The sequence below is a fragment of the Drosophila sechellia genome, chromosome 2L (genome assembly GCF_004382195.2).
Source record: "Drosophila sechellia strain sech25 chromosome 2L, ASM438219v1, whole genome shotgun sequence".
Taxonomy (NCBI): Eukaryota; Metazoa; Arthropoda; class Insecta; order Diptera; family Drosophilidae; genus Drosophila; species Drosophila sechellia.
This window is the reverse complement of record NC_045949.1, coordinates 9,119,456-9,398,118: the sequence shown is the minus strand read 5'-3', so window position 1 is coordinate 9,398,118 and position 278,663 is coordinate 9,119,456. Positions and strand designations below refer to the sequence as shown.

Genomic DNA, 278,663 nt, shown 5'->3' with positions numbered 1-278,663 from the left:
ATTCGAGATCCCCCTTCCGAAATCCAACATCCAAAATACGAGGCACACCCCGCGGCTCTTTGGAGCGGATTGGACTGGAGCGGAGTGCCATTAACTAAGCTGTGGAACGCGCTCAGCGTGATAATAAAGCGTTTGAAATCATTTACATTTTTCCTGACCTCCCCCGCTGCCTCTCTAGCGTTTGATTTGTGGCCCATTCTTCATCCCAGATTGAACTGAGTTGTTTGGAAGCTCAACACTTACGCAGATGTTTGGAATTAACGAGTGTCGGAACAGTTCAGATTAGCAATAATTTGTAACATTTGTACTGAGAGCTTTTTAATTCTTCGGTAGCTCTATGCTTTGCGTAATGTAAGCAAATTAATTTTTAATCGTTTCGATCCATGCAGGACATTTTAGAAACTCAGTGAAACCTATTTAAACATATTTCAATAATAACCATTATATTTGGTAAAAGGTTCAAGACTTATATTCTTCCTAAATTTGTGCTAGTTTTAAATTCTACGCCTCTTAGAATTTAAACAAACTTATGGCAACGTACATATATGATTTTTACGGTACTACTTAAGGTACTATTTCGAACTTACATAACAACCATATTCCAATTGAAGCAGCTTCTTTAATCCAAGTATTAGATGGTATAATTAAAAATATCCAATAAAACCTCAAATGCTCTTAAATGAGTTTTCCGCGATTCGAAAGCCCTGCGAACAGGCAATACTTGATCATTGTAATCCAATTAGGCGACACTTGTATCCACTGGGCACTTGTATATCGCGGATAGCCGTCGCTAGTTGAAGCTCCTCGGAACGGATTGGATTGAACTGAATTGCGCACGCGACGCCGACGATGGGAAACAACCGTGAGAATGACGACCTTTTCGCTGGACCTCGAATACAACCTGCAGGGCGGGATGTGCGCGCGTATCTGGCAGATACGAAAAACAAAAGAGCAGCAGCGGCAGCAGCAGACAAAAACAAACTTCAGCGAGCGAGTAGTAGTGCCAAGTTTTGTCAACAAAGGAATGGTATTATGGCTCTGGCTCCACCTACAAAAACCAACAAAATACCCAAAAGTGGGCGAAGGAGCGGGAAAGCGGGGAAAGCGACGATACAGCGACGAGCCACCCGCATAATTTGCCAAAAAACTCCACGCAGCTGGCAGAGTGGTAAAACGTATCCGTCAGATACATTGCCTTCCAGGCAGTCTCAGTTGCTTCCAGTTCCAGTCGTCTGTTCTCGCCTCCGATTGGTCGGATAAACACGCACACATAGGCTTTCTCTCTTTCGTGAGAGAGATTTTGAAGTTCCGGCGATGGAGATGGAGGAATTTCTGTGGCGGGGGCTACATACTCGATAAGCATCACAGAAATTTAATTACTTATTATGCCGCTTATCAGTCCCCATTGTTCTGTTTAAGGATATGCCAACAAAAAGCAGTGGAAACCTTTGGCAGAGCATAGATATTCAGGGTTTATCGTTTGGAATGTTCGCCAGATTAGGGGGATGATTAATGGACTGGGTAATGCCGATCTATGCCGCTTAATACGTATTGTACATTAAACATTCCGATAACTGAGCATGATTGCTTTTTATTTTTAGTCACTTAATGTATAAATATTTGTACGCCTTAGAAAGGAACTGCAATACATTTGAAATGGGAATCAATATTAACTATGAAATAAATATAGTTTTGAATTTGCTTTCATTACTAAACATTTACTAAAACATTTCTAATGATAACCAACTATGTTCTTCCCCCAAAAACACCAACTTTCCTCTAGTTATTGGCCTAAAATAAATTAAAAATAAATTATTTTTCTTAAAGCCACAACATGAGAATACACAAGTGGCAACAATATCAGGGCCAGATCAGCCAGAGGGTGAACTTTTTGAGGAGGCGGGGGCATGGCTGGGCCTAATGCTTGCTGCGTCTTTTGTTTTCACCTGATCAGCCCGCATCGCCATTTGGGCCAAAGTTACAGGGCACAAAAAATAAAATACAATTTATGCGTCCACTTGGTAGCACACACTCACAATTAACAGACCAAGAAGAGCAATTTAACAGGGAGAGGAAAAGAAATGGAGGAGCAAATAGGCGTTAAAGTGAAAATTGAAAATGCCGTTGACAGGAAATGTAAATGGTAACAAAAGTGGCAGCGACCGACCAGTGGCAACTGTTGCTGCCCCTGCTCATCCACTGTGACCCGTAATTAAAAAGGGGCAGGAGGGGATTGGGCCCTCTCTGTACTCTGGCCAGATATATACGGGATTGGGCCTGGAGACGCGTAACTACGCGGATGGCCTGGAAATGGCTGCTGCTGCCGCTGCTGCTGTTGTCGCTTTAACGCTCCACAGCAAATGATACGGGTGACAAATACATTTACCATATACGAACCAACCAGAAAGTGGTAGAAAATGCACAATTTCACAACTAGCTAAACAGTTTACCCCAGTATCTATCTCGATCCGGCTTATCGTTCGGTTTTCTGTCTTGCAGCTGCTTGTGGTTTTCGCAATTAATTGCTTAACATTACTTTATAAGCATGGATAGTTTAATGTAGGCACACACACACCCGGTGTGGTCCCACCTCGAAGTCATAGATCCAGAGTCACGCTGGGATCGGACCGATCTCTAATGAGCGCGTGCTCCGAGAGCGCCAAGCTCCAGCTGTTCCAAGAAGGGCCTGTCATTGGGGCATCCACGCCATTGTGTTCCAAAATATTTCCATAATTTCGTTTTTGGCGCATCAAATTAATCATCGATCTGTTAAAATAAATAAAAACTGGTGTAATGGATTTTCAAGCTTTCGACCCAAAAATATTAATAATTATTTTGCTGTACTGCACCAAGAAAAATGTTTGATGTTTATGTTAACATTTTTTTCTATATTTTTTGAAATGTATTTGATAGGAAACAGCTCTGGGAAAAGCTTTGGTGAGGCTATCCTAATTAAGAAAAATCTTCTAGACATCCGTAGATATTGATGACCCCTATGGCGGACTGCACAGATACTTGATTGTTGACACATTCCACCAAATTGTTTCTTCGACTGTAGCCGAATCTCGGACCACAGTGAAGTGTGACTTTGTGGCACCCAGCAAAGACAAAGACCGAAGGCAATTTTTCCATTTACGCAATTAATTGGCCGTCACGCTGGGCGGTCCGCTAATAGACGAAGTCAGAGACCCAGAGCCTAGAGCAAAGCTCATCGGATTAATGTTTTGCCTATTGACTGATTGATATCCACTCACATCACCCACAAAAACCAGAACAACAGCAACAATAACGTAAACAAGAGGAATTGATTTTTAAAGTTTCTCGGAAATTTTGACAAATGTCTGTGGAGCCCTCGACGTGTTAGGCCAATGCTAATGGCCCTCTTGGAGGAGTCGTGGTCTCATAAATGAGCTCGATTAGAACCCAATTACAAGGGTGGATTGCTTCGATGGCCCCAAGACAGGCCATCTTCCCGGGCGAATTACTTTTGATCGTAAAATTATGACCCATAAATTTAATTTTATGACTTCTTTCGCCTAACAGAACAATCAAAAAGCCACAAAAACCCATGGTTCGGGCAAAAAACAGAACAAGATATCAAAAGTAGCGAGTACAGATAGTGGTCCAATATATGGCAGGTAAGGTGGCAATATTACGCAGATCGCGAACTGTAATTTTCGCACCGGAGGTGCTTAAAGACCCTGCCATTTCCTCATCGCCCAAATTACCGAAATCGCATCGCTGCCGCAGTTGCGCTGTCCTACACTTTAATCAGCTAAATGGACTGTTGAAAATTCGGCACATTCGGGGCGTAATCAACCCGGCGCACTTGGCTCCCGACATCGTCGTCCACCGACTCCCTCCAACTTATTGTTTGCATAATGAGCTTGGGGCGGGATCCCATTCCGGGCCTAATGTGCTTTGCTCATGAGCAGCTTGATGGGGGGACGGCCCATACAGTACCGTAGTGGTATGTCAAGGAACTCGACCCTCATAATGGGGAATCGAAGATGGAATTCGTGGATACACAATTGGGGTGTTTCCATTTGCAGTTAGATGCCTCGGGCCTCTTGGCGGTTCTTCTGTTCCAAAAGTATGTGTTGATATTGTTGATTTATAAATTAATCCTTATAAAATGTAGAAGGAAATCTTGAAATTGAATAAAGCAATTGCAATAGTAAAATTCACACTGTTTGAAATTAGTTTTTATATCTTCAAAGACATTAAAAGGTGCAATTACTCTTTTTTATAAGATGATTCATAGATAGTAAACATACTATCTTTGTTAATCGGCTCCTTTTTCAATGAAATTTATCAGATATTCGAATGACCGGCTATTTGCCCTTCCTTTAGTCTTGACCAAACTTCTTATCTAAAGCGCATTAATTAAAAGCCAGTGCTTCTGTGTCGCTGATAACGCGATAAGATAAGCCCAGACTAACTGGGTGGTGATGCTTCTGGCTAGATGGCCAAGCCAGCTTAACTGGATTGCTGATTTCGCTTTCGTTTAGCAAGCTAGAACGTGGAAGCAGCAGATGGCCTACAATTGCGATGTGAAAAATCTCTGACCAACATCCCGCATGTGGCTGTAATCAAGTCATCCCAAACGAATGCCAACCCATCCCGTCTAGATCCCAGATTCCCGATCCCAGACCCAAAAACCAGACGACAGCGGCACGCACGACTTGACCTGCCTCAAGAGCAGCTGGACGGGATTGAGGATCGGAGATCGGCAAACGGGGATCGGAGACGCCACAAAGTGAACGGTGCGCATAACCGTTTAAGTTAATTACGATTATGATTACGATTATGATTATGATTATGACATGGACTTGAGCTTGCGTTTGAGCTTCAGATTGAGCCTAACTTATCAGGCCATCAATGGGGGATTATAGAAATGAAAAGTGCTGCGTGCAGTCGGCGGAATCAGAATATTGATATTCAATTAGTGTAACTGGATAACAGGTGGTACGGCTAACAGAACGAAGCGGCCCAGAACGAACCAAAGTAAATAATAACAACAATTAATTTGGTTTCGGAAATTATGGGCGTGTGGATGCAGGGCACGTAGATGGAATGAGAATGGGAATCGGAATAAGGATGAGGATGGCGATGACGATGGCGATGGCACGGGTTAACTTCAGTTGGCCCCACTCCACACTCGGCACTTTTCAAGCAGACCACGAAGAGGAAGTGGCTAAGACTGCGGCAAGCCGCCAGTCCAACAGCTGCACTTCTTGTGGCCCCGAGTTATGCTGGTCCTTCGCTCCTTTACTTCATCATTTTCCCCGTTTTCCTCTGCCGCTTCAGTTGCTCCGACTAGACGACACTTGGAGATTTAAATGCCTTGCGGGCACTGGGTCTCCGACGCCAGCACGTGCTCAGCATTCTTTTTTGGAGTTCAGCGCGAGCCTCGAAAGGTGCAAACTAGAAGATACAACAAAACGAGAAACTCCCACGATCATTTGGCCATCCACGCCGGCCCACTCGACGAGATTGATGCATTGATCCCTCCCCGTGATGATCGATCATTCTAGCGGCTGGCATTTGCCCCTAAAGTCCAAACAAAGCCACTGACAATTGCCTTTGACAGTTTTTACCGTTTCCCTCGATTGCTGTTTATGTCGCGCCGATTATTTCCATGCGCCTCTTTTTGCATATGCGGATTTTGGGATTCGGCATTCAGGGGAGTGATTGATATCGGAACGCCAGTCAGTCAGACAGTCAATCAGTTCATCAGTCGGGGCAGCTGTTTTGGCAGGCAGTGCTGCCTAATGGTTATTTAAATTGCATTGTTCGGGGATTTTGTTATAGGTGTGCAAACAAGATAGTGTGGGAAAAACCATAAATATTTCAAATTAAATATTACATTTTATCATGCCTAATAATAATATAAAAAATAATATATAAAATAATATAAATATGTGTATATTATCTTGCCTATAAATGAGATTTGTAACATATTTAAATTAAATTAGTCCTATTACTAACATGAAAAAGAAAAGTATCTACAGACTTTATATATAACCTACAACTTTTTTGAATAATAAAATCGCATATACATATTTTTTTTTTGTCTCTTTGGCCAAACCATTACTAACACACGATTTGATGCACTTTATTCCTTTTCCCTTCCCGCATTTGCTATTTCAACTTTGTCGCGTGCCTGAAGCGGAGGCTCCATCGGAATCATAAAAACCACCTAAACAAATCCCACTAATTAACAACAGAATCGCGGGCGTATTATCGCATTCAAATTAGCGGCGGACACACCAGGCAAATAATAATAATAGTCGAATAGGACACCCAAAATGCATGGCGAAATATTTGGAAATTTTTATGTGGAATTTGTAGGCCCAAAAACGGTAGGTAAACAACCAAAACAACAAAACAATGAAGGGAGCAGCAACCACCGCGATTTTGTGGCCCATAAATAACTCGAATCATTTGGCCCAGAACGACCTCGTCAGCAGGACACTCGAAAAATGCAACTGCAACCATGGCAAACGTTTCATTAGTCAAAGGACATTTTCCGGAGGGGAGGTGAGGGTTGGGCCGATGAATAGAACCACTCCCCAAAACAGAATTCGATGCTAATTTCGGGCTAATAAATTATACCTTTTGACAGTCATGCTTGCCAATATCATCTATCGAATTCCTGGCTGATTGCCATCGCAGTTTTCCATATTGATTGCTATCTCGGCTCTCTAGTTTTCTCTAGTTTTCCAGGTACCATAAACTAAAGCCCACACACAACTCACTTCGCTAAATGTCTGGTAATTAAATCAGAGTGGAAATTAAGATTCTAACATTTTTATAAGGAAAATCCCACAAAATCACCACGGGTCGTCTGAAGAACTCCGCAGGAGATGCAAGGCCCGTGGGCAATTGCACACTTCACACCTCGAAACGCCACATCTCACACATCTCCGCCCGAGGAAGCCCTCGAACCTGGTCCATGGCCAGACGCATCCTGTGGCGCATGGCAAGACATCATCGTCGTCGGTGTTTGGTGTCATTAGCGTCAGGCCGTCGGAGGCGTCCGTCTTGGCTGCCACCTGCCGGGCCCGTGCCTTGGCTGACGTTACAATTACCAGGTAATGCGAGGCACGATGACGACGACCACAGAATCACCAAACAACACCCAAGGAGCCGAGGAGATGTCACCTTTACGCCAGCCAGAGCTCTTTAGCAGAGCCAGAGGAAATCCTCTTCAGCTGCAAATTGGTAGAGCCATCAATTTTCAGTTTCCAACCTGAGTAACTTGTGGTCTTTGAGAGTGTTGAGCCCCTGCGGTCAAAATAATATTTTATTAAAATATATAGTAGTGCACAGAAAGAGAATTTAAGTAAAGGACAAAGTGAGATGCACTTCTATGTGATAATTATATTTTAAGAAATCTCTTTCATTATACCAATATACCCAATATAGAAGAGAATATCTAAAAAATATATATAAAATTGAAGTACACTGTTCTTTTATATCTATCTTGTTTAAAAGTACCTTTTGAGATACCATACTTATAGATATTCATTGTTAAATATCATAAACTCTGATGAGCTGAAAGTATACTTGATAGAAACCCTTAAAAGTTTTCTTTAATCAAATTGTAATAGCTTCCCTCTGAAGTATTCGGTTCCCATTGAAGATCGTAGCATATTTATTGGATTACTTCGTCAAAGAGTGGAAAACAAAGCATTTTCACACTGCCCCGGGGCAGATACCCTTGGCCAGAAGCAGCTACCAGTTCCCTTTCCCTTCAAGAGACCAATATAAATCCAATTAGCACGCCTTTGTCCGATCTAGAAAACACACAGTACAAAAAGGAGAGTGAATGATCGGAAGAAAGGAAGCGAGCGGATCGAAAGGAAGACGGGCACAATGGATCTCTTCACACACTTCATCAGTTTCGGGCTCTCGGCGATATCTCAGGGGTTTCTTTTCCTGGCCGAGGGATGTGCCCTCGCCAAAGTTTATGACTTGCGCACCTTTTGTGCTCACCATTAAACGCCATTAGCGGGCATTTAAGGATCGCTTTTCGGCTCTAATTTTTTGGGATAGGTCGCCGAGGTTAAGTCGGGGTTAGCAGGGTGTTCCGGCGCACACCTAATCTAATAAGTCGCAAGCACGCAAACAAGTTCACGTGGGAAAATTGGAGCGGGCCAATAACCGATCCAGGAGATACTGGCGTGGGCCGTCGGGATTATGCTGAGATGGGTGTGTGTGGGAAGTGGTCGGCGGTGGGTAATTTATGGATTGCCGCTAGCCACAAACCCAGTTGGCGATTGGATATGGGAAGAGATCGCGAACAACCGACGCCCAATGTCAATGGCGCAGTGGAATCGCATCAATTTCTGCACTTTATGTGACATAATCCCAGTCAGAACGGCGGCTATAAAAGCCTGGATCTGATGCTCCAGCCTCCACAGTATCGCGTGGAGCTTGCCAGAATGTGGCGTCTTTGCGGATTCGTTCTGCTTTGCGGTCTTGCTTCTGGCCAAAACAGCGATGAAGATCTCAGCAAGGCTATTCCGGATGAGGATGATCCCATTGGAAGCAACAAGGAGCTGTCGGATCTGGTCATCACCACAGCGTTGGGCAAGATTCGTGGAACTATTCTTCCCTCTCAATCAGGTCGCAATTTCTATGCCTTTCGTGGAATTCCATATGCAAAACCACCAGTGGATCGGCTTCGTTTCCAGCCACCAGAACCAGTGGAGCAGTGGTTTGATACACTGGATGCCACCTTCGATGGCCCCAAGTGTCCACAGCTGGGACTTGTTAGTGGAGATGTGAGCGAGGATTGCCTCCGCGTTAATATATACACCAAGGAGCTGCCCAGCGAGGCGCAACCGAATGTTAGAAGACCCGTGATCGTATTCATCCATCCTGGTGGCTTTTACTCTCTTTCCGGTCAGAGTAAGAACTTCGCCGGTCCTCAGTACTTCATGAATCGTCGACTGGTGCTGGTCACCTTTAATTATCGCCTGGGATCGCTAGGATTTCTGGCCACAGGAACAAGGGAAGCACCGGGCAACATGGGACTCAAGGACCAGGTGCAGCTGCTTCGGTGGGTCAAGCTGCACATCTCTCGCTTCGGAGGAGATCCTAGCTCTATCACCCTTTTGGGTTACGGAGCTGGAGCGATGGCAGTGACTCTGCACATGGTTTCACCCATGTCAAGGGGTCTCTTTCATAAAGCCATCGTAATGAGCGGAGCAGTAACAGGTCAGTGGTCACTACCGGATCACCAAATGGATGTGGCCACCAAGCAGGCCACCTTGCTCCACTGCCACACGGAGAACGTTACCGAAATGATGGATTGTCTTAAAGGGGTTAGAAAAGGTGAAAGGAGTTATCCTAACCATTTGTAAATACTTTTAATTTATAGAAACACTACCTGGAATTCGCGAACACCTTGCCGAAAATGTTTGAGTTTGACAGAAACAATCCCTTGATATTGTGGAAGCCTGTTATTGAGCCAGACTTTGGACAGGAACGCTTCCTGGTTGAGGAACCTATAAGAAGTTACCAAAACGATGATTTCATGAAGGTACCCATCATCACGGGAATGACAAAGGATGAGTTTGTGGGTCCAGCTTTATGTAAGTGTTAAAGGCTTCAAATAAAAGTAATAACTTACAAATATCCTCAGCCATCCTCCAAAGTCCAACTCTGCTGTGTGCTCTTAATGAGAACTTTGAGTCCTTGGCCCCCGTGTTCTTCATGTACAACACTAGTGATTCCCGAGCATGTAACATAAGTCAGGAGCTGAGGAACCACTACTTCCCGGAGAAACTCATCGATGCGAATCGTTCGCTGGAGGCTTTATCTAATCTCTACTCGGATGCCTTGACCGGTTTCGGAATCCATCGTTTTGTCCATCTGGCTGCCAGGTCTACGAAGGTCTACTACTATCGATTCTCGTATCAGGGTGCAAGGAGTCACATCTATTACCCAGAAGATGCACCCTATGGCGTTGTCCACCACGATGATCTGATGTATCTGTTTGTGGAACCCTCGATAAGTCGCATGTTTACGGAAGATGATGATGAATTTCGCATGGTTGATATTATGGTCCGCATGTTTTCAGCCTTCGCTTACAAGGGGTAATACCGAAATATTTGTTGTTAAATAATAAACTTAATAGGTATTATTTTTTTTAGCGATCCCAATAAACCCACCGATTTGGCTCTGAGGGATATTCGCTGGCGACCTTTTAGCTTCAAAAAGCGCTACTTTCTGGACATTGGAAAGCACATAACTCTGGAGGAGAATCTGAACGCCGAGAACTACGAGATCTGGAAACGACTATTTCCCCTCAACTGGCGACGTCAGACGAAGGAGGTTTAAAGGACGATGCTTTGAGCACAACTTTACTTATCAAATACAGGCCACTAGGCATATTTATTTAAATTGCTTCACTTTGTTTTTTTTTTTTTTGCTGTTGCACAGTTGCCAAGTGACACGCCAATTGGCATATTTTCAACTCTCCAATTTGATGGTCTTCCCCTCCTGAAATTTGTTTTGGGTCTTCGTGTCATCGCTGTGTGGGTGCATATATTATACGACAGTCGGCACCCGATAACAGCTCTACGTGTCGTGCATTATGGGTTGTCGGCGATCGCGTGCTTTGCTGCGACACTGAGAGAAATTTCAGGCAGAAAAAAGTTTATTATATGTTCATGCTGTCAGGCAGCCTTAAAAACTATAAATGTTTATTCCTTAAAGAGATGGGTTCCTTATTAACATATGATATTCTATATGATATATGACATTTGGCTCGATCTTTTCTCCCAGTGCAGACCACCGCCGCAGTAGCCCGACGTGCTGCCACCGCACATCTGTGATGTTGTAGCCTCATCCACTTTGCTGTTAGTGGGTCGCTCACCAATGTATTTTCGTTTTTATTGCTCTTATCGGAGTTTGGTTACGCTCCAGAGCATGACAATGTCAAAAACCGGAGTCGTCCAATTCGAGTGGCTCGTGTCCTGCCCTCCGCTCATTAGCATAGTGGCCAACACATGACGCTCCCGATCCAACCACCCATCCATCCATACATCTATCCAACCATCCATCCATCTATCCACTCATCCTTCCAATTGGCAATTGAAAAGTCCATCATGAGTCACGCCACCCGAAAAGGTCCTGCGGGGGTGCCACCAGTTGGAAAATTGTAATATATTAATTTATGCAAATTGCAAGGCAACCGAATGCGGTGCGGTATCACCAGCTATAGATCAATGCATGTCGGGGTTGCTCATTTTGATCGTTTCCACTTTAGTTTTAATTGTTTCGCTTGTCAGCGGAGCCAGAAAGAGATCAGCAATCGAGATCGGCAATGGGAGCATATGCTGTCTGTGTGCCATAATTTGTTAGATGCAAAAAAAAAAAAACAAAATGTAAAAAATAAAACAGAAAGAATAAGAGAGGAGGAAAGTTTCGGGCGGAGTGGGCTTCTGATGGACTATGGCATTCCAATTTCCAGCGAAATATTTTGGACAAGAGGCCAAGCGTCGCCGAAGATTTCGATTTCCGCGAACTGCCAAAGCGCAAATAAAGTTGTGAGAGCGCTGCATTGGCAATCCCAAAGCCCCGCAGGGTCCAAATCATATCAGATGGTTCCAGGTCCCATGAGGTGTCTGCGTTTCCTGCTGCGACTCCACCATCCTCTCGAGGAATTGTTGGCCTGGTGTTTGGCGGCCAGGTTTTATTGACTGATGGAAATCGCTCAGCGAGCAGTTGAGTTTTGCGCTGCGCTTGCTTGCTTGCCCACAAAATGTAATTAGATTGCCAGGCAAAGCGGCGGACTCCCATGGAACCGCAAGAGCTAACACCTTCCTTGTGGTTATTCCCCACATCCCAATGCCCAAGAAAATGCCCAAGACGCGTGCTTGGAACTCCTGCTGTCAACATCAGTGCGCAGGAATCTCGCCGAGCTGCGGCCAAAGTTGGCAATGAAGTTGTCTGGCAATTGACGCGCGATAAGCCAGAGACACAGTTCGAAACGGCGCGAGTTGGCCAAAACAAAGGCGATTCGGTCGCAAGGCTCCAGCGCTGTCCTTTCTTACATAGAAAAATTTGCACAAACATCACAAAACTCATAAATAACAACAACAACGACAGCATCAGCAGCAGCTGAAGTTGCAACTGCAACAGCCACAACTGCAAGTACAACTATTGCAGCCGGAAAGTGTCCACCTATGTGCAACTGACTCCTTGGCCCTCCACTTTTTTAGTTTTGTTTTTTATCCAGCAATGGATAATGTGCCTTGCACTCCACAATTTATGACTCACTTGGCAGCCTGTGCTGGACCGAAAACTATGCCAGGCATTTATTGGGTTAAGTTCAGCCGATGGAGTTGGAGATGGAGGCATTGACATATTTTCATGGTCCAGTGGCTGTGTGGATATCCATGGGAAGTGGAGAAGGTAGAAAAGGGATAAGAACTATCAATATATTTAACTTATTTTCTTTTATAAGAAATACCCGATGACTTACTACCAAAATCTGCATTGGCATGTGCCCGAAAACACTCACCACTTGAAATCACCCACATGGGTAATTACCACCAGGAGCTTCTGATAAGAAGACTCGGGTCATGTGGCGTGTGCTGGAATTATCCGAGTTTATGGGCCATGGCAGTCTCTACCGCATTCACCGACTTTCCCTCGAATTATTAGCATAGCCGTAGGGAAATGGAAAATGGAAAATATGACGAGTGAAAAACATTTAACAGACAATTGCGTGCGGCGTGTGGGCGATCCATCAGTCGCTGATGAAAATATGCTGATAAGCTGGCGAGAAAGCCATTAGCAACTGGAGGTGGGCTAGATTGGAGTATCCTGCCTGGGTTTTTTTTTAATAACAGCCTTGGTCCTGCGGCGCTGCTTATTGGAAACCATTTGAAGTGGCAGCTTGGAAAAGTCGCGTGCCGATCGCAAGCTGCGTCTGCCATTTCATGATCCCATGCTGAGGGCTAGTACCGATGATCTGTCAGTCAGTCAGTCAGTTAGTCTCCCCCATCAGCATCGCATCTTTCGGATGTCAAATATCTGCGAGCATAAACATACATATATGTATATCTGTTGTCATCGCGGCATCGGGTTTCAATAATAGTTTTGTGCAGCTTTCGACTTGCGATGATGGATCGTGTTGCACGGTGTCTCGCTTATTGACTAACTGACAGAGGGGTGGATTGCTTAATGGAAGGTCTTCAGCCAGACTCTGCCTCAAGTACCTTTACGTGGAGATCTGAAGTTTTATGAGCCTTGGAAGCCCTCTCATTCCTCGGCCCTCGAGTTATTTGTTTTATTCTTCTCTACTCGGCTGCTTTTCCAGAAAACACTCCGATAAACTTTAATGAGCATGTCAGAAATTCTACTGGTGGGTAGAACCAACAAATCGATGACAAATTGTAAAAGTTGCAGCTCTGATTGATGTTAAGGAATCCCAGCTGACTGTCAACGATTTAGTGGATCGTTTAACTAATTGCTCAATAACATACCTGTCCAGTGGAGCTCATTAGAACAAGTGCATCAAGATGAGCCGGGGGCCCATTGGGGCATTTCCATTTCCATTTCCCAGACTCCAAGCTCAAACGCCGGACTATTAATCACACGAAATTGTGGCATAGAATACAATTTCATCAATTGTGGCCAAAACACACTCGCAGAAGGAAAACCACACCCGCATGCCACTCGAGAGAGTTTCCCACGAGTTCGGTACCGGTTACTTCGACTCCAGCTCCCAGTTCGGATACAGTTGCTCTGCTTGACCCCTGAGACTGGCGCTCTGTTTATAAATGTATATTTAGTAGTCCACACCCCCAGGTGGCTACCGATGAGGAGCATTAGCCAGTGCGATCACGTAGCTCTTTGTTTTATATTCCACTAGTTTAAGGTGCCACAAGGTGATGAAGAGTTGAGTGTCCCATCGCCTCGACTGCAGTTCACGTGAAGACAGCTGCTGCAGAAGCAGCCAGAGGAAAAGTAGGATGCAGCCGCATTCCGTGCCCTCATATTGTAGTTCAGTGTCAACGTCAACCACGTAATCAACTTACAGGAACCCATTGCCAGGACAAACAGTCGGTACTCTACACTGAGAGCAAAACTGATGGCATTTAAGGATGTTTATTTACATGCATGCAACAAAATAAATATGTACTAAATTTTTATATTATTAGCTTTTTGTTATGCCTGTCTTATGGTTTATTGATATTTTGTTTTAAAATACAAAAATTATTTCAATTTAGTGAATTAAATATTTTTCTTCAGTGCACACTCTCGCAACATCCCTTTCATGGACAGCAAAAAAATTGCAACAATCCGCAGAGGCAACCCCCGAGTTCAGGACCAAGTCCTCCGAGCTATCTTTCCCTGGTGAACGGGAGGGGGGAGATTAGAGGAAGGGGCGTTTGTCCTGGGCTCGCTAATGTTTGGTTTCATTAGTCCTGAGCGACAAATCAAACAGTTTGTGGCAGTTTGTTTGCTGTATTTTTTCCGGCATCCATCCGTTGTTTACACTCATTAGTTGGTCCTTCTGGCACTCGAGTCCTGCGCTTAGAGTCCTGGAAAGCGTCGCACCCTTGTGACAACTAGCATACGTTGGAGGGCGCACTGATTTCGTTCGGTTGTTGAGGGTGCCACTCGGATGTTGTTTCGTTTTCATTATTTAAAGCACATTAATAATCACATCTGACAACGAAGGCACGGGAAATAGGAATAGGATTAGGGGCAGGAACGACAGGAGTCGCGTATCGGAAAACTGCAAACAAATATTTGCAAAGGGCGAGAGTCGGGGGAAAATGGCACTTAACGCGCTTGTAATGAGTATTGCGACTATTTGGGTGGTTTCGCCCACTTGTGGGTGGTTGCGCTTTTTATGGCCCTCGAATTGGGTGCAAAAGATTGCAATCTCAATCGAATGTGGGTGTGTTGCAGTCGATTGATTTGCGGGTAGTTATGCGCTACACATATCAAAGAGCAAAGGGGGCGATTATTGACTTTGATTATCATTAATCGAGCTCGGTGGTCCTCCGAGCCGTCCGTAAACATGTCTATTAACCACAAAGGTCCAAAACATGCATAATTATGATAGCTCGCTCCTTTTAGCCAATGTCGTTTTGGTCGCCGGGCCTTCAAACAAAAGCGACAACGATATATCCGAGAGAACAACAAAAGACACTCAACCGGCGACCACACACAAGGCAGCTTGGAACTTGGAGTAGCCTGAGATAGACAGCGGCACAATGGGGCACTCGTTGTATAGCCGGTTCATATGTGACCCCGGCACTTTGGTTATCGAATAATCAAGTTGTGAATCACGGACCCCACAAACGAAACTAAAACGTGGAAAAGGGGAAGACAATTAATTTTAAGGTCGTTTGATGTGAACACTTTCACCAAAAACAAACAGAACAGATACGAGTGTCCTTTTTTCCCAGTCGCTTTGATGTCGGTTGTTCGAGCCTGGCATTTACGGCAAGTGCGGGAAGGATCCAATCATTAATCACGGCGATTTGGATTTGTATAAATATGTAATTAACCGCAGTGCAGGGAAATTGTATTTCAAATGGAAAGATTGTAGGCGCCAGCGAGGTGGGGATGGAAATTAATGGAGTTGTTGGGAAAGTGAAAACCCATTTCCAAGAGATCGTCCTTTTGTGATCAAAGCTCTGTCCGAGCAGATCCTTCCACGAATATCAATCAATTGGGCTGCCTTTCTTCGATTGCAACCCATCCCCATGGAATAAAACCGAACTCACTTGAAAGGGACAGCCAAAATAAAATACTTTCGTGCGTGTTGTCCAACAACCAAGTGGCCTGGGTCTTCCCAGAAATTACGCATAACAAAGCGCTGCTCTGGCCGAAATCTCCCTATATACCGATTCCCAAGCCGATGGAATCGAATCCTTCCCCACTTCTCTGCCACCACTCTCTCAATTTGTATTGTCATTAGCGATTATGGGTCGGGGGGGCGTAATCCGATATGTTGACAGAACGCATAAACGGGGATCGAGTATTTTCAAACAGCAGACCAGGACCAGGACCAGACCAGACAGGACCGCTGACAAGCCTATAAAGCATTCGATCCTTGGCGCTACTTCAAAACTGTTTACTCCTTTTGTGAGCTCAATAAAAACGTAATCAAACCCACAACGCGAGCTGGTTGAGGGGGATGATGATGATGATGCGTCACAAAAAGAGCAAGGGCTCGGGATCGGGATCGGGATCTGGCCAGGTTTTCCATCGAAAAACCATGGCGCAGGCGTAGCGAAAGTGAAATCGAGACGCAGCCACAATCGAATCGGCAGCTGGAACACCTTCGCATCATCATCCATCCCATCATCATGATCATACCCTCACCTTCGAGAGCATCGAGGATGTTTCTGTTTTGTTAGAGGCCCACAAAGGGCCAAAGTCAAAAGGGGCACGCGCTCAGTTCTCGATTTTGTTCCTAGACAGGAGACATTGTGACTGATCGGGGTCGTATCCTCGGTCCACGATCCTCAGACGATCGGTTTGTTGTCTAGACAGGCCGCAGACATAAGTTTAATAGACTTATTGTAATTGAGCCACAAAAGCCACTCTACGCACAACTCTTTTCGTATTTTCCAGCTGCCAGATGGAAAAGGTGTTACCCTTTAATCTCCATCAATCTCGGCTGAGAAGCGCAACTTTATGTGTTAATGTTGAGGGAAATTTAATTAAAATTTGCAAATGTTTTGCCCATTTTCATTGTCATTCCCGTCATGTCACCAAATGCCAGGTCATGTCGTGGTCCTTGTCAAGTTGACTTGCCCACCTTTTTGTGGGATATACATATATCTGTCCCAAAAGGGAATAAGGCACAATGCGTATACTTAGTCGACTGTGTTTGCCTTTGCCCCTCATATTTCTATGGGCCAAGTTAACAAGTTAATTTTCCATATTTTCTTTGGCCCAACTTGTCACAGGTCCTTGTGTGCGTCCTTTGTGGTTGGTAGAGGGTTAAACGTGGATCCTAACCCAAATGAAAGTGCGTGCTAATGAGTGTAAAGCGTAAAAAAGACTTGGCTTAAAATTTCAATATTTTAAAGACCTATCTCTTGTTTATTTTCAACTTCGGAAATAATTATTGACTCCCCATCACGAAAAGTCTGCCATTTCACATCCAGTCACCCCAAAAAGGGGGCTGGGCAGGCGATAATCCTTTTGTAGCCCATCGCATTGTTTGGCATTTTCACGCAAGAGCAAATCGTAAATGTCAATAGCAGCGCATCTGTGTAATGGGATATAACCCCTCGGATTTTCACGCAGGGGCAGTGTGGTATCACAGCAGTTTTGTTTTTACACATGCCAACCTGACAAATACAATTATTCAAAGCTCAAAGAGGTCAGAGTTTGAAGGTACCGACCCCAAAAACAAAGTGTAAAGCCGAAAACATTTAAAGACAAATTAATGTGTATTTAAGCTGAGCCAATCCGCTGTAGGCCAATAACTAATTGCCCCAAAGAAAAGCTAAGCTCGTTGTGGAAACAGGGAATATCTCACGCCTTTCTTGATTAATTAATCAAAGTAAATAGCTGCATTGCTCCAGCGAAGAACAGGCCAAGAACAAAGGTCGAAGGTCATTAGCGTAATCTAAACGGCCTATTGATAAGCTTTTTCCACACCTAATTGCTACATTAATTTCCCGATGAGCCGGGAGGCCACACCAGTGGCGACGGCCACGGCGAAACTGAGTTTCCAGGCAGCGCCTCCGCCCCGGGCGTGCGTGGGAAACAGTTCGTCCCAGACGGCGTATCGATTCGAATAGCCGGGCGAACCCACCTGGGTCACCACCCCGTTGTAGAGCATCTTCAAGACCGTCGAGTTGCAGGGTGGCCAAATATCCGTGCTGTTCACGGGTGTCCTGGAACGGAAGAAGAATTCAATTGGTTTTTTTGTTCACCATCAAAAGCCATATGTTCTTCTATTTCACGGTTAACAAAGTTTCTTTTTAAGTTTCTTGTTCTTTAGTATACTTACCCTGTTTTGGCAAAGTGGCTAAACCAGCTGGTTAAACGCTCCATCATAAAAACATCCGAATCATTTGCCGACATCAAGGCGCCATACCAATAACCCGGCATCACATAGTGCAGATCATCCGCGTGACCCACTCCCACGGGCTTGTTTTCGCCGTTCAAAGGAGCTGAGAGACTTTGATCACCCACGTAATCCATTCGCATATAATAAACTGGGGTAAAGTGACTGGCTAGTTGGACCAGACGATGGACACCGTGCCCAATATATGCATCGGAGAAGATCTGTCCAAAGTTTTGTATGTTTTCCGAATTGATTTCGGTAGTATTGTCACCGAGATAGAAATCCTTCAGTTTTTCTCCAATTTGTGCATCCTGGCGATAGAGAAACAACTCTGGGGCGTAATCCACAAAGTTTGAGCCAAAATCGTGTAACAAGTGCTGGTTTTCCAAGTGCACTACGAAAAAACAAATGATATACTAAATATTAAAATATGAGCAACTGAACCTCACCATTTGCATTGTAGTCGAATTCATTGGCGGTGTAACTGATTAGCAGGGGAACCTTGTTGAAATTTCCCTCCTTGATCAGCTCTGTAGGATGGTTGGGTAGAAAGTGCCCATCGATCTCGTAGTTCCACTTCATATTAACAAGCTGATAGGTTTCCCATGCCTTGCAGACTTCCACAATGCGTGCCCAAGTTTCGTTTCGGAGACACTTCACCACATCCGTGGGATCATACATCGGACAACCCAGCTCACGAGCCAGTTTTCGTGTCCAAAAAATGTTATCTATATCAAAGTGATTGGTGGCCGATCCACTCATGAGGATTGCCCGATGGAAGAGACCTGCGGAGAGGGGCGAGGCCAAGTGTAGACTGACTGCCATCGAGCCAGCACTCATTCCGAAAATAGTCACCAACTCTGGATCACCACCAAAGTGTGATATGTGATCCCTTACCCATTCCAGAGCCATCACCTGATCGAGGAAACCAAAGTTTCCCTTCGTCTCACTGCTGTTTGTGCTCAGAAATCCCAGAGCTCCAAGGCGGTAGTTAAAAGCCACAAAAACTACGTCCTGATCTAGCAGATATTGAGGTCCTGCTTCATAGCTGCTGTGTCCACTTCCCAGGACATTGGCTCCGCCATGAATATACACCATCACTGGAAATTTCTCCTCGAAGCTCTTCGTGAAAACGTTGATTTTTAGGCAATCCTCACTCATAAAAGAAACTACTCCTGGTTGTGGACAAACGAGAGAGTCGGATGTGGCCTTGAACACCTCGTCACCCCAACTAGTTTCCTGAACTGGATTGGCGAACCTGAGCTGTCCCACTGGAGATTGTGCGTATCGTATTCCTCTGAATGCGTAGATGGTCTTGTTCCTAAAGCTCTGCATGGTATCTCCTTGGATTCTGCCCAAGGAGAGCTCCACCACAGGATCATCTCCGATGAAAGTAACAGCAGCGGTGAAACCTATTAAAATCAAAAGAAGAGCCCACGTCAACTGAAAAAATCGAGGCATTCTGAGTGATCTAAAAAAAAATAATATATTTAATGATGAGTGAGTAGTGAGTATGTAGTAGTCTGATTTTTGTTCTTACCAAATGAAAATTCTCTGTGGGAATTGTTCGAGATCTTGTGCGGTTCTCAGAGTTTTCGCAATAGTTTTATTAGTTTTTCCCCTTTTGGTGGTGCGCACCCGCATGTTACGAGTATTTCAGCGGAACCGTGACTGCAGGTTTCGCACGGTTTCTATTTCCTCGGGTGGTACTATCTCGAAAACAACTTCAAGATAACTTAATCGATTAGTTGCCAACGATTAGATTCGTGTTGACCAAAAGGAAGCAAAGTAAACACAAGATTAGGCCAACAGTTCTATGCTCTCTCGTTCTGGTAACTCAAACCCATTACCTTGCACTTTAATGACCGAAATCCAATTCAATTGAGACATTGCTTCATTGAGAGATTTCGAGTTCTGTTTCGGATTTGGGTTCGCCATTGGCACACGTTAGACACATCACCCTGATTTGCACCACCGATGGGTTGTGGGTCCGTTGGTTTCCATGGGTCGTGGATCGGATCCTACGCCCGCAGATTTTTAGTGTTTCGAGTTTAGTTTTTCTCATGCCAGCCGACTGAGATTTAAATTGATTTCCTTATTAATGCACATCCCTCTTGTAATATTCAATTAAAACTACCCACGAAATAGCAGCTCTCTTGATTGACACAACCCGAGTGGTAATTACTCGAGCTCTGCGACAGTCGGAGTTCTCCTTTTCAGCCAGATTGAAAACTGAATATGATGGCGGCGAAGGAAATCCCACAATGACCTTTTTGAAATAAATTCCCTTAATTGCGACGGCTTTTAATTGTGCCAGGAAGTAGATGATCTTCAAATTCAATCAACAATGAATATTAATATTCCCTCACAGATCACAACTCCCATAAAGAAAAATAACAATTTTCACACATCGCCGAGTAGCAAAACTCGAAAATGAAACAATTTGCGCTCCCCAAAACGAATTTGCGACAATCTGCCGCTGCTCCTGAGGAGCTCAACTCAATATTCCGGACACTTGAGTGCGCATGTGCACACCGCAGCACCACGGGAGGATCGGATCGGAGGCCGGAGGAAACCACCCTGCCTGTCCAAGCTCGATCTGGACGGAGCCACTCGAGTTGTAGCAAATATATGAGTGGCCTCTTGACAGACATCGCCATCGTCGTCATCATCATCATCATCACCATGCCGCCGTAGTCGTGGAAGCCCAAACTGTGCCACTTGAGCGCTCTTTGTGTACCCTTTGTGGCAGGCTGCTGCAGCTTCCTGTGGCTTGATGACGTCGCCACGAAGCTCAGACATGCAAAAATTTCTCACGCATCGCTAGAAGATGTTATTGTTGTGGGGTTAAGTGGGAGAATCCATAGTATTAGCATGTCATAATCTAATATATGCATTTATCAAAATAAAATTCTTAAGAGACGCATGTGTAGGTTTCTATGGTAATATTGTAATACTCATTACTTTTCTTGCACATTTTCTTCATTAACCTTTCGAGCTACTTAGTCGAGGTCACGCCCTTGGAGGTCTAGAGTCGCACCCCCAAAAGGAAAATTAAAGGATCGATTTCATTAATTCCACAATTGCGAAATTTTCTTGCAGCTGCCTCAGAGAGCACTAGAAAAACCAGCCAGCTCAGCCATGCAAATTTGCAGATATTTCAATAACTGGCTCGGCTATTAGATGACAAACTGAATGGAAACAGTCGCAACTCTCAAGTGACCAACATGCAGGCCTCCTTGTGGGTTTACTTCCTTCAGGAGAATGAAAGAAATGCCACGCCCCTCGCTGAGTTCAATCCATATCCCAATCCCATTCAGAATCCGCAGAACAAAGACGATGGAAATCCAAGAAAAGCAACAATTGCCGCACACGATAACCACTTGAGTAATCAATCAAAGCGATAGGCAAACCCAGACGTCGACGTTTTGTAATGAATATTTAAAGATGGAAATTATCGCAATCCGACAAAGGCGAGGGGAGGGACAAAGGGGCAAGGTCTCCGGCATTTTGCATAACTGATAGCGAAACAATAGACCAATATCAAAGTATGCTTTGCATTCAGCACTCTCGGGCATAAGCGCATACGCGATTCGAGCATAATGCGATAATTTGGGCACAAAAGTGCCGGCCAAGGGTTCAGTTTGGTTATTAACATCTTGCTTGGTCCTAATCGGCCGCATATTCCCGCAATTAATATGAAAAGGATAAGGGAAAAGTTCTGAGACATCGTCGTACTCGCTCAAGTGAGCAAATGTCCCGAATGCGAAACAAAAATAACAAAAAGCCCTGAAGGACTCGCAGGATACAAGTGGAGTTATACTTGTAGGGTTGCTCTCCTCTCCAGACCTTTGTGGTATTGTAATGAGTGTGACGTCTTATTTGCGCCACGACGAGGGTTAAGAAACGGGTAAAGATCCTCAGGAAAGGGTTTCTTACCTTCCACCAGCCCTGCAAATGTTTTCACACCATTGCTCAGCGATTGTTTGGTAAATAGGACCTAATTTCTAATTATTGAAGTGATCCAATCATCTTTTTATGCCAGTAAATACTTGATCATTTAATTTTTAATCATTTAATGTTAACATTCTAGTGTATCACATGATATATTTAATAAACTAACAAATTATTTATAGTAAATGTTGATAAGTTTTTTATGATGCACGAGTTTTTCCTGATATTTTATACACACTGCCCCTTAATATTTTTTTGTCAATTATTCCCTTCGAATTTAAGCCACATACTTCAAAAAAATTAACAATGTTTTTTATAGCACTAACACGCTAATAAACTGGTAACTGCAAAACAAAGAAGCCCTCCTACTTAAACTTTAGAGGTTTTACAATAGGAATTGATGTGCCCAAGGCCTAGGGCAAACCATCAATTGGATTCGGAGGCAGTGGCTCTACCCCCAATCTCAATAAACAAAACTTCAAAAAGGGCTGAAACGAAAATTTCAACGAACATGAGATCGTAGTATTTGCCACTTAATTGAGATTAATTGAAGTTATGTGCCCGATATGAATAAACAACTTTGCAGCCATTTTGTTTATGGCTGCGTTTTATGTGCACACAACGCATCGGTCCAAAAATATTATTAATAATTACAAGAGCGCGGCAATGGCACCCTGAAAATAGTTATAGAGTCGAACCCTCGGCAGACGAAAATTTGATTAAATTAAATTGAGTGCGACGGAGTTTATGGAGCAGCGGATGCATGTGTGTATCTTTCGGATACAGATGCAAATCAAATGCTATTGAGCCAGCCAGTTGGTCTACGCTCTACCCCCGAAATTCAAAGGTCTTTGGCGACTCCGAGGTGAATGCACTCACTCGCATTCTAATAGTGCTCATCTTAATGGCGATTCTGCACTGACAAAAATAAAGTAATAAAGATTTAGAATATTTTAGTTTTAATTGGACTATTTTCATTTTGAAATTATATGTTTATTTATGTTTTATATATAAAAAATATTCTATTCTTGTATGGTCTTAAATGTAAACTTTTGAATGCAATATGCATATATCTATATAATAAGTAATTATATTTATATATAAGTGTACTGTTACGGATTTTCAGAAACCCCATAATTGGTGGATTGCTCTGGATGCGGCGTGCGTTTTAATAGCCATAGCGTTTGTTGTAAGTCACAACTAGCAATTTAAGCTAATTGACATTCAAATGCAGTTGAATAAACTTTTTGGGCAGTGACTACTGCACTGCTAATGACCAGGTCGTTGGCTTCTCCACTGTAAATTGTGTAAAATTTTCATTTAGTTATTTACAGCACCGCAGGATCATCCATCGTTCATCATCAACCCCATCGACAGATCGCGCCCATCATTTATAAATTGCCGCATCAAATAAAGGCAAACGCTTGAGTTAATCCACTTAATTGCCGACTGCCTGCGCGAATCACGGGTCCTTGATGTCCGTGAAATACTCCTGGCTGCCCGGCCTCCGCAATCAGCGAATGCGAATAGCGAAAGGATGCAGTTACTCCATGGTCCGGATGTGTTCGCACTCGTGTAAACATGCGTTTGTCATTAGACACACCGGAAATATTGACAGCATTCGACACGCGGCGCACGACCAGCCGAGCATCCTGCGAAAGGAACTTGCCACTTTATTTGCCATTTGATTTTTTAAAATTGTAAAAATTTTCAATTCAACTGCTCCGCGATTGTTTCCCCAAGTTTCGCTTTTGCGCTTGAGTAAACAGCGTTAGATCTTCGAGGCTACCCTGGCCGAAAGGATCGGGTGGTTTTGTTTCCTGTGAAGAGGGGTGTCCTTGTCCCATGCCCCTCGTCCCTGTCGATATATCCCTGTACGTGTGTCCTTTGTCTGGGCATCTTTGTTTGGCCTGAAGTGTCGTCGCCATGTCGAATTATCGTGTTTTTTAACTGAAGTACCTGAAATTTTACAGTTTCGGCTTCGGTTTTTTTTTAATTCCACAGAGAGAGAAGTTTACTAATTACATTTTATTGCGTGGCGCAAATCGCTTTGTCGCCGCTGGCAAGTGTGAAAAATCTTCTCCTTTTTATGGTTTTAATTTTGCTTTTTTTCAGAAGCCGTCGATCTTTTTTCTTGGCCAAAATTTATAAGGACTTTGATTGCGTATTAGAAAAATATCTGGCCTGAGTTCTGGGAAATTGGTTTAGTCTAGCACCGCAAAATGCCACGCGCTTTCGAACAATCGAAAGAATCCTGGGCCATTGGAATGTTTTCTAAGGACATGTAATGCGGGTATCTCTCCATGGATTGTGGGAGAATATTTGTAAACTTGATGTAATCCAACGCCTTAATTTCCACAAAACACACAAAGAAAATGCAAATAATATGCACGAGAAAGTATTTGGACAAAATTTCGAGCATGGATTCCGAAAAACAAATTAAACGTGGGAAAATATGAAAATATATTTTTTCGCTTGTAATCCTTCTCATAACCATTGAATTAGTGGACAATGAGCCGGAGACAATGGATCGGTGTGAACATAAATATTCACCAGGTGTAAGCCCATTAACAGCACAGCAAAACACACACATCACTGACCTCAACTCAAAACTAAACTCAAATCTCAACTCATGTTGACCCGACCTCGGTTTGTTTGGACAGATTAGAGAGCCAAGCTACTTAGCCAGCAATGGGAATCGGGTTAGGATCACTTGTCCGAGCGATCGGTCAATCTATTTAGTCCCGAATTTTTGGTGTTTTCATCTAGGCTTACATTTCAATTTTCCATTTTCCGATGTCCAATGTCCGCTATCGAGGGCCTGCGATCTCCCCTGTTTTTCTTGTTTTTTTTTTTTTTTTGCCCCATGCGGAGTGTGAAAGGTATTATCGGTTTGACTCGATCTCCCATCGAAAATGTTGTTGTCGTTTATGTTTTCAGTTCCATTTATCAGTTTGTGGAAATGCCAGTTGAACAATGAGAAATTATGAGACTTGCTTTAAATCATTTACCATTTAACATTGCCATGATCCCACAGGGTTGGTCTAAGTTGCTCATTGGCCATCTTATCGTGTTGCCGGGATCTGGCATTAGGATTTTCTCGTCGTTATTTGCCAATTGAATGGTTTTCTATGTGCGGTTTTAATTGCGGCAGTTCCGACTTGACTTCGAGCTATCCTATCCAACTTTCCAAGGGAAGTTCCACTTAATTAGCTGCAAATTGTTGTTCGACTGCACGGCCGAGATCTCCGCTGGTTGATAAGCTTCCGGGCGAAAGGAAAGCGGAAAACTTTCCCTGCTTCCGGCGCGAGGGGGTTGTACGGAGAAAAACGGCGTAATGATCAGACCGATCGATGACTACCAGTCTTTATAATGGATATTCGAAAGTAACATAACTTATGAACATAATATATTTATAGAAAATAAGAAATGAATGGAATATGTAAAAGTTTGTACAATATATGTAAAATCCCTAAATGTAATCTTTTTCATTATTGAGAAGTCATAAAGTCTTAGCATTTAACGAACACATTATCCTACACTCGGTCAACAAATCTTTTGAGCACTCACATATTGTGAATATCCATGGCCATATGTTTGGCAATCGTTATAATCCCTGGCCAAATCCCTTCCGACCAGAACAGACTATCTATCTGCCCAGGGGCGTAACTTCCCACGACACCGCAAACGGATGGGGTAGATGCCGAATTTACGATGACATTTATGCTTAATTATTGGTCGAATTTTATAGCCGCAATTGGACTGAGTTGCGTTGGAAAAGAAAAGAGTTCTGTTTTCCACTGGCCCCCGCAGAGAAAGTGTCAAATAAATTTGATTGCCAAGTGATGTCTCGTAATTGAAACGGAACAGTTAATTCCGGGCATCATTAAGGCGACACACCCACCTTGAGTGCGGGAATCTGGGACCAGGTAGGAAGGATGTGCTTCCCCAGCACAGCCTCATAATATGCCACGTCATGACTTTCTTCCGTGTCAACGCCCCTCGATACCCGGTCGGAGCACCCTTTCCCATTGTCCGCCGTAATCCTTTGAGATCCTATCGCGTGCTACGATCCTGATCTTTGGGCGACTCCTTGGCAGAAAGGCGCCGCGGGTTGCTCGCTCAGTTCGTGTCATAATTGCATGGCATTTGGTCCGTCGTGGAAGTGTGAAAATTATGGAGTTTCCTCACCCTTTCGTCATCTTAATGATTATGTTTGTTTCGTTTATCTCTGACTTGAGATCGCCAAGGGGCCCAAGGAATTTGTTTGGCAACTTTGCTTCATTCATATGCGTGAGTTATGGTATTTGCCTTTGGGTTTCTAGGGGTAGGTTTTCCAATATGGGATTTCTTCTTTTTGATTTCCGTTTTTTGCGTGCTAAATTGTGTTTTACGATTATGAGATCCCTGATTTCATCTAGGAGATATCGGCAGGAGCTCGACATTTCGGTTTCTTTTTTTGCAAACGTTTATATCTTTATCGAGTTTGAGATCGTGAGAAGTAGTTCCGTTGCCTTAAAAAATTTTAGATTCAGCAGCTTCAATGTCTGCATTAAAAAGGTCTTAACGCCTTTAACTAATTTACTTTCCATGCTTCGTTGGAACCATCTCCATTTTGTTCGGAACTCTGCTTGCCCTCCAACCATTTCACTTTGTTCCCCATTTCGACATCCAACTCCAGTTCGAAAGTAAATAGGCCCGACCACTGGCATCTGCCAGTGACTGTCGCCAGGTGTACCCATCAGAACCCATGCCATACAGCAGATCCCCATCCATCCACATCCACAGCCCCATCCCCATCTCCATCTCCATCACTGATGTTGTAAACTTTTTTTCTGAACTTAATTAGCTTTGACTGGGGTTGGGGCCGTGTTCTTTGCCATCGAGTGCCTCAAACCCCTGGTTTCCATATCGTACAATTACCCAGTGGAGCGCGTGCTGCAACCGCAGGTGCTAGAGCAGCACAGCACTCGTCTCCCTGCCCAGTTGCCAGTTCCCAGTTCCCAGCTCCCTGTGCTCAGTTCTCGCAGCTCCCAGTTCTCTATTTCGTTCTCCATCTCCAGCTGCTGCTACCACTACTACCAATCAAACCTGCTCGGGAACTCTCCTCGTTTCCCAAGCTGGAGTGCCGGATAAGGCGGATAAGCCGCACACAAGCGCACCCGAACTGGAAGCCAGCGGACCAATGGGCGTGCCGCATTGCGACCGAGCAACCCTCGTGCGATTCGACCGCTGGCAACTTAACTGTGCTGCGCAGAGCGGGCCCAGTTAGTCAGCCTTGCGCAGTCGATGCGAACGGACGCGTCGCTCCAGAGAAAAGTTGAGAAGACGTACACATAGTAATAGACCATTGAGAAGGAAAACTATAGTGACCGCGTGTGAACTCGAAACTTAACGATTACATAGACACATCAAAAATGGTCTTGAACGGCATGCCTATTACAATGCCAGTACCGATGCCAGTGCCCATGCCTGTGCCCAGTCCTCCGGCCACCAAGTCCCGGGTGGCGGTCGACTGGGACATCAACGACTCCAAGATGCCGTCGGTGGGGGAGTTCGACGATTTCAACGACTGGTCCAACGGACACTGTCGTCTCATCTACTCCGTGCAGAGTGACGAGGCCAGGAAACATGCCAGCGGTTGGGCCATGCGAAACACCAACAACCACAACGTGAATATCCTGAAGAAGAGCTGCCTGGGAGTGCTCCTCTGCAGTGCCAAGTGCAAGTTGCCCAATGGAGCAAGTGTGCATCTGAGACCCGCCATTTGCGACAAGGCCAGAAGGAAGCAGCAGGGCAAACAGTGTCCCAATAGGTGGGTTTTTGACTAAACACGAAATCCAAGAATTGTCAAAACTAACTCGGTATTTTATTTTTCTTGACAGAAATTGCAATGGTCGCTTGGAAATCCAGGCCTGCCGCGGCCACTGCGGCTATCCAGTGACCCACTTCTGGCGCAGGGACGGAAATGGAATCTACTTCCAGGCCAAGGGCACCCACGATCACCCCAGACCCGAAGCCAAGGGATCCACGGAAGCCAGGCGGCTTTTGGCCGGAGGAAGACGTGTGCGCAGTTTGGCCGTAATGTTGGCCAGGGAATCTGCGCTGAACGACAAGCTGAGTAGCCTGAGACCCACAAAACGGCTGGCCAAGACTCATTCCATCCAAGAGAGCAAGCGCAGAAGGATGGGTGCTTCCGATGTGCTCCAAACCAAGCCGGAGTTAGTAGTGCCACCCACCACCTATCTGCCCACATCGACACCCACACACAGCACCAACTTTAATCAATCTCAGGGATCATATGTCCCAGCAGGATTAGGATCAATGACCAGTCAGTGGAACGGAGAGATTCACTACGAAACGGAAGATCCATCATATGTCAATGGAATGTACTCCTACGATATGCTCCACTCACCACTCTCAGCGCACAGCTCCACGGGCAGTAATAACTATTACCAGGAGAACAAACCGCAGCAACTGCAGCACTCGCAATACCAGCAGCAACTCTCTCCGCAGCAACATGTACCAGTCAGCTATGATCCCAGCCAGCCAATCTCCTCCAGCCTCCAGTGCGGAATGCCTTCGTACGAAATATGCGACGATACGTCCAGTTTGACCAGCAGCTCGGGCTACTGTTCCGAGGATTATGGCTACTACAATGGATATCTACCCAACTCGCTGGACGTGAGCAACGGAAGCCAAAGTCAGAATCCCAGCCAGGACGCAAGTTTCTACACAACCAGCTCGGAGATCTTCAGTGTGTTTGAGTCAACTCTGAATGGCGGAGGCTCCAGTGGCGTGGATCTCATCTACGACGAAGCAACCGCCTACCAGCAACATCAGCAACAGGGCACTTTTCCGCACCTCACCAATTATCAACAGGAGCCGCAGGATCAGATGCAATCCGGCGACTACTACTACAGCAACACGGGAGTGGACAACTCGTGGAACATCCAAATGGACGCGACATATCACCCAGTCAACAGCACGGATCCCATCTACTGCTAGGGGATCGGGATAAGATCTCTAATCGCAACTACTATTACTGAGCCACTCAAGCGTTGTTCTAGTCCCTAGTTGATTGATTTCCATTCATGTTCCCATTGCTTGTTGGTCGTATTATTATATATGATATATTGTATTGAACGTTTCTAGTTTGTACTTTTGTACTTGTTTCCCAGCTATTCCAAAGTTTTAGAGCACGTAAGAGTAATAGTATCCTTAAGCACATAGAGTTTTAAGTCACATTTCCCACCTATTTATGAACTTTTTTGTAGTAATAAACATTTTTGAAAGAAAATCCCAATCGCAGCAGCCTTTCTTGAGAAGTGACACGTGCCAAACATGGGAGATCGTAACCATTGTCAGTATAACATTAGCAGCGGCAGGATACACAACTAGGGTTTTCCTCAACAACAAGTTTAAATTCGTTAGTCAACCAAAATCGTTTAACAATGCGTGCTTGCCGCCCTAGAAAAAGTGCTATCATTAACCGAATTATGTCAATTGTGAGTACTAAATAGAGGTTAACAAATAACAATGAATAAAACCAAATTTTGTATTGAGAAGCGTCGGCGTAGAGCTCTAGTCAACATGCTATTTTTGCGCCGTCATTTGATTGGAGAGGCACTTGGAATTATGAATCGGGAAACTCGACGTCTTAGGATAAATTCTCGGCGTCGTAATCGTAGAAGGAGAGCGCAATTTAGAGTCCGTACACCAAGTGATAGTACAATGCGCTCAGTAAGGCATTACGGTCAGAACCCATTCCGCCAAGGACCACGGCTACAGCGAAATAATTCACTTTGGGGACAAGCGGACATCATAACCACACAGGGAGCGTTAGAAGCTTTGAATGGACTGGCTGCAGGGAACAGCGAACCAAATTCATTGTTAGTAATGGTGCAATATACCAATGGGCGGTGTAAGTTGAGCTGTACTTATTGCTAATACATACTTAATATACTTTTATTAGATTATTTAAGCTTAGAGGCAAGTGGAAATCCGCAAAATGAGAGCTATATCGTTCAAAATCCCATTGGGAATGGTCAGAACCAACAGGTCCAAGATGGCAATGATCCGGCAGCTCAGGCTGCTGAGGACAATAATCCGGAGGTTCCAAATGCCAAAAGCAAATCAGGAGGATCAAGTGAAAGCTTATGATCAGAATCAAGATAATAACGAAGAATACGATACTTACTCACATAGTATCAAGTAATGTATAGCTTGGAAATTTTTCTTCCTACACATATATACAATATTTGTATTACCAAAAGAGGTAAATAAAATTGTAAATTCCATTTTCAACGTCAATTAAATCCGGGGTCGATTAAACGGCTTACCCCCTGTCAGAGGCCACTCAAAAATTTAGTTATTGTTTCTGATCTTTTTTAAACCGATTATAAATAATTAAAAGTATAAAAAAAACGGTCGCCCGAGGGAAGGGGTTGCAAGTAGTTACGGGCAAGGAATGCTCGACCCTAATGGGGGTTTGATATCGACCATAAACAAAACGCCCATTAGTTGTCATGTTCGATGGAAAGTGTGCCGCTGACGCGTGCGACCTTCAAGGATATTCGCACACTCGCCGAGCTGCAGGAGAAATGAGAAACGAGGAATGACTTTGTTTCAAAGGATATTTGCATACATAATTCGAGTGCGGCTGCGCCGAACCCTTGCCCAAAATGAAAACATTTAAAATGTTTTGATTTCATTTATGTTAATTTCCAGCCATAAATCACAACCGACCGTGTGCTTCCTGTCGCATCCTGCAACAATATTTGTCCTTGCTGTTTGATTAGCCCTTAGCCCGAACCCTCTCGCATGCAAATGAGAACACTCTGGAGTCGCTGACTTTGCTGCTCATTTGGTGTTATCCTTGGGTGGCGAGGGGAGGAATCCGAGATCGCAAAGGTATTATGCAAATTTACTGATGCTGATCCCATTGTTGCCGGTGTAATTCAATATTCGCGTGAATAAGTGCGCGAATATAGAATATCTAATCTGAGGTTTCGCGAATTCACATTTGCAATTCCAGAGACTAATTTCGAATGCAAATGCGATTCGGTGGCAATTTGTTAATGCAGATTTTCGCAAACTAATGAAGCTCAAATAGAGGTCTCAATTAAGGGTTAAATTAGGATTAGATATGGTTATATCCTAAATATAATATAGTATAACATTATTTTATTTAAAATCAGTTTAAAATATAAAAAATTTCTAAATATACATTGTTGTGGATCTTTGATAATGTTTCCTGTGCCAATTGTTATCCATTTGATATGCCCGCTGGTTGGAAAAGGTCAGGTCACTTATTCAGCCATCTACCAGCATTTGACTGACGGATATTTGCAGTTGACATAAACCGACGAACTCGAGTGTGACTTTTTTGACTCTTCACACATGATAGACGGATCAGTGGAGAAATCAAGACCGCAGCTGCAGCTTCGGGGAAAAACGATTAACTATTTACTTTATAGTACACGCCACATGAAACGCCTGCGTCAAAGGCCACAAAGGCGTGTTGCCACAATAAAGCGCCTGCCGATGTGGCGAAATCTCATCCGAACCTATTTAGGAGTGGCCACTTGAAAGGACAATGGCATCGCAGCAAATGAGGCGCGCTTAATGCGGCTTCAATGGCTCCTGGACTCGAACTCGGAGATCCGAGGAAGCGACCTGAAAAATGCGAGTGACATGCGTGTCCCGCAAATTGTGCGGCCTGTTAATGGTTCGACCTCGAGTTGTGGGGTGGGTCAGCGTGACAGATTCCCAAAAACAATGTCGGTTAAATATGGTACAAATCGGGTCCGAGTTATTGTAAGACTCCTGGTATTATATTTGTTTTAAAATTTAGTTTTCTCATAAAAAAGTGAAAGATAGAATAAAAAGGTGATCTACAGAAATCGCTTAAACTAAAAAGTACTTGCAGTCTAAAACAAGTACGTAATTTGGTTTTATGCGTAAATAATAATAAAATGCGCACAAAATGAAAGAAATATCATATTTTCTTTAAATATATTTATCTCCCATTTTAATTATTTTGTAATTTTAAAATTAATAGTTACTACGATAGTAATGCTAGTTATGATCACCTGCGCCACCTAGTTTTAAAAAACACGCCACCAGCGACACCTGGTGAATGAGTTTGCGCTCTGTGCGGTATTTAGGCTAGAGCTGAAATTTAGAAAATACTTATGATGGTATATTTTATTGGTATGAGCGCGGTCACACTGGGGATGTGCAACAAGTAGAAATTGCCGCATAGTTTTTTATAACGAATCGCGAACACATAACTAACGGTGCAGGAACAAAGTTCGTTAAAAATTAAAACAAATAGTTATCGTAAGCAAAAAGTGACTAACTTATAAGATCGAACTGAGAGCAATGTCGGCAGCGAGGTTTCTGAGTGCCGTTGGCCAAATTTCGCGACAGCAATTGCTGCAGAATAAGTGCACAAGAGGTGGGTTAATTGGAAGTTCTGCTATGAAAAGGGAAAGTGCAAATTGCAAGCCATAATTCCACATTGGAATTTGGCCCCTTGGAAATGGGCAGCACTCTAGCGGTATCTCTGTCTCTCTCCCGTTCCCGTGTTCGCTGAGTCTCCCCCGATGCCGCATAACTGGACTTTGCACTTTGTACTCTCTCTTGACGTATAGCTTCTGTCTCTCGCTTTCTGATTTCCGTGAGATAATGTGCACTAATCGCAAACAACGATCTCTTAACCCCACGCAGCCCTGCCTATTTCGGCCCAGCTCCTCCAGAGCCGCCGCCTAATGTCCACGAATCCCGCACCGGTTGCCAACAAACATCTCCACACCAAGGTGGTCAATGGAGTGCTTGTGATCAAGATCGACTCACCCAATGCCAAGGTGAATTCCCTGGGCTCCGAGGTAAGCGATGAGTTCGAGCGAGTGATCAAGGACCTGGAGACGAATCCTGCCGTCAATTCCGCCGTTCTGATTTCGGGCAAACCGGGCTGCTTTGTGGCCGGAGCCGACATCGGGATGCTGGAAGCGTGCCAGACGGCGGAGGAGGCCACGCTGATCTCCCACGGCGCCCAGGTGATGTTCGATCGCATGGAGCGCAGCAAGAAGCCCATTGTGGCCGCCATCAGTGGAGTCTGTCTGGGTGGTGGTCTGGAACTCGCCCTTGCCTGCCATTACCGCATCGCCACCAAGGACAGCAAGACCAAACTGGGTCTGCCCGAGGTCATGCTGGGTCTCCTGCCCGGCGGCGGTGGCACAGTCCGCCTGCCCAAGCTTACCTCCGTGCCCACGGCTCTGGATATGGAGCTGACCGGCAAACAGGTGCGCGCCGATCGCGCCAAGCGACTGGGCATCGTGGATCTGTTGGTGGATCCCCTAGGTCCTGGACTCCAGCCTGCTGAGCAGAACACCATCGAGTACCTAGAGAAGACCGCCGTGCAGGTCGCCAACGATCTGGCCAGTGGCAAACTTCGCGTAAGAAATACTACTTAATCCCTTAAAGTCTTTATCCTTAACTTGTTTGCCGCCGTATTCATACAGGTTAATCGCGAGAAAAGCGGTCTGGTCAGCAAGATCCAGTCCTTCGTCATGGACACCGACTTTGTGAAGAACAAAATCTTCGACACTGCCAGGAAGCAGGTGCTCAAGGCCTCGAACGGTCTCTATCCCGCTCCTCTGAAGGTGAGATATTGAACAATCTATTCCCATATTTGTAAGTAACCTATAATTTCATACAGATTCTCGATGTGATCCGTGCTGGCGTGGATAAGGGAACCGATGCCGGTTACGAGGCGGAGCGCAAGGGCTTCGGTGAGCTGTCGGCCACGCCCGAGTCCAAGGGCTTGATTGCCCTGTTCCGTGGACAAACGGAGTGCAAGAAGAACCGATTTGGCAAGCCAGAGCGTCCGGTTAAGACTGTTGGTGTGCTGGGAGCTGGTCTGATGGGCGCCGGAATCGTACAGGTCTCCGTCGATAAGGGATATCAGGTGGTGATGAAGGATGCCACCGAAGCCGGCCTGGCTCGTGGTATTGGACAAGTGCAGAAGGGTTTGGAGACGGCTGTGAAGCGCAAGCGCATCTCTGGACTGGAGCGCGATCAGACTCTTGCCAGTCTGCGGCCCACTCTTGATTACAGCGACTTCAAGAACGCGGACATCATCATCGAAGCTGTGTTCGAGGACATCAAGGTTAAGCACCGTGTGATCAAGGAGTTGGAAGCAGTGGTTCCAGAGCACTGTGTCATTGCCACCAACACCAGCGCCATTCCCATCACCAAGATCGCTGCAGGAAGCTCGCGTCCCGAGAAGGTTGTTGGCATGCACTACTTCTCGCCCGTGGACAAGATGCAGCTGCTGGAAATCATCACCCACCCAGGCACCTCCAAGGACACCATCGCCCAGGCCGTGGCCGTCGGACTCAAGCAAGGCAAGGTCGTTATCACTGTTGGTGACGGACCTGGCTTCTATACCACCCGCATCCTCTCCACCATGCTGTCGGAAGCCATCAGGTATGTTTGCATTTGAAGAAGACTAAAGTGAAATTGCTTATTCTACTCCCATATTTTATATCAGACTGCTGCAGGAAGGCGTGGACCCAAAGGATCTGGACCAATACACGAAGAAGTTTGGTTTCCCCGTGGGTGCTGCGACCCTTGCGGATGAGGTTGGCATTGACGTGGGCTCCCACATTGCCGTCGACTTGGCAAAGGCTTTCGGCGAACGCTTCAGCGGTGGAAACTTGGAAGTGATGAACGATCTGGTCCTGGCTGGTTTCCTCGGACGCAAGTCCGGCAAGGGTATCTTCCTGTACGATGGCCAGAAGAGAGGCACTCGTCCAGTGAACAACGATGCCCTCGAAATCGTGAAACAGAAGTACGCTTTAGTCTCAAAGGGAGCCAATGCCCCCGAGGATCTGACGCTGCGTATGGTGTCCCGCTTCATCAACGAGGCCGTGCTCTGTCTGGAGGAGAAAATTCTGGACAGTCCGCTGGAGGGCGATGTCGGAGCCGTTTTTGGCCTGGGCTTCCCGCCATTCTCCGGTGGCCCCTTCCGCTGGGTCGATCAGTATGGAGCAGGCAAACTGGTCAGCAAGATGCAATCCTATGCTGAGCTGTACGGAGCTCCCTTCAAGCCCGCACAGACCCTGCTCGACATGGCTAAGGACCCGGCGAAGAAGTTCTACCCCAAGACTGGCTCCTCGAAGTTGTAGATCCGATCCAATCCGATCCCAGCCTCCGTAAAGCCGCCAACGAAATTTAGCTTTTAGTGCGAAGACAGGGACAAGGCGTGTCCTTGTGCATTTCTCTCAGAAAGGAAACCTTTTGTGGTCCATCGCTGCCTAAAAAATGGAGCAAGGCCCAATAAAAAGCCCTCTGTTGAAGTTGTCGACATTTAAATTAAAGTTTACCGAGTAATTTTCCATACTTTCACTTGTTTATTATTACACACAGCAGTTTGATATCGATTTATATCTTTATCCCTCTTTGTTTACCTAAGCGGAAATTCATTTGTACACAGATTCTATAGTTTAGGCTTCAATAGCAGCATACATATATACAGCGTCCTTAAACTAACATATTTTCGAAGCAGCCATTTTCTAAAATCTTGAAATCTATTTTCACAATTCCTTAACTGCTTCGTAAGAACTAAATGGCTTATAAGGAGAGGAGGCCTCGTTACTTCTTGTTCATTGAAATGTGTTCGATTTCGGAATAGCCCGTAAAATTTGTAGTTTGGAATAGCTTAAAATGTATCTATTAGTTGTTCAAATATACATATATTTTTTTAAATTGTCATGAAAGTATTTGTAGCTCTTTGTAAATGGACCATTCTTAAAGGTTGGTCAAAATCGAAACAATTCGTAGACATGAAAGAATTTAAGGCCTTTAAAAACATACCCATCTTATCGAGTAGACACAACACATTAACAGTGAGCGGACTGAAGTAACTCTGGTTCGAATTAGTACCCATTCCAGCTTCAGATCCCCCTTAAGCTTCTAACTAAACTTATCCTATCCCTAGTTAAGGATTAGTGACTTTCCGCTAAATTTTCTATTCCTTTATTGTTTCCTCCAATCGCGTCCAGAGCTGCGCCTTTGATGCTTTACAGATCCCCCATTGCTGCTACCGCCACTTCCGTTGAGTACGCCAGATACTCCTCCTCCGTTGCTGTGATCCTGGGCGGGATATCGGGTTACAACGTCGTCAATCAGCTCCAGAATGCCAATCTTGAACTTGCGACGCTGCTGTGGAGTGAGATTCGCCAGATCTGGGAGAATGCTGCGGAAGAACTCCATGTCCGCTACTTCCGACGAACTCAGTCCGCCGTAAATACTTCCTGCATTCGTCATCGTGCTGGTGGCCTCGCATTCCGTCTTGATTCTTTTCGTGCTGCCCGGTTCGTATGATGCTGGGTGGTGTTCCATGGACAATGTCAAAGGATGTGGATGCGAGTGCGGGTGATAGTGCAGGGGCGGTGGTGTGCCATGTCCCCCATCGCTGTAGATGAGTTGCGAACCCGTCTCGGCCAGCTGCACATCCGGAATGAAGTTCTTCATGCTATCCGCACTAGCGGTATCGCTTCTGGCCGGTGAGTTGCCTCCGCCTCCTTGAAGGGCGGAAAGGCGTGTGGGCGTGGACGAAGTACGATTCATACCCAGGGTGTTGGTGACCGCGGGATCAAAGGCGTCGATGGTCTCCTCATCGTCCTTCTCCGAAATCGAGTACTTCATCTCCAAGACCTCCATACTCTCGCCATTATTGGAGATGTTGTTATTATTATTATTGATGCTAGTGTTGGCGCAGTACTTGTGCTCATCGGTCTCATGGAGTGCTGGGTGCAGGAGAAATGGTTGATGCTGCAGGTGCTGCTGGGACATCTGGTACAGAGTGGCCAGACTGTTGTTCCCCTCCAAGGAGTTACGGCTGGACTTCAGGAAGGGCAGTAGGAACGCCATGTGCTCGGTCAGGTAGTATGGCTTGTGCTGCGGCTCCGAACCGGATTGCTGCTTTATGTAGCGGGAGAGGCAGGCGCGAAGGTTTCGCCATCGCTCCTTGCAATGGATCACTGAAAATTAGGAAAATTCTGATTAGCTAAAGGGATTAATGTTATTACCATTATTGCTTACCGCTTTCTCTTGTCTCCTTTGATATAAGCACCCAAGCCTTTTCCTGGTTATCCCTGTAAAAAGTAATTCAAATCAGTTAAGACCCATTTGAACGGAACGATCTGGATCGTATCTTCTGGAATCCTATGGACTCGCCACTCACCTGTTGCGGTACTCGGGCACCTTCTTGTCGTAGAGACACTTGTGGGTGCGCACCAGGTTGACGAATCGGATGTTGAAGTCCTCGTCCGCCTGCATCACTCGGTTGGTGGATCCAATGGAGGCGCCTGCTGTTCCGGATCCCGATCCCGAACCCGTCGGACTGTGGTGGTTGTAGGCGTTGGTGCCGTTGGCGGTTCGCTCCTCGTGCTCGCTGCTGTGGTTGTTGCTGCTATTTGTGTTGCTGCTGCTGCGCGTTGAGGTGGTCATATTCGTTGGCGGTATCGTACCTCACAGAGCCACTAAAGGATACGTTTTCAATTTGAAGTTTAGAGAAATGTTAAAATACACCCCGATTACCAGTGGTTTGAACGGATTACTGTCATGTTGCAAGACATGGCAACTTGAAGTTACGTTAGCCACTCCAATATTTGATTTTTAGACTTTCCTATCTATGTGCGTACATATTTATATACAATCCTATTTATTTTTGAGCTGGCAAACAAACAGCATTCTCAACGACTCTTTTTCAGCTTTTTTGCCTTTTCTGCTGGGGTTTTGTGTTCGGTTTCTTTTCGTTTTGCCCGTGCTATTTGTTTGTGTTGGTTTCTGTTCAGTTCGTTTCAGTTCTGTTCTGTTCAGTTCTGTTCCGCTGTCTGTTGCTGCTGTCTCAGCAAACGAGGCACAGAGCTTTTCGCTCATATATATTTCGTGAAACTTAATAAAACATTGTTGTAGCCGTAGCCGTTGTTGCCGTTGTAGTTGTAGCTGTAGTTGCCATTATTTTCAGTACAGTTTGGCTAGCTGAATAGGATAGGAAAGCATTGCGCTGCGTTGATGTTGACAACTCGGCGACGAAACGACGACAGCCAGCAACTTTGTTTACTTTTCATATTATTATAGCCACAGCAGCGACAATGGCAGCGGCCATAAAAACAACAGGCAATCTGGCTGTTTGTGCTGCTTGTTTGTGTTTTTGTTTCTGTTGCTGTTGCTGCTGGCGTCGAAAGCTGAGAGCTTTTGCCTGCTTCACTGATAACAGCAACAACAGCACAACTTAAGCAGCAGCAACAACAGTAACAACAGCAACACACTGCTTCAGCAACAACAGCAACACTCTGCTGCAGCAGCAGCAATTCAGTGCAGCAAGCAATGTTGTGTTGCAATATCCGAAAACATGTTGGCCAAAACCAAATCCGCTGAATAGTCACGAATATGTGTGCGCGTACCCACCGCACTCACTGCTCGCTACTCGCAAACGATTCGCTCTCGCACCTGCGACTACCTGTTTCGATTCTAATCAGCCCACTCCACCTGTCCACTCACTCGACTGCCTACCCTTTTGGCCGCCAGCCCCTTTCTATCGCGGCGACACTTGGGCCGCTCTTAAATCTGCGACAGTTTTCCCGCCACTTTCAGCACCTTTGGGCCCACCAGTTTTGCAAAGCGAAAAACGTGCGCACAGTGGGATAGAAGTAATCGAAAATGGGAATTGCGCAAAACTACAAGAAAAATGTTATAAAAATTTCCATCTGTAAGTAAAACTCTGGAAAATTGTAGGTTATAATTCCCTTTAACTATTAATCTTAATATTAGGTTCAGAGTCTAATAACTTTTCTATTTTTCGCACATAAAAAAGATGCAAGAGAAAACTCTAGCGCATTAAGGTGAGCCAAGCAAAAAATAAATATTACTTTCCATTTTCGTAACACCTTGGCCCCACTGTGCGCTGGCAGCATTGTTGTGTTCTTTGGCCAGTCATCATTATTATCAGCGAACATCATTATCAAGGCGAACGTTGCTCGCGTGTTTTGGTTCTGCCCGTTGTTGTTTTTGTTAATGTTATTGTTGGATTGCTGTGTGCGGTGTGGGCGGGAGGGGAAATGGAATGGAATGGGAATGGCGACTGGAAGGGGCAGAAAAACAACTAACCTGGGCTATATGGCAATATTTATTGTATTACGTCTATTTAACATAAACATATCAGCATGAGCGCGTACTAATTCTTTGAGAAATGTTCATGTTTATCTATTAACAACGGGGCACAGCAAAAAGTACAGCAACGTACAAATCGAAAAACACAGAATCAGCAACAGCCAAACACAAAACCCAACGGAAAACAAAAACAACAAAATGAAAAAAAATAATTTATTTCTAAAGCTAACAAAACACAGAAAACTTGCAGAAATCCCCGGCCCGCTCTTTGTTTGCCTCCACCAACAAAAATACATACAGTATATTGTATATTCCGTGGCCCAATGACAGCAACAACAACAATCGCAATAACTTTGTTAGATAGACCAACAACAACAACAATGCACACAATACACACACACACACACAGGCAATCGCACACAAGGAAACAATATGGCATATAGAATTTTTCTTTCTGCTGCTTATCAGGCTGTTATTGTTGCTGTTGTTCCTAACTTGTGATGTTGTTCGAAGCAAAGAATTCATTACCTTTTGGTTGGTATTCGTTGAAATTGGCAGCTCGTTGGATTACAAAAAAAAACTCCTGTTGAAGAGGCGATTTCAAAACTCGACAACTCCTTGCTCGCAGCGATTTCAAAACGACACGATACACGGCACACAAATAAAACGGCGCCAAAAATATTTTTGTTGCTGCTGCTGCAGCGACCGACGACGACTGACGTAACGTTCAAAAATGTTGAATTCGAAAACTCGCGGTCGAGTCGACGGTGCACGGCGCTCGGGAATCGGCGGCGGACTGTTGGATTGTTGGCAATGTCGTATGTTTCGCGTTCCAAGCGACCAAGGCGACTAAGCACACAGAGAAAAACGCACAGACACAGCCACAAAAGCGACAGCTGCCCTGCGAGAGCGAGCGGTGCACTGAGAGAAATATTCTGAGTGAGTGGCAAAAATAAAATCTAATATAAAATGTTTTAAAATGGTAAAGTCAACATAAGCATTCAAGCTTCTTTCCAGTATGTTTTTTTTTTTACCCACACTTAATCAAAGGGAAAATATTAAACTATTTTCAAACTTTTTAATGATCAATGCAAGTGGCATTAATTTAATTTAATAGTTAAGCGGTTCAAATAAAGACCAATCAAATACGTATTCTCTCAGTGTATCAACCAGTATCTATCGGCTAGGTAGAACACTGAAGCAACAGCAACAACATGACTCGAGTGGACGGCGAGCAAACAGAGAACAACGCATACTCTCCGCCGCACACACACAGATATTCACACGGAAACACACCAGTACGGCAATACAAACACACACAGCTGGCTGCTCAACAGCAGGCAACTTTTTATTGTTGTTGCTGGCAACGAACAACAAATAAGACAAACAATGCACACGCACACGAATGACGAGTGTTTTCGAGTCGGAGAAACGGCAACTGCGCGGTACGAAATGCAAAGATACAGATACAATGGGTTGGTTGTCGGAAGAGGAGGGTAGGGGAGGGATACGACACAGGGCAACAAAAATTGTTGCACTGCATCACTAGTGTTGTCTGTCGTTAGAGGCTAAGTTACCCACCCCGAAAGGATCTCTCAAAGGATCAGCGTACTGCTAGGTAATCCTGATCGTAACCCTTGATTCAAATGGATTTTCAAAAGAAATATCATGTGCAAGATCTTTTTCTATGTATTTAATGGTTTTTGTTCCGCAATAAAATTTTTACAAAACATTACATTTATATATGTTGATTTTTGAATATAAGTTCAGGCTTATTATTATTTATTTCCATGTCCATTAACAGGTATAATTTGTTTTCCCCAAAAATATATTTTGAACAGGTGACAGTCGCAAAAGTAAATACACATAAGTACACATTTTGCACGCTGTAACTCTGACAAAAAAATAAAACACACGAACCCAAATAGTTTACCTGCGAATTTCCAGTGATCATAATGCGCTTCTTCTTCTTCTTCTTTGCTCTAACTCTCAGGAAACATTGAAACAACAACAGTTGCTTACTCAGCACCGTACACAAACATACACTGCTGCGCTCTCACGGACACTACAACAGCTGTCGCTCTCAGAACCAACAACAAAGCGAGCAAACAAAAATTTTTTTGTTGTTGTTCACAAAGCTTTGCAATTTCTCTGCCGCTGCTAACATCGCTGCTTTTGTGTAGTTGTTGCTGCCGCCCGAGTTGCAAACAAGCTTTCCAACAACATTTGTTTACATTTCAAATTTATTAGGCGAGCTTTTCGGACATTTGAACAAGCTTCGTGGACTACTCGCTAGGTGGCGCATTCTACTTCCGGTACACATTTAAAGATATATTTTTCAGTTTACTAAACAATAAAATATGCATACATCCATATTAATATATAAATAAATTTTCAGACCTGTTTCAGGTTCGTTAGAATGCACAACCTACTCTTGACTAAGTGACTTCTGAACAAACAAAATATTTATACTTAAACATATTGTTAATAAAAAATAAAAAATGTTTATTTGACTTTTGATTATACATAACTCTTCCGTTTCCCGCCAACTGTCATTTGATATTTTATTATTCAAAAACTCATATTGTGATTCACACGCGAAAAGCTCGACAAAGCTCAAAAGGACTCACTCCTTAGGCCAAAACTGTCAGTTGGTCGTGCATGGTTTATGTGTTCCGCCTGACAGCAGACCACCAACCCAGTTATTTCCAGTACTTTAACGATTTGTTTACAACTTTGTTGCCCTGCAATTTACCGCTAGCATACGGACCTGCCAGCCAGCCCAGCTTTTCACCCCTTTCCGACCGCCTGGAAAAGCTTTTCTCGGCGGGCAGGATGTCTTGTCCTGCGTGTGCTCAAAAATTCAATAAAAAGGAGGCTCGTTTCTGTTGTGGCCTACATGCCACAGCAAGGACGAGCAATCGGTTCGCGAGCCGAACGCGGGCCGAGGAAAACTTGGTCACCGGGTGGGAAATGGGAAATGGAAAAGGGCCGAAATCGGGAGCGGGTGGCGAAGCAAGGAGAGAGCTTCCAAGTGCAGCGGAGCTCAGTTGCCACAGGACATTCGAGGCGAGTGCTCGTCCTTGGTCGCAACGGGCTCCCGGAAAAGCGGTCCATCGGCTCTCGAGTGTCAGGATTGTTTTGGTTACGCGATTGCCCCGCTAGTGTTGGTGACCATCTGTGTGCGCTTAAAAATATATTCGCCATGAATTATTTACCCAAAACGAGTGCTGGAAAGTTTTGAAAAGTGCGGAGAACGACGAAGTTGAGTAAGCGGAAAGTTTTGACTCGAAGAAGACTTTGTCTGACAATTTGCAGCGGCATCAAGGATGCAGTGTCCTCTTCACTGGGATGAAGAATGCATTTTTCGAAGCGCAGTATGTGACTCTTTCTCTTTTCAGTGAAAAACCCCCCTCCATTTCCACGCTCTGTCGCTCTCTCTCTCTCCCGCTCGCTCCCTATTGTTTTTCTCAGAGTGTAGAGTTTCGATTTCGTTAGAAAATCGAAACAAAAGCGGGCCAGGCTCTCGAGGAATGGTGGGTGTCGTTGCTGCGGCTACCTGTAGATGCCATATAAACACACACAGATACGAGGGCAAGGATGCGAGTGTGTGCGAGTCCTTGAACGAGGCTTTCGGTTGCCCACCCACATGCCACATCCGTATCCGTATCCATGTCCATGGCTGCCTTTCACTGCCCGCTTCCGACTCTAATTAACTTATAATTCAAGGTCCAATACGCTGCCACTGAAGGTTAAACAAGACGACCTAGCGATTTTCGGTGGGGGTTTTTCGCAGAAAACTTTTATACAGCTCGCTGGCAGCTGTAATTGAGCGATTTCCGCGGAAGCTGCACCAAACTTTTACCAAGAATCGGCAGGAGTCAAGTTTTTGCCGCTACGTAACTCGAAAGTCGTGTAATGCGATAAAGTGGAAACTTAACCAGGGATCATCTAGTAGTTAAGCGCACACAAGTCGTAATTTTATTTGGCTGCCAAGGCCCCAGAGACTCGTCGGCAATTAAGGCTGGCCAAACAATAAGCCACTGGGCGAAAACCCAAAAGGAAAAAAACAATTAACGTTCTAGAGTGGAAAACCCGCATTACGCATACGCCACGTCGGCAGTCTGGCAACTTTGAGGTGCGACCTCCGCGGGCTGTGGAAAATTAGAGGGGGCGCCGGCAAAGCTCTTTCCCGCTGACCGCCGGCGGTGCCATCATGCTCTCTCACCTCCCCGAGAAATGCAGCAGAGAGCGGTTTCTTGCCGTTTTTTTTTATTTTTTGGCTGCTCCGCCGAAAAACATTTTCATTTCTCGCCTGAGCAGAAATTTCAATGATTTCCCTAGCTCAGTGTGAAACGAACCAACAACTCAAACGAAACGAACGCGAACGCGCGCGCGAGAAAAACAAACTAGAATAGAATAGAAGAAATTAACCTCTCCCCCGAAAAGGGAAAACCCCCGAAAATATATAAAATATCACACGAAACGCTGAGGTCGGGGGCCCTAACCCAATGCTAACTGTAAACAATAATCGAACCAACGAAATTTAAATTAACAGCGAATGAGTAATACCTGAGCGATTTATTAACCAGAAGCCGTGCGAGCAACAAAGAATCCACAAGTAGCTGGTCCACGGATAGATAAATAACTGCACAGATAATTGCTGGTACTCGGTACTGGGCTCTATAAATAGCCACCAAATAATCGCGGAGACAATTGCAGGGCACTGGTGCAAAGTGAATGTGGCTGAGCGCCGCCGGGCGGAACCCCGAGGATCTGTGAGTAGATAGAATAATATCCCCCAACCGCCGCATCCCGATCGCCTGGCTGCGGAATCGAAATAACAAACTTCAGTCACCTTGCGGTCTGCGTCACACACTCGGTTGGATACTTTGGGGCGGCGCGGAATGGGAGTCGTGTGGCACGGGTGTTTTGACTTCTCCATCCTCGCAATTACAGTAGAGATTCCATGGCGTCAACCTATTTATATTTTCTTTTAATTTAGCTACACATTGAGCAATTATTAATTCAAATCTTTAAAGAGGTCACCAAAGGCACTTTATTGATGGGATATTATTTAACATAAATAGCTTTAAAGTCCTAGTGTAATGGCTCAATGCGAAGCTCCACTGTATTTGCCATTTGCCGTGTTGTTACTGCTGGTACTGGTACCACACGGCGTATGGGTGATGGCGAGCGGGCCAGCGGTTGGATGAGTGGTGCACACTTTTTATAGCCAGCAACAGTCACACAAGCCGCACAATCAAGCGCTCGTCTCGGTGTTTATGTCAATTTGAATTTTGCATGCGGCCACCAAACTTGAATGTGTCCTTTGTGTTGGTTTTGTTGCTCGCGTCCTGTACTGTATGGGAAGGAAAAGGAGGTGGAGATGGGTGGAGGGTCGGTTTGGGGATACCGGAAGCTAACTGGAACTGCGCTTCATTGCAACTTTGTGGAATGTTTTGGAATGTGTGGGCAGTGGGCGGGGCACTTGTCGGGCGGAAACGGATATCCCGTGTGCTCTTTGCCTAGTTTGCGCGTCTCCTGTTTGTCATTTCATAAACCTTCTGATGTCCTTGCACATTTGCTGCGCAGGAAATTTTAAATCGAGTATGTGCCCACGGGTTGTCTGGTTGCATTTTGCTGTTTCTGCGGCTTTTTTGTTTGCTCTGCTTTCTGGGCGAGTTCTGCTTATTTCTCCGATTTCCCATCCTTTTGGCCACTGGGTCAGATTTTTTAGTTCACAGACGCAATAAAAGAAAGTTTAAAGGCACATTGAGATGGAACTGAAGCTGAAAACTTTAAAGATTTTTCAAAAATTGTTTAACAATATAATTTTCCCGCATTTTTAATACACGATATTTTTTGAAGTGTGCCGCGTTGGTTCGAAATGTATCTTCTACACGGCAGCAGAAAGAAGCCAATGCAAATAGCCTGTCGGGGGAACAGGTCTACAATGTAGCAAAGGGGCGGACTGGGCGAATTGTTTCTCCGGTGGCTGGACTGCTCCTGTTGCATATCCTGTCTCCTGGACTCGACTTGCCACTCGTTGGCTCGTGTGTCCTCCCCCGCTGGGTCTAGTTGCTCATTCTGGGCGGCACAACTTGCATATTTGCCAAGATTTATGTCTGCTGTCAGCCACACGCACACTCATCCACACATACGGACCTTATGTAACAGCTCCCAGGAGCAACCTAATTTCCGTTGCCGCTGCTGGTTAAACAAGTTTCAGCCTCTCATTGCACATACTGTGGCCCCTTGTGAACTTACCAATCGGTGTCGCCACGCAGCAGGACGCCGAAGCTACCCGGATTTCGGATTTTAAATTCCAGATTCTCGACTAGAGGAAAAATCTGTGAGTGCGCGTATCTGTGCCAAATTGCTGGCCTAACTGGCAGCATACACTAGTGCGGTCCTTGCCTTCGAGTTTTAGTGTTATTGTTATGCCTAGTTGCTGTTGTAATCCTTCGGGCTTCACTCCCACCCACAGGCATAAATACATGCCGGTATTAGGGGGTGCTACATCCCATAAACACCTAACGTCGATGCTGATGTCGATTGCTGTTGTCTCTCCCCCAACTTTCTGGCTTATCGCGGACGTCCAGAAGCACCGGGGTTTAGGATGGCCACAGCCCCATCCGCACTTGAGGATAATAAAATAGGAACGGTGGCAAGTCTAATAGGATTATATGCTATTCAAAGTTTTCGTAACTAACTCTAAAGAACTCGGAATCAATTAAGTATAATAATCATAACAAGGTGTGATCTAACGTTAGCTTTTACCGCCGATCGCTATAATTCATATTTAAATTTTCCAAGACAATAGTGGTGGGCACTATTGTTTCAACCGATGGTGTAGATGTCTCTCAGTGTGAGTGCGTCGGGCAATTTCCCTGCATAAGAGTGTTGGTTGACTTCAAGCAGCCTCAAGTTGCTGTCGCTCGTTGTTCTCGTTATTCTTATTATGTCAACCACCCAACCACTCCCCCTCCCCCTCATAACTGCCATTTGCGTAAGTGTAAGTGCATAGTCGTGTATGAGTGTGTAAGGTGCATGTGTGTTGCTTCTCAATCCTTTTGTATTTGCCACAACAATGAAAGTTGAACACACACACACACGCGCAAAGGGTGGGGCAATGGCAATGTGAGTAAGGCAGACTCGCCACATGTGTATGAATATTTCATTATATATATCGGATTTCTAGGAGCCCCATGCCTCTTTCGATCCAATTTCGCCATCACCCAGCTGTGAGAACCCGTCAAGTCCTTCCCAAGTGCCTGTCGTTCGGCCTGATTTGAAGTGGAACTGCTTCTGAAACACATCAGTTCGTTTTCTCTAATTATTCAAGTGGAATTAAAATGTAATACAAGCTAAGAAGAGATAATCCGATTTAAACATAAGAGTTTTCTGCAAATAATAAGTTTAAAAATGTAGAGAAAATACTTAAAATCCCATTAAATTCCTCTTTCCATAAAATGAAATAAGTAGTGAATATATTTTGGACATTCGTTCTTGTCCTTAAGGAATATGTCAAAAGGTCAAGCTTTGGGAAAATCTCTAATACGATTTTCATTTGCCTTCCCATCAATGTATTGTTCTTAAGTTTCCCATTAGCATGCCAGTATCCGGCTTCTTTGATGGGGGAAATATCATCAATCAAATCCGCTCGTGATGTGCATCATTTGCCTATCAGTTTTCAAGTTCCACAGCAATTTGCCACCATCTCCTCCGACCACAAGATTCCAGCTCGGACTTGGACTGCCTGTGGATTGTTTTCGGCACGGAAAAATGTTTTCATGTTTCGATTTCCGTCATTCGTCAAACTTCCAGCGGAGGTCAAGGAAAGTGGGTGACTCAGACAAGTATTTCTGATGCTGATTTCCGCCAATATACCATCTCCGATCTCTGACCAGAACGGAGGAGCAATGCCTGCCCGTAAAACACGAAAGATAAAAACAAATTAAATGTCTACGAAATTGAACAGATATCGTAAATAATGGAATTCAAAAACAAGAAGCACAAATATGCTTGGCAATCAAAAACAAATTAAAAAGAACATTTTAAATTCATAATCTGCCAGCCAGGAAATTGAGATTTCTTTGCATCAGACAGCTGTTGTTATGGGGCTATGAAATTGATTTTCTTTTAGTTGGGAATTTCGCTAAGGTTCAATGGCAACCGTTTAAGACACTATAATCAGAATTCCAATTGTTCTTTAAAAAAATGTACCTGTTTTTTTCCTAAAGGGGTATTTTCTAATTAAAATTTGTAGGATGTTTTCTATGTTGTTTAGAGTATGCTAACTTCTGTTTGCGGGTGACATGATGTTCCATTCTCTTGTTTGTCTTTTAATTTAGAAATTGTATAACCTGTTTACTTTGGAGCAGAACCATCATCCACTCCCCTCGAAGGCGAGTGCGTGTCTGTATACTCCAGTTAATGGCCTGTGACGTGTACAGCAAACAGGCGAGTTGAGTGGGTGGTGGCCCCGCAAAAGGAGGTACTTCGCGACTGCGTTTCCCACATGCCCGAGCCAGGGGAGGATTTCCCTAAGCTCCTTGCCAAGGGGGAACATGGCCAGATGTGGGGTAATTGCATTTACAGGAAAGTGGGGCACATGTGACGGTCGACTGCATATTAAGTGGCCACTGGCCAGGGCACTTCAGTCGGGCCATAAAGTGCATGCCCTGCTATTAGCTCTGTTCGGGAACAACCATGACCGATATTATCCGCAAACCATTTTCAATTATCACCTATTAATACCAGGTCCCGGCCCCCCGGAGAGATCTTTGTGACGGAGGTCGTGAGTCAGCCGCACATTAAACGCCTGTCATTCAGCCAATTACCTGACCCAAGGCAAACAAAGCAGCGCGAATAGAGTATACAGCATTGCGATCTATAGCTGCATGGATGGATGGATGGATGCATGGCAACGATCACGATTTGCGCGTTCATTCATATTTCTTTATGCCCAAATATTGCTCATGCTGGTCTATAAGTATCCGGTATGTAACAGCTGTTTCGGGAAAAGAGAGAGAGAGAAGATGCAGAAGCGACAGATTCTAATTCAGTTGCTGTGGTCCGCTCTCTTCGCTGCTTGTCGCTTTCCAGTCTCTCGGATGAATTCAGCGAGGGATCCCTGAAATGAATTCCCGATGAAACACGGAGAGAATATGCCGTGGACAGTGGCGGGCATTTCTTTTCGCTTTGCAAGCGTTTGGCGTTTGGACGTGTCGCTCGAATGTCGCGTCGGAACCGCACAAGAAAGTTAGTTTAACTGGGCGTATACGCAACGGGGAGCCATCCCATGCGCAGAGGTTTCGCATACGCCCTGTGGTGCGAGGAGGCCTTGTGGGGTACTCGCTTCTCCCGTCGTCGCCGTCGTGTGGTTGTCTTTACTACGCGATCCCCATACCGATACCGATCTCGAACGGCTGCCAGTCGCTGCCCGCCGCTCGTGCGTTTCGTTCCGCTCGCTCTAGATATCCGCAAATCCGCATCCGGAGCGGAATCCGCTTCGTCTAAAAAACAGCTGACCGGATGAGCGTTCTTTTGGAATTGGCTGCGTTTTCGAGGCACGGAACTGTTCTTAACTCAAAATCAAACCGAACTCAACGAACCTCAGTATTTTCAACTTTCTGCTATTTTTAACGTGTGTGTGCGTGTGCGGCTAAAACACACACACACACATACACACGTCTTTCCCATTTCACATATTTTTTTACCCAAAAAAATTGCCCGAGTTTCTCTGCTTTTGTGCGTGTGTGAGTGGAAAATTTCGTTGCGTTAAATAAGTTATAAAACAATATGGATTAACGAACGTCACGAGCTGGTTGCAGAAGTCAATTAAAAATATAAATTAATTGCAGCAGTTATGTCTAAAATTCGCAATCGGTTCACTTCATTTTCTTTGAACAAATCAGTCATTTAATGTGTTTAAGTTTGAGAAAAAAAAAAAACTTCCACCCAAGCAATCGAATGTAAAAATCCATTACGATCAATAGGTCAAAGAGTTTCCAGGATGTCACTGGCCATTTTTCGCCTGCCACTTGCCATTTTGGAGGAAATGCAGTCAGACCCAAAAAATAAAAATAAAGTAAAATAAAATCGTGTCAAGAGAAAACCCACAAAGTGCAAGGGGTGGACTAACTACAGTAGTCGGTCCTGTTGGGTGTTAATACTTAATTTATGTGAACCTATAAATAATTTCAATTTAGAGAATGTGCTGCTGTTGACTGGCTCGGCCATCTTCTATATAATATAGTGCGAGTTGTACGAAAAATATGCTAAAAATACCGAAAACTGAACGCTGCGTGTTCGCTGACGTGTGTGTGAGTGCGCCTCTGTGTGTGTGTGTGCGTGTGTGTGTAGGCCTGCAATTGTCTGTGTGAGCGAGTGCAGTGCGAATTGATTAAAGTGCAGGCTGTCTAAACTAAACTGAGACGAAAAATGCCGAAATAAAGCGCACAATGCAAGATGCTAAACGCATCCAACAAACATCATCATCAACAACATCGACGTCAGTCAGTGGACTATTATTTAATTTTCTATCCATCTAGCCCAAGGCAGAAATAAGGAAAATAGAAAAAGAAAAGAATATATTCGAAAGGAAAACGCGGGCGGGGACAGTTTTGCCAACCGAAAATGAAATGAAAAGGCAAAAAAAAAAAAAAGAAAAAAAAACAGGCAGCAGGCAGAGTGAAAATGAAATAGACTTTGGCGAGCACTAAAATACAGTTGAACAATATTACGAATATTTTCGTTGCTCGAATTCGGCGAGCATTTCAGTATTTCAGTTCAGTTGTTCTCGGCGCTGCCTTTTGGTTTTGCTTTCGTTTTGGCTTTGGCTTTGTTCGAAAATCTTTTAAAATAACAATGATACATGCCGCACCGTCTTCTACAAATCTGTTTTTTGGCCGCTGGCCTGGGTATAAATAAATGCTCATACGTAAATGTTCTTTATCAAAGAGTGATAATGTGGCCTGGGAAATATTTACTGATGCTCCTCGGGATCGATTGCTCTATTTGTTCTCTAAGCAATAAAGCTGAGATTTATGGTTTAGCAAGCAGCCCACCTCTTTGATTTTCCATTTCCATCTGGTGTGCAAACATCTTGCACCTGACTTTGTGGCTGTGGTGGGGAAAATGAGTATAGTTTCACCTGGAAATGTATTTATTTATTATTTACACTTTCAGTTTGGTTTTCATGTAAAGGGTTTTAAATTCAAATTATTGCTCAGTAAAGTCAAGCAAACATTTTGCGCTGAAAATAGCATCCAAAAAATATTTAATATATTTCTTTTAGGCGGTTTTTTGGACTTGTTACTTTCACAAAACATATTGTAAACTTTATAAAGTTGGTGCCAACAGAAAAAAAGTTGGTTAAATTGTCGTACATGTTAGACAAGAAAATAGCTTCTCCATCACTGCCACATATCAGCAGGTGTGCAAACATAAGTCACTTGGCCATAAACACACTCCGCCTGCTGCTGCAATCCCCTGGCCAAATCTCTCCAGCTCGGTATCGGTTTTGTTTAGAACAATTCCCGGGATGAGGGAGAATGTTGGCCAAGACGGAGAGGAGAACTGGCTCCTGGTTGCGTGTGTTTTCATCATCATAAATGTTTAAACAAAACATTGCCAGACTCCGAGAAGGAGAGAGATATAGAGACACCCTTCTTTGTTCGGCCCCATTCCCCCGCATGTATCTTTCCTTTTCTCGATTCCGCTCAGTGTGTGTACGTTGTCTATTAATAACAAAGCTTCAGAAGAATTCGACTCTCCTGGCGTCTTGTCTCGACCCATCTCGTTTCGAAAAACCCAAATCGTTTTGGCGTCGACCGCAAAAGAACAATAAAACCGAGAAGCAGTCAGAAGCTAATGCCAACACACATAGACTAAAGCCAAAAATGAATCTGAATGTTTGCTGAATACGTCGTGTTGCAAGATGATTAAAGTAAACAAGACCGTAAAGTCCCATATTTCAAACGGCAGCGATGTAGCACTATTCATTCCAATGAATTGCAATTCATCTGAATTCCCAATTGAGTGGAAGGAATTTTCATGTTTTTAACTCTCGAATGAGGAATGCTGCTACATGGCGTATACGCGATTTACCGCGACTCTTGATTCAAATTGAGGAATGCTGCAACATTGCGTATACGCTACTTAAGTTGTAGTCATAGAAAATATTTGTTAAATAATTGTGTTTTCCAGTTAAGAGAATTAAATCCAAATGGGTATTTCTACTCGTTCAGTAATCGCTCGTTAAAGCAGAGGAAAACTACCAAAAATATTTATTAAATCTGTGCTGTGCAAAGACTGAGATTACTCATCGCAAAATTCCACCGGCTCCAGTTGGAAAACACATGGCCCCTGCTTGAAAATGGGAAAAACCCAGAAATCATAATCAAAGTGACAACAAAAACCAAAGACAGAGGCAAAACCATGAAGACACTGAAAGTGCTTTTCGTGGCATTCGCCTGCTACTATGCACTTTTCGTAATTTTCTACTATTGCTATCAGGCATACCTCTAAACATATAAGTACATCTTCGTGTATATACATTTAAATATATATGCCAGCGAAACAGCTGAGTGGAGCAGAGCAAACCACCACCACCCACCCACTCGAGAGGTGGCCTGCCATTGAGAATTTCGGCCTTTGACGTGGCTCGTGCACACACCAAAATCCCCATATTATACGGTCTATATGCGATGATAGAATCGGTTGCTGTCAGTGCCAGGCGATATAAAAACGAAACTCGCTGAGAGAGCGGCTGAATAAACCGCAATCGAATGCAATTACATCGAATCCATAATGCATCGTCACCTCACATCGTCGTCATCCTCTCGCCCTCGTTTTTCTCCGAGGTATTTTCCAACCCTTCACACCCCCCGGAAAAGCCCCCCTGCACTCATCCCACTCATTTCGGATCGTAAAAATCGCGTTTCGCGCGTGGCAAAGATACAGAATGATGGGGAGACTTTCGCAAGATAGAAATCAATTAAAAGCGCCTTATAAATCAAACGGAATATGCACAATTCCCCCAGTCGAATAGTTCCACTTTTCTTATTTATTTAGTAAAATCCAGTAAATGTAGATAGACTTTTATGGCCCCGAAATAAAGTCAATTGCATAATGCGATTAATTACCTGGAAAACCCGCTTACTTACTTACCCAAACCATTCAAATTTAATTTATAAACTATATCGCATTCCCAATTGCAGATCACTCGCAGACTTATTTTTGGTAAATGACCAAGAATGGCCTACGACATTAGCATAGAGAATCATAACCGCAACTGTCAGAGGACATTGACATCGGACGAACGGTTTATGCAACTTTGAAATCGAGCCGGGAAACTCAAAGGAGGGCAACAACAAATTGCAACTTTCGCGTTTCAGTGAAAAACCCAACAATTTAACCACACAACACACACAGACATACACACACATTTTAATAGCCCTAAAGCACCACTAGGTTAAGCAGAGCAAACGAAACCAAGCGAAACGAACTATTAGACACTAGATCACAACCAGGATCAGATGAGGCAACAGCCGGTGCAGCAGTCGAGCGGAAAATCAATGAGCAGCAGGCGGCGGCACAAAAAGCCCAAGGCAACATCAACAGTATCCACAATTTTGAAACGCCCCGAACTTTAGAAACCCCAAGTCCCGAGCATGCAACAGGCTGGCCAACTGACGCCGCAGCAGCAACAGCAACAGCAGCAACAGCAGCAACAGCTACTGCAGCAGCAGCAGCAGAATGGCGGCGACCTTGCCGCATACGCCGCCTCCCAGGCGGCCGGCGGTAGGCGTGGCCCCATAAATGGTGGTCGCTTCGACTTCGAGGACGGCGGCACCTACTGCGGGGGCTGGGATGAAGGCAAGGCCCATGGACATGGCGTCTGCACGGGTCCCAAGCACCAGGGCGCCTACGCCGGAGCCTGGAACTATGGCTTCGAGGTGTCCGGATCGTACATCTGGCCCAGGTGAGTGTGACACACTTATGATAAGCCTGGTCGTAAGGAGAGAGGGTCACAGATCTGTGCTTAACTTGATGGTTCTTGAAAGGGTTGTTGAAAGTAATACGACTGCTGACTGTAACCATTAACCTTTAAACCTTTCCCGCTCTCTTGCAGCGGATCACACTATGAGGGTCAGTGGCAGAATGGACGCCGCCATGGACTGGGCGTGGAGCAGATCGGCCGGCAGATCTACCGTGGCGAGTGGTCAAAGGATGGACACAAGGGTCGCTACGGAGTGCGTGAGAGCACTGTGTCGACGGCCAAGTACGAGGGCACCTGGAACGAGGGCTACCAGGACGGGTCCGGATGCGAGACCTACGCGGATGGCGGTAAGTGATGGACGTGATAGGATGATGGGATGATGGCGTGGGCCCTGGGGCGCCATACGCGGCGTATACGTAATGTGCATGAGATCATTTTGCGTTCGGTTTTTGGCTCACTTTCAAAATGGGCGAATATGAGTTCGTTCCCTCGCCGTTGCTTTACTTTTTGACGCTTTTGTAATCATTTCTGGGAGCGCACACATACCCGTGTGTCCCGCACACATTCTTACACATCCATAGCCACCGACGACCCAGCCTCACGTCATATTTCATTTGCCCGCGCAGTTCAATGATATTTGGCTTTGGCGCTTCGGTTTTCGCTTTTGTAAATTTTTTCTGCATGAGTGCGGCTTTTTCTTGGGAAATTCGCAGTCAGGGTAAAACACATGGCCATATGTCCAAGTGCCGCCTGCAGAGCTGGCCAAGTTCTAACACTGCCGCCATTATGGAATTGTTTTGGCTGTGGCCAAAGTGCAAATGGAAATGTCGACCTTTAGCCAAACAAATTGGCCCATAACTATCAATTAGCATTAACCGAGGCCTAAGAAGCATTTCCTAATCAACTAACGTAACTTCTAATTCCGCAATTAACCTGGTCAGAAGAGACACTGAGAGAAATGGAATGGGAAAACATTAAACAATAAATAATTTATATTTATTTATCTACTAACAATTTAATTTCCATTATTAACATATTTTTGGTAACATTCCAAACAACGACTGAATGTTTTACTTATTCCAGCTTATATAGGAATCCATTTGCATTTTTTTGTTTGCATTTAAATGTGCAGTATTACTTAAGACCCAATTGCTGTTGAGCTGAAAGGAATGGCACGTGGAGCCATTAATAGAAACCGTTGGGAAATGGATAGCATTTCAATTAGGCCAACTCCTGTCCTGTGCGAAGAAAGAAAGGGGAAAGTTGGCACTGCGGTCTGCGGATGGGAGTTTCATTAGCATAACAATTGTTCCAAATGGACTGCAGTCTTTTAATGCACTCTGTCGTATTCCAGGAAAATACCAGGGTCAGTGGCAGGAGGGCAAGCGACATGGATACGGAATTCGCACCTCGGCGCCCTTCGGATTGGCCTCGCATCACCGGCGCAAGAACCTCCACGCCTCGCTCAGTTCACTGCGGAGTGGGGAGAACGGAAATACGGCCAAGATGGTGGAGAAGGCGGAGGAGATCCGCGGTGGATTCGTCCTGACGGCCAAGTCCGATAAGCTGCCGGTCCGGCGCAACAGTTTGACGGACAAGACGGGCAAAAAGGGATTCCTGATGGTGCGTTTTGTAGTGTATTACTTACTATGGTGGCACAACTATTATAATTTATCCATACTCCTTAACAGAACCTCAAGATGCGCAAGCAGCGCAGCACGGGTGATCTGGAAAAGCGGGGTACCATTGCATCTGGCAGCATACGCTCCACCATGTCCTCGGCCTCCTGGATCAGCACTGGATCCGAGCAGTCCAATCTGACCACAAAGTAAGTGTTGCTAAGTGTAAACTCTCTAGTAAAATAGCATTACGAAACGGAATCTCATTCATTTCTTTGCAGATCCAACCACACCGAGTCCAATGCTAGCTTCACCATGGAGGACGAGCAGCTGGATCCCACGGTGGTGGAGACGTACATGGGTGAGTGGAAGAAGGACAAGCGCTGTGGTCACGGCGTGGCGGAGCGCAGCGATGGACTCAAGTGAGTATAGAACTATATCCTGATACCTTAGTGCTTTGATGACAAAGTAAATCGTTACCAGGTACGAGGGCGAGTGGTACAACAACCGGAAGCACGGCTACGGAGTGACTACTTTCCGCGACGGTACCGTCGAGGAGGGCAAGTACAAGAACAACATCCTGATCACCAGCCAGAAGAAGAAGCATTTGTTCCTGGCGCGTTCGCGCAAACTCCGCGACCGAATCGCGGCGGCTTTGAGTTCGGCGCAGCGTGCCCTCAAGATGGCGATGCAGCGCTCCGACATGGCCATTTCCCGCATGGCCACCGCGGCGGCGAAGGCCCAGAATGCGGACGCCGCGGCCGAGCAGGCCCGTATGGATTGCGAGAATGCGGTGCGAATGGCAAGGGAATTCGCGCCCGACTTCAAGCCCTCGGTGCTGGAGCGATTCGAGAAGCTGCGCTTCCGGGAGCGGGAGCGATTCCGTCCGGGACCAGCGGCCGCATCCGATGCATCCGTGAAAATGGGCGTGGGCATGCAGACGCAACAGCAGCAGCAGCAGGGTCAATTCTCCCCTACGAGCAGCAGCGGCTCGGATGCCTATGCCACGCAGGCCCAGCGCCAGCAGCAATATTTTAACATGCAGCAGCAACAGCAGCAGCAGCGTCGCATGTCGCAGCAGAAACATGAGTCGGAATGCCCGGTGCCACCTTCGATGTACTCGCAACAGCTGCCCGTCTCGCCGCAGACGGATCTCTCCGGGATGGTGAGCCAGGCCCAGCCCAGCCACGCCCAGGTGATCAGCGCCATCAATCAGATGTACCACCAGCAGCAGCACCAGCAGCAGCAACAATTGAACCAGCAACAGAGCAACCCGCAAATGAATCCTGCATATCAGTTCCAGCAGCAGCAGCCGCCCGGCCAGGCCAAGGTCAATCCCAATCTCAACTCGAACCTCAAGCAGAACCAGGCACCGAATCAGAACCAGACACAGATACCTTTTGGCGCTGGCACCAATCAAGTGACCGTCTCCCCACAGCAACAGCAACTGCTGCAGCAGCAACAGCAGCAGCAGCAGCAGCAACAGCTCCTGCAGCAACAACAGCAGCAGCAGCAACTCCTGCAGCAACAGCAGCTGCAACAGCAACTGCAGCAGCAACATCAGGGCCTTCAGCAGCAGCCTTCGCTCCACGCCTCGCCCACCCACAATGCCTCGAATTTGCTGCGTCGCGCCTCCCAGATGCAACAGCAGCAGATCCAGGAGACGGCCACCGCCGCAGCAATGGCCGCTAATGCCGCAGCCATGGCCGCTGCCCAGCAGCAACAGCGCAGCGGCAGACCGCCCATGTTGGGCCAAATGGGCCAGCAGTCGTCCATCGATCACTTCGATCACTACAAGCGGCCGCCCAGCCGCGACTCCTCCATCGATCGGTACGCCCGGGCGGCCAGTCGCTTGAGCGGTGCCTTTGCCGGATCGCGGCAAACATCCCTGGACCGATCGGGACTCGCCGATCCGGTGACCAATGGCGGCACCAGCACACCCGATGGACGCCCCCGGGCGGGCTCAGTATTCCGCGGATCCACCCCGCAACCTGGAGCCGGAACATCGACCATGACTGGCAACGGATCGCTGCCCTCGGGCACCGGCGGCGGACGACTGTCGCGAGCCGGAACACCCAGCCTGGGAGCCGGAGGACGGGCGCCAAGTCAGGGCAAAACGGAGCCGCTCTTCTCGTCGCCCAACCAGCCGTTCGAGGACGTGCTGCTGCGCCAGCGGACGCTCGGCCAGGACATCATTCCCTCGCCCTCGCAGCCCAAGCGCACGGAGAGCCTCTATCTGCCGGCCAAACCAGCCACGCCGGTGGGCATGGCCATAGGCGGAAAAGGAGGCGGCGGTGGAGGCGGCAAAAAAATGAAGGTGAGTGATAACAAATTTTGTTTAAACTCCAAGTAGATTTGGTTATTCCCTGCAAAAGCATTTTCACTTAATTTTTCGTAATAGTTTCATATACTAACATCACTTAGGACAAAAACCAATAAATTTGTTAAAGTAATAGGACAGACCCTCCTCCTTTTATTTTCTCATTATCTCTAATCTCTAGAGAGACACTAGAGTAAGTGAGAATCGCAGAATTCCCGGGCCGCCCGCCTGAAATATATTTCATAACACAGTTAATCCGAGCAATTAACTTAATTCGTACGCCATGGGCATTGTGTGCGGGGGAGAAAGTGATGGTGAGAGCCGGATGGGCGATACGGCCGGAGACTTGGTGTTCATTTTGAAACATTTCTCGGCCATGTTGGGGCGAACATGTGCCCATTCTGGACTATTTATAGCCACGGGCACGAATGCACGCCAGCCGGATCAGCCAGGTTGGAATGCATGCGTGCCGCTGAATCTCTCAGATCTCAGATCTCGGGCAGCTCGAAATCTCTGAATTTCTCCCGCTGACTCTCCGGCGGAATGAACACTAAACGCTCTACAAGTGGCCATTGGAAGTCCGGCGACATGGCAATAAATAAATCCTCTCGGGAAGTGTCGCTCGCTTGCTGGTTGTTGGTTTTTTGTGGCCCCAGTGGCGATGATTTTCCGAAATGTGATGGCTAGTAGCAAACGACGCGTCGGCCCCAACGGATTACCAATTGAATTTGTAGAGAAAACGCTAGCCGACGTTGAGTGGCAATATAATTATATATATATATACATATATATGTGCGGCATTCAAAACAAGAAAAAACACATAGGAATTCTGAAAGCAAATTTGTGCGAAGAGTCAGCGACAATATCCGTTGTTGTTTTGGCCCAGTGCCGTCGTGGCGGGTTGTGGGACTATTTTTGGCTCCACAACGGACGCAGTGACTCTCCGTGTCCGTGTATCGACGCTCGGTGTTCAGTAAAGGCGGAACGCCATGTCCAACTCGTTTACAAGTTGGAACCGCCTGTAGAAGAAAGATTACACAAATTGTCCAACGTTATGCAAGCAGCTAATTAGCTGTAGTTTCAGTCATAGCACTTTTCCCCCTGAAAGTAACAAAAGTAGAAAGCCAGAGAGAATGGACTGGTATCCGGAGGAGGATGAGGAGGACCTCATGTTCTCGCCGGCTTTGTTGGCGAGGAGAGCCAGCGAAAGCTGGATCGTTGAGCCCCCCGTTGAGGTGGAGAACCCCGCCGCCCATCACCTTGCCATGCTGAACTAATTCCTGGAATACTTCTATACCACATTTTGCAGTCGGTGCCCATCAATGTGACGCTGCAGCGAAAGAAGTCCATGCCCGATTTCCAGGAACTGCCGCGGGCCACGGAGGCCATGAGCCGGGAGGAGGTGTCCGCCTTGGGTTCCGCCCGCCGGGAGGCAGTGCGTCGCCAGATCGAGGTCAACGAGCGGCTCAAGGCAAATCCCTTGCTGTATTTGGTCAGTCCACAGGTTAAGGTGAGTGACAGAACACCGACGCGGATACGAGTTTAGTATAGTTTTGGTTGTTTGGCCAAATGCCTTTGATGTCGATGTGGTTGAAATTGATTTACAATTGGTGCACTTAACTTGTACCAATCTCTGTAAACACATAGCATCGCTCAGTATTTTGACGCCAATTGTGCATTTATACATAGACTATGAGGTTTTCACTCTTCGCCAATAAAATAGGTTCCTAATAATTCTAAATGCAATTAGTGTGAAATATTTTACTACACGAATCAAGAACAACTAGTATATTTTATGAATTAAAAACATTAAGTTTATTGTGTTGAAAATAAATATCTTTTGAATCTATTTATATTCAATCGAAAACACAAGAGGATTAAAGCAAACTTATTATCTTATAGTTCAAATTTAATTTAGGATATCAATTTAGTATAAATTTCATAGTTATTATAACTATAAATTCTAATTAATTTTGGACTTTATACAAAAAACATTTGGAGTAAAATTGAAATTTAATTTTAAATTAATTCAATGTTGTTTATTATCCAGGACTGGTTTGTGCGTCAGCAGCTGATGCTGCTCGTCCTGATTTTCAACGTGGCGTTGGCGCTTCTATTTGTCTACATGCTCACCTAGCGCCGGAGGATGCACAGGACGACGCGGGACAGGGGCGGATTCGGGTTGGGTGACTCGGGGCAGCGACTGGCTTTGAGCCACAGTGGGTTTGACAGCCACCGATAGTTCGGGATTCGCCGTTGGACCGGGGAATTTGGTGGTCATATTGGGTGGCCCACAACCAGCGTCGGGGTGAGGGCTAATAAGTTTTTAGCATTTGCAGTGATGAGTTCATATGAAGCAGAACTTATATAAGTATCTAAAGTACCATAAATGTATATCATATGTTTAACATGAGGAAACACGCTAGAGATGGGAAAAGGAAATCGAATTACAAGTCTAGACTGCAGCCAAATAATGGATAATTAAATTAACTAAATAGCGCAGAACTGCAATGCACAAATCGTAGCAAACTAAATACATACTTAAACCGCGTGGCTGTGCAGCCAATCATTTAATTTGTCGAGCCAATTAAACTTTGTATTTGTGGCTAACCAGGAGAGCTGGAGAAGGGGAGATCGAATAACTATATGCAAATCAATTTAACGAATTTTTCTACACACTTAATGTAAAGATAAAGGCAAAAAGAAACAAAAAGAGAAACAAACAACAACTTAACCTAATCAATGTTTAATCATGATAAATAAACGCGTAATATATTTAATCTACGGCTACTTAATGTAATACATAATACGAAATCAAAACTAGGCAAATGCAAGGCATCCAAAAACCAAAAACCAAAAAACTTTTCCTATTTGCAATTGAAAATGCATTAGTCAGCAAATTAATCAAAACAAAAGGCAACCGAATAATACAAGTACTCATATTTATATATTTAAAGTGTAACGATGTGACACATATATTTGTATAATTAGCAAAATTTTGTGGGACCGAAAACAGCACCAACAACTAAAGGAGCAACAGCAATGTATCTACAAGATATCACGTATCTTGGGCTCTGTTTTTGGTTTACCAGTTGAACATTTTCGAAACGAAATTGAATTCGGGAAGGTCTAAGGAGATTTATGGAATCCGAAAGTTATATTCTTTAAAGCAACGGATCGAGATTGTTAATGAATGAAGCTGTATATATACATTTTAAAATATCGTATAACTATAACTATATTTTCTTCTCGATAATTTACGTTTAAATTCATAGCTGGGACGACGTCATTATTTCAAAGTGTTGCAATTTATCGTTTTTAGTTTCACTTCATTTACAATGTACGAATATGTTCTAAATATTATGATTTCATTTTTTATTTGTTATTTTATATGCAAACATTATTGAAAAGAAATAAAACCGCACATTCGCATCTTTGCAAGTGTACTCTGCAAACTGTTCTTATTACTCCGTTTGTTGAATATATCCTATCAAGTGCAATTATAGTGAGCTACTTATATAACTTTCTGCTTTCCATGTGTATTTTTGTGTGTGCCTATAGCATATTCCCAATCCGACATTCTTTCTAGATCGTGTCATGCAGAAATGATTGAAATGTTAAGCTCCACAAATGTAGAACCTTACGAAATGAAAGACTTGAGCTGGTGCGTAAAATTTGTGAAAATGCAAATTGGAAATACAAAAACAATTTGGATAAGCGCTGTTTGAAAGCATTCATATTGCATAAACCATATATATTTGCATACGAAAATTAATGAATCTAATTTGTGTATATATCTATGCTTATCAGATTGGCAAGCATAACCCAGAATTAAGCTGGCGAAAAGCGTAAGATAGAATCTTATTCAATGTTATCGACAACAAGAAAGTATATCGAAAATGAATGCAAATGAAGAAAACTTTTTAAATACGAATAATAAAATGCGTCAAGCCGAATTATAAATGATCGTTTTTTCAAAGGTAGCAAACTCGCTAGTTATACCCGTTACTCGTAAATTTAAAGGGTATGCTAGATTCGTTGTAAAGTATGTAACAGACAGGAAGGAAGTGTTTGCGACTATATAAAGTATATATATTCTTGATAAGGATCAATAGCCAAGCCGATCTGGTTATTTCCGTATGATAGTCGAGATCTCAGGAACTAAAAGAGGTGCCGCATACAGATTCCTTATAGCCCAAAGGTATGCAATATTTTCGAAATTTAGTTATTTCAACTTTAATAGTATTGCCATAATATTTTTAAATTTGTTGTTAATAATTTATTCAATCATCATGTAGTCAACAGGAAACGAGGAGTGCATCAATAAATAATGGGATACCTAGAAAGCATTCTAGCCTAGACTAATCCTAAAAACAACGTGTGGGGAACTTCAGTAGTCCGCATATCCCCTTCCTTGGTTGCCATATCCGAAGTCCTTCAGATAATTATCGATGGCCAGGTCGAAAGTGGACGATGGCTTGTCGGGTCCAGAATCGGGACCACCATATGGCTTGACCTCCGGTTGGGGAACGGGATAGGCTTCCGTACGCGGTTGGTAGGACTCAGTTTGGCTGGGATATGACTCTGTGATGCTGGGGTAAGAGTCCTTTTGGCTGGGATAGGATTCCGTGGGACTTGGATATATGGGTGTGTGGCTGGGATACGACTCCGTTTGGCTCTGCACAACGGGATAGATTTCTGTCTGGGGCGCCGAGTATTCCTTGGGTGCTTCAACAATAGGATACGATGTGGACCTCTCATAAATGGGCGACGGGGTGGCCACCACAATCTTCTCCTCGTAGGGAGTCTTTATCTTGGCCACGGACACACCCGATGATGATGAAACCGCTGAGGCGGCATACTTAATGCTGGAGGAGATTTTGGGGGCCGGCGCCACTTTGCTCACGAGTGGAACCACTTGCTTTCCGTAGCTCGGAACCGGGGAATAGAAAACGGAGGGAGCTGGTTGAAGCTGAAGACGTGGTGGAGATGGCACACTAGCTGGGTAGCCCTTCTTGCTGCCATAGGCAGTGCTAAGCAATTGGGCAAACTCCTCCAGCGTGTAATTAGGAGCAGCTATGTTGGCCACCGCTGGGGAGGAAGACACCGAGGGAATGGAAGCCGGTGAAGCAGCAGATGCCGCCTGTTCGTAGACCAACGGATATGGCTTATAGGCCTTGGTTCCGCTTACTGGGCCTACCAATCCCCCATAGGATTCGCCTCCGTACTTGGGAAAGTATTTGCGCTGATGAACATGCGTGTACTCCACCTGGCCACCTGGGGCATACTCCCCGATGGAGGAGATCTGGGTGAGCGTCTGCTTGGGCTCGGAAGAGATCACCTTGCGGCAGAACTCCTTGCAGCCCAGCTTGCACTCGCAGTAGCACTTCTTGTACGCCGATGGCTGGGTGGTGTAATCCGTGGGCGTGGGTGGGGCACTGGTTGTAGTTGGGTAAACAGGTCCCGGGCTGCTGGTGGTGGTCGGTGGCCTCAACGTAGTGCCTCCGGTTGTGGTTGGCGCCACCGTAGTGGACACCTCGCTGCACGGCACCTGTTCCCACACCTCCTGCTCACACTCCGCACAGTATTCCGGGAAATGGGCTTGGGTCAATAGTGCCGATGCCATCAGCACGGCCATAAACAATAAATTGCAGCGTTCGAACATCTGAAGGGGGGAGAATATTGGATTTAGAATGGGTCAGAGAATTGCGCCGGAATCGTTCCCAATCGATTGACCCCGTTACCCTACCTTTCAACTGAATTTCTCCCTCGCTCGCTCGATCACTTTCCCCACAATTGCTGGAATTTCTGTCCCGGATCGCCGACGGATGGCACTTGTTGGCTGTTGCTCGGTCGCGTGCGAAACTCTTTCATGCATTTTGCTGAATAGCTCTTAAATACGCTGCGCTGGCCGAGAGCTTCTTCTTCTCGTTCTTACAACGCCGAGCAAATGGGTCGCGGAAGCGTTGACCGCGTCACGTTCCAAACGCCCCAAACGGCTCGGAATGGGGCGTGGCGGTCCGGAATGGGCCCGGGGGTAAAGACAATCGCCAGATGCCGCCGCTTCCGTAATACACATTCAAGCATTTCTGCCCGCACTCGTCGATAGCATCGAGTGCTCGCGACAAGAGTTGTTTAATCAAAAACATATAGCAAACATATTTATGTATGACCTTTGGCATGACAATAACCTTTAAGAGAAAGACGAACTTCATAATGCATTTTATTTGGGCTGTTCAATTTCTCATAAGCCCGAATTAACAATCCTCTTGAAATCTGTAATTTCATAAATAGCCAAAACCATTCCGACCGCAATGAGCTTTTTTTCGGTTCTGCACAAAATTTCCAGCGGTTTGGGGATTTATAATTTCTGGGTCTCGGCCTAGATCGTCTGGGGTCGATTGACTTATCAATTTTTGGTTGTAATTTTGTGGAACTCAAGGTCTACACGTACACTATGGATAATGCTATTATTGTAAGCGATATTGCTCAATACCTAAATTATCTTCTTACAACTTGAGTACAGAATCTTCACTGATTTGAATAATAGTATCTTGACTATTTAACATTTTTACGTCAATAGTATTAACATAATTACTCATGTCTGGCTAATTTTTTTAAAAAACATTTTGGGGAAAACATGCTAAAAAAAAATGGGGCACAAGCTCTTAATCTTTGGTTTTAACAAAAATAAACAACTTGACTATTTTCATTTTTGTAAGTACAAGGCATTCAAATTAAAATTTTAGCCTTACAAAGTGGAATAGCGAAGAACTCTGATTTATTTAAAGTAGGTTTTAAAAAAAAGTACTTTAAAACAAAATATTTACGATTGTTCAAATAACCGAGTAATATTTATTCATTGTCCGAATCACAAAAGATCACTTAAATGGATGAGTTGACTTATTTATGATTAATTAAGATTGGCTACACGACTTTGGAAGGGTAAACCTGGGTAAACCTGAATCTCCGGGAAGAAACTTTGCTCATCCCGCACATCAGCTTCCATGGTTTCCTTGTGGTCACGTCTTTTTTCGATGGAGCTGCGCTTCCTTAGTTTCTCCCAGCGATTTTGTCTTAGTTGTGACTTCGGTTTAACTGGCACTTGAATTTTAGATGGTTTTTTGGATTGACCCTGATCGGAAGTCTCGCGAACCGTATCCGTGCGACTTGCCACTTCCACATCAATGGTGTCAGCTTTGCTTCGACCACTGGTAAGTCGCCTCAGCATCTCCTGGTAATGCGGTTGATCCGCAGTTATGTATTCCGGTTCGTCTTCGGGATTGAGGATCTGGTAGTTGGGGGTGCCCAGTTCGAAGGTGGTGAATTCACCATGCTCCACTTTGTTCTTCAGATGCTGGGCCGTATAACCATACTGCTTAAGTGGAGCCATCCACTTGGCATCCGCGTCCGAAACTGCATCCTTTGAGCCTCCCAGGCAGAAGCCAAGGGCCAATAGCAATGTGACCAGTAGTTGTCGTGTCTCCGGGCAGCCGACCATTTTCGCACTGATGCTCCATGGATCCATTGGTCAGAGCGTTAGCCAAATCCAATAGAATCGCCATCGACGACGTCGACTGCGCCGGTAATTGGACGCCCCCAAAGTGGCAGCAGCTACGTGAGATTAGAGGCATCTATGGGCCATGTCGCGTCTGGCGGCGATAGCATTAGTTTATGCTTATCACAGTATCGAAGCCACCTGTATCATGACGCATCATTTTATGAGACATCAATTCGCAAATATAATGATACGAATTCACTGAAGAAGCCAAACTCACAATCGACTTGAACTAAGTCAAGCATTTCATTCAACACTTTTTTTTTTGGTTTTAATAATCTTACACTTTTTTGTGTCACTCTTGTGAACTGGCATAATGTGTTTTTGTTCACTTGGCTTATATTTTTCTTAACTGATGTTTACTTATATAAGTATGTTTGCAACACAAACACTACTCATTTGTTTCTTATATAAATTGAATACCCCCCATATTAAAAATCCAAGACTTTTGTGTTCCTCTGCGAACAGATTGAATGGGATGCATCTTTATAGTAGGTTAATGTAAGCTATCTGTATGTACACTCAATTGTCTTAATTGTAACTAAATTATAATGTATGGCAGTGAGTTTTCCCGGGTCGAAACGGGATCCTAATGGGTTTATGCAGCTGAAGTCAGTCACTAGATCCTTTCAGTACTTGTACTGTGCTGTTGGTCCGGATACGGAGACATAGTTCCCGGCGGACAGCTCCTGCTTGATGATGGCCTTGGGGGCGGCGTAGTGGACGAGCGGCGCCACCGGCAGCACGGGAGTCAGGATCTTGGCGGCCAGGAGCTTCTTGGGTGGCTCAGGCAGCGGTATCTTGATGTCCGTGGGCTCACGCTGGACAATCGCCTCGAAACCGTTGTGATCATCCGCCTTGTACTGCACTATGCGGCGATAGCCATCGGAATCGATCAGCTCGTAGACACCCTCGACCTTGTCGTCCTTGCGTGACTCCTTTTGGCTCTTGATGTCGCCGGTGTGGGGATCGTTCACCGACCACTGGAACTCGTAGGCCACTGGTCCGTAGTCCGGCTCCGCCTGCAATTCAATGGCCCAAACGGCGCTGGCCAGGCACAGGCACAACAAATAGGTAGCCTAAAAGGAAGACACCACTCTATGCATTAGAATCCTTTGTATCGCACTCTTTTTTCTCTCCACTCACTTTTCCCATCATTTTTGTGGTATTTGGTCCTTTCAGAACTCTTTGGGTATTGAAATGCACTCGACAAAGATCGAAATCGAAGTAATTAATCTGGGTAGTCCTAGGCTGCTTATATACGAGCTGGCCAACTGATTACCAGGCCAGAGCTACGCTTAGATCCGACTTGGATGTGGCAATCCACCCAAAGTGTTGTGTCGCTTTGCGGCACGCGCCTCCCAAACAAGATTACCGACCAAGTGGAGCGCGCTCATTAAGTGAGCCCCGAAAAATTATAATTAAACAAGAAATATGCAAAATGTGGTTCGCACTAGCCTGAGCCATATGCACTGCCAAAAATTAAGAGGCACGTTAGGCTTTAAGTCGAACGAAATGGTAACCAACTGTAGAGTCCATTATCCCTATATTAAAAAGGACATAAAACGTTTTTAATATTTTTAAGCGATTTCAAAACCAACCAAATGCGAAATAATGAATACCTTTACTTATTTAGTAACACAAAATTAAAAAATATTTTTATTAAAAATTATACTCCTAACCAATATGTTAAATTTATAAAATCTTAAATCGTTTTTTCCCATGGAGCATTTGATTTTTCCTTTTGCGACCCACATTCGATAAGCACCCAAATGAATATGCCGCAAGTGGGAGAGCTTGGTGATCTTAGAGGTGTCGCGCTAGTTTGTCTGGTCCAACCAACAAATGTGGAGATTAATTTACTTTGTCAATAATTTGCAACATTAGGCATTGGGCAACAAGGCCTCCGACTGCATTAAGTCATAAAAATAATTGTCATGTTTTAATGGATGGACGTCGATTGGAGATGGGATGGGGGCAGAAGTCGGGGGCTGGAACCTTCACAGCTCGGAGGCCAGATCCTTTGGCAGGTGATCTGTCCGCAACCCGTTTGATGGCATTAGCAAATATTTTAATTAATCGCCATTAGACGAGTTTCCTCTGCGCCCAGTCCAAGAAACCGGGTTACTCTATCGCAAAAGTTTTGATTTAACGCAGCCGCCGAGCGTGTTTGTCGAACCTTAAAAGCAAACTCTGGTATGTGCACTTGTTAGGCGTAGTTGGCTCGGAATCTGGGTTAGTCCAGCCGTCTAGTTATTGCTCTCTGTGCGTAAACTTAGTGATCAGTTTCATCAGCTTTAGTATGGCTACTTGTCATTATGATCTATTGGTTGGTGGTTTATTTTTGGCTAGGAGCTATTAAATAAGGTTAATCCCGCCACTTATCCTAATCAGCAGCCTCGCTTTCTTTCTCCAACTTGGCTCGTATTGTTCTCTGGCAGCGGGACCTCAACAATTCCCGTCTTAGGGCATTGCTCTCCGTTTCCACAGTTTGTATGAGCTGGAAATAAGTAACCATCACAACCATCATAATTAATGAGAATTATTATTTAAGCTTACACTATGTGTTAAAGCCGCTCTTTCAATGGTTTCTGCATCGGCATCATCATCCTTGGGATCTGATTCACTGCTAGAGGAGCAGCGCCGGGCCTGCATAGCTTTATGATGCTGCCCGGGATAGTCTTCCTCATATTTGGGCGGTGGGTCGTCATCGTTGGGTAGTGAAGCTGGAAGACTGGTCGCTCCTGCTTCTGAGTTTGCCTTAAAAGCGGCTAGTTCGTCCCGTAGGGTTTGGTTTTGCATTTCCAGTAATTCCACCTTTAAACGAATCAGTTTTACTTAAGCTTACGAATACGTTCTAAAGGGTCTTACGCTCTCAAGTTCAAAATCCATTTCGTCAATAATGTCGTATGACTCATCAAGGGCTCTTTGAAGTTTTTCTACTTTGGCCTTCAGTTCGTTCAATTCATTGACATCGCTTTGGGCCGACTGTCTTTTCTCCAACGCCATTCGTTGTTCTAGCAGGATTTAAGAGTATTGATCTAGTTCTAAGCATAAATCCCATATATGAACACACCTGCATTTCTTTGATCCAAAGAGGACTTCATCACTAAGCCTGTAAGCGTCTTCTGCCGTTTAAACATCTCCTCCAAAGCACGACAACGTTTCACCTTCTCCAGATAAGCATCGTGCAGCTTGTTGTACTTCTTCTTGTGCTTCTGCAGTGTTTCCACCAGACGATCTCGTTCCTCCTCCAACTGGAAGGCCATGATCTTGGCCTCCACATTTATTGCCGCATTGGTGCTGTGGCTGGCAGACGCGCGATTTAATCGATGGCGCAGCAAAATGTTCTCCTCCTCCAGCTCAGCACTTCTGGACTTTGCTGCAAAGGAGTTTTAATACATGGCGTATACGCAACGGCATTGCTCATACGCACCGGCTGCCAGTTCTGCATAGAGAACCTGCATGGTAGATGTAGCACGCTTCTCCATTCGATCGATTTGTATTACTTCCACTCGTAATGGTAAAAATTACTCAGCTACTGAAATATCTTTTGTTGCTGAAAACAGTAAAGATAAGCTATCAGCGAGTTGAATTGCGTGGATATCGCTGGCAGAGTTACTTTGTTAAGTTATTCGATTGCTTACGAACATATAAAATAGTTCAAATTTTAAGTTTTAACAATTTAATTACCTAAGAATCTTTTTTTTAACCTATGTGAAACCCAAATAGATTAAAAAGTATTTTTGTATTAATACATCAGAAATGGTCATCAAAAGATAGGCTCGAAAAAAATAATTTATTCTTTCTCGTCTTGTTGCTTAAAAAACAATGACAATTTAAATATTATACGGGTTAATCAAATTTATGAAAAAAATTTTAATAAAAATGTTATCTATATTTAAAGTACGTTAGGTTTGAGTCTTGGCTATAAGATACTTGAAAGCATTATGGTCACACCATTAACGTAGGTTCCTACATCGAGCACCACCTGGTAGGGGCGCCACTGAGCCAAAACTTCAAATAACTAAAAAATTCGTTATTTGAAATAATATTTCTTGTAAGAAAAACAAATTGATTTGTTTATTTCCGGTTTTGTTTATTTTGTTTTTCATTTTAGGAGTCTCATTGTTTTCATTTCATACATGTCCTTATTAGTTTATTTGCAATATTTCTCTAAGTAAAAATATGTATTCCTTAAACACACTTTTTGAGTAAACATATATATGATATATATATGATTTTTTGCACCTAAGACTCACTTTCTGTAGTCTGTTTTAAAATCGCTCTTCAATAATGTATAAGTTATGTTGTACAAACACATATCCCGATACGAATTATTAGCTACGCGTAGGTACTTATTAACGTACAGTTGTATACATATATTTATTTATATGGATGTATCTATATAGTGCTCGAGGAGCTCTCTGCCTCCTTTCCTACTGTATGTGGCTGGTTGGTGTAAACATAGAAATAGTTGCTACTAATTAACCTAGATTGCATCACTTAGGACTACTGGGGTCTTGCACTCGGGCAGTGCGTAGGAAAACAACCGGATGGAGCGGTTGGATTCCCATTTCAGTTGAGATACTGATATTATCCTCGTGTATATTTAATTGATATTTTTAAGGCATTATCGCATTTAAAGTACATCATTCGGTTTTAAAATCTAGGCTAGACTTGATTTTCTCGCTACCATTAAAACAGGGAATTTAGGATTTTTCGTAAAACTATTCCAGACCTATTCTTCATTCGAACCCATCGCTTGTTTGTCCACAAAGATTCTCTAAATGATGTATTGCATAGGAATTACATTCAGCGTATTTTCACTTTCTTTCTATTCAACGTTTTCGTTAATTTTTGTTTTCTATACTCACAAATTGTTTCACAGCACAATTTCCATTGACAATGGTTAAATGTTCGGATTATTAAAACATTGTAATTCGCTATTCGTTTCTCTTTTCATTCGCCAACTGATTCTCAGTCAATCGTTAAACTTTGAAACCGAGATTGCACAAAGTCGAAATAAAGCGAAACGTATGCAGCAGTTCAAACACTTAATCGACTTTTTACGGATCTACACTCCACTAAAATACAATACAAAATATTCCTATCACAACGATCTACTCCTACCCTAAAATATGCTAGTTGCTTTCTAGGATTTCTATTCTAACGCCTGGTTACATAAATATTATCTGCAAGGATTCGTAATCGTATCTGACTCGGATTCGAATTCTGGTTGAATGTTGCATATATCAAAAGATTTCTATTTTTCAGATGCCTTCTATTAGTAGATTTGAACACTCGGTCGTAAGTACAATGAGCAGCTGAGGGATGAGTCACTTCATCAGGAAACGGGCATGAACCACACACACTCAAAGTACGATGAGGCGATTGCCGCCAGGAATGGAGACATTGCTGATGTTGCCACAACTCGAAAATCCTAGCTTATAGGTACACGGCCTAGCACTAAGCACACGCGGAACGCTCCTCCTCTTCGTCGTCATTGTCGTTGATGAGCTCGTTTCGATCGTCATCGATCTGGATCTTGTGGTGCGACGTGTTTCGCGTGTGCTGAGGATGTGCGTGCCCTGACACTGAGCTGGAGGGAACAGACTCCGGCAGCACTTGATAATTTAAGTCCTTTGAATTGGTTCGCCGATGTCGCAGCACACTTAGGCCCGTAGTGCTGGCATCCGTTACTACCTGACCCGAAGCAGGAGTTGCACTAGAAATTTTGGTGTTCAAATCCTTCGAGTTGTTGCGGGAATGTCCACGTGATCCAGCTCCACCAGCATCTATTTCATTTGAGTTCTTTAGCTTTCCCATATCCGAAACCACATTCTTTAAAACATTCACATTCTTCTTGGGATTGTGATGTGAATGGGGATGTCGTAGGAAGTCCGCATCGAAGCGTATGTTATTGGGCATGTAGATTTGGTCGTAGCTGTGGTTTCGGGAGTGCTTTTTAACGAAGTGTCCGCATCCGGTGGTCAGCTCTTCGTCATCATCCTCTTCGGGGCAGTCCTGCGGCCGGAGTTGGTTCTGAATGTATCGGATGGGTTGACTGGGGTCGTGTAGGTCTGTCGAGTGATTGCGCGTGTGCGCCTGGAACTTTTTGAGATTCTTGTATTTTGTGCTGGCACCACCAGCATCCTGACCAGCCGCATCCGCAGGTCCGCTAGATGAGTTGTGATCCCGGGCAAAGCTCTTGATCATCTTCACGTCACAAGAGGCACTTCGGAAGTGTTTCTTAGACTTGGTCTGTGGCTGGTTGCAGGTGTTTGCCGGTGTCACCACATGACCGCATTTGTCGTAGCTGCAGGAAAGGCAATTAGTTAAGACCATAGTCCTTATATATAAATGTGAGATAGGACATACCAATAATCCATTTGCATGGTGCGTGAATCATTGCGGGAATGACGAAGTATATCTGTGGGTATGATCAGCTCTCCTCCACCACCAACAAATGCAGTAGACGGCTCGGCACCCGACAGCTTTTCTTCAAATACTGAAAATGAAAGATATATAAATTTATATAGATATAGATAATTTATAATTTCGGTACTAAACTTACATTTGTCTAAGCTAATGATGGATCCGATTATTGGATCGCTGGCGTTAAGCGGCTTCGTTTTCTCAAGCTGCTTGCGCCTTCGCACCAGCCACCAATCCACAATAAAGATAAACAAGGCAATCAGCTTTACAGATGCACACAGTCCAACATATCTGAAAAAAATAAAAATAGATGTAAATAAAACTTATATATTCATATATTTTATGATATATTCATACTTGTATCGGAACTTTTCAATGTCGTAGATGAGACATCGGCCGCCCTTCTCGCCGCAGGACGACTTCCAGAGAATGCAAGTAGAGTCGATAAGGTTTCCGAACAATATGGGAGCCGGTATGTATCCAAATAGTCGAAAGATTACAAACTGCATGCCAAGGGCAAAGGAACGTTCCTCCTCGGATACCGATCTCAACACGATCATTAGCAGCGGCATCTGCGTAGACGCCACCAAAAAGGTCATGAAGAATAGCAGTATGAGGAACGGGTAGATGGTGCGGCAAGGCGTGGCACATGGACCGGCAGTGGCCACCGGAACCACCGTCACCTCGGCGAAGTTCTCGTTAGCACTGAGAGCCTGGGCTTGGCTGCCACCAGCGCCACGATAAATGCTGCTCGAGATGTTGGCGCGAACACCTATTAAATAAAAATTATATAAATATAATGGGTATACTGTATAGAAGTCACATCAAACTTACAGGCGCAATTGGTGTAGTTGGTGTTGGATGTGGATGAAAAGGCAGTGCAGCCGGCGTGGCAAGGACTAAAATAAGTAAGTCCATTGTTACCGCACACCGGTTCGACCTCACTGGTCAGACACTCACAGCCAAAGTTGCAGGCGGCTGTGAGGTTGACCTGGAAAGGCTGCTCCAAAGTAGATCCATGCTTGTTGCTGGTGTAGTAGGGAATCGTGGTGCCAGCCATCTTAAGATTGTCGCAACCGAGGAAGAATAGCATCGCGTAACAGGCCAAGCAGATGACGTTAGTGATCAGGACAAATTGGACGGCACCCTTGGGCTTGAGTTGGAATCGTTTCAAGATACAGCCACCGAGGAAGATTCCAATACAAGCTCCAGGTACGGCAATCGAGCCAGTAAAGATGTTGGCCTGACTCTTGCCCAGGCTGAACTGCGTCTCTAGGTACTTGGGCAGAAAGACCACAAAACCAGAGACGATCATCAGCTCCATGCAGGCTCCCAGGCAGGTCACGATGTATACTGGATTCTTCACCAGACGCAGCATCGACTGCGGAATATCCTTGATGTCTTTTCCGTAGCCCGTGTCCACCTTGGGTGGCGCCTGCGACTGGTCCTCTTTGCTGGTCACGGCAACAATTTCTAGCTTCTTCACCTTGCCCATCTCATCCGTCGCCACAGTGGCTCTAGAATTGTTTGGCAAAACTGGTTGCACTACGCTGCTCTTCCGTATCTTCTTCTTTTCGCGGGCAAGCACTTTGGGGAAGGAGAAGAAGGGCACGGCCACCACCAGCAGAATGACTCCGCATAGCAGAAAACCGCCCCACCACATTCCCACCCATCGTCTGTCGCCGGGAGCTGCAACAGATCAAGTTTAATAAAGTTTTCAATTTTTTGGCAGTCTTATTAAAAATGGATCCTAACAGGGATCGTACTCACTGATCGATATGGTGGTGGAGGATAGCGAGTCCATGTGGAAAGAAAGCAGATAGGCACCAAGCAGGAATCCCACTACTGGTCCAAAGGCGCCCATGCTGTACATAAATCCGATATACATCGAGGAGCTCTCCGTCCGCACGTGATCGTCCACGTAGGTGGTGCCTAGCGTAAAGAGCGGGCTGCCTCCGCATCCGAGGAGCAACTGGGCGAGCACGAAGAGTAACACCGGCCCCGTGGTGGAGGCCTTGCCCTCCAGGCAGTTATCCTCGCGCAGCGTGTGCGGCGCCAGAGGTTGGTTGGATAGTCCGCTGGACAGGCGACCCAGGTCCATGTCCTGATCTCTAACCAAGGCACTCTTGCAAATGTTGTCGCTGGTTTTGTTGACGATCGCTATTCCCGGATTAGGTTCGCCCGTAAAATGCGGCACCATAAACACCAGCGAGCCGATGCCCATGATTACAGCTCCGATTCCAATCCACACGGGAATGTGTCGTCGGCTGCCCAGGTAGCTAACGAAGATCACGGTGATCACATTGCCGATCTCATAGCTAGAGGCTATTAGCCCCGAGTAGCTGGAGGGGATCTCGAAGCGCTTCTCAATTGTGGTGATTACGGAGTTAATGTAACCCGAACTAAGGGCCTGCTGCATCATCACCAGCAGCGAGAGCAGCACCACAAAGATCTTGATGCGGGCGAATCGCTGGATTCCATAAGGTCTGCAGTTGAGAATGCCGCAATCGCCTGATTGGAACTGCTCCTCGTCGAAGTCCTCCTCCGGATCAGCCGGACATTTGCCCGCCGATGCCTGTCGACTGTGACACTTCACCGTCACGCTGTCGGCCACCATTGGTGGTCCACCTCCTGGGCCGCCAACTGCCGACGGCAATTGATCCCCCGCCAGGTAGGATGTGGCATGGGGCTGGTTGTCCTGATCTAGGGCCGCATCTATACTGCTGTCGTCGCCGCTATTCGTCTCCGAGTAGAGGCCGGTCATCTGGTACATGGATTCCTGCCGCCTGCAAGTGAGATTGTTTCTGTGGTCAGATCAACAAGAGGGATTTGACAATAGCCGCTTATTTTTTGCATTTTTTAGTGGGTTTTTGCCATACCCCACCCCAAAAGTCGTTGAAAACGTTCAATTTTAACCTAATTTCCAAACATTTTATGACAAGCCGCCTATTGGGATATTGTTGGATTAGATTAACCTCTAATGGGTGTGTACTATAATCGTGTAAAGGTTTTTGTGTTTAAAATCAAATGATGAGTTTCTTATGAGGACTTCATTTATTTCTACATAATACATATGCTAATAAATTGAACTAGGTTTGTAAAACTGAAGTGTTTGCTATAAAACAAATTTATTTACCCTAAAACAATTCTAATAACTTTCTTGCAACATGTGATTTAATCATGCGGTTACGTCCTTTCGATGTTATATAAAAATTTGATTTGGCCCGCCTTGGCCCAGGGTATTTAAAGTTTCAACCTTGCTGTTGTATCGTGTGTCTTTTTTGCCAGCCGGCCTAGAACTTGGCGATGGACGGTCCAAGGACGCCCGAGGGCGAGGACGCATGGCCCACTCAATGTCAAGCTCTTTGGGCTGTTGGCCAACACACTGAACTGGCCCATCCCATGGCTCCTACCCACTCTGATTTCTTGGCTTGGCAGCTGCAACCACACAGCGCTGCGAGTCTTCCTCTGGCTATTTCCTGGCACTTCGGGAGTTCAGGACTTCCCGTTCTCGTTCTCCGTTCCGCTTTTCCGGAGTTCCATCGACTGGCAGAGCGCGCGGATGACTGCGGCGAGTCGCTAGTCGAGCCTGCAAGCTCACGTGCTCACCCTGGACTTGTTTGTCACGCTTTCCTTTTCCTTCCTGCTTGGGGGCCTTTGAATATTTCAAACTTGACCGACTCAACGTAATCGACTGTTATCGATTGGTTTTGACGGCACAAAGGCGCTGCAGTCTTATGAATTATTAACCCACCAAACCCGCCCATCCACGTGCTACTAAACGTGCCCTCAGAAGTTCTGTTTCCCCCGCCCCCATTCTGAAGCTAATTATTGATATGGGGCAAAGTATCGGCAAACAATATTTGTGTTTGTTTGCCCAAGGCAAGTGTCAATGGTAAATAGTATTTCCACAAATGTCTCAAAAAATACAAAATAATCATAACGAATACAAAGAAGGAAGCTAGAAAATGTCAGCTGGCAACTGCAGCGATTTCCTCACCTGTGACCTTTGCGATTTGCGGTGCCGGCATCGTTGGCAATGTGGCCATTGCTGCTGCTGCTGGCGGTGCCTGCTCCCACATCTGCCACGCCCCCCAAGGGTGGAGGCGGTGGGTCGGATTCCTGTTCGAAGGAGGGATTTGTATACTGCTCGATGTGCTTGGCCGACATTGTGTAGCATTTAACCAACTGGCAGCGCAATCATTCACTCGGTCAATCGATCAGCTTTGAGGCATATCCTGGAACAGAGAGAAGCGGGATAAATGGCTTAGCATGGGAGTTGACTTTCAGGGTTCAGAGTTTGTTCCACGAAACTGTCATTAGGGACTTTCACACAAACACACGGATGCCTACACCCACACACAATCCCCCATGGAGTACAAGTCCACAGTTGATGACGCCGACAATTACTTCCTGAAATGCTCGCCCCATTGCCACACTAATTGAGCTCAAACAGAAGAGTCGCTGCAACATGCGACCAAGATGGAGTGAAAAAAGTAGGGGGGAGAAAGATAATTACGGAAGGCGGTGACCCAGCCACCACCCACCTAGTACCGCCATTTCTCCTGCCACATTTCCACCCATTTCACTGGCCCAGACTTCCGCAGGACGAGAAGGATGCTCGCTGACGCCGTCTTCTATTAAAAGCAAGCTCTACACTCAGCCACTTGTCCATGTGAGCATGATGGCGATGTATGCCCACATCCTTGGGTTGGCGGAGGATGTCCTTATTCGAGATGCAATCGTGACGCCATACTGATTGTTTTAAAGCTGCAGAAAACTGATTCAAGGGATCAGTGAGAACGCATTCCATTCCATATAATGAATATTAAAAGTAGAAAACATTCTAAAATCGATACCAACATTTAAAGGTAGAATATTGTGCGAGATGTCTCACTTAAAAGAACTGGTTCATAAAAACCTTGAAAAGTTGTAAGTTTAAGATGTTATGCTTCATTTGCTTCGTGACACGACGGAAAAGGAGTGAAGCCTTCCCATTCCTATGCAAATTTATGCCCCCTTCCCATCTCAGATAAATGCGTGACAAGACCGCACAACCGAACCGCTCATGGAAGGGCTAATGAAACTGCTATGTCCTCGTCAAGATGCAAAAAAGATTCCGATGGCGTCGCCATCGTCATCGCAATAACCATCCGGGTGAGAGCAGTAACAGTTGCTCACTTTGTCGGGCGATTTTCCTTTCATTAATATGCGATATTGCCAAGGACCAGCAGCTATGGCTACATCAACAATGGGGGGCGACGCCACTTGAACACGCCTCCTCGCACGCATTCGTTGAAAGGGAAGAAATTTATCGATTTACTAAGCCTTGCAGCTCCGTGGAAATATGAAAATGAAAATAAGCAAAAAGCTAATGCCGGTGATTGTGCTATACACAGCTACTTCTGCTGCTTTGTGGCACCTCTCTATAAGACAGTCCCTCCTCCTCTTGCTGCTCCTCCTCCTCCTAACGAAGCTGGGAACCCATGCAAATGGCGACTAATTGAGGATTTACTTGGTGGCTCACCCTTATGGTTGGATGGATGACCGCTTAAGTGTGATTTAGAGGCTTCCATTTGTAGGAGGCGCTGCATTCTGGCTGGTGTGCACCACTTTACCCACTGGCCAGTTAATCAATTATCCTCATTTCAGTATCGAATCCGTTTCTCCCCCGTTGACCCACAAATGCTGCCGCTTATTGCTGCCATGTTCCACATTTGTTCGTTTTGCTTCCTTTTAGGTTTTCCATTTTTCTACAGGCTTTTGGTGTCACAGATGCAGTAGCATCAGTCCCAGGATAAAAAGAATGACGAAAAAGCCAACTTTTTTGGTTTACTTACTTTGCCACTCTTCTGGCCAATTGCCAAATATAAATTTTACCCTGTTCCCGTTGAGGTAGCCGCGATTGTAGCAGGAAATGTTTACCCCAGAGATCAGCTAACTGAACGAACAAGCTTTAATGATGCCAATGATGCTGAATTACCTCAATAATTGGAGCACAATCGGAAATGTTTTCATTAATCGGATCTATCTCGGGAAATAAAAAAAAAAAAATAACAACGTGCAAAATATTTCCCCTTCGAGCTATAATTTATCGAATGTATGATTGTCACAAACAACTCTCGCATGAATTGCACAACGTGAGTTAATTAAGGGCGACATGGAAGGTGAATCAACTCTTTGGGTATTAAAGGGCATTACATAAATGGAAGTTGTCCCGAAAATTGACATCATTTATAAAATTTTTCATCGGCAAGAGGACAGGATTTCTAGAGTCCGAGCGGTGAAAGCGGTCAGTAAAAACCCATCAAAATGAGTTGAGTTCGCATTTTTCGAATATTAAACATAATGCAGGACAGCCAGTGACAGGTGGAACTTGCATAATGTTCAAAGGGTACCAATAAATTAAAAAGTGACATGGATTATGGAAAAAGCCCTTAACAATTTAATGGAAAAGTTACCTAATTGAATTTTACAGCACTTGAAATGCTCATTTCCGCAAACAAGTTAATTTTTATTCAGGAGCGTAGCTGATTTAATATCACTGTTTTTTATAGTGCACATTGTGGCCTGATCTTGATCAATTGGCATTAGTTTCGTGCTCACGCCCTTTTTGCGGATATTCCACAGACCATGAAGATGCAGATCACGCACGGTTTCCCCAGTACGCTTCTCTCATTCTTTCTCTAAGTAAGCCCAGAATTATTTCTATATATTTCTGTGTCTGGAACAGGACGTTGAACTTCCGAAGGCGGCGTAGAGTGAATGACTAACGTAATTAAAATAAAAAGAAAATAAATAATCTAGACGACACATTCGAGAAAGAGGAAGATACAGCAAGTGCAAAGCTGAAAGCAAGATTTATCTCATGCGTTCCTTGGCCAAAATGGTAAAGGTCAGTCGGTTTGAGTTTGAGCCAGAAAGCCTGTCATAGCCAAATAAAGAAACTTGTTTAAACTGGGGAGATTTGGACTCGGGCTGAGTCATTTACTGCCCCCTCTCTTTTTTCTTTCTGCTGTTCACTTGTTCATTCAATCATTAAGCGGGCCGTCAAATTCATTTTTAGAATCTTAATGGCATTTTTCGAAGAACAATCAAAAGTAAATGGAAAGTGAATACAAGTGCTCGATTCCCAAACTGCATATCTGTGAATTTGTATGCATAAACCAGGTATACAGATACATAAGCGATCTTATGCGATTCGCATACAGGAAGTTAAGTTTACAAAACAAGTTTTTTTCGAGCGCGGTTTCTTTTCTTGTTTTTGTTTTGCTTTGTTTTTACGATTTTCTGCTGATTTTTTTTGCCCAACCGATTTCTGTGCTAGTAGATAAAAAACTACAAAGATACTTTTTGAGCTGGGGTGTAAATTTCCCCATAGAACCGAAGCCACAGAAATGTTTCGATCGTTAGCAACTAATTACGGAAAAATTATTTCTTTGCTGATACAAGTGCTGAGGAGAGATGTGTTGTTCAAAGTTGTTATATATTTTTCCTGATAAGAGCCTCTACACTGCGGAAGATTTCCTTCACAAAAGTGGAGAGAGAAAAACAAGTGACGAAAAAGATACAAATGGGCATTTTGACTTTTTTAGTCTGGAGTAATTATGGCGAAACACTATAATAACAGTGCGATAAAACTGCGGACGTGTATCTCGAAACAAACAATTATATTTCCCATGCACACAGTTACGAACATTTCTTAAGGTTGATAAGTATGGCACAGCCATCCGGGTTATTTACGCAGCTGTTTGTGGTCAAATTTAATGCCGATTACCTTCAAGGCAACTTACTGCGGAATTAGAACAACAATTGGACCTTAAACTAAACAGATAAATATTAATATAACTTGATAAATTTAATTTTTGTTATATTTGAAACAGAGTTGAAAATTATTTAAAATACTCTTTATAGTTCAATAATACACAGAGATAAGGATTCTTCGTATTGAAATATAAAACTTGGAAATTGTTGATACGAGTTTGTTCATTTGCTTGAACCTCTGACCTACATTCATAGACTACGTAATAAGTTACTGATTAATACACCCATATATAGTACCATTAAATGAGATTTTTCTAAAAATAAAAAACAAATTTTAAAAGCATTACATCAACATTGTTTTAATATTTGTTATTCATTGAAGTTACACTTACTTAAAGTTAGCGTTTACTTTTAAAGTTAGCGTTTGTCTTGTATTTTAATAATGTTGATATTTTTGTTGGTGGTTCCTCCAGCGGAGCCTACAGGTTTTTCTCCTGTATTTCCTTTAGCGTTTCCGCCAGAACTACCTGCTGGTTTTCCTACAGGACTTCCAATCGGGTTCTCTCCGGGACGTCCTTTCGAGCCATCGCTATCACCTCCAGGTTTTCCCTCTGGACTTTCTATTGGTTTCTTATCAGGACTTCCTGCAGCAGCTACGACAGAACTACCTCCTGGTTTGCTCTCAGAAATTCCTGCCGGTTTTACTTCAGGATTTCCTTTAGGACTTTCTACAGGCTTATCCTTGGGACTTCCCCCCGAGCCTCCGCCAGAACTATCTTCTGGTTTTCCTGGTGGAATTTCAATAGGATTTTGTCCAGTAGCTCCACCTTTAGCAGCTCCACCAGAACTACCTTCTGGTTTGCTCTCCGGAATACCTGCTCCTGGTTTTGCTCCAGGATTTCCTCCAGAACTTTCTACAGGCTTATCCTTAGGACTTCCACCAGAGCCCCCACCAGCACTACCTCCTGGTTTGTCTTCAGGTCTTCCCCCAGATCCTCCGCCAGAACTATCGCCAGGTTTTGCAACAGGGCGTTGTACAGGCATTCCTCCAAGACTTTGTTTAGTGCCACCGCCAGAACTTACTCCAGGTTTTCTTCCCGGTATTCCCACAGGCGTGTTCCACGGTGACCCAGGTAAGCCAGGAGGATTCGGTTGGTTCAGAACTTCCTTAGGCACATAGTCTTTAACATCCAAGTTTGGGAGACAAATCTTAACCAAAGGGTCCCACTGTAAGTTCGATGGACAAGTCGTAGTCCTAAGGTATCCGGTAAACGAAGGGGGAACTGTAGGAATCGGTTTTATACCCATAATACCACGCGTCTTAATTACGACTGATTCGGATTCCGATTTATCATGGCTTTATATGCCGCATCAAGTGGAATAATACCATTAACTTTGCACTCCGAGCATAATTAAAAGATAATTGCTACAGTTTGAAATGTCACATGGCAAATCGATATATGGATTTTAAAAACTTATATAAATTTGAAATAATTTACCTCAAACTAATTCTAAGTATATATATATTCTATATTTGTAATAAACGACATTGAGTTAAATGTTAATATTCTTCGATTTCGTACAAAAAGGCTTCATTGGGTGTATCGTTTCATTGAAATGTTTCTTTGTTCCCGATACTGCCAAATGGTTTTGTGAGTAGTCAACGGGTTCTTTTGGGCCACTCGAATGCAACTCTCAAGTTTCCAAAGCCCCAAAGGCTTAGCTTCGTGGTTGGTGCAACTCGAATGCGTTTGGTGTAATTATTTGGCTTTTGGAATTCGACAAACTCGTTTTAAGCTTTTTGTTTTAAATTACTTCGCATGGCGTTGGCTCGGATCGGTTTGCTGGTGTTTGGCTCGGTTTGGCCCCAAATGAAAGGGGCTTCCGCGAAGTGTTCGAGCCACCCACCCAGATGTCTTGCCAAGCACAACAAAACACCCAAATCGGTGTGAGTTAGATGGAGTGGATCGGATTACAGGCCAGCACAGAGATTCAACAGCAACGGAGTGCCACATAATCCTCTTAGTCAGCTCAGCTCAGTTCAGTTCAGTTGAGTTAAGTTTTGGCACGAAGAGTGAGTTTCAATGGAACGGAGCTACAATATCTGTAACTGGGGCCGCGACTGCGACACATTTGCCATTGTTGTTGCTGCTCTTAATTGCACAAGTCGCCAAAAGTCACATGTCACCGAATGAGATGCGAGATGTGCCAAGAGTGGCGGGAAACTGTGCATTAATTTATTGCCCAAGATCTCATCCCATCGCGAGTGCCTCATAAGGTGGCCCCCATTTGAATCATCGCATCTCCCACCACTGGAAAGTTCGCTGATCTTGCCCCTTTGTCTCCACTCACAGAGTGCTGACCTCGATTATTGGCCAGGGTACAGCTTTGGCCTCTCTCACGGTAATTGATCGATTCACGATCTGGTCAAGACTCAGACTCAGGCTCCAAGAAAGACCGATTCTTTGTAATAATTACGTTCCGGCCATTAATCACATTGAAAGAAATGTCAGGGAACAATGTCAATCAGTTTTAATTTGGAACTATGAAAGACATTACTTTTACATATTTCTTATCCGCGGTTGAAATGGGACTTAGTAAGATAAATTTAATCATGCTGGTAAATATAAGCCAAGATAATCCAGTTTCTTCAGTTTAAAGTAAATAAATCAGAAGTATTATATCTGTATAATAAGCTAGAGAGAATACAATAAGTTCCATCTATGATATCTTTCCGTGTGCTCATGGACATTGGACATTTCTGCACTGAATGGCAGCTTTTCAAGTGGGTGTGTTTCTGCAAACCGGTATCTGTATCTTTGGGTACATATAGATCGGCATCGGCTGTATCGCATTGGTCATTGGTACTCGTTAGACCGGCTATGAAGGCCGTTTCAAGAAAAGTGCCACCAACTCAAGCGCAGTGACACAGATAAATGCTGAGAATCAACTAAGCCAGATAAGAATGTTATTCAATCGTTTGCTGACATTACATTAGCCAAAATGCCTTAACCTTGTTGCGGAGTAAGCTTCATTGAAAGTTGTTGATCTATCTGGGAATCTTAAATTGAATACCAGTTGTACATACATTTGCTAATTTCCCGCTGCAGTTTGACGTCACAGGCTCTCGTACAATAATTCAAACTCGCAACAAAACTCAATATTCACTGCAAAAAAAAAATGGGTTCGCTTGTTTATTCAACTAAACTTTCTGCAGCTGATAAAACAAAAGACACTTGCCTAGGAAACGGGAAAAGTGCGATGGGGATAGGGGCTTTTGGATAAAGGAAATGAATATATGGCTCTGGGAAGCCAGAAGCAAACAAAAACAGTTATTACGCCAACATTTGGCTGAAATCATTTCACGTACCAGTTCCCAAAGCTTGGCCATATTCCTTTATAGTCATTATATACGTATATATCTGCCAGTGTTTGCATCTCGGGGGCATTTGACGCATGTTTGGGAATTATAAAGAAGCGGAATAATTAAAATAGAAACAATGGAAGCCACAACAGGAGCCATGCGTCAATATATCTGAGATAAACACGCTGCAGTGCCTGTATAAAATATTCCCATCTTTATATGACTATACATATAGTAGACTACTTTTGTTGGAATAAACTGCATGTATTCAATTTTTTGAAACATTTGAGCAGAGACAGCTTATACATTTCGGTCTTAAATGAACATAATACAAATGTGCTAAATAAGAGCTCATTATATTGATTTTCTGTCAAGGAATGAGTAACCACTGCCTTTACTGTCAAAATATGATAAAAGTGTGTTGTATCTATCTTAGTTTATTGGATGTCAAAGGCATTCATAAAATGTGCAAAGCGTCCGATCGAACAAACGAAAATAACTCATACGCCATGTTGGTTTCCGGGGGGTGTAACAGAGTGGTGGGCAGAAAATGCCGTTGGAGGAGCGACTTGGCAACGCGCTGTATGCTCAAAGATTAAAAATAAGTTTTACCACAAAAAAGCAAACACTACAAACAATCACGGCCACGTCGTCTGCTCTATCTTTACCCGAGAATCAGAAGCAAACAGTCAACGAGCTGATAATGAAGACAAATCAACAGAGCACATATGAATGTACATACATATGTACATGTGTGCCACCTCTCCTCAGATCAGAAATGTTTTCAGCTGGAATAGATCTGATTATATTGGGCAGCATCATCACATTTCCGAAAAGAGCTTTACATTCGCTTGTTTGTTTGTTTTTTCTGCCAGTTTTTTCTTCTCGGCGGGACTTAATCTAAAGGGCGGGATTATCTAAAGGCAAACATCGGACCCCAGAAACTATGGGATGAGAGAAGTCTTTAGAAGAGTCTAACGGAGTAATGGGAACAGCATAGCTTTTGGTTCGTGAATATGTATGACTGCACCAAAGCAGCTCATTAAATTCGGATAAGAAGCTACCGAAAAAAAAATCCAGGTTCGAATTTATAAATAAAAAAGAAAGTAAACAGAGACCAGGCCAACATTTAAATTCAAATCGCATAGGTTGGAGCACCAAAAATGCTTAAATCAAAATGGAAACTTTAATTGCCATTGTTTTGAAATGAAAATAAAAAATCGGGAAAAGTGGAAAGGCACATATATATTTGGGCTAAACTTTAATTTGCGTGTGCAGGCAGGGCGAAAAGAAAAACACACACAGATTGGAACCGACCTAAAAACGCCAACATGCGACACAGTGAGACCAATCAAAAAATTACAACAGGAAAAGTTGAAAACTACACACGAAAAATTAAACAAATAGGTGAACGAGTAAACGAGTCGGTGAATGAATGAATGAATGAATGAACGAATGAATGGATGGGTGGCCCTAAATCTCTGTTCAACGCAATTTGTGAGCAGTCGAGGAAGAAAAAACTAACGTAAACAAAAAACACCAGTTTCGTTGTGCTGTGTCTTTTCTCTTACCGACTTTTGGTGAATTTACTAAAATGGTTATCATTGTTGTTATTCTGCTCGACGACGCCATACAACCGAAATTTGTATAATTTCTGATCGCCTTTGTTTTTTGCTGGCACTGTTTAAAAAAAAATCCGCTTTCTCCGCCTGAGAATGAGAAATGAAAACAAGAGTCAATGACGAATTTGAGAAATTTCGTGCGTTTTTTGTCTAGTTACCCTAAAAAAAACTTGATTCAGTTGGCATGACTCCTTCCACCAAATGGGCCAGTTTCCCAAAAAAACTATTATATTATTTAGGTACTTTATTTTATTTAGGTACCAAATCTGTAAACATCTGGACAAATAGCTGAGTTGTATACATTTTTCCAATATTTCTGGGGCACTTTGTGTGTTCGTTTTTTACGACTTTTTAATTGCTACTTAGAAAAGAACATTTAAGTGCCTTCGGTAAACAAAAACGACCATATTGGGGGGCAATTTCCACTTTTCACAGTCTGCCCAAGTAAACATTCCGTCTCAACTTCTTCAAGTTTTCTGCCGACGTTGTGTAAAAAGTTAATTGATATTTTCGTTCCCTTTTAATTGCAGAACTATCCATTCCCTTCATCTGCGCCGTTTCACACAAAATTAATCAATTTCAAGTACGTTAATGATGTAACAACGCCTCGCGTAGCTTTCAGATTATGAAAACTTTTCCAACGATGATTTTTAAATGAAATTATACTCAGTGCTTGCTTAAAGCCGTAATTAGACGATATGTGAAAACTCATTCAACGCTTGCACAAAAGCCAAAGCAATCGGAGCTTAAGACGAAAACATTTCACTGGCGAAGATACAAAGATACATACATGCAACCAAATAGACATAAAACCAAATGCATGGCGAATTGAATGTTGGTATAAACGAATTAAGCGATATAGTCGGGAAATTGGGAAACAATATGAAAAGTTTTAACGACTCTGGAAAAAATACACAGGCAGCAGCTGCTGAATGCATCACATAAATTATTCTTTAAATCGTACTAAAAGAAATACAAAAGGAGGCACATTCAATTAGCAGCTGATAGTCAAGCGAGTCTGATCAATTCTTATTAAATTTGATAAAGTGCTAACTAACTTTTTGGCAAACAACGTACCAACAAGTAACCTTTCACAAAAAAACATACAAATCGTGTCACAAATCGAATCGGAATGGGATCGGAGGTCCTGATTTTCGGCTTAGGTTGAATGCCCTCGTGGTCAAAGTTTTACTGTTAGGAAGCACTTAAGTCCTGCCAATCGCTGACTTTGCCATCGATTTTCCCACCGTCGATTTTTTTACTGTCGCAAAATTTATCCCTTCGCCGCACTCAACATTCCATTACATCGAAATGCAGTTTCAGCTGTTGAAGCTTTGTTTCAGCGACTTTGATTGATATTGTGTGACACACTCGGCGATTCGATTTCAATTTTCGTCACCATGGCAGTTAAGTTTCAGGGGTTTTGGGCGAAAATAAGTCACGTAATAAATATCTGGCCATCTGGCCCATTTGGCCTATTGCAATGCCAAACAACAACAACTTGATTTCATAGGCCATGTGTGTGGGAAGTTGGCAAAACCCGTTGACAAGTTGTCAAAACGAGCGAAACAATCGCAAAATCAAAACAAATACTTTCGTGAGGACTCACCTTCAACTTGCTTTCCTTGCGTTTCCGCCTTGCCTTCAAATTTCCCGGCGACTTTTCATTCAATTTGACTGTTCGTTGAGATTATTTCGCACATTCGTTTGCTGATTTATTTGTAAACACACACAAGAGATTCCTCTAATTATTTCGCATTAAAATTGCACATATTTGTTTTGCTGAAAATTATTGGATAATTTCGTTTACTTATTGAAGAATAACAATCGCGCGATTTATCTGTTTCTCTCTCTCTCTCTCTCTCTCTCTCTCTCAAGAGAGAGCGAGAGTTTAAATGAGACGTTGCTTTAACCGGTTTACGTTTGCTTGATTGAGAGAGTCGAGCTCAAACACCGTTAGATAGAGAGCGTAACGCGATCACCCGATTATGTTTATACCCCAATGTTATTGGTGTTTTACCCGCCTGCTTTTGTTACGTGCTAAGATTTGGCAAGAAACCCCAGCTAATTGGGGCTACCAACAGCAAAAGGAGGCGTGAGAGGGACGATGGGCAGCAGAAAGAGATGAAACGTCAGCGCCAGCCAAGCGCAAGAAATGAAACGAGACACACATACGAATATTGGGATCAGACATCAAGGTGTGTAAGTGCAGGAAAAATCTGATGAAAACAAATCTGAACACCTGTCTGATTGTTATTAAAAACGGACAATGTATGTATTTATTGTATTTTGCAACACGGTGTTTCAGAAATATGACTTATTCTTTAAAATCTTACTTCTTTAGTGCTAGCTAAAATGAAATTAGTACTGATTTATGTTAGTCATACTAAATAAGGTAGATCATAAGGTAGATATATTTAGCAAGTTTTAATTTTGGTGCAAAGTTTGTGATGCTAGCTTAAAACATTTGCGACATTCACTTAAGCAATTCATTTCAAATACCCAATTCCATTGATTTCTTTGTTGGATTGAATATTGATACGAACTTGTCACACTCACACTTCAATTTTAGAAGAGCTGTGAGAAATCCAGCGGGCTGGGATAGGAAAACCTGTTTTTTCGGGTGTTCAACAGTGAATTTCGAGGGTACTGCATCATTCTCGGAGAGTAGAAATACAAAAATCTAAGAATTGGCATCCAATTGGAATATGATTTTGCGATTAGCATGGCTCTGTAAATTACTCGAAAATGCCACAATCTATCTGCGCTTCTATAGTACATATAAATGTAAAAATGTGCGTACTATGTGTGTACTATATATACCTACATTTGTACCTATATCTATACTTGAACACATGTGTCAATTGTACCTAGCGTGCGTTTTTATTTTTTTTCTTGCTTATGAGTTGCTTTGGTCTGGCAATGAACGATTATGCAAAAATAAATCAATTGAAAGGCAACAACGAAGAAAACACGAGAAAACGCCACAAAGGAAAACTCAGTGGGGGAGCAGGAGAGTCAAAAATTGGGGGAGGGGGAAAAGGGAATCTGTAACAAGTGCTTTAAAAGGAAAACAGGTCTCTCCCTGAAAAGAAAACTATTCCATCGTCTTTGTCATTCTCACACTAATTTTTCCTGACATTGAATTGCTCTTCGAACATTGAAAATTTATTTAGTGTTTTTGCAATATTATAAAATTGCATTTGGTCTACAGAAAAAGGATAAGCATACATAAATATGTATGTAAATATAATTTCGATGATATATTTATGTCATCGTCATCTTAAAAAATAATTTTTTATTCTGCGGCACGATTGAATAATTTATTGTTGCATTATGAAAGAACAACAAATCGTTTACCACGCAGAGGGAGATGGAGAAAGAGAGAGAGCAACCCTGTAATCCCCCACACACACACCGTTACCTGGTGGCTATGTAGAGCGAGACGAGACGAGTCTGGTCGAAAAGGGACTGAGGAAGATGGGGAGACAGAGCGACGGACGGCAACATAAGAAGACGAGACAGAACAGATGTCCGCACACACACAAACATACAAACAGGTGAGAGGCACCCACACACACGTATGCAGGGCAAATAGGAGATTTTATTTTATCACTCCTTACACTCGTATCCATCAAGGACCTCTTGCGCTCTTATCACTTCTTTGTTTGGGTTACTGACCCGTGATTGCACGTTATTTATGTTTGATCACACCCACACATGCACTTGCCCGCCGGAGCGATGCTCTCGCGAAAGTATCACAAAATCAATTCAACACTTCTTCGTTTGGCTGCCACGAGAAAGCAACAAAAAAGTTGGCTCAATCACTTCGACGCGAATTCGTTCGGTTCAATCTCAACCGCTCACAATTTTACCATCCGTCGAATTCGGATTTCAAAAGGCGAATGGTGATAAAATGAATGGGGAAAAGACAGAGAGCGATTTTTATAGGGATGACACAACTGTCGATATATCGGTATTTCAAGTCGTCTTTGTAAGTTTTGAGGAATTCTCAATGTATTCAATATAAAGGGAAGACCAAAATTATAACGATATTGGGAATATAAAATGTTACAGCGAAAAACAAGAATTTTATAAAAGGCATCGTAGTGGCTTTCCTATTTATCATCACTGTTCCGGGCTTAGCCTATACTCAAACATTGTTTGTGACATTTAGTGGGTGCACAAACCCACAGAATTCGACACCGTAAAATATGTACATATGTAGATTTAACTGGCACACATGACATGTTTTTTCAAATGCTTGTAGAAAATATAACTTTTAGATGATTTTCTGAAATCACCGAACATATTGTTGATAAATGTAACTCATAAAATAAACACACTTTAGCTGTTTTTTAGGTAAATATACATTTATTTCATTTAATGATTTCTTGCTTTTCAACAATGTAAATATTCAGCTAACAATTTTTGCTCTCTGGAATTCATTCTGTTAACAAACCCAGTTAATTTCGAATTGCATTTAGAGTTTATCTTATTGTATTCTTTTTGAAAAGGACTACAAGTAGGTTAAATTGGTTTAATACAACTAATAGATTACAACAATCGATTATTACAACTTGTCATTGCATGGTCTCAATAAAAAAGTAAAAAATGTTCTTGTTCACCCAACAAACTAAGAAACAGAAGGTGAGAAACAATTCTGTCAATACTTGAATCAATGCAACTAACATCTAAGGTCTATAGGTTTGTGTATGTATATATATCTTATGCTTAGGTATATCCTTCATGAGTGTAGAATCACAGCCTTATCATCGAACTCGCAATGGAGTTCTGTTGTGTTTGAATTGTCAAGTATTTCTGTTAGGGTGATACATCTATTAGTCGCTAGTTTAAATAATCGTCCACATAAATAAGCATTGTGTTTTCGCTTCTATTTAACAATAGTCGGTTAGGTTGGGTTCAATTCTCGAGCACTTCTGGCTCCCTAATTTTATACAAATAAATATGTAAACTATGACATACGTGCAATTGTGCAATTGCTTTCATTCTAGTGTTAAGGCAAACAGTTTAACAAATATTCAGATAGATAACTCGGAAATCTAAGCGCTTGCTCAATCATTCGCTAAACAAATTATTAGAATTGCTTACTAAGTACTTTTAAGATAAGTGGATTAACTAAACTAACGCAATATTATCAGTAATCGGTGTCGAAGGCCACATATTTAGAGCGAAAGCACATGTGTACAAGTTTTGGGGGTTGCTAGTCGTCTTCCTTATTTTAGTTGCCGCTGAGATAGCCGAAGAATTGCATTTTGGCGCTTAATCAGGTAATCGTTGTTATAATCTGATTCTTAGACCCATAATCGGTGATTCTGTAAAACGGCATGAATATTTTCTTGTTTTAGGTACGAATTACGAATTACATTAAAGAATTGCGCAACAATGTAGAAATAAAAAGACACAAAATCAAAATAAACTAATACATGCTCTAAAGGGTGTACTCAAATCGTGCAAATGAAAAAGTTGCAACTTGCTTGCAGATCAAGTATTTTGTGCCTTTTTACCTATAGATTGATGAGGCTGACGTGGAGCGCGACCAAGTAACTAACAAACCCTCACCTCTGCTGCGCTCCCGTTTGCTTTGCAGGATAACTTTGGTGCTGTCGTCGGGACACAACGAAATACGCACTGTTGTTAGGAGCAGGCTGTAGAAATAATAAAATTAATAAAAAGTTTAAAACGGAATTTAAATTGCATACTAACCGTGGCAGAACTGCCACCACTGTGGAGAGCATTATCACTAGCCAGTGAACAACGGAGGCAAAGCACACAAAGATGACCCAGTATGAGGACCGGACTCCGAAGCAATTCATGCACACAGAATCGTAAACGATCGCAAAGAGGTAGAAGGAACCTAGACTAAGCACTATGGATAAGACATGCAGCACAGTCTGAAAAGGGAAATAAGAAAATTTAATAAGCATACAGATAATTTGTTAACCTTGTTGAATAAACTCACCCAGGAACGTATTTCAATGGCACAGTGTACGAGGTTAGCAAAGAGACAGGATGCTGTTATCGTCGTACCGAACTCCCAGATCCCTACATCACTCTCCGCATAGGCGCACAGCGCCACGAAAAATATGACCAGGCTCTGATAGAGGGCATCCAGTAGTATTAGCCAGAAGTCGTGTGGTCTATAAGCTACGCCCAGTCGACCCTGAAATCGAATGAATTCACAATAGTTAATCATATAGATTATGAATACAACATGCTTCCTAACTCACATTTTTGTAGAGATATGGATTTTTTAGCAGGAGATCTTCGGGCACACGCTTGTCGTACACTCCAATGGCCAATGGCGGCAGCGAGGTGAATATTAAATTATACAGCATCAAATACATCTGATCCATCATCACTTGGCCAGAAAATCCACAGTACAACTGGTACCAGAATATCAGAAAGACAAAGGCCTGGAACAAATGTGTATTGTATGATTTAAATTTTCCGTTTTATATAAATAAATAATAAATCTTAAACTTACAGCATTCTTATAGAAAAAGTATAAAATCATGCGGGCCAATCGATCGTAGCACCAATATCCGTGCGCCAAGAGCAGGCGCTCCAAGTAGCGAAAGCGTGGTAGTGTGAAATCGGCGGCCATAACGGCCTGCATGCCTTCTTGACCAGAGATTCCAACGCCCACGTCTGCCATCTGGATCATGGACACATCGTTGGCGCCATCCCCGATGGCCAGGGTTCGCAGGTTGAGCTCCTCCTTAACCACTTTGACTAGGTAGGCCTTCTGCAGCGGAGTGGATCGACAGCAGAGCACCGAAGCGCACCGCTTGGACAGTCGCAGAAAAGGCAGGATTAGTTTGGACCTGTAAATTGGTAATGCAATTAAATAAGAGGATAAAAACATACTTTGTGTCTAACTCACTTTGGATCTAAAATAAATGTTAAGGTCTTTCCATCCACTACCAATGCGCGTTGTTTCTTTCTTAACGACTGGCCATAGCCCAACGAGGATGTTGTCTTGTCATTCTCCATATCAGCCAGATAGAAATTTATGGCTGTTTCAGCAGCATCGCGGGATCGTGCTGTTAACCTAAAACGGCGCACGAATTACAATTAGATACTTCAACGTAAAAATGAAAGGCATTGTGGAAGCACTCTAATTTATAACTTTGCTTGCCTTATGAGCTCCATTTGCTGGGTAAATAGCTTTGCAGAGTAGGCAATATTTATGGCCGTTTCGGGCTTGTCTCCAGTCAGAACCCAAACTGAGATCCCCGCGGAGAGAAGCGAGGCTATCGTCTCCGGCACTCCATCCTGTAGCCGATCTTCGATGCCTGTTGCCCCCAACAGGGTCAGATTGCTTTCCAGCTTCGCGAATGAGTCACGTAATCTTCGTTCGCGGTTCTCCAACGACATCTCGATTTCCTGATGCCGCGCCCACCAATCCGTATAGTCGGCAGAGTTCAGAGTCCGTTTGGCCATTACTAGGATGCGCAGACCTTCGCGGGCATAGCGATCTAGCTGTTGCTGGGTCTGTTCTCGCAATATGCCTAAAATCAATAAAATCGGTCAATAATTATCGGAACAGTCATGTGTAATGCCACTCACCTTCGGGACTGTTATGCGAGCAAGGCACCAAGACGGGCATGATAGAGCTGTCTGCGCCCTTGGTGTACAGCACAATCTCCTGACTGCCAATCTGTCGAACCACAATTGACATGCACTTGCGACTGGAATCAAAGGGCAGAACCTTGAGTATCTCGTACTCCCTTGTGGCTCCCGCCATTGGCATGCTGACCAAAATCTGGTTGGGACTGCGATTCAGTAGGCAGCAATCATAGCTATAGGCAGCATTCACGAGAGCCAACTCATCAGGACTCTCGGCTTCGTAGAGCGGTCGCCCATCGGCGGTTCTGTAAATCGTTCCCGTTTTGGATGAACTGGAAATTATAATGGCAAGCAATTAAGGTTTATCCTTTGTAAAAATCAATAAATGATGAAACTTACGGCAACTTCATTCGCTTTCCCTGAGTTTTTGCATTCAGAAAAGTCGCTATACTCGTAATCTTGGAGTTAATGACTGCCTTGGCCCTACCGGTGGGCGAAATACTGTTGGAAAGGGACTTGTTTTTCATAGGCGGTGATGGTGATTCAGACTCGGAATTCGGTGACGATTCAGCCGAGCTGCTGATGGGCGAAAGAGTTGGCTGATGGCTCTGAGCCGGCAACGCAAAAAGGAGATTGGGAGGTGGAGAGGGAGTCACCGATCGTGATTCAGCCAGCCTGATATAACGATCCGCTGGAATGGACACTACCTGTTGCTGTGTCGCAGGTCCATTTATTATTGTCGTCGTTGTGGTCGTAGTTGTGCTACTGGCCAGCAGCTTCTGTCGCTGCTTGCCGTGCTTAAGGTTTGCCGGGCTGTTTCCTATTTGCTGCACTTCGATAATTCCACTGGCATTCATCATATCTCGATGGGGGGCGGCACCCACGATAACCGTGTTGCAGATGGCCAGTACCACGAGGAATTCTTGAATGCGCTGCGCATGAGGTGTGAGATATGTTCCTTGTGTAAGTTGTGCCATGTCGCTATTCAGATTATCATTCGGAATTAGTGGTGGCGCCGGTGCGCCTGGCTTAGAGTATATCTTTTCAAGCTCCGAAGGCGGATGATTGTAATCCGATCCATTGACAACGCATCGTCGAAAGATCATCTTGTTCTCCGTGAGAGTACCTGTTTTATCTGTAAATATATGCTGGATCTGGCCCAACTCCTCGGTTATGTTCATCGCCCGGCATTCCGTTTGCTTGTTAGTCTCCGCATCGAATAAATCGACATTGTTGTGGATGTGAAAGACCTGCAAGATCTTACACAGCTCGATGGTCACGTAGAGCGACAGTGGAATCATCACCTGCAGTATGACGATGTACGTCCAGAAAATCCACATGCTCTCCATATTGGCAGTCAGTTTATTCGGTGGCAAATAGGGCACCGGGAAATGGGTAAACGAGCTCAACCACATTCTGCATCCAATAGCGCCAACAACGCACAATATCAACAAAATTATCACACACCTGAAAGTTAACACACCATTAATATATATTAAGAGATAATTTGAAATATTTTACGTACCATATCACATCAATATTCATTTGCTGTTCCACCTGGGATCGCTTGTACCTTGGACCACTATTATTCAGCATAGACTTGGTTTCATGTCCCGCATAGACTACAATACCCTCGATATAGTCCGTATTCTGAAGTGAAGAACAAATTCAGATAAAACGAATGTACATTGCACCCGGTAAGAGTTAACCAACCTTCAGTCTGCTCTCTCTCAGCAAAAGGCACTCGGTCGATATGGGCACACGCTCACCAGTTGGATGTATTAAGGCCCCATGGAATCTATATAGCTTCGTGGTCGGCGCATCCGCTTCCACGCGACTAACAAACTTGCTGGGCACAAAAATGTTCTGCATCTCCTCGAAGCCACGTACAACCTGCGAAGAAATGACAAATATCTGTAGAATCACGTAGAGCTACTGGGTTAGCTAATTGCCGGGAACTCACCTCGCGCCGCTTCAGATTAGTTTCACCGTCCAAATCGCAGGTGTCTATGTAGCACACCCCTTGGGGGTCGCTTGTCCGCAATAGCAGGATGTCCGCCGGCACCGTCTCGTTGTTGGACAGGTGGACAATGTCCCCAACACGCAGCTCCTGCCATTTCACCTTCTTGTACCGCTCCGTTTCTCTGTAATAAAAAAAATAATAATACAAATTGTTGTAGAATCGTTTTAAAAGAAAAAATTAATTCAATTATATATAAATAACTATCGAAAAAATCTTCAATAAATCAATACATATATTTTTACATCATTTCTTTTAAAAAAAATGTTTAAAGTAAATATTTGAAAATGCCAAAGAATGACGCTCCAGTTGGCTTTCAAAATGTCAACTTCTGGTCACGAAATGTCGCTCAGGCTGTCATACCTATACAGCTATACATTTCAATGCAATATTCATGAAATGCTCGTCATAACCAAAACTCAGTTATTGTCAAATGAACACATTGATGGTCCGCCACGCAAGACAATTTACATGCGAGTTAAGTTGGACTGTTATGGTTTGGCTGGTTATTTGGTTAGTGGTTTAGGGTAGGCTAAGGTCAGGGATTGGGATAAGTGCTTTGTTAATGGAGAAGATGTGCCAAGTGGGGAGACCAGCTGTGGCTTGGCGGTCAGGGCTCGCATGTGGGTGGGTTATTAAAGTAACTAGTAAATTGCGAAATAATGTGCCACCACTTGGCCTCGACCTTGACAGAAAGAAGATGACGATGAGGAGGCGGCGAGTGGTTGCTGGAGTTTCCCTCCGCGTCACCGAGAAAGTATTCCTCTCTGTGTGGTTCATGGTGTTTTTTTTTGTAAAATTTCGTGGGTCGCATGTCAGCTCGTTTTGGGAATCATGTAGTGGCGTCATCTTTGCCCTGCTTTGATATTTATGAAAGAGTCCGCAAAGAGAGTTTGCCACGGGAATGGGCAGGAGGAAGTGCAAGGACGGGGACAGACCAATTCCATTTCATTCAAGTTCACTCCGTCCGACGCGAAATTGTTATGGTTGGAAAATGTAATTTTTAAAAGTCGCGTGTCCGACCCTCTGCCCTGAACTTTCTGTCATTGTGTGTCCAGTGTCCTTGCAGTGCTAGAATCCAGACTGTGGCACTGGCACTGGCATGTCCTGTCAGCCTGCTGCGGCAACACAGTTACAGGAAAAATAAAATAATAAGGAAAACAGGTCGGCGGTGAAAGCCTTTGCTTTGGCCATCGTTCTAATTGGGTCATTAGCAAGATTGAACATTCTAACGCAATTGCCAACGTCCCCTGTTAGCCCCTTTGTGGCCATATAATTATATTTGTTTTTATTTTTTTTTTATTATTGTGCTGTATTGTGTTACCATTTTCGCCGACCAACTCTTGTTTCTGGCCTGGCAAATGCAATTCCCTAACTGACAGGTGCTGACGTTCTGCAAGCCATCGGTTCGGTTGACAGAATTGCGTTTCCTTATATATCACGTACATGCCATTTTGGCCAGGTTCTTCAAATGTAATCGCATTCTATTAAGCACTTCCTCCGATAAGATATTGATTCGATCACTATGAGTGCTTTATTTTGTATGACGAAAGCGTGTTATAAACTATTACTGTGGGGGGGTTTATTAGATCACCCAATTCCGATTTCTTTAAAATTGCTTTGTTTTCTGAATTTAATTGAATTGAGGTCGTGTTCCAATCCATCAAGGGTGATAAGATTTAATCTATCAATTGCTAATTTTAGTACTTAATGGTAAAAATCAATTTGTTGTAAACATTCACTTTATGCATCGAATTTAGGTTAAAAATAATTTATTGAGCTACTAATACTTTTTTGGTATATCAAAATTGAAATGAACTCCCCATTTTACAACCGGAACTTAATCAAATGTTTATAATTATTTGATGTTCTTTTTATGAGCATATTAATTTGTTTTGATTTTGACTTTGCTTTCCCTCTCACTTTCCTTGCAACTCCAAGTTTGCCATATTTTTATGCGCACACTTTCTCCGGCGATATATTTTATTTAGGTCAAGTGTTACTCACCCGCTGACCGCGGAGTCCGCGTCATCAATCATATTCCTATGGATACAAAACAAAACCTTCAATATCCGGATCGAGCGGAACAACAAGTGCAAGTTGTAGCGCGAAGGGGACAGCTGTTGGTCTTGTAATTATCATCATTATGGGCGTTGTCTTGCGGCGCGTGACCAACTGTTGGCCAAGTGTCAAGTCCATTAACAAGCCACCAAGCAGCCAAGCAGTGCACCCACCGCCAGGCGCGATATTCCGCTTGTATCCCTCGGGGAGGACATGCAGCCCCACCAGCCACGCCAGGAGACACCAGAGGAGCGGATGGCGGTCGCAGTCAGACAAGTTTTTTGTGCCAGCCCTGCTTTATTGCATGTCACCTAATTGGTCCCTCCCCACTTTGGTCGCGGATTCATATTTACCCCGAGGGCGTCTCGGCTATTGAATCTTTAATGCTGTTTTGGCGAAGCGCAATTACCGGGCCTGACTCGATTTATTAGGCGTTTTCCAGAAATGCAAAATTAATGCGAGTTTAACTCGACGATGAGCACGTTGATTGCTGAATTATTCGCCCAGCTAACAACAAAAATAAAAAAGAAGCCACTTGAAATAAAAGTGAAACTCACGCAACTTCGCAACCCAAATTGAAGTTGTGTTTTCGATTTCGATTTCGGTTTGGATTGAAGAGAATGTGGGTCGCATTGGTAACGCCCTCTAGCGGCAATTTATTCATTCTCGCGCCTTTCTCCGCGCTTCTCACACGCCCCTCTTTATGGGGTGAAGTTGGTGTGTTTTCTCCCTTCGGTGTGTCAATTAAAATGGTGATGGTATTGATCTAACTTAAGAGCGAAATTACATGCCTCTCTTCAAATCGAATTTTATGATGTTCATGACGGGACAGGAACTACATTAAGCTGAGTCATGGGGATACATACGAACCCGTATCATTCGTTATTGATCTACGACCCCTTCTGGGTTGCACTTAATTAATGAAGTTTTATATTCTTTATAAGCAGAAGTTTCCTATTTATTTTCAAATCATCGTTTGAAAATCGATCGCATTTCTCAAGAAATGTTTATCATAAATATTTGCACTGGTTTTTACTACTACAGATAAGATAAGTGCAATGCCGGTGGTTTCATGCATGTCCAAAGAATCAGTGCACTCAATTTATGTAGGCCAATTGCGTCATGGGTTTCGATATTACCTAGTCAAGAAGATCGTGGCCACCGGGAAATCGTATTCTCAGTGTATTGGACCGTGCACTCGATTATTTAGTGCTCCCATCTGGCCGAACTGCCTTCCTCCTTGCCATCGTATACATGGAAATTTATGTGGCCAAAGTGGGTCATGCATGTTCGTTTGAGGTAGTTATGGACCTGGGAATGGTAGGGTAATTTCCTAAGGTTCGCATAACATGGCCGGGCAATAGAAGTGGGCAAATGCGCATGCCCCCTTCCGTTAGCGTAGTCAATAAAGTGCTGCAACATAAACAGGAACAGGGAGTGGGATTGGGACTGGGAATGGGCAGACTGCTATCCGCTCATATGTGAGTTCATGTAGCGACAAGGTTGTTATTCAAAAGGCACTTTCCGTAGACCCAAAGTAAACATATGTCCAGGCAGCGAAAAAACGACTAGCAGCAGGTCGAACATAGAGCAAATTAGGCAAAAGCCAACGAAGCGTTAGCCAGGTTGTGTAAACATAACCAGAAGGACTCTGCCGGCGGGATCCTACCCCTCACTGTGATGTCATAAATAATTCAGCATTTAATAAGCCCATATCCACCGGAAAGTTGGTCCGACATCAGACTATGGACTGTGTACTCCACTGATGACGGTGAACTTGGGTCTACGTAAATTAACACATATTTACACGCTTTTGATATGCACAGTATTGCCGTAGGTTTGTTTAATTGGAGCGATAGATGTCGATATTGTTTGTATTACTTTCTATTCGCTAGGGAAAAGATTGCTGACAATTGTATTATATCGAAAGGCACCATAAATAATTATGTTAATATTCTATCCCTGATTTCCTTTGTATTTTATTGGCTGCTAATGATGTTTGGGAATAATGAAATGAGAGGAAGACCATTTCCGGATTTTAAGATCACTTTTGTGGCTACTCTTTAATTGACACCCACTGCGCGCTACATTGTTTTCATTAATGAAAAGTTTGCCCACAATTTCCACTCCCACCGCCCATGCCACCAAGTCGGAACACTCTGAAGGTCGTCCTTGCAATGTCCGTCATGCTGAGTTTGGTTTTCCCGAGCTGTATTGGTCTGAGTTAATGCATTTAAGGCGCACCCAAAAGGCGAAGCGACGTACCCATTTCCTCGACACCGAATGGAAAAATAAAAGCCAAGTAAACAGAGCACGCAAGTGATTTTTATAATACATTTTTAAAGTTGGTCCCCAATTTAAGCGAAGAAAGGGCGGTGGGTGGAAAAGAAACGCCCACGCGCACTGGCACTCAAACAGAAACAGTGGCAGTGCCTCATTAACTTGACTAAGAGCCATAGCGCATGAATCAATCATGTAAACATTATTAAAGCACAAGTTGTGGGTGGTGGGCGGTGGACGATGGGCGGTACGGCAAGCGGTTCAATGGAGCCCGCAATGCCGCTAGACGGGTGTGTACTTAACCCACCATTGGCCCACTCCGTCGCTAAGAAATGAAAAGACAGTTTGGTCATGTAATTAGCTCGTTGCACGCAACAGAGGACTTGGAAATGAGAAGTACACCTCAACCAAACTGGCATGTATGTGTGTGCGTGTATATAGTCTGGTTTCAGCGGCCATCGCTCAATTGCCCGCCTAAATTAATTATTAATAAAGCTCTTTTCCCCTGGCAAAGGAATGTGGACGCAGGCGGCCAGCACTGCAAGTAAGGTCAATTATTGGGAAAGGCCAAACAAAAGTCAGTTTATTTGTCCAGCCATCCGTCCATTCAGCCAACCAACCAAACAAACTGACCGCAAATGAATGCCCAGTATCTCATTCTCATATTTCATCAAGCTATCGGCATTTGTCGGTGAAGCTATTCGAGTTGCCTCCGCTGATGTTTTCCTCCATGTGGACTACTCAAATCGACATTTGATATCTGGGCAGTTGTCATATCTCTGAGATTCCTCTTGTATCTGAACAGCGTTTTGCACTTGGCAATCGCTTGTTGGCGGCAACAAGCGAAACTGGAATTACGGATGGAAATGTTGGGATATGGAACTCAAATGGGGGAAGTATCTAGTTCTGAGTGTAAATATTGTAATGGGCAATCCCCAATCCTTAAGCTGATTGCAAATTGTGTTACAGAGATAGATACAAGGCAAATAAAGTCTTCCGCGTGGCCCAGTCAAATTGGAATCAAACAATCATATTCCCTGTTTACTTGCTTTCGGCTAACAACTAACGCCATTCAAATGATCGGTTGGAGTTTTGGGTAGTGTGTGCTAAGGGCGTGTCCGGAAATTTAGAGCGCTAATATTAGCCAACTATTCAAAGGGATGTGTAGTTACAAATTATTCAAGGGGAAAATACTAATAATTTTCCCGTGGTTCTTGTACGTGCTATTATATAATGAGATCCGAAGAATTCATGATGTTATATCTAGGTATATATGTCATTGAAACTGATCAAATATTATCTCAAGTGTTTTGATAGCTTTGCAAATAACTAGTTTGAAATGCTCCCTCTATGGCAAACAAACGCAATAACTAGAAGATAAACTTATTTAGTTGCTGGAAGAAACTTGTGTATTTGGTTGGTTTTTATTTTTAAGTAAAGTTGAGTCACTAAAAAAATGATCAATTTTTGTTTGTTCTAAAAAGATAACAAATGTTGTTTTGCGAGTGGCGATTTGTCGTCTGGTTGCTGATAAAATAAAACTTGAGAATGTTGCAAAACAAAACCAAACCTTGCCTAAATCATTACTAAATAGCTTCTTTTCCATTTGGCCGAGTCAATTGCATCTATATACTACATATGTATGTCTGAACCCAAAGCCATCACCTGGCTGACCATATTTCCCCCTCAACTTGTCCCTGAGCAAAACTCTAGCCTGAGCTTTGGCTTCAGTTGAACCCAACTGAGTTGGAAACAAGCCACCGGATCAGTGACACTGCAAGAAATCCACCGAAGACAACAAATACGAATAGAAAAACTTGACCAACAGCAAACAGCAAGCTCAACTGACAATTGCAGCACGGTGTTAATGGTCTCTGGGGTTTGTTAACATGGCCATTAGACGGAGAGCCAGCTTTGCAGGGGCATCAGGTTTAGCCAACGCCATCGAGATTGGGAATCCGTCGGAGCTAGAGATACAGAGTCTGTGGTTCTTGCTAGACAAACACCGTGTGTGCGAGTCTCCCAGGCTGGAACTGAGATTCAAGATTGAGTCCGAGTGAGTTTGAGACAGTAAACGATGATGGCCAACCGGTTTGCTTGAATGGGGAATGGAAAACCCGTTTGTCTGTTGCTGTATTTTAGCATTTTCAATGTCATGAGTTCGGGCCTTACATTGTGTTGTGCTCGTGTGTGGCGGGCAAAAATTAAGCCTTTTACCAAACGAGCAAACAATAAGCCATAACCCAATGAAAGCCCAAACCCAAAACCGAAAAAAAAAAACACGGAGGAGATCAACGTAATGGCACAAGAACAGATGCGCCCCAGTAGAGCATAACCATCAGGGGGATGTGATATTCGCATTTCGATCATCAACACCACCATCATCTAAGTGGCTTTAGAACAACATCCGACAGATACATTCGGTCGTACGGTTCTGCGGTCATATCGCGATTGCTTTTCAAGGTTAGCGTTCTCTCTTTTTTTTTTTTTGTTCGAACCCGCAACGTGCCCCACACAAATTCTTCCCACAACCTTGATGGCCGTGTTTTATATTTATATTTAATGCAGAGACCTCAAAACCAGAACCAGAATCATAGAGCTCCGGCTGCGATGGAATATATGCATGGAGTTTCGGTGAAAGTGCACACTTGACACATGAGAGAATCGCCAGCTGATTGCCGCCCATCTCAAACTGACAGTTGAATAAGCTTATTCCGGCATTTCAGCTAGCACACTTTTATTAAGTTTAGCAACAGGAAAATAGACCATTAAATATTTATTGAATTCCCATGTATTTCAAGGTAAGTCAAGTTCAAGATCGTAAAACAAAAGTTGCTTCACATTTGGCTTTAAATTTCTTGAATGCAGATCTATAACATTTCAATTGGCTTAAATCAAGATTTCAGAATGGCATTTAGTGCACTTACTTTATTACTATCATAAAAATTAAAATTTTATGGTACGTGTTTCTCTCTCATTATTAATTTTGAAATTTTCATTGAAGTACCAGTGCTCGAAATGTAATTTCGCAACTATAGGATTTTAGCATTTACAAAATGCAATAAACAATCAAGCAGAAATAAGAAATAAGCAAAAGAAAACGTAAACTTTCATGCATGGCGAGTTGCAGTGAGTGGCAAATGCTGTTTACAGTTTCCGCTTGAATCCAGAAAAAATCTCGTATGATTCAGATTGCCAGATGCGCCAGTGTATTGCATAATGCATTACATAAGGTAAAAGTGCTACGAATGAAGATCTTTTCATTTTTTTTTGTTCTGTAAGCGGTAACCTTTGACCATATAGCAGAAAATGCTATTGGGTGACATCGTCTTCAACGCGATTGGCGTTCAGAAAGTTGCTCTGCTGTCAGTCTTTCGATTGCCCACGAATTCACTTGATTGCACATTTATTGCAAAACTTCAGAGATGACTTTTTGCCGGTCATATCAATAATAACTGCACCACGGAATTTCCCTGGAAGTCAACGAGAGCAAATAAAAAGTGAAGTCCCGATTGAATCATGTCACAAACCGTCTCTGATTAGTTCAATATATATTTGAATTACCCTAGATTCTTACATAATTTTTTACAATTTATTTATTTTATACCAATACATCATTCACATCGGCATACTGGTTGTCACTTGTTTTTAAGTTTAACAATTTAATAACATTGATCGGTGACTAATTTTATTTCTTTGTGTGCATTTAATATCGTTTTAATTAAATTCTCAGACTTTTCTCACTTCAATTTGGGTTTAATCACCCAGTTAGCACTTTTAAAAACGATTCGATTCGGCAGCAATTAACACAACATTTAAAGAGAAATTGTTGCAAAGAAAAACCTAAATCTAGATACTTGCAAAAGTGAAATATTTTCAGTTCACCTTGATCCATTAAATAGTTCATTCGCAATCGCAATGATAGTACAAGATGGAGCGAAGAAACCTCGAGCAGTTCACACAATCATGATTCATGAATCATTCGGCGTTCACTCCACATGGTCTTGAATTCGATTCGTGGACAAAAATCGGACAGGCGTGAGATGGTCAGGGCCGTTAAACTGGAAATGCTGCCCCCATCGAAGAGGTAAATATGCAATCCGGTAGGCCTGTTCCTCAGACACGCTGCCTGCCTGCCCCACTGTGCCGAGTCTTCCAGCCCCAACCGGCTGTTGTGAGTCAGTTGACCAGTTGGTTGGCTGACTCCAACTGCCATATTTGGCTTGGCCCGTATGCGTGCCATTTGCATGTATTGTGGCGATTTTGTGAGCGGAAAATTTGAAGTTTGGTATTGGGTAGTTGGTATATGTATATATGGTATATATACAAACCAACAATAAATATTAAAAAAGAAATTGATATAACAACAGTTCTAACTTTGTTATATGCGGTTCCGAAAGATAAACATTTTGTTTGGGGTAATGAAAATCTTTGAAATTAAATCTTTCTGGGAACTAAATAGATTTAAACATATATATAATAGGTTTATTTATATACGTATTTTTTTAAAGTTGCTAAAACCTTCAAAAGTTCAACAATGAGAATTGCATTGATATGCCAGCCAAATCAATTCGCAATTGTTTTATTACCACTGTGCTGGACAAGTTATGTGAACACAAAAGTGACAAACAACAAAATCGTGGTGGTTTATGACAATTGTGCAAAGAGGAAAATAGGGAAATGCAAATATAATTAGCAACAACAATGTGTAAGTTCATTGGTCAGCACACGGTGCAAAAAAATAGGGGCCTACATAGATTTACGTGGAGATACGAAATTTTCAGTTTTCTTGGCGCCATTGTCTTTTTGTCTTTTGGCGGATTTATGTTTGCCTCATTCAAACGGGAAGCCAACTAAACAATTGAATACCAAGTAGAGTTAAAGTCAGCGAAAAGAAAAAACTATGAATGAAAACAATTATGTTCGAGGCTTTGCACAAAGGCACTCCATGTTTATAGCACAAAAAATAAATTTAAATTTAAAAGTAATAAAGATAAAAACCCTATATGTTATATATATACATATGATTTAAAGGGGTTTATTATCATTATAGAAATTAATTCGAATTTCTTCAAGTGTAGGTACACGTGCACTGCAAGTAAATTGTCACTTGGTTGGAAAGTCTGCCAAAGAAAGGTGGTGGCAGATAAAAAGTATGCGTCAACCACGCGCAAATGTGGGACAAAAGCCCGAACCCAAACCCAAACCCAAACCCCAACAGACCAAGACAGAGAGAGAGAGAGAAGAAAGTGGGGGGACGGTGAAAAAGTTTAGTTCAAACAGCGAGGGAAAGTTTAGCCAGCCAGTTGGCACTGCTGCTTCTGCTCTCCTGGCACTTTATCGATTTCTAGATCACGTTTTAAAACATATATGTGTGTGCCAAACAAATCGCAGACGGGACGCGGGGCAAACAATTTCCATCAGCAACCAGTGGTCGATGGGCTGGAATTGGGCTTGTTGGTTGGTTAAAATCTGTCTGCGCCGGAGGGTTTACTTTGCTTTTCACCCAAACCACTTCTGAAAAGTTTTCCCAACGGGAAATTGACAAATTACCGGCGTAATTGTGAGCATAATGGAAAAGTGTCGCATTATTGACAAAATTTGTTTGTCGGTTTAAACTGATTGAATGAATGAATGATTCAATTATTTAAATTTTCGTTGGTTGAAACTAGTTCTATGATCGAAGACTTCAATAAAAATGCATTGTTAAGCCTGTTAACTTTTATCATGCCAATGGTGTCCTAGTTGATTACGAGTATTAATCAATTTAAAAATATATGTACAATTTAATTTTCTTTTATCAAATTTATGACTGAGACAAGAACTTGGTTATCAAATTTATCTCTCTCACTTATTTTAATATAGTCTAGGATAGTATATAGTATACCATATATAGTATACTAATACAACAATTTTTAATTAGCTTTGTGACTTAGGGATTAATTTGTTATACTGTGTCATAGTCTAAAACTTCGCCCTAATTATAATTATGAATCAGTCTGGCATAATTTAAAAGTTATATTTAAACACAATGATTTACTCACCCATCGTAAACGCGGCAAGTGGTGTTGTTTATCCTCTTGTCGGATGCCCTTCTTCTCCGATCCTCGAAGAGATCCTTTACAGCAGTCACTCCCAGGACGAAGAGGACCGGTATCATGGCCACCTCCTTGCCAAACGCACTTATTTCTGGCACCCAATTCAGCAGGACAATGAAGATGAAGTACAAGTTGGCCACACGATGGAATTGCTCCAGCAGATTCTTCGGTATGAACGAGAGCAGCGTGTACTTCGTCGTCCGTATCTTGTTGCCCACAAACTGACCGTTGGGATGATCTCTCTTTGGGGTCTTCGGTGGCACTGTGTGATTGGGAACCACCGTCCGATAGCTTCGCTCCTCGAACTTGTCGGCGGTGTTGTAATTGCACAGGGTAAGGCGTTTCCACCAGGGCGGTGTTTCCGTCCGCCGGAGTGTGTATATGGACTCGGATCGCGATGCTTGCCGCGAATGGCCACGCCCACCGGTCGCTGATGTGGGCGCCGAGGGTTCCCTCGCCGGTTCCTCCTTGTGACCCGGTGGCAGGATGAAATCCGTCTTGGATCCCACGCGACTGTGACCTCTGCCCGCGGGCGCAGCACTTCCGGGTGGTGAGTCTGTGATTTGTCCCTGCGAAAAGGCTCGCTGGTGGCCCTTCATGGCCGACTTGATGGGTCGCCCATTGGCTCCAACAATGGCTCCTCCGCCATGGCTAATTGAGCGGGCATGACCACGCGATGGAGCTGCCATCGCCACTCCGGGAATGCCTTGTCCTCCGCCAGGTGCGCTACCTACGACCGGATTGCCGCCTGGAAAGACATACGTACGCTCCGGCTCTCCCGCACCCATGGCCACCCCGCCCAGACCCGTAGACGTCGTCATCATCAGGCTGGTGGTGGCGGAGCTGACACTGGCATTCGGAATTCCCGATGACAGTGTGTCCCCGGTCAGATTGGGCGGTGCGGAGCGCTGCTGCTGCACTACTAGAAACTTTCGCCGCAAGTCTTCCGTGTTCGCTGAAGGCATCTTCGCGAGCCACAACCATCAGATTAAATTCTTCGGCCTGGCCACGATCTACGCCGGATATGTGTGGATTCTCTGCGGTTTATCTCAGTTAAAGTTCCAATTCGGTTCCAATTGCAATCTACCAAGTGATCGAAAAGTTTATCCTAGCACCTGGTCACGTATGTTGGGGGTGACCCCTTAGTTGCAGAGGCCATGATCTTCTGAAATGAATTAAAATAAATAAATAAGATATTGTTTTCAAATGCTGAAATAAACGAGATATATGAATGCAGTTGTAATGACAGAGCAATCCGATACAAATTTTATCGGAGCTATGAAAACATAAAAAGTCTGCCTAATTAATGCCACAAAGTTTATCGAACCCATCCGACGCACTCAAGCACCAAAAATGCGAAAACGAAAGACAAAAAATAATAAAAATAAAAACGCTATAGTCGATTGCCTCGACTATCAGATACCCGTTACTCAAATAGTGGGAGTGCTAACAAGAAAGTTCAGCGATCTGTTTTGTATATTGATTGAAAATGGCAAAAATTAATTTAAAAAAATTAAAAAGAAATAAAAAAAAAATCGGAAAAGCTTCTTTTTAAGTGTTACATTCTTTTCAACGAATCTAGCATACCCATTTCCTCTACGACTAACGGGTATAAAAAATCGAGCATTTTAATCTCGGCCTTGATTCAAGACTTGGGGCTTCCGATAAGCCAAAAATCCGAAAAAGAGCAGTGGCGAGCATAAAGAGCCACAAGGTCAAGCGTAACGCGGGTGCCGTGGAAATGGAGGCGTTTGCTACTCCAAAAGCTGCAGGTGGGTGGCCCTGCGTCGTTGTTTTCTTTGGATGGCCTAGCTGCTTTTCAAGATTTCAAGTTCTCGATCGATAGCCGCATTGACAGAAAAAAGTTCAAGCTGTTCGAGGCTAAAAAAAAAAAACAAAAACATTTATCACACTGGGCTTGAACTTTGATTTCTGAGCTGTCAAATGTGTCTGAAACAAGGTCAACTATAATTGGAACCTTCTTTCATATTCATATTCGCAAGTGATTGAAAACCCAGAGTGACTGGTATCTAAATATCCGCGCGTGCGATTTCCTGTTCCTTAAAAAGATTTTAAAGCAATCATTTTATATGCTATAACTATTGCAAATTATAAATCCGACTTCCTCTTGAAACTAAATATTTGTTTGATTTCGAGAACGTTCAGCTTCTTGAAAGGAGACTGCCTATCTACATTCAAATATATAATATAAATACTTGAATAAATTAAAATGTTTAATCGCTTTAACTTCTTTAGCTTTACTTCTTTAAAGAAACCCCAGACTTGGTTTTTTTTTTTTCAATGAAAAACAAAAGAATAACGCCCAATTGGCATTTAATTTAATATCCAATCAGGGAAGAACTAATTTGTGAAGCCATTCCGAATGGCAAACTTGCGGCAATGGCGTAATACAAATTCCAAATATATACATGTGCATATATGTACATCCGATTGCGGTTTCTATATATGTTCGTTATATTTGTGAATACCTACAGAATATTCAGTGGGCACAAGAAAGCTAAAAATGAATTTGGCACACGACCGAGTTTAGCTATACGTTTTCTTTATACGATTTAAATTAGTAAAATCATTTCGGGCAAATCATAAATCACATGGTGAAGTAAAATTTTCTTTATTGCATTTTTTGGGATTAAATTTGCTTCATTTTTTTTTTTGTAGTTCTGCGTGTAGTTTTATTAGTCATTTAGCTTTCATTGAATTTTTGACTTTGTCATGGCTGAGATACATAAAAAGACGCCCCAGACAAGAATATGAAAACAAAAAGGAAGACAAGTATAATAGAGAAAAAGAACGAAACTTTTACCATGTCTGTCTGCGACTTTTAATTTTCCTTTCTTTCCGTTTTACGAGCCACAAGAAAAGACTTTCGAGTGCCAAAACTTGATTTATTTACTAGCCCTCGATGGGTTAAATGACCTCAAGAAGGCGGCCAGACTGATAAGTTCACTCCTGCCCCGGCTAATTAGTGGAAGCCCCCATCTTCAGTGGCCGACTTCAAAGTGCATTTGTATCTGAATGTGGACGTATCCGTACCTGGCTTTTAGCTTTTGCGGCTGTCGATACTTCCATCGGCAGCAGCAATAACAAAATTGAAATTATTTTTAGCCACGCACATGCGAAATAAACCGAGGAGATAAACAATTCCATCAGGCCAAGCCCAAAACCGGGTGCGATTACCACAAGCGGTATCAAAATGAAAAAAAAGCGAAGAGAAACGGGAGCATTACGATACAGATAAAAATAAATGCGACTCTGTTGTAAAGTTCATTGGATTTTCAATAGCAACAAAAAAGACGCCAGATGTCCAAGATGCTCATTTGTCATTGTTATTGAACTCGGGGGAAAAACGATTGAAAGCCCAATTGACGAGGTGAAAAACTCACTTAAGAATATTTCAAATCGCTCGCAAATTTCGCATTTTCATTTCAGTGCTCACTTTAGTTCATTCAATGGTCGACCTTGCATTGAAAACTCATTAATGGCCCGGTCAATTATAAAATAATTACATATATATACATATAAAGTGGGCAGGCAAAATATGTTAAGTAATTATTATAATACGAGGCTTATATCTTTTTTGGAAACAATGATAGGCTTAAGCTTTTGAAATTTTAAGATTGCAATATTAATTCAAAACATTTAAAGTTCGAGACAAAAGAGTTCAAAGGTAAACCATTATTGAAAACTCAATGCGCAATATGGAATTGTTTACCAATTGTTTCACGTTGTACAATTATACAAATCTATCAAAACTTGAACTCAACCATTTGGCGAAAAGGTGAATTCGTACCAATTGTTTACAAATACAATGCGCAGATATTTCAAAAATGTATTTATTTTCAGAATGATTAATGCATTGCAGAACTTGAGGTACGAAAAAAAAACATTCAAATTGAACTATTATTTGTTTAAAATTTTTTTTGTGAATGAAATAAGTTTGCTCTACATGCATATTTATTGCTCGTTCTCGTCATTAAGTTAAAAGCTAAATTAATTATTTATCGGGTCCAAAAGCACTTCGCTGGCAGCTGTTGTGCCATTTTTCCAGTCGAGATATTAATGTTCGTACAACGGGGCGTATAATTGATATAGCAATCCGAGTGATGAATAATTATTTCGAACGATAAGAACACACATACACCTATAGTAACAAATTATAGTAATTGCGCAGCGCAATCGTTTGTTTAAGTTTCTGACTTAAATTTAAAACTGCATCGGATCTCAATAAATTATTTGGCAAGTTTTTAACTGGCTTGTGGTATAAATGTTATGAAGTCAACGAGCACGACAAATTGCCCACAAATCTTCAGCTACATATACTCTCTATAAAATCGTTCGTATGCTAATTCAGTGGGCTGCTTAATTAAGGCATCTTTGTGAGACTGAACAATGGAGTTTAAAATATACGATGCTTCGGCATTTGACATGGGAATCTTCCAACACTCTGAGAATATTCGCGCCAACTGGGCAAATTTCAGGCTAGCAAAAACGAAACACCCATCTCCCCACAAAGGGGCAACAAGTTTCGCAACTAATTAGAAACTGTTGACGGGGGCGCCTCCACAGCTTGCTATTGCTATCTATTCAATTACATCGCCACCAGTTGACTGACAGGGTTAATTTTTTCAGATGGAACAGAGGTCGTGACGTCGAATCGCAGTTGGGTATTAAAAAAATATGTATATACTCAAAACAAAGATATATTTTAGAGCCAAATAATTGAAGAAATAATATTTTACTTCCATCTGCTTATTCATCAGTAAAAAACCATTTATAATCCTTAGAATTTAAGTTACTTTTTTCATTTTGTTAAGTAAATCTTGATGTTTTCTAAGAATCTTTTTTATATAAACTTAAATGTTATGTAATCTATCGAATCCACGCGTCTCAAAACTCACGCACTCATTACTAACTAGACAACAACTGTTCACCTACACTTAATATACGTCTGATTGAAGCTTTGACCTAAGCAAAGCGCCCGAGTCCAAATTAACATACTAATGTATTCAATTATTCGCATTCCCTCCTAATTTACCACGGTGCCAGAGATCGATTGGCTTTCGATACGAACTAAGTAAGTAATAAAACAATAGGCCCCTACCTCTTGCCACTTGCCTCCCCCTTTTACACCTGCTCAATCGCAAGTCATTAAAGTTAATGGCAAAAAGTTGGGTATATAGAGAAGTTGGGTATAACAGAAAACAAGCAAAAGTACTTCGTTTTCTATGAACCAGAAAGTGCAAGGCAGTAAAAACAGCAAATGATCTGAGACAAAACAAGAGTGCTCCCAAAATAGCAATTTCAATAATCTTATTATTATTCTTTAAACTAATAAATCAAGTGTATAGAAATAAGTACTTATGAGTAGCGAAAATCGGAAATTGGATCGTAAAAAACCAAAATATATTGCACAGTATGCGATAAGGCAAACATCATTATCTTAGAAGTTGAAGGAGATCCATTGTATGTGGTCAGCATAAATGCACAGCTCTATAGAGATACACACAGATGTTCTCATTACTTGTTCTTTGATCTTGTTTGATAAACACACATGTGATTTCCCTTTATTATATTTTTAGAATTTGTCGACGTCTGGTGTTTGGCAATAAACAAACCTATTATATGTTTACATAACAAAGTACGGCAACTTATTTGTAAAATTGTACACTTAAGTTTTTCAAAGGGAAGTGGAGACTCGCTGTATTTGTCACAACAAAGCAACAAAGAAACTTGCGAAAGATAAGAAATACCTTATAAATTAAGTGATAACCGATAAGGCACAAATCATAATGACAGGAGGGAGTTTTACGAGCCCTATACATGCGAATCGACTATACCCAAACGCATATTTTATTATCCATTCCATAGCTGAAAACTCAATTCGCAGTCGAACCATGAGAACGCAATGTGTAATCAATTAAGTTAGGCCAGGAATAAATAGAAAAAAAAATTATGCCTGTAGTGCCAGCGATAGCTACAAATAAACCAAACACCACTGGAATGTTCAGTATGTGAATATAGTTCATATAGTATATAGTACTCTGACAGCTGACGTAGTGATAAGGTAGCGTCTAAAAAGCCACGCGATGTGGCCAAGCCACGTACTTTGTGCACCCAGATACAAGTGGCATTTTTGCCGGAATTGGTTTATTAAAACTCACGCGTTTATACGAACGAATTCTGAATTACACGTATTCGATCTGCAGAAATTATACCTTCCTGTAATAAGTAGGTATATACCCCTTAATCGATGTGCGAAAGGTTATACATATTTGTTGAAGAGTATGTTACATGTTCTATTCCAAATTCTTCTTTCAATTAAATGAATGAATAAGATTAAAATATCAGCAGACCAGTAAAAGGGTATCCTACAGTCGAGGGCATCAACTATAACGTTCTTTAAAGTGCCATTCCTCTAAATGGAAGTTTTTTCCCGAAACTTTATGATTTACCCTGGAATTGCAAAATGGATTGAATAAGAACATAAGTATTTCTAAATCAAATGTAATATGATTTAAATCACATAAAACAATCTCAAACAAGAGCTAAGTGTTTGGCTTTGATGATTGCATGCATACATGTTGTGTGACTACTATTTAGGCTAAACAATGATTAATTAGCTGATCGTCGTATTTGATTATAAGGCCGGGATCAGTTGTGGTAACAGTACGCTATGCGATTAAATTAAAATCAAGACTAACTAAGATTTGGTACTAATTTTGTGCTATTTTAATGGCGGTTAGGTGACAACTGTATGAGACACATGGCAAACAGTGGGTATATTTCAGCTATAAACATCGAATGAGCACTAAGCCAACCATAATCGGTGGCGTTAAACTGTAAAAACAGGAGATAAGTCGACTGCTTCCGCTGTTTCGCTTTGTTTCTGTCTCTGATTCGTCTTTTTGCTGTTTTCGCTCCGACTGCATCGCGAATTGCGGATTGTGGACTGCGAATCGGAGTCAATTGCCTCAAGCTCTGTCTTAACGGTACCTGGAGCAAACGAGAGCGATGGAGCGTCATTGTTTGGCGAGAGGTAGGGAGGAGAGTGGGGGCGTGCGAGGGAGAGCGACTAATAGATTGCATGAAGCAGAGACAAACGAGCAAACAACGCATCAACAAACAGTTAAAAGTTGTTGTTTGCTCTCTGTCTTTCTCTCTCCGTCTCTCAACTGCAATTAGCAAACGAGTAACGTCAACTACCGTTGAACTCAATTGAATAGAAGACGAAAGGGAAGGGAGGTTGATGAAGAAATACCCAAAGACATCGCACAGTGGGTAAAAATAAAACCAGAAAAGGTCTTAAAAATTAAATTTACAACACGAAATTAGAGTAACCCCTCTTTGCCCCTTACAACGAATAAAATGCAGAGCAATAAAAAGAATGGCTTGGTGGAATTTTAAACATGTCACAGGTAAGAGAAATTATTTTTTCCCGCCAGGTAAGCAACGGAAATTTTTAACAGCTGCTAGCATCCACCGAATTGCTCATCGGCAACCATGTTTCCAATTTAGTCTTAACATTTCAGTTTAAATCAGCAGGCAAAACATCAGTATTTGTTTTATAATGGCGGCAGATATTTATTCTTATTGATTCTACGTTCTATGTTAAAAAGACACCATTTTGCAATTTAGAAAAGTTGTAAAACATTATTTTAAATTTGAATTCTATTTTACCGTCTTAAGAAAGATGTGCCAAGGAAAACTAATTTTTAGCTCAAAATAGATTTTTACAATGTGGGGGTCGGTTTCACCCCGACCTCGCATTTGACTTGCAGTTTCTAGTCCCACTGTGCACAGTGAGGCCAAGCATCTTTACTGCATTACAGTGCAAACGAATCCAAACCCGCAGAAAAACAAAAAGCAAAGTTAAAACCGCGACTGTTTGAATCTGTTTGCCTTTTATCAAATGCCGGTAAGACAAAGAGAGAGAGAGAGATAGAAGGGGAAAGAGGTGGGAGAAGCCAGAACGATCGGAGGCTGTGTGTGAATGAGTGAGCGAGATGGATGCGAGCAGGTAAAAAACCCGTCGTATTTTTTGGGACGATGGGGGCCGAGGGCGGTGGGCGGGGCAGTTGGTCTGCAACGCTTAACTGGTTCTTGGCAACCAACTTGTTTTTTCTGTAGATTGCCGCCGTCTGTGCTTTATTATGTTTTTTCCCTCCGACTTTATGCCTGTGCAATTTTTAATATGGCAACTTGATTTAAACGAAAAACTTACCCAATAAAATCTCAGACGTGGATTTATGCTTGTTTTTCGATCAATTCAATTGCTTGCGGTTATTTTATCCTTGCCTTCGTGGGGGTTTTGTTTTATATTTTTTGTTTGAAACTATTTTTACACGGGGATGAAAACAACTTTTCAGCATGGCAACAATACAAAAATGTTGCAGCACATTCAAAGCAACAACAAGAACAACAGGGAGGTAACATATGATAACCGAGGTCAGGCGGAAAGTGTGAGCGGGACAGGAGATGATCTTTTTGTTTTCTATTTTATATGTTTCCTCAGTGAAGGAATTACAATAAATAATTATTTCCCAAAGACTTTATTTCACTTGGAGCACAGCATAAAAATCTCTGAGCCGCTCACTTTTTCACTTCCTTCTGTTGGGTTTTTCGTCTTTTAATGAACTTATTTTTTGCCACGAACTCGAGGTTTGGTTTGTTGTTGTTGCTAAGAATTTCAATACAATTATGGCCCAAATAGCATTTTCACTTTTCCACACAAGCACGCAGCCACCGCACGCACACACACTCACACAAGTACACAGTTGTTTGGCTCCGTTTTAAATGGAAATATAATCAAACATTTACATTGCCATGTGTTTTTGCTCCACGAAAATGTATGATTATGTATGATTAGTTTTCCTTGCTCGATGCACGCGCGAAAGTCCGACGAAACAAAGAAACAAGAAACGACGCGAAGAGAACGTAACAACCTAAATAAACCCGATACAAAAATCGCGTCCGAATCGGCTCGTCGTTTCAACCAAAATCACCAGTAAAACTTTGCAGAGGCTTCGGGATGATGTGACCAGACTCGCTAACTGTGCTAACAGCTGTAAGAGGAATGCCCCTAGTTTCGGAATAAATGTCTATCGTGTCCAAGATAATAAATGTACGAACATGTTGGGATTCTTGAAATTATTACATATCTTGTTTATATTGTATTCTGTTAGAAAAGTATTCGTGAAAATGCGAATGCGTGAGAAATGATATAAGTGGAGCTATCGAATAACTTAAAACTCGATAGGTAAGCAGCGTTCAAATACTGTTTACAATATTTGCGGAAAATCTTTTTATATTCTATATGATCGATATGTGAATCCTCCCTTTTGTTGTTTAATAATGTCGCGCTTTTTTTATTTTACCAACATATATATTTAGAATATTCAAATGGCAACTATAACCTTAAGCGCGCAACATGCAGCCCTGAAATGCCAATAACCTAGGAAAGAAACTTTTGGTCGCAAAATCATAATAAATTCAAAAATCTTGCAAGCAACGTCTCAATTCTTTCGTACATTAATGCCCGTGTGCAAATTAAATATCTTGTATGCTTGTTTGGTTTTATTTCCTTATTTCCCTGCACAATTAGCCGCCGATAGCAACTCTTTGCTATGCAGCCCTGGGCATGTACGAAAACGTAACGTAACGTGACCAGCAAACGGCGTGACGGCGAACGGGCAGCGCAAAGCGGACGAGCGAAAGCCGAACGAGTAGAGAAAAATTATTGAGCGCAGAGAAAAGTCCACCAAGTCGAACGTCGCAGCAAGTGAAAAGGGCGAAAACCGGATAAAAAAATATATAAATTACTGTGATTGCAATATATAAATAAGTGCGATCCAAGATGAATGAGGAATACGATGCAATTGTGCTCGGAACGGGCCTTAAGGAGTGCATCCTAAGCGGGATGCTGTCCGTGTCCGGCAAGAAGGTGCTGCATATTGATCGGAACAAGTACTACGGCGGCGAGTCCGCCTCGATAACGCCGCTGGAGGAGCTCTTCCAGCGCTACGGACTGGAGCCGCCTGGCGAACGGTTTGGGCGTGGCCGCGACTGGAACGTGGACCTGATCCCCAAGTTCCTGATGGCCAATGGCCAGCTGGTCAAGCTGCTGATCCACACGGGCGTCACCCGCTATCTGGAGTTCAAGTCCATCGAGGGCAGCTACGTTTACAAGGGTGGCAAGATTGCCAAGGTGCCGGTGGACCAGAAGGAGGCCCTGGCATCCGATCTCATGGGTTCGTTAATAATGCTCTTTTAAGTACCGTTGCCTTTTTGCGTGGTGGTGAGCCCCCCACGAAAAATTGTGCAAATTACCAGCTGTGCTTGTGTGTGTGCGTGTATGTATGTATGTATTTTCGTACTCGACTGTTATCTGCTTCCCCTCTCTCGCCCGCTCCGCTCTCTTTCTCTTTTCTTTGTCTGCTTTTTCACTCGCTGGCAACGCTCTTGTTGTTGTCATTCCCTTTTTTTAATGTGACACGTATGTGTGTGCCGAAAAACAGTTGTTTTCTTCGCTCGCCGAAGAATTTCTACCAAAGTTTCCCCCACACATTTCCATTTCCACACCATGTTTGTTTGCCCAACTATTATCGCCCTATTCCAATTGGAGTCTCAATTTTAATCGCTCTGCGCTGATTCATACACCTGCCGCTAATTGGTCGCCTCCATTTTACACCTGAATTTCGCTTTGTTTGAAATTTAAGTTTTTCCCTCTTCTTCGTGGCAGCAATGCAATTAGCTAAAACACGCTCTATTTATTTATGATTGGCTCTTGAATTTTTCCATTTCAATTTTACTTGGTTTTTGCAACCAGGTTTTTGGCCAGGCGCATTGAACCCCTTCACTTTACAGTGGAGATTGCCTATCAAAGAAAACATTTCATGACTTGAGAAGTACCACATTTTTTAATTTTTGTCTTTAATTATCAATAATTTCAATGAAAATGTTACTATTAGGTAGATTTTATTTCCGTTTGTAAAAATACCTATGAAATGTCTCAATTTGCTAATTGAAAGTTAAACACCTTGCCCATGCTTCACTGTGTCCGCATTACACATATGCTTGGAATGACGTCATGGGGTGGCCAAGTGGTTTCTGATTGTTGGTGGTGTGTCCTCCGCCCCCTAAATTGAAGGTTTCCAACTGTAGTTGCGTGCTGGTGTCCCAATAAGTGTCTGTATGTGAGTGTTTGTGGCATGCAAATGAAATGGAAACGGGAAACTTGAAACCCTCGGGCTCGTGCACTCCCTTATATGCAGATCCTGAACCCCAAACTGACCAATATGGCATTATGGATATACGTATATAAATGTGAGTTTACTTGCAGGTATGTTCGAGAAGCGTCGCTTCCGGAACTTCCTCATCTACGTGCAGGACTTCCGAGAGGATGACCCCAAGACCTGGAAGGACTTTGACCCCACCAAGGCCAACATGCAGGGTCTGTACGACAAGTTCGGACTGGACAAGAACACGCAGGACTTCACCGGCCACGCCCTGGCCCTTTTCCGCGACGATGAGTATCTGAACGAGCCGGCCGTGAACACCATCCGGCGGATCAAGCTCTACTCCGATTCGCTGGCGAGGTACGGCAAGTCGCCCTACCTTTATCCCATGTACGGCCTGGGTGAGCTGCCCCAGGGATTCGCACGCCTGTCGGCCATCTACGGCGGCACCTACATGCTGGACAAGCCCATCGACGAGATCGTCCTCGGCGAGGGCGGCAAGGTGGTGGGAGTGCGCTCCGGCGACGAGGTCGCCAAGTGCAAGCAGGTCTACTGCGATCCCAGCTACGTGCCCGAGAAGGTGAGATTCACGAAAGACTTTTGTAAACTAGCCTTTAGTCTTGTGGAAATAATCATGTATTACTTTTCTTTTATCTGACAGGTGCGCAAGCGTGGCAAGGTGATTCGCTGCATTTGCATTCTAGACCATCCGGTGGCCAGTACCAAGGATGGTCTCTCCACGCAGATTATCATTCCACAAAAGCAGGTCGGCCGCAAGTCGGACATCTATGTGTCGCTTGTGAGCTCCACTCACCAGGTGGCCGCCAAGGGTTGGTTCGTGGGCATGGTCTCGACCACCGTTGAGACCGAGAACCCGGAGGTGGAGATCAAGCCTGGCTTGGACTTGCTGGAGCCGATCGCACAAAAGTTTGTGACCATTTCGGACTACTTGGAGCCGATCGATGATGGATCCGAGTCTCAAATCTTCATTTCGGAGTCTTACGATGCGACCACGCACTTTGAGACTACTTGCCTGGATGTGTTGAACATATTCAAGCGGGGCACTGGCGAGACGTTCGACTTCTCCAAGATCAAGCACGAGTTGGGTGACGAGGAGCAGTAAACGGGAATGAAGGCCTCATCTGGTAATGGTGCATTTGGACAGCTCAACATCAGCCACAAACATCGTAGATCGTCTCAGCGTCGTGGCCAAACCTTAAAGAAATACCCAAGATAAGAAAACCCAAAATAAAAGCCCAAAAAAAATAAAGAAAACCGAAAATCCAGAAATTGTATTACGAAAATGCTTTCCATCGAGAGATGAAGTTTTAGATGTGAAACGAATTGCTTGCTTCGCGCAATATTGAATATGCCTAGAAAATATATATATATACCAATATAACATAAATTATACAACATGCAGTCGCGTATATATGTACGTCTATATAAATGTATAACTAAGTGAGTGTTAGGCAACTAAATCAAATTCGAGCAAAAGCGCTAGACTCGACCAACACTCTCCCATTTCGCCGATTGGCCAGTCAGTCAGACGATTACGCTTGGACTTTAGTTGTACGAGTATATAATAAAGTATATATATATAAAATATGACATCGTATATATATATTATCTATGTATATTGCCCTTCTGCTTGGTTTTTCTTTTTTTTTTGTGATCGACACAATTTGTGTGGCTGCCAAGGCCCCAAACAAAAGCATAACACATACCTATAAACACGACACAAACTCTTACACATGCATAATGCAGCATTATAATTGTAATTGTAATCCCCAGAAGAAATCGATGGTATTGAAAATGTAAAACAGTCGAAAAAGTTCATCGCAGCATACCCAAAAATATTGCAATTGATCGAAGCGCGGCAAACGACATATAAAGAAAAACAGAACCTAAGAAGTTTGTCAATGGTATAGAGAACTATGGTATTCCGCATTTTCAGAATTTACATTTTTAATAAAAATTAAAAAAAATTTTTACATATTTGTTTTAATTATTTTTTGGTCACAAAAGTAATTTCAAGTTGTAATAAGGGATGTTTGTTTTCCTTTGCCAAAAGTCTGTGGGTCTCAAATAATGATTCCTTTTCGGATTAAGGAAGCTTGTCCTGGAGCTTATCCACCGACTCATTTAATTGGACGTTTTCAGTTTCCGGTTCCGTTCAAAATGTCACTGAGTTTTACAGCCATCAGCTTTTGATATGTCCTGCAGCTTTTCACCTTTCACACAGACTCATTTAATTTGAGATTTTCAGTTCTGGTTCCGGCCAAAGTGGCACTGAGTTTTGACGTCTTCAGCTTTTGCAACAGCAAAATGGCGGCAGATTTAAACTACATCACTATGCACTGTAGTCCACGTAGTGACGAAGCGCACCAAGAGAGTGTGCCAAGGCAGCAACTATATACACAGGAAGAAATGAAAATCTTCTGTGTTTTTAAGAGATCTGGGAAGAAAATAAAAGGGAATTGGTAGTATTCTCGGAGGGGACTTAGACGGATTACGGATGATCTATGAGGAATATGGGAGGCATCTGGGAGTGGAATCTGGGAAGGAAATGGAAGGGATCTGGCCAATTGCTGGGAGGGATCAAGGAGGTGTCTGTGTGGTGTCTTGTTGGGAAGGGGGTATATAGAGACTCGGTTGTAAATAAAAATCTTTTCCAGACTCGCCATCCAAAAGTGCCGACAGTCCGGGCGTTTCAGAGTTTGTTAGCTTTTCGTCGGATTTGAATCACGTAGCCATACAGTTATAGTTATGACCAGGACTCCTCGTTGCCTCTTTATGTGACACAATTACGAATTCCGCAGCAAGTGTTTGGGATGCATTTGAAATACTTGCTCCCCCCCTCCCTCCGCAAATCACCCCTTATGGCCGTGGTAAGTGGGAAATTCTTATTGAATTGCATGTGGCATGCCACACGAGTCGGAGGCTAGTTCGCTCACTTCGGGGTCCTCGTTCTCGTCCTGCATCCTGTCGATGGCCCCAGGAATGTGCAAAATGCTGAGAATGCCGCTCTCCATTCCTGTTAGTTTTAATGCTGTCACTGACAGTTTGTGTTTTTTTCTTCCGCACTCCACTTCACTTTGCCCCGCTTTTATTTGCCCAGCCCGCCGACGACGACCTGTCCAACAAAATGCCGCCAGTATTTTTCCAATTTCCGTTTCTTATAAATACTTATAAATAATTCTAAGCTGCATAGTTTGAAGCCAAGTCTGTTGCCTTATGCATTATATCATTTGACCTGAAATATTGGAAAATCTCCTCCGAATTCCTGTCACATTTGCCATCTGCAACTCTCTAGTTGCGGCTGATTTGTCATCGCTCCAAGGAATGGGCCTTAACTACTTTCACCATCCAACCCCATCCATTGTGGCTGTGTTGTCTCTCTGGCGATGATGATGATGGCATGCGGCTGATGTGGCCAAAACACGTCGTCGTCCGATGCTGGTCAAGTCTTTCACCACATTTTTGCTGCTCCTGCTTCCGTCTTGACTGTGGTTTACGTTCGCTCTTTTTTTTTTTTGTTTTTATTTGCAAGACGGGTCGAAGCCACGAAAAAAAGGAAAACAAGAAGAAAAAAAGCGTAGAAAAACCGCCGGAGAAGACCAAAATTTGTAACTGGGCAAATTGAAGTCAAAACTTTGGCGCTCAGCGCCGCATGCAAGTCACATACAACAGCGGGGGGTGGGGGGTGGGCGGTGTGGTCTGGATTGGCTGGATAATGGGCGTGGCTGGGGGATGGGGCTGCAGCAGGGCATTTGGGTGAAGATAAAGCTATGATGTCGACGCAGCACTGGCAGACATGACTAAGCTGCCAGCCCCTGTCCAAGTCTGCATCTATATTCGCGTCCTTGTTGTTACGGCTCCTGTTGGCCATGGTCAGGCTAACGAGCCCAGCTCTTACACTGAGAGAAATCGGAGCTACTTAAGCCTGACTATGAAATTGTGATTGCTTACATATCGAGAATGCAATAATGTTTCTTTCAGCTGCTTCTTTCATTTCAGTAAAACCAAATGATAGTAAAATAGTATGAAAATTGTTTGACAAGCGTGGAAATAAATATATAATTTTTATATTTTTCCTTTAACAAACAAATTAAATAATACGGATTGGTATATATAAAATTTCCACATTTATGTCTCTTGTTATGCTTCGAGTTAACAAACTTTGTATAGGTGTACAAACTGAAGGATAGTAATATTATCAATAAAATTGATCTATAAACTACAACAAATATTTATTTTTTGTGCATGGGATCTTAATGGGTGGCAAAAGTGGCACCGCGTTGGGCTCGTAATAACAGCCAACCGCAAAGGGGCACACACAGATACAAAACACATAAACACACACACGCCCAGAAAACAAAAGCAACAAAAAGATGCCTTTGGGGGTCAGTTGACGCTGTTGGAGCCATGATTTGGCGGCTTAAGGACTATGGACTACGGACTTTGGCCGTGTGCATTGGTCTAAATTGACGCAGTGGACATGGCCGGGATAAATCTCGCACACACAGATACAAGAGCATTAGGTCAAATTGAATATAATTCTTGGGCTTTCCCTTACAGCGTGATGTGATTAATTATACACGTTATGAATATAATGCAGCCGACATGTTGTCTCCTTCGCTGCCATCATCGTCAGCCGTCTCATCATTATCCGCAACGACATCCTACGCTGAAAAGCTTCAGACAAGAGCAGAAAAGGGCGGTAGTGACTACACTGGGAAAAATAGTTTTGATTGCAAGTTAATCGCATTAAATTAACAAATCTTGGAGTTAATGGGTTTGCACATTTTTACGAATTTTTTAAAGTATTATTAATCATTGTTGAAAAGGATTTCAATTTATTCCGAATACTTAAATATACTATAACCACTTTTTTCTTTCAGTGCAATTTTCCTTTTGGCTGCTTTTCAATTACTTGCATTTCCTATTCCCATTGTCACAGCTGCTGTTGCCTTGCATTTTCTTGCCTTTGGCCCACGAGCTTGTCAACAACTTCATTATCGCTTGCGACACTGTGCAACATCAACCCCCAAACCCACTACCACCCCCCAGCCCCACTATCTCTTTACTAGACAAGCAAATTTAAATCAATTAAGTGATCTTATTGCCACTGCTGCAGCTTCTCGTGTTGCTCCGCTGAAGATGCTCTCTGCCCTTTGCCATTTCGCTGCTGCCTGCTTTTAGGCACTACAAAACACTCGAACATACACCGAAAGAAATTGCACTACGCAAGTATATAATTTATCTATTTTAAAGTGTGGAAATTGCATTAAAATTAAATTTTAATCAAATAAAATAAATAATTAAAAAGTCAGTTCAAATTGTATCAGATTTATGTGATACGCTCTAGTTTTTCATTGCAAACCTTGTGCATTAAAATCAGATAACACTTTACATAAATTTCTTTCTGTGCACAGACAAAAACATTAACACACGCCCACACTTTTTATGTGTCAAGCATTATAACTGCGGCCATTTCTTCACATGTGTGAACGTCTGGCTTTATGTGTGTTTATGTGTCTGTCTGCGTTTGTTGGCTGGCAAACTTTTGCTGTGTTGCATATTTTGTGCAGATTAATTAAATTGCTGGCATGAAGCCGGTAACCAAATGGGCGGGTTGTAGGCAAGGGGGGCGGGGCTAAAACTGAGTGCGGGGGTGGGGCGGCAAACTCTTTCGGCAAAGTATGCTCACAGATATTAAAGTGCATTATTAAATGTTTTTCTTAATAATTCATGGATGAGAAAACTAAACAACAACAACACTTTCTCCCTTTCCACCCTTGCTCGCATTTTGAGAAAAGTTCGGTTTTCGCAATTAGTTAAAAAGGGCGGCGTGGCAAAAGTTTACTTTGTTTTAAATGAACTCGGCGAAATGCTTGTAAGTAATTGTGGTTCATTACGTAATAAAATATTTAAAACCTGTTCAATTAAATCCCTTGTTTGTATTTTGAAAATGACAATAAAATACTGTATTAGAAATGGTAGAGAAAGTGGCTTGTTTTAAATAAATGCTGAAAAGATACCAGCTTATGCAAAAGGTCTGCATATTTAGAGACGGTTTTAGTTCAACGAGTTAAGAAATGCATTTCGCAGGCACTTTGCATTGACTTTTGTATTTATTTATTTCCAAAACCAGAATATTTTTTTTTCCAATTTTATAACAATTTCCATGATTTTTTGCAGACCCACATTAAATCGAATGTAATATATATTATGTTAATGTTAACGCCTATCAGAGAAACAAGAGAGTTAAGTCTGTTGTTCCTTTAACATACTTTTTTAGTTATCTTGTTTTAACATGGATGGTTATGCAGGCTTTTATGTGTGGATAGAACGTACATGCATATCTATACAGTTTGTACACTTTTAAGATCCTTTAAGAAAAGCATGAAATAACAAGAAGAGGAATTTAGAACGTGTATTGAATTAATAATGATTACTTAAACTAGTTCGTTGAGCTATCCCTGACCATATATTTTTGATTATTTGACAGTTAATACCATGGCGAATAAATTAATATAAATCACATATGATTAATGGAGAGTAAGCCGATCTTTTGAAACCGTTTGCAGTGGAAAATGTGAAAGTGTTAAATAATGGAGCTGTAATAACGGGAATTTTACCCCTTCAAACAAAAGTAGTGTGAAATCGCTGAGCTTTAGCCCGCTCTGTTAAGCGCCAGCTAACAGCAAAAGAGAATTTAGTGTTAAAGCGTAACATATGTTACGAACAGCAAGGATAACAGCAAACATTTTTACATTTGCTGATTATTTGTTCTTACCACTTTGTGTCCCTTAGACCTTGCTTTTCTATAAATATATCGTATTATCTCTTTCGGTCTTAATTGGAGCCTACAGTTAATTTCTTACCGGATAATCATAGGTTATACTATTTATGAATAAATTGTTGAGGGCACTTCTGCCCACATGTAAACGGAGACCAAGTGGCGCCTGGTGCATGCATCCTTTACGCCCTTTGCCATTTGTTAGCAATTAAATGTATTCACTTGACGAAGCAATTTTCCATTCACAGCTTCCAAAGACGTTTCGCAAAGGTAGCCTTAGACAATAAAAAGTCCTGGCCAACTTTTCATATGACCAACAATGCCTACGAGCAAAACTAAAGGCGGTTGCTATGAGTGAGGTGGTTTGAAATCAAAAGAAAAATAAATGTATAGCCTTGGCATTTTAAAAGTTTATGCACTTGCATTTTCGGAAGTATTGTTCATTGACGTATTTATCGTCCTTGAACGCATTTGCTTAACTTATTTAATTAACTTCAATTTCTACTAACCGCTGCACGAAGTGCTTCTTCGTAAGTCTTCTAACTTGGGGATTCGGCATTTGATTCACGACGACTCACTTCCGATGTCTCCCGAAGTATCCTTCCACGGCAATAGTGTTGTAATCCGTCTTATAAAATACAACGGCAACTAGTCCATATAAATTAGTAGCAAATATACCCAATGGTTTTGGGGCAAGGACTTTAATTTCCTGATTCTTAGCTTAAGACATAGTTCAAAGTGGAAGCAATTTCCCAAGAAATTCTAATTCCGCTTACTATGTATCTTCATTCAGCCGATTTGTGCAGCAACTGACACTTTATGAAGTATTTATCTTACTTTAACCAACGCTCAATGTGTTTGTTCTTATTCATGTTTTCATATTCATGCTTGTTTACACTTTTCTCCTTGCTCAACTGTCACCAAAACCAACAGCACACCGCCGTGTGGACTCGTCTTGCCATTTAAGTGCCATATAAATTCATTTTCCCACACTGAGAATCGTCTTTTCACCCAGTTTTTATACGGTTTCCCTGGCATTTACGCTGTGAATGCATTTTAAAGGGCTTGCACGCATTGCACCCCATTGCCAGCGCCCATAAGTATGCAATAATTTCGCCATGGCTTAGGCAGTCGACTCCTGGCAATTGTTGCTCCTGCCCTGAGTTATGTTGCGACGACAGACGGACTCTGCGACACTCTGTAAATTATCCTGCAAGCGGCACAAGATGCAATGGCCGCTTAATTGCCGTGCCGTGCCGATGCCATTATACCGATAAGACACAAAAATGACCGGAAAAACGATCGATGCCAAGTAGGTTGGCTAAGAGCATGGCCTTTCAGCTCACTATTTACAAAACTTACTTTATTCCAAAGGATAAATAAACTAAGGTGATATGATTTCCTACTGAAGAACCAATCATCATGTTAGGATGGGAAAACCCTTTTTCATGTAGCACAAATCATTTCGATTGATTGATTTGATCAATATTTTTATTTTAATCACAAACTATGGCATATTTTTTTAAGCCACAAAATGCAAATCTCGATTTGAATCGAATTTAAGTAGATAACTTTTTTTTCGCAACGCAGGTAACATTGTTTAGTAAGAGCTCTTCAATCGCCCCGGGCATTCCCCCTTCCTGTTGCCAAACTGCAGCTGTGTTTACCTTGAAATTTTGGTTTTCAATAATATTTGGCTTCGGCTTTCGTGTGTGTGTGTGTGCAGTGTGTGTGTGTTAGTTTGCGTGTGTGTGTGTGTGTTTGCTAGTCTACATGTCTTTTGCAAAAATAGCAAATGCATAAATGTGGTTACGCAGCGGAAAAGGGAAAAGGCAAGCCAGAGAAACGAAAAGAAAAGCGAGGCCCTGCGGAAAAGCGGGCGGCTTCGAGGGGCATGGATGTGAAAGTTCAGCGGTGTTAGCGTTATCTGTGCAGCGACAGCCATATTTACCTGCCAACCTAAAAAAAAAATTATATATGTATATATGTGGGTATGATAGCTACTTGAGTTCAACGGCAAATTTTCTTGCATTTATTTTGTCTGTGTTTAGAGTGCTCGTGTGTGCGGGCTTTCCAGCCAGAAATTCACCTGTATGCCACTTCAAAAGTGCGGGGTAATCGAAAAAAGGGTAGCGTACGGAATACGCTCTAATATGGTAGAAAATTGAAGAAAATGCTGGCTTAGAGCTCGAGTAAATAGAGATACCCCATGCATGTTTGGCTTTAATAACGATATTAATTTAAAAAAATTTAATTTTCAAATAAATTCTTCGATTTAAATAAACACCACAAAGCACTTCACATAGCTAGCCACAAAGAATATTTTGTATGACAACCTCTATTTCAAGTGCCAAAACAATTTATAATCCTTTCCTTTACCGTTTTGGCAGGAAACTTAATGCCTAATGTGCCAAAAGATTCAAAGCAAGGCATCTGGAGAAAGTTAAATAAAATTGGGCGAGCAAGCTTGTATGCTTTCAAAAAAAGAAAACAGTGCTTTAATTGACTTTGACCACAACACCACAACTGGACTTCTTTTCAAATCAGTTTACCTAGTGTAACTAACCCATCTTTGATCTCTCTCTACGGGTTGTTGTTGGTCTGTAAGCCAAATTGAATGGTCTTCCAATTATCGGCTTTTGCTTACAGATTGGTGTTGTTTAACCACCCACATGCGACACCTTTTTCCGTATAGCTACCCATTTTCCTTGGTGGTCCATTAGTTGAGCCTGTTGGCTGTTTGGCTGCATTTGCCGCTTCCTGCCGAGGTGCCACATTAGCTGATTCCTTCGTTGTTGCGATTCGCATCCTTGCTCTGATGCTGCTCCATTTTGGCTACACTGGCGGAAAGCACTTGGTGATCCTTGGAATATAACCTTAAAATAGGGTAAGTAGTTTTCAAACTAAGTAACATACGAAAACCCCTTTCAAAAAATTAGAAATATTAGAGATTTCTGTTGATGGTCCTTAAATTCCTAATATATTGTTGTAAGATTGCCACGTATCATATCTCTTGAGTTTTAACCGTGTTGGTTTAAATAACTTTTTATTTTGTGGTGTACTTTTCCTGACTTTTGCCCCCCTCTGCACTTTTCCAAAGCATTCGGAGTTTTGAGTGTTTGTCTGCGTGTCTGTTTCAGCTATTTTTATACGATTTGCTATTTTTTCCGGACTTTTGTTTGCCATTGTTGCCGACCCCCCAATCCCCTTCCTGCCTTCCTCAACGATCTAACCCAAACCGACCTCAGCGTTCACCTTCTTTTTTGCTCCGCTCTTCGCATAAAACTGACGCCAAATTTCTTTGGCGTCAACCAGTGCACAGGACCTTCCACACCCACACACTGATAGCAGGCAGGATTCCGAAAAAAATAGCGAAAATTGTTGGTTTAGTTGGTGGCTCTGACTTTTCGCGTTGTGTCTCTAACTTTTTTTCATAGTTCGATTTTTCAGGTTTCGTGTGTGTGTGTGTGTGAGTGAGTGTGTTATGGTATGGTAAAAAATATCCAAAAATAATAAATGCGTTGCCCCATATGTGTGTGTGAGCGTGTCTGTGTGTGTGGTGTGCAGTTTGTCAGTTTTACTGGAACTTCTTTGCCTTATATGTGCATGTGCAGTAGCTCCCTTATCCCACCTGCGTGGCAACAAAAGTTTTGCCCTGCATATTGGTAATTTATTAGCATAAAATGCCAGCAACGCGTAAATAATGCACATTTTGTTGTTTTCGTAACATTTAGCTAGCATTTCGCTAGCCTCGGGCTGTCCCCCACATTTGATTGCATCCGTATTCCCAAGCTAGATATTTGTTTATATATATATACTATAGGTTTTATTGGTTTTTCTGGCTCCCGACTGAGCATAAAATTCATTTCCGCCACATTTTCACGTCTCTCACTTGTCACACGACCTGAAGCCGATCCTGTATGGTTTTCTTTGGTTCTCCGATTTTTAACACAACCTCATTACAAGCATAACAGCACACGGCCACGCCCCCCGTCCACCCGCCCATCACTCGCAGTGCTGTGAAGTTCAATATTTCCGGTGAGAGTGCGACATTTTATTCGACTCTCGGTTGAAGACTCTTTCCGGGTCAAGTTTTCGACTCTGGGCTCGGTCGAGTGATTTCCTTTCGCCATTGACATGTGACAAGTTTGTTTTTCTGCAGCAGCAGCAGCACTATGATTTAAAGTTAGTTATGACTTCCCCTTCCATGGCAGTAGGTAAATATTTGTATATTTTTTTTGGGATTTGAATCAGATTCATGAAATTACTCTGTTGAAAGCCTAGTGGGGATTTTTGTGTGCTTTTAAAAAGGACACACAAGAGCTGCAAAATAGTCATATAGTGGTGCATATTTGCTTAGTTGTGTACGAAGAGCCAGAGTTTGAGTGATTGTAATAAATATTAAATTTATTATTAAATGCCTAGTGGCCGAGTTAGGCATAAAAAGTGCTTTATTTAAATATATTTGGCAGGAAAATGGTTACAAATATATAATGCAGTCTCTTTTACGACCTCATAAAGTACAAATGCAGTTTGACTGGCTAGTTGATATAGACATGTCTGTCAAAAACTATTGCATTTTTCAACTTTAAAAGCTACTAAAAAGCAATAATGTTTAATTGAAATTTTAACATATTTTTTTGTACATTCCTAATATTGTAACCATGCTACTGTTTGCTCCCGCGAATGTTTCTCTAATATTTTTAGGTCTATGGACCTCGTGACACCCACACATGAGCAGCATAATGCAATGAAAATGTAAAATGCATGAATATCCTTGGGCAGCTAAAAAGAAAAAATCTTAGAATATGTTTGGCCATAAACTGGGTCATAAGTCATTCAGCTGATGCAGCACTTGCAGTGGTGCTTTTGGCCCAAAGACATTTCGTCGTGATAAGGCATTGCTGCTTAGTTATGCAAGTCGAGACAATGATGATGACGGTGATGATGACTTTGCTGTGGCGATACCAGAAATAAATTTTAACAAATTCAGCGACCTGAATCGGAAAAGGGAGGAATTTGTTGTTAATCAGACAAATGACTGAGAGACAACGGCGCTCACAGCGACGGCCTTAATTTGGCGGCTCGTATATACCTTTTGGCCATAAATAATTAGTCATTTGGCTCTGTGGCACACTTAACAGGCCATTTGCATGCACCGAAAAAAGGGGGAAACACACACACACACACTGACACACTCACACATAGGCACTCAGGATATAGGAGCAAACACGTAGCCTACTTAATGGCGCTAAATGTTCGTTAAATAGTTCGCCGTTTGCGGTATGCGAATTGTTTTAATTGAAATGGAAAACGCGTAAATTTAAGTGAAATGCTTATGTGCTCGTGCCGCATTCGCAACAGTGTTTGTTTTCCTATTTGCATTCAATTTCAGTTAGCAACAAACACACACTCCAAATTGCCATGGACACTGAAAAAGGGACAAAGAGTTCGGGGCCATCAAGAGGCAAAGTGTTTATTAACTTTGGCTGTTTGATCCACTTTGCCTGCCAGTTGCTATTGCTGTTGCCGCTGCCGTCTGTTGGCCGTTGTCTGCTCCAAGGATGCCAGGGTGTCCATGTGGCGGTGGCAGCCATACACAAAAAGGACCCACCCATCCAAATGGTCCGGCACCGAACGCACCAAATGAAAGAGCCAGCGAGTAAATGAATGAATGCATGAGAAGGATCAGGATTCGGGGGGCTGGAACTGAAATGGGGATTACAAAGGGGTCACACAGAGAGCGGATAATTCAAATGTAATTTACAAAAGCACTCGTTTGATTTGTTACTTGTGCCGTTCTCGCCCATCACCATCGCCTTTTCCAGCTGCATCTGCATCCGGCTGGGAATCTAGGGTTCCTCGCCACCCCACTGCCCCTGAGGGTTAGGGGGCTGGAGGAGCAGTTGGCGAAGCTGACGATGCTGGTGAAGCTGGTGGTTCAGTAAATTAGTTGGTCCTGGCTTTTGGCTAGAGGGTGCAGCCAAAGAAATGAGGGAGATCTGGCTAACAAGCACAAAACCCGAATGCCCAAAATAAAAACAAAATGCAATAAAAGCCAAAGGAAATTCTGCCCTCCGGCTGGGCGAAACTTGGATACCCTACAGTCGCCTAAGGCGAATAAACTGATAAACTGGTAATTGTAAGTCAGTCAGAAGATGCTGGGAGTAAAACAATAAGTAAGGGAAATAAACAATTATTCCACCACTTAAATAGATAGTTTAAATACTCACTGACCCTGTAATTAACAAAATTAAGCATATATACTAAAGTAACAGGATTTCAAGAGTATTTTTTAGTGAAAAGCAGCTTTCATTTTTGTTAACCGCACCTCAAATGCGTTGAAAAAAAAAATACAAATAAAACTTGACCCAGGCATTCAATCTTTGTTTGGCATTCTATTATTTGAATTAAATTATCTAACTAATTGGATCGGGTCGGCTAACAGTGGAATTCAACTAATTAGGCTCACACAAATTATAACAACATTTATGCCAGATATATGCCCGCTGATATATTTGTACACGAATCCCCAAAGTCAAAGGCAACCCAGACATGACACGCCCTCCTTTAATTGCTGTCAGATTAAATTAATGCAAAGACAAATGGAGATAGTATATCAATAGACGGTATAACTGGCTGTAGATGGGACATTAGTTGGGCTCCCGGGCCAAGTTCAGCATATTCCCACAATGTGGGATCAAAGTTGGCCCAAACCTTTCGGCCGGTCGACACGTACAGCAAATTAACTAAATTAATGCAATTTGTTATACGCAATAGGAAGCGAAATGAAAGATAACTATGTACACCCAGTCCCAAAATATGGACTGAGATTAATGCGTTTGGAGCCGAAAGGATGCTGCTAAGTGAATAAAAATTTGAATGCAGATTGGCTAACCACATAAACTGTGAACTTACAGACTGATTAAGATGACAAACCATTTTACAGCTTTTGGCCATTTTATAGTTTGCTAGCTCTTTAATTAATAGAATATTTACTCACAAAATTGGTTGTGTCTCCCATGGGAAAGTAACATGGTTTTTATTTTTGTTACGACTTTAAGCTCGATGAAATTTGATCCTTTTGCAGGATGCTGAACTTCGGCAAGGACTTAACCTGCAATAAATTTGATTGGAGCGAGATTGGCCCAATTACACAATTCGCTGGGGAATTGTCTGCAGCAGTCTTAACCGGCAATTTGGGGGCTATAAATGTGACAAGTTGCCATATTTGTAGACACAAAATCAAGTGCAAAATTGGGGAATTTGATTCATTTGTCATTTATTTAAATTCTCCACAATTTGCAAGCTAATTTCATTGTCACACTCGAATGTGGGCCAATTCTGTTGGTATTGGCATTGGGATCGGGTCGATTGTTATGTCTGACAGCGACAAATGTCAGAATGCCAAATCACTGGGCATATACAAACTCACATGTGTAAAAAAAAAAAATATGTGGGCAAAAAATTGTAGGCAAACAATTTGTTTTATTTGCATTTCACACATTCCCATACGACTGATTCGGTTGAACGGCCAAAAATATGCCATCCCATAAACGCCTGTTGTTGGCCAAAAAGGAAAAGTGCCCCATACGCGCACACATATGCTCGTATGCCAACAAAAGCGAGAGAAGGAAAATGTTGAAAAATACTTTTTAGCCCAGCCATTTTATTTTAATCCACTTTTCAAAATTTATTATGCAGAAACGTTCAAAAATTTTCGCGCCAAACTTTGCACCCCAAAACAAAAAGGACGCAATCATCTCTTTCGGTTTAGATTTTTGTTTTTTTTTATTTTTTTGGGTTTGTCTATCATTTCTTTGGGGCAGCGGCAGACTAGAGCTGTCCACATGTTTTGGGGGTCATAAATCTGCAATTACCAGTCATGCCCATCCAGCATTGTCCTGCATTTCGCTGGACGATGCCGCCAACTTGCCGGGCAAGTTGGAAAATATGAAAATTCGAAAACTCGCAGAATCGCAAAATCGCTTGATGAATCGGTTCGGTTGGCTGTGGCCATCGCGATGGCTTTCGAATTAAATCCGCAACTTAAAGCGGCACCGATGTGACATCTAAATTATGCTTAGAGTCTGTTTGCTTGCAATTTGATTGGAGGTCCCCTCCGGGAAAGTTACCCACTTAGTTTGCCGGCCCGAAAAATAAATAAACAAAACAGTTGAAAAGAAAACTTGAAGTTGACGACTAGTTTGCCAGCCCTCTCGGGTTCTTTTGCTGTCTTTATTTCGGCATGGTTTTCTTTTAGGACACTTCCACCTCCAGCCCCTCATTTCCCAACCTGCCTCTATCTTCGGGTTCTTTTCTTTTTCTGAGCCGGTAATTTTTGCCATTTCTTGGACAAGTCCTGGATGCTCGACTAACTTGTATGCGTTCATGCTTGGCAGCCAATTCAAGTCGTGTCATTTTGTTGAGTTTGTGTTGAGAGTTCGTTGAGATACCCATACCCCTCCCTGCTGTGCAAGTATATCCCCATTTCCCCTCAACCCCACCCGTTTCCACAGCTTTCACCGCTTGTAATTCAAATGTCAGTCAGTCAGTCAGCCAGCCAGTCGGTTCTACGTTGGCTCAGTCGGCACGTCAATGTGGGCCAAAGTTCCTGCCAAGCTCCTCCAACCACTTGAGCCTTGCCAACCGAGTCTCTGGTTGCCTTGTCTCTGCTTTTACCTTTGCCATCGCCTCCATTCCCATTGCCAATCCCATACCATCCCGTTCCATATCCAGGATCTCCTGGACAGGTGTTGTCTCATTTGTAGCACTGCATGCGTGTGTGGTCTACTAGTTTTTCCTCTACTTTTCCGTCCATCCAGTTTGCGGTTAGCAGGTTGATGCTCTATGCTCTATGCTCTATCTCTCGTTTGCCTTGCGTGAGCCTGTGAACTGGGGAAAAATAAATTATTTATTGAACTCGGTTCGTCGGGCACACGAAAATTCCAAACACAATAAACTACATACATGGATAAATTGATTCTTGGTTAGTTTCTGGGTAATCAACTGAAATCTTTGGCAATCATCGATCAAAGAGTAAAAAGCACTTTGCCAAGTTCCATGGCAAATGCTTAAACTCTATAAAAAAGGACACATTTACATAAAATTTTTTAATAAAAATATTAGCCACAATTATTTACATTACTATCTTAAATCAATGGGGAAAATTCAAACATTCTTTCCAAAATTTCCTAAAACTATATGTTTCTACTGAATATTTTCAGAACTTTAAATTAATTTTCTAAGACTATATCGCAGTCGTAAATATTTCATGATGTATTAACTTATTTGAGAGCTTTTCGAGTCTGTAAACTCAGCCGGAAGTATTCATCTTTGGCCAGCGCATTCCCCATGAAAACACTCTTAAATATTTACCGCACTACTTTGCGACTTTGCATCAAGAGTGAATTCATGGCGTTGTCAACTGGCTAAAATATTCACCGGCATTGTGGCGTCCTGCCATTATTCCCGATTCGTCCTTGCGTATTTGCACGCCGCCGGCTGAAGTTCGCACTCCATACGCCGGAGTCCACAACTCAGGGCTTATGAATTTTCGGGCCTTAGGAGCATCAGCTTCAGTTCCAGCTTGGCGCGTATAAATTTCATAAGCTTGGCCAGAGCCGGGGGAGCCGACCAGGAGGACGAGGGCGCGGACGAGGTCAGGGTATCTCGGTGCCATAAAACGCTGGCTAAGTGTAGCTCAAAACGGGTTAAATTGCAATTACGTGCCGGCCACTTGCCCCAGAGCATTACTGGGCCGCAACATGTTGATTGTCTGGGCGGCGGGAAGGGTTGAGTCGAGGTCGCCTGGCCCCGGACTCCTTGTACACTGGACTGAAACTACGTGTTTCCTACCTTGCACTCTGACTGGGCATAAATTCAGCTGGAAGCAGAGGACCAGGACGACCGGAGACGTGTCGGTTATCTACGACCCTGCTGCGTCTGCGGGTCTACAAAGTTTTTAATTAAAAAATGCAGCCAAGTAGGATTTTGTTTCGGTTTCTCTCCTTGCCGCTGCACGCTGGCATGCGTCGAAAAAGAAATAAATAGGCAAATATACATATTCGATTCGTATTGCCAAATCAATCTGCATATTAACAAAAATGCACATCCCTACCCATCCATCGATAAATATGTACATAACTTAGACGATGCCTGCCCAGCCTGCTGTTCCTGTCGTTTCACTCTGTACTGTTCGAATCTGTTCTGTTCTGAGAAAGTTTTTTGGTCACGGCCCTTGCACTTTGGCAGCTTTTTTTATGCTTCAGACTTGGTCGAGGTTGCCGCCCCAAAGGAAAATTGAAATTGAAAAACTAATTTTCAACAACAAAATCAAAGCAAAAAGCATCTGTGAAAGGAAAAATTCGGTTTGCATAAAATTACCATAATACAATTTCGATAATTTCCACAAACTACGTAGTTGACAGGGGGGTAGAGCTGCTTGAGCTGCAACTCGACTTGACTACTGCTGACATATCCTCGAAGGAGTCATGAAGGTCCTGCCGCCGGCTCACAACATTGTGAGCAACAACGTGTTAACAAGTATTTGCCCCGGCTTGACAATTTTTTGGCACCTAGAGGAAGTCGGTGTGACAGCGACAGCGTGAGGAGCCATCAATCATGATGGCCACCAGTGCGCCGTGTGACATGCGGGTTAAGACCACGTTAGGACTAAGGAGGTCCTTGCAGGATCATCGGGGGCGGTTTCAAGGCTGACGACGTGACGTGAAGGTCAAAACCAGATTTATGAGCGGATTTACTGCGGCCGGGAATAAGTTTAAATTACCGTATTCATCAAAGGAGATTTATAGCTAATTTAAAAACAATGCATTCAAAGGAAGACAAAATCGATGTGGCATAACACAGAAAGAATTGCGTATTCGAAAGTTTGAAAATAAAGAGGCATATAAAGATAATAGATTAATAACCTTAACAGCGAGTTATGTTCAATTTAAGTTAGAGTAAGATCCTTTGAAAATCTGCCGAACAGAAAGACAGTAAATATGATGTGTACAACAGGAGACGATGGAGTGGAAAATGGAGTTTGTGTACTTGTATGTGGTGTGGCAGCAGTCCGCTCGTACAAGGTGTCACTATCCCAAGGATTTATCCGCTTTATCTCGGATATCATCACACCTCGCTGATATGTCACACCATATCACATTATATCGTGGGCGTATCTTCAACCCAAGTGTTTATCCAAGATGTCGTTGTGTTTTCTTTTGAAGGAGAAGAAGAAGACTGCGGTCCACAGAGCTGACAAACTTTAGCTTATGCACAATTCAGATTGCATTGTCAGCAATTTTTCCATTTTTGACTTTTTCCACATGCCAACTTTTCTACGAGCTATTGTTTTTCCACCATTCTCTGTGCTTTTTTTGCGCCTCACGCGCTTCGCCCGCACAGCGCGCAGACATGACAAATGATGTCAGCGCTCGTGCATAGTTTTCCGGAAAGCAAAGGAAAGCTGTGAGTTTCGAGTAGAGCGGAAAGGAAACGAAAGGAAAGAAGAGGAAAAGAGCGGGATCCTGACAGTGTTGAAAAATGTTCGCTACAAAATCAACACAAACATTCGCAGCGCCACCAAGTTGGCCGCACTCGGGCGTGACATGTCGCGCTAAAAGTTTTTCCAATGCAAAGAATCCCAGCGGAAAAGTCCGACTCAAGGGTGAAAGTTTCGAATCCATATGAAAGGGCATTGATTATCATAATTGAAATAAGCTGAGCTCAGGAAGTCAAATACCAACTAATGTGGGAAGCCAAAAGAAGTCAGCAATAAATGACAAACACTGACGTATCCACTTAAACTTAAAAGCAAAGAGATCAGAAAAAAAAGGTTAACAATTACATTATTGTTTTTTTACTACTTATATGTTCGAATTTTCCTTAAAAAATGGTCAGTAACCAGCAGTTTTGGCAAATAGGCCGAGATAAGCAAAAACGTGTTAGTTTATCACAAGAAAATATACAAGCTTCCATTTTATAAATATTTGCATCCGCACACACAGCTCAGCCCAGCAGCGGGTGTTCTTAGACAACACAAATTAATTCAAAATATCCCTGAGACATATCCATCGTCCACTGCCGGAGTGAAATCTGGGTGGCTCAAGGAATCGCAGTTGCTCTTTGCCGGTGCGCATCTTAAATGTAATTTGCATTCGTGGCGAGGCGAGGGGAAGTGAAGTGAAGTGGAGTGGAGCAGAGAGCCAGGAAAGCCGAACCCTTCGGATTAAGGACTCAAACTCGATGCTCTGCCATGGCTAATTATAATTGTCTGTCTGGCAGGAACGTCATCTAAGTCTGAGTGTTGCGGCCTGCTGCGCTTAATTTGAGTGGCCGCAAAATGATTTCGAAAGCGCTTAAACTGTAATTAAGTTTTGACATCATTGACCAGAACTCCGATTAACAAGCGAGAAGGAAGATATCCGTGAATGATTATCTAGCCTGTTAGCCAGTTTCCGTTCGGTAAGCAGATTTTAACAAGCATCAACTTTGGCCGGGAAAAGCATTTCCCCCGAACAGTTTGTCTTCACTTCAATTTCTTCGACTGTTTACGCTCCGCGGCAAATGTGTGTCAATAAGCAGCCGAGATCTCAATGCTGGCCCAAGCGTTTTAAAACTTGCGTCTGGAGAGGCACTCATCTCCATTTGAGCCATAAAGCTAAGTAACTTAAGCACAATGCGGCATCAGTGAAAGCGCGCAAAGTTGCCACGGAGACGAGTCAGCGGAGTCAGATCCGGGCAATTGGCCAAGTTATCATAGAAATGAGTTATTTGTTAGATCCATCATCGTGAATGCATAAAGGAGGAAAACACAGAAAATTCAGCAAAGGAACGGCGACTGACCGCGTCCACATAATCAAAAAGCAAATTGCATGGAACGAAAAAATAAACATAAATTTCCACTGCAGACTATAAAGCAGCTAAAAAACTGAAAAAACTGAAATACTGAAAAACCACCAGAACAAATACCGAGGAGGTCCAGCTGAGAAGCGTTTGGGCGGAAACCAGAAACTTGTTAACAAAATTGCTCCGAGTTCATTGACAGTTGATTGCGATGCAAGTGCAAGTTTCGCTTTTCGGACTGCACTGTTCAAATTAACTGGCCGGTTTCGCAGACTAAGTGCAAAAACCAAATAAATTCAATATTTACTTTTCTGCTTCCCGGCACATGGTTTGTGTAACTTTGATGACGGAAAACCTTTTAGTCAAAAGGTTTTTATTATTTTAGACTTTTCTTTATTTTCAAAGTTCTGCGGAGCATTTTTCAATGAGCATGAAAAACATTGGAGCGGCGTTTTAAGACAATGTGTGTGCCATAAGAAATGCGAAAAGTTTTCGTGCTGTGTGCGAATGTTTTTCCCGATCATATGGCTGGAAGCCACACAGCATTTTCGTCCTGCCTTCCAGTTTGCTTAAAAACTGTAGTCTACTTAAAAGGGCACCGGTAGCGGCAGCCAAACGAAATTCATTATCAAAAATGGCTTGAGGCAGCTGGCCGGCCAAAAGATGGGAAAGATGGCTGCTGCTCACCTTTAAGTTGCCCACCTCGGCTAATGAATGTCTAAGGGGTGTGGTGGCAGAAATGACGCGGGTCGCCACTGAAATGTCAACTGGCGCATGCCTTTTGGCCAAGTAATTATGTTTGATGACCCGGCGGTCGCTTTTTCGCCTCTTTCTCCCTCTATCCATCGCTCCCTCTCGCTCACTCCGCCGAAAAGAAAGCGATGGAGCGTGGAGAAAGTCAGGAGGAGCTGCGACGAGATTATAATGCAAATGTTTAATGGCTGGGCCATCTATTTCTGGCAAAAGTAATAGGACGAACTTTGCAATCAGTTCATAGTTTGGATGGCTTAATTTGTTGGCTAATCGTGAATAGAGTTAATGCTGCATTTTATTGTTTGTTTAATTTGCCATATAATTGCAATCATCTGTCTAGATCTGCAACGATTCCCGAAGCTAAGATGTTTTTAAAAGTTTCAGAACATTGAAGTTACAAATGATATTCTGCTAATTAAAAGTTGTTGACCATATACCATTGACCATGTAAATGCTCAGAACCTGCAGTTATACCATTTATGAATACCCAAATTAATCACAGTTTTAGCCAACTGCATTTAATGTACTCCAAAATATGTCAAATAAATGTGAACAAATTTTTTTGAATTCTTATGCACCTGTGTCATTTTTCGTATTTCACTAAACTCCATAAAACTTCTTAGAGCCATCTATCGTCTGGCAGCTGAATGAAATTGCAAGACTTTTATGCCACTATAATTTACATAAGTGCATAAACATTCTTATATGCGAAATTCTATTATTCGCCGAAAAACATTTTGCAAGGGACACCATTTTCGAAGCTATGGTCGAAAAAATAATAGAAATTTCGCTGTAGAAAATTTTACTGTAATCTTACACTATACTTAGTGTATACTTTCATATTACATGTATCTTACATTACAATGACGGTAAAAGTTCTGAAATCCAAAGCTGAAGAGCGGCTACAAAGTTCGAACTGAACTGGATGTTTCAACTGCAATTCATACTTATATTATAAAATGGTGTAAAAAATTGATGTAAAATAATATTTTATTGCCATTAGTAACAACGTACGGGACTACGGGGACCAAGTACGGGACCAGTACGGTAACAGTACGGGACCAGTACGGGACCGTTTGGGACCTCTACGGGACAGACCAGCGGGACAGAGATCGGGACTTGTTTATTTTAGCACAGTAATTAGTTTAACTTGCTTGCTAATTACTTACCAAATAGTTCTTATTTATAATAAACTGATATCGCACGAATCAATAGCAAATAAATAAATCTATAAGATATTTGAACAGTGTGTAAGACTAATAAAATAAACCATGAGAAGTTAAATTCGTTTTAGGAAAATCCCATATGGACTCTAATGAGAACGGGAAAAAGCTGTTACTGTCGATTTATCCCTTTAGTTTCAATTTGACGTGATGCTTGAGGTCCTGTTTTCGTTTCCTCGACAGCCAAGGGATGCTCAATTTGCTGAAAATCGTGCATAAAATTTTAGTGGGGCCCACATATTATGAATCATAAAACAAATTGGCTGCAACAATTATTTGCATTGACTATTTATGTATTTTCATACCGTTTATTTAACTTTCAAATGAATGATCAATGCTTCACAATATTTGAATTTCCAATAACTACCTTTCAACTGACATTTTTGTAAATAAATAAGCATAATATCTCAGATAATATGTGGCATCTATATATGTATAACATTTTCTTTGCATGTCAATTTTACTAAACGTCAAACGAAACGATATGCTTTTTCTATATAAGGTGTTTATGTGATAATTATTTGTGTGCCTTTATTTAGATTTTTGTCTCTTCTTCATAAAACCTCCTCCGCCTACGACTATTTTCAAATTTCAGGGTGTATATTGGTACAAATAATTATGTTAAACCCCAAAAAATGCATCCTGAACGTTTAGAAATGATCGAGGTGGGAAACTATTCAAAGGAATATTATGATTAACTATATATATATATAAGTAGATAAGTAACATATATATATATACTTTTCCTTCCATACCAATTTATGTAATATTGAGACAAAATAATATCCTTTCAAATTGGTATTTGTTTTTAAGTCGTCCTTATGTTACATTAGTGCCCGTGTAAATTCATAGAAAAGTTCTGATTTTCTAGAAAAAACTTAGTTACATTTCCAAAAAAGCCAGGTGACAGTTTGCAAGGCAAATCAATTGATAAATCATTCAGAGCGACTCGCTTTTTATACATATATACAAAACCTTTGCATAGGTTTGAGGGAAGTCGATCTGTTGATTTATGTAGTTATGCTTTATGTAAATACTGATAAGTGCGATTCACTTGACTGCTAATTCTTCTTAGGAACAATGACTGGATTTGTTTTCTAGTTTATACTATCTAGGGTTTAAATAATCAGCCTATAAACATTAGGTAACAATTGGTGCATTGGTTACGTGATTTTGTATTCCTTTAAAATATATTGGGATGTGTCAAAAAATATTCCGCAAAAATAAAACAAATACATGTCAGAAGCGCACAAATCGAATGTATTTCTGTTTGCCGAATTTGGCTTCGTCTTTTATAATATATGTAATATGTTTCTATATAACTTTATTTATTTCAATATTTCTATATCGTCTTAGTTGCAATGCGTTTAGCTGCTTGATTTTTATGTTTAAATAACTTGAAGTTTTTACGTTTCCATTTTGTTTATTTTTAAATTATATTTATAATTTAAGTATAATACATTTTGTACAGATTTAAAAATTAAGTTAAATAATAAAAGATTTGATATAAAAACGGTGTACCGCACACTGACACTGATATAATAATAATCGGCTCTATGACATAGAGCTTCCTACATATCAACATACATATTCATACATAATCATTATTCTTAGTGGGATCAATCAACAAGTAGTGGAAGGGCATTACCAAAGTATAATACAGAGTTTGCGTTTAAGCTTAGAGGGTGCCATTTGTTTTTGTTTTGTTGTTTGCTTTATGGTGGACTTTCGTGGGTAACTTGGTAGCTTGGTCAATTGTTGAGTGACTAAGGGATCTTCCCCAGTATCAGTCTAGTCAATAGAAACGGTCTTTTAGTATGGGAAGAATGATCGAAGAATTACTCAAGTCTTTTAAAAATTACATGTCGTACAACTTTAATTCCTAGTGTCATACTCAAAACCGCTTATAAGACTGATATTCGGTATAAGATCTCTTACGATCTGATGATTTATTTTACTCGAAGCAATTTAAGGTTTGGCCTAGTGCTAAGCGCCATTGATGGATTTATTTACTGTACTTGATGCGTTTTGCGTGTGAGTAACTGTAGTTTATGTTTTCTATATGCATAATTCAACATTAGTTATGTTTGCGTTAAGTATCTCTGATAACCTCCATCCGATCCAGCCATCCATCTATCCATCTTTGTTCGATTCTCTGTTTGGCCCGATCCTGCCCCTGAACTTTAAACTAAGTTACGTTTTTTTCAAGCGAACCACACTTTGTCCCCCTGGTGACCCCGGATTCGCTGCCTAGAGCTGCACCTGGAATGACTGCGCCGGCGCCTTGGGCGGTGAGATGAACGGATTGGTGCTGTGCCTGGCCAGAGGCGAGCGCGCAGTGCTCGGTATCGGCAAGTCTGGCGACAATTGCTTGGCCGCTGCCACATTTGCCACCCACTCGGCGTCGAATGGATCGTCTGGGCCACCGCCTCCAACTGCAGCGCCAGTGCCACTGGCCAGTGTCTGAGCTCGGCCAACATTGGCCAAATAAGTGGGCCGCTTCGGTGCTGCCGGAGACGTACTGCGCACCACATGACCCAGCCACTGCTCAGCATTGGGCAGTTCCGTTGAGGTTTCGATGCTCTGCTCCGACCGCGAGGGCGACTGGGAATGGAGCGTCTGATATGTGGGCGTGGTGCTGGCCACTCGAGGCGTCACTTGTGCTGTCGGAGGGGCATATGAGTGTACATGTTGCACCTGCTTCTCTGCGGCAATAATGTTCTGATTAATGCTGCGATTGTTGTTGAAGTTTAGATCCTCGCCGGCGGCCAATAGGGCGTCTGTCTGGGTCAAGAGCGAGAGGCCCTGGCTGAGCTCCTGACACAGTTGGCTCACAGAATCGGCGGCTACAGCGGCAGCTGACGACGGATCCGCTCCAGCAGACTTGGCCGGCGAGACCTCGGCAATGGGCGAAACACTTCGCAGTGGCGTCTGCAGTGGATTGCCAGCGGCGGCGGCCAGGAAGGCCCTCTGACGATCGGCATTGGACGGAAGATCGTTGATGCGCAGTGACATCTGGCGCTTGAACGGCGACTGACTGCCAATCGTGCTCAAACGGAACGAACTCTGACGCTCCAGCATATTGGGCGTGGCATGGGGCCGTTCGATGGCGAAGGGATTGAAAGGCTTGACGGTGGCCGCCGGAGGACCCGGCATTGCTGATCCCGGCCCATCTAGGCTCCGCTCATTTGTGCCCACTGTGGCCATTGCCAGACGCTCCGTCAACGTCTGCTGACGGAAGGATCCGGTCCGCGTGAAGGTCGAGTTCTTCGTGTCGAAGGTCATCGTTACGCCGCACTCCTTGTCGCGTCGCTGCTTTCGCTCCAGACAAACGGCAAAAGCACAGCCCACGGCATGGGATAATCGCTCGCCAGAGTCCTTGCACGCCAGGAAGCCGTGGCACATCCAGCGACGAGTGGTTCCATCCCGGCATATGTAGCTGAAGCCGCGTTCGTGATTGCGATCCGGTGCACAGAAGCTGACCTTCTCGATGGTCTGGTCCACTATCAGGCCCTTGGTCTCGTCGTCCACCACTCGCAGGCCGTCACCGCTGACATGAAGTAATCCGCGGACAGGACGACGACGGGATTGCTAAATGTCAAAAAACAAGCAATTAGTTATTGGCTAGATGAAGATTAACGAAGGACTCAAAGACATAAAAGATAAATAACTAACATAATATGTATTAAGTATTATTTCTATAGTCAGTTCTTCATCTTGTTATGCCTCAAGTCCATCCTTAATTCATGCTTTTAAGCACTTACCCTCAAGACCTTGAGTGCCTCCTCGCAGACCTGCATGCCGCGCGATTCGAAGACCTCGACACATCCCAGATACTTAACGGAGAAGGAGCAGGTGGCCGATCGCACGGCCTCCTCGTCCGCCTGCCACTGATGCGGCTTCGAGGATTCGGGAACGCGATCCTTGCGACGCCTAAAGGAATCGCGAAAGGAGCGACGCAGACGATCCATTTTCTTCGGCGATTTCTTGCTAAACCGGAAGGAAGCGGATTTCTATGGGATAAGGATACATTATCAGTCATTAGTTGTGTAACATATTAAACGAGAGAGAGAGAGAGAGAGATCGAAACAAGTGCGGTTTGTTGCAGTTCAACCCTCTGTGGAACTGGGGATCGTATCTAAGTGGAGTTCAAAAACCTACCCCATTTTTAACATCACCGAATTTTCCGCGTGTGAAGCCGCGCTCGAGTGGTTCGTGCGTGTGTGACGAGGAGTTTCCCATGCCTGCTCGCTAGCCCTCTCGCTCGCACTCGCTGTTTTCGCTGCACTCGTTCGGGGCGTGAGTAAATTGTCGTGAATAACCGTTACAAGCTGCCAACGGACAGCGTTGCCAGATGCCAGCGGAAATCGTGTATTGTATTTCGGTTTATTGATCCGTTTATTGGCTCGTTGGGCTGCGCAAATTTATTTATTCATTGAATTTGAGTAACTGCTTTTGATTAAATTAAATTGATGGGCGCGATCTGGAAAATGTGTAGAGAGTGTTGGTGTTATAGTTTCTTGTGGGGGGTACGCAGCATTATCAGTGCTGACGTCTCCAATATGCATGATTCACACCCCTCCTTATCGCAATCGACACATGAAAGCACTTTGGTTTATCGGCTTTTCGGGTTTTTGATTCAACGCCCCCTCGATATTGTCATTGAGTCGAGATCAAGAGTGTCCTCGAATAGTACATAATTTTTATTTTCCCCCCACCAACAACTGCGATCCATTAAGAGCTTTTTTCGCGACCACGTACAGATAATGCCAGCCAACCTCCACGGCTTGGCCCGAACTAGAACTGAAGTCGGGAGGAGCAATTAATGCCAACGGCCTCCAATCGCTTATCGCAACGTGTGGGCGGCTGTGGGCGGTGGGCGTGGCCAGTCGGGTGTCTCACGTAATTGTTTACACACATATTTAATTTTTCATATTTCTTTTCTTTTTTTTTTTTTTGCTGACTTTTAGAATTTATTTGCTTTGACTTCGCCCGAGGCTTTTGTTTTCTCAGCGCTGCGGTGACACGGGTTGACATTTTTGTGACTTTATCACATGCCTCGTATTGCGGTAAACTGTTGATAAACTAAGCGTCTGCAATTATCGCAAAATCATAACAAAACTGTGCATATTTTGCTTTGCTTTTCATAAGACTGGAGGAATATCAAAAATGTAAATTTTACGAGCAATATTTATGGTTGTCTAGCTGCGATATTTTATTTTTTAATAAACGCTTTGAAGTGTGCGCTTGATAAGACCACACAAAAAACGTTACCCAACGTATTTTTGTTAACTCTTTAAATTATCTAATATTTGTGTGAACTAAATAAGGGTATAATCTGTAAGCTGTCCACATTTCGTTTGCATATTTAGATCTCTGAGAACCCAAAGGCCAGAGTCGTCATATAAAATGGATTCAACCACAGTTCATACCCACCACAGCTTTTTCCCAATGGTTTTCCACGTTTCAGCCAGACATCTTCGACCATTAGCCTGGTCATGTTAATTGACCAACTTGCACAGTGTCAGGTTACTCAGGCTAATTGGGCTTATTTGTCCAACTTATATGTGATTCGACGATTGTCGAGTTATAAAATGTTAGCAGAACATTTAAAGTTCAATTCGGAATTCCGTTGCAACTTGACTTTCTTCTTGGCCACTTAAGCCGTTAACGGTATGTGTTACGAAACCAGTTTGAACATTTGATTTACTCCCGAAGGCCAGAAGTTCGGTTCTTGGTTACTTGGTGACCACGCCACCATGATCCCACAATTTGTAGCTTTGCTTTGGCTCTGGTTTGTGATATGGCTTTTGGTTTTCCGGCTTCATTAGAAGACTTTTGAAGAAGGGCGTTGACTTTTCCGCTGGGATGCGGTTTGACTGCATTTTTCCCATAGACGCTAATCGAATTGTGAACACAAAAAGCATCTAAACATTTTTTAAAGTGGGTCAGAGGCTTGTAAGAAAATATGATGGTGTGGTGGGTAGAAGAAAATGATTTACAAATGCTCTTGGCATTTGGCTTAAAAGTTCTCAGAGCACTCACCAAAAGGGCAACCCAATAACAATAAAACTGAATAAATTCATTGGCCAGAAGGCGACATTATGGCTGCTGAACTGAAGGACATTTTCTTGAATTTGTTTTCATAAAATTTGTAGGGGCGCGGGCTCAAATTGGCAATGGTAAATATTCTTAAAATGGAAAGAAAAAAATTGACCTATAAATTTCGTCAATTCTCTCAAACAAACCACTTTAAAATCCCATAAAAGCCGAAGTAAACTTGACCAAAAGTTTAGTATCTATGATTCATGAAATGCGTAAGCTATCTTATGGAAAGATGGGCAGAAAACGACAAAAATAAAATCCAAATCACGCACTAAAAGTAAACATGATTTCAGAAATGACAACAATCGACTGGCTATAGCATTTTGTAGAAGGGTTTGGACACCGGGGTGTGGGGCACCATCCGGAAAGGGTTCATTCAACCAATAATCGAGGCACGAAACAGGTTCCAGACGTAAAATCTGTGTACGTGTTTGCCAGAGAATCAGATCCGACTGCAGTTTGCTTTGATAAAAATGAAAAAATAATATAAAGTATGGGGAGATATTTGTTCGTTATCAATGTTTGCCCGATACGAACATATTTATTTTCTCTTTGTGATATGGTAATTAATATGGTGAACTAGACGGGGTATTTTCCATGGCTACAGTAAGCAATTATTATTCGCGGAATAGAAGTAAATTCGGACGAATGGAGTTAAGGAATAATAACTTCATTGAAACGTAACTGACTTTAGTTGGTGAATAATTATCCCCGGCACAAGTTAATTTTTGTCTGCAACTTCGTTGACCTTTGACCATTCTTCAGGGTTGTGCCTGCGACACCCAGCGTAATTAATTCATTAAACTCTTTCTTTCATGATAGCCATGCCCCGTGGACCGCAGCTAGCATTGTAAATCATTCGCCACATGGCTGACTGTCTTTATTAACTTGGTGACGAAATGCCTCGCTAGAACATGGCGATTTTTTCCAGTTTGTTTTTAATTTAGCATTAAACAATTAACCCTGGCATGACAAAACCAGCGCAGTCAATGACACTTTTGTATCTGTATGCTCGCAGCCCATATAGTAATTTGTATTGCATAACCGCAATCAAGCCTCGATCTAGAGTGGGAACATGTCAAATGAAATTCAATTTTACTCTGCCCTCAAAAGGGCATCGACACTTGTTGCATTTCGCTCAGAGTGCCAATGACTTTTCCAACAGTCTAGCCTCCTTCTGGGGTATGTGTGACACCTCGGAAATCCTTTTAGAAAAGTTTAGTCCTTTCAGGCAACTGGTCAACCCATTTCCCATCATCGACAGTGCCATATCTATGTGATGCCCAAATGCAAGCTTAACTTGCATTCATCACAGTTATGGATTGTCCTTTCAGGATATGTGTGATGGCACTCGGATGTTTGATGGCATTCAAGTTTCTGCGGAGGGAATAAATCGAAATGCAGGCAAGATACATACGTGCGGCAATTAAAATGATAATTGGATTTTTCAGTTCTGTACAAAGTAAAGTGGAGTAAAGTTACGGTGAAGAGCGCCTTTTAGTTTTCGAAGTTTTTTTTTGAATCAAAACTATCCACATTTTGAAGTGCAGCTTTCTTTAAGTAACCAACTCAAGTTTTTTCCACTAATTATCCTCACTTTTAGGTATTCCATTCAATGGTTTCCTTTAGTTAAGAACGTCAGTGTTAAAACTAACATTGTGAAATGCGTTTTGAAAATTTCACACGCCGAAGTGATGGTCAGAAAAGGATACACGTTTAATGGCTTCCTTTCTTTTTTTTTTTTTTTGCTAGTACTCGATATAAAATTATAATTATTCCCGCCATACGCTTCTGTCTGTCTGCAGTCCTTCTTTTTTTTTTTTGTTTGGCCTGGCTAGGGGTCTTATCAACCACCATCGAGTTCCTCTGCCCCTTGGTCCTCCATCCGCATCCTCGTCCTTCGAGGGTTGCCCTCAACTGCAGGAATTTATAATTTTTAATGCTCTTCCTTGTGTCGGTGGTCGTGGGAACTCTTCGTTTTTTTTTTTTTTGTGAAATAAATTTGAAATATATCAGACAGCGTTTTGTGTGAATATTTAAAGGAGAAATTAAGCGTTGTATGTGTGCGCTTGTGTATTTTACATTTTTTATGGGTAGCGGGAGCTGAACGATAATGCCTTCAATTAGCCACCACAATAAGGTGCAATGAGGCATGACTCCAAGGATTTTGTGACCGGAAATTGCGTATCAATTTTGCCCAGGGAGATTTCCAAAGGATTATTTGTTAATATTTATGTTTTGTCGTTCGTGATTAACATAAATAATGATAAGTTTATAAATGAAATATATGTATTAGATAATCACAAACATACTATTTTAAATACTTCAAATATCAAAATCCATATTTATTTTCCCAGTTTGAACACCAAACACTGAACTTTGGCCAGCAATAAAATTTGTCGCATCTAAGCCCATAAATTGCAGGTTAGCCCCCACGGAGTCATATAAGTTAATTCCAATGAGCTTTTCTAAATAGTATCTGTAGCCCCCAGCAAGCAGCTCGGTGGAAAAGTGGAGAGGTATCAAGGCAGCCAAACATCTGGGCAACCTTAAAAGTTCACCGTATAATAAATCTTCAGAGAAAACAGCTAGCATTGCTTTTTTGCCTGGTTTTTTTTGGTTACTTTAAAGGAAGTGCGCAAAGAATTCGCAGCCAAAAAGCCGAAAAAGTTTTAACGCAAATAATGAGACAGCAACAAAAGATCGCACAGCATCTGGCAAAAACTTGTGGAATCTTAAGGGAAGCATGCGATTTTTTTCCCCCCGGTGACGCAATTTAGCTGTTCAAACTCAGCAACGTCTTCGCGTACTTTAATCCAAAAACAATGACAATGGGTATATATAGAAGCCAAGAAAGGGTAAGAAATATTTTTCTAGGATAAAGGAGTTTCTTGAACTCCGTGGGATTTCGCATGAAGGATTCTTCGATATCGAGAATCCTGGATCGCTAGCTTGGGTTACTTTACGCACGGATGCAAAGGTATTTCACACGCTGACCCAAATGCACCCCTAAAACGTTAAAGCACTAGAAGATTGGGGGGAGGGAATTCCTATGCACCCATGTCCTATGCAGGCAAGGCAGGGTTCTAATTGCACAGGGGTTCCTGTCATTGAGCGAAATACTATAGGGTATGCTGCGCATAATTATTAGCTGTCAATTGGGCGTTGATCTGACCATTATGTGTCTGCCAAACATGGTTCTATATGGGAATTATCGAAAACTAGGCGGGGGGTGTGGGAAAAGGTAAGTGTGAGAAAAAAAGGTGACTAGGGAAGCTGGCAAGATGCAAATATTAGGAAAAATGCGACTGTCTGGTAAAATTTAACAACAAAAATCATCAACAAATTATTGTTTATAAAGCAGGAACACAGAAATGCATCTCAAAAAGTGCATTTACAATTTTATCCTTATCATAGAGTAGAAGAAATTGGGAAATCGATATGTGCAAGATGTATACATACAATCCTAACTGTTCCACCACATCCTTTAACAAAACAAACTCCAATTCGAGTATTTCCAGCACAAAAACACTTGAGAGAAACCTCAAAAACCCGACGAACGGAAGTAGAAATGCAGGCACACAAAAAATGAAAATAAAAACAATAGGCACGCCTGCGAGCTATACACATGTGAGTTTGTAGACTGGAGGTGGGCATATATGTACCATCCATATACCTTATAAGAAGTGTTCTGTCCTGGCGAACACGAGACATGCAAGCGGGTCACAATTTGAAAGACTTCGAAATGGTTTGCATCTGTCGTTTGAAACGAATGCAGCCCCTGCCAGCAGTTGTTGTTCGGCTCTCTGTCTCTTTCGTACCTTTTACCAGGATCCTGCCATATGCTCGTTGCACGTGGCGAAGGATACTCGAAGGATTCTCTGGTTAAGTGGGGAATCTGACTCGCGCACATGCCGCCGTCTGTTCTCAAAATAGTGACTTCGATTTGCCACGATTTCCGAATTTCCAGGTAGACAGACTCTTTTGGTTCGTGTCTCAACAGGACGATCGAAGATCCTTGTTATCCTTTGTTTGTTAGCCAGCCGGCAGATGCTTTCAGCCACTTTTGTGAGCGTACGATTTTTTCTGCTAACCACGCTTACAAACTTTGTTTACACTCATTATGCAAATAAATATTTCGATGACTCAACTCGCTGTTTCAAAGTTAACCGAATTTTTCGGGGAACCTGTTTCTGAGCCCTGCGGCACGTTAAAGCCATTAAAATATGCAATTCAATGAAGACAAGACCAAAGGTGAAAAAGACAGAGAAATTTCCAACAATCAATCATTCATCCAAAGCACATTTACCATTACGCATTCATAACTCATAAAGCGAGGGAAAACCGGAGAAGAAAATCACTGGGGAATACTAAGAACTAATTTAATATGCACAAGAATGTATAATGCGTTGAAAACAAATTCCTAAGACAACTTCCACACCAAAGCTTATTTGAATTTATTCAATCCTTATACTGAATTTGTAATGACCCTGGTAACTTGATACAAATGCCAGAAAAATGTTAGATTACAAACAAGATTTTTAAAGTCACTACTTTAGTTTCCTAAGCATTTATCCAAATGTTGATCTACAGCAAGCCTCGTGTAATCAAAGTACACAAGATGTAATATTTTTCTTTCCCAGACAGAGGCAACGAAAAACTGGCTAAAGAGCTCTTTTATCTGACAGTTTTAAAATGGGAAAGGGATTTTTCAAAATGTGACTTTGCGATAAGCGAAAAAACAGGAGAATTTGTTTGCTTACAAGTTTTGTGGAAAGTTACGTGACATCACCAGCAACTATGTTTAGATAACTGCTAAGTTTAGACGATTATCCAACCGATTTATGGCGGTAAAGGTCGTCGCGGAGGCAACGTGGTCCAAAATCCGAGGCGATGGAAAGTCAGCCAAGCCTGACGATTTTCCAAACGGTTGTCTCCCGCTATTTTCCAGTGGCATTCTCTGCTCTGATTGTCATAGTTGGTAGTCGAAAAGGTGGGGAGGAGTCAAATCAATTTTATGGCGCACAAAAGTGTAACCACGTTAGTTTTCTCTGTTCCCATTGTCAACGCTCTTCAACGTTGATGCCAGGCAAATAGACATCACACGAAACAGCTGTTGGCCAATTGGTTTAGCATTTTCCGGGTGCCAGCGCCCAAAAGTAGGCAGTGCAAACACCCAATGAAAATAATCGATAGGAAACTAAACAAACAACCCACATACTTGCCAAAAGAAGCCATCCTAGTGTTTTGTGGGGGCACAGTAATACTGGGGCAAATAGTCCCCTATTTGCCTAATAAGCCAGGCGAACGAACAGGTGTGCCACGGTATTTGGAAACTTACTAGAATTTGGCGTTGGTAAATAAACGTTCTATTTCGATAGAATTTTATATCAGAGCTAAAGTAATTATATTTACCTATACAAAGAATGACTTGTAAGTATGCAAAATAGCATTAACAATTGTTTGGAATTAGTGAAGTGGGACAATCCGAAAATAACTAAGTGTTCATATATGTAGTTATGTATATTCCCTTTTCAAATACTACTTGAACTGCTTAATAACTTATTCTTATAATAAAGCTGACAAGCCATAAATACATATTCATAGCAAATCTGCAAACTATGTAGTTTCTATATAAGATTAATCCTTTATCAAAGCACAACCAACTGACAGACCGGAAATTGAACTGGCTCATTAAAGGCAATAAAAAAAAGAGCTAGGAACGGAAATTCGCGTAATCATATCCAAGCATGCCCTTTGACATTCTTAAGGCGCTGCGGTTTTGGGCCAACTTAGCCCAGCCAAGGCCAAGTTATTACCAAGTTGGCGTGTCGACTTAGTCGGGCCTTCGAGAGGCGAGAAAACTTCTTGGCATTAATGCGAAATGTTTGCTTTACGGCTAGTTAGCTATTGGCAGGCAAGGAAAATGTCAAGAACAAACAAAAAGTTACAAACTCTCTAATACCCTTTAAGGTTCATAATTGCAAGTGGTTTTTATAAAAGAAAGAAATACAGCTAAAGGACTCCCCGTGTCTTCCCTGCCGATTTAATAGCGATATTTTCAATTAAAATCTGCCTGTTAATCGCCGCAGCATTTAAGTATCAACTTAATGACAAAACGTTTACATGCATAATTATCCAATTTTTTGCATTTTTAATTTCCTGCCTTAGATGCAGAATGCCAGGTGCCCCATGCCCGCTTTGTCCCGTCTGCAGAGCCAAGTTAATGGCCCAGAAGTTGAAGAGCTGGCAGCCATGACTTGGAGTTAGACTTGGTCTTGGACTTGTTCCCGTGTTCTTGACTTGTCCAACGTCTCTCTTTGTTGGCAGTTGGCTGCCTGGCTGCTGCTGTTGTTAATCATCGGCGTTGCAGCATAAAAATAGAAAGGAAATTCCATGAAATTAAAGTTTTATGCAGCCACAGTCGAGGCAGCGATCAAGTTGAAGTTGAAGTTGAGGCCTAACTCCTCGATTGAGTGTTGAACTTGCAGACCGATGGGTCGGAGCTCGAGGATGGGCAGCTGGAGCTTGGAGCTGAGAGCTCGGTCTTAGCCAAACGTTTAGCGAAAGCCGCGTCTCGAAGAATGCAGTCGACTTGGCATAATCGAAAGGCATGTGAGAAAAGTTGGAGTCGGCTGGCTGGCAGCCAGCCACCAAACCGGTTCCATTCGACGCGGCTCCTCCATCCCAGAGTTGGCTTAACTCAAGTCCAACTGCACCCAGGTAGTATTATGTTCTTACTTTTTTCCTCGGCTTGTTACCAGTTTTTTTTCGTTTGTGTTTCTGGCTTTTCTTGGAATGTTTCTGAATGGTTTTTGCTGGAGCTTTTTGCCTGAAGTTTTTATGAACTGCTGAGATTTATAATCTGGCCAGGCTGAGAGGCCTTGATACCAAAAAAAAAAAAAAAAAGTGAAGCATAAATCAGGGAGCCCTTTGGTGGAACCTCAAGATCTTGAAGAACATTCCGAGTAAATCAAGTTGAACAGCATAATTATGCAAAGCAAAAGTATCCTATAGTTTGTGGCTGCAAAAAACTCTCTTCTGGCGAAAGCCGGGGCCAAGTTGGCATTTAATTACACTGTAATTATAATATATTTTCACCCACTCTCAGTTGGTTCCGTTCTCAGCCGCCCCAAACCAATTCATTACTCATTTCAATGGGAAATTTTCCCCATTTTCCATTTTGCCTTTGCCACTTTTCTTTTTTTTTTTCGTTTTGTTTGTTATCGTAGTAATTTATGCAGTTGACAGTCAAATAATTTGGCACACAGTATACATTAAAATAAATTAACTTTACAAAAGTGCTGGGAAAACGTTTGTGGTAAGAATATGCGCATGCTTCGGCAGAAACTCATTGGATTTTAAACTGAAGTGTGGGACTATATTTGAAATAGACAAAATATACTTTATATATTCGATTCGATTCGAAAAGTTTTAGTCATGCCAAATGATTCATCTTCGGAAACGTGAGAGACTGGAGACCAGTAGAATCCAGTCAATCGTAACTTTTTAGATACATATGTACATTTGTATGTGCGTTCATGTGATCCAGCCAAAAGCAGCTAATTGCTAATTGTGTTTATATATTTCCTTTGTTAACCTAACCCTCTCTCAATTGCTATGTTCAAGTGCAAACTGCAAAGATTTATTGAGTTTTTAGCTGGGTAATTCATTCTAAATTACTGGTATCGCTATAACCTTAATACAAATACTCCCCCTGATTATTAAAATTAATGCCCCGAAACGTATTTTGAATACTTTAGCTTATGGCGAAGAAAAGTCTAGTATAGGTTTTCATAGTTTGAACAGCTGTTTTTAGTTTTCTATACCAATGCATATTGAAGACGTCAAAAACTGGAATTGTTACAAAAATGCATATTATGTTTTTACAAATGTCAAAGCAGCAACAACGAGCGTAAAGCTGCACAAGAATTACATATATGCAAATCTGATTTTGCACAACAAAAAACTCGTTTTAACTTGGCTTTAAATCCGAAGCTCAAGTCAAGCTCAACTTTGGCTGTTGTTACTGGTTTTTTGGGTTTAAGCATTTACCATTTATATATCGGGATCGGTTTGTATTTGAGTTGCTTTTTTTTTGGTATATCCCAAAGCCGAGTTTTGTTGTCAGTCTGTTTTTGTTTTGGTCACATTCGTATGTATAATTAATAAATAAATCCGGTTCGGGCCTTATATAATTTTCTTGCTCATTCAGTGGATTTTTGCCAACGTTTCGGTTTTAACTATTTATTAATTCCAAGAACACCTCGCACAGCACACAGCACACGGAATGTGGGGAAAATCGCGAAAAACCGAAATAACGACAACGCGACACCGATTAAAACGATCCCCGTGTTAAGAGCCCGGTAAATGGATGGCTGGGATCGGCTTGGCCCAAAAGGCCTGGACTACTTAGGTGTTAACTTTTTACTATGACCCCCCCGGGAAATTGGAAATAGGTTACACTATCCCTACGCGGACATTTGGACAACCGACGACGACAGTGGGCCAAAGGCGAATGGAAGCGGAGGGAAAACGGAACGCGTTTGTCCGGCAAGCGGTAAGCGGTTAGCTCGATGCGGCGGCTCAAATTGCTCTACTGTACTGGCTGACTCTGTCCGCACGCTCAACGCTGTTTGAGTCGAGAGGAAAGAGTGCGAGCGTGCAAAGAGCGGAAGAGAGCGACAGCTGTTACAGGGTGTTTCTGCCTGTGTGTGTGTGCACTGAGAAAAGTCTTTGCCATGATTTCAACTGAATGTGGTGTTATGTATTGTTAAGAACACTTTGAGGGAAGAGTGATCTTACTCATTTCATAGGGATTTTGAATTATAATTTTAATATAACCTATAATCCCATTATTATTAATTTAGTTTTTAATTTTATTTATTATTTTTAAAGTAATTTTTTTAGTGCACCAGTTCGTTTGTGGATTTGCTCAGTTCCATTGTGTTTATTTACTACCAACGACGACGTCGTTCTGCTTCTTCCATCTCACCTCTGCTGTGTTTGTATTTGTTGTGATAATGATAAAACTGCGACGCGTTTCTGCAGCTTGTAGGTTTTCAAGAGTGGGAGTGAGATAGCTGAAGTTGAGCGAGCGAGAGAGGCGTTTGAGGTATCTCGGCCAGGTATAATCTCAGATGCGCTGCATTTGGTGATCGCGATTTGCTGACCGTGGCTTAAAAGATTTGCGGTCGGGACAAGTTGAAAAAGTTCTGGGAAAACACGAGCTCAATTTTATTATTTAACTCTGCGAATTTCCCAAACCGCCCAGTGCTAAGATAATTACAAAGCCGGGTAGTTCAAAAAGGTCCTTTAATTGTTTTGTAATATCTCTGGCTCTCAGATTTATACCTAACCCATACGACTGGGATTTAAAGTTCGGAAATGTGTTTAGGCGTATTCCTTTAACAGAAAGTGAGCACTCAAATTCTTGGAAAATTGGTAACATAAATTATTAATTTTGCATAGGTGTAAAAATTACAAATAGTAAGGATAAGACCTTTAAAAGGATGCGTAATGAACATAATTAATCCCGAAAAAGAGATTTTATCTTATATTTTCAATTTATGCATATGGATTTGAAAACATATTTTTTGTCTGCGAAATCAGATTTCAGATACCCCATTGAAGTGATAGAAGGGCATTCAAAACCAGTTGGTTTCGTTGGTTCTGCAGCTGCCAGTTTTTTTCACATGGAGTATGAAGAGCGGAGTGGTTTGAATGGAAATGATTATGGCACTCAAGAGAGTCAGTCATCAAAGAGAGTTACCAAAGACTTAGCTATTAACAAAATGCAAGAGATGGCCAGGTGGTTATGAAATCCCAACGGACATACAAAACAAATGAAAATAATAAAAACTGATTAACTGAACAATAATCAAGGCTCGGTAATCAATGTATTGAACTTATCGATTTGAATTAGTTGCCCAACCTAAATTCCGTGACAACAATGGCAAAATGATCGATCGAAATGCGAGAGCGGAAAACGTAGAACAAAAGAGCGCGCGATGCAAGGTCGTTCGCTCTTTAAGAGAAAATTCTGCGCTAAGAGACACATAGATAACTCCGAAAGATAAATTCCCAAATGTGCGCGTGAGACAGTCATAGAAATAGATAATAAGAGAGTTTTCAGCAATGAAACGTGCGAAAAATTGCAATGCAGCAGCGACTTTAATCCAGGTAGCCCATAAAATCAGGTAGTAAAAAGAATGGTATCAAGACTATTGGGAGCAAACCATTGCTACCTACACATGGCACCCAATCTCGCCAACATTATCGCAATTTAAATGCAGAACAAAACAAAGTGCTGCAACTATGTATAAAGCAGACTTACACTGAGAAAAGAGATTATTATTATTATTTTTATATTTCCTAGAGATATACACAAGTTACAATAGCCGTAAAAAGGTGACATAAAAATTTCAAACTTTTTCGAGTTTGGGAAAAACCACTCAAAAGGTGATTATTATTTTCCAAATTAACCAAAATAAGTTATGAATTGATTTACTTAAAACACAAGATGTTGGAAATATAAAGCTTGACTCCATTACGTTAAAAGTATAGAAAATAATGCCTTTTTTCCGTGTGTTAAATGTGTTAAAGCCATTTCAGCCATTACTCGACACTTTTAGATAAACCATAATGAAAACAGCTAGCACTGAAAGGGGAGACCCCAGATCCCAGACAAACCCACCCACCTCCCATCGCAGAATGAACCGACAAAAGATAATGCCAGACAATGGGGTAAGGGGAAAACGGAAGAAGAAGCGGGATGGGGAAATAGGGAAATGGCCATAAGCTGAGAAATCAATGTCAGTCAATGGGGCTGCGGGGCAGACAAAAGCCACATGTGCAACATAATCAAAATTTCAATCAAAATGCGCAAAATGCCGCAATGAAAGGCTCGCAAATGGCAACAAATACGCTCAAACACAGTCTAATAGTTTGGCATGAGTAATCCAAACCAATACAATCCCCCCGAATTGAACCCAATCTGGCCTGTAATTGCGATTAAGAAGCCAATTACTCATACAAATTGCTGTGTCAATTGTTAAGGATTTCCATTTTGCAGACAAGAAGATTAACAAATCAATTGTTGGGCAATATTTGAAATAATTTTGCGACAATTCGAACGGGGTGATGAATAATCGATTATACCAATGTTTTCATAATCGAGATTGAAAGTAATTTTTTGTGAATTTTTAAAGGTTTGTATATTAGCTCTGAGGATTTAATCCCATTGTGTGTTTTATAGCTGTTTCAGGAAAATTTGTTTAAAATATATAACAGAAAATAAAACTTGTTTCGTTCTCTCTCTCTCGTTGTATAAAATATTTTAAATTGCTTACCTTGTATTAATTTAAGCTGCCTCGAAAAAGCTGAAATGAAAACAAGATTCTTTATTATAAATAGAGTACTAAAACAGTTATTAAAGTTATTATTAAAGCTGCTGTTTCCGTTACAAAATTTTAAAAATGCTTTTAATCTGGCAATGCTTGAACTCAAGTCTCTCTTAAAAGAAACTTAAGAGCCTGCTTACAACCAAGTACACACATGTGCACATTCACACTTGGGCACTCAGCTAACAATGTCAGTGACGTTTATAAAAAGTTCCCACGGTCATTAGGGTCATGATAGCTGCAACATATTTAGTCTCGTGTTCGCAATTTGTTTTTAATTTAAAACTGCATGTATGTGTTTGGCCAAGTAAATGTTAGCATGTGTGCTTTTAGCCTAGGGCTTATGTTCGTTTCTTGAGTACGTTCTTGAGACGTCGCCGAGATGAGCCGCAAACTTGAGTGGCTCGAGGGCTTAAAAGCTTTGTCGGGCAGGTGAAAGAGCTTTTTGAATGCTAAGCTCGGCTTGCGGTTGAATGAACTGAAGCTTAAAGTGATTTAAAGTTATTGCACTGAGAACAAAAAGCACACGATCATATGTACGCTCATAGGAAATAATTATGTTAAAAAATTATTTTGTATATAAAATTCTTCTTCCTATTGCCATAAAACAATTCTTTTTAAAGATAAATTTGAATAAATAACACACTCATCATTAGTTAAGCATATTATTTTAGGTTAAGTACATCATTAAATCTGTTTAATGGTAACCCTACTTATTTATCTTATGGATAATTTATTTGCTTTGGCGGACTTTCTAACCAATGTTATTTTAAGCCGATAAAAAGTGGGAGATTGCATCTCCCCGTTCTTTATCAACTTCGTCTCCCACAGGGTCACATTGTAGGGGTCCTTAATTTTCCAGGGGTTTACAGCTAACCGAGACCTAAAAAAATTAAACTCACAAATTTCACGCCCAACCAATTAGCCTAGGGTTGCTCACGCCCTCTCAACCACCCCCTTTTCAAATATATTTCCGCCCACTTTCCCCTGGCGATGCGAACTGAATTTTCAAGTGTCCCTGGGATAAGGTTGCAGATGCAATTAAAAAGCATTTAACGGATTAGAGCCAATAAAGAGAGGATTGCAATAAAAATATAGAATAAATACCAGCATTAGAGGACACCGAAACCTTGAGAGGTGAGCACCAGCGTGTGAACCAAGCACGATTTTATTGGAATTTAATTTAATAATAGTGCACAGCCAGTTGGGAATGCCAGTGAAAATATTTCATACTAAGTTCGGCGCGAATAAATTCCAAGCACTTTTCTCGGCTATTCCCATGGCTGCTAATTAATTTTCCGATTCTGTTGAAGACCTCAGGTATTTGTATGTATATAAAGTCATTAAGATTTGTGTTTCAAGACCAATTTAGCTTAATGCCTTTTCGGAAATATTAAGCAAGCTGACTTTCGCCCATTTGGTCGAAAGTGAAATGACGTTGCAGGGGTTACGACGAGTCCCTATTGGCCATAACTATAAATATATCAATTGTGGCTCAGCTCTCGCTTAGCCATTACGCATCCAATTTGTTGGCGCATCATCAACTTCATGGCTTCGCCTTCAAATTTCCCCCCTCCCTCCACCCATTGCCACACAAATGGCACCTAAAGTGTGTGTAATGCAATTCCATTTTACAGCATTTCTTCATCAGAAGATACTCCTCCGTTTCTTATTTTTTCTTCTACTCTTTCTTCTCTACAAATGGACGGAGTCATGCGCCGGCAATTTGGAACGATTCCAGTGGACTCCGGGCTGCCATGTCTGGTGTCCAATTGTCCTCCCTGCTCCATTCGCGGCTCAAAACTCACTGGATGCAGATGCAGTTGCAGTTGCATATGGAGATGCAGATGCAGACACAGAATGCTGACGACGACCGCGGACACCAAGTGGAACGTGCCCGTTTAGTTTTCCTCAGCACGGTTGCAGATGCTAAAATTGCATTAATGCAATTCGTTTTTTTTCTGGTTTGCAGAACGTCCGTTTTCCCCCTCGAGACGTCCGTTTTTATTTGGGGGAAAAGGGGCGAAAAGTGCCAGTTGAATGTCAAATTGTGTGCATTTTCAGACAGAAGTCTTGAATTCTGGGAAACTGTTTAAAGTGATGCTGTTTAACTCCGAAAAATTAGAGAAAGTGTCTAGTTAATCTGAAGAATACCACTTGTAAGTTTTAAGTTACTTTGTACTTTGTTTAGCAATCGACTATTTATTGAAGGTGTAAGCTGTTTTTTCTTTTCTTGCATTTCCTGCTTTGACGTTTAATAGCTATTAAAGATAATCGGATTATCACCTTATTCCAGTTAAGGAACGCAACGTGTATCCGCAACAGTTATACAACGGATGGTGCTAAATTTCGAGCCCCCGCAAGTCAATCAATAAGGCAAATGGTAAGGCATCCAAGTCGGGCCTCCACCTCAAGGCGTGGCACTTCTGTTGATTGGTGTTCCCTGTTTTCGTGGGGCATGCCACAAGATTAATGAGGAACATTGAAACGCCTAAACTTGTTTTAGACAACGCCGAAGTCGACACCCCCGCAAAAGTGCCAGCGACAGCAAACATATAGTATAGTATAGTATATATAGTAGTAGTTGTGCAATTGCGCTAATCCGCCATCTAGCTGGCGACCATAAACCAAAGGCCGTCGGGCACTTAATGAGGCGCAGTCCTCCTCGTTCTGAAAGCCATAGCTTCTATCTTCTACTGTCTGGTGGATTTTCCTCCGCGTTTTCCATCCGACAATCGACCACGCCAAAGACGTTTCCTTGGCCAACGCAAATATCAACATAGTACATTCATTTGTTGTTGCTTGCTTTTGGTTGGTATTATTGCTTTTATTATTGTTGGCTCTGTGCGGTTTTGGCTTTTTCAATTGCACTTGAGGTGCTTCTCATCCTCTTCGTCATCATCAGCTAGCACACACACACACCTTGAAGGTGGGAAAACAATAATAATAAGACTAAGCATAATAAAAGCCGGATGTCCATTAAAGTTCTTCTCTGAAGAAATGCTGAAACTCAATATTTTTTCTTATTGCCTGTGGGTTGATTGTGTTCTGTATCTGTATCCGTACATATATGTATACCCTTGGGTGTGTGGTTTTAAATTTGCTACCTCTCATCTCTGGAATTGCTTTTTCGGGATTGAACTGCTCACCAAACGGAGCAGGAATTAAATTCAGCTCAAGGACTGCAGGTAACGAATAAGGTGGAATTGATTGAAATTGATTGCCTGGATAAAGTTCGAAAAAGTTTTGTAAGTGCTGAAGAAATCAAAAGCAGGCACGCAGATATATAACTTGTTGGCTGTGGTAAGTATTTTTTTTTTTTGGTTTGTGGTTAAATCTTTGAGTTATTGAGGCAGGCAAAAGGTTTTTAATGTTATTTTAAGGAACACATATTTTAGAAATTTAAATTTTACAATAGGAAAAAGACCTTTGCCTTGAAACGAAGCAAACCTATTTAAACATAATGAGTCAAGGTACAGATTTGTTCGCACGCCCACGATATGAGATTTCTGGGAATTCCCACGGGAACTTTGGGCCGAACACGCGCCATGTCCTGATTCGCAAGCCACCGCCAACTTCTCTACTCTCCTTCCTTTCTCCAGAGAAAAAGCTGTTCTCAGCATATACACTTGTAGCTGGGACATAAAGACACAGGCGCCTGGCGCGGCAACGCTTAAGGATAATGTGCCGCACGCTCGAGTCGGCCTAAAAATGCAAAGGGAGTGTCCTTGTTAACCCAACAGTACAGTCCAGTTCTGATCAGGCACGGAAAAATCGGCGAGGGTGCGCCGGAAATCATGCAAAAACGTGCCGAGCACGAGCCACTGAGGAAAATGAAGGAAAACTTTCCAAGTTACTGGCAATTCGTGCCTGCCGTTGACAGTTCCGCCATCTAATTGCTGCGGCTTGCTTTCGTTTTCGGCTCGATTCGAGCCAACAACCCCATCAATCTGTCCAAGCCGCCGCTAACTGACATATTAATTGCTCATAAAGCATAAGCAGTCACCACCAAAAATGTAATCCCCCCTGATTGGACGCCGGGGGTGGCTCGAGATATTGTGCAAAACATGCAAATTTTCCAGGCTGGGAACCAACCTATAAAGATAGCCACATGAACTGCCTTTTGACCTAAGCCCATCGCGGCTCAAGTGTCTGTGGCATTATCCTTGCCCGCCAGACAGTTGCCATAACGCTTCGCTGCCTCTTTGGCAGCGAAAGGATGACGGTCGAGGATGTGAGTGCTCCTGCTAAATTGCTCATTAGCTGGATCACGAACTAGAGATGCGGCGAAATAGGAGAGGAAGTTCAGTGCGAGTTTCTAATATCCAGGAAGGACGTGAGAAGTGCTCTGCCTTGGCCACCAATCCTTTGAGGTAGGTCAGGTGTTAAGGTTTTCGATTGCCGCTTATGATGTGAAAACTGAGAACATTTAGTACAAAAACATATCAAAATGGTAGTAACCTTCTATGTATGTTTTTGGCTATTCATGTTTTAATAAATACATTAATCTCTTAATATTTCATGCAATTTATCTTGAGCATCCGCACCTACAAGCCAAGTGGTGGAGCAGCCATCAGCAGCTCTTTGCTGCTTTAATTGGTAAATTGTTCAGCTGATATCACAATTTAATTATCACACATTAATTGCCTGGCGAACGAAACTGCACCCAGGCACTTCGTCGTCGCCGGTAGATGTAATGGACGAAGAGCCATCTGGGAACTGCCTACAATCGAATTAAAGTTAATTTTTCATGCTCTACTAAAAGTTATGCACACTTGGCGTTTGTCACCGACGGTATATGTGTATATACATATATGTTGGGGGTGTATCCGTGGTTGATATTTTGTTGGATGAAAGGAAGGGCTGTGGATGCGATTTACGGGTGGAGCACATCCACTCTTTAAGTGGGATGTCAGTCGATGCCGCGAGGCTGTCGTGCTTGGTTGCTCATTTATGACCATGGAGCACTGGAGGAACGTATACGTATCTGCAAGATACTCGTACTCGTTCTCGGCACGCACACAGAATGCAATTGCGGGACGGATCGGAATGGAATGGAGTGGAGTGGAATGGAGTGGTGTGGAGTGGAGTGGAATCGGAAGTTGTGGATTCAAGGCTCCGGGTAGCAGCTTTAAGTCACCTTCTGGTCGTTTGATGCTTCAGTGAGCTGCGACTGCAGTCGCTACCCATTTCCTCACGGGGATTGCAGTTCATCGTGCTCCATGTAACTGGGCTACCTTTTCACTGGGACAGGGCACTGATTTTATTTGGTTCTGTACTCTGAACATGGTTAAGGAAGGGTCACTCCGGTCATGCTTGGGGAGCAGTTAATTAGTGTTAGGCTAACTTTAAGTTTCCACTTTAAAACGTATATGCAACATGCATTTGGGTCACTTAGTTCTGGGAAGTTTTATATTCCAGTTAAAAAAAAATACAATACATATTATGTATTAACATATTGGAATTACGTTTCCAAGTACCTTACTGTGATATTGTTCAACTTCATCTGGTTAACCATTACATTTGCATATCGACCCGATAGCCAATCGTATTATGCTCCACTATCCTTGGCTGACATTTACCATTACATCAGGCCTTTCTGCATTACGAATGACATCTGACATTTGGATAGCGTCGCATCTGTAATATTTATGCACGTAATGCGCGCGCTGCGAATGTATCTTTGTATCTCGCAGATGCCATTACATTTACGAGCATGCCGCATGACAAAGAAGCTTTTTCCTGTCTGTCTGTCCTTCATCGTCAAAATCTTGATAAATTTCTAGACAAACAGCTTTAAGCTAGAAGCAAAATATGATTCTTTGCATTTTAATCTGTGACCAAAAGAACTTTTTGTGGCAATGATAAGTGATGGTAAGAATAAATTTAACACGAAGTCATATAATGTTTTTATATATTTTAATATTTTTCGGTGTTGTTTACCAATTAAATTAAATTACGCACGTTAATAGCCCTAATGTAAACATTTTCTTTCATAATCATAATCATAGTCATAATTATTATTCCATTAAAACGAAATATTTCTGATCGATAAATTTTGAAATCCAATTTTGTGTACCATAAATTTTGCCCGTGGCTAATAGATTTCAGTTCGTCAGAGTCTATCGATATAACATGATGTGCACGAAGCTAACTTTAGTATTTTCTTTACTGGTGCTCATGTTAATGGTAAAAGAGGTAAGTAACTAATATATATGTATATATAATGAAATAACACATCTAAAACCAAAATATTATAGATAACACCCCGAGTGGAGTTTACGAACTTTAAGTGTAGGTCAGTGAACAAAGATTTTGCGGAATTTACGCAATGCACTCTGAAATCGATAAATCGAACATATAAATATATTTCGGGAAGGGTAACCCTGTATAAACTGCCAATTACCAAAGCACGGGTAAATATTACATTTTTTTAAAACCTTTTGCGACTAGTGAACTAACTATATGATAACATTTCAGGTCAACTTTGGATTGTACAAAAGGTTTAATGGTTACAGGCCGTTTTTATACAATCAAACTATAGATGCTTGCCATTTTTTCAAACATCAAAAGGCAAATCCCGTAGCAAAGTATTTCTTTGACATGATTAAGGAGTTTTCCAACTTAAACCACTCCTGTCCATATAATGTATGTATATTTAAATGGTTTATGGTTATGCCTATATTAACAAAAGTTCACATTTCTGCCCCTCATTAGAGCGATATTATTGTGGAAAAACTTTCCACCGATACGGTTAATCACCATGTTACGAAAATTCTCCCTTACCCGGAAGGTGATTACATGTTAGAGACTCATTGGATGTTAAATGATATTTTTTCCGCAGTAATTCAAGTGTATCTAACTCTGTTCTAAATTATAAGTTACTTACACTAATAGGCTGTCACTATTATTCATGATTTCAAATTTAGTACTCGCCAAATAAAAAAACATCTGCCACCATTTATTAACGTAATTTTATTATCAAATCAGATAGATAAGCACATCACCGCACGAGTGAGTTATATGGGTGGATTGATTATTATCAGTAGATAATGGACATTATTTAATTAAATTTGATAAGAAAATTATTCGGAAATAAAATAATTTCCCACTAATGATAGCGTTTTATTTATTAATGTATACAATTGCGGCTGAGTTAACCAATTCATCATTTTGCCCGTTAAGTTTCTTAATATCACACTGCCTCAATTAAAGTCATGAAAAACTCAATCTAAATGATTGCAATCAAATTGCAGTTGCCTCTGAAAGGCTAAAAGCAAATAATTTGTTATGCGACAAAATTGCCATCTTAAATTATATTTGACATTTGGTAATAAATGTTGATTGCGCTTGTTTTTTCTTATTCAATTGCTTCTTACACTTAATTGCCTGATCTTCACTTCACACTTTTTTGGGTGCCATTTAGTCATCCAGTGTTAATTATATTTTTTTTATTAAAAATTCCAGTTTGCAGCTTCAATTAACAGATTTCTTTTCATCGGTATTTTTGGTGTATATTTGCAAAGTTCTAATTTATACGCTTTTTCATGGTTCAATTAACATTTTCGAGTGCAAGTCATTGGCCATGCTTTATCTGTATTAATAAATATGTATGAACATATATAAGTATGTTTATATTTATATGAGCTAAGGTGGTTGTATTTGCGAAAGGCTTTTCGAAAGTAACCAATGCCAAAATGAACATAAACCAAGTAACTGAAAGGAGCTTTACTGTTACCAACAGAAATTGCCGGCAGCGTGGTTTAAGGGGTCTTAATACAAATTATTATGATTAATCATCGCTCACAAATACAGGCAAGTGACTAAGGTAGACAGATACGTTTTGGTTTCCACGCCCTCGGGTTAAAGATACTAAAAAAAAAATTCGATTTTCGAGCATTTGCTTTGTTCTTTTCCAGACGAAATATAACGCTTCAGGGCAATTAACATGTTTTTTTTTCTGCTGATTCAAATTCGAAGCGTGGGCATATCCAAATTTGGCAAATAAACTCGCTTCTCTGAAGTCATAACTTCAATAATTTATTAACGAACGGGGCTTATGCGTTAAAATCAGTGTTCGAAAGCGATTTCAAGGCGTATGTATTTGTTTTTTTGGCGATCAAAACAAGTCGGAACTGCAATCGGGGTCAAAGGATGCAAAAAAGAACGATGAAACTGAAACGCGTGCCAGTAATGAAAAAACAAATAATGCAAGAACAACAAACACAAGAAATCCCAATAATGCTAGCGTCGCAATTCCAACAGACATAAACATCAAGAAGGAAAATCTAAAGAATTAGGAACAAGGTTGGTAAATACCCTTACATTCAAATACAATGTATGTATATATATCAGACATATTGCAGTATTATATTATGCATATTCGATCTCTTGAGATCGACTCCCACTTTCACCCGTAATATGAGAGTGTCGCCAATCCCACGGGTCTTCGCAAATGGCCGAGTTTATGTGCATTGGGATAGGGTATCAGATCGCGACCATATGGCGTTTGGGTAGCGTTGCCTTGACAATGTGACAAAATGCAAATGCGGTTGCTCGGCTAACGGTAAGCTGCAGAAAAACAGTTTCTGTTCTTGATTAAATACACACACAACCAAGCCAACGCACACACGTTCACATGCAGGAACAAAATTGCAGAATAATATAAAAAAAAGTGCGCCAGAAACGGAGCTCCCCGAAAGAAAATCGATAATTTGGTGTTTTGAGGTCTGTTTTTTATAGTGACCCACCAAATAAAGTGGAGCAGCGCTTATTTGCTCAGCTTTCGTAGTATTAAGTAGTATATATCGTATGTATGTATGTACAACGTGTGTGAAATGTATTATTCGAACTCACCTGCGATGATTTAATTGTCAAGTTATGAAGTTGGGTTGAAGCTTTTTCCACAAAACTCCGCAAGCTTAAAGCAATTTAAAAATATATTTTTGTTGTTGCCGAAAATAAAGCGGAGAAAAACAAACAAAGCGAGAAACTCCGTTTCGTCGGACTGATTACACAACGCACCAAACTTTACAGTGTGGAGTTGGAGACTTGGTTTTGTTTCTTTTTATTTTTTTGTGAGTAGGCCGAATCCAGCAGGTTTTAATTACAGTGTTTCAGGGCCGCAAAGCTTCTCATGTTTCTGGGCCAGCACAATTCATAATTTTCCGTACAACTCGCATTGGAGTTTCGGCCAAATAAATTGGCACCAAACAAATGGCCCACGACGCACACACACACGCAAACACACAACAGCGCGTGCACGCACACACACGACCGTCGAGAAAAGAGCGCGCAGAGCGACTGACAGCGACTGAGCTGGAAAGCGAACTGAAAACCAAACGAAGCAAACCGAAACGCCGACGGCTTGGAGCACAAGCTCCTCAAAGGCGCGAGCGAGCTGGGGAGATAGAGAGAGAAAGAGAGAGCACAGATTCACCCTTTATAACGGTACATTTCAAGACATGTGATTGACACTTCGCCAGCCTGCATCCCTGACATGGCGTTGCCACAATGTGCAATTGTGCTACCCTTAATTTAAAGTTTACCGGTTAATTGAAATGTAGCTATTTCAAAATCGCAATAAGGTAATTAAAATAATACATAATAATACTTAATTTAATAGAAAAAGATGAAAGCAGTAGTTCTTCTACTATATGGTGTTTTTTCTCCATTTTATTTAAATGGCGCTCAGCATTCAACGATTAGTTCCTATGATCTTCGTGAATTTTTAGCATATATCATCAAAGTTGCTGTTGCTCCTGCTCGAAGATTGCCAGGTCAACTCAGTGTCCTCGAAATCCACGATATCTCCCAGGCGCACAGGTCCCTTGACTGTGCGCATGAATTGCATCTTGGGTTGATCGACCAGCTGCACACGGACTTCGGTTAGAATGCCTTGGGCTCCAATTCGATTGAGAATTTTTATGACACGAGCCTTGGAAGCGACAGGTTGGGGCATATTTTTTGACTAAGGCTTATCAAGCTGTGGTAATGAATTGATAAGTTGAATGCTTCGTTTTTTTTTTTTTTTGAATTTTTACTTTTAGACCTAAAATGAGCTCCTGACACTAAAAGTACAGCTTTCTGAATATTCACAATATCTAATGACAGTTTTGTTTTGGATTTATTATAATACTTTGAGGTACACATTGCATAATTCCAACAGCTTATCAAGTTTGAACACTTTCGAACTTTCCGCGCAGCAGGACATCCCTCATTAATCCTGCAAGTTCCTCGTTTTTCTGCGATCGCATCTCATCGATGAGGGACTCCTTGAAACCAGGGTCTTTGGCTGGATCGGTGGTTTCTTGTAGCTTCTGCTTCTCCAGCTGCAGCTGGGGTACTTCCACTCCGAATGTGGCTCCGATTCGCTCCACACTTTGGGCGCCAGTATCACCAATTTTCGTCCAACTGTCCGTTCCAAACCAAATGCACAGTGGTTCATTGAAGTCCACGACATGAGAGCGGAATGGATGAGCAGGACTGCCAAATCCCAAGTGGTTAATGGTGTCCCTCAGGACCTTGGCCAGCTTGGGCATCTTCTGGGAATAGAACAGCAATGCGCCACCTATGAGGTGGGCCATCGATCGCAAGCAGCGACAGGTGTGCTTCCTGATAACAGGATCGAAACCAGAAAACACATCGTACTTCCCACCGACAATAATAACTGGAAAGGGCAGTGGGTCTAGTTTCTCCACATCTTTGTTTTGCTGACCCACTCGGTCCACTGTTCGCTGTTCGAGGATTTCCCTGAGCTCCGGTGTTACCTTTTCCATCATCTGTTGCGCCGTATCCCTCAGTCCCTTGTATGCGCACTCCAAGTCCGTCCAAAATCGCTGTGGCTGGGAGAGATCTAGCATTAGGACGACGGCTAGTTGCTGCAGACCATGTGTCCGCATGGGTACTTCCAGCAATTGCTCTGCATTGTCCAGGGAGCCCAGTTCCCATACATTCATCACCTGCGGTGACTTTCCGCTGCCAATCCGTCGTCCAAAGCTGTACTCCAGTGCTAGAGTTGGACGCGTTGCATGTTCCTCGCGGTCAAAGAACTTATTAATGGCCGTCGTCTTACCCTTAAATATTAAAACGTAAAATATTTTTGATAAGCAAATATTTAAATTTTTAAAATATATAAATAGCTTGTGTGTTTTAAAGACCTAGCTATTAGCTATTATAAAATTAGTTTAAATCGATTTAATTATTTTCCTCTATCTATATTGTTTCACTCCGAAATTTTAGGAAGGGTATGTAGATGTTTAGTGTATAATAACATTTTTGAAATATAATTTTAAGTTGTTTTATAAGTTGCATCCCTTGCTTACCACACACTTGCTTCCCAAGACAAGAACTGTCCGCTCTTTGGGAGTCGTTGTGGCCTCCAGTTGGCGAAGCCGCTGCTGCTCCTCCGCCAGTCGACCGGCGATGTCCTGAATGCTGGGCGTGGCAGTCTCGCCGCCTTCGTTTCTCTTTACAAACATTTTTTGAAGACGCTGGTGCAGGCTGTGAAAGATTAGCGGCAAGCGCATCGCAGGAAAAGGGAATTAACTAAACTACTGCGGTTTGTTTTGCACTTAAAACGGTTGCTACTGGCAACTGCGACACAGTGGCAACTCTGGCCGATATCAAACTGACCGTTAGTTTCACCCCTAAGTGGCATGCATTTGAATATACATAATAATAACTTTGGTTTTGAATTTCCTTTATTTATTGGTTGTCATCTGATTAAACATTTAAATAAAAATAATCTATTACCATTTCGATGAGAAATCCAGCTAACGACAATAATACTAAGAAAAGGAACAAGTGAATCTTTTACCGCCAATGTACGCATTGAAATTTGTTGATTATTTTCTGTTCTTTAATCATAAGCCTTTCACTGACTTTAAGCTTAAGTGTTAAAAAAGTACGCAACAAAAGAGATACATTTCCAATTTTCTTTTGCTATAGGGCGGAGCATAAAAGTACAAGCAATGTACAGTGGCAAACAAGATAGACTGAATGGACGCGACAATCGGTATTGTATAAATAAAACAAGGATAACAAACAATGTTGACGAACTAGGCGGCTGGGCGGTCGGAGGATTTCCGCGGCAACCATATGGAATACTTCGGAATGCTCAGTAGAGCCAGATCTCCTCCAGAATCCCGTTGTCTAGCTGCTCGGCGGGCAGGGCTTTCAGTGTGCGCAGCGTCTCCATGTAGAAGGTCAGCTCTGATGTCACCACCCCGTGCTGCGGACCCCCATTGTTGTTCACATTCAACTTGAGCAGTTGTTCCCGCAGCTTGTCTTTAAAGTTTCGATGAACAACGCCGTAGATTTCGTGTATCTGTGCCTCCGGCAGCACTCCGGCAATGGCCTCGTGAAGTTTCACCAGGTGACGCGAGATGTGACGGAATGTCTGAGAAGGTATAGGTGGTCTGGCTTCCCAGGCATCCAGTTGAGCTGCCAATCTCTCGGATACAATTCCGTGTATCTTATTCTCGATCTCCTTGATGTGACCCTGGTAGTCCCGCTCGATGGTTTCGTATCCGCTCATCGCTTGGAAATGCTCTTTAAGTTTGGGCAGTAGCCAAAGAACTAGTTGCAGTGCTCGCGAAACCAGAGCCAGGTTGGTGCTCGTTATGGTTTTTAGCCCAGCCACTCGCATTGCTCCTGCTCCGATAATCAGTTGGCAGCTTCTTGAGTTGAAGCAGCGCAGCAGGTCCACTACATTCCTGGCGTGATAGCTGGCTAACAATGGCAACCGATGAGCACTACAACCGTACTCATACAACATTCGGATGAGCATTAGGGAAGCGCTGACCAACGTGTACGGTTGTTTTCCTTCCACCAAGAGGACTGGGTTGCCTGTTCCATTGCTTATCAGATTGCCCATCTCCGGTTTGGCATAGTCCCCGGCGGCCATACGTTCGATTATTCTCTGAAACTCGTGGGGAATGTCTACTTGGCGCCATCGCTCCTGATCCAGGAGTAAGGACAACTTCTGCTTTCGTTCGGAATGGAATCGTTGAGCGTATCGGGAGGCTTGGACTTTGAGGGCCAGCTGCAGGGGCACACTGGCCACTCCACAAATGCTCCTTGTTGTCTCGCCAAACTGATCCACAATCTCAGACAGTTGGAAAAGCTCTTGCTCACTAGCTGAGCTCCGTTCCAGGCTCTGAGGGGACACAATGTTGGCACAACGCTCATGGCAGTAGTGGCAGACGGCTTGAAGGAGTTGTTGCAATTGGTTTTTTAGTTGCTCATGGTGTCCAGGACTCAAAAAGGCTTCTGAATCTATCAGATTCACTGCGTCCTGGGCTCCCACAGCTGCGTCCGCTGTTTGCTGCATTATACCGACTACAGTTTTAATTCTTTCGAGAATGGAAACCAAAGCTTGGCTGGAACGCTGGAGCAGGGCAATCCATTCGGGAAGGGTGAGCTCTAAAGCCTGCTCTCCGTGGCCCGTTAAACTGATCTCCTGATCGCTGTCACTCCGCGCCAACACCTCAATCAGCAGCTGTTTTATGATGGCTCGAATGGTGGCGATAGCTTCTTGTTGGTAAGCCTGGACAAAGGAGAAGTTCTGCTTGCGCAACAGGCCCATCACAATAGCTACGAGTTTATCCTCCTCGGCGCAAACGCTGTCGGTTTCCCGGAGGGCATCCGTTAACGGTCGATTTAGATCGGCGGCAGCATATCGTTCGAATTCCGTGGTAAGCATTTTGTCAATAAGCTTCTCCATTTCACTGAGCTGCATAGGCAGGTGCTTAAAGCAGTGAATGCCAAGGAGTTCGGCGGAAAGTATTTCCTGCGTGGTGCCTATCAAATCCAAGGCTGCCACATAGTCCTGGGTGCCCAGTAGGAGCTGCAGCATCGGTTGCGTCTTGTGTACGGTGGCCATCAGTCGGAGTTTGTCTAGTGTGAGGTTATAGTGCTGTCTTCTTTGGGCGAAACGCAGCACTTTGAAGCTGTCTACAACCGAGTGGCTGTGGAGTTCGGCTAAAGCTGCCCTCAACTGACGTACTTGGTCTGCCGCCTGCTCCATCTCAGCCAAGATAGCATGCTGCGTGGTCATGGCATGAAAGAACGCAGCCGATTTCTGCGATACCTGTTGCGCTATTTTAACTTCCACCATGTCCAGGTAGTGACTTAGCTGTTCCTGCAGCTGACGCCCAGTTTGCTGATGACTTTCCGGACTGGAAGCCGATGTTTGCATATAATTAGGAAATACCTGCTTAAAGGTTGCCGGGTGATGAAGCTGCAGCTGCGATTTCAAAAAGATCTCGGGCACTGAACTCAAGTGTGTTGGTGTCTGACCACCACTTCCCGGTCCAGGTGCTCCTTGTGCTCCATTCTCCAGCGGTTTATCACGCTCCAGTTGCTGCTGCCGCCGCTCATGCCAACGATATCGCTTCCCTATGCTGCCCAGATACACGGAAAAATCCGCATGGGTTATATCTGGCAATCGGGGTGATGGAGGCACATGACTCCGTTCCACAAAATGCTCGCCCCACTTTTTGGTAAACAGATTGGTCTGCTTTCCTCGCGAGGGATCGTTGAGCACCGCTGGCAGGTTTTGGGCCGCCGAGTAGACTCCCCATTCGGGAGGCATTTCGCGCGTGTGCTGATTGACATGGTACTTGGCGACATGAGCGTCGTAGTCGCGATCTGAGACTCCGTCCAGTGGAAGCGAGGCACATACTCCATTGAAGCCATAGCGGCACACGAATGAGCCACCCTCCCGGGTACAGTGACGATTTCGCAGGTGACTGTAATGCGTAATGAGAGCATTTATTAAAAAAGCTTTAAAAGATCTGAGTAACATTAATGATTCAATATTCTGCTAAATTCCAATTGAATGTGCAACCCATTCAATTATCTTTAAAATTCCACAGTTACACAGAAAGAAGTTATATTGTTTTCCGGTCGCACTTTTAGAAAATCTCAACGTTACATCTCGTTTGTGAGTTCGTCTGTAGCTATACAATTTTAATTATTTCTACCTATCTGTGCAATTTACCTGGCATTTATCGTTTCAACTCATATATGCATATAAAGTTAAGATAAAAATGGTATTGACTCGTAAGGCTGCTCAAATTTCTATTATATGGAAAGATTTGGACGGCACTCACTTGACGAAGTCGCTGATGCTCTTGAAGTGCTCCCGGGTGCAGTAGTAGCAGCTCTGCCAGCTGGGCGCCACTCCTCCGGCGACTCCACCGCCACCAGCCGTCGATAGCTTTCTGATACCCGAGTTCCCTGATGCCGGTCCAGTATCAACGGACGTGGCGGCACCTCCGGCGGATCTTGTCGTGGCCATAACACATGCTCTGCGTTTAGAGTGCCGCACCGTATGGTTTCCCCGGTGTTTCACCTGCTCCCAATCGTTGACGTGTTATGTCAATGTTTGTTTTCTACCTTCTCTCGTCTGCCTTTCTTGCCAGATGTTGCATTTTGGTCGCTCCGCAATAAGTCCACTTTCGTTGGCTGTTCTCTAGCCTTAGAATGGGCACATTTCGTTTGATCTATGGGTGTTTCTGTTGCTTCTGCGGTCGCTTAATTGAGCAATTGTAAGTGGAACAATATTATGACGAAGTGCAGTGTTGTAAAACAGCGGCGGACTGGATGGCAGCTGGCCAGGGCTGGAAACGGTCAAGCGCTCACTGCTGCTCGAAATTAAAATATGTAAGTCAATAATTTTAACAGAAAATAAAAATAGTGGTATATGCTTAGTTTATTTAATTAATCTAATTTTAAAATCTAGAACAAAAAATATAAAATTAAAAGGAAATTTAAGTTGAATTATAATTATAGTTTTTTAATTATATTAAACTCTTTTATTTTTTAAATAAAAATGTTAATTCAATTCCATGGCATACAATCGTATCGTGCAAGTCGTGTCTCCAAAATACACACGTTACCCAACACTGCATCGGAGCTAAATCAGCTGACGACTGACAGTTGAAATTGGGGCACTCGAGCGAAATTGCGGGGCACCGGCTTTTTGAATCTTTTCGAAGTTGTGCAGCGAATAATTTTGATTATCTAGCTACTAAGAACTACAAAGATAATCATGCGACTGGCACAACGTTACGGGATTGCACTGGTTGCGCTGCTTCTGGTTGGGGCGACCGTATTGTTCTTCTGGTCGGAAAATATGATGATCTATGACAACACCCAGTTCAACAGTCCTGTGGAGCTGGTCTGGTGGTCCAGGGATATGTCCTGGAATTACGACGAGCAACGCCAGTGCGGGATTCATACTTGCCGCATCACCAACAAGCGGAGCCGCCGTCCATTGGCCCGGGTTCGTTTCAAATGCCAAAAGTATAGATTTCTTTTTGTTTCACATCCGGCAGAATGATAAGAATTGGATTGGGGATAATAATAATGTAGGGCTCAAATTATTTGATATACTGTGCCATTGTTCTGTGAATAATTTATAAACATAGCTTAGGACTGATTCTAACTGAGAAATGCATAGAACTACAGATAAATTCGCTTGCTTCAGTAAGATATGTAATTGTAGATTCACTGTAATTTGATATAAGAATAATGGAGACTCTTAAATTTTTCATAGGGCGTCCTTTTTTACGGCTCAAACATAAAGACGGGAGACTTTCCCCTGCCTCGGAGCAAGCAGCAAGTCTGGGCCCTGCTGCATGAAGAATCACCAAGGAACACCCCTTTTGTGTCAAATAAAGAGTTCCTTCGCCACTTCCACTTCACATCCACGTTTAGCCGCTACAGCAACTTGCCGCTGACTACGATGTACTTGCCCAGTGGCGAGGCGCTCACCTCGAAGGATTACTACGTTACGTTTGGCGGCAAGTCGAGGTACGGATACCGTCCATCCACATCGGTGGTGTTCCTCCAAAGCGACTGCGACACAATGTCTGGAAGGGAGGACTACGTAAAGGAACTGATGAAACATCTTCCGATCGATTCCTACGGCAGCTGCCTGCGGAACAGAGATCTGCCAGAGAGGCAAGTAGGCTACTCCATTTGTGTCCTATTTATAATCGCAAACATTTTACTCACTCATAACAAACACACATACTACATCACTTGAAACACTATCCTTCTAAAATTCCTTTGCCATCATGACATCACCAAGTGCCAACGAGCTTCCCAAGATCTGTTGTGCAGAGTGCTGGGTGCAGTTGTACGGCTCCCTGCCATGTCGCCATTGCAATCCTCAAATGGGCAACGTTTCTAACCAACGAATCGCACCCAGAGAATGCTGCTGTCACCAGGGAAATCATAACAATGTAGAAGAACATACTTTCTGTGATGACGATTCTATAATGGAGTCTCAAAATAGTTCCAACGATTCTGAGCAAGATAGCAGCGCAAAATGCAGATGCACTTCATGTCGAGCTGGGAAAAACTAATATTTAATTTGCAATCGAATCGTAAAAATTGTTCAATGTCCATTGATTTTGTTTTAGCTTGCAGAAGGATTACTTGAATAATCTATATTCACCGGAGTTGCTTCGTTTCCTGTCCGAATACAAGTTCATGATTGCCATTGAGAACGCTGCCTGTCCGGATTATATTACCGAAAAGTTTTGGCGTCCTTTGATAATGGGAGTAATTCCAATTTACTTTGGCTCACCCACCATAAAAGTAAGTTCATATTCCAAATATAATTTTCACAATTTCTAATTACATTCCACAAACATTGCAGGACTGGGAACCGAATAATAAATCTGCAATTTTTGTAAACGACTTTCAAAATCCTCAGGCATTGGTAAAGTATCTCAATAAGTTGGCGGATAACCAAGAGCTGTACGATTCGTACCGCCAACACAAACTAAATCGGCGCAACCCCATTTCCAACAAAAAGCTGCTCCACAACCTTGTCACGCGCCAGTACCACATGGGTGATTCTTCTCCGGAAGCATCCCTCTTTGAGAAGTTCGAGTGTGCCGTGTGCTACCATGTAATCAACACGGCCAGGAACGTGAGGGCCGACTCGCGTCATTACAACTGTCCCCTGGAACCGGTGTATGCTAAGATGGAGGGTCAGAAAATTCCTCAGAATGTCGCGGATTGGCGAGCCGCGATGGAGGTAGGCCAGTGCCAAGCTAAAATACTCGATGAGTTCTTCCGTCGAAACATCGGCTTCAATGATGCTGAGTTCGATGCTGAGCTCAATCGGCGGATTGAGGGAAACAATTGCAGTAATAGTTCCAATACTTAATTTGAAAAATACGTTATGCTGTAATCATACAGATTTTGCCATGTGATAATAATGATAATAATTTACAATAAGCTGCCATTTCTGGTATTTACAATGTAAATACACCTCACACAGGTCTTTATTTTCCTATTCAATTTAATTGAGAGCTCTTGTACACAGTATAAGACAATAGCTCAATAAATATTTTTTTATATATGTTAGATATTTTATTTATAATAGTCAATGATTCTGATGAAAGACTTTAATTTCCATTGATTCTTCTTCTGTATGTTCCCATTTCATCTACATTCATTGCAAATGATTCCAATGATGGGGACTTCGTTCTCAAAAGAAGGCGCCTCTGTTACATCTTTCATCTCTACTATGCAAGGTTGGAATGCTGTTCCAATATCGTACGTCAGATGCCTAAGAATAAAAGTTTCCGCTATAATAAGTTTTAATTGCATTATAATTACTTACCCGGAAATACAGCATTTCTCGCAGCCTTTTCGAACTTTCGATTCGGTTTTCTTCCTAACCTGATCATCTCTCTTAGAATGACAGCCTTATAGAGAGAGGGCTCTGAAGACATCAATAAAATTTGTTTCTTTACAAACGGAGTGAATGGTTTTTTCGGAGACAATTTAAAGCCATTAATTAGCTTTCTGTGAGAACTATTCCTTTTCCTTTTTATTTGACTATGCCGTTTTTGAGGATTGCTTAGTTTTGAGGTCGGGGCATTTGAGGTAACGTCCTCCAAGCCACAAGAATTCAGTTTGTCCTGAACCTCGTTTTGAGAAATTTTGAATAGGCATCCTTTTGTGGAAACTTCGACGCCACAGCTAATGCATCGACTCGTATATGGAAACGTATAATTCGGCATTGTTAAGTTGCAAATTTTGAACCAATACCTATATAAAAATATTTATTGGTAGTAAGACGACATCAATGGAAACACAAATTTTGTTAGTTTTCAGTTCTACTCTCTACACGGAATCGTTATACAATACTTGCTGATAAGAAATATTTGTAAATGGTTGCTAGGATAAAACAGGAAACCAACTGCGAGGCCTAATATTTCCATATATTTTTCAAATGATTAAACATAACACACACATTTAATAATCGCTCAACTAAGCCATTTACATCTGCCAGTGCATCGTGGGCATAACCTCCTTCAGGTGGCCCATGTTGACAATCCACATGCTGCCGTTCTTCATCATCTCCATCGCGTGGATCATTTGCATGGCTGCCTCCTCGGGCATTTGGCGCTTGGCGCTCTCGATGGCCTCCACCATGGACTCGGAGTGGTGCCAGGTAACGTTGTCGCGCAGGTTCATCATCATCTCGCTGTTGGTGAGTCCGGGGCACATGGCCATGAACATGACGCCGGTCTTCTGGTAGATCATTTTGTCGCCCATGGAGCGGGTGAATCCGAGGATGCCGTGCATGGCAGCGGCGTAGACGGCAAATGCGGGCGCTGGTTCCAGGCCATAGACAGAGGACATGTTAACCACCATGCCACCCATGCCCATCTGTGTCTTGTCCATGTAGGGCATGGCCATCATGGTCGAGTGGATCATGCCAGTCTGAAGGAAGGAACTATTAGTTGAGATACCAATCAATAATTTAATTATCTATTCCTTACCAGATTCATGCCCATCGTAGTCTCCACATCCTTGTCGAGCAGGACACCCTCGCCATTGATCATCACATCAATGTGGCCCATCATTTGGCCCATTTTCTTCATCGCCTGGTCGATCGACATCCTTTCCATGAGGTTCATTTGCATGAAGACCACTTTCACGGACGGATTAATGGCCTGCAGCTTCTTCATCATCTCAACGTTCTCCATGCGATGCATAATGCCCATCATCTTGATGTCCTTCTGCATCAGCTGCATCATCATCTGCCATCCAATGCCGCTGAAGCTGCCCACGTAGACAACATTCTTACCGGTCCAGTCAAACATTTTTGTTTGGGGTTAAGTATTTGGGGTTTAGGTGGCTTGGATTGTGATGTGATGAGTGACTAACTCTGTCTGATGTTAAGCTAGTAGGTGGCTGCTCTTATATAACACCACCAGATGCACCGCTTCCAGATGTCCAGCGCATTTAATATAATGACTTTATTCGAATTGCAATAACATCGCCATAATTTCGGCTATCTTCACCGGGTCAACGGGTGAAGATCAGGTCCCTGTCCATTCCTGATACTTTGAGTTGGAAAAGACGACAACATGACCGCCACCAGCTGTTGCCAGTAGCGACCAGATAAGGCAGCCATCGACGACGAGGGCGTTGGCTGGTTCAGCTGATCTCCAGCCACCTGACGACATATCAATCTTTCGACTGGGTTCCTCATTATAAACTTGTAGAATTTGCCTAATATATTGTTGCAATAATTAGGAACATTTACATCAGATTTATTTTACGTTCTTTATATATATTAAAGTTAAAATTTAATTTTCAATATATATCTTTGAGAGCATGCAAATTGTACACTCATGATTATAAACACCAAAAATCTTACAAAAACATTTATATATTTATTTAAATGACTTATTTAAACATTTTCTTAGACAATCACAGATGCTTATGCTACAACGATGCGAATATATGTATATGTGTGGAATATGTACAGGTGCCGGACAACAAATATATTTCTACATCAATCAAAATCAATTTGATCTACACGATCTTTCCCAATCTTCAATAAATAATCTCTAAATTTCGTTTGGCAAGTTTGGATTGTGCTCTCTTTTGAAGGCCTGCTCTTATCGATAGAGTTTCACTAGCATAAAACTTATCATCAATGTAATCAATGTGGGTTCCAGACCTGATCCACCGCCATCTGTATTTGGGGGAGTAGCTGTTATGGGCTTGCTGGATCCCGAATCTTCCGTAGTTCCTTCATCAGATCTCAAGTCTGGATTGTAATCTCCGCAGGTGGGAAAGTTCTCTGGCACCGGGACCATTTGATCGTCGTTACCCACTTTGAAGACCAGAGCCATACCGATCTCGGCATGGAATTCGATGTGGCAATGGAAGAGCCAATAGCCCGGATTAGAGGCCTCGAATCTTATGATGGTATAGCCTCCATCTGGAATAGTAACTGTGTCCTTCACGGGGGGATTGTCCAGATTCCGCTTGAGTAGATTGAACTGATCCAATTGTTTTATCTTAAGGAGATAATAATTACAAGTTAAGTACATATTTTTCATTTTTTTTGAGGAAGTTACTAACCATTTCAACGGTGACGTTCTCGCCCAAACGCTCCAATCCCATGACTCTGAAAGCGTTTCCATGCAAATGAAAGGGATGATTGGCATAGTATTGGAATCCCTCATCCACGATGATCATCTCGACCACGGCGCCCAATGGTACCTGCAGCACATGATGACACTTGCAGAACTCCTGGCGACAATCGATACCCTGATCCATTAAGCTCGTTTCGTTACAGAAGTCCGAGTCCTTTAGCTGACTTCTGGAAGGTAGCATTGCTAGCGAAGGAAACTTTAAGGTAATATGATTCAGTTGAGGGGTGTACAGGCGGTTCTGCTGAGTCATCTCCATGTCCATGGCATAAAGATCTTTATCGTGAAAGTCTGGGTTATTCTTAGTATAAAAATCGTAGTACATAAAGAACTTGTAGTCCGCTTCCGGTTTCAGTGTATCGTGATCGATGCCCGAGACATGATCATAGATGGGCAGAGCCCTCATTTCTGCAACGGTTTTGGTGTCCGGATAACCAGGACCACGGTTCATCACATTCAGTTCAATGCCCTCAGCCTTGTGGCCGTAACTCAATTCCGCAGTAGGCTCTTCATCTGGAGCTCCCTCATAGCGAAGGATGGCCACTTGAAAGGCGGAGGTAAAGACTTCGCTGCAGTCCATCAAACCCTTAAGTCGAATCCAATAGTTTCCCACCTCGAGATTGGCATTCAGCACAAAATCAAATCGCTCACCGGAATAGGTAACTATAGAGCCCACGTCCATTGCCTCAATATCAAAGCCATCCGAGTTTATGGCTGTGAAGTTATGACCGTCAATAGAAACCACAATCGGACAGTTCAGATATTCCGCATTTATAATCCTGAAGCGGTAACGAAAACCTCTTCGCACTGTGTAAATCTGATGGGGCACTAGTTCCAAGGGTATCTCATTTAAATTACCCCTCTTTTGGCGGGAATTCACGGGAAATAGTTTGGTGCTATTAGTTATAGCCAATCGAGCTTGTCTCGGTAGTGTCTGAACGAAGTCCACCTGGGACTTGGGCAATGGTTCCACGGGTTGGGTAGTTCTCTCCTCAGCTCTGCGATGAGCTTGCTTCGCTTCCGCCCAAATGCGATTGTAGTAACGTCCCTTGCCGTTAACGAGCAGGTTGTGGGGCTTATTATCACCTCGGGAGTGATGATGATAGGAAAATATGCTGGCACCCGTGTCGTGTATCCAATCCTGGACAATCATCACATGCTCGCTGAGGTCAAAGTCGTAGAGTCCTCCGTGTGGTTCGGCTGTCTTTGGTTTGCGGATGATCAAGGCACCGAAAACTCCATCACCTCGCTGCATGCCAGTGTGCGAGTGCCAGAAGTGAGTGCCAGAGAGATCGGCTGGAAAGGAATACCTGAAGGTCGCATGTGGAGTAATTGGACACTGAGTGATGTGAGGTACACCATCCATATAGGGGGTCTTCTTCTGGTGCAGACCATGCCAGTGAATCGATGTGCTCTCACCCAACAAATGATTCTTTACATCGACCACTATTTCATCGCCCTCACAGACTTCAATCGCTGGTCCGGGCATCATCCGATTGACCACGGTGATACTTCGCTCTAAACCATCGCCCATGACACAATGTGGTCGGGAGCAATCCGTAAGATTCCGTGGGCAATCGTAGCAGGCTTTGGAAAAGGTCTGGTACCATTCCACCACGAACTTGTAGCGACAGGTCATGGGTTCGGCTCCCACTTGACAATCCCGATTGCAGGGATGGTTCCGATACCATTCGGCTGTCCAAATATCATCTGTGCTCTCCGCTACATTATCCTGCAGCTCCTCAATCCTGGCCGTTTGGAGAGGCCTACAGTAGGGACAACAGTTTCGCTCCTCCAATCTTGAAGCTGGACAATCTTCAGTCAAAGCTGGACAATTTCTCTTGTATGTATTCATTACAATCTGTCCATTATCCAGACGTCCACATTCGATGAGCGTGCAATCGGCATCATTGTGCCATGATTCACCCACCGCGTACAGGGTGTGGTTGTGTTGACAGTGAGTCCTTACACACTCCCCGCAGCAACTGCCTTCGACAGTACGCAGCTCGGAACCCTAATGATGCAAATACACATGGACAGGATGATAATATTGCAGATATGGAACTTAGTGCTCTCTTACCACTTCACAGTAGAACTCATTGCAGTCGACTTGGGTGACCACAATATGCGCCTGTGGATCCTTGGCCACACCAGCTGCACAGGAATACACCAAACATGGATCCTTTGAGGCAAACCACACTGCGCCAATCTCCTTTCGATAAGTGGTGTTGTACTCCTGATACAGGCAGACGGTATTCTCATCTAAATTAATAAAAAATGCAAGAATTCATTTATTGAAGTTTAAAACACAATCCCCAAAGGGCTTGCCTAAGTACAATTTTAAAGGATAATAACATAAAAGGATATTCTTCTAAATGATTTGTAACATGATAAAATTTCTTCAAGGTCTTATTCAGCTTTGTTCGTGTTCACCCTAGTAAACAATTGCTTAATCTCTAGCAAATATAATTCACATTGGGGTCATAATCAAATAAAGCCGAACAAATACAAACAGTTTGAGACCAAAACACTTTCTTTAGTCTTTTTTTTGCGGCTTATCACGCGCCTGAGATTTGCAATTTATAGCTCACTTAATTGAATGCATGGCATAGTTTCACACTTGGGTATTCCCACATATGTACTGATTTCAAAGACCTATTATTAGTTCATAAATGTTCACAACGTGTGCTAATTGTCTGGCCCCAGGTGCCTTGAACTCTGAATCACATATTGGTAGACATGTGCGAATAATAATGAAAGTGAGAATTACTATGGATGTTATGACTTAGTTCTCACAATACAAGGCAAACCGGTTCTTCAGGTATATTTTTAATGTGTGCATTGCATTCCAAATTAAATTATTGTTAAATATTACATTTTTTTTTTATTATTTAAAATTTATGAATTATTTTAAATTGACAGTATGTGTCAGCTTATGTCTACTGAAATTATTAATAAATATTTTCTTTCAACAGTTTCAGCTTAATTGGGTTCACATTCCGTAGCAAAATTATATGAATATTATCTTCAAGTGTCGACACTTGTATGTAAATTAGTGCACAAGCATTCAAGAAGGCAATAAAGTGCACATAAAATGCCTTCAAGATCCGGATGAACGGGACAACCTGGCCTATAAGGTAGTGGAGATTATAATTTTCCCTTTGCCAATGCGAAATGATTCAGCATGAGCTTGCTATTAGATATTGTCGGCGAATCTATAGAATATTTCAAGTGTTCGTTTAATCTTCATAGACTCCGCCGTAGGCCCATAAAGATTTCTGGTCATGAAAACGGTTTAACCAAGTTTAACAAAAGGAAAATATTTCGTAGTTCTAATCAACAGCGCGTAGCAATAAAAACAATGGCCATAGGCAATCGGAAAATCACTGCTAAAAATACACTCACATTAAAAAACAATTGACTTTACGACACGGAATTGTGATTAAATACCAGATAAGCTGATAAGCTTGTTCAGTTTCCAAGAAGCAATATTTGAAAATGAAAGAAATGTGATATTTCATTTTCGTAATGTACGTGTAATTTCTGTCATCACCTAACACCTTTTTAATTTATTACAATCTGAAGTTCGCGAGCTGTCAATCTAGTTTAATAAATCACTCAAAATGTTACCTGCTCATTTTTAGATGTTTTGCTTTATAATTTATAGGTACAGTTTACAAAAATTTGTTGCATATCTTTTGAGATGCTGTTCAATAAGAGCACCGTCTTTAAAACCACTTTAATAAGAAAACACATTATTCATGAATGAATCAACAGTTCGGATGTGGAGTGAAATATGAGCTCTAGGCATATGGGACTACGGCTCATCCAGATCCTGTTTGGGATTCCTTATATTTTGCCCTTTTTTTCCAGGAGAAGAGGGAGACGACTGGGCGATGTCAGCAGCTGTTTGGCATATAAATTATACTGCGAATATATACGACTGCTGCACGTACATCGCACATATAGCCAACTCCGTTAGGCGGATGTCTGTCAGTTGAGCATTAAGGCCGCCTTTATTGACTGCTTTTCGGCGAGTGAGTGTGTGTGTGTGTGTGTGTGAGAGTGAGAGAGGGGGTGGGGGCAGCGGCACTGGGCTGCATCGTTTATTGGCTCGTTATGGCCATTATTATGATTGCCTCCCCGCCTGCCAGCCGACATTTGTTTTAACCATCAAGCACTCGCTTGATTATTTGCCGGACTTACGCAAATTCACATGCCAGGTGGGCAGATACTTATTTTTCGCATGTGAGTGGCAATCGCTGTTTACATTGTCTAAAGGAAATACACTTGCATGTACACTTCAGTTTTGCTTGGTGTTAATGCTTATGTAGGCATTAATTTGGCCAAGGTCGCTGGGCGTTAATTGCCACGTGAAGCTTCTGACGCTTAACATGGGCCTCAAGTTTAATGGACATAAACGGTAGTCGTGGGTAATTTTCAAATAAGTCACAAAAAGCTTGCTTTAGTAGGGTTAAAAATATGAATTTCAAATATATTGTCTAAAACCCTCTCGTAAAAAATTTAAATAGGCTTATCAATTATAATTCAAAATAATTTTATATTTTATTAATCAGAAAAATATATATGTATTAAACCAAAATCCAAAATTTTCAAATTTTTTATATTTGCTGCATCAACTCACCTGCTGATTCGCCTACAGTTTGCAAGCCACTGGCGTAGCTCACAAACTGCAGCAGCGCTGTTAAGAGGACTGTTATCCGACCTAACTCTGCTAATCTGCTGTTGACAACCGGCATTTTGCTGTTGAATCTGCTTGGCCTTTTCGATGTTTTTGTTAGCGTTGTTGTTGTCGTTGTCGGCTGGCTCATTTGGTCATAATTATGGCTTACGCTCATTCAATTTGAGGTTATTGTTTTGGTTTTTATCCCAATTGTTGCTGGCTGGATTTTATTTTTTGTTGGCTTCGCTTGTCTTTTATTGAATATTTTTGGAGCTATTTTGTATGGTTATGCGGAAGTTGTTGTTGATTTTTACCACAAATTGCCTGCAAATGGGACGTATGAAATAGACATTGACTATTATTAGTACAAATTGTGGCTTCAATCACACTTAATATTGTTATTATATGTATTTATTCAGCTGGTGGTGACTCCGGCATTTAAATTCGAGTTTTATTGGAGTACATATTTCTTATTGCCTAATTGAATTTGTCTTGCTTGGCAGATGGTCTTGTTGATTGTTAATAAAAGGAATTGGTCTGGTGGTAAAGATGTTATATTATTTTTTATTGGAGTCAATTCTGATGTATGCATATGGCAAAAAGAAAGGCGTTGCTCCGTTTCAAGGTAAGTTAAGAGTCTAATAAAGTTTAAATGAGTTAAAATATTTTAACGTTTTTAAAAACGAATTTTTATAAATTTAAACATTTGTTGTGTTATTTCATATTAACACAGCACTTTGATGCCTTTATAATAAATTGATTCTATTATAGAGCTTTTAGTTATTTCCATTCAATCCATATTCATTTCCCTGCTTAATCGAATTTCGTCTAATAAACACTAACAATTACACAAATGATGTTTTCCTTGTTATTGCCAAACGCAATCAATGGAAATATTCTCTAACCCTATAACCACATTAGCCTGGCATCCTGTATTGACCTCGTCGCCCGAAAGAATGGAGCACGCACATGGCCCAAAAGGGCAAACATAATGAGGGTATATATTGTATATTAAGTTAAGTATGATTTACGGCCCGACTGTAAATATCACTCATACGCTCTGTGGTGCTGGGCGAGACTGGTTGGCTATTGCTTTTGGTCCTATCAGCACATGGCCAGCAAGTTGAATCGCCGGCTCAACTCAAGACGGTCACACACACTCACAAAGCACGTACGAATTTAATTAATTAGCACGCTGTTCCTTAAGCACACACACACACACACACACAGACACATACACATGCACACACACATAGGCAAAAGCTCACGTCCGCTACAGCGCGCTGTCCAGAAGCCAAAGTCCGTTGGAGCCTCACACATAAAGAAAACTGCGCATAAATTATGAAAAGCAAAAGAAAAGCAGAAACGGTTGCGAGGCGGAAAATACGAAAGAAATGACTCAAGACATTTTTCATATACATCAAGTTGTGTTTATGCTTCAATTTTCTTGGCAGAGTGCTAAATGCGGAAATTATACTTCAAAATAGAGCTTACTACAACATTCAACTGGTTTGTTTCAAGTAAATAAAATTAATACTATCTTTATTAATTGGTTTAAGAACGGTTTCATTTATTTGTATTATTCAAGTTTATATTTCAATCTTACTTTAATACTTTTATAGAGAATTCATACGTAAGTCAATGAAAAATGTACCGAACTGCCTTCATTGTCTATCCACTTCGTTCTTTTTGGCAACACTTAAAGCATCTTAAAGATTTATGTGCTGCGAGTACCTTAAGGGCCAACAGGACGTAACGCACTTCCGTTAATTAGGAACTAAGTACCCAGCTACATGGCACTTTATTTAAGTCAAAGCAAAAACAACGTTAGAATCCCCAAAATTAAAATCGTATTAAAAAGATCTAATCACTTAATGAGCCATAACATTTTTTAATAAACTGTGCTGCTAGCCGGAACTAAAATATTAATTAGTGATGGAGTCTTGGCTCAGCCAACTGAGCAATAAATCAACTTTCAATATTATTTGTTCGATGTTGGATGCTCACTTATTTCTAATTACAAATCTTAAGTGTATCTGATCGGTATTTATGCCATATGAGTCAATGGATAGATGTCTGTTTCTTTTTGACAAGTGTACAATCACTTTAATTAACATGCCTCTTGGATTCTGAAGTGCAAAAGTCACGTGGAATGCCGGATTACTCATATGGGTTAAGGGCTTTGATTTGATTCGAGCTGTCAATAAAAATCCCACAGGGGTATTCCCGGAAAACATACACCTTGAAATGTAATTTTACTCTTTTCATTTTCGATGACTTCATTGATATTTATTTATTCTTTTTTCATATTTCATTTGAGCCTACGTAGGGTTTCTGTTCCACTTGAATGACTACGATATCTGGAGATCCCCACACAATTTACATTTTAGATCTTGAGAAACTAGAACAATGAAAACATTAGGTGACGAAACCTAAGGACAGAATTCCCAATTAATTAATTATTCATTATTTACACTGTAAGGTTACCTTATTGAATTAAAATATTTTTTATTTAAATATAAACTAAGCACTTGAAAGAATTGTACACTCACAACCAATGGTATTATTTTCCCAAGTCTTTCATTTTTTTTGAATGCATTCTGTTGTCCCTTTTTTTACCCTTCACTAAAGTTAATCAGATTAAGTTTTATTGTTCATTTATTTGATGTCCAATTTCTTTTTACCAACATGAAATTTCTCTGGCAATCAATCAGAAAACGATGTTATGCAAAGTTTGCTTTTATAATTTTTTGCCTCGGAATTTTGTGTGGTTTTTGTTGCTGTATGGAAAGGTACTACCAAATCACACGTTTGTAAAAAGTTGCATAATGCCCAAAGTGTTTTTCGCTTCACGTTTTTACATATAATTATCGGGCTTGTTTATTGTAATTTGATTTGATTTATTTAAGACCCTTTTTATGCGAGCATCTCCACTTATTTTGACAGCAATTAGCTGATGCTGTGCCAGCTGCTTGACCGCATTTTCGATCATTTTGTTGGCCATATACATATATACATAGTATGTTGGGGTAGGCAACGAACGACCAAGTGAAATGCGATAAAATCATGGCAAAAGCGGAGATGGAGTGGAAGATTTTTAATCGGCTTATCTCAGGTCCGGCGTTACGATGGCCAATTGGTGTTCCCGTTTTCTCCCTGGGAAAACCCCCCACGCATGAACTTTGAGCCGGGTTCTTGCCAATACACCTCCAATTCCAAGCCATGGTCAGCCGGTTTGCCCGGCGAACCAGTCTTTTCCCAGCTATTTTTAGTTACAAGCCACAACCAAAACAAAAAAACGAAATCAAAACAAACTTGGTTCGTTGCTCGAAGCGAGCTACGTGCCGACTTGAAAGAATGAAAACAAATGGAAAACAAAAGCCCAAACCTTTTTTTTGTTTGCTTGGAATTATTAAGAAACAAAAAAAAAAAAATACATTCGGCAGTAATTTATGAATTGCGAATCAAGATGTATTTCAAAGATTAATCTTGAGGGCCTTTTCTTGCTGCTGATTAGAATCTCTACGGGTAAATGAATGGAGCAATTATTTTTCGTGTTGCTTTGCCTGACCAGTCAAGAAACAATTTATGGTTTTCTTCTCAATGTCAAGGCCGTTTGTAAATGGTCAAGAGGCGGAGGAAGTGGAAACTGTTCAAGCGTCGAATGGAAGTTTCCCATTGTTTGTTGAAACAAGAAGCGAAACACTTATTAAGACCAGGGGTTATTAAATCAGGATAGTAAAAAAGTGATTTTAATATTAAAACATAAATTAGATAAGCTTAAAATGCCTCACTTGCCAATCAAGCAAATTCCTTCAACAAATTCTTCTTCAAGGCTTGACTACCACTATTGATATTATAAAAACACACCAATAAAATGCAATGATGTCATATTCCAAAAGCAAGATTTCGCCACAATTTTCATTAGTGATATCAAAGTTATTGTGTTATATCAAAGTTTCTGTTTATAAAATGTTTATGGAATACACTTAAAGCATTTATGGGCTACGTGAATTGTGTTAGCAAGTTAATTCACTTATCACACGACTCTGGGCATTATGATGATATCACAAAATACTATTTGCTTAGCACCGACGCGACCGAACTTTATTGCCTTCAGATTAGGGTCTGGTTTGTATTTCGTTCGGAACCCAATCACTCAAGGAAAACAGGGCCAAAGTCCTTAGAAAAACTAGGGATATCTTCTTGCCGTTATATTAACCATCTGCTAGAGACGCGCACCGCTCGCCGTTTGAACCACAACTAACGCGATTCGAATGCAACTAAGTCGCTTTTGAAGATAGCCAACGGCGCGCCGAAGAAAACGCGCTAAAACTGAGTGAGATTTTAGCCCAGTTCGACCCTTTTGGCCCGCTCGTTGCGACCGCTTCGGCAGGTGATAACGGCCCGAAACGATCGGCTAAGAGAGAGAGTCAGGTGGGCGATCGTAAGAGAGGCACAGAGTGTGCGCGCGCTTCCGTCGTCGTAATTAACCCGCAGTTGTAGGCCATGTTAACAACTTGGTACTAGGCATTCGGCTAACAGAGATCTCGTGCGGTTATCTCCGTTGATTGGCCAAATGTTAAGAGCTACTCTCAGAAGCTGCCGACATCTTGCTTCCGTGTCTTGATTAGAATTCGACACATTTCTCTACGCCTGTATCACCTGGTGGTACTCCCCATTTTTCGGAAGATAATGTCGATCTTTGCATTTATTAAAATCTGTCCAGCATATTTGCATTGATATTTTAATTTTAACTACCGCTGGTTGCGCTGCTCTGCGCTTGTTCGTTTTGATTGGTTTTTTTTCTGAATTTTTAATAAGCTTCGCAACTATTATTGGAATGTAGTTGTCATAGTAAGGAAACTGGATTTTTCTCCAGATTGCTACTTGAATTGAAGTTGATTGCTAACTGATATTGCCCACGCCGTTAAATAGAATATTAATTCAACGCTTGGTCAACGATATTTTCAGCTTGCTTGCGCAGTTTGTTGAACTTGGTACATTCATATATATTTTTGCAAATTCGCTTGCGTTGAAATTCCAATTTTTAATCAATTATAAACATTTTTGAGAATTTTATTAAATATTTTCTATATTTTTTATCATAAAGGGCTTATTACCATTTGTTTATCAATTTTAAAGGCTGAAATAGGTTCAAACTCAAACCCATAAATATAAAATCCTCTGAGTTTATTAAACTCGTTTATATTCCTACTGAATTTACTTAATAAAGATACACATTTTGGATTTATGAGACATTTATAGCCCAATATGTTTAAAAATGCATTGTCTCTTATCAAATTAGAAATTTAAATACTGGAAATATGTATAAATTTTCAATAAGTAAACCGATTCTGAATGAAATATTTGAAATGATTTTATTATTTTTACAGAAGCCAATTACATTCTGATTTAAGTTTCTTTACTAAGATTAATAGACAAATTTTTCTCAGTGCAATGGCGAATTTACTCACCACACTTGGCGAAAGAGATTGAGAGGCAAAAGCTCCGCTCTCCGTCTTTCGGCAACTTCATCCGGCAGCATCCTGTCAATGGTCCTCGCGAAGGCTCCCCGAACTCATGGTAACCGAGGCCACGAAGGCTCACTACGGATAGTAGTACTACAGCATGTCCTTTTGGCAGGCTGCGCACCGCGTTCAGTTTTCCGCATTGGTGTCGGTTTCGGTTTCAGTTCGCTTGTGGACGTGCGTGCGGCAAGAACCTGCTGGAAAAGCCTCGGAACGGACCTGGTTAATGGTTTACGGTCTTGGCCACTGATTCCTGGTAACTGGCTAGTGTGGCGGACAGACGGCAGGATCTGTGGATTGCTGCGAATGTGCCAATATGTCAGCGCCGCGTATGTGGGTGTGTGAGTGAGTGTGTGGGTGTGAGACAGTGTCCTTGGGCGGACTAACAGGTTCCCCGTCTTCCCAAGTGTTAAAGTGCGGCCAAAAGTTTTTCGTGGTAAAAAAAAATTACGATAAAAAGTCTCAAATCTGCTGTCGCCTCTGATTTAAGCTGAAAGTTTGCCCAAAGGATTAAAAAAGCCATTTCGGACTTGTCATAGGTAAGTTTTCTAGCTTGTTTGGGTTTTTTAACTGGGCTTTGATGCTTGTATGTTTTTTTTTTTTTTTGAAAACTGTCGCCTTTGTTTGTCAGCCCGAACTTTATTGTCATCTCCTAAAATTCTTTTAGTGGCTACTGTGTAGGTTTTTTGCACTACCATTGGGACCCATAAACTAAATCAGCCAAAACGTAGGTGGCCCTTTGTGCCGACTTTAATTTATTTTGGTCTCCGTTGAGCCCAACTTTCTATGTAGAGATAATCTATAGTAATGGAATCTGGTGTCTGTTAGTTATGCTTTGTTAAAATTAGCAGTCCATATGGAATACAATTATTGCTAAAAGTTTGGAGATGAAATAAACTTGTTCGGTACTTTAAACCAAAGGGATAAGGCTTACATAAGCTAATGTGCTCTTTTCAAAAAGATTTTAAGACATTTAAATCAAAAAAAGGCACCTATTTCATATTTAAACTTAATTTCACAAAGAGGTTTAAATAACTAATGCACCTAAATTTTTTGTTTGCCTTTAAACAAACCCTATAGGGTTGTGCAGTTGGGGAATACCCCATTCTCTGTATCACTTTATCTTCCCCTTTTCATAGTATTGTAGTTTTCGGTGTTGGCCAGCGGCAAAAAGGTTTAATTTATGGTCCTTTCAGATTGGCCCAATGCCCACGATACATTTGCGAGACACTTTTTCATTGCCGAAAACTTTTTTGTTTACTGTCAACTTCGGTGACATTTTATGTGGACCACGCCAGGAACAGGCAGACACCATGACCAATAAACATAAACAGAAAATAGTCGCAAGTGTTGAACAAAAAAGCCGTAAAAAGCCACCAAGAAGTGCCAGTTAACTTTCCTCACATTCATCAAAGCCTTCATCTTTATGCGAGATGCGTGCGGGCAATGAAAATCCTTTATACTTCGTAATTGAGTTATGAGGTTCTATCAAAAAACAAAAACAGGAGTTAAACAACGTACACTACTTAACTACCAACCGAGCCACACAGTTGCAGATACACTAATTAAGTTATATAAAATCAAAGAAATTACGCATATTTAAAAAAAAAACATTTTCTTGCAGAATGTGACAGGGAAAATTTAAATTAATAGAGGCCTTAAAAACATACAGGATATGATTCAGAAATTCAAGTAATATAGTTTAGGGAAATAAATTTTGCTCAGCCTACAAATAATTTAATTTATGCTTTAAGATGGATTATGATTCAGAATTTCAAGTAATATAGTTTAGGGAAATAAATTTTGCTCAGCCTACAAATAATTTAATTTATGCTTTAAGATGGATTACAGTTTTAATTTAAATAAATACATTTTAAAATTTTCTGAAAGCAGACAACTTTTTGCTGTGTAAAACAGACATCACAGACATTCAAACCGGGGAGAGTAAATTACTGAAAAAGGATATAAAACAAAGCAGGAGGCAGCCACGAGAGAGAGTGAGGCAGACACGAGAAATGTAATTAAGGCGACAGAAGGAGATGACAAAACACGGGGAGGGGGCGCGGGGTATTGGCCATAAAACATGTACGCAAACAAAAATTAAGGCATAAACTACAATTGTTCAGATTATTGCACGTCGTGAGCTTTATACAGCGGACAACGAGGACTTGAGGACTGAGGACTCGTTTTGCAAACGAGTGGGAATACGGCGAATGCGATGTCCTTTAATGGCATTTCGCCTGCTTTATAATTTCGCAATTGTCATTGTCGTTACTGGCATGTAATTTGGTTTTATCGAACTGCGATTTGCCTTTTGTTCTTCTCTCTCCGTTTATCGTTCGGTGTGCCAGCTGAAGTGTTGTTCTAAAGCAAACGGGGCGTATACGCAATATGAATTATTTATGCCTAAATTGGAAAATGACTCGTAAACAAATAAAATTCTAATTGCAGGGAAGTCACTCGATGAAAATGGCTTGCGGCGGTTCAGAGTTCAGGCAAAGTGGTAACCGAGTTTTTTGACCCAATAACGGGAACCATAAAATTCTACCATTTCAATTTTTAATCAATACATTTTTACACTTCTTATGATTTCTCTCTATTAATATAATTTTAAATATTGCATTAACTTTTAATGGTTATTGACATTACCCATTAACTTGGTGCATTGCGTGCTTGATGTCACTCAATCGATCCATTAAGTGCTGTACTTTCACAGCATTTTATAATAATTTTCCTACCTCGCATAAAATTAAAAACAAGTTCCTTCTTCCTTACCCACCTATTTATATATTAGCTATCCGAAAAGTTACTTTAGCTCAAAACCATAAGTTTTCCGAATTAATTTATGCCAAAAGCAAATGTTGAACTTACTTAAAGCCGCAAAAACTTTCAAGACCTTCATTGATTAAAACGGGATAAAGTTACCCAAATTAAAAAGTTTCAACCGCCTTGATTTAGCCGACTGCATAAACGAAAGATATTGGCGAACAGGTTTTGAAAAATGCCACTAAAGGTAAACTTCAGTGCTCGGGATGGAGAGTGGTTAGGAAAATGCGACCAAAAGCATTTGCAATGAAATTCCAAGAAAATGCCAGGCAAGAGTGGCTAGAAAAATGTTTCCTTTGGCTGCCTGCGGGGACAGGCGGCCATCAACGGGGGACTCCCCTCACTTCATGTGGGCGGCAAGTGGGTGGCGCAAAAGGGGACCTCGAACCCCTCGGGTATCGTATCGAAAAAGGAGCTGGGGGCCTGTCATCGACAACAGCTGCTGCTGCTGCTGCTTTCATGTCTGTGACCTACTGACTTGTGTAGCCTACTTTCCGGCGCTCATTCCCACTCCTTTTTGCACGCTCCTGCGGAAGCTGCGCTTAATGACATCCACGGCCTTGCTGCATTTTTGCCGACCAGCCCTCACCCGCCTCGAATTCTCTGGCACTGACGTTGACACAATTAAGAGCATGAAAAATACTTTGAAAATTTAATTAAACAGCCCGCCATTGACGTCACCACATAACCGAGTTCGTCTTAAGTATGTGGACTCCTTGTCGCTCCGAGAAATGCGTTTTCACGCATCCAACTCCACGGCACTTGTCATTTGTCATGTGCTCGTGATCTCATCGATGTTTTTTTCGGTCTGATTGCCATTCCGCATGACTTAATGTCGCTTCGATAAGAATTCCCAGGTCTTCGAATGCTATTTGCACGCTTGGTTATACAAAATGTGTAAGGAAATGATAGGGTTGATAGCGAACGACAAGCGGCAATCATTTCGCAGATCATTTCTGGGAGAGTTACGTAAAAATGTGACTAATAGTTTTTCAGTTCTTTTGTCATTTTTATTACAAACACTTCTAAAAACAATTGAACCTTGAAATTCAAATGGCAGTCTGCAATCAAGGGCTGTGGTTTAGTTTACATACGTAAAGCAGGAAACACGAACTTGTGTAAACAATTTAACAAAATTCAATACACGAATTTCGACAGAAAACAAATTATTTAACCTGAAATCTCGACACGTGATGCAAACACGCGTGTCGTTCACAGGCAGAGAAAATGGGCATGGGAAGTCCCTGCCAAAATGTAATTTAAGTCTGTAAAACATTTACTTTATGGCAAATAAAATGTACTGCCATGGGTGAGTGGGTGTGTTTGCCTTGGGTTTGCAGGCAAACATGTTTGCTTTTAATTAAAGGCCAGCAGGGACATTCGCCGAGCCAGAAACAGAAGCAAAAACTAAGCAAGATTTTGCCAGCCGAGCCAAATTGCCATATCCCATGTGAATGTAATGAAATATTTTTCAATATACTCGAGATGCAGTGCGAAACTAGTGCAAATAAATGGGTCGCGTATTTGTGCATATTGCACTCACATTATTTATGTGAATTTCATATTCTATTATATGCGATAAGTGCTGAATGAAAAGGATGTAGTAGTTCCTCAGACAGCCAATGCCGCTTGTCGTCCTTACACTTTGGCTGGTTCAAATATTTTTGCATGTCAAACATCAGAAAGGGGGAAATTTTTCAGTTTTACGTTTGCATTCAACACGGAATAACTGAGAAAAAGTAATGGTGGGGATTTTCAGAGAAAAGCTAGCACTAAAATGAGTTTCATACGTGTGCTGTGTGTATGTAAGCTATTTCTGGGCCATCCTCTTCAAGAACTCCGAGGCAGTTGAAGAGATTTGCAAAAGTTGTGCAAAACTAAAACACTGCCAAGTGGAGCCGGGCTATAACTGCCAATGAGAGTTGACTGATGTGATGGTTTTCCACAAAAAAAAAAAAAAAAGTAGAAGCAAAGTATGGCTGGGAAATGAAAAGGAAAACATAAATTTCACTTTGTGCTGACAGCTGCTGCGGATGTCGATAATAAATCTTTTGGCTATGATTTCGCTACTCTAGTTTTTTTCAACTGAAATTTCATGGCAGAAGTTGTTGTGAAAATTATTCTTCAATTGATACATTTCTCAGTTGAAACTGGTCAAAAAGTTTTTGTTTTCTAGTATTTAATTTGGAATGTTTATTTTTCTTTTCAATTGATGAGCAATTAGCCAGTGATGTGTGCATTAGTTTTATGCCTGGCTTTTATGTTTTTCTTTTTGACGCATTTTAGAAAATGCAGTGCATATTTGATTAAATTTTTAAATTAAAAAGCATTCATGGCATTCTTTAAATTTAAAGAATAAATAAATAAATGTGGTGTTGAAATCAGGATGGCATATCTAAACATCTCATGCTCATTTCGCACTGCTCCTCTGGTCTAATTATGTATGCATCTGTCAAACGTATTTCATATGCATAAAAGTTAGGGCTTGGCTGGGAGGAATAACAAATGGCATAAATTACAATTCAATTTCTTATGGCCTATTATTTAATGCCTGACAGGGGGAGGATATCCTGGAAGCAGCCACGCCCACACCAGGCCTGCGCGTTGGAGGCGTGGTCCTGGAGAGCCATAAAGTTGGAGCTGCCGCCAAATAGTAATCATATTTTCGGGACTAAAAGCAAGCAGTACAGCAAACACGTTTGGGGATAATCCCATTCGGTACAGGCCAATGATTTCAAATGCGCTGCATGACGTTGCCAACCCCCCCTTTTTTCCGCCCCTCTCCCCGCTTATTCATAATTCGATTTTTCACGATTTTCCCGAAAGTCCCTGGGATGTACATCTACTTAGGCGCCCCATTTGCTGAGTTGCTTTTTGCCTTGGCCAATGTTTTTGCGATTACGTGGGGCTCCTTTCCTTTTGTCCTCCAGGATATTGTGGAGTTGGTCAGACAAACGAATTATGTATTTCTTGCTATTATCATGGGCCAATGCTCTTTTTGCTTCCATGTCGGATTATTGAGGCTCTCTCCTCTATTGTCCTGAGCAAGTCCTTGGACCCTTTGTTGTGTCTTTTTTACACACAGAAAAAAAGGACTTGCGCTTAAGTACAATATCAATTTGATGAGTAAGTTAATTTTTTGTGTGCAGTATTATATAACTACTTTTTATATATTTTGCTTGCATAATGAAAATATAAAATATTTTTTGAAACTAATAAATTATAAGGCAATGTGCATTTGTAAAACTTGTTCGAATTGTGTTCAAGCGCCTCCGTTTGATTTTTATACTTTTCTATTTTAGTTCGCCAACTTTTGAAAAACATTTTCACTTCAGGGAACTTTTGCTTGAAACTGATAAATAATGCATTTCGAGGCAGGCAGTGACAAACAATAAACTGAAGCTAGATTGTTTGGCATTTGGCTGGATTCCGCCTGCAAGCAACCAAGTCAGATAGAGTTTTTCTTCCTATTTACAAGAATCATTTGCAATCAAGTTTCATATGCACTAGCCGAGAATAGTACCGAATTTCTTCGAATATTATATAAGAAATTGATTTCGACAAACGTAAAATAAAAAGTAATGAAAATAATCATTAGGAAACATTAGCTCGATGCATAGATATTCGACAGCCCAGTAGCAAGGATTTCAGCTTAAAGTCTTGAAGCTATTTTCCAATATGCGAGAAAGGAAGAAGGACTCCTGCTTTCTCCGAACTTTATGCTCGCCAACAATCCCCATTTGTTGCCCCATTTTTGCGCCATTTTTGCACCATTTTTGGCTCTTGGCTCTGGTTATTTCCGCTCCGGACAATTGGACAATGGCCGGACCGACCTTGTCCGCAGCAGTTTTCCCGCGACGCCGAAGAAGCCCGCTTCCTGGCCATTGATTTTCACCATCAACGCCATCAGCAGCATTGCCGGCCCCTTACATCCCTAATTTACAAGGAAAACGCAACTCGATTTATGGATCTGTGTGTTGCCATTTGCTGCACTCTTCATTTGCACATTATTTCGCTGCAGCGAAAGGGAAACGTTTTGTTTGACCCGAAACTTTTTCTATTTAGTTTCGCCGTAGTTTTGTTTTCCGAGACACTTTTCCTTTTGCCTCCCCATTTCGAACTGACTTTTCTGTTTTTTTTTTTGCGCTGTGGGCAGCATTGTTTCGAATTTTCTCTGGTTTTCCCGCTGGCACTAACCCATACTCGCATTCAGATTCAGATTTAGATTGCGACTCGAAGTCAGCGTTATCTGCGTCCATTTGCAGTGCTCCATTTTCTTGTTTTTGCTTTCAGGGGGTTGCCTTAACCATTGGGTTAATGTGGCGTATGAGTGACTTGGCGTTAATGCAATTAAAATGGATATTTTGTGTAGTGCAAACATTCAATTTATTCTGGCCATTTATTCATATTAACATGTTTGCATAAGCGAAATGAAAATTTTCGCAGACAGTTAATATTTTTGATTATGATTGCGATTTTTATTAAACCAAAAGTTTTTTACTGTACGGTAGGTCTCAAAATTATACAATAATTAAATGAAGGCTTTTAAACTATTGTTTAAAATTAAAACTGAAAATTCAAACATCTTAAATACATTGTAAGCAGTTGCCTTACAATTACACTTTCTTTATGTAACTCTTCGCTTTTCAATTGTTTAAAAATACAACCGACAAACAAATTTGACATCCCCGAAGTCAGTTAAACCAATCGCTTCCATCACAACACGAAATTGGCAAAAACTTATTATTCACTTTAGCACACATTTGCACAGGAGACTCTAAGGGAAACGAGCCAGGGACTTGATAGGACCCATCCTCGAACATGCCGGGCCTCACTGAGCAAGTGATTGATTTTGGGGAGTCAGTGGATGCTTGGTCCTTGGAGGCGGAGACAGCGAAGTGCCACTAGCAGGCGGTGCAGCTGTGAAGTGGGAATATAAGAGGATGGGGGCATGAAGGGATGGGGACGGGGGAATTGAGGATGCTGGATTGGGGAACAGGAGGCCGAGGCCCAAAGACAAAGCGCGAACTGAAAGCACTCAACGATGAGGAGCTGCTCCTGTCAATCCTCGGCGGCGGTAGCCACTTAATGAATGGAAAGTCTCTCTAAACGCCGCCGAGATTGATGACGCACTTGATGCTGGCCCAGCTGCTCACTCGGAATCTCATTCCGACTGCAAGTCGTACTCTCTGTCGAGTGTCCTTTTTATATAGTCAGTCAGTCAGTCAGTCAGTCGGTCGGTTGATCGGTGGAGTGGTCTTGTCGCTACCTCTTCTCTGTTCCCTCTTCTCCATTCTGACTTTTGTGCGCTCGTCGCACTTAACCAACATTTTGTCATTTTGACAGCGAATACATGGCCCCGGCTTCCTCCTCGCAAGTCCTGGCCCAAATGCTGCTTAAGTGCGGCCAAGTAAAAAATTTGCATACTCAGCCAAAGCGACCGAAACGAAAAAAAAATAACAGCGAATCCACTATAGTGTATATATAGGAATTTTCAATGCAGGTCTGTCTTCTTATCTGGCCACATCATTTCGGCCATAAAACTGCCGCAATGATGGGGCACAACGCTTTTCTTGATTTTCTCGAACCTTTAACTTTTTTTGAGTGCTGTGTGTTCACTGTTAATTTTGTGAATTTCACGGAGCTCTCAAGTGGCTGAGTTGCGTCTTTCATTATATAACGTATTTTTTGAATTGCTGCACTTTAATCTTGTATTTTTGTTGCCAAATTTTACCTATGATATGTATTGTATTTTTAATAAATTATAATGACATCCTGGGGGTCAAAATTAAATTTTAATTAATCACAATTCACATGATATACCAAAAATAATAGATAATATTGTGCTACTATCAAGTGGAAGTGAAATACCCGTGGTTATTATATTTTCATTTGGTTTGATGGATTTGTTCAAATGAAAAACCTTTGGAATATCTTAATTCAAGGCAAAAATGTATAATCATCAAATAATTCCAACTATTCTGCAACTAAAATTCCAATTAAAGTTGAAATCTGATGGTGCTTCCTTGGCGAAATACTTGAGAAATTCCGTGCAACAAAAATATCTAATTAAATTTGCGTTTGTCAAAGGCAAATAGTTTCGATGCTGGCGCACTTTTGCGCAACTGGGATTATGCCTCAAGTATTTGCATGTACATAAAATGCATTTTACATATAAATAAGTTTGAGCGTGTGTGTCTTTGGGGCATAGCTGCACAAATATTAACCGAATCTCGGTATGCATATTACTCTACTAAAGTCCTTGGGATCCATTTTGTTTCCTTTTTTACTTACAGTCAAAGGACAACGAGGTGCCGTGGGCCAAATGTGTATAAGGACGATGGAAAGGGAGAAGTAAGGCAGAGCTAAAACCATAAACCCAAACGAACAAGCTCAGCTCTGAGTGCAAAAAACACAAGAGGAAGAGGAAGTGCATCCTGCGACCAAGTCTAATTAGAAGGCAACAGATTGCTCATACGCCGTGTGGATCGCGAGTGCTTTAGTGTCTGTGTATACATAAGTACATTTGTGTGTGACAGCATTTTGTAAAATCTGAAACATAAAACTCCTGAAAGCTTAAGTTTTTGTTCGATTTGCTGGCGGGCCGTCGAATAATTAGTTTGGCATGCGGCTGCTGTTTCCACAACTGTTGCATGCAACATGGATGGCGAAAATCGGATCATACTCAATGTGGGCGGAATAAGGTAAGTTTGTTTAATCTAATTAAAACACTTTAAATGCATAACAATCAACTTTAAGTTTACCTTTGAACTTTAACTAAAACTTCAATTTTCAACATCAAATACAATATCAGCAATATTTGCATGCATGTAAATAAGTAATAAACGCGTGCCACTCTGGAATATACAAAAATCAATACAAATTTATTTTGATTCATTTGGTTTCAAGGTTTCTTGCTTATATGGGGCAATACATGGACACATTGTTTATATTTATCTTAGGCATTGCCAAATCACGTAGCACATCCTGTTGATTTAATATATTCGCCATATTTGCCTAGGCGTAGAAACACATTGGCATTCAATCCAATTTTGGGCCATCGATAGCATGTTTTTGTTGGACAGGATATTGGGCCAGGATAGTTCCCATGTACTTCCGTCATTATTTGGGCATTGTTGTGATTACGCCTGGCGAAACAATGGAAGCGATACGAACTCTGTTATCCTTGCCAACAATATGAAAGGGAAAAAGTAAGAAAAACAGAATAGGTCTAGTAAAGTTGTTCACAATTTGCGTTACAACAGGAAATGTTGACTCTTGTGTTTGTGTGTCATACAGTTTCGGTGTTCAACATGATTTTCGTGTGTGGCTGTGCTTTTTTGGGGATTTTTATACATATTTATATGTACATACATATTTATACCTCCCTCGACTTGGTCCCTTGTCTGCTTGAGCGCACTTTTCTGGCTGAGAGCATTTATCCAGCTGCAGATTTTCGGGCCTAGTTAATAATTTATGATTCCGTTAATGGCCAATGTGAGAGGGGCGATTAAGAGAAAAGTCCCTGGATATTATTCTTTTGCTTCACTCGGATTTTTCTTTTTGGGAATTTGAAAATACTTTTTTCGCGTTTTCAATTATTTTTATGGTACAGTAGTAAATCTATTTTTTTCCAATCGCTGAACAACATGTTTTTGAAACCAGTTTAACCCTTACAAAGCGAGTTAATTTTATTGCTGGCAACATATTTTTACCGCTCGGTTAACCGCACTTTGCAAAATTAACAATGCAATTGCAATTGCATCATCATGGTATAAATTCTATTTCACTGGGTTTTTTTTCCCCCTTCAACCGCAGTTGAAGACCACAAAAAAGAGAATGAAATATCAACAGAGAATAGAAAATTGTGGCAAAATAAATTCTTGCGTGGCCGAACAATCCACATTCAAATCCACCACGCCCATAAAGCAACGCCATTAAATTGACACATTTCTTTAAAAAAAATATATATAAAATATACTGTGGCTTACAAAGAATCACTTGAATGTGGCGTCATCGGGCGGTTTGTGGGTAAAACACTGAAATACTGCACTTGTGTAGTAATTTAATGCCTTGCTAAAAAGAAAAAAACTTTTAATTAGCGAGAGGAAAAACACATATGTACAATTCGCATTCCCATTTTATAATCGAGCTGAACAAAGAAATACAAAGTATAGTTGAGTTAAGCAAATCAGAATATTGGTAAACTGTTAACTAAAAGCATATTTACATATGCAGAGAGCACGTTATTGATTTCACTTTTTTTCCCAGTGGACAGCTACAAAATCAGTCCGTTACAGATGCAAAAAAAAAATATACGTACATAAATCTCAAACCGACATTTGCCATATAAATGTATGAAAGCTTTGGTTTCGGTCTCGCTTAAAGGACTGTGGACTGCGTTTCGCTGCGAAACGGGTGGAAAAGTGGGAGTTGTAATATGTCGCACTACTCGATTGCTGTCTGTGCTGTGTGTGTGTGAGTGTGTGTGTGCGATGGCATCCTTTTAGACCATACACACTTCTGTAGCATACTTATGCGGGCCAAGCAGGCTGACTGGCATCACGCTGTCAGCTCGCCGACGTTTTTAGCACAAATAATACATACGAGCATTGTTCGTGTAAGCATTAAATAGAATACATTGCAGTGCGACTACATATGTATGTATGTATATTTGGTCCTAAGTTGTTTGCTATTTTCCCAAGTTTCACATTCAGATACCCACAGTTGTCACCTTAAAGGGAACACGATGTAAATGCGCTTAAAATATTTGTGGCTCAGCGAAGCGGGAAATTAGGTTAAGTTTGGTCGGCTTGTGCAAAACAAGTAAATTGCGAATCCCTATTTTGAAATTCGTCAAGGTGAGTGGCATATGATCCTTATTAGGTACTGATAATCCACAGCAGCCCGTACTCGATGCTTCGTGTGCATAATTTGCATACACCTATGAATGTAGTTGGTCTGGAATCCAATTAGAGATGGTATTCAAATGAGGCTTATGTTTGCAAATCAATAGCCCTGCCAATATTACACATCAAGTTAGTAGTTGCAATTGCAGCAGCTCATTTGGATTATTTGCCTTTAAATTGTACAAATTTTGCCGAAACTATAATTTAATGTTTATAATCAACTAAGCTCACATATTATTAAACATCTTATATTGCGCCTAAAAACATTAATCAAAGTGGGATTAATGTATTAACTATTTGTCATTTATTGTAAATATTTAATGATTTTGTAATATAAAAGACGGATTATTTTTTGGATAACATGTGTATAATTTTTTTGTATTCGTTCAATTTATAACTATTTAACAAATGTATAAGCTTATAATATATATAAAATACATTATTTTAACTGCTGTTTTCAATACATATTCTTTCGTCAAATGTAATCATGACTGGCATAAAAAGCTTTTTATTAAGCCCAATAATAATAATAAATTGTATGTATTCCGTCAAGTTCTCTTCGGCATCTGGATGTGTGATGATTATCATTGTGATTACGCGGCGTTTTTAGTCATAAAAGAAGAGAGAGGAGCAAATATTGTATGGGCACTGGCTTGGGAATTGCTCGGCTTAAGGAAGGGCGACTCCCAGATCCTGCTGCTCATCAACGCAGACAATTGCGCACTGATTGTATCTTTGATTCACGCACACATACGCGAGCAGAAGGACCCGCACACACTGGCAGTAAAGTTGCCACTGTGTGGTTGCCTTTCAACACAAATACATTATACTTAGTGCCGCTGGTTGTTTGCTTGTGATGCTGCGTATTTCCGCTGCCATTTTCTCCTCGCCATTGTCGGGACTTTCACTGCTTTTCTGCCCTCAGTGAAAGCCCTCTTCAATCTCACGCCATTGTGTGCGAATTAAACGAAATGGCTAATGAAAAGTTTAACAGTCAATAAATAAGGCGGGCTGCGACATCAAACACCACAGGATCTGCTCCTGTCCTCTGAATAGAAGATAAATGTTGACTGATTCCCATTCATTAACGTTGTTCTGAAAAGCTTAAATTTGTTTAAGGGACTAAGCTAAATGCTGGGCTGGAGTGAAATCGGATTTAAAAATGAAATAAATCCAATAAAACTAAAATCGAAAATAAAGTTTTTAGGAAATACAATAAAAATGTGGACATCTGAAGCTTATCCCTTGCAAAATGACATCATTCTGCTCCTAATTGGCCAATTAACTACGATATCGACTTTGTGGAATTACTTTTTAATTGCAATTAATGCCAAGAAAAATGTCGCATTGTCCCGCTGCTGCAAAGCGGAACAAATAAGGGGAAGGGCGCTGTGGAGGATGACAAAATGCTGACAAGCATTCTGCGGCATTTGCTGCAGCACAATAAAAAAGCAAGAAAGTCAGTTGTGAAAAAGAATAAGTGAAGGCAGAAGTGAAATGCAAATGCTCGTGCCGGTTTTACTGCTCAAGTAGCCGCTTAGAGGCAAGTGCCAAAGACAATGGCCAAAAGCGAGTCCTCCCGCCTCGCTCTCTCTCTCACACACACACGCACTCACTAAGGACCTGCGTGTTGCAGGAAAAGCTGGAAAAGCTGACAAAACCACGGCAAGCAACGAGCAACAACAATTTAAAATCAACAGCTGCGCGTGTCCTGACAGAAGGAGCACGAAAAAAGTTGAAGTAGCGACTCGAATGCTTGCCATTCTTATTCTGTGTTTGCCTTTGTTTAAATAGCCAAGTTAAGGGGACGTGGCTGGGCGGAAATGGCAAAGTAATAAATAAATTTCCTGCTCTTTTGCTGTTTTATGTTTGCACCGCTTTATTGCGGTTTCGTCTGCAGCGCCTAACGCTTCATTAACTTTTTGGCTTTTAATATACTCGGCCAGACCCGAAATTTCCGCCTTCCGCCCCCAATCATCTGCCGCCCCCATTAACCCCCATGCCCATACCCATTGGTGTTGTTGTCACTCAGCCAGGCGTTCATCGTGGTCTCCTGCTGACTGCCAGCGTCCACAAAATTGGAAAACATTTTTGGTTTCTTTTTCGCTTGTTTTTTGGTGTTTTCTCTTTTTTAAACTTCAGCGGAAAAAAGGGCCATAAAATAAATAAACACTGAAAACGAAACGAATACCGCCTACGGTCTATACAAAAACAAAAAATAAAAAACAAAAACCGCACTTTAACCCTTTTGGGTGTCGAGGTGTGAGATTTAGTGACACTTTAGCTGGCGGGTATCTTTCGAGTGCCAGACGCATCTGAAGAAGTTTTCATCCAGAGCATCCTGAGTCATGAAGGTTTTAAGTCACTGATTCATTTGCTGTGGGATGAATATTCAAACTACTTTATTTTGAAGGATGTTACATAAAACCATAGCTTAAATAATTTTGTTTAGAAAACATCCTATTTTTTTAGGTATTGATTTGAAATAATTTATAATTGGATTGAAGACTATATCAAACAAACGTACTCATTTAGTTTCTAACCATTTAAACTGTGATACTTTAATTTCCCCTCACCACCAATATTTCAAAAGCTCACTTCAACTACACTCATTTAATTTGCCTAAGTTTCCTTAAGAGATGCAGCCATCCTAAAGTTGTGAAAGTTGTTTTGAAGTTGAGACTGAATTCAGTGGCTCAATTCAAGAACTAACAAAGGGCAACTCAACTCATGGGTTAACTCCGTGCTCGTGCATTCGAATGTGTGAGTTTCAGTGTGTGTGTGTGCGTACTCGAGTGCGTTGAATGGTGTGTTTATATGCGGGGAACAATTTTTTAACCCAGCACAAAACAAGGAGACAGCAAGCAAGACCGAGCTCAAAAAATGAACAGAACCACAAAATCATATTGTAAGCCTTGTCAGCTGGCACACGCTTAGAAACACGCAGTCATGCAGAGAAAGAAAAAAGATAGGCATTTAAATGGGAGCCAAAATAAAATAAAATTTTATGATTAAAACTAGTTTACTATCAAAAATATTTGGATTTAAAGATGACACTTATTTTTGTTTTAGATGAAACACAACTTATTTTGGTAACTGATATTTAGTTGCCACTTTAAGAGACAGCTAATATTTTTCTCTGTGCACACATGCGAGTATCTCTAGCTATTTCTATGCGTCCTTGTGCCAGGACTTCCGCTTCCCTTCTTCACCCGTCGCTTATGCGTGTGTTATTTTAACAGCAATTTTAATGAAGCGCGAAACCGTTGAAATACAATTTGTAAAGCTGAGGGGCGCTGGATAAGGATGTGGATGCGAGGTCCTGTCGTAGCGCGAGCGCAAAAACAAACTCAGAAATGTTTGGCAAAGGGAAGGCGAGACGATGGCCGAGGGAATATATCTGTTCGGGCCAGGTCTTTTTCAGCCTCTGGTAGCGCCAAATAAAAATGGCTTGCAAACGCGTTTTGGCTGGGGCTTTTGTGTTACTTTGTGACTCGCGAACGCGTTTTGTTCGCGAGTTTGTGCGAGTTAATTAAAAAGGGTTTTACAATCAGCGCACAAAGGTCTCCCCGGGGGCTGGGGTTTCCGTTGCCAAAGGAGAAAGTCTTCATATATTTCAATGTAATTTCGCCTAGGTCATGGGGGGCATTAGGAGTTATGGCTAAATTTGTTTTGTCGGCAGTCCCTTCATAAAGAACGCCAGGACGTTGCTATATTTTCAATTTAAGCTTTTCGGAAGAATTTCTTGGTGTTTTATTGGGCAGAGCAAAATAAGCCATTTTAAGGCTATTATTTTACTGTATTTAAACGAGGCGCAAAATTAAATGCAATTTCGTATTTAATGTTGAGGTTGGTAGGTAAGTAACTGCTAATATTATGTGCTGCATTATTTAAAACATTAAACTAGTAGCAATAACTAGTCCATATATCTTATTGGTTGATTTTTATAGCAAGACATAAAACTGGTGTCTTATACTGTCTTGGATAAAAGCACATTTAGCTGGCCAATTTAAGTTCGACTTTAAAGAGTGCCATAAACACTTTTGCGGCTTCTAAGTGGTTTCTGCTTGTGTTCCGCAAACACAAAAGTGTTGTTCCTTTGAAGCAGCGCAGCTTGTTGTTGCCATACTCTAGCTACCAAAGGACATTTTTCCTTCCACGTTATCGCTCATTTTTGCCTTCTTTTAAAACCCGAGCGTTGTTTGCTTTGTGTTGGCCATGTTAGCTGTTTTTAGCGTCTAGTGCATCGCGGCTGCCTGAGCAAATATTTGAGCTAGTTAATAGCCAAGAGCTATGGCGATGGCGATGCACTGCATTTGTGGCGCCCCGGCATGCCCAGAAGATTCCGAGCGGAGTGGGCCCCGGCCCAAATGGGGTATATGAACATAAACGTGTTCGCTGAAGGGGCAAGGGGTGCCCAGGCAGCCCATCATCAATGGCTCTCCTCACGCCAATGCGCAATACACTTCCACTTTATGCACATTTCCGGACTAGCGAGGCAAACAAAAAAATGGGTGACGGGGCCACAGACGAAAAGAAACGAGCCAGATGGTATTCTCCACTTCTCGGATATCTAGGTACCTGGTAGATGCCAAACGCCCAATGACATAATTTATATAAAACAGTAACTATCTGGGCCATAATAAAGAGAATAAAGTAAAGAAACGTGCTTATGGTAAAAATACAATCAGAATTTTATGATTTTTTATAAAAATAACTAAAGATTTCTTTATTATTTTACAAAATGCACACTCTTTTAAAGCAAAAACGAGTGAAAAACCTTGTCAAATAGCGATTACAGGGTACGAGTACACTGATGTTGCCGCCCTCGTGTGTGACATGTGTATCAGGGGGCGTGGCCAGGGGGCGCACGCGGAAATGGCATTGCATTCGGCAAACAACAAAAGGCCTGCAACAGTCGGCGAATTCTTAGAACCAGACGAGATGGTTGTCGAGCAGTCGAATGCTGTGTGGAAACGTTTCCATTTGAAGTGGCATCAAAGCCATCATCGTATTCACTTTTGTTGCAGCAATGGAAGCTCCTGCTGCTGCTGTCGTTGCAACAGAATGTTGCTGGTGTGGCAGGATTACAAAGTTCCACCTTATTGACTGCAACAGCATTTTTTCACATTTTCACGCTATTGCCGTTGATGGCGTGAAAATCGATGGCATCTGCGGCGACCAAATCCGACAAATGCGGATTACAATGAATTTTTAATTACTGGCTTGATTTGGGCAGTGGATGAGGTCTATTAAGAGGCTTAAAATAAAATAGCCAATCGATATTGACGCAGACATGGTTCAGCTATTTTTAACTATTCACATCGGTGTGTTCGCTGCATTTCCATTACTGTTTCAGTGTTAAACAAATAGAAAAGCACCACATGACTTTTAATTCAAAACATTTCTGGAGAGAAGACAACAAAGTGTGTTTGAGCAGCTATTGAAATTTTATTTTCAAGCAGATATTATCACATTTCTATCAGAGTTTCTACGGCTCTGTGCAGTTGGGCTTATAGTTGTTTAAGCCACGTGCTATTAAAAGGCTTATTAGAAAGGCATAAACAAACCGTAAGTTTATCTTTGCCTTGTGCAAAAAGCAGCAGAAAATACAAACTTAAGATAATCCATAGGATCATCATGCCACGAGGAAAGTACGCAAGCTACAAGGGTCGCACTCGCCAGTTCACCTCTCCCGAGGAACTGCGCCAGAAGTCAGAGGACGATTACGACCAGGTCAGCGGCTCTGGGTCAGATAGCGATGATAAAGAAGCAGCCAGGGAGGCCAAGTCATCCTCCTCCATAGCAAAGAATGGCGCCTTGCAAAAAGCGACTCGTAATCAGAAATCCTCGTCAGATGAGGTGGACAGTTCTTCCGAGGAAGAAACCGAATCTCGTGTTGCCAAAAAGGGCGTGGCTTCACTGATTGAAATCGATAATCCCAACCGGGTGCCCAATAAGGGGCCACAAAAGATGTCAGCCATTATGCTCAATCCTACCAAGACGGGGCCATCCCGCCGTGATCGAGAGCAGGACAAGGATCAGAGTGCTCGCAAGCGTTACGAGAAACTCCACGTCGCTGGAAAAACCACCGAGGCTATGGCCGACTTGGCCAGGCTGGCTCTGATCCGGAAGCAGCGCGAAGAGACCGCTGCCAGGCGTGAAGCGGAGAAGAAAGCAGCCAATGTGGTCACCAAGAAGCCGTTTGCCAAGTAGAGAATCCATCTCATAAAGCTTCCATTCCCCAAACGGGAATGAATAAATAAATAAAACAATGACAAGAAATATGTGTGAAAGGGGCTGAAATGATTTATTTATTTAGCAATCATTCCAAATTTTTTAAGTTTTTTAAAGCGGTCTTTTATAACTTTAAATTCTATAAAAATAAACCCCTTGTATCATATTTTCTATATTATTTGATGCGTATTCTCGTGTCGCGCCACATTTCGATTTATTTTCTACATTATATCCCTACTCGACTAGACCATTTTGCATTTAGCGGATTTTGCATTTATCGAATTTTTTCACAGTTATCGCTTTTAATCCCACAGTGCGTAAATCGCATTATGGCCATAGAATGTGTCAGTGAGAGCATTTAGCCGCTTAACGCAGGTAATAGGCCAACAACGAAGGGAAATCGCATGGTTGACACGGGGGTGTGAGGAAGAGGGCTTCGGGGCAAAATGCTGACACATCTGGTCTGAAAACTGGATCGTTGGCACTTTATTGGGTTAAGTGCGATGCAATTGCGTGGCTGAGTGAGTTGAACGCAATTTGATTTTTCACTTATGGGCACTTGCGATTTTCCAGCGATATGCGAGCGATTTTTAAATCGCGCCAAATGGGAAATATGCGGTGCATAATTTTGGGCTTTGACAATTTAAGTTATCTTCGAACATTTTCTAGACTTGTTTACATTGCTAATGACTGTAGAGCTTTTTGTTTGCCCTCCTTCGCATTCTATTCGCCTTTTTTTTAAGCCAACGAAATGTTTTTCTTTATTTGCCCAGTTGGCTTATCTGCGCCGTGTCCATGGCATTTTCCGGCTAATGATCAAAGTGCTGGCATCTCTACGATGTCCCATTGGGAGTTGTTACTTTTCTTCGAATATTTTTTTTATATTTTTATATTTTCCCCTTTTTTGACAGCCCTTGCCCACTGAACATCACAATGTAATCGAGTGTAGACACAGCGATAAAGTTAAATGGCAAGGACGAAAAAAAGTGCCTGCAAATTGGCCAATGTGGTCGATACTTGTTTTTTTGGACCGCGCTCCTTTGGCGGCTTTTCCAATGGAGTGCTTGTGCTGAATTATAGTTTTGGCGATGCAGGATAATTAAAGTACGGCTGCAGTTTATAACGTTCCTGGTGAAAAATGATTTTCAATTATGTTCCGCATTCGAGCCTGAACTAAGAACTACAACGCTCGAGCGCACCTGTGCACGCGCCTCAATGCGCACGGCTGCGCTTTTGGCAATCATCATTCCGTCTCCATATCCTTCGATCCCCGCAGCCCCCACTTTCTTGACTAAAATCCTGTGCCCGTCGCCGTTAGTTGCCCTTTTTCCGAGTTGGCCACCTGCCATTTTTGGGGTATTAAAATTGACCATGGATCATTTGCAATTTTAACAGTTTTTCCAGTCCCTCCCTTTTGCTTTTTTGTTCTATACTCGAATATGTATGAATGGTTGCCATCAAGCGAAAAACAATTTAAAATATTTGGTCCAGAAAAAAGAAAATATGGAATACAAGCGGTAAAATAAAATAATTGCGTATACGCCGTGGGGGCTTAGTGATTTTTGCTGGTTTTTCGTTCAATACGAAAAGGTGGCACAAATTGAATTAGGTTTGAAGCGCCTGCAAACGGAATGCAAAATACATTTTTGTTTCATACAAGTTTGCACTCTACGGTAAATACAAGCCGATATGAAATATTTAACCCCATAATTCAAACACGCTTGGCAATAATGCATTAAAATTTCTAGTTAAATTGAATCGATTTCTTAAATTAAATTTTTTTCCGCAAGACCGCAAATAAGATTCTGCACTCTTCCCGCAACGTAAGTGACATTTTCAAAGCTAGGCAATAAGCAAAACAAATAACCACTTGCACTTTGGCCTTTGGTCATCACAAAAATTGAAATACAAATTTTAAATAAATTGCATACAAATGCGCTTATTCAATTTCGAAAACAACAAAGTGGAAAATAAGAGAACAAGTTTTCCACTAACCGCAAAGCACTTGACACGCTCAGCTGCTGTCCAATCTAATGGACAACTTTTTACATTTTTTGTTTTGCCATGATGTCGGATGAAAAACGACCCGATGTGTCTGTGTAAGTTTGAGTACGTCCTGATATGTGAGCCTGAGTCCACCAGAAATCCACACACAGATTCAAACACAAACACACACACACACTCCGGCATTCGAGGCTAAAACAAAACGATGGAAAATGCCAATAAATGCAAATAAATGTAAGCTTATTTCTCCTAGATGGACGAGCTAGTTCCCTGAGCTCCGTGTGCTGGCTGCTCACTTCATCCATTTGCTCTTGGCTCTATGCTAAACCAATCAATGTTTCGTGCAGTGTAAGCTGTGAGCAAGTATCTGTGTGCTTGTTTGTCCTATCTCAGTGTTGTGGGATAAGCAAAATAATGACATTCAGTTCAGAGTGTGCTATAAACAAAGCCAAGAATCTATTGGCAAACATTGGAATTACACATAAAACTCTATAGGGCAAAGGGAGGGAGTAAGATAGAACGTAAATAAAACAACTCTTGAATTGTCTAACCAGGTCCCTGCACTGATTTATAGCTGCATTACATATGTACTAGATATGTTCGAAATATAAAAAAAAACTTATTTAAAAACTACAAGTTTCGCAAAATCTTTATTTCACAATAGAAATGTACACTTAAACAGAACTAACCGAATGGAAAAAATACAAAAACTGGCCGTAGGTAGGTATATCAAACAGATGTATTTAAAACTATGTTCTTTATAGAGATGTAGATTATCGCCCGAATTTAGAGCACCTAAATAGGGCGAACCATATTAAGCGTCCCTCTTGTAGGAAATATCTGGTCCTTCTTAGGAGTTCTTCTGGGCAACCTTGACGATGACGCTCTTCACCTCCGTGTAGTTGGACAGAGCATACTCTCCGTTCTCGCGTCCATGGCCGGACATCTTGTAGCCACCAAATGGAGCCTGGGCAGCGAGGACATTGTAGGTGTTTACCCACACAGTTCCGGCACGCAGGCCACCCACAATGTAGTTGGCCTTGTCCAGATCCTTGGTGAAAACAGCGGCGGCCAATCCGTACTCGGAGTTGTTAGCCCGCTCGATGACCTCATCCAGTTTCTTGAAGCGGATCAGCTGCTGAACCGGTCCAAAGATCTCCTCCCTGGCAATGGTCATATCATCCTGGACATCGGCGAACACCGTGGGCTGGACGAAGTAGCCAGGTAGGCCTTCTGGGCGACTGCCACCGGCGACCAACTTAGCGCCCTGTTTCTTGCCTGTTTTGATCATTCCAAGAATCTTTTCCATCTGCTCCTCGTTCACCTGAGGACCTTGCTCAGTGTTCAGATCAAAGGGATTGCCCACGGTGCGCTTCTTAGCCCGCTCCGCGCTGCGTTCGACAAACTCATCGTAGATCTTGTCCTCCACAAAAGTACGAGATCCCGCACAGCAGCACTGGCCCATGTTAAAGAACAGACCAAAGTGAGCCGTCTCGACGGCGTAGTCCATATCGGTGTCAGACAGAATAATGTTCGGCGACTTGCCTCCCAACTCCAGTGTCACTCTCTTCAGGTTGGTATTTCCCGATGCGAGTTGAATAAGCTTGCCCACATCGGTGGAACCGGTGAAGGCCACCTTATCCACATCACAGTGGTTTGCCAAGGCAGCGCCAGCAGTTCCAAATCCGGGAACCACATTGACCACACCTTCGGGGAAGCCAGCCTCCTTCACCAACTGGGCAATGTACAGAGCAGTCAAACTGGTCTGCTCAGCGGGCTTTAGCACAATGGTGTTGCCGGTAGCCAAAGCTGGACCCAGTTTCCAGGCCATCATCAGGATGGGGAAGTTCCAGGGAATGATCTGGCCGCACACACCCACGGGTTCGTGGCGGGTGTAAGTAAAGAAATCTCCGTCCATGGGAATAGTCTTGCCATGGTTCTTGTCCGCCCATCCAGCAAAGTAGCGCAGGTTCTTGATGGCAGTCGGGAGATCCACGTTGTAGGACATGCTGTAGGGCTTGCCGTTGTCGAGGGTCTCCAGACTCTGTTGGAAAATTTAAATTGATAAGCATATAAGTATATATAAACTATCTTAATATTCTAATCTTCCAACCAAGGACCTTGGATATTTAAAATATTTCTTGATACTTACGGCAAGATAGACCTGATCGCGTTCCATGAGATCAGCCAGGCGGTAGAGCAGACGACCGCGCTCCGAGGCATCCATGCGACGCCATGGAGATCCCAACCTAGTGATCATGGAGTGATCATTAATAAGCAAAGTAATTTTATATCCAAATTGCACACTCACTTGAATGCATTGCGGGCAGCCTGGACGGCAATATCGATATCTTCCTTATCAGCACACTGGATTTCGGCGATGACTTCCGCTGTGGTCGGATTGATGGTCTCAAATATTTTGCCCGACTTGCTCTTGTGCCACTCGTTGTTGATGAACACCTGCAATAAATAGTTAACAGCTTCATTTAGTGCTATATCATATCCAGAATCTCTTCTATTCAATTCATTTGTATTTTACATCGTTTTGTTGGAGTGACAAACAAGCAGCCACTCCTCTATATGATAAGCACTTGGCTGCCGTGCGTGTTGTTCCTCTATCGCAATCGACGGACTGTTCAGTTCGCATGACCACCTGAATCTGACAATCCCCCAGTCCGGGTAATCTGAAACGTTTACCGGCTACTAACTGATTAAAATTGAAACGAAGTGAGCCCTCGCGTCCAACCCCTCACGTCATCCTACTTTATAGCATTTTTATTTCTTTTTGTTCTTATTTTTGCATACATCTACTTTTGAATTTCACAATTTGATTGTGCGAATATAAAACTTTCCACCAGACATAGCAAAATATAAACATAGCGACGACGCAAGTGTGCATAGTTTTCGGGGGCCTGGATAGACAAGTCTAATACTGGTTCGTTTAGGGAACCCAATCTTATAAGTGTGCCATGTTATCGGCCCCAGTAAAGACCCCCAAAATAATAGGGCTGCCGGTGATATGAAGTGGAAACTGCCTATGGTAACAAATACAATAAGATAAATCAAGAGATTAGAATGTAACCGCAATTCTAACCGCAATTCCCTCTCAATTAAATCGAACGAACGCTAGTTTTAATTGGTGACACTAAAGATATAAAATGACAATGGTTAAATTTATGCAAATTTCCACAGAGAAGAAATGAAAGCGCGAGGCGAAGAGAAGAATAAATGATGAGAATTTGCGGCAAACAAATTTTTTGTTTTGCGTGTGCGAGCGCCACTGACGTAACAAAGAAACCGGGTATGGCAAACAACGAGAGAAGCAGAAACAGAAATAACAACAAATATAGCCGGCGAACTACATATGCGCTTGTTTTTGCCTTTTCGATATCGCCTTTGTATATTTATTTTAGTCGCCGGTCTTTCGATTCGCCTAGGCAGCCTAATCCCCTACAATCCCCTACATCTGGCGATAAACATTTGGTGTACGTGATCTGAATGCGGGTGAGACTCGCTTGCGTTGCGCTGATTTGCCAATTTCTTTTCGTTAAATTCGAAATGGGGAAACCTACACTGGAGAACCTAAAAACTGGATTCGCATATGTAGGGTATTTGAGGAGGGGCTCTGGAGCGATAACAGCTGCAGTTGCCCGCCTCAAGGTCAGCTCAAAAACAAGTCGAATGCTTACTTTCCTGTTGAGTTCTTCACTCAGATTGCAAGTGCGATTGCTACAAATGCCGCCATTTATTTATTTATAATGCTTTTCACTTCTTATTTTATTTTTTGGATTTGAGTTAGGATTAGGACTTACCCCGGTGTAGAGGATATCGGGCGTGGTCTGTGGCTGCGGGAGGGAGGAGTAGTTCGCAACAGCTGCTGCGAAGTTCTTGGTCTGGGAACGCAGCAGGGCACCGGTCTTCAAAACGCGCAGCATTTTGAATAGATTTTTTTTATACTTTTCCGGATAGAAAAACTAGAGGAAAGTACTGAGAGCGCAAAACTAGAACTGCGTCTTAATTGTTCAGCGGTCGACGGACAACTGAAACGGTTTCGTAGCTTTGCCGCTCGCGAAAACTACGTTGGAATATTTAAGTGCCTACAGAAGAACTCGCGCCACGCCACAAGTGCTGTCAGAAGAACATAGCCAAAAATAGCTACATATGGTCGCTCTTATCTAAAAGATCATTAATAAGAGAACAAAAAGTAATAACGAAATTTAGACCGAAAATTTATTAATTTTTTTTAAATTTAAAATAAATAAAACTTTTGGGACCTAACTGCTTGAACTGATATACACAGCTGGCTTTATAACTTAAAAGAAATTCCACTAAGTATACCTTGTAGCCATATAGTAATTAAAAGCTTATTTGCCAACACTGATAAGTGCTGATAAAGTCAGAGCGAGATAGCTACTGAAAAATCTCTTCAATAGGGAAACCAGAAAGAGAGGGAAATCAATAACAAAGAGTCCTAAAAACAATAACTAAAAGTACTTGAATAAAATTGCATTTGCATGTGGAGATTTCATTATGTCGGGGTTGGGGTTATTATAATATTGTTTATCTCGTTGCGATACTCTTCAGTAATTTATGAATATATAGATACATTTGTAGCTTATTTGGCAAACCTCAACGGTATAAATTATCATACGATTTCGCTTGAATAAAAAATATTCCAGAACTTTGTGTTTTTCTTTAGAATGACTAGCTATTTTTTATGATTTCACGACGAGAGGAAATTAATTTAAAACAAAATGATATAGTAACATCTAAACATTTATCAGGCCAATCAATCAATGAGCTTTAGAATTTGTATTCACAATTATATTATATAACTTATGGAGCAGAATGCCCCAGATTGTTTACTGTTAACTAGCAAGACTTGTATTGTAATATTTATGTATTTTGGTACAATATAAAGAATTTCTGTAATTTATTTGCGCAAAAGTTATTGAATTAAAGTCATGCATTAGTGAAATGTCCGAAATCGTGCGTTTCTTATTGTTCATTACTTTGATTTTTATTATGCTGCTGTTTCTCTTCATTATTTTGCTGACTTCTCAACGTTTTCATCCCTTCCATGAGCACTCGCATAATAAAAATGGCATACTTTTCGGCTGTCAGCCATATTACAAGCACAAAATTGATGAGCGAAAAGAGGACGAAATTTATTTCAACATAATTCATTAAATGCGATTTAGGTCAATTTGTCAAAATCTTTCGAAATTTATTTCACTCGTAAATTGAAAGCTCAGCGTTTGCTGTCAAGAGAATCACGCATACGCATCGTTGGCCAAAACAGGCGTACGAAACCAATCACAGTCGGGAAAACTAATTCAATACAATGCGCCTGCCCCCCCATATGCAACTGAAATGGAGGCTGAGTAAACATTTGGTCGATTCCGCCGGCTCCATCCATTCCCCTCGATTTTCCCTCCGGAGGGGCCAATTACCAACGCCGAACCGCCCGAATAAACTTTAATGGCAATTGTTATGCGGCGTAGCCGGTTATTGATGATTCTGCTGTCGCTGCGGTTGCTGTCCTCAGCTGCATGAAATATTTAATAACCGAGAGTAAACAGTTTGGCGTAAAAAATAAATTGCATTCGGACAGCTCGACTCAGGCGCACGCACTTAAATGCCATCATTGATGGCACCAGGCACCACGTATGGTATATGTGGGTTATAAATGCGAAAATGAAATTTACAACAATTTGTTGGAAATTACTTTCAATTGAATTTAATTACGCCTGGTGGGAGTCGATGTCGCTCCTTGCGCTTGCACAATTTTATGGATGATTACGTAAATTAAGTTTGGCTTGTGTGTGGTGGTATGATACTTGTGTGTAGAGCAGAGGTGGGAATATAATTAACACACGTAATATTTGTGTTTCCTGGGAAATGTAATTGAACTGGCCGGAGGGAAATGTACGAAGAACATTGATTTGATTTCACACTATAAATGAGAGAAAGATTAATCTTATTCCATAATAAATACATTTTCTTTCTGTGGCTTAAGAAAGTTAATTTAAGAATGTCATTTGATATGATAAAACATGTGAATTTTAACTTAAGCCTACACAAAAAAGTTATTGAAACAAAATTGACAAAGTAAGAGACTAAAAGCAATTTCCCACACCATAGCGGTGGAATATTCAAATTATAAGAATGTAATAAATTGACTTTTGTTTGGTCAGCTAAAATCAACAAACGTCAAACAGGCTGAAGGGAAATCCATCAATTTTGTGCGGTAATGATCTCTGTCAAAGGTCAAATCAAACAAAGGAAATCCTAGACCAAAATCTACGTGACCCACTTAGGACCTTGGCCAGAACCATAACCAACAAACCCTAATGCTTTATGCTTTTGGCACACAATGTAAAAAAAGGGAGGGAGCAAAAAAAGGGAAGATCCGCGTAGAGCCATGGAAAAATATAAGCGAAATGTATGCAAATGGCTTATGGCTGGACTTTGCTTACACTTGCTTCACCCTTTCCCTCCCCCGGCATTGCTCCACCTTTTTTTATCGCTCACTTGTTCGGAGAGTCGGGTTTTATGGCTCGATATAATGGGAACAGAAGGGTCAAGCGGTCGGTGGATAGTTATGGCATGAGTAATTTGTTAAGTTATTAGCCCCGTAAGCCGGTAGTGTATAATCACATGCTTGCAAACTTATCAGATAATTTGGTAAACAACAATAATGGTCTTTATTGCAGATATGAAACCTACAAGGCCACGCTCAAGAAAATCCCCGCAACACGTCTATCCCGACTGACCGAAGCCCTGGCCAACTACGATCCGGTGCTCAATGAATACTTTTTTGATCGCCACCCCGGGGTGTTCACCCAAATCCTCAACTATTACAGGTGAGTGTCCAGCTGCTGAGACGGTCTAATTAGGCAGCTAAAAGCCATTCAGACGTGCAGTGACTGTGAATGTGGACTGGCAGTCTTAAGCATGGTAATTACCTCATTTAGTACACTCGGATGAAGGGAGCGGGGTGGGACAGTTTCCTGGGAAAATTCCACCTAAGCTGTTCTTTGGCATTTCAATTTTTGCTCTTCTCGGCAATAATTGCCCTGATTAATGGGAAAGTATATCAATAGTCAGTTATCGTTATAGATTGCTTAATGAATAAACAAACTAATATTTTAATTGTTGCCACCGGAGCTGAACGAACTTGCACCGGCCATTAATCTAAAGTTTTTCACCAGCAAAGTTTATCCAGCGTTTTTCGGGGTCATTAGCGGGCTCATTTATCTTTGCAGTGAGCTGAGCTGAGTTGAGGTGTTGTCCGTTGGCCCGTTGCGATGACTTAAGTTGTTTAAAATTAATGAAAGTTTGTTTTGCTCATCACCCATTCCCGTCTCCGTCCGCACATGGAGCTGCATCTGCAGAATGAGTTGTTTTCGCATAAAACAACGCTGTCAGCAACCCACGGTCTTTCATCTCCATTGATTGGGCAGGAACGTTCGTTACCCCATTTTCCCGAGCACCCATGGCTCTAGGGGCTTTGGCCAAACAGTTTTCCAACTCAATTAACCGGGCACCGACGGCCAGGAAAATGGTGTCAAAGAAGGGCAACAGAAGGAAAAACACTGCAACATCCCGCGTTGATTGGAAATGAAACTGAGTCCCTCCAGGGGGTGTGGTTACAGCTGGGGGTCCTTCGGAAAACCCACCCTCCTTGGGGAATATATGTATAATCAAATTATGCACGCACCAAATGCTCCAGACACTTTGTGTGCAAAGATTTTATATAGATAAGCTGTAGACGATGCAAAAATGCAGTAAAATAACAAAGCAAAATGCGGGCTGAAATTGTTATTTATCGCTTATATAAAGATTGAAATTTATGCTATTGGTTGGGAAATTCAAAAAAAAAATTCTTTTTTAATTATTTGGATTACTATTTATTTACACAAATTTCTTTTAATTTTGCTGAGGAATTAATGGAAGTTCTTTGGAATTATTGGTAAAGTCTGTAAAAGTTGAAATACAAGATAAACCAAAATCTGTTAAATCATAAGCCGTATAGTAAATTCCCCATATCAATTCCTCATGCAGTTATCCAATCGACATAATTATTTATGCACATTTAAACGCGGAGGCTCTTTTTTCGCCTGATCGGCTCACGAGCTTGTTGAGGTCAGCTATAAATATTGATTGCACCGGTTGCACGCTGCGTATGCGTAATATTTGTTATGCACACTTGATGAAGGAAAATGGCGAAGAAATGCACAGGTGGAGGATTAAGAGAGAATGGAAGTGATTTCATCGAAACGTAATTTGAGGACGCGAAAAATATATAAATGGTGGAAAAGCGGCATAAAAAGTTGACCGAATTGCGGGCTTTATTGGGGAAAACCAATTACCAATCCACGTGGTCGTACGTGTGGGGATCGATCGAAAAGCCATGACAATGACTGCAGCGCGATTTAAAAGATTAAATGTAGAGTATGAGACATAAGATGGGTATGGATGCGAATGCGAAATGCCCTTTGTTTCGGAAAATGCTAAGAAAATGCTCGCAGACAAATCGACATTTTCACCCTTATAGTTCTCGATATCTCAAAGTTCAGGATATTGATCCTGATCAACGGTATATGTATGTATATATTTTTTAAAAGCTTTCAAAATTCAGGAGGACATTGCTTGTTAGTCATTTGTGAGGTGTCAGTGCTGAAAGATCAGGATCGATATATAAAAACGGTGATTGGCATGTTCAGAAACATGAGCGTTGCGTAGCGAAATAGTCTCCTATTTTCCTACATTTTATAATATTTTTTTCGAGGAATTCATGGTGGAAAATTATTTTAAGCTGCATAATAGCTCGGTCAGCACACGAGATGAAAAAGTTGGACCAAATATGTTGGGAACCATCACGGAAAAAGGATTGTCAGGATGGCCGCACGTTTCTGCATATGTGTGTGTGTGGGGGTGGAATGGGTGGTAGGTGAAGATATCATCCAAAAATAAAACCAGGCAAGGACTCGCCCCCGCACTCGGCGACTGTCCGGCAGCTGATATGGCATTACAAGTTGGCCAACAACTGTGGACAAGGACGATCCCTCCCCATATTTTTTTGGAACTCCCTCGCAGCCATTTACTGCAATTTGAGCACACACTTACATACACACACAGTGAATGCATCACAAATTGTTGTTAGCCAAGAGAATGGAACAATGGCCAAGGCAGCAATATGAATATGCCAAGTGTCGGAGAAGGGGGTCAAGAGGTGGGTGTGGAATGGCCATGTCGGTTTCTTCTTTTTACCAGGTGCATGCAATGCATATCCACACATTTGCCAACCCATGCATATAAAAGTGATATCCCTCTACCATCACAGACTTTCAGTTGCGCAATTTGGAGCCACATTTCCAGACGTGCCTTTTTGGCTATAATATTATTCGGTCTGATGTCTAATCCCTCTGCATGCTTGGCAAAGTCCATGAATTAGTTTTGACCGGTCGAGAGAGTCCAAAATGGGAATCCTTGATGGAGAAAGCATTTAGTCAAAGGTTAGTTATGCCATAATTGCTCTGTCTTAATGAGATTCTACGCAAACGAGGCATCTTCAGTTTGAATAATTTGAGAACGAAGACTTTTGGAGTTTGCGGACCACTTGCTCAGTTTATTCAATTTATGATCCAACTTCTTGACAAAAAACCTTTAAGACAAATAGCAAAATATATATATGAAAGGATTCTGTTATATAATTGAGTTATTTTTCATTTTCTATTTCGTTGAATTAGAACTGGAAAACTGCACTATCCAACTGACGTGTGTGGCCCGCTTTTCGAGGAGGAGCTGGAATTCTGGGGACTCGACTCAAATCAGGTAGAACCTTGCTGTTGGTCAACATATAGCATACATCGCGATACGCAAGTAAGTTTTGACACAATTTAATCCAGTGATTAAGACTTGAAATACTTAATTGGATAATCTTCCCTAGAACACCTTAGCCATATTAGATAAGCTAGATATTGAAAATGAGAAGCCCACGGAGGAGCAGATAGCTCGTCTATTTGGCTTTGAGGAGGCATTGAGCAACGGCGAGCTTAACTGCTGGCAGCGTATAAAACCCAAGATTTGGGCCATGTTTGATGAGCCCTCCAGCTCCACGGGTGCCAAGGTGCGTCTTTAATGACTGCTAATAACTAAAATGCTTAATTATTTATATAAACTTTCTGATAACTGATGATATTCCTTTACAGATCGTTGCTGGCATGTCGGTTTTTTTTATATTTGTTTCTGTGATATCATTCTGCCTGAAGACCCATCCCGGCTTTCGTGTCGATCTGCCCTCCGGAGCCCACGATGCCCACGGGCCAGGTGCGGGCGGTCCACCCCACGGACACGATCCCATGGGAGAACCACCGCAGACCCATCAGTACCATCAGCACAGCATCACGCCGCCCAGCGGCAGCATCGGACCCACCTTTCGTGTCACAAACTACACGAGCTACAGCAGCGGCAACTTTACCGCTCCTGGCCAGGCCACGCCCATTGCCACCATTAAGGGCGGCCAGCGGCAGCGACTGAAACGGAATATCAACGGAAGTATCCTGAACGAGTTCATCGAAGAGAAGATATTGGGTCACAATGGGAGGAGAAAACACGGATGGATTGAGACCTATGGGCAGCCACACGAGGCCTTCTTCTACGTGGAATTGGTCTGCAACGTCTGGTTCTTCATCGAGGTCATCATCAGGCTGATTGTGAGTAATCGCCAGAAGAATATTGTAGTATTTTCAGTAGATCTTATAGATAATCTTTATAATCATGGAAAATGTAATACATGAAATTTCTGGTGGAAGATTCTTAACAAGGATTATATTTTCTTCAGGTCTCCCCTAATTTGTGGCAGTTCATAAAATCGCCGGTGAATATCATTGATTTTACGGCCACCTTGAGCTTTTACACGGACGTAATGCAGCGCATGGGTGAATATACGGGTCTTCTGGAGGCCTTTTCCATCGTTAGGATTATGCGACTGTTCAAGCTGACTCGCCATTCACCGGGCCTGAGAATCCTCATCCACACATTCAAGGCTTCGGCCAAGGAGCTTACTCTGTTGGTGTTCTTCCTCGTCCTGGGCATAGTGTTCTTCGCCAGTTTGGCATACTATGCGGAGAAGCTGCAGGTGAGGTTTAATTAAATTCGTGTTGTTACGTAAAGAGCTCGAGAGTAGTAAGTTCTTAAATCCATCAATTGCCACAAAGTAAATTTTAAATAAATATTACATACATTTTATTAAAAACTGCCCAAAAGCTAATAAATAACAATGAAATGTTTACATGGAAAGCCAATGTTAATGTTTTCTTTGTTAATAATTAATTTTGGGAACTGGAAAGCGGAAATGTGCATATCAATAAGAAGTATTAAATGTTTTTCTTTAGGACAATCCGGACAACCAGTTCAAGAGCATACCTTTGGGTCTGTGGTGGGCCATCGTGACCATGACCACCGTGGGATATGGCGATGTGGCGCCCAAAACCTATCCGGGCATGTTCGTGGGCGCCCTCTGTGCTCTGGCCGGTGTGCTGACCATCGCCCTGCCCGTGCCCGTCATCGTTAGCAACTTCTCCATGTTCTACTCACACACTCAGGTTTGCCAGCTTCTGGCCAGCTATTTACCTCTTTTGGCTAACATGTTCCTATTCCCAGGCTCGCTCCAAGCTGCCCAAGAAGCGACGACGTGTCCTGCCCGTGGAGCAGCCGCGCCGCAAGAGGGAGCCCACCGCTCCGCATCGCGGAAGGACGAACGCCATCAAACAGACGCCACCAACTGGGCCGGGATTGGTGGCCGGTGGCGTGGGTCCGGTGGGAGCAGGCGGGGCGGGACTCGGTGGCCATGCGGTGGGTCATCCCGCTGCAGGGGCGCCAATGTTTAAGGACGCATTCGGCGGTGCCAAAATCGGTGAGTACAGCAACCTGCTTCATCTATACCCGCTACTCGCACAAACTAAATTTGCCGGAAATGTTAATTAAGTGCATGACAATCAAATTTGGTTTTGGGCAAGTGTAAATATAATTTTTTTCTCACGGTAACTACAACAAACAAATTTTAATTCAAAACAAACACAGCATTTCCAAAGCATAATTTTGGTTACTAAAAAAAATGTGCAATGAGTGTAAATATGGTTTATAATAATACGTATACGTAATATTTTACAAAATAATGTTCGGGCGAGTATAGGGTATTATTACGGTCGGAGTTTTCGACTTTCCATCACTTTTCTGCCTCTTTCAGTCACTTTCAAATTGTATTGAATATTACTTTTTGTTTTATTGCTTTTTCGGCCTGCAGATATTTAGAGCAGTCCCAGTGCTACAGACTAATACGCACACACACACATGCAGCATACATAACACAGATACTCACACACACACACAGATACTGGCTTCTGGTTTGCTTTCGCCTCGCTGTTGGGGCCTGAATTAATTTCATTCAATTTCTTGTTTAATTATTTTATTATTTATGCACCCTTCACTGGGCGAGTCATCTGTTATTTAGCATTTAGTATTCCCCGGGGTGCTGCCGACCCCCAGAATCTCCCACCACCCACGCCACTGGGGACTTCATGTGGTAAATTTCCATTTTACTGATTATTCAAAAGCATTGAAGGCAGGACTTTCGCCACATGCGAGTGGCTTGGATGCTGCTGAGGCTGCAAACCCCGGGGGCCGAGAGACTTAAGTGGATATATGCACTCGAGCGGGGACATGATTTCCCATTATCCTCAGCTCCCAGCAGCTGCAATTGCACAGCAATTTCGGACTCACCAAGGGTTATAAATTTAATGTCGTACGAGGATTTATAATCGCTTTGGGTTTCCTTAATGCCCACAATTCCAACTAGTGGATATTAGCCCTTTCTTGGTTAACTTTGACGTGCTACTAAGTTCATTAATGTTGACTTGAGATTATCCTGACTATTTATGATCTATGTAGGCGCAAGCCTCCGGGGAAAGCAAATAATAATTAAACATTTTACTAAAGATGGACAAATACATACATTGTAAATACATAAATAAGCTTAGCTTCCTTCTGAAAGATTTCAAGACAGAAAATAATAATTTCAGTATTTTAATAATTTTCTAATTTTATACCATGTCACAGATCTCAACGAATTATAAATGTATTTTATTTAAGCTTGAACCTTTGTTTGAATTAAAAATTTGTAACGTATACACCCATTCGAAATGTTTTTTCATAAATAAGAACCCTTTCCTTTTTGGGGGCTTTTCCAAATTATAAGCGGTTTAATTATATTTTTGGCTGCCCTAAAGCCTTTTATTCGAAATTGATGTTGCTGCATATGGTTCTAAAATGAATTTATTCCTTTTTTTGTTCCTTAATGTTTGTCAAATGTATTTGTAACTGTTACATTTTGTGTGTGTTGGTGTAACAACATGTAATCGAATGCGTGTGTTGTATATGTGTATCCGAATGCAAATGCATCCGTCCGCCGGTCGGAAATCCAGGCACCGTGAACGTGAACGGCGTCAATGTCATTGGCCTGCATCCTGCGCAAAGGACGACGACCACGATGGCGATGAATGAGGCGGACCCGACGCCGATGTCGGCGTTGACCTACCAAGTGCCTATGCTCCAACCCACGCACCCGCCCGCCCACAGTCACGGCCACGCCCATGGCCACGCCCACGGCCTTGGCCCAGCGTCGGCGGCGATGACGTCATCGGCATCGCTAACAGGCTCAGCTGCATCAGCAGCCAGTGCCACAGCCGCCGCAGCCGCCCCCGCCGGTCCCTCGTTCATCAGTTGTAAGTGTTGTCCCGTCTTGTGACCTTCTGTCTATCCGTCTATCTGTACATCCCCCTACTTTCTACTTTCTCCGCCCACCGCCCCTTCTCTTCGACCCCTTTGTCTTTGTCTTGGCATGCTGCACGTGCACAAATGTTTGTTAACCATTTGCAGAAATTTCTTTATATGCGCGTGTAAGCACTGAGAAAAATATGCACCAGTATTTATTTTATTTCAAAAAATATTTATTTAATGAAGATAGAACTTACAACTCTTGTCGCAAGAACTTAATTAACAGAGCTACGAAAATATTTAAGGTCTTTTTAATTGTATCCTTTCATTTAATTTGTTTATTTTAAGACGGTTAATACAGGCATTATAGAAGAAGCAGACTTTTATTATTTCAACAATTAAATCAAATAATAACTTTCGAATAAAGCCCTCGGTGTTATTCTCTTTTATAGTCTGTATAGGGTATTCTTATGGGTCTGGAAGAATTAGTCATTTGAGTGGGGAACCATCTTCTTGTTGTCGTTGCCCTCAGCTTGTTAAAATTTATCGCATGCTATAAATTTCACCCGAGTGCTATAACTTTGTCACTGCGAGAGTTAGTCAATAAAAGAGATTGCAACAAACACAAAACGGGCAAAGGGAAAACTTTTTATGTTTATTTGCATATTAAAAGCTTTTTGCAAATTCTTTTTATATTCGGCATTTAACTTTAATTACAATTTTATTATGCTAGGCGAAAATCCTTTTTATGTCATATTTCAAAAAGGCCAAACCGGCGCAAACATTCTATATGCTCCCGCCCACACTAAAGCACTCGAACATATATAGAAATAAAGTTCATTTATCGTCAAACAAATTGAAAAACTTTTTCCATTTGCTCGCCAGTCCGCCAAAGTGCTGGAAAATAGCCCGACTCATAAACGTAAAAAAATTGAAAATAAAGTGTAAAAATATGAGAAAGAAAAACCTGTCGAAAAATGTATAATGAAAAGAACCGGTTCAAGAAAATTTCCCCATGATGTGCATTTTAATTAAAGCCACAAGAGCTCAAGTGTGCAAGCTTAAATCTCGACTTTTCTTTTTTCTTTTGTCCAGGAAAAATGAGGAGCTACTCAAATGGGAAAACGGAAGGCAGTTTGCGGCTCTCAAGGCGATTAATTTCTTGAGCCAGTTGTGAGGTTGTGGAAAGCGAAAGAATAAAGAATTTTAGTCGAAAAGTTGAAAGTTGCTTAGTTGAACTTACTCGTATGTTGGATACTCAGGACAAAAGGGCAGGGGTCTCTGCGAGAAAGTGTTAAAAGAAAAAGGAACCATAAATGCTAATTCGAAAAGCTGATGAAAGTTTTAAGTTGTAGTTATACACGGAAAGGGTCGCGACTCAAACTTTAATATGATGGGGATTTGATTGCTGGGCATATAAAAAATTCAATTTTTCAATTACATCGAATAATTAAATTTAATATAATAAATTCTTTAATAAGACGTTTTCATACTATAAATATAAAACTCAAAGATGTATAAAATATCTTTTAATTTTATATTTATATTACCTTCTCTCTATACACAAAAAACTTATGTGTCAGTCAGGAAATGTTTTTAAGATGCTCTAAGAAAAGTATTTATTAATTGTTTTCTTTGTTGTTTTGCGACTGCTATTTTAAGAGCAGTTCACAAGTAGCGAAACAGTTTATAAGCCGCTTGAAAAAATGCAACTGGCCCCATTTTTTCGCTAAAAAAGGCAATGAGAAAAAAGAGTTGCATACTTTGGCACGTTCCGAGTTCCGGGGCAAATGAAATTTCTCTGTTTGCCGGAAATACAGGAGCGGTGACATTTGACGCGGCTCCTGTTTACCACTCAGTTTTTTTACTTTCCCAAGCTGCTTTGCATTATGCCGAGGTGCGGAAAAGTCGAGGGAGCAATGCTTTTGCTACCCACTTTCGGATGCAAATTGCAGGGCACAAAAATAGCAACTAAATCATTAGCAGGCCAAGTGGCTGCTGGTGCTACAGGGTTAATTCTGCGATCCTGTAGTGGTCATTTACCAGAAACACACCCGTGTGCTGAAAGGGCGGCCAAACGCTTGAACAATTTATGGCCACAGTGGGCCAAGAGCGAATGCCAACGGCCAGGAATTGGCCAGGAATTTCAATTAAGGCAGTGGACGCCAATGCCCACTCACCTGAAGGCATCTGTGTCTGTGGAAAAATCCCAACCCATTCCTCAACGAGCCTCACCCGCTGAAATTTCATTTTGTTCTTCGCACCGCCGAGTGCTCCGAGAGTACGGGCAAATTAATTTTAATATTTAAATTTGTTGCACCAGCTCAAATACAAAGTGCAAGAGTAAACCAATTTTCACGGTAACAACTTCTCAACGACTGTCAATTATAGTTAAAAGTTTGTCTGAAGAGACGCTCCTTTGAAGGATTTTCTATTGGTTCACTTAATGATGTTTCTTAGAAAAATATATGTTCAGAATATCGAATTTCTCTTTAACAAATTCTGCGATTCGTTGTCTATACCTACGTATTTATTGCCCGATAAATGTATTTATTTGAATGCCTTTTACCTTATAAGTTGTCTTTAAGCCAACGTATTTAAATTTATTTTTCTTCGAAACTGTTTGCATAAAGTTGGTTTGTAAATAAAATTTTCCCATTTTGCAATTATGGATAGTTAAAAGTTTTCTGCCTGTTGATGGAAATGCTAAAGTTGTATATTTTATGCGAGTGTATTTATCTATAGAATTATTAAAAATGATTTCGCAACTTTTCACTTTTTTCTTGTGTCTTGCCGCCAACTTTTTTATCAGTACGCTATGTAGAAGAAATTTTTAGCTGCGTGTGGTTTTTAAAGTTTTGTAAAGCAAGCTCCCACCATCTTGGGTTTTCCATTTCCTTCTTCGTTTTTTCCTTGCTTTCGTGTTTGTTTTCTTTTCGGTTATTTTGGGGAAACTTTGGCCCTGGCTCGGCCACCGTTACATTGTTTGCTCCGACGGCACTAACGCATTTTCCCGCCTTTTCCGGCCGCCTCCTCTGACTTTGCAGCGGACTACTTGAGCGTGCCGGCGGTGCAGAGCCTCCAGCCGCGGGCGGCGACGACTGGCCACGACTTCATGCTGCCGCTCCAGCCAAAACTTCTGGACCCCTTGGGTGAGTTGATGATGGGATTCCTCCTCGCCTCCTCGTCCTGCCATTACTCTCCGCCTCCAGCCGGGGCTTTTACCCCATCCGACCACGTTAGTTGAAAGTTTTACGGACAGATAATTGCGGGGCGGGTGTGAGGTGCGGAGGCGATGGCGGCGGAAAAGGTGATACCAACGCAGTTGAACCCACTTGTAACCACACACATAGTTTGAGAGCCATTGTATGGCCAGGACAATGGTGCTTGTCAGGTCGAGGGCAGGGTGTCACCGGAAAGTTTTCACACCCTTCCGAAGCCACTGCACTCTGAAATACGCTGTGCTTGGGATCGGGGAGTATGCCCTAATCTGTTTAATTAATTTTAGTAACAAGCACTTACTGGGGCTTTTTAAAATTTGATTAACTGTCTAACTTTTTAGTCTCGCAATTTTGCTTGAAACGAAATCTGTTTCAGTTTAAAGAGCTTAAAACAAAAAAACAAATAACAAGAATTTAAGTTTGCAAATCCTCTTAAATTTTGAAATCATAAAATGTTTTAAACTTATTTTTATTAGTTTTTATGTTATGTCTCCCCAAACATAACTGCATTAAAATAGTGCTTTAATATAGTTTGGTGAAATTTAAGTACTATTTAAAATGTTTATTTAGGAATTTCGCATAATATAAAGCGATATTGTTGATTAGAATGCATAGCTGCAAATTTGTATGCAGCGGATTGGCAGACTCGAAAATACTCAATACGACAATCAGCTTATTTTTCAATTTAATTAATTGGATTTTACGAAACGTCCACGTAGCGCCCCATGGGCACATGCACATTTTCATTTGAGAGCAGGGTAGCGAATACTTCTACTCCCGCATCTTCCCATTTGCAAAACCCCAGGACAGTGGGAAGCGGAAGTGATGGGGGACGCGAAGTGCTGGCTCATTCACTTGAGGCCCTCACAGATGCCTGCACAATGTGGAGGCGATAAACCAATCGCCGACATGTCCTCGAATGCACTTCCGCTTCCGTGTCCGCATCCTTCAGATACTTTGCAATCTGAAGTGTTTATAGTTGCCATCTCTTCTGCTTTCTCCACTCGACAGAACGCAAGGATCAGCATCCGCTGCAACTGACTGCCCACAATTTGGCCTCGGACACGCACCAGCTGATGTACTCGGGCCACGCCCACTCGCAGCACAAGGTGGGCGGTGGGGCAGCGGTGCTGAATGTGCCGCCCACGTTGAGCATGTCGCACACCCAGATGCCCCCCGGAATCGCCAGCATGGGTCAGCGGACGCCCAATCTGAGTTTCCGGCCCGCTCACGGGGCGTCCTCCCAGGTGGCCACTCTCCAGCAGCCCATTCCGCACTCCCATGCCTGCCACGCCTCCACGAACTGCAACATCAAGATATCGGTTGCCTCCGCCGGCATTTCGGTGGGATGTCCAGATGAGTTTCGGACTCCCAAGGTGACGCTGCTGGACGATCTCAGCGACGATGTCAACTCCTCGACGGATGACTGCAGGGACTGTTGTCTGGTGGACGACAGCGATACCTACGAGGGAACCACCATCAACAATGTTCCAAGTGGCCAGGAGAACGGAACGGAAGCCATTGGGCTGGACGATGGCCTTCTGGATAACGATGGGGAGGATGAGGAGGACGGCGAGGGGAGCGGCGTGGGCGGGGATAGCGGCGATAGTCTCGGAGGGATCTACATTGGTCCCAGGCATTGATTGCCGGACATTAGCTGGGATTTCCGCAACTGAAACGGACTTACCAACTTCTGACAGTACTGCCTAAAACAGCTCCAAAACTGCGGTAAAAGTAGGGAAAAGGATTAAAGTTTGAAAGATTTCTAGAGTATGTATAATGTGAATGAATGGTTTAAAGCAGTGTGCTATCCTAACCTTACTGCTGAATGCAACTTTATCTGGCTAAAAGGGAACACAAAGTCCTAGTAAAATTCTTAGGAACTTTAAAGCCAAGGTCAATCATACACAAGCCCTTGTCCAATTTCATTGCCATTAGTCACGTAAACTTTCCGTACCTCTATTACTTTTATCAAATTCAGCTATTGCAGTTATTCCAAAGTTCTTTATTTCTGTAATCTTCTTAAGAAACATATAAAAGTTAAGGTCGTGGCCAAGTAAATACTTTAAGTTCAAGTGTCATAGGAATTAAGAATAGCAAAGTTGGCTAAGTGTTTTCAAACGTCCACTTAAGTGAAACTATTAGAAAAATCATGTTTAATGGTATCAGAGATTTTAAAGTCGTAACGAAGAGTTCTTAATGCTTATTTCAAAGTTTTCGAAAAGAAGATTGTGAATATCACTGCCTCTACATTTGTAAACTTTTCAAATTAACTTTTACGGCACTGAGATAATTATCCATTAATTTTAAGATGGGACACATACAGTTCGCAACCATTTATCAGCACTTTTAATCAATCTTTGCGCTCTACTTACACCATGCTATAAACAACATTCCTTGTTCGGCCAAGACAAACATCCGTAACATTTGTATCAGTGTCCTTATAACTGTCATGTTGACAACTGTCATTGGCAGCGTGCATGGAGGATTGTTTGCGTGCGTGTGTGTGTGCAGCAGGGCACGTCCTGGCAAGGTCCTGCAAACAAAGGAGGAGTGAGTCTGCAAATGGACGGGGGTCAGAAGAGGAGCTACCCGCATACAAGGCAAACATATCGTCCACATAAATGTGACCACTTGTGTGCAGACAGTCAGAGATAGAGCACCACCCACTTTCGCCATTTCCCAAGCACTCCCATTTTCCTGTCCCGTCAAGGTGTTTATTGTGCAAATCTTGGGGCAAGAATTGCATGGCCAACTATAAATTCCCACACTTGACTCTCACGCTCCGTTTGCCGGATCAGACCCTGAATCATGGCCGAAAAGTGTCATCGGGCTTGTTTATCTGACACATTGACTGCCACCGTTTCAATGAACTGGCGAGCAAAAACTGTGTCGACAAGACGCACACAAAAGGCGACGACATTCGTGTCCTTGCTCTCCTGACCCATCCCATTCCATACCATCCGATCCTTACAGCCGCCCACTTCCACCCAGCGCGATGGCGGTTTGTGTGGTTGACCTTGTAAATAGTTTTTTGGGGGTCGCTGTGTTAAGTTTTCACTCTTCGACATTTATTTCCATAAATGTTAATTGATTTATGCATGGATGCTGAAAAATGAATAAGCTGAACGCAAGGAAATGTAAATATTTGGGCATGACGGTCAAGAACTAACCAAATGAAAACGAAACTGAACATAAAGAAAGACAGTAGCAAACATATTTGACTTTAAATAAGGTTCAATGGTAATTTTTGGTCCAATATTTATAGTTTTTGATGTGCTAAAAACGATTAACAAAATGACGAACAATTTTGATTCAGATTCTTAGGTAATGAGGGGCTTTAGAAGTACAAAGCTACTTAAACCACAGCTTCTTGTAAGTCTAGGTGGAAAATAGATGGATATGTAGATTTAAATAGATATCATGCCCAAACAATGATGTGAGGGAGGTGATTCCAATTAGTCAGTAAAGCAAAATCCGCTGGTCTGAATGTGCGTCGTTCTAAATTAAATCTTTATTACTTAGCTAATCTCTGATAAAAAGTTAAATAATTGCCTAATTGTTGGTAAGGGTATTCCCGGATTCGGCTTGCCGATTACACCTTTTTTCTCATTAAGATATGGATTCATTACTTTAATTTGTATAAAAGAAATGTTGCTTTAAATACTGTTCAATTTAGAAAAACACATATTTTCTTATATTACAAAACAAAAATTTGGTGTTGCGAAAATTCCGAAGAGTATATAAATATGTATTGTTAATTCGTAACACACTTTTTAAATAAAGGTTACATTTAAATACTTTTACATAATCTTAAATGAGAAAGGAAATGAAATGATATAAAAGATACTGCTGCGAACCAGTGCTCGTTGAAATAAGATTGTTTCTATAGGAATATAGTTAGTTTAAAAAACACAAGTGAGATACTAAACTAATATTAAACTTTTGCCTAGCAAATAACTAAGTTTAGACCGGTCAATGCAGAAAAAATATTGCATACAGAAGAAATAAATCCTTTTTAAAGAAATCACCCACCATAGACAGGAAACAAGAACCCGGCTGAAAGTAAATTAAAAGAATTTTGGAAGCATAATCTGTGTGTATATAGATAATCTGAAGAACAACCTAAATTTCATTAGTTAAATGTCGAGAGCAGTAAAAAAACATTTCTACAATATTTACTGTAAGTAAAGTGTCAAGAACAAAAGGAAAACCAAAACTGTTTACAAGCAAAGCGAATTTTTAAATGTTGAAAAAATGAGATCCGGAAAAGTAAACGATAAATAAGCAAATAAAAATGTGGTGTGCAAAGAAAAATTAAATTTTAACAAAAATAAAAATTCTTTGAAAAAGCACTTAATATTTCAATGATTTCTGCACAAGACCATCATCATCACCACACGTTTTTCAGCCAAACCAAAACACGTACCGCATTTTATGCTAATCAAAGCGGGACGAGAGGAAAATTCAATTTTGGGACCGCCCAAACATAAGCCACGGACAGGATTTTTAATTTAAAAGGGCCAGCACGAGGCACTTCCATACATACGCAATCCCAGACCAAATGCGAATCCGACTCCCACTCACATTTCATTTGGTCGGGCCATAAACAGAGGATCAGCTTCGAGGCCGCCCTCATAAGGCTATTTAGGTTGAAATTTATGCTTGCCACCTCTGCAGTAAAATGGGCCAAAAAACACGGCCAAAAAATACCAGCGGGCCCTTAGAAATGGGAAACTGCAAGTGATGGCGTCTAATATAGACACTTAACCACTTACAACCAGGCCAACACACACACACACTCATACAACTCACACACTCCCTCGTACGATTTTGATACACGTACACGCAGTTGGCACATCAAAGCGCAAATCCATTAGGCCTTAAGCGGAGTCAGGTGCCGAACTATGCGGGCGAAAATCCAGTTTGTAAAAGGTGTCTGGATGCTCTGCTGCATTCTTTTGAAAAAGGTAAGAACTTTTAATATTCTTAATCAGCAGTCTTCGGAAGTTTTTATTTTCTAGGGCTTCAACTTTTGAGGATCCTTAATATTTTATATTTTTCCCTAACGCACAGAGAACTTAGTAATGTTCCATTTCCTTATCCAGAGAAAGGGTATCAAGTAAAATCCCACGCCTGGCATTGAAGCGGGCAAAGGAAATCACAAAACCAGCTACGTGAGTCCGCTGCAAAGGCGAAGAGCTTATCTGCAGCGCAGGTTCCCGGAGTCCCAGGAGTGTGCTGCGGCTGTACGGCGAGAAAAACATACGGATACGGGAGAGCCGTTCATAAGCGTGGTAAGACTAATGAGCACCACCTGCCTGCAGACAAATTAGATGGCATAATTCAGCGTGACCCGCCCACGGAACATATTCCTCGCGCTCATTCTTTGGCGCAGGATGTGATGATGGTCGGATGGGTGGGGTGGCGTGGTCTTCTCATAGGTGTGGCGTAGATCCCCCATCGTTAAGTGCTGGCAAATTTATGCAAAATAAATTATTTGCCAGTTTCAAACATGCAGGAACAACGAAGAAAGTAAGTGAAAGCTGAGTTAAAGCGAGGAAATGGAGCCGACCCATCTCCCAATGGAATCCAGCATAAGCTGCTGATTTATGCCTGACTTGATAAAATGTCGCATATCCGGTTCTGTCTTTTCTCAGTGCCAGCAAAATGAAATACAATTTCTTTGCTTTCCCCGTCTGCTCTGCCTACATTTCTGGAATATGGCATAGACATTTGGGGTTGGGAAGCAGCGATAAAAGCCAGAAGAAGTAATCAAAGTTAGCATATGGCGTCTATTGCTGCCTAGAAATGCACGGCAATCTCCAAATGTTTTCCCTGATTGTCTGCAACTCGTCTGACACTCCCATTTTTATTCATTTCCAGCTGTCTTCTTGTGTGTATTCGGGTGTGCTCTTGCGTTCTGTGAGTGTTTCTTATGGCCACGCACACAGCGAGGGGGTGTGGCCGACGGGGCGTATGACAAATGCTTCTTTCGATGAATAATCGGAACATCTTATTCTGTTTTTTTTTTCGGGGGTGGTCATGAACTTTTCATAAAACACAATGCCAGCATTACAAGTGTAATAACTTGTCAAATAATGGTTGCCATTTATTATTAAGTTAAAAGACGATTTGAAATAGCGCACTTAATATATTTTAATACTAAGTTTCAATCAACCGGACGAATTTACCGAAACTTGCGCAATTTTAATAATATTCGAATTAGTTCTGTATTAATTGCCAGAAAGAAATCATAGTTCTAGGAAAGAGTACAACATCTCATTATCAGCAAAATATCCAAATGTATAAAAACGACCGTCGATGATTTTCGTACTAGTCACTGCTATCATCATCCGACTCAGAATACTCACAAGGTGTCATTTGGCATTGTCTTGCCCTCTTGGCTAATTGGCACATAGCTAATGCCCGGCGCTTGGCCTTCATATTCATTTGGATATAGCAGCGGAACATCCGCCAGGATACGCCCAATGTAGTTCTCAGCTTGCAGGAAAACTTCCTTATGTAGTACATGCTGTCGGTGGCTTCAAGGACGTACCACAGCACCGCTCCGCTTATCGAGCTGGTAATTAGTCCTGAAAGCCAATATAAAGAAGGCGAGGGACGACAGCTACATTGCATCAAATGTACGAGCTCGTTCGTCAGGCTGAACAGAAACTTTTCCAAGCTACACCAAATTATGACGGTGCCCAGCTCGGTCAGGAAAACGGAGGCCACAATCTCAATCAGGATGCGCCAGTAGCCGGACATGTGCATAAATCGTCGAGGATATATTTTGGTGTCCCACAGGAAAAAAAACGTGGCACCCAGGAATATCCAGCTGGCCAAATTTGGAGCCGCCGAACAGCGATCCTGCGGCTGAGCGAAAAAAAAGTAGCAGCCCATCAGTTGCAAAAGGGCCGCCAGGCCCACTGCCAGGATTTCCATTTTGTTTTTTAAACTTCTTTCCAAAAAATTAGCTTGTCAAATTTATAGGATTCGATAGAAAACTAGATTTTACTTTGTGTTCCAGTTTGTAACTGCTTAACTATACAGGGAATTGGAAAACATAGCTTAAAGCAATATAGTTAATGAAATAAATACTCCACTTTCAAATGAACTAATTCATTTGCCGATCTGTACCATTCATTGGATAAAGGCCAATGGCTCGATGAAGTACCTTTAAGTGCAAATTTCCCCACTTGCTTTAACATGATTGACAATCCCTAGGTAATTAGCATGCTCCAATCAACAGCAGGATCCAAAGCGTCAGACGAAACCCCCTTCAAAGAGGAGCTGATTGCAATTAATTAGTGTTTGTCAGCCCATACAAATCGGCACACACTCAGTCGGGCGGACTCAACACACACAATGTGTGGCAGGCCTTGACAGAAAATTAGTTTACCGACCCGCCCACTAATAGTCGCCCTATTACCAGCTTATCTAAAATCGGTCGACAGACAGACATTGCAGGCAGCCATCCAAAAAAGTGCCAGCAAATTAACATAACATTTACCGCAATTAATCAAAATTAAATCGGCCCCATCTGCCCCAGCTCCTCAGATGGCCATGTCAATGAACCGCATGAACAGCCCAGCTACACAGTACCCCCCAAAAGTCAGCTAACAACCTCTGTCTCCGAATTTTCGTTGGTAACTTGGCTGGGTGGTAGATGAATGGCCACCTGGCGGCCCACTGTGAACTTGAATCTATCAAAACCATTGGCATCGGCTAAGTGAAAGTGGCTGGATTTGACAGGGAGAACAGGGAGACCTTTTTGCCGCGGGCTACGGGATGTGCTACAGTGGGTTGATTGGGGTTAAGCAGTGTTATTTGAAGGTCTATGCTTGAGTATGAATCAGGGATTGACCTTAAAATCGTCTCTTAAGGAATAATTATATAAAAAGGAATAAAAAAATGTTTTAAAGTCCTTGTAAGTATTTCGTACCACTGTTCGGAAACATTCACACACATTAAGCCCACTGATGAAGAGGGTTCATTGTTGTCGGGAATAGGGTCCTGTTGTGCGTGTTCGGGTTCAACGTCTATTTAAAAATTGATTTGTTGTTATTTACATTCGACATTATTTATTTGGGATATCTTTTTAAGCGATTTTATGCCAGCACGCGATAATGGTGTGTCCTTCAGGACTGCTTGCCGCTGTCGAAAATCCAATTTGTAAGTGTCACTGACAGTTTTTGGGCATAGAGCAATTTTTTCATTGGTGATTTCTCCAGTGAAGCGAGAATCACAGTTGATTTCGGATGCAACAAGTTGGCGTGGGGCAGGATTCGAAATGACTGGAGGTGTCACAGCATGAGGTTATTGTATTCGGGGCCAAAATACAAGGATGTGTTCATTTGGGTGGATAGTGATGGAGATAGGAGCACGGAAAGTCGGAAAGGCGCCAGTAATTGAAGGCATTTGGGTGGAAAAATCAATCAAAATTGTGTTCTTGACATTTGAACGGGTTGGGTGAGGTTGTTATTTGGCGATATGGAAATTACGTTTGATAAGATAATTATTTTAAAAATCTTCCATGCGAAAGACCACATAAATATTTAAGTAGAACTTTAAAAACGAGTAAGCCAGTAAACGGCATTACTGATAAAAAGGTCAAATAAATAATTAATATAAATGTGCATTCGTTGTGGAATATTCACGTGTCATAATTGATCCCCGAAAAAATCCAGCGAAGGGAAGCACTTTTTTTTCAATTAAATAATAAATCTCTCCAGGAAGCAGTAATGACTGCAATTAAGGGTAAGCAACTGCAAAATGTCTGGGGAAAATAATTTGCACTTCCGCGACCTGTTCGCACCTCTCAGTCCTCCACGGGCTGTGGCAGGAAGCCATGAGCAGTTGGGAGCAGACAGACACGCAGGTAAGTCGGGCACTTAAAATTTTATATAATTTCGCACGTGAAACTTTAATGAACTCTTCTCACTCACTACACACACGCACGCAAATTAATATGGGCCAAAATGGAGGAATAGTCGGTCAGAAATTGAGTTGGCATAGGATGCCCAGCGGCAAAGTGGGAATATGAAAGCAACTACGGTACGGATCTTAATTCTGCACTTACTTTGGCTCAAACTTTTGAAAATGCTTTTATGGATGTTTGTATAGCGCTGCTGATGAGGGTTATTTACTCATAAATATGCTTGGTAATTATAATTTGAATGCACACTATAATAATAATATTACCTTTCCCACTTTGCTTTTAGTCAACTAAGCCACTGATCCACCGCATTGGCATTAAAAAATGTTTAATATATAGAGTGAACAGTAATCTGATGGAACACCAAACTAGAGGTTTCAGGGTCTGCCCAGGCAACCAAATGCATTGTGTGCAGTCCTTTTGGAGGAAGTGGGTGTACCAGGGGGCCGGAAACATGTGGCAACCAGGTTCTGTTGAAGATGCCAGCAGCAACAACCAGCTTGACTTGTCAAATCGTGCGCGTAAAAGTTTTAGCCATGAAAAGGTTTCAGCTGCTACCTGAAAGTTTTTTTTTCTGCAGATTACATGCACGTTTCCCGTCGTGGATACTTACCATATAACCTAAGAGTTTATGAATTGGTCTGCCCCTAAATTCTCATAGTCAATAGGGAAAGGTACATTTTATTAAGTTGCAAGTACTATGTGCGTAGTATCGAAGTTCTCGTTTCCTAATATTTATTCGAATAGAATATATATTTTACATACATATCATAGGAAATTAATAATACTTAATTATAACCCCAACCCTTTTGGATTTGCGTCTTATATACCCCACATACCTAGCAAGCATGAGCTGGGGTAGCAACAAAGTTGTCTGTCATGAGCTGCATGTTGCACACGTGTCAGGCGGCAACAAGGAAGCCAGTATCGGGCAAAAGGAGCTGCATTGGGGGGCTTTTTACGCGACGCTGGCATAGCGACTTGTCAAAGGCAGTGCCATCAGATCCGCTGCTCCAGCTTCCACTTCCACTTCCAGTTCCCACATCAGTTACACCGTGCTCCTCCCTGGGGACAAATTGAATTCGTTGGAATTGTTGCAACTCTGTGGCATTCGAAATGCGGACAGCCGGCGGCTGGCACTGCGGCAGTTGGCGATTTGTTTGTGTGTCGTTTTGGTGCAGGCATCGCTTGATTTGCATTTCGTTCCGCACCGCTTTTCCCACTTTCACTCGCCCAGCTCCGTCAGCCGTTGAAAATCACGCTAATTGTCGTGGACCAGTGCTCACCGAAAAACAGGAACATTTCGAGTCGAAAAACGAACTATACTTTTAATCATGTTAGTAATGTTATAGGAATTTATATTGTTTAAAAAATAATTTACTGCACTTTTCCGTATAATACCCCGTCTTGATATCTACTTTGATAAATCTTTTCTCCCTGTGTACATAGGCGCAATGCAGCTTTTCGCGCAAGGGAAGGACAATCTCTTAGATCGGTCTGCTGAAATTTGCATTAATTGAAATGCAGAAAGTCAATGAGGCTTGAATTCAGAAGGAGTACGACGGCGAGGTTTTATGTATACCTAATTTGCAATATAGTTTTAGATGGGACATTCTAAGTTCTAGAGTTGTTTCACTTAAAGCATTGCAAGAGTAGCTGCCAAAAAGCAGCCGCAGGATTCTTACTTTGTGATGCAAATCTGACAACTCTTTGTAAGCTGAACCACCCATCTTCCCCCACCAGAGTCCTACCAAAGTCGAGGCTCTAGTCCTGTTTGGTGACAAGCCACAAATACAAACAAAAGTCAATGCTCGCAGCTATTAGGAGAACAACAACACGGCCAGAATAAACAGCGCTCCTCGTCACTTTCGCCCCTCTCCATCACCCGTTCCTCGGAAGTGCAGCCAGTCCTGCCAAATGAAGGATGAACACAATGACAGTGTCTGCTGGTGTCCGCCAGATGTCCTTCCTCCCACAAACAAAAAACACCTTGCATAATTTATAAGCATTTCCATTTGCTGCAGCAAAGGATTAGAGGGGAAAATGCGGAAAAACTGAGCTGCCTCATGGCCTGCGACATTTGCAATTCAACGCAGTTTCAACACGCTCATGAGCAGCAAATGACAACGCGGAAAAAAGCCGGGAGCAACGAAGGGAAAAGGACTTCATTTCCATCTGTCCTGCGGTCGAGCGACTCCTAATGAGCGCATTTTAGTCGTGGTGTTTAGGTCAGCTAATTTAAAGCATTAGGAAAATTAATGCACTCTACAATTTCATGAGTTGATTAAGGAGGGATTAATATGCAGTTTATGGATTTTATGCATCAACCTTAAGTGGATTCAGATGGGTCAATTTTTTTTGAACAACCTTAATTGCTTGAGATGGGAGATACATTTCTCTTGACATACATTTTTATTTAGCAGCGCAATATCCGATTGCTCTCCAAATGAAAATTGTGTAAATATAATTGGCACTGGAAAACTTGTGACTTTCTTCAGCACTAGAAAAGTCAGTTCGAAAATAAGCCTGAGCACTCTCAATCTTCCTTAACGACAAACTGAACTTTCTTTTCTAGGACTCTCGAGATATCCTGTCCCCATGTGTTACTTTGACCTAGGCCAACATTTCAATTAGATCAGCTTTGCCAAGGCAACAAATTTTAAATTGTTTTGTCAGTCGGATCCAAACTTGATAAATGCCAAACTGTCGAAAGTGTTTTGCCGACGGAATGGTCTGACGTTGAAAGCATTTAAAACACGATTTTCACATTTACTTTCCAATTTTGCACTGTTATTGCCTTTGCTGGTCACCACCAGTTGAGTTTGCCCCCTGGCTTTTCCCCTTTTCCCTGCCTTTTCGACCTACTTGTCTGACAATGGCGACATATTGGGGAAAAGTGTCTAGGCAAGCCAAGAATTGAATCACACTCCATGGGGCCTCAGATTCGATTAAGTTAAATCGAATTTTTTGGTTTTGGTTTTGCCGATAACAACATCAAACAAATAAATAAATGAAGTTTTATGTTATTTTGTAATGAAAAAAAGCTGTTTCAAAGCTCTGGCAATGTTCCAGGATCCTGTCTAGCAGTTCCATCATACGCCAGGCACAATTGAGGCCTCCACCTCCGGAGCTCACATGGCTTGTTGGAGCTTTTGTTATTGTTATCAAGCAAATAAGCTGACTTATAGTCCGCCTCCTGTTCCTTTTGTGTTGTGTTGTCTTGTCTGTTGCATGTACAAACAATTTAATGCCCGGGATAACAAGTCTGCCGCACACGAGCGCACTTCGGCACGCAGCAAGCCACATACCATGGAGCACCTGGATGCCAGGATGCGGGGAAACAGGATTCAGCCGGGCAGGACATGGCATCGGGTTAACCCAACGTGCAACTCGCTCCTTGCGGCTCCGCGTGTGTAAATCCGCTTTTGTCCTTAAATTTCTAATGGTTTTATAAGTTGGCCCCTATGCACTTAAGACACTCGCAACAAAGCCCTTATATCAATGAGATATAATATATTATCAGTTCAATTACATCGCATTGTAAGTAGGGTGCACTGTTAATTAAGTGCTTTAGAATATGAGTTAATTTTTTGTGTTTTTTTTTCCGCTTAACTATTTTTTGCAGTGTAAATGGCTTGGTGTGGGAGAGCACCTGCTTTCCCGCTTTTCCACTTTTCTCCTCGGGCATAAGTCAGGCATTAAGTTTGTTTTCTCTTTTAATGACTGAACCGAGGAAAACAGAACTGACTGGACCGCACTGCATCCAGTCTCGGGAGCGGTTGTCCTGGTCATGACAATTAGTGAATCATTTGTGCCACAGATAACTGGGCTTACCTGATTAGACTCTTTTAATTGCTGACATCACAGCGTATTTGTGGCCATCGGAAGGTCCGGTGGCTGCATCGGTCTTATCTGACCGGCAATTAATGCGCCGGAATTGCCAAATTGATTGTCAGCCGGCGGCACTTTCTGAAAGTTTTACCCTAATGCCGGTTTGAGTGCTCTAATGCCCAGTCATGTGATTTCAGGCCATGCAATTATACGAATATTGGGCTAATTTATGGTACCGTTTATTTGGACAATTAGCAAGGTGATCCATTAAACTATAGCTACCTATAGCTACCTTTATTTAACGTTGTTTAAAGTAGTAGCTTGAAAAGAATTTTTTTTTTAAGTTTACTACTGTTGAGTTCAATAGAACGATAGGTTTGAACGAACCTTAAAATTAAGGTATTACAAGTAAGCATGACAAGTATGCCTTGGTTGTGTGGACAGGAAATGGCAATTGGAGTCAGTCCAACTTCTACTGCTCTCAGCATCTCTTAAAAATGAGTTTCCCTACACTAAGGCGCATGCTCACCTCAAAACAGGCACTAATCTCTCGGAAGCTGCAATGGGAAAAGCTTTCATATCCTAGGCAGACCCAACTGAACTGGGCTAATGCAAACATCTGGGTCCCCCAGAAAAGGACCTGTACCAACACCCAGACTGTTAAACCAAGCCGGCTTTCAAACTATGCGGAGTTATTAAATGCTATGCGAAAAGTTTAATTGAAAATGCCGTCGCGTTACCCGCGGGAATCGCTTAAGCAGACTATGGGTTTTTTGGGAAAAGCAGTAAGCAGGCTTTTGGGAGTAAATTGGACGTCCTTAAATGAGCGCAATTGAAGGCAATTTAACGATTTTGGACTGCTGCTAAATTTGCATAACTGTATTTAACATTTAAATGGTTTCCATTCCTCGGCAGTCATGCATAAGTGTTTCGTCTCCCATGAAGTTGCTCTTAAATATTTGACCTGACGACCACAGACACTACTTTGCAGTAATTGAATAGGGAAATAAATATCCTTGACATCTAATGGATAGGAATGGAAATCTTAGCCTTTCACTGGTAATTTGTGCCCCGTTGCATCTAAAATCCGACGGCTTACAAGGCTGGCCGCATATATTACGTATACGCAGCGATTACGTATAATGCCATTTCCAGATAGACATGGGAAAAGTATATGCACATTCTAACTACCTTTACCGTGTTACCTGTATCCTCCTGCAGTCCAATCTGACTGCCTCTGCTGTTGGCAACTTCGGTGAAAGTTTGCCGAGTCGTTTGGCTCCCCGGCTTTTCTTCTTGTGGAGCGACTTTTGCTTTCCGTGTTATTCTCTTTCTGCCACTCGAATGCCCCGCGGCATTGCGCACATTTCCATCTTAAGTATTTTTATAGCTAATGGCCCTTTTAGCTTAATATCAACACACAAGTGACACCGCCCCAAGCATTTTCATGCGAGCGAGACACACACGGGCGGAAAGGAACGAGAATTTTAAAATTTTTATGTGTTTTCATAACGATTTTTATGCCTGTCTCAGGCTGGGCCATTGACTCCTTCCAAAGGGGGAAAAAGACAGGTCGTTTCCTGTGCCAACGCCACCTGTTATCAATTGATTTTTGTGTGCTTGCCAATTGCCAGAGATGCGTGACGCAAAGGCGGAATGAAAAAAAAAAAGAAAAAATAATTCAGGGAAAACCGAATGACGAGTGCCTGGTGATACAATTTAAGGGACACGCTCTTCCTGATATCTCTCCTCTTTTTTGGGGGACTGCAAACTCAATTTCCCATTTCCCGCCTAGCCCACCTCAAAGTTCAGCCAGTGCAAGGACAACAGACCGAACAAGTTGCACAGTTGTTGATTGACATGCCAGTGGTGCTGACTGAGTACGACTCACACTCACACCGCCCCCTGTACCACACTGCGTATACATTATCTATGCCCAGGCATGCAGCACAAGCGCTCAAAGTCCTGGTTATATGTGTGTGAGCCGAAAATGGTTATTGTTATGTCGAGACCCGCACACACACAGAATGTTCCCCCAGCTGTTGGTTGTAGGTTACTTACTGACAGGGGGGAAGAGGAGATCGGTCCTTTGACACCGAACAAAACGCATGGTCCTGGATTTGGGTTCGATTCTACACTGGACAACTTGACCCTTAAGCCAGCCAAATTAGATGGCATATTGCGTCACCCACCCCGATGACCAATTAAGTTTTAAGTTTTAAGTAATTTACCAGTCATTACGGAAGTGTCGTGGGACACGAAAATCTATATATGTACATCAGATGTGCCCTGCTGCTGTGATATGTAATGCAAAACAAATTGCCCCTAATGCTGGCGCCCTTTTTTCGCATTTTTCCCTAACATTTTCCCCAAGAACGATGCAGTTTTTCCTGCAAACTATTTTGCATATTTTTACAATTTTCATGCTGATAAAAGTGCTCTGTTGGAGCAGTTCGCTCGTTGCCTTTTTTACCCTACGTTAGGTTAGTTATACTGTGAATTGATTTAATGACTTAAACGGTTTTAGTTTAAATTATTTAATTGTTTCTGTTAAGCTCCGCTCTTTCCACAGATGTTGCAGTTGCTGTTGCACTGTTAATTGATTTAAATTATTTAGCGGTCGGTGAATTTTTATTTCTCTGAACGAATGGAGCACATGAAGCACTCAACCATTTCAAATTGAAATCGGAAACGCTGGTGGCGTATAAATTAACGGAAAAATCGTTATGCTAAGGTTAAATAATCAATTAATAAACTACCCATACCTATACCACCCTCTCACACATTTATGTCACTTTGGAAACGTCGCTTTAAATATTCGCTAAACTTCATTGCACACACATAACACATTAACTTAGGTGAAAGTCATTCAATTATGAATGTCTGAGAAAAAACTTCTGATATCTGATATTGTCAAACTGTCAAAGTTCTAATGGGGCGTGAAAAGCTGCGAATGTGTCAGTTTCCAGGTCACACCCACGAATTCCCACGAATACCCATGGAATGCCCATATATATTTGCCCATAATTATGGGAGCAGATGCATTAAAGCTGCTTAGTCCGGGTCGTGACTCTACATCCCTAAATATGCTTTAAATTTCATTTTTATTATAATAAATGCTTTTTTTGTGTCCCTTTCATGGTTGGGATCTGTTCGGCTCGGGAGTGTGCGGGTAAAGTTATCACAGATGCGCAGCCATTTGCAAGAGAGGCAAACTTTCACATATTCAGGGAAAGGACAACAGACACACACACACGGACACACATATCCTGCGAATGAGATTTGGGTTTTATGGCCTTTTGCTGTTAGCCGCGGCATGTTGCTTCTGTCTGTTTGTCTGTTTGCCATCTCTTGTTGGTTAATTTACATTTTCTTGGTAATTAAAATGTGTCTTTACAGCACCCAACCCCATTCGGTGGGACCAATCGAGGCGAGCGGAGCTGGGGTGGAAACTCATTTACATAATTATGTGTGGCAATTTCCAAGATTTTTCTGCCACAACCATTCAAGTTGCCGCAATTATTGCGAGTGCGAGAATAAATTTATTAGTATTGCTCTTTATTCACACATTGTAAATGTTGGTTTTGCCTCTTCTTTCATTCCTAATTGCTAACACACATTTGCATATTATTAAACAATTAATTTTAATATTTAATGATTCGAGGTTCTTGTTCAGCTGATTATAATTTCCTTTTACAATTGAAGTGCTTGCATGTACTGTTATACTTGTAGTAAATTCAATAAAATATTACTCTTTAATAGTCCCTATCTCAAACTCTTTGTTAATTTAAATTTTAAATCCCTAGAACTGGTTTTTATTTGACATGATGTTTATTTGATTCCGCTTTACGCTTGTGCTTCAGATATCGATTGTTGTACTTTAATTTATGCGAGTTTCAGACAAGTGATTTTCAATAAATTATGCATTGAATGAAATTATTATTTATGATTTGGGGAAATTGCAATTAACATGATAATAGGCCACATAATTAAGAGTAGTAGTTCGCTGGGAACAAACTAGTTTGGCATTAGTGCATCCTGCTTCCTTGAATTCAATGAAAAACACCAGTAATTGGATTTCTGCCCAATGAAAACTTATTAAATTTTCGAGTAATTAAAAAAATGTCCGATGCAGACAGTATTCTTTTTTAATTTAAAATCAAAAAAACAAATATATATATTTTTAACCAAATAGAAAGTCTAAAAGTGAATGAAATCATTACACGGCCTGTGTGATTTTCCACTCAAAGCGTGTGCGAAGTCAATGGGCAGCAACATAAGTCAACACTAAAGCCGGCAAATAATGAAAAGAAATGGCCAGAGACTGCTAACTGGTCCAAGTCCAAAACAAAGGACCAACCTACACTCCAACCAGGCGGAAGTGAGCTCCTTGTTGCCCCATTCCTGGCAGCCAAGTGGCATTAGAGGCGCTTAGCAGCCACGTTCCGAGTAATCCGCGTGCCAGCCGGGGGACCGGAATCTATTTGGGAAAACCCAAGGAAACGGAGGAAATTCCCAGCTCTAATTATTGACAGCAACAGAAGGTGATGGCGGAGGGTTGAAGGACCGCGCTGCTCAAAGGAACAATTAGGAATGAAGCTCTGTTAGGACTGTAAAGTTCTGGCCACAGTGAAGCCAACCTTAAAGGACCCACACTAACAATTTCTATTTTATTTCCCCTGTCCAACGGCACTCTACATCCTGTTTTTCTTATTGTCCTTTCTCTATCAATGCATTGAAAAATGTGGCCAATTAAACGGTTCGAGTTTTCTGCTTACTGTCTTTTGTTTGCAGAACGCCTCAGTTGGGTAATTTTTAATTTGTAGCAAATCATTTTTTATGTAGATGTCCAAATCCTTGAGGATACCAAAGAGTTCTTGGAGGGCAATTAGAAATTGTTTGCCTATCTTTTGCTGTTGGTTTCCTTGCTAGCATCGAAAAAGTTTTGGCATCAAGAAACCGTCCGTAGGAAAATATTAATGGTGGGCAATAATTTCCAAGTTGAGCCCCTCTTATGAATTTCATTCGGTTTTAATGATCACATCTCCGGTTTAGTAGATACACAGAATGGAAAAAATGAAAATATATGCGTTTAATATGAGAAGTAATAATGGCCTCAAATAAAATATTCTTGTTCACCTATAAATGTCAAAAGTCAAAGGTTCCGGCTGTTGGGAAGCCCTAGGAAACATTTAAATTGTTGGTACATTATAGCTTGAAATTTCATTGGCGAACTTTTAAGGGAACAGCGGAGAGAATGGGAAACCATCCAAGTATTAGACAGCCAATTAAATAGGAATTGCCTTGGGCAGCAATGAAAAAGTTGCGAAAATGGGGAAATTGTTTAGAGTTAGAGAAACGGAAATCTAATTATGTATGAACAAAGCGGACGCAAATGGACAGCCAATTTGTGCACACATTCTTTTTGCCATATTTAACCTGAAGGAGTCTCGAGTCCTGCTTCGATATTCAAGCATTTTTTTCGGTTGGCTCTTTGTCTTCTTCTCTTCGTCAAGTTAATGCAAAATGAAATATATTTTTATTTTTTATTGAAAGCCTGCGCACATAAATCGCAAAGGAGCGGGAGCAAAGAGATTGAGCCAAGCACTTCACAGGATAAAATCGAATTGTCGATAAACTCAGGGAGGGAAAATAAATGGTGAGATGGCATAATTTCGCCTCCGAGAAGAACTAATTTCAGATTCAGCACACACGTCGATGATATACAGACTTCAGATACCTCATCTAATCCATTTATCTTCATTATAACGTGAAATTATTCGTAGTTTCCAGCATTTGAGTTGTTCTACGACAGACAAATGGTATAGACAGATATTTCAATTTCTGCTTAATGAATATAATGGTACTCAACAAATTAGTGAGGTGACTGCAATATATTTATATGTATCTATTAGAAAATATTTGGGACTTTATAAAAATTGCAGAAATTTAATTCTTTACTCGCTTTAAGATATTTGCTGACTGGAGAACTTTAACTTTGATTCATGGAAAACGAAGCCAAAAACCCTGCTAGCTTGTTGCATCTTTGTCCAAAGCCAAAACAATTTAAGCTTGTACTTAAGCCCGTTCAACAAACAATGGACTGAAAGCAGAGTTTTCGGATATAAGTGGCCATTGAGTTTTGAAATATTTAAAGACCACAAGAGCAGCTTCGAAGTTCCTGGCGAGAGTTTCGGAGTTGAGCCTTCGCTCAACAACTGCTTATTAAATGTCTCTGGCAGGACCAAAGTGGGCGGGAAGGTAAACACCTTGGCCACGCCCTGTTTTACGGCCTCTACGTGGGCTGGGCACTGAGCAGGCTTTTATTGGCCGATGGGTGAGGGGAAACATGGGAAACGTAAAAAGGATTCCCTCGGCGAAAGCAGCTTTATAAGAAGTTGATTTTGTCTGCACTTGGCCTTTCGGAATTTCTATGTATTTGTTTTACAGGCCAAAAAAGAAAGTGAAAGCTGAGTGGGCGGGCGGAGGAGCGGGTTGAAAATGCCCGAATGAAACCAATTGAAAATGTATTTGCTTTCATAAATGAAATTGAAAATGATTTTCCCGGACTGAGTTGGGTTCAGTTTTTCGTTTCCGCCCTCGGTATTCTCGCCATTTGCAGTGCGGGAATCTAATTGGTTGCGAACAGCAACGATATGTGAAATATTTATGGCCGAAGTCCCGACAGTCGGTTGTGGTTAATGGGAACTGAACGGGAATGGCAATATCCAGGCCATTCGTATTTTCATTAGCACTATTGGCTATTTCCCAATATCACGTGGCATTTGATATGCCCGTATACCGGTTATAAGTGCGCACAACGATTTTTAAATGTATGCTGTTTGCCTACGCGTTATAATTTGAATAGCTTAAAATAGCATTTAAGCACAGAAAACAGAATGTGAAAAACAATTGCTTATCTGTTTTCTATATCGCGCTGCATAATGGTGGATTCTTAAATTACAAACACTCCTGTGTTTGCCTAATATAATGAACTGTATATATTTCATTAACTTTTCATCTACTTCACCTTTGCTACGAATTCCTGCAAGCTTTCATCCTCAATAATTTCAGAGAAGCTATAATCATATTAGATAACAATGGAGACACCTGCGAAGCCAGCTTTTCACCGCCAGCCGATTCGATTCTTATCCCATTTCCATTGTAAACTTCGAGGACATTTTCCCTTTCGCTGGCTTTGACTTTAAAAACCGCAGTCGATGGCCTTCGCCCCGGCCGACAGCCTTCAACATCAATTCTCGAAACGAAACATAAAACTTTTCCCTATGAATGAAGATGGTCGAAGTGGTGGGCGGTGGGAGGGGTTTTAACCAACAACCGATATCAGTATAATATAACAACATAACTTTCTGAACTTTATGAGCGCCGATTGCTGTTGTCATTTCACTTGGCTGCCGTTAATGTTGCTCCTTGTTGTGGGTGTTGCCGCTTTTCATCCTGCGGCAAAAGTTGAAAAAGTTTCGAGCGCGGTTGCTGAACAAATTTTGTCTTTTGATTTCGCTTGGAAAAACAGAAAGCAGAACTGTGCAGGACTCGCAGAGTCTACCTCACATTCTAAAATGTTGATGCTGATTTGTTGTGGTTGCCCCTGTCGCTTGTTGTTTGCGTTGTGGTAGGGCTTTCCCCAATATTTACATCTAAATATCGATTTAGAGTGTCAATATCATATCGCATTCCTGGTTCACCCGCGTTGCCCCCACCTGTAATTAATCACATTTGCATGCGGATTGGGTTTCACTCATTATGCACACAGAAACACCCACAGAATGCTGTCACCACATGGAACAATGGTCCTTTTTCATGTGGATTTTACTCTGACAGTTTTGCTGAAATCCGACGCGGCACAGATGCGTTTGCGTGGGCCACACTTTTGTGGGTGACTGTGCTCCATATGGCTCATTGCCTGATTTGATTGATCCAACTGGTGACACCTCTCTGGGGGATTAGCTCGGGGTAAAATCGGAGCAAAAAGGGGGAGAGGATCCGGCTTTTCGCAGCTGTGTCGCACAATTGTCTAAAATGTCATATATAAATATTTGTTCGGTTCCTGTTTGCATTACGTTTTCGGGTTTCTAATAAACATGGCGCTTGGAAAGCTGACAGAAATTGCGACGGTAAATCGAGCAGCTGGGGGCGTGTCACGTTTTCTGTATTTGCATTGAGGCAACAGGACGCACAGGATACACATACACACTGGAACACACTGCCATTCTACTGATGGTTTATAGATGCTGCTCCTGTTGCTAATGTTTGCACTCTGACCCGGAATTGTTTCTGGCTTGCATTAATTACATTGTCAATAGATTTGAGCTTAGAAGGGCGTTTATGTGTGTGTCCTGCTTTGTCTAGTTAATGAACTGAATGCAATTGTGGGGGTTTGGCCATTTATAGGGGTCTGGAGCTTGATAAGCCTCCTTGTGTCACAATAGAAAAAACAATACTATTTTGCGTTTAAAGTTTCCGTATAATTAATGAGTTGAATGTAGGAAGGAAACTCTTTTAATTCAACATAGACCATAGAGTAATATACCTTGGTTAGTTGTGCTAAATATTAATATTTGGATATTCTAAATTTATAAATCCTCAAGGATTACCTCTTTTCGTGTTTCGTTTCATCCCTTGACTAAAAAACCAAATGAAATTATAAATGTTTTTGGTTGTTTGCAGCCATAAAAGCTGAAAAATCGGACGCTGCCAGCCGTGCGTATACGTAATACCCTCATAAATGCAATCCCGCTGCTCTTGGCGGGAAATAAACATGGCGCAGCGTTCACTCCTACAAATCCTTCAAAAATCCAACTTAAGCCGGCACAAACACACTTGCACCGACACACATATAAGCACGGGGAGAGTATATGGGAGCGGGTACAGGACATACATTAACGTATCAATGGCTTATTGAAAGAACATGGAACTCGACTACATCTCCATATAAATAACTTCACTCGACATTCCTCCCCCGTTTTATTGCGTCTGAGTACCTGTTCAAATTGAAATTCAATGCCAGCCCATTGGCAGGCTTACCGTGCCCCCTTATACGATAACGAACGTTATCCGTCCGGTTTAGGGACAGTCGACCTATGTACTCTATGAATAATAATAAAAATATATAAGGAATATGGTAATTTGTAAGTAACAATTACCAAATGGAAAATGCAGGAAAATGCCATGATGCCATAGGAATGTGATTGACAATATGTGGAAATTTAACAAGAAGAAACAAAGGCAACGAGGACTTCTTCTTTGCAGGATGTCCAGCAACGCGAAATATATTCTCGAAAGAGTCGGAGTTCAAAAGCAAGTGTCTGACCTGAGTTCGAAAAGTAAATAGTAACATTTAATGCCCCCTCAGGGCGACTGTCTATTGTGTTACACAAAATAAAAGTTTCTAGCTGCCGTAAAGTTTTTGCCGTTTCCCGCTTCAGCCGGGAATATGATTTGTCTGCAAAGTTGAAATAGATTTTTCAACAATTTTCGGTAAGCCCGGCGCTATGCAAATGAACTGCCGTCGAGTTTTGATTTATGCTGATGAAAATTGAGTTGCCGAACAAAATATTATTTTGTTTTTTCGACCAATGCAACGGGGTCGGTGATAATATATAGGCTTGAAATCTGACACTCAGGAAATGCATTGTGTATTGTATGCTCATGGCCTGCACACATGGCGTATGCTTAATCAGCCATCAGGATGGGAGGGCTGTGCCACCCTGTTGTATCAACTAGAGCTACCACGCCCCGTTCCGCCCCCGCAATTCAATCAGAACGTGGCTGGTATCCTTCGATACCGTTGTGGCCGGCACCACTTAATATGCAGGTCCTGACACAAATTAAAACCCGGCAATACACAGCAACTAGTACAGTAGCTGGAAAACTCGGCGTTATTGTGTGTTTGCTTGCTGTCGGTTATTAGATTTTCCGACAACAGACAAACTTCACTTGTCGCTGCATCACATGTTAGCAGTAGCCGTCGTGCTGTCGCCTTGTTTCCTTTTTCCGCTTTCCCGCTTTTTCCCATCCGTTTCCCGTTTTCGACAGCATTGTCTGCGAGCGTGTGTGCAGGGGAATTAAATTCATTAGCAATTTGCACGCCAACAAGCGGGTGAAAAGTGCATCCCAACTGACGCAAAACAACAGATTCGCATCCGTGAACCCATTGACAGAACAGACTGACACGAGGAGCGTTTTCGAACGGCAACCTTTTGCAGCACTTTCACTTTGTACACTGAAATATAACCAAATATAACGTAAAACCCACAAATGCAATGCTTCAAACTGTATTTAAACTGACAAAAATGGTAACAGCAATCGCATGCATTTTGAGCAACCTATCGCTTGAAGCTTAGGCTCTCAGCTGGGGAACAAAAGGCTTTAATGTGATCGCAGTCCCGTCTACCCAGTGCCATATCCGAGTGATAGTCGATCGGATAGACGATGGGCTGTCGATCAATACGCCACAAAGTCGGCTCTGACAGGACCTCAACGTCGGTATCCAACTTTACGTCGCACCTGCCCGCATACGAGGCGAACCTCTTCGGCTTGCGGACTCGATTATAGGGGTCTTTGAAATAATCCCTGTAGTCCTGGCACTCCAAGTAGAACCTATCAACTCCCCGCACTGCGGAGTAGTCCAATACTTTCAGTCCAGGCTTATCGCAATTGAAGATGGAAAGGCGGTGTATCCGGCTACTCTTGGACACATTCCACATGTCCACCTCTGGAATAAGCATCTTTATCACAGAATGTTCAGCAATTGGGTATTTTTTAAAAAATTAAATATATTGAATTTTATGTGATAGGTGTTTATCGAACTGGATTGTGTAGTAAAGTGACTTATAAAATAAAAAAATCATAGATCAAGGCTTGCTGGACTCTTAAAAAAGAAAATGAATTCATGGAAGAAAACGAAACATAATAAATTCTAGTCACTGAGCTAGCGTTCTTAGTAAACCCATAAGGGAACTGCACTAAAGGCAATCTAAGGAAACAATTTGTTTTCTGCTAACCGGATTGACTTTATTACAATAAGGATGAAAAGAGTGAGGGGTGATGTTGAGTGTACACGAGCATGGCAGCAAACTAAACAGAAAGCCATTGATCCATTAACTGGACGCCTTCGTGCCACAGAAACAGAAACTCAATCAATCAGTGCTCGGTTGCCCAGACTTTGTTTGTCCACACATAGGCAAAGTTGGAAAAGTACAACCACGGGTAACCAGGGAAATGGGCAATCGGGTCAGAGGAAAACGTCGCCTACCATCAATTAGCTGGGCTGTGTTTACTCAATTGTCTGCCGTAAACAACAGACGCATACGAGGCTTGTCTGAATTAATTAATACTCTTATTACGCATACGACTCGTGGTACAGACATAATTACATACAATCAATTGCCTTTCCTTCACCAACGAACAGGTATCAACAGGTATTTTCGCACTCGCTTTTTGAATCGAATATGTTCCTCGTATCTGGGCATCCAAAGAAATCTATTTCCACACATTTTCGGTGAATCTTGTCAAAGGTCCATTTGTCCTCGGGAGGTTTTCGGCAAGCCCCACCATTACTTCTCGGATCATTACACTTGGCTATAAAAGATGTTTTAAAGGATTTAAGTAATTCAAAATAAATTTATCTATATATTTTTTGTACCAGGATTATAGCCAACGACATTTTGACATTGTAAGGCACAAAAGATAACAACTGACAGTGACAGAAGCTTCATGTTATCTGTTTTGTGGCCTCAGTTCAGATTTCCTATGTTTTTAAAAATTCACGCTTTATATTACCGGAAAATTCGAATTTCATGCACTAACATCTTTGAAAATCCAAAGACGTTTAAGGTCGTATTTTTGTTATTATTTTAAATCAGAATTGTCACAACAAATAATTCGATTGACTTGGATTATTAACCTTCTTAATCAATTCTTGGGTAATTTATTAATCCAATTATCGCATCGACTGACACTTGATAGATGGTCCATGGGGAAAGTTCGAAGGAAATGTGAGAATACATTCACAATAAGCCATTAAGTCATTGATTGATTTAACCCTAGATCCGCGACAGACACTTTTGGCCAGGCACCCACTTCAAAGGTCCTCTTAATGGGAAAGCAGGTTCTAGATCACAGGCCCCAGCTTGTTCCCCAACTCATTCCGTAAACTACGTCGATGGCAGCTTTATATGTTCAAACATAAATAATGCATGAATGTGGCAGAAAACTGATTCAAGTGGACTGGGAGCGGAGGCACTGGCGTACACAACTTTGTGCAAACTCCGACGAACAACAGGCGGTGGCAAATTGCCCAACAAATCAATCAAATACATCTGACAGATCCTGGAGGAGTCGGGGAAAAGTTAGGATGCTCCACAGGACATGTAAATGAAAGCAGGATGAAAACGAAAGGCTCTGGGCTGCCATTAAAGTGGCATGTTGAATGGTCCGGCCAACGCCGATGACCGGACATGATGGCCAATGATGCGGTTCGATTATTTAGGATTTGATCAAAGTTTTAAGTTGCTAAGTTGAAGAGAGAGACGTTCGGATTAAATATTTATCCTCAACCCTGAACCTAAAATCATTCTTTGAGCCCTTGATATGAAAAGGTCTGAAGAACACTTAATTATATCCTAAATTTCCTTAAAGTTCCACTTAAATGTCAAGTGTACGCCATGTGTGCCATAAATTCATAAATTCTGGGTATTTTAATTTAATATTTATTATCAAACACAATAATGTTCTCATTATTTTCTACCTACTTTGCATTCGCCGCGGGCGTCAACATTAGCATTGAAACAAATTATTCCAGCTCAAGTGAATTCAACTTCCAATCGACTTCATTATGCCACCTGCTTCTTCAGAGTGGAGGCCATAGATTCTGCCACCTGCTCATCTGGTTCTGGATCCACCTCTGCAGTCTCAACTTTAATTGCCAGGACTGCTCCTACATTTTTCCACCATTTCCCCCTCGTATTTACTTTGCCTTTTGCAATTTCCCTCCTTAAACATTTAGCCTGGCCCTCTGCGTCTTGGCGCTTGTTTATTTTTCTGTGAGACTGCGCATATTTTGCCTCCAAATTAATTGTTGACATTTGCATCAAAAAATAAGAAACAGAAACATTTGTTTCTGCGGGCCTTTAGACGGGTTAAGAAATTCTTTTAATTCCCTTATTTGAGTAAGGTAGTCTTTGGTACTCGGTTTCCTTGGAGGTAATCGAAATCTCGGTCTAGACATTGAAAATTTGAATCTGCAATTGGAAAATTATGAATAAAGATTTTATTAAAAGTTTTAAGTACTTTCTTATCATTTGCCTACCAAGGGTATGACCACAGTCGTTCTCACAGAAGACCTTATTATTATTAATTGGGTGAAGTCTGCAAGAAATGTTATTTAATTTGTTTGTATCCAGTTGGTTAAGTGAGCATTTGAGCAACTTGATTGGGTTGTGGAAATGGTGCGACCCAGAATTAATTGCGCTCGATTGAGGAACTAATTTAGCTCACTTTGTACAAACTTTTGTTTTCGCTTTAATATAGAGAGAAACGGAAATGAGAATAATATATAATAATAAATGTTAAAAGGACATTCTCACACAAATGAGATTGATATAATCATCATATAAAGTTCTATAAATCTGAGATAAGGAGAATCGAACTTATAAAATCGATGCCGCAATATTCTCTGCCGCAATAGTTTCAAGTTAAATCAAGTTTGACACCCGACTGTCTAGGAACGTCATGGTGATGTATAAATATATTATAATCTTATTTCAAATCACATGTGCTACATGCAAGTGCATACCTGCCCTTGAGTGACCGGTAAAATCGCCGCAAATATCGATACGTAAACATTTTATATGGGAACTTTTTCAGAACTCTGGAAAAACTGCTAGCGTAAAAAATGAATCTGCATAGAACGACTTCCTTTCCGGACATGAACCAAAAAACCTGTCGCCTCTGAGCCAAAATAGCTCCCTGCCCACCTCATTATTCACCAAATGCATTACACAAATTGTTCGTTTATGGCAGGGCAAAGGGAGAAACTCAACCGAAAACCGCACATAAAAACTATTTCGTCGACCTCCAGGTTCCCGGCGCAGGCAAACAGTTTGTCTCCGTAGCCCGTTTCCTGGCCAAAGGTGGAACATCTGTCAGCGGCATTCGGGCGCGTCGTTCAGCTCAGACATGTGGGCGACAAACGGACATTTTGGCAACATTCTGTGGCACAACTGCAGGCTGAAAAGGAGCAGGGCGATGTGTTAATTGCAACTGGCTGGATACCTATTAGTTACACTTCATACGTGGGACAAAAGGGTTGTATGCGAATTCATTCATATGTTACAATGCAGATCGGTTCTGAATACTGTACAGATGTATCTTCTTTTCGCCGAATCATTACTATAACTATTAGTTTTATAAGCAACTTCAACAATATTTCATTACCACTGTAGCACTTTAGAAAGTGATATACCCTCGCCGCCCATGAACAGTTGGTACCAAAAAATCGCATCGAAAACTAGCTGACAAACATGTTCCACTCATGCGGATAGACAGGAGCAGGAACACGGACAGGGACATGTCCCACTCCCATAAACGGATTGACATTTCAATCTCTGGTGGAATAGGGTTCCATTGGGTGAGACTTGTGCATTCTCTACCTCTTGAGCATCGCTTTATCGTCTTATTTCGTGCATATTTCACAAATTGCATCCGTTTGTCGCATTTGGCAGCCATATTGCATAGCTAAACAACTTCCGCCCGACTGATTGTGAGTCAATTACAAAATTGCATTTTCCCCCAAGGGGTTACCAAAACCCCCAGTCCTTTAATACCACACCACACCATCACCCAGCTGCACATCCACTCGAAACATCCTCCCGGCAGTCGCGCTTTTAGTTTTGCTTGCTCGGAGTTTCGTTCATTAGGCCAAAGATGCTGGTAACTTTTTCTGGTTAAGTGGCTTACAAAATGGCTGCAAATATGTAGCAGCTTGTATTTTTCTCAGCGAAAGTTTGGCATTTGCATATGTACATAAGATACTTGGCCAGTTTAAAATGAAAAAGAGAAGGGCGCTTGGAATATATATTTCGGAAATATTTAAATTTGTTTGTTGTAGCCTAGAAATTGTATCTACAATTCATAAAATGTTAAATAGTAGAAACACTTTTTGGTTACATACTATGTTATGTTTGCTAATGAGTAAAACCATATTATACCTTGTTTTAGGCTGACATATTCCTCTGAATGGCGTTCAAATTCAAAGTTGAGCCTTGGAATATGGCACAGGATTCACCCAACGAACCTATTCTTATGAAAACCATTAGCAGCTTCCACTTGGAGTGACCCAAACTAGCTCGGTCAAAATTGCTTGACCCTCTGGACGCAGCGAAGATTTGCGGCCAAGGCACGTAGGGCGAATAAATTTTGTATGACATTGCCGGGCATTCCGAATCCCCGACTTATCGGATGGAGAACAGGGAATGAGGTGGCTGCCATCAAAGTAGCGCAAATTTGTAACGGTAATTTAGCCCGGGCGTCCACCGGATTTCAGTTTTGGAGCTGGAGCTGTAGCTGTAACTGGAGATGAGACTGCTAAGTAGCCGGGACCATATTTCACGCAAGGACTGCAAAACAGACATGGCCACGCCCTGTTGGTAAGCACATCCCCTTAGGGGAATCGCCCACAACCGGCCGCCCCATCCATTAGATGGCAAATTGAATTAAATGTAAAAATCTTTTGCACGCAATTGAGAAATGGAAAAGTGCAAAATAAATTTATAGACATAAATATGAAAAGAGGAAGCGGCGAAATACTTTTCAGGACTTTTTACGACTTCCATAGAAATTAAAATGCCATTTAATGCTGCCAGAATATAAATTAAATGACCGCATTTCGTTGGCGTTTTATGTTCATTGCCAGGGGTTCGGACTTAAACTCGACGGAGCGATTTGCCGGTAAATTGAATTGGCATAAAGACAAACTGAGAGTCCTGCCCAAAACCAACGACTGTGTACCAGCCAGGCAATTGAGTCTTGTCTCCCGTTTTATAGCTGCAGATTTATCCTCGATGCAAATCTGCAATTCGACCGGAGTCAAAAACCGTGCGATCTGTTCTATAGTTCAGATTGGGAACCCACTTTGTTGCCAATTGTTTATGCCGTTTAAATTTGTTATGCACATTTGATGTCTCTTTGTGCTTTTATGGCCAAACTTTTATTTATGTCTTTCCCTTGCTTGAGTTTTCGTTCGCGCCAATTGCATTTGATTAGATTTTGTTTGGTTTGTTGGGTGATCAAATTGGTTTCGCCGTTGGATTGGGGATATATGAGTAAATTGATTTCCTTTGTTAAAGACATCTTAGTTTATGAGTAAATATGATAAAATCAGCTAACAGTGAAATAATGAACTTGATATAGTCTTGTAGGCAATTATTTCATTTACTAAACTTTTGAAATGCCAACACACAAATTTGATATAAACAGCAATCTATGTTAAAGTCGCTTTTTCTTTCTAAATCTGGCAAACATATTCCTTTTTAATAAGTTTAATCTTAAAGGACTTCCTTCTCCGGGTGCCTTGAATATAATTACAGTTTCATTTCCGTACCACCTAGAAGTGAGAATTTGGCAAGCAAACATGACACAAATGGAAACACGTGCCGCAAAGGGCCACGTTCTCCAATGAGGGCCATTTTGCTTGCAAATTGCAGACAACATCTTTGAATGTAGTATTATGTAATAAATGACGTCATTGAAAATAAAGTACGAAAATAAGCCAGTTGTAAATAATTCATTCAACTTTAAATGAAAAGATTTTTGCACTGTCGTGTATTAAGAATATAGTTCGTATCTCAACATAAGAAAACAAAGGCAGATGATTATGATGAATACAACAAAAGGATGCACATCGTTTTCTCAACTGAGATAAGCATAAATTCCTGAATACTGATGGACATATACGTATGAAATTGCCCACTTTCTGTCACTACCGCATCATTTTGAAGCCCATGTAGACACCGAAGGCCATGCAGCAGCAGAAGAAGTTGCAGCGCAGCTTTTCCGGGTCGAGTTTTCCTTGACGATCGCAGCAGAGCAGGTGAAAGATGTGCCGGCAGAAGCCCACCCAGGATCGGGATCCTCGCGCTATTTGAGTGTCTTCCAGCACCTCCTCCTCGCTATCATCGCGGAGCTCCACCATGCCCATCAACTCGAGCATACCGTCATCCGTACGCGAAGGTGCCTCGCTCAGGTAGTTGATGGTCTTCAACTCACGCTCCTGCAGCAGATCCTGTTCGGTGGTCCGCTCCGTCTCCGGAATTCGCTCATCTCCCGCCTTCGCCCTCCACTGCCACCACCAGCTGAAGCGGGGCTTCGAATCCACAGATGGTGCAGTCCGTGCCATTGGCACTTGGCTTTCGAACTCGTGATAAACACTCGATAGGCTAAGGAAACTCTTGTAGTCTCGTAGTTCATGTTGGGATTCCGCACCATTGATCTGTCTCTGAAGTTCCCGAAAGCTGAAGGGATACGGATAGGAGTCTTGGCGACTAAGGTCCTTCCTCTCAACTTCCTGGTCTTCATCCTCTGAAGCACCAGACAGCGTATCCGGTTCACGGTCAGAGGTGGAAGGATTTCCGGCACTATCTTCATCGGAATATTCTTGATAATCTTCTTCACATTCATCAGGGTGAAATTTATGCGTGTTCGTGCCATCGAACACTGGCCCATCCTGGAAGCTCATGGGCGCGTTCTCCGCTTCTCCTCCCTGAAAACGCTTGATGGAGTTGGTAATCAATGACCTGATATCCCTGGCAGCCCCCAGGAAAAAGGGCATCTTGAACCCCAGGAAACTATTACCAGAATTTGCAGTATTTTCGTTGTTCATCCTGTTCTGCTGGCTCCAAGTAACGTACTGACGCGGCTCGAGCACCGGGTCCGTACGCTCCCGACGATTTTGGATATTCCAGCTGGGCGGAGGTGGGCTTCTCAAATTGGTTCGCGGAGATGGCCAGTAAGTTTGCGGTGGCATGGGTTGGTAATAGTTCTGGGGCAGTACGTCCACTAAGCCGTAGTTTTGCTGCGGAGGCGGAACTTGCTGTATGTTAGCGGAACTTTTCATGTTGCACTCCAGGACAAACTGCTGATGAGCTCGATACTTGGCCCGCACAGTGATCATTGCTATATGGAGCTTGCGCTCTGCCATGCGTCTATTTTGTAAATTGATGGGACCCAGAATGAGCCCGTGGTTTTTGCACATGGTGCTCAGTTGGGCATCTGTAAGGCGCTGGATATCCTGATAGATGGGACGATCTCTAGTGGCATCATTGATTAGCATGGCTGAAGATTGTCCTTAGAGTTCCGTGCTTAGCTGCTGCTGCTGTAGCGCAGAGTTTGGGCAATGGGCATTCACCAGGAATTTTGGGAGTATCTAACTTCAGTCAAATATTTAAGCCGTTTTCAAAAATTTTGGTTTATCTAATAATAAATGCTGTCAAGTATGCTAGGTCCAACTTGCCTGTTGGGTTTTTCTAAGACAATGCTAAAACACAATAATTCAAAACTTTTTACGCTGCGCAAACAAAGAAGCTAGTGAAGTGAAGCTGAATGAAGAAAAAGTTGAGAAATCATCGAAATATACTTTTGCTTCGTTGGCTCTTTGTTTTATTTTATTATATTTGTTTGTTTTGACAACCTGCCTGCATATCCTTGCTACCCCAGTGGCAAGGATTCTGTCCCCCTTTGATGGCCCCCAATTTTATATTTGGGGAGCATTGTTTTCTGTTATGGTCCTTTTATTTTCTTTAGGGGCAGTTACTTTTTGGAAAAGGGTTCGCAAACAGAAGTACATGCAGATGGGACACTAAATACTTAGATCAAAAGGATGGTAACTTTAAAGGCAAAACAGAAGTCAAAAGTTGCCTAACCAAATTGTTTTTCGATAATGTTAAATTTTTAACACCATTTAATTTAAACTGTACTGTGTAAAATAGCATGTAATGTTGCAAAGCAAACATAATTTCGGGATAGCATTTCAAACAAAACGGACATAAATTTAGAAACTTAATAATACTACTATTAAATAATCAAATAAAAGAGTAGAACTTACATTTTTTTTGTTCATAATTATTAATATTTTTGAAGTATAATTTTTATTCCAGTTTCGATGAGTTTATTAAATGCGCCATCTGTGCAAAATCCAATGCAAGCTACTAAAAGCTTTAATTCAAAGGTTTGTAAACTTGCCAAAGCTCTAAGTAATTTTTGAACCATTGAAACAACTCATTAATTTCATTTAAAATTTTTATGATAAATAAAATCAGCCATATCGTTAACATTGTGTATAAGATATGAAACCTGCCCATCAAACAGATCAAATTGAATTGAAACTGCACCCATTTTTGAGGCTCCAAATACCGTAAGTTAAAATGCTTGAAAAGTTCGTTTAATATTCATAAAGATTTATTAGTAAACATATATTTAGACTACGCACAACTACAAACATTTTGGTAATTCGTAACCTAAAAAATTCTCCTTTTTGGCTGAAAGCATGGCAAACATTCAAGTATATAATTAGTTTTATTGATTTTGTATTTACTCATTATTTGGTTGATTTCTGCAAAGATGTGACCTAATTTATGTTAGTTTTAATAATATTTTATAAATAATTCGTTACTTGTATAAATTGACTGTATGTGTGATTGCAGCACTCTATTATTGTCATCCAAGAATTCGGTTTCCACGCTTTAAATATAAATATTTCCATAAAGTTTTATGTATGTATACTTAAGCTATTAAGTATTTACAAAGCTCAACTATGAACACGAACTTGTAACGGCATTTGAAATTGTGGTTCGATTTGAATTGGATTTGGTTTTGGTTTTCACCTATTAGTGTGTTAATTTATCTGTGTTCTATTGTTAAATATTTGTCTTTTTTAATTATTTTGTTTCGCTTTGCTATGTCAAAAAGTTATAGAATATGGTTTAACAAATACTAGATACGAATCTCAACAATTTGCGACCTAATCAAATGCAATTGCTTAAAGTTGGGATTGCTTGCTTGGAATTTAACTAATTTTACTCTTCAATTGTAATACTAATCATAGGGAGATTGTAATGCAAATTTGAACTCAATTTAATATAATTATATTTAAAAATTATGTACACCTTGAAAGTATCCCTAATTTAGGCGATAAATGTTATGTTTTCATCTTAAATCATATTGCTGCTGTTCTCGCTGTTTTTCGATATTTTCATTTTGGAAAAAACAAACTATTTAACGAATGTGTCACTTAAATTCGTTTCTGGCTTAGTACTTGTACTCTGGCAGATATCTGTCCTCTGCCGGAGGAGCTGCTTCAAATTGATCAATCTGAAAATTAGATACGACTTGGTCACCCAAAATAACTCGCAAACAAATGTGATGACTCCTTTCCAGCGCTGATACAATACGATCCTTCAACGATCCTTAAAACTCCTCGTCGTCGTCGTCGTAGTCACTATCGTCGCTATCGTTGCTGGGCAGGATGTGGAAACAGGCCCACAGCCGGGACATGTCCACTCATCGTTTGCGGTTATAGGCGCCAAGCGAAGACTGCCTTCATTCCTTCATCTCGTGGCCATTGGGGCCCAGCTCGAGGAGCTCATGGGGCTCGGCATTCAGCTGAAGACAAAAATGAATAAGAGTGATGCAGATTTTAGAAAGACATACTCCAAACTCACCCTATCCACGCTGGCCAGATCATTCTTCGACAGATGGTTAACCAAAATAGTGCCAAGAGCATCGCACATCACATTAATGGTCGTGCGGAAGCGATCCCTGAAATTACAGTGTGTTATTATAAAATCCTTTGATTCAAAATCTTCCGACTTACAGTAGCCAATCGACGGCTATGATGAGGGACACATCCTTCGGCTCCAAGCCCACTGTGTCCAGCACCATGACCATGGTGACGAGTCCGGCCTGCGGGATTCCAGCAGCTCCAATCGATGCCGCCGTGGCTGTTATACTGACAGCCACAATGGTGCCGAAGGAATAGCTCATCTCACGGTATTGGGCGATGAACAGAGCAGCCACAGCCTCATAGAGAGCCGTTCCGTCCATGTTAATAGTGGCACCCACGGGAATGACAAAGCGAGTGACCCGCGGATCGATGCCCATGTTGTCCAAACACTTGATGGTCAGCGGCATGGTGGCCGAGCTGGAACCTGTTCCAAATGCAGTGGCCAGGACCTGACTAAGCTTGGCAATATAGCGGTACGGGAGACGTCGGGTGCCCAAGAAGAAGATCACCGCAATCGTACCTGAAATTAGAATATATTAAAATTTTTAATTTCAATCATTGTTTATGGTGTTCATAACTTACCAAAACCGTGAAGGAATAGTCCTATCATGACCGTTATGAAATACCATCCTAATGACTGAATCGTCGCAGCTATCGATTCCATTTCAATGATCTTGGCGGCTATCAGGAAGGCAACACCCAGCGGTGAAATCCTAAAGAAATCAATAATTGTTTTCTTAAATTCTTGGTGATATGGAAATTGATCTCGAGTTACCAAATAACCCATGAGGTGATGGTCATCATTGCCTCACTCAGTGTGGTGAAGAAGTCCTGCAGCAGTTGTCCCTTCTCCCGCATTCTTCCAATGGTGGTACCTAAGATGACACTGAACATCACGAGACCCAGGACATTAGAACCCTCGCGCTGAGCCGACTTGAACTCCCAGTTTTCCATGGGCTCTATGTAGAAGAATATAGGAATAAGTTTCACGATGAGTTTATGATGTGTATCTAGGAACTTACGTGCTGGGCTAATGCTAGTGTTCTCATAGATCTCAGTGCGGTGCTAAAATGGAGCAGGTGTAAATATATTATATATACATTTATATGGATTTTTAACCATATCAAAACCAGTAGTTTGAGAAAAATTATATACATAACTTTGAAAAATCGTCGCATCATTCATCATCCGTTGCGATTTGGCAGACTTTTTCGTTATCTGTTTTATAAAATGGTAGAATCTGAACAAGCGAAATTGTGGCTTGTCTGTTATTTTCCTTCATTGAGTCAACAATAATCTAATTGGGCGCATGAATATTCATTCGGTTGCCTACACCTACACCAACATCCACTCTCATATGCATATAATTATGGAGGTACAATGTCCACATATCTGCCGCAGGCCGAGCTAAGTACTTTGATTCAATTTGCGTCTGGGGCCTCCTAAACCGTGTTGATAGGACCGCTTCCCTCTCGCTCGCTCCCGATTCGCAGTCGCACATGCGATAATTGAAATTTAAGCACTGACACTCACTCACACCGGCTAGCACTTGTCCCCCCCCCCCTACTTGAAGCTGGATTGTAATTGAAATTGTGGTATCCCTATCATGTCAGTTTTGATTATGTGTCGCTCTTTGTTTCAATCAAAATCTCGCCAAACCGCAAAGAATTGAATAATTGCTACCGTTGCTTTCGCCGTTCAACAGTATGAACGATTCGCCTTGGATCAGAGTCTTACCTGGAACATGGTCGACTGAATGATGTTGTCCGTGAACATGTTTCTATTGGGGTATAAAGAAAATGAGTCAGAAGGCGGGTTCAGATACCGGCAGATTCCCACATACCGCACCAGATCCATTAGCGTGTCTGGGGTGAGCACCTTGGATGCCTTATCAATGCTCTCCGTCTGGGTCTCCACGATCTTGGCTCCCTGGCCGGGACGCAGTGTGGTCACCAGACATATTCCCAGAATCACGGCCGATATGGTGGTCACAAAGTAGTACGTAATGGCTCTGGAGGGATATACATTCATTTATATCTGGGCTTTCTAACTTCATATGGTTTTCTTATCAACTCACCTGGTAGCAATCTTGCTCGACATGCTCAGATCGAGTCCACCAATGGCACTGGTGATTGATGAGACCAAAAGCGGCACAATCAAACATTTAAGCATTCTAAAAATATATGTTTTTTATTTTAGTGATCTATATCAATAATTAGGCGAAGGCATCTTTTTGATTTATAGTTCCTATACTAATTCATTAATCTGATATATCTAAGATAAATTTAGCTGACTTCTTCTTACTCACCGCAAGAAAATCTCGCCGGGGAAGGATATGTACATGATCTCTCTCTTCGACCATTCGCCCGTGCTATTTTTGATGATGAAGCCGATGAGTCCACCCACGAACACACCGATAACGGTGGCCATGGTGAGGACATTCTCCTGCATGAAAGCCTTGAACTTGCCGCCATCCTGTTTGGGTCGCGTCATGGTGACGATCCTTGGATTGGTTCAGGGCCTCGACAACCCTGGGTCCTGCTGGAAACCCCTTGTTACGTACTCCTAAGCACAATTGGCAGTCAATGCGTCGTCTAAGCCTATCTGCTCCCTCTAATATAAAGTGGAATAAAGGGATTTCCTGTAAAAAATAAAGTATTTTCATAGTTATTGTTATATTAGAATCTAATTGTTTCGTAAGAGTAGCTTAGTTACACCGACCTATATGCAATTTCAAGTTTTCTATAAATGATCAAGCCGTAAAACTAGTTCCAGATGTTTTCAAGGGGTTAAACAGAAGTGCTTCCTCCTCACCGGGCGACCAGCGATCGACGACTGAGCTTTCGCACAAAGCAGATATTTACAACCCCAAAACGAGTCAATTCGGGCAGCTGGGCTTTTGTGATTTATGCACACATCTAACCCCTAACCCCTAACCCCTTACCACTGACCCTCATTCCACGGTATCCGAGGGGTGTTACTTTTGACACGAAGCCGGACGGATGTTGTTCAGTGTTCGCTTGGATTTGTTACGGAATATTTTTCAGAACGCTTTTCGAGCGGAAAGGGCGGAAGCGAGAGCTTGATGCTGGTAATTCTAACAAATAAAACGAACACAATGCAAAGAAGTTTACGCTAAATATTAGCACTCATTTAGCATTGACACTCTGGCCAATTATGCACAAATGTGCGAAAACAGCAAACAGTTTCCCAGAAGAATGCAGCTCAATTAATCGATGCACTGCGACTGGGAAACGTGTCAAACTAATAAATTTACATAAACGATCGAATAATGAAAACAAATTTAATGCCTTAACTGGGTGCAAGGGCAACAAGCGAGGCGACGACGGTGATCAGCGATCCAGATAGATCCGATGGAGTCCGATTGCGTCTTCAAATTGACACCGTTTGCATCATGGCCATGACAATATCCTCTCAATTGGGATACGCCACTGGCAATTTGGGATTAATCATAGAATCTTGGCCATTCGAAATTGCTTAGCCAATTGTATGGCAATTGACGAGCAGACAGCGAGAGATTGAGATGGCAGCCAACACTTTGGAATAGCAATCCTAAACTGGAGAGGTGACTAACAAGTGACTGCGATCTCTTAGTTACATCTAATGCAATAAAAGTCAACGGTTCGCATCTGACGACATGAAAATTTACACAAATAGCTAAATACATGTATATGTCTAGTGTGCACTCGCTCTTGCAAAATATTTATATTAAATAAATTAGTAGATTTTAATACATTTTTAGATTTTTAATATATTTGTACTTAAAAAGTAAATACTGTGTAAAGTGTAGCTTGACCGAATGAACTGCACCACCAGGGAGATCAGTGATCACAATTGTCTGGGTGCTCCACACCCTTTGGGAGGCCGACGCGATGATAATGCCATTATGTGTCCGATGTTCTCGGTTCCGTCGGCGTTCGGTATCTGTGGTTCGCCTAATTGATGTAACTACAGAACAGTCCAGAAACTGAAACCGATTCTGAGTGGATGATTGGCATGTGCCCAGGTCGTTTGTTGGATGGCATCGGGAAACAGGTGGCGGAGTGGGGTGGGCTTTTCACTGATATGGAAACCATTTGGCGGCCTGAACTGTGTTTAGTGGCTGCAGTAAGCTGTGTCGAAGCATTCGAGAGCACGAGGTGTTTATCGGAATAGTTTAATTTGCTAAACGTTTAAGTTGGACACTTCGAGTGAGAAGGTGGCTGTACAGATAAGAATTAAATTTATTAAATTTAGCGGAACTTGAGTGGAATGCACTTGTCATGCAGTTGCACTCGTGCCCAACTAAATTTATTTACTAAGCCGTGTTTCAGTTGTATTAAATTGTCGTTGTATACATTAATGCATGCACTATTTATTCATATTTTTTCTATTTTGAACTTGACCGTGAATGAGTCTGTCTACATACAGACGTGGGCAGACATTGTGTTCTATGTAAATATGTGTAATTTGTTAAAATGGTGTGATAGTTGCATTGAATTTCAATTGCAGCGGAAGTTTCATTGATCACTCAAGTTCATTGATGAAAGGATGGGTTTCACACTGAACGGAAGTTAGACCGTCGATGCAGAAGTCATCATAATTAATGGGAATTTAAAACCCAATTTAGCATTTACAACAGAGCGATCGTGGGTGAACTTGAACTTGTCTTCATTAGCGAAATTATAAAACACCCAGCTCCAGTTGATTGGACCTATCTATGATCGTTCGCGAAAACTATTTTTCATAAAGACTCAAGTAAATCATTTTGTTTTCTGTTTCAGAAATATTTTGCCTGGTATATATGAGAATCATTTCTTTGTCATATATGATTGGCAGACAGTTTACATGATCACAAATGCCGTACACATTTATTATTGTTGATAGTCAAACACAAATGTATACCCAGGGATGCATACTAATTAACGCGCTAGACTATGACTTATATAACATATGTAGAAGTACTTTTACTACTTTGCTAATTAATGCAATGCAAACTGAATTCAGAGCCCATGTGCGAGGGGCAGCAAATTCATTGTCAATGCAAATTGATTTGCATTTCGCGGGGGTTCGATCGGACAAAGGGGGTTTATGAGGGGCAGATGCCTGACCCACCCACTTGTCTTTGATTTGAGGAAATTTTCTAATAAATTGCCTGAGGAAAACCAGTTAAAGCTGATCTGAGCCCAACTAAAAATCAGTAGTATGTTTGTGCTATAAAAGCAATTATCACCGTTTATTGGATATATATATGTTAGACAACGCTATGAGTTTATTTACTGTTTCATGGAAAAGTGTAATTACCAAATTTGACCACTAAAAATCTCGATATATATATATATTCGTAAATGCTAGAAATTAAAGTAAATATGACGGAAAGTTTTGATATTTAAAGGGTGTTTTTAATAAAGGAAAACTAGATGTCAGTTTATTGAAAACTACCTTCAGTTGGTTTTATATGATTAGGAATCCAATCGAAAACATATATTAAATGCTTTTTACCTACATACGTATAAAACACTGCATGACGCTATAATCTCGACTCATCCGACAGCCCTTGTCGCTGTAATCTATAGACTGAATGTCTGACTATCTCAAAACAGCTTATCAAGATCACTATGGTTCCGCAAAATGAAGAATAAAAAGTGCAAAAGCACGCGGGTAAAATTCTAGATAATCATTAATCGTAAATTGGAGTTTTGGCATATTAATGATGCCCGATTTATGATCGTTTTTTTATTTAGGTGAGAAAATTTATGCAAATGCGAGAGGGAAGATTTAAAAATTCGCAAACATTTTACATATAATAATATAATTACACCTTCTTAATACGATGTCTTTTCCTCATTTTCTCATTATTATGGCGAGAGAGCAGATAAACTATTTTGGTGCATCGCACTTTGTGTGCTAAAAATAAAAAGAATTAAAACCAAAGCGAAACATATGCACATAAACCGTGGTAACAGTTTGACACGCCTCTGTCTATGCAAAAGTGGGTGGGCGTTCTACCAAGGTTATTCGGGAGGTTGTTCAGCGTCTTATCAGCCATAGAAATCGGAAATTATTCACGCTCTCCCTTGGAGAAGAGTAAATCGATTAGATGACAAGTAAATAAATACTGGATGGGAAGCACACTGCGTCTCATCCTCTTGCAAGTTCAGAAAGCCTATAAGCAATAATTTACGGATCGAAATTGCCCACTAGGATATGTTCCTTATGATTTTCACACGGTTATCGTCTATACAGAAAATTGTACTAAGATTTTAGCTGTGCCATCTAACAAGTGATTTCTCAAATATGTTACGGCTTCGTAAGTAAATGTACTAAGGCGTCATTAAAAAATAAATAACATGAATAAATAAAATTTAAAATATTTTTTGGCACACATTTACTACGCCATCGCAAGGTTTTATAAATTTAATTGTTTACAGGGTAGCAAAACAGCGACTAAATACGCATTACCCGGCAACAAAAAGCGTTTCCTCTCACAAGAGACACTCACTTGGAAGCAAATATAAATATTGAAAACACTAACGTAAATTCCCTTGAGTTATTTGAAGGATTTCACAATATAGTATTCAAGGCAGAGGATTCCTTTATGTCAAGTTTATAATCGGATATAGTCTGATAGCTTGACTATCTGCCAGCAATCACCGTAGAACTTACAAGCAAAGTTATTCACATGTGCCGCAGGCTGGGAACAACTCCCGACGTATTAAAGAACCCTTCAGGCACGAGCCCTAATCGAAACGGGGGAGGATCGGAGGAGCGCGTGGTCCCGAGCACGCGGCTAAATGGCAACTGACTTCTGATCAGGCAGTGATCCCACACACCGATTCCGAATCCGATTTCTGACGATGTGGTCTGGTCGGCTCTGCTAGCAGCGGCAGTAGAACCTGACTCGTCGGTTTGTAAAACAGTACTAGAAACTAAATCGAAATCAAATTCGAAATATAGCAAGCTACCGCGCAAATTGCACGCTGGCAGCGACGGCGACGTCGGCATCCGAGTTGCGGGTGTGTGTGCTGCTGCTGCCGAGGGTTGACTTTCATTCATCAAAAGCCGCTGCTTCTGCCGACTGCGCTGCCTTTGGCCCATCGCATTTCACGTAACGCATACGCAGCGTTGGCCGCGTAATTTGTCGCGCCTTGTTTCGCTCTGCCGGGCTGGGAGGAGTGCAATGAAAGGAACTCATTATGGTAGTTCCAGTTACTGGGCTTCAACTTTCGATTATTTCCTTTCCATTAGTGGCTGCATTGTGCGGACACTGCACTGATCATCCTCGCATTGTGGGCAATGGCAATCAGGCGGATTTTCCGGCTGCTTCAAGGTCTTCCTCTGCTCTAGATGAAAGAAAGCGAGATTCTTTTTAGATCTGGTTTATTATTATGTCATAACTTGCTCGCTCTATAAGTGGGTCAAGTTTGTGCATTACCCAATCCAGCAATGATTACACCTCATAATTTCAAAAAGATCGTGACAAACAACCCCAAAAAAGCGGGAACAATGGGCATAGCCATGGACTACTTGAACCTGATTGGGTACACTGGGAATACAATGGTCAGAATCTAAGGGAACCAGCAAGAAAGTGGGACCGAGCCCTAGGCTGACCTAAAGAATGTTAGTCGAGCGTTTCCGGTTTCATATTCGTACCACAATAAATATCATTGGCAGAAATAAAGCAATAAAAATCAGCAGCAGCATCATCACAGCTGCAGCTGCCTTTGATCTGCTTCAATTCGATTTGCCTTGGGGGCCAGTTCCAGTTCCATGCTGGTGGGAAATGAGTGTGGTATGCTCAAACTGCGGAAGAGCAGGCCGGAGGATGGGATGCTGCTAAGTGGCGGGCCACAGTTGACAGCGATTGCCGTAGTCCCTAAACGTGGCAGCCGGGCATTTGGACTCCCCAGCCCACTGGATCTGCCCCTTCGGATGGGTCAGCGCTGGCTCATGTGGAGAGGTGAGGTGCTGCCATGGGCACAGTACACACATTCGGACCGGAACTGTCGATCTTCATTTTTGACACTGGAAATTTCACAAGTCACACACCAGCGAAGATTGTTGAGGTTGGAAATTGCACGCCAATCGGGTTGCTATGTTGCGGTATATAAATAACTGAATAATTAGATTCTGGTCGGTGTTGATGGACCAAAGTTAATTCAGAAAATGCCTCGTAATGAGGATGAGCCTTTGGTGGGGGGCCTAAGAAGCGGTCGAGTTAGAACAAGCTCTAGCCAATCCGAATTTATAAATATATGTCTAGATAGCTGGGAAGATACAGTAAACAAAACATTGTTCTAATAATTAGGCGATTGCGTATATTGCTTACTTACACGATTTGAAACGAAGCTCACGATCGAAATATACTATCCGAATACTTCTCACTCACAATTACATATATGCTGGCTTGCTTTTCTCTATATCCATTTGTAGCCCAAAACTTGATAAGAGAAACATACAGATTTAATCGATTAGGGAAAACTTCAAGCAATCAACGCTTCAAGCCTATCCATACATTAAACATATTTATTTTAAGTTTATTATATTATGTGTAAGCATATGTATTATTGATTAAGAATTTCAAGATCACAAATCAGATTTCATTTAAGCTTATAAGAAGTGAGCAAAATTCTTCTTTTCGCTTCCGTTTCGAAATGGCAACATGGTAAAATTGGTGGGAGCTTGAGGAATAATTAGGAAACGCTGCCTCAGAAATATCTCCCAGCACTAAGGTGTACGAAAATGGCAAACTTATCATTAGCTCTAGGTGCTATATAAATAGAAGGGGATAATGCGGGGCAAACATGTTAAAAAGAGAGTATTACGAAGCACAAACAATAAGTAGTTTCTAGGGGATCCCTGAGTACCTATGATAATGATGATGATGATGTTGTTGATGTTTGTGCAACAGTTGGTTGTTTGGCAGCAACCACCACCACCGCCAATACAGAATATCGGCAGCAGCTGCCGGATATATAGGTATGTGCTACAGGCTATGTGGTTTCGAAGTATGTGTATCTGATGCAGTTGTTGTTGCTACTGCTGCTACCGCCGGTTATCTAATCCGTTTTGGGTCGCCGAAACAGGAGGATGTGGGGCTCCGGCTTATGGATCATGTAGTGGATCCATCCGCGCGACTGCTGCACGCCAATTGATCGCCACTCGGCCTCCGTCATCAGATGGGTCTTGGGCACCATTTTGACCAGCTCCTTTGGCAAAACCACATGTCTGCGGGATGAGGGTATTTTACAGTTGCTTCTCTGCATCCAACTGGTCGCGGGATCAGTGCGGCACTCACCTGTACTCGAACTGCTCATCGTAGTACTTGTCGGAGTAGTATATGTCCTTGCTCATCGTGTCCGCGCCTGGAAATTCCAGGAATTTCGATGCAATGGAAAGGCGAAGTGCGCGCTGCGGAACTTGGCGTCTCTTTTTTGGACCGTCGAAGGCGGCTCCTGCGGATTCGATGTCGCAACTGTCCCCGTGGTGCTGAATCAATAGGAAAACACTGCAATTGCTTTTTAGGTACCAATTTCTCGGTTTTTATCACAATTCAGGTTGATTTATGTACTGGAATTTACGTTTGGTTTGGAAATTTTTTAAATCAAGTGACGCGCTAGATAAAAGTGTGGCCGTATTAATAGAATTGAAAAATACCATTTTTTTCTTGAAATACAATTTCATCGCTCCCGCTAAATAAGGGTTATGCACTCGCTATAAATGGTGTGTGACAAGGATAGAGAGTGACCGCTTGGTCAAATCGAAAAATACCAAGCGCGGGAAGTTCAAATTTTAAAGTTATCAAACATGTGTACTAGTACCAAATGAAAATTCAATAAAAAAGGTTAAAATATATTTTATTTGCATTTATATTTATTTATAGTATTTTTTTTTATTATATTGGATGCTAATGCTAAAGCTATTATTGTTTTAATAAAATATTTACTGTCAAAAAAATCCGTTTATATATACAACAGCTTGCCCAGTGCAACCTCGACTTACCATACCTAAAAATTGCGAATATTAAGATACTTAATGGGCGAACATTTGACCACTTGAAAGCTTTCCTAACTAAAAGCAAGCGTTGAGATATAAATACTCGCGTAAAATTGTCTGACCATTGCTATTAAACTCCCCAAACGGCCACGCCCACTGTCTGCGTGAAAAGTCCTAAAAGGCCGTATGCAGACACATAAATTCGGCAGCATTTTCGGCGTCGGCTTTCAACTCGTGCGAAATCTTACATAAATTTCCGGCGCGGACAACCCACAACGAAGTGGAATTCATCGCGGGACCAGGAAAACCAAGGATACGAATTGCAGGAGGGTAGATGAAGGTAGAATGCATTTATTTAACGGAGGGAACACCTAATGGTTGCGTTCGTAGTACTGCGCCGGAATAAAGACCCAGTTCTTGGCCAAGTCGTTGATGGCCTCCTGCATCAGTCGGGACAGCAGATCCATGATGTGACTGGAAGTAAGGAATCAATTAATATTTCCAATAAATTATTTGAATTATGATTTAAGGCTATTTTAAAATCAAAAAACAGTAGATATTAAGTAACGCCCTAATAGACTCCGTTTTCCACACGAAAACTTACTTTCGATCAATTTCCGATGCTGCCTCCAGGGGAGTCGTCTTATCCGGGGACACCACTTGCTCGTAGGTCTTGACCACCTTCTGACGCTTGCGCTCGCCATTGATTCGCATGAACTTGGACTTGCTGAGGTACTTCCAGAAGAGCTTCTCGAAAATGGTGATCCGCTGGTCAATGGCCATGCTGAGCTCGATGATCTCGTTCGGATTGAGTTTGTTCTTGGCCACCAGTCGGGAGATCAGCTCCTTGCGCTCGGCCTCTTTGCGCTGCTCCTCGGTGTTCGGTGCAGGTGTCGATGGCCCGTCACCCGAGCCGTTGCCTCTCCTGGCTTCCCCAGGACCAACTTGACTACAGGGTTCTGGTCCAGCCGTGGGGTCGATTCTATCGCCCGGTTCCAGCTCCTCAGAGTCCAGAGCGGGCTTAATAGTGGTGCGGATGTTCAGGTGCAGATAGACGTGCTCCACGTAGCTGTCCTCTTTCCATTTGGGATCGTCGATTGACTCCACCTCCTCCAGCTCCTGCTTCGCTATGATGGTGGCGCGATCAAGGATGCGGTGCACCTCCAGCACGATGGGAATGCGGCGGAAGTGGACCAGTCGGTCAAACACCGTCACTCTGATCTCGCACAGCTTCGAGTGATGGCCCTTGAGCCGGAAAATAGGCGGGTTGAACACCACCGCAAAAAAATCGTTGATTATGTAGCTGCAACGGGTAAGTAAATGAAATGGGGGCTTTGATTTAAGTACTTTTTCTAGATCAAATGGGTGCCACATCTATATTAAGCTTACCTCTGCCATCGGAACTCCATGCATTGCTGTCCGTAGTTATGGACATTGACGAGCTGCGTCCGATCTTCACGCAGGCAAACTTCGAAGTTAACTCTATTGGGATAGATGACGTGCAGGAAGTCGACGCATTCCCGCTCCTTCAAGGGCATGTCCGTCTGCTCCTTCTCGTCAGTCAGCACGCCTCGTGCTTTAATTTTGTAGCGAGCCTTGGTATTTTCATAAGTTAAGACAATTTCCGCCTGAGTGATATATAAATTATAGCTTATTTAGGAAAATGTCTGGTAACATATATATGCGTAACCTCATTTTCGTAGTCCAGTGGTCGATAGTCCACCAGGAGGGGCCACACACTCTGTCGAGGCACGGTGAGATTCATATTGAGCAGCTTGAGTCCACGATCCCTTGAAGCAAACGAGAATGACAAGTGTGACATCGTGATATTTTGGACCCACAACGGCTGCGTTATATGGTAAAAGCTTTTTATGTTTACCGGCAGCAGCTCTTTAGTGAGTAGACACTTTTCGGGGTCAAAGGACGAGATCTCCAGATGAAAATGCCATAGAAACTTGCGATTGTCTTCGGTGCTGAATAATGAAATCATATCACATACCACTTTCTTCCAACTGTATTCACTTACTGAACTTCGTAGGTTAGAAGGTGTTCGCCGTACAAAAAGAAATAGGCCGTTACGGTGAGGGCCACCACCTCATCTGGCTTGATAGACAGGATCTCCTGGCTGATGTGGAGCAGTCTGCGGTGTGGGCAGTGGAAGAGCTGGCGGAACTGATTGAATCCGACTTGGGTCTGCAGCGGCTGGCATTGACAGTTTTGGATTCGCTTTAGAGTCAACTTGGCATTCGCGGCCGATAGATTACGGATCCAGAAGACCATTTTCAGGGGATGACTGTGGATCTGGCGAATAGGGATCTTGAATGTATGCTCATGCTCTATGCGGTTCGATCGCAGCTTCTGATTTAAGCTGCGCATAGGTTATATGGTTATAGCCTCGACGCAACTTAGTATCCTTCTCACCTGGTTATTTCAAAGCTCTCCCAGTAGAAGATCTTCAGGATGGGCGGTCGAATGACAGTCAGATTGTCCACCATCAGCTTCTGGTAGATGGCCGGAGGTTTAAACGTCCCACATGGCTTTCGAACTGGAACCGAAGGGGAAACTTCTTCCATCTTCAACTATAAAATATATACTCTTCAGCAGACCGATAGTTAAATATTTTAAAGTAAACTGTTCACAAAATTATTTTTGACCTGACATAAAAATCTCCACAAAACATTCTCACTTCTTTAAATTATAAACATCCCGCGACTATACACTCGTATATCAATAACAGTGGTCCAACTATTTTATCTGAAAGATTCTTATTTAGGTATTATATCTGTGGTATTTCTCATACATTATTTATCCATACCGTTGTTAGTTGGGGGTGCCTCTGCTTGGCCAAAAAGCAAAAACTATAGCCATGAAATGCAAAGCGAGAACGCGAGTGGGCGCCCATGCTCACTGTACACCTGTGCGTATGTGTGTTCCTCGATAATCCTGGTACAATTCGTTTTTGTTTGTGAATTGACAAAGTGCCAAAGGCCAAGTGGGCGGTCGGCAGGTGAGTTCAGGTGAGTGTCCTTGCACGTGTGTGCGACTGCAGTTGAGCTTCATCGAGAAAACATCGTTTACAGTTAGTGCGCTGACAGTAGCAAAGGTGAAAGACCAACAGCAATTATTGTACAGTGGAGCCTCTGAAAATGAGTCGTGAAGAGGTACGAAACTATTGAATAGGACTTACTTGAAGCTTACGCCATTGCCTAAAAATTAAATATATGTAAACTGAGCAGCACATAAATTATCATATTATTAATACCTTTGCTTTAAATATTTAATAGTCTTTTTGTTTATTTTTGATTAATGATTATTGATTTTTGAACACATGTATGGTAATTTAGATGTAGATTAATCCGAACGTATAATTTAACCGAAATGCAATTTAATTTCACCACAAATCGCATGCATATTCACATGAGATAAGCAGTTTTTTTTTCTGTTGTCCATTCTCTGACAAGCCAATTGGTATTTGCATATTTTAAAAATTTGCACTATTAAGCTGTTTCCATTTTTTGTTCTTCTGAAACCATTTCAATTGCGGTTGATTGTGATTCGCACTTAATGTCCTCTGTCCTGACAGCAGCTACAACCTGTGTGCATCAATCACAACCTTTGACAGTGTCGCTGCCACGCTTATCAGTCATGTCCTTGTCCTTCACCCCCTCTCCATCGCCATCATCAGCAATCTGGCGTAACAATGGTGGAAAATGGTCTATGACCAGAATACAGAACTGCAGGAATCCAAGAATGAAAAGGCAGCTGCAATTGTCGCCGCCTTTCTATCTTGTCCCTCATTGCCGAGTCCTTTTGCCAGAGGGAAATTATCCTGCGAGTGTTCCAGTCGGTTGCCACCGTTGCATTTCGCTCAAACCGTTCCAGCTCCAAACGTTTCAGCTCAATTCCTCTGCGAGGACCAACTTTATGTTTTAAGCAAATATTTTGTATACTTTTTTGTGTTGATGTTGTATGAACTGTTGACCAGCGACAACTTGTTGGCCAATTGTTGCGGTTAGACTTTGCGATGCCTGTGGTTTTTGAGGATGTTCGGTTGAGGGGTAGTACCAGTTTGTACTGAGCCTCTTGATGGCTCAGTCAACTCCTTGAAAGTGTCGCTGGCTGTGCATAATTATGGCTTAATTTGCAGCTTCAAGCAGGCCCAACTAATTACTACAGCAAACTTCCCTCTTCGCCACGTACTTTTTTCGGCCAAGAGCACATGGCAATTAAAAACTTTTTATGCAAGACATTTTTTACATTCCCCCAGGTAAAACTTTATACACAGTTCCTAAAATTTCCGCAGCTATTGTAGTTCCTCCCAATCTCCTCCTTCGGTTGTCGCCCTTCATACATGAAAATCACTTAGAGCGTGAAACGGGGAAAAACATTTTCTTAGTTAAAGGTAGGAGAAAAGGGGGCGAAATTGGGGACAGGGGATCTTCTCCAGAATAAGCTGTGATAAACTACTTAAGCCCGATTAAGTGACTTTCGAAGGAACTTAACAATTTACTTAAAGCTGCTAAATAATTGAGTTTTTAATGTATTTATTTTAATAATTCTAGCTCTATTTTATATGCTAGTTAAGTTTTGTAAGCTTCTTCATCTCCTTCAATAATATTATTTTAATAAGCTTAAATCAGCTATTTTGTAGAATTGAGATATAAAATGTAGTAACTAAAATGTATTTTTTTACCTTCATGTGGTTTCGAATGTGTTGGACTGAATCCGAGGGGTTTTCCAAGCAACAAAAGGCTAGATAGCCGCTTTGGGGAGGTACCATTCAATGGGGGCGCGGCAGTCACTGACACTCAACATCCGCTCTTGCCATTTTCATGCAAAAGTTGGCGGCTGAAAATGAGGAGGGGAAAGCGTCAGAAGAGCAAGAATTGCCAAGCCACAAAACAAAGCAATACAATGTGGGTGTGGAATTTTTGGGGTAGGGCGAGGTAGAGGCGCTTCTGTTGCTGCTGTGGCTGCTGCAAACAATTATTGTTATTCCAATTGAAATGCAGCGTTCACCGAGCGCCTCAACCTTCGTTCACCAATCTCTGGCCCCCAGCTTTCCCCCCTTCAACAGCAGTCCTGTGGCCTTTGTAGAATTGCTATCAAAATTATACACCTTGCTGCAGTAAAGGGGGCACAGGGGTATGTCGAGTTCATTGTAATGCAAATTACGTATACACCATGGTGGAACTGCAAACTGGACGCAGCTCCCGGCATTCCCACCCCCTCCTTGTTCCTCTTGTTTATATTCGACCATGTGTGCGTGCATATTTTCGACCTTTTTTCATTGTCAGCGCTGGAAAAGTAATAATAATAAAAATATGAGTTCCTTTTGAGCTGGCCAGGTGCAAATGCCGATTCAAGAAGGGTTAGGAGAATGCACGGAGCCATAATGGGATTAACCAGTGTGGAAGATAATCGCATATGCATGTGCGCAATTGCGGGCTTGTCTTGGCCTTAAACTAAACCTGTTTGCATCAAAGTCAATCCAGCTTAATGTCCGAAATTGCCTCACTTAATCATCCAAATAAGTTTAGCTCGAAAACTTTGCCCAGTGTCCAGAGAACCAGAGGAAATGCAACATTTTGCAGCAGGAAATGCAGCCGAGTAACTTTTCCCGGGGAGCCAAGTGGGCGGTGCGGAACCGGTGGGCCAGTGTCAATTCAAGGGCCAGGAAGTTGTCGCATTTAAATGGGAAAACTTCAACACACAAAATGGATACACAAATACCAGAAATTTTCCCAATGGCAGTCCAACCAAATTGTAAATGCTAAAGACTGATAACAGCAAATGGACACAGCTTAGTGGGTCGTAGAGTGGTCCGCTTTTCCAGCCTTGGACCGCAAACCGGAAACGGAAACCGCATCCGCCACGCCATCGCTGTCATCATCACCACCATCATTGTCGTCATCGACATTGGAGATCCTTTTCCTCTGACAGCGACTCGGAGTCTCTTTCCCATATGCAGATCCCGGACATACACGGGAATAACTGTACCTTTGACAGCTGGGCCTGCTTGCTTTTCCGTTTTTCCAGCTCTTTTCACATTCACCGCAAGGCGCTTTGTTCGCCCCCTCTCCGTTTACCCAGTCAATTGTCTGTAAAAGCCGCGAAGGGGATATGCATTTCAAGTCGGTACTTATTGTTTGCGGCAGTGGTTTTATGATTAAAGAACGACATTTAAACAACTAATTAAAGATGATCAAAGTGGAATCACAAAAGCTGTAGCATTGAATATGGCTTTATATTATTTCCTTTATTTTACTACTATTGATTAATTTATAAATAAACGAAACAATTTCTGCCTACTAAGGATAGCCAGCCTTTCCGTTACTTATCCAAAAAATATGGCTGGAACAGATGCATGATTACATATGGTAAGAGCATATCTTTCCTGACGTTACGTGTTTGAACAACATTTCCAAAAGAAACTTTTTACTTTGGGCCTTTCACATTTGAGAACTGGGCGAACACGAATTGTGTATACCCCTTAATTAGTAATGTTACTATTACACAGCTAGCACAAAAAACAGAACTACACTCTTAACTAGATTTGATTGCAATTTGCAATCATAAAGATACAAAAAATGGCTTTAAAAAGATGAGAATTTGTTTAAAGCTTCCGATTGTACTTTTATTTACGTTTGGTTAGTTCGCTTGGTAGTTGGTACTCAACTGCAATGGCAACTGGCGAGGACCGACAAAAAATATTCGCTCTGAATATTTAATTGTGCGCGTTCCATGCATTTATCTCGCTTGCCGCACACACACTCGCACTCGTGCACGCACACAACAGAAAGTGGGAGTGCATGTGTGTGTGTGGGGGCGTGGCTTTTGAGTTGGTTTGTTGCGGTTGCATATTTGTGGCTCTTTTGGGTCTTTTCGATTTTCGAAATGCGCTTTTAGTTTGCAGTTTGTTGTTTGCATTTCTTTGGGCTCCTGGAGCTTGTTGTCTGTTGTCCTTTTTTTTGCGCCGTATCCTGCTGTTGTTTGTCTTTTTGCGCCAAAAACCTGGCAACTGTATAAATACAAATTTCTCAGTTATTTTTCCTTTTTTTGGTCTGTCTCTTTTTTGTCTGCATGAGTTTGTGGGATTGTGGCATACTTTTTGGCTCTTTTTAGCTTAACTTATGTATATTCTGGATGCTTCGGCTTACCATATTGACATGCAAATTCTGTGGGTTCAGACTTTGTCACTGTAGTTTTTGCATTCAGCTTTGATGCCATCAATGCTGCAAGAAGATAAAAACGATTTTTCGATTTGCTTATCATTTAAATTTTATCTGAGATCAACTTAAGACAATTCCTTGTTAAGAATGATTGAATGTATTCATATTTCATAATGTATCAATATTTCAAAACATACTTCTATGTACTTTTTTAGTGATCTAATCATCTTCATCATCTTCAGTATATACAAGTTAAGACCAACATTTGGTGAGTTTAAATCAATTTAATCCAACTAACTCATTTTCCTATCCCACTTTTGCATGTTAATGAGTAATAGCAATAACGTAATCAGGACATAACATGCCACAAGCAACATAAATCTACCGAAGTCGCCCACCACCCACAGAAACCGATGGCATATTTGAAATATTTCGGAAAATGGGAAACAAATCAACATAATTCGGTTTGTTTCCGTGGTCAGAAGCTAATTTGTTTCCTTGTTACGGCAGTAATTCTCACACAACGCCATTTTCAAAGGGTTGCGGGTATAGAGGAAATATTAATTAAAATTATATCGAAATTTCCAAAATTTCCGTGTATAATTGTCGGAGATTAAATTTCAGCCGTACATTTCCCACAACGGTAAGGTGAGAATTATCCTTTAGGCCATCATTTCGGTATTAATTAAGCGCAACTAATGCATTTTACACGCTATGGGTGGAGGGACGTGACTAAACTGCTTTTCTGTACTGCAGCTTCATTAAAACGTATATAAATCAATTAAATAGATTATAAGCCTAACTTTCATGTGCAACACACCATAGCCATTGCCTTCTGTTTGTCTTTTTTTTTTTTTGTGGCATTCCTGCACATAACCTGGCTTATGATTTTTATGGCCCAAAAGACATTACGTGGCTGTAGCTTAAGGCTTACCTTTAACACGTATATGGGTGTGGGCATCGCATCCGAAGGTTCATGGCCCCTAAAATGATTAATTACGGCCTTTTGGACCTTTGGCCATTGCCTTGCCAAACAATAATGCAATTTTCCCTACCAGTAACGTCATTATCGTCATCCTTAAAATTTGCATTCGGTTGACTTGTGCTGTTGTGAGATAAGCCTTAAATTTAGTTCTCAAATTGCAATCTCTGATTTAATGACAGGAAGTGCAGCAGATTTAATCGAATAGAATTTAAAATATGTTTTTAAGGCAGTGAGCTATTTTACAAACTATACGCTGTTTAAAAAGCATACATTTACGAAATACCAAAATGAGTTACTCCATCAAATTTCTTGAAATTGTATGTCTTCCTTTCCTAGACGGTAATTAGAGTTTACAAATATTTCCGTTTGGTTGCTTCAGACATATTTCAAAACAATTTACGTGTCTGTCCAAAAAATTCTACTAATGAGCAAACTCTCATCGCCTTCCGCAACTCAATTCACAGTCGTTGTCATGCATACGAAAAACATTATTAAGAGTGGGCCACTGAACCACCGCACCACTCAACCACAAGTGTCCCATCAGCTAGTCATGGGCTCTGGAAGAAGGAAACCAAACAATTTATCTCCCAGTAAATTTGGCGCAACACAACTGTCGGGGCAACCAAACTGCCTCGAAGTTTCGTAATTGGGGCGGGAGCAAGGTGCCGACCAGGACATTGTTGTCGTCGTTGTAACCAAATGTCAACAGGCATTAAATTAAAATACCGTAAAAATATAAACCAGAAGATGGCGCAATCAGCCACCCGAATGACTCCACAGATTTGGGGGTCGGCTGCCAGCAACAGCTGTCTGCTGATGGGTTGAACTCCGCCCACATGCGAATTCATATCGCTCATACGCCCTGTGCACCGCCCCTGCTCCACACGCATTAGCCATTTTCCTTGGCCTTGGCTGCGTGAGTCGGTGGCTCGTTTATGCTCGTTAGACATGCGAGATGAGTGGATAACTTTTCCTCGAGAGCCGCTCGACGGCGAAACGGGGGCTTGAGAAATTGGAATAATATTTATAATTATTATGTAGGAGGAAATTACATTTTGGGGCCGGCGTTTTGAATATTTTTCCCCTTGATGATGGGTCTAAATTGAAAATGCCTTGAGCCAAGAGGAAAATGAGGTCGTTAATAATATGATATTATTTACAAGTGGAAAGTTAAAAAAAATGGTATGCCCCAATTCAAATTCAAAATTGGGGTATCTATGACTATCCATCTGAATTCAGTAATGATATAGAATTGGTCACCCGATTACTTTCCATGCCCAATCTTTTTACATTTTTAGCGTTAATAGCTCAATTTTTTTAAAAACAATGTCTTCTGGAATTTATTTTTCTCGCATGGGAGCTGGCAACTCTGGCAAGGTAATTGTCTCCGCTAATGTTAACTGACAGAATCCGTTACGCTCTGTTAAATTTCTAAAAATTGAGAAACTTCTATTAGACGCTTAAAACTAATATAAGATTATTGATATTAATTTATTATATTTAAAACATATATTAATTTATTAATTTAAGTACCAAAGCAATCAGAAGACTATAACTTACCGGGTAACAGAGAAATTTTAAAATCTCTCTCTCTCTCCTAATAAAAGTGAGTGGATGCTCTCCACTCTCTCTTTATAATGCTCTCTGCTATAAAAATGTTATTTCCAGGACACGTTTTTCTTTTGCTTTTCTGTCCGACATTGCGGCGACTTTAAATGCTCTCTGTTTTCTGCTGCCCGCTTTCTCTGCTTTCCCTTCGCAGCTTCTTTGTTGTCTAGTTTTTTATGCGCTCGTTTTTGTTGGCTTAGAAGCTACTTAAAGTAATAAGCGAGTTCGTACCCTTATTTTAGAGCCAGCCGTAAAGCGGCAGTAAGACAAATGCTGCAAGGGCGGAGCAAGCAACGACTTGAAAGTACAGACATAAAAAAATAAAACTCCGTATAAGAAAAATATTGAAAATCGCAACCCGATGAAAAGGTTTCCACCCGGAGATATCCAACAAGCTGTCAAATCTGTTTAGGAAACTTCGACTTTCAATTCGACCCAATCAAAATGCAAACCGCTTGAGAGCATCAGTAGGTGTTTCATGCCCCGAATCACCCCGTGATTTTCAGTCAATTTGCGAATTACGGCTTTACCTGCCTAAGGCAACTGTTGACCAGCTCCGTCCTGTTTCTGTCCATTTCCTGCCTACCTATTTTCCTTTTCCCACTAACCGAGTGAGAAGAGCTTTCTCCCGTTTGCGAAAAGGTCAATGTGCCTGCAAGGAGAATAAGGACCCTTGGGGCAGGCTTAAGACTCAGTCTAAAAATATACATAATCGAAGTGGCTTACCTAGGTTTGACTTTTCACAAAACAGACAAGAAGGGAAGTAACATAAAAAAATAGGTATGAAGTCCATTGTGCAATTAAATTAATGGCCATTCTCAAACAAATTTATTTTGTTTGTTGGACTTAAAATATTTATAATGGAATTTAATCCACAGATGGATTGCAGTCGTTAGGGTTTAAAGAAAACCTATTTAGCTTTTAAGCATTTAAACTATTTTTGGAGGGAAGGGATCTGTATGTACATTTTAATATTAAAAATACTGAAGTTTCCGCCAAAGTCCACAACTGGTTAATTTATTTTGCTTTTCGAAGAACCAACTGCCACATCCATTTGCTAATTACATTTGGGCTTCGGCATGGCTGCCGCTGCTCGCAGAGAAAGTGCAACAGATATGCAAAATAGCTTTAATGCTGGCATGTTCGGCGTGACTGGCCACGCCCCCCGCCCAAACCGAGCAAACATTTGAGGCGCCAAAAAGTATGCAACACTACAGAAGCCCTATGCCCTATGTTGACTGCCGTGGGTTGGCTGAGTTGACACGCTTCTAGGACACTCCCCTTTTCCCCTCCTCTTTGGCCCTTACACTGCCACCCCCTCACCATCCGCTCCCCACCACGCTGAATTGTGGGGCATGTGAAGTACTTGAAAGTATCTGGCTCCTTGGGCAAACATTTTGCACTACACTGGCAGGGGAGCGATGGGTAGTGTTAATCTGAGGGCGTTCCCATAGAAGCCTTCCCCAAAAGAGATACAACTTTTCAGTTTGTTAACGGGAAACATAGCAACTTTCGCTAACTTTGTATGTCAACAAATCGCTTAGATAACTGCCCGTTGACTGCACGATGTTTAATAAAAATTGGGATATTTATTAATTGTTAAACTTTCCAGGAATCAAGTATTACTGTTTTAGCGATACGTTTAGGTGTGAAGAGACTTCTCCAAAAATATACCAATATTACAAATTTTTTGTTTTCGTCTTAGGTTTAAATTTTGTATCCAGAAATCAGGACGCATGGCTGATAATAGAAAAAAAAAATGTATTTTCGTGGTGAAAACTACTAGAAATGGCTTTTGGGACCATCTCCTCTGAGTCTGCGAGGCTTGAATTCCCCTAATGGCCACTTGGAGACCCCACAAAATAAAAGAGGAAAAAAAGAAATAGCACTAATGCCATCCGCACACACGTGCACGTTGCTGTTGAGACAATCGGGCAACAAGCGGCAAACTGGCAGCGCTCGAGCTCGTTTTTTATGGGCACTTAATTGGCGCCAACGAGACCATGGCCCACCCACTGGCTCGAATCAATGGCTATTGATTGATACCCGTTCCGAATTTCCTCCCAATTCCCCGGACCGCATACCCCACGGCTCCGCCCAGTTGATCGAAGTGAGATTTGTCGTCAGCAAGGTCAGTTCTAGCCGCTGACTTGGCCCATACGCTGCGGGTCAGGGCCTCCATTGCTAGCCAAGTTAATAAATATGAATGCGCCGGCCCCCGCCATTAGGTGCAGCCTTTTCGCCGGGATTTTTCCGACGACTTCATAGACAGTGCATCACTGTCAGCGCCAGCTGCTCGTGGC

The 278,663-nt window shown here is 42.0% G+C and overlaps 35 protein-coding genes and 1 long non-coding RNA gene across 52 annotated transcripts in view; 11 read left to right on the top strand and 25 right to left on the bottom strand.

Moving 5' to 3' along the window:
- The window catches only part of LOC6611831 (transcription factor glial cells missing 2), a 3,745-nt gene extending 3,131 nt beyond the window's left edge, over positions 1-614 (bottom strand). Inside the window, exon 1 of the mRNA XM_002036317.2 lies at positions 588-614. Within this exon, the coding sequence (XP_002036353.1) occupies positions 588-598 (11 nt within the window). The 5' untranslated portion in view covers positions 599-614. The remainder of the gene's footprint in view (positions 1-587) is intronic.
- A 7,836-nt stretch (positions 615-8,450) lies between these two features.
- On the top strand, positions 8,451-10,416 carry LOC6611830 (venom carboxylesterase-6). Its single transcript, XM_002036316.2, has 4 exons — positions 8,451-9,335; positions 9,392-9,605; positions 9,656-10,109; positions 10,167-10,416. The coding sequence occupies exons 1-4, from the start codon at positions 8,451-8,453 to the stop codon at positions 10,351-10,353; spliced, it is 1,740 nt and encodes a 579-aa protein (XP_002036352.1). The 3' UTR covers positions 10,354-10,416.
- Positions 10,417-17,428: 7,012 nt separating this feature from the next.
- On the bottom strand, positions 17,429-19,728 carry LOC6611829 (esterase E4). Its single transcript, XM_002036315.2, has 4 exons — positions 19,611-19,728; positions 18,520-19,541; positions 18,014-18,464; positions 17,429-17,897 (listed from the first exon to the last, which is right to left on the bottom strand). The coding sequence occupies exons 2-4, from the start codon at positions 19,529-19,531 to the stop codon at positions 17,666-17,668; spliced, it is 1,695 nt and encodes a 564-aa protein (XP_002036351.1). The 5' UTR covers positions 19,532-19,541; positions 19,611-19,728; the 3' UTR covers positions 17,429-17,665.
- Positions 19,729-27,307: 7,579 nt separating this feature from the next.
- LOC6611828 (transcription factor glial cells missing) lies at positions 27,308-30,324 on the top strand. Its single transcript, XM_002036314.2, has 4 exons — positions 27,308-27,839; positions 27,910-29,532; positions 29,594-29,948; positions 30,000-30,324. Exons 1-2 carry the CDS (start codon positions 27,442-27,444, stop codon positions 29,030-29,032), a joined length of 1,521 nt encoding a protein of 506 aa, XP_002036350.1. The 5' UTR covers positions 27,308-27,441; the 3' UTR covers positions 29,033-29,532; positions 29,594-29,948; positions 30,000-30,324.
- LOC6611827 lies at positions 29,385-30,324 on the top strand. The gene is made up of 3 exons (XM_032727510.1): positions 29,385-29,532; positions 29,594-29,948; positions 30,000-30,324. Exons 1-3 carry the CDS (start codon positions 29,479-29,481, stop codon positions 30,185-30,187), a joined length of 597 nt encoding a protein of 198 aa, XP_032583401.1. The 5' UTR covers positions 29,385-29,478; the 3' UTR covers positions 30,188-30,324.
- A 1,928-nt stretch (positions 30,325-32,252) lies between these two features.
- On the top strand, positions 32,253-35,434 carry LOC6611826 (trifunctional enzyme subunit alpha, mitochondrial). The gene is made up of 5 exons (XM_002036312.2): positions 32,253-32,486; positions 32,759-33,486; positions 33,553-33,693; positions 33,750-34,519; positions 34,584-35,434. Exons 1-5 carry the CDS (start codon positions 32,411-32,413, stop codon positions 35,218-35,220), a joined length of 2,352 nt encoding a protein of 783 aa, XP_002036348.1. The 5' UTR covers positions 32,253-32,410; the 3' UTR covers positions 35,221-35,434.
- Positions 35,423-40,004, bottom strand: LOC6611825. Of its 2 annotated transcripts, none has more exons than XM_002036311.2 (4): positions 39,740-40,004; positions 37,281-37,578; positions 37,139-37,191; positions 35,423-37,077 (listed from the first exon to the last, which is right to left on the bottom strand). In XM_002036311.2, the coding sequence occupies exons 2-4, from the start codon at positions 37,544-37,546 to the stop codon at positions 36,071-36,073; spliced, it is 1,326 nt and encodes a 441-aa protein (XP_002036347.1). In that variant the 5' UTR covers positions 37,547-37,578; positions 39,740-40,004; the 3' UTR covers positions 35,423-36,070. The 2 variants fall into 2 exon arrangements, with proteins under 2 accessions (XP_002036347.1, XP_032583533.1); XM_032727642.1 differs by lacking the exon at positions 39,740-40,004 and adding an exon at positions 37,637-37,729.
- A 3,564-nt stretch (positions 40,005-43,568) lies between these two features.
- LOC6611824 (junctophilin-1) lies at positions 43,569-61,124 on the top strand. 3 transcript variants are annotated; one of them, XM_032727640.1, is made up of 9 exons: positions 43,569-43,989; positions 52,441-53,204; positions 53,355-53,569; positions 54,577-54,845; positions 54,914-55,050; positions 55,123-55,263; positions 55,325-57,158; positions 58,471-58,671; positions 59,212-61,124. In XM_032727640.1, the coding sequence occupies exons 2-9, from the start codon at positions 52,894-52,896 to the stop codon at positions 59,296-59,298; spliced, it is 3,195 nt and encodes a 1,064-aa protein (XP_032583531.1). In that variant the 5' UTR covers positions 43,569-43,989; positions 52,441-52,893; the 3' UTR covers positions 59,299-61,124. The 3 variants fall into 3 exon arrangements, with proteins under 3 accessions (XP_032583531.1, XP_032583532.1, XP_002036345.1); XM_032727641.1 differs by lacking the exon at positions 43,569-43,989 and adding an exon at positions 48,418-48,478; XM_002036309.2 differs by lacking the exons at positions 43,569-43,989; positions 52,441-53,204; positions 53,355-53,569; ... (2 more) ...; positions 55,123-55,263; positions 55,325-57,158 and adding an exon at positions 57,858-58,396.
- Positions 61,125-61,417: 293 nt separating this feature from the next.
- LOC6611822 (adhesive plaque matrix protein) lies at positions 61,418-63,037 on the bottom strand. Its single transcript, XM_002036308.2, has 2 exons — positions 62,911-63,037; positions 61,418-62,826 (listed from the first exon to the last, which is right to left on the bottom strand). Exon 2 carries the CDS (start codon positions 62,824-62,826, stop codon positions 61,552-61,554), a length of 1,275 nt encoding a protein of 424 aa, XP_002036344.2. The 5' UTR covers positions 62,911-63,037; the 3' UTR covers positions 61,418-61,551.
- A 955-nt stretch (positions 63,038-63,992) lies between these two features.
- Positions 63,993-64,689, bottom strand: LOC6611821. The gene has a single exon (XM_002036307.2). It carries the CDS (start codon positions 64,687-64,689, stop codon positions 64,075-64,077), a length of 615 nt encoding a protein of 204 aa, XP_002036343.2. The 3' UTR covers positions 63,993-64,074.
- A 518-nt stretch (positions 64,690-65,207) lies between these two features.
- On the bottom strand, positions 65,208-65,877 carry LOC6611820 (cuticle protein 7). Its single transcript, XM_002036306.2, has 2 exons — positions 65,866-65,877; positions 65,208-65,798 (listed from the first exon to the last, which is right to left on the bottom strand). The coding sequence occupies exons 1-2, from the start codon at positions 65,875-65,877 to the stop codon at positions 65,349-65,351; spliced, it is 462 nt and encodes a 153-aa protein (XP_002036342.1). The 3' UTR covers positions 65,208-65,348.
- Positions 65,878-67,035: 1,158 nt separating this feature from the next.
- On the bottom strand, positions 67,036-68,278 carry LOC6611819 (daple-like protein). The gene is made up of 5 exons (XM_032727420.1): positions 68,156-68,278; positions 67,796-68,101; positions 67,591-67,736; positions 67,279-67,536; positions 67,036-67,219 (listed from the first exon to the last, which is right to left on the bottom strand). The coding sequence occupies exons 1-5, from the start codon at positions 68,208-68,210 to the stop codon at positions 67,106-67,108; spliced, it is 879 nt and encodes a 292-aa protein (XP_032583311.1). The 5' UTR covers positions 68,211-68,278; the 3' UTR covers positions 67,036-67,105.
- A 572-nt stretch (positions 68,279-68,850) lies between these two features.
- LOC6611818 (solute carrier organic anion transporter family member 5A1) lies at positions 68,851-87,817 on the bottom strand. Of its 3 annotated transcripts, none has more exons than XM_032715977.1 (9): positions 87,531-87,817; positions 85,517-85,689; positions 75,158-75,395; positions 72,928-73,961; positions 71,992-72,846; positions 71,515-71,929; positions 71,297-71,448; positions 71,101-71,230; positions 68,851-71,038 (listed from the first exon to the last, which is right to left on the bottom strand). In XM_032715977.1, the coding sequence occupies exons 3-9, from the start codon at positions 75,325-75,327 to the stop codon at positions 70,189-70,191; spliced, it is 3,606 nt and encodes a 1,201-aa protein (XP_032571868.1). In that variant the 5' UTR covers positions 75,328-75,395; positions 85,517-85,689; positions 87,531-87,817; the 3' UTR covers positions 68,851-70,188. The 3 variants fall into 3 exon arrangements, with proteins under 3 accessions (XP_032571868.1, XP_032571872.1, XP_002036340.2); XM_032715981.1 differs by having other exon boundaries at positions 87,589-87,817; XM_002036304.2 differs by having other exon boundaries at positions 72,928-73,943; positions 87,531-87,816.
- Positions 79,276-80,272, bottom strand: LOC6611817 (translation initiation factor IF-2). The gene has a single exon (XM_032715993.1). It carries the CDS (start codon positions 80,227-80,229, stop codon positions 79,339-79,341), a length of 891 nt encoding a protein of 296 aa, XP_032571884.1. The 5' UTR covers positions 80,230-80,272; the 3' UTR covers positions 79,276-79,338.
- A 451-nt stretch (positions 87,818-88,268) lies between the features above and the next one.
- LOC6611816 (probable phospholipid-transporting ATPase VD) lies at positions 88,269-112,977 on the bottom strand. Of its 3 annotated transcripts, none has more exons than XM_032716034.1 (16): positions 112,743-112,977; positions 112,202-112,312; positions 103,906-105,124; positions 93,464-93,644; positions 93,214-93,393; positions 93,026-93,150; positions 91,900-92,967; positions 91,501-91,832; positions 91,070-91,442; positions 90,815-90,982; positions 90,416-90,755; positions 90,159-90,344; positions 89,891-90,091; positions 89,635-89,822; positions 89,436-89,576; positions 88,269-89,243 (listed from the first exon to the last, which is right to left on the bottom strand). In XM_032716034.1, exons 3-16 carry the CDS (start codon positions 104,922-104,924, stop codon positions 89,195-89,197), a joined length of 4,551 nt encoding a protein of 1,516 aa, XP_032571925.1. In that variant the 5' UTR covers positions 104,925-105,124; positions 112,202-112,312; positions 112,743-112,977; the 3' UTR covers positions 88,269-89,194. The 3 variants fall into 3 exon arrangements, with proteins under 3 accessions (XP_032571925.1, XP_002036338.1, XP_032571930.1); XM_002036302.2 differs by having other exon boundaries at positions 89,491-89,576; XM_032716039.1 differs by having other exon boundaries at positions 112,798-112,977.
- Positions 112,978-113,686: 709 nt separating this feature from the next.
- On the top strand, positions 113,687-116,832 carry LOC6611815 (rab GDP dissociation inhibitor alpha). The gene is made up of 3 exons (XM_002036301.2): positions 113,687-114,227; positions 115,319-115,794; positions 115,876-116,832. Exons 1-3 carry the CDS (start codon positions 113,834-113,836, stop codon positions 116,335-116,337), a joined length of 1,332 nt encoding a protein of 443 aa, XP_002036337.1. The 5' UTR covers positions 113,687-113,833; the 3' UTR covers positions 116,338-116,832.
- Positions 116,833-138,083: 21,251 nt separating this feature from the next.
- LOC6611814 (protein numb) lies at positions 138,084-163,675 on the bottom strand. 2 transcript variants are annotated; one of them, XM_032713976.1, is made up of 4 exons: positions 163,208-163,675; positions 154,301-154,330; positions 140,609-140,857; positions 138,084-140,435 (listed from the first exon to the last, which is right to left on the bottom strand). In XM_032713976.1, exons 3-4 carry the CDS (start codon positions 140,813-140,815, stop codon positions 139,095-139,097), a joined length of 1,548 nt encoding a protein of 515 aa, XP_032569867.1. In that variant the 5' UTR covers positions 140,816-140,857; positions 154,301-154,330; positions 163,208-163,675; the 3' UTR covers positions 138,084-139,094. The 2 variants fall into 2 exon arrangements, with proteins under 2 accessions (XP_032569867.1, XP_002036336.1); XM_002036300.2 differs by lacking the exons at positions 154,301-154,330; positions 163,208-163,675 and adding exons at positions 141,006-141,327; positions 151,005-151,546.
- LOC6611813 lies at positions 159,670-161,224 on the top strand. Its single transcript, XM_002036299.2, has 4 exons — positions 159,670-160,549; positions 160,612-160,767; positions 160,832-160,999; positions 161,069-161,224. Exons 1-4 carry the CDS (start codon positions 160,487-160,489, stop codon positions 161,222-161,224), a joined length of 543 nt encoding a protein of 180 aa, XP_002036335.1. The 5' UTR covers positions 159,670-160,486.
- Positions 163,676-163,995: 320 nt separating the features above from the next.
- Positions 163,996-164,441, bottom strand: LOC6611812 (40S ribosomal protein S28). The gene has a single exon (XM_002036298.2). It carries the CDS (start codon positions 164,310-164,312, stop codon positions 164,082-164,084), a length of 231 nt encoding a protein of 76 aa, XP_002036334.1. The 5' UTR covers positions 164,313-164,441; the 3' UTR covers positions 163,996-164,081.
- Positions 164,442-164,458: 17 nt separating this feature from the next.
- LOC6611811 (cytoplasmic dynein 2 light intermediate chain 1) lies at positions 164,459-165,921 on the bottom strand. The gene is made up of 2 exons (XM_002036297.2): positions 165,676-165,921; positions 164,459-165,426 (listed from the first exon to the last, which is right to left on the bottom strand). Exons 1-2 carry the CDS (start codon positions 165,877-165,879, stop codon positions 164,524-164,526), a joined length of 1,107 nt encoding a protein of 368 aa, XP_002036333.1. The 5' UTR covers positions 165,880-165,921; the 3' UTR covers positions 164,459-164,523.
- Positions 165,922-166,189: 268 nt separating this feature from the next.
- LOC6611810 (vacuolar protein sorting-associated protein 54) lies at positions 166,190-169,936 on the bottom strand. The gene is made up of 2 exons (XM_002036296.2): positions 169,468-169,936; positions 166,190-169,104 (listed from the first exon to the last, which is right to left on the bottom strand). The coding sequence occupies exons 1-2, from the start codon at positions 169,653-169,655 to the stop codon at positions 166,470-166,472; spliced, it is 2,823 nt and encodes a 940-aa protein (XP_002036332.1). The 5' UTR covers positions 169,656-169,936; the 3' UTR covers positions 166,190-166,469.
- A 374-nt stretch (positions 169,937-170,310) lies between these two features.
- Positions 170,311-172,734, top strand: LOC6611809 (alpha-(1,3)-fucosyltransferase B). Of its 2 annotated transcripts, none has more exons than XM_032718469.1 (4): positions 170,311-170,642; positions 170,916-171,322; positions 171,787-171,964; positions 172,026-172,734. In XM_032718469.1, exons 1-4 carry the CDS (start codon positions 170,409-170,411, stop codon positions 172,539-172,541), a joined length of 1,335 nt encoding a protein of 444 aa, XP_032574360.1. In that variant the 5' UTR covers positions 170,311-170,408; the 3' UTR covers positions 172,542-172,734. The 2 variants fall into 2 exon arrangements, with proteins under 2 accessions (XP_032574360.1, XP_032574362.1); XM_032718471.1 differs by having other exon boundaries at positions 170,605-170,662.
- Positions 172,610-173,491, bottom strand: LOC116801059. Its single transcript, XM_032718487.1, has 2 exons — positions 173,001-173,491; positions 172,610-172,946 (listed from the first exon to the last, which is right to left on the bottom strand). Exons 1-2 carry the CDS (start codon positions 173,401-173,403, stop codon positions 172,939-172,941), a joined length of 411 nt encoding a protein of 136 aa, XP_032574378.1. The 5' UTR covers positions 173,404-173,491; the 3' UTR covers positions 172,610-172,938.
- A 92-nt stretch (positions 173,492-173,583) lies between these two features.
- LOC6611808 (fat body protein 2) lies at positions 173,584-174,555 on the bottom strand. The gene is made up of 2 exons (XM_002036294.2): positions 174,169-174,555; positions 173,584-174,109 (listed from the first exon to the last, which is right to left on the bottom strand). The coding sequence occupies exons 1-2, from the start codon at positions 174,490-174,492 to the stop codon at positions 173,663-173,665; spliced, it is 771 nt and encodes a 256-aa protein (XP_002036330.1). The 5' UTR covers positions 174,493-174,555; the 3' UTR covers positions 173,584-173,662.
- Positions 174,556-175,048: 493 nt separating this feature from the next.
- On the bottom strand, positions 175,049-184,779 carry LOC6611807 (laccase-2). Of its 2 annotated transcripts, none has more exons than XM_002036293.2 (5): positions 184,391-184,779; positions 180,482-180,844; positions 177,917-178,098; positions 175,766-177,850; positions 175,049-175,701 (listed from the first exon to the last, which is right to left on the bottom strand). In XM_002036293.2, the coding sequence occupies exons 2-5, from the start codon at positions 180,693-180,695 to the stop codon at positions 175,297-175,299; spliced, it is 2,886 nt and encodes a 961-aa protein (XP_002036329.2). In that variant the 5' UTR covers positions 180,696-180,844; positions 184,391-184,779; the 3' UTR covers positions 175,049-175,296. The 2 variants fall into 2 exon arrangements, with proteins under 2 accessions (XP_002036329.2, XP_032574353.1); XM_032718462.1 differs by having other exon boundaries at positions 184,743-184,772.
- A 1,269-nt stretch (positions 184,780-186,048) lies between these two features.
- Positions 186,049-227,336, top strand: LOC6611804 (potassium voltage-gated channel protein Shaw). 4 transcript variants are annotated; one of them, XM_032718794.1, is made up of 12 exons: positions 186,050-186,590; positions 195,174-195,581; positions 212,744-212,893; positions 215,783-215,915; positions 215,983-216,162; positions 216,245-216,748; positions 216,877-217,173; positions 217,430-217,639; positions 217,698-217,950; positions 219,518-219,817; positions 222,857-222,961; positions 224,042-227,336. In XM_032718794.1, exons 2-12 carry the CDS (start codon positions 195,538-195,540, stop codon positions 224,671-224,673), a joined length of 2,808 nt encoding a protein of 935 aa, XP_032574685.1. In that variant the 5' UTR covers positions 186,050-186,590; positions 195,174-195,537; the 3' UTR covers positions 224,674-227,336. The 4 variants fall into 4 exon arrangements, with proteins under 4 accessions (XP_032574678.1, XP_032574685.1, XP_032574673.1 ...); XM_032718778.1 differs by lacking the exon at positions 219,518-219,817 and having other exon boundaries at positions 186,054-186,590; XM_032718787.1 differs by lacking the exons at positions 219,518-219,817; positions 222,857-222,961; positions 224,042-227,336 and adding an exon at positions 218,341-219,053 and having other exon boundaries at positions 186,049-186,590.
- LOC6611806 (28 kDa heat- and acid-stable phosphoprotein) lies at positions 203,157-204,071 on the top strand. Its single transcript, XM_032718803.1, has 2 exons — positions 203,157-203,357; positions 203,420-204,071. Exon 2 carries the CDS (start codon positions 203,427-203,429, stop codon positions 204,000-204,002), a length of 576 nt encoding a protein of 191 aa, XP_032574694.1. The 5' UTR covers positions 203,157-203,357; positions 203,420-203,426; the 3' UTR covers positions 204,003-204,071.
- LOC6611805 (aldehyde dehydrogenase, mitochondrial) lies at positions 206,659-210,311 on the bottom strand. The gene is made up of 4 exons (XM_002036291.2): positions 209,840-210,311; positions 208,339-208,487; positions 208,180-208,276; positions 206,659-208,071 (listed from the first exon to the last, which is right to left on the bottom strand). Exons 1-4 carry the CDS (start codon positions 209,960-209,962, stop codon positions 206,878-206,880), a joined length of 1,563 nt encoding a protein of 520 aa, XP_002036327.1. The 5' UTR covers positions 209,963-210,311; the 3' UTR covers positions 206,659-206,877.
- A 1,816-nt stretch (positions 227,337-229,152) lies between the features above and the next one.
- LOC6611802 lies at positions 229,153-230,060 on the bottom strand. Its single transcript, XM_002036288.2, has one exon. The coding sequence runs from the start codon at positions 229,976-229,978 to the stop codon at positions 229,367-229,369; it is 612 nt and encodes a 203-aa protein (XP_002036324.1). The 5' UTR covers positions 229,979-230,060; the 3' UTR covers positions 229,153-229,366.
- A 1,949-nt stretch (positions 230,061-232,009) lies between these two features.
- LOC116803583 lies at positions 232,010-232,455 on the top strand. The gene is made up of 3 exons (XR_004363674.1): positions 232,010-232,090; positions 232,160-232,197; positions 232,258-232,455. It is a non-coding gene; the product is annotated as an uncharacterized LOC116803583 (long non-coding RNA).
- A 13,626-nt stretch (positions 232,456-246,081) lies between these two features.
- On the bottom strand, positions 246,082-246,665 carry LOC6611801. The gene has a single exon (XM_002036287.2). It carries the CDS (start codon positions 246,548-246,550, stop codon positions 246,149-246,151), a length of 402 nt encoding a protein of 133 aa, XP_002036323.1. The 5' UTR covers positions 246,551-246,665; the 3' UTR covers positions 246,082-246,148.
- Positions 246,666-247,142: 477 nt separating this feature from the next.
- LOC116803529 (papilin) lies at positions 247,143-247,543 on the bottom strand. The gene is made up of 2 exons (XM_032727218.1): positions 247,468-247,543; positions 247,143-247,403 (listed from the first exon to the last, which is right to left on the bottom strand). Exons 1-2 carry the CDS (start codon positions 247,538-247,540, stop codon positions 247,237-247,239), a joined length of 240 nt encoding a protein of 79 aa, XP_032583109.1. The 5' UTR covers positions 247,541-247,543; the 3' UTR covers positions 247,143-247,236.
- A 5,095-nt stretch (positions 247,544-252,638) lies between these two features.
- Positions 252,639-254,332, bottom strand: LOC6611800. Its single transcript, XM_032727770.1, has one exon. The coding sequence runs from the start codon at positions 254,149-254,151 to the stop codon at positions 252,802-252,804; it is 1,350 nt and encodes a 449-aa protein (XP_032583661.1). The 5' UTR covers positions 254,152-254,332; the 3' UTR covers positions 252,639-252,801.
- A 921-nt stretch (positions 254,333-255,253) lies between these two features.
- Positions 255,254-263,520, bottom strand: LOC6611799 (excitatory amino acid transporter 1). 2 transcript variants are annotated; one of them, XM_002036285.2, is made up of 11 exons: positions 263,266-263,520; positions 258,908-259,240; positions 258,677-258,772; positions 258,443-258,610; positions 258,337-258,379; positions 257,622-257,664; positions 257,375-257,558; positions 257,182-257,312; positions 256,690-257,119; positions 256,538-256,634; positions 255,254-256,478 (listed from the first exon to the last, which is right to left on the bottom strand). In XM_002036285.2, exons 2-11 carry the CDS (start codon positions 259,090-259,092, stop codon positions 256,416-256,418), a joined length of 1,440 nt encoding a protein of 479 aa, XP_002036321.1. In that variant the 5' UTR covers positions 259,093-259,240; positions 263,266-263,520; the 3' UTR covers positions 255,254-256,415. The 2 variants fall into 2 exon arrangements, with proteins under 2 accessions (XP_002036321.1, XP_032575843.1); XM_032719952.1 differs by lacking the exon at positions 263,266-263,520 and adding an exon at positions 259,321-259,429.
- Positions 263,521-265,066: 1,546 nt separating this feature from the next.
- Positions 265,067-266,226, bottom strand: LOC6611798 (cyclin-dependent kinases regulatory subunit). Its single transcript, XM_002036284.2, has 2 exons — positions 265,898-266,226; positions 265,067-265,827 (listed from the first exon to the last, which is right to left on the bottom strand). The coding sequence occupies exons 1-2, from the start codon at positions 265,951-265,953 to the stop codon at positions 265,659-265,661; spliced, it is 225 nt and encodes a 74-aa protein (XP_002036320.1). The 5' UTR covers positions 265,954-266,226; the 3' UTR covers positions 265,067-265,658.
- Positions 266,227-266,920: 694 nt separating this feature from the next.
- Positions 266,921-269,729, bottom strand: LOC6611797. 3 transcript variants are annotated; one of them, XM_002036283.2, is made up of 7 exons: positions 269,411-269,720; positions 269,017-269,349; positions 268,622-268,963; positions 268,286-268,568; positions 267,985-268,223; positions 267,200-267,898; positions 266,921-267,069 (listed from the first exon to the last, which is right to left on the bottom strand). In XM_002036283.2, the coding sequence occupies exons 2-7, from the start codon at positions 269,166-269,168 to the stop codon at positions 266,967-266,969; spliced, it is 1,818 nt and encodes a 605-aa protein (XP_002036319.1). In that variant the 5' UTR covers positions 269,169-269,349; positions 269,411-269,720; the 3' UTR covers positions 266,921-266,966. The 3 variants fall into 3 exon arrangements, with proteins under 3 accessions (XP_002036319.1, XP_032583559.1, XP_032583560.1); XM_032727668.1 differs by lacking the exon at positions 269,411-269,720 and having other exon boundaries at positions 266,922-267,069; positions 268,622-268,896; positions 269,017-269,098; XM_032727669.1 differs by lacking the exons at positions 266,921-267,069; positions 267,200-267,898; positions 267,985-268,223; positions 268,286-268,568 and having other exon boundaries at positions 268,785-268,896; positions 269,411-269,729.
- Between the last annotated feature and the right edge of the window lie 8,934 nt (positions 269,730-278,663).

Coding starts and splice junctions, on each gene's coding strand:
- LOC6611830 (XM_002036316.2), top strand. CDS start 8,451: ATGTGGCGTCTTTGCGGATTCGTTCTGCTTTGCGGTCTTGCTTCTGGC. Junction 9,336..9,391: donor TGATGGATTGTCTTAAAGGG/GTTAGAAAAGGT, acceptor TTTAATTTATAG/AAACACTACCTGGAATTCGC. Junction 10,110..10,166: donor TCAGCCTTCGCTTACAAGGG/GTAATACCGAAA, acceptor TATTTTTTTTAG/CGATCCCAATAAACCCACCG.
- LOC6611829 (XM_002036315.2), bottom strand. CDS start 19,531: ATGCCTCGATTTTTTCAGTTGACGTGGGCTCTTCTTTTGATTTTAATA. Junction 18,465..18,519: donor ATTCGACTACAATGCAAATG/GTGAGGTTCAGT, acceptor GTTTTTTCGTAG/TGCACTTGGAAAACCAGCAC. Junction 17,898..18,013: donor AGCCACTTTGCCAAAACAGG/GTAAGTATACTA, acceptor CTTCCGTTCCAG/GACACCCGTGAACAGCACGG.
- LOC6611828 (XM_002036314.2), top strand. CDS start 27,442: ATGGTCTTGAACGGCATGCCTATTACAATGCCAGTACCGATGCCAGTG. Junction 27,840..27,909: donor GGCAAACAGTGTCCCAATAG/GTGGGTTTTTGA, acceptor TTTTCTTGACAG/AAATTGCAATGGTCGCTTGG.
- LOC6611827 (XM_032727510.1), top strand. CDS start 29,479: ATGCGTGCTTGCCGCCCTAGAAAAAGTGCTATCATTAACCGAATTATG. Junction 29,533..29,593: donor TTAACCGAATTATGTCAATT/GTGAGTACTAAA, acceptor TGTATTGAGAAG/CGTCGGCGTAGAGCTCTAGT. Junction 29,949..29,999: donor GCAATATACCAATGGGCGGT/GTAAGTTGAGCT, acceptor TACTTTTATTAG/ATTATTTAAGCTTAGAGGCA.
- LOC6611826 (XM_002036312.2), top strand. CDS start 32,411: ATGTCGGCAGCGAGGTTTCTGAGTGCCGTTGGCCAAATTTCGCGACAG. Junction 32,487..32,758: donor GCAGAATAAGTGCACAAGAG/GTGGGTTAATTG, acceptor AACCCCACGCAG/CCCTGCCTATTTCGGCCCAG. Junction 33,487..33,552: donor TGGCCAGTGGCAAACTTCGC/GTAAGAAATACT, acceptor GTATTCATACAG/GTTAATCGCGAGAAAAGCGG.
- LOC6611825 (XM_002036311.2), bottom strand. CDS start 37,546: ATGACCACCTCAACGCGCAGCAGCAGCAACACAAATAGCAGCAACAAC. Junction 37,192..37,280: donor GTGCCCGAGTACCGCAACAG/GTGAGTGGCGAG, acceptor TACTTTTTACAG/GGATAACCAGGAAAAGGCTT. Junction 37,078..37,138: donor AAAGGAGACAAGAGAAAGCG/GTAAGCAATAAT, acceptor CCTAATTTTCAG/TGATCCATTGCAAGGAGCGA.
- LOC6611824 (XM_032727640.1), top strand. CDS start 52,894: ATGCAACAGGCTGGCCAACTGACGCCGCAGCAGCAACAGCAACAGCAG. Junction 53,570..54,576: donor CGAGACCTACGCGGATGGCG/GTAAGTGATGGA, acceptor GTCGTATTCCAG/GAAAATACCAGGGTCAGTGG. Junction 55,264..55,324: donor GAGCGCAGCGATGGACTCAA/GTGAGTATAGAA, acceptor AATCGTTACCAG/GTACGAGGGCGAGTGGTACA.
- LOC6611822 (XM_002036308.2), bottom strand. CDS start 62,826: ATGTTCGAACGCTGCAATTTATTGTTTATGGCCGTGCTGATGGCATCG.
- LOC6611821 (XM_002036307.2), bottom strand. CDS start 64,689: ATGGATCCATGGAGCATCAGTGCGAAAATGGTCGGCTGCCCGGAGACA.
- LOC6611819 (XM_032727420.1), bottom strand. CDS start 68,210: ATGGAGAAGCGTGCTACATCTACCATGCAGGTTCTCTATGCAGAACTG. Junction 67,737..67,795: donor TTTGGATCAAAGAAATGCAG/GTGTGTTCATAT, acceptor AAATCCTGCTAG/AACAACGAATGGCGTTGGAG. Junction 67,220..67,278: donor GAGCGGCTTTAACACATAGT/GTAAGCTTAAAT, acceptor ACTTATTTCCAG/CTCATACAAACTGTGGAAAC.
- LOC6611818 (XM_032715977.1), bottom strand. CDS start 75,327: ATGTCGGCCAAGCACATCGAGCAGTATACAAATCCCTCCTTCGAACAG. Junction 73,962..75,157: donor GCAAATCGCAAAGGTCACAG/GTGAGGAAATCG, acceptor ATCTGACCACAG/AAACAATCTCACTTGCAGGC. Junction 71,231..71,296: donor CATCATTAGCTTAGACAAAT/GTAAGTTTAGTA, acceptor TTTCATTTTCAG/TATTTGAAGAAAAGCTGTCG.
- LOC6611817 (XM_032715993.1), bottom strand. CDS start 80,229: ATGGGTATAAAACCGATTCCTACAGTTCCCCCTTCGTTTACCGGATAC.
- LOC6611816 (XM_032716034.1), bottom strand. CDS start 104,924: ATGCCTTCAGCGAACACGGAAGACTTGCGGCGAAAGTTTCTAGTAGTG. Junction 90,092..90,158: donor ATCCATATCTCTACAAAAAT/GTGAGTTAGGAA, acceptor ATTCGATTTCAG/GGTCGACTGGGCGTAGCTTA. Junction 89,244..89,435: donor TCAGCCTCATCAATCTATAG/GTAAAAAGGCAC, acceptor GCCGTTTTACAG/AATCACCGATTATGGGTCTA.
- LOC6611815 (XM_002036301.2), top strand. CDS start 113,834: ATGAATGAGGAATACGATGCAATTGTGCTCGGAACGGGCCTTAAGGAG. Junction 114,228..115,318: donor CCTGGCATCCGATCTCATGG/GTTCGTTAATAA, acceptor GTTTACTTGCAG/GTATGTTCGAGAAGCGTCGC. Junction 115,795..115,875: donor CCAGCTACGTGCCCGAGAAG/GTGAGATTCACG, acceptor TTTATCTGACAG/GTGCGCAAGCGTGGCAAGGT.
- LOC6611814 (XM_002036300.2), bottom strand. CDS start 141,086: ATGGGAAACTCCTCGTCACACACGCACGAACCACTCGAGCGCGGCTTC. Junction 140,858..141,005: donor TCGGTGATGTTAAAAATGGG/GTAGGTTTTTGA, acceptor CTTATCCCATAG/AAATCCGCTTCCTTCCGGTT. Junction 140,436..140,608: donor AGGCACTCAAGGTCTTGAGG/GTAAGTGCTTAA, acceptor TTTGACATTTAG/CAATCCCGTCGTCGTCCTGT.
- LOC6611813 (XM_002036299.2), top strand. CDS start 160,487: ATGATGTGCACGAAGCTAACTTTAGTATTTTCTTTACTGGTGCTCATG. Junction 160,550..160,611: donor TCATGTTAATGGTAAAAGAG/GTAAGTAACTAA, acceptor AAAATATTATAG/ATAACACCCCGAGTGGAGTT. Junction 161,000..161,068: donor ACCACTCCTGTCCATATAAT/GTATGTATATTT, acceptor GCCCCTCATTAG/AGCGATATTATTGTGGAAAA.
- LOC6611812 (XM_002036298.2), bottom strand. CDS start 164,312: ATGCCCCAACCTGTCGCTTCCAAGGCTCGTGTCATAAAAATTCTCAAT.
- LOC6611811 (XM_002036297.2), bottom strand. CDS start 165,879: ATGCGCTTGCCGCTAATCTTTCACAGCCTGCACCAGCGTCTTCAAAAA. Junction 165,427..165,675: donor TCTTGGGAAGCAAGTGTGTG/GTAAGCAAGGGA, acceptor TTAATATTTAAG/GGTAAGACGACGGCCATTAA.
- LOC6611810 (XM_002036296.2), bottom strand. CDS start 169,655: ATGGCCACGACAAGATCCGCCGGAGGTGCCGCCACGTCCGTTGATACT. Junction 169,105..169,467: donor AGCATCAGCGACTTCGTCAA/GTGAGTGCCGTC, acceptor TACGCATTACAG/TCACCTGCGAAATCGTCACT.
- LOC6611809 (XM_032718469.1), top strand. CDS start 170,409: ATGCGACTGGCACAACGTTACGGGATTGCACTGGTTGCGCTGCTTCTG. Junction 170,643..170,915: donor GCCGCCGTCCATTGGCCCGG/GTTCGTTTCAAA, acceptor AATTTTTCATAG/GGCGTCCTTTTTTACGGCTC. Junction 171,323..171,786: donor AACAGAGATCTGCCAGAGAG/GCAAGTAGGCTA, acceptor ATTTTGTTTTAG/CTTGCAGAAGGATTACTTGA.
- LOC116801059 (XM_032718487.1), bottom strand. CDS start 173,403: ATGCCGAATTATACGTTTCCATATACGAGTCGATGCATTAGCTGTGGC.
- LOC6611808 (XM_002036294.2), bottom strand. CDS start 174,492: ATGTTTGACTGGACCGGTAAGAATGTTGTCTACGTGGGCAGCTTCAGC. Junction 174,110..174,168: donor CTACGATGGGCATGAATCTG/GTAAGGAATAGA, acceptor TCCTTCCTTCAG/ACTGGCATGATCCACTCGAC.
- LOC6611807 (XM_002036293.2), bottom strand. CDS start 180,695: ATGAGCGTAAGCCATAATTATGACCAAATGAGCCAGCCGACAACGACA. Junction 177,851..177,916: donor ATGAGTTCTACTGTGAAGTG/GTAAGAGAGCAC, acceptor TTGCATCATTAG/GGTTCCGAGCTGCGTACTGT. Junction 175,702..175,765: donor AGAACGTCACCGTTGAAATG/GTTAGTAACTTC, acceptor TATCTCCTTAAG/ATAAAACAATTGGATCAGTT.
- LOC6611804 (XM_032718794.1), top strand. CDS start 195,538: ATGGATGGCGAAAATCGGATCATACTCAATGTGGGCGGAATAAG. Junction 195,582..212,743: donor CTCAATGTGGGCGGAATAAG/GTAAGTTTGTTT, acceptor TCTTTATTGCAG/ATATGAAACCTACAAGGCCA. Junction 216,163..216,244: donor CCAGCTCCACGGGTGCCAAG/GTGCGTCTTTAA, acceptor ATTCCTTTACAG/ATCGTTGCTGGCATGTCGGT.
- LOC6611806 (XM_032718803.1), top strand. CDS start 203,427: ATGCCACGAGGAAAGTACGCAAGCTACAAGGGTCGCACTCGCCAGTTC.
- LOC6611805 (XM_002036291.2), bottom strand. CDS start 209,962: ATGCTGCGCGTTTTGAAGACCGGTGCCCTGCTGCGTTCCCAGACCAAG. Junction 208,277..208,338: donor GCTGCCCGCAATGCATTCAA/GTGAGTGTGCAA, acceptor CATGATCACTAG/GTTGGGATCTCCATGGCGTC. Junction 208,072..208,179: donor GCGATCAGGTCTATCTTGCC/GTAAGTATCAAG, acceptor ATTTTCCAACAG/AGTCTGGAGACCCTCGACAA.
- LOC6611802 (XM_002036288.2), bottom strand. CDS start 229,978: ATGGAAATCCTGGCAGTGGGCCTGGCGGCCCTTTTGCAACTGATGGGC.
- LOC6611801 (XM_002036287.2), bottom strand. CDS start 246,550: ATGCTTATTCCAGAGGTGGACATGTGGAATGTGTCCAAGAGTAGCCGG.
- LOC116803529 (XM_032727218.1), bottom strand. CDS start 247,540: ATGAAGCTTCTGTCACTGTCAGTTGTTATCTTTTGTGCCTTACAATGT. Junction 247,404..247,467: donor TGTCGTTGGCTATAATCCTG/GTACAAAAAATA, acceptor CATCTTTTATAG/CCAAGTGTAATGATCCGAGA.
- LOC6611800 (XM_032727770.1), bottom strand. CDS start 254,151: ATGCTAATCAATGATGCCACTAGAGATCGTCCCATCTATCAGGATATC.
- LOC6611799 (XM_002036285.2), bottom strand. CDS start 259,092: ATGACGCGACCCAAACAGGATGGCGGCAAGTTCAAGGCTTTCATGCAG. Junction 258,380..258,442: donor ACGCTAATGGATCTGGTGCG/GTATGTGGGAAT, acceptor ATACCCCAATAG/AAACATGTTCACGGACAACA. Junction 257,120..257,181: donor ACTATTCCTTCACGGTTTTG/GTAAGTTATGAA, acceptor TTCTAATTTCAG/GTACGATTGCGGTGATCTTC.
- LOC6611798 (XM_002036284.2), bottom strand. CDS start 265,953: ATGAGCAAGGACATATACTACTCCGACAAGTACTACGATGAGCAGTTC. Junction 265,828..265,897: donor GATGAGCAGTTCGAGTACAG/GTGAGTGCCGCA, acceptor CTCATCCCGCAG/ACATGTGGTTTTGCCAAAGG.
- LOC6611797 (XM_002036283.2), bottom strand. CDS start 269,168: ATGGAAGAAGTTTCCCCTTCGGTTCCAGTTCGAAAGCCATGTGGGACG. Junction 268,964..269,016: donor GAGAGCTTTGAAATAACCAG/GTGAGAAGGATA, acceptor ACCTATGCGCAG/CTTAAATCAGAAGCTGCGAT. Junction 267,070..267,199: donor GCATCGGAAATTGATCGAAA/GTAAGTTTTCGT, acceptor CCTTACTTCCAG/TCACATCATGGATCTGCTGT.